Here is a 284,237-nt window from a genome sequence, read left to right as displayed (position 1 = left end):
GATGAGGACCACACCCTTGTGTTCAACACTGTGCTGGAGGTGAGCTCGGGGTCTTGGAGGGGCAGGGTGGGGGTTTCCCTGTACTCCTGTGAGCACCCCCTTGAAGCTCCACTGGGCTCAGCTGTCTGCCCCTTTGCAAGAGCCTTGGGCATCGTCAGAGACCCACGTACCGCTTTGGACAACCACTGTGGGCTTCCTTCTGACGCCTGTCCTCCACGGGCCCAACCACTGCAGCTGCATGCAGCCCAGGGGCTGCCCCTGCCTCTCCTCTGGGCTCTCCGGAAGTAGCATTCTCAGTCCTACAAATGCAGCCGGATACAGGTTGAAGTCTCAAGCCTCACAAAAATTTCTTTCTGAAATGTCTACTGATTTGGAAATTCTTAACCTTACCGAAAAACAAAACAAAACAAAACAAAAAAAACCCCTCCAAAATCCAGGATGAGTTAGTGTACCTGGTTTGGAGTCTTTGGGTTGGACCCTCTTTCTTCCCCTCCCGACACTCATACACAGACAGCCCAGCCTCACCACCTTCAGTGCCTGGAGCCTTCTCGGTCAGGTCAGCTCCTTGCTCGCCTCTGAGCAAGTGGCCCATTGGGTCAGGGCTGCCAACGTGTGTCTATGAAGGGTTGGGTGTGGGGAGCGGGGGGGGGGCCCAATCCCTCAGCGAATACCTCTCCTGGTCAGCTCACTTGCACAGTAAAGGAAATCTGATTTTAAAAATAGAGCTTGGAAGAGGAGCTGAGAGGATGTTTAGGAGCGGGGTTGAGCCTGGGGCCGGGGGCGGAGGTGGAGGAATTAGGGGAGAGGTTAGGACAAGGGAGGGGGGCGGAGGCCCAAGTGGCTGAGGAGAAGGTAGGACAGTGAGAAAGAGGTGGGGTGAGGGGGGGACGGGGAAGGAGGGCTTCTCGTGTTCCCCTTTTCCGGCCTCCTAGACGCTGGCTGTCACACCTGGAGCCCCCTGGCTCTCGGGGCCGTCAGGTGGGCACCAGGGCTGTTGTCAGGTGAACACCCCTCTCTGCCTTGCGCTGCCTCAAGGCTGTGCTCAGAACCACTTGGGTTCGAGGGACACAACCGCCGGGTCTTGGGGGCTCGGTCATCTGGAAATGAGTGTCTTCCGTGTGCTCCCTGCACTGCCCCAGTCCTGCTGGTGGCATGGATGGAATGGAGCCTCACGATGCGGGTGGGCGCACAGGGGCACTGGGAGGGCCACAGGCTGTTGTTAGTTATTCTGTTAAACTAATGTCAAGGTCAAGTTGTGCCCTTAGCAGGCTGAGGCTGGGGGTCCTTCTTGATTCCCCTGCTGTGGACCAGTGGCGTGGTCCCTCTCCGCCTTCAGCTTGCTAGGTGGGGGCAGAGGAGAAGGGTGGTGGGGCTTCTGGGGGGGGCTCCCTGAGGGTCCCAAGAGGAGCTGGGTTGGGTCCCGGGTCCCAGTGGACCATGGGACCTTCAGGGGCTGCTGGCCTGGCAGAGCTCAAGTTGGGGGTCCCTCCCTTCCGAGACCCTGCCTTGGCACTCAACTCCCTGACTTGGGCTAAAGACCCCTTGGGCCTTACAGATAGGAGACCCTTCTCACCTTGACCCAGAACAGCTAGTCTCTGTTACTCCCCTTTCTTCCCCTGGGGCCTGGACAGAGGTCCTTGACTGTCAGGCCCCTCCGGGCCTCAGACATAACTGGGGACACTGAGTGCCTAGAAGGGGGAAACGGTGACTCAGGAAGACAGCGAGTTATGGCAGAGCTGGCGCTGTCCCCTGGGCTTCACCTCCACCTCCATCCTGGGCTGGGTGGAGGTCTCCTGGAGAGGGTCCCTGCAGCCCCTCGCCTCCCCAGGCCATCAAGGTGAAGGGAAGTGCCCCTGACCCAGCAGTGTCCCCTCCGATGTAGAGTGCCTGTCCTGCCACTGCTTGACTGGCAACTCCGGGGGCAGCTGGATTGCTGGGCCCAGAATAACCCGGGGAGGGGGAGAGTGCCACCTGCGGGCGGGGCCGGGAGAGGGTCACCGGGAGAGTGGCCTCCTTTGGGCTGCCCCAATCGGCGGGGCCAATCAGCTGGTCCTGAGGCTGCTCTTGCCTTTCAAGGCAAGTGAGCAGGGGAAGGAGCCCGTACCAGCTGCCAGCCTGGGGCCCACGCTGACTTTCAGCATGCCCTTCTCCCCCTGGGCCCTCAGTTTCCCCACATCTGCAGGGAGGCTTGGGCCGTGGTCTTCTCACTTGGCTCCTGTAGTTCTGGGGTCCTGAGAGAGGCTTGAGGGGTGACCCTGGGGGAGCAGGGGTGAGGGGAGGGGTTGGCTGAGCAGGTGGAAGTTAGTTCCACCAGCCACGCTTACAAACTGGGGGTTCTCGTACGAGTTCCACAGTTGGGAACACAGGCTGGGTGGCTTCTTCTAGTGTTGGTCCAGGTTTGACAGCTGGGCTGGGAGGGGTCTCGGTGGACTTTTTCACATCTCTGGTGGGCTCCCTCTGTGCCTGGTGTGCTGTGGCTGCAGGCCTAGGGGCATGGGTTCTGGGGACATGCAGGGCAGCTTGGGCTGGAGTGGGAGGCCGAGGCTGCCCTCAGTCTCCCCATTTACATAACGGAAGGAGCACAGCCTTCCCAGGGGAGGTGGGCACAGCAAGCCCTTTGTAAACTGTGAAATGCTACCAACGAGTCAGGGCCTGTTATTTTCATTAGGACTCTTATGATTATTACTTTTAGAACACCCGCTATAATTGTAATGGTCAGACGGACTCAGACAGTGTTTTCACGCATGGTGTCAACTTTAATTTTCCCATTAACCCTGTGAGGTGATGACGCCCTGCCTTGCAAGTGAGTGAACCAGAGTCCAGAGGGTGAAGCGGCTTGCCCAGGAGCCGTAATTAGCGGTGACGAAGGCGCTCGGATCCAGGCCATTGAACAGCCCCAGCAGTAAGCCGCCCGTGACTGGAGCTAGTGAGGGATGGGGGGCGGGGGGGCGGTGTAGGGTGCAGAAGGCACGTGTCCTCCAGATGGGGGTAATTAGCGCTCATTTATTAAAATGGATGTTTCCCGAGTGTCTGCTCTGTGTCAGGCACGACCCTGGGCACGGGGCCCCTAATATTGACTTTGTTCCTTATGGGGTGGGCGTGTCTGGTCTCACAGCTTTAACTGGGATTCAGAGAGCTCGGTTCAGGAAGGAAGACACAGAGGCAGTGTTCAAAGCCAGGCTTAGGCTTTCTTCCCTCCGCTGGTGGACAGAGGGGCAGGAGCCGATGCCCGGGGCGCAGTGGGCACTGGCCATTTGGGGCCCCTGAGGACTGGAGGGGCCACTTTCATTTCATGGCCCGACAGGAGCCCAGACCAAAGGAACGGGGACCTCGGTGTCTCCCCTCGGTCTCCTCGAAAATCTCACTCACGCGGTCATCCCCGACTCATTTTGGCTAATTTGGTTGTGGGCAGAGGGACAGGACAGCTGGCCCAGGACCTGCTAATTATAGCCGCTCAAGTATTTGAGCAGAGCTGTTGAGTCCTCCACGTCATGGTTTTTTCTTGCAGGCAAGCAAACCCTTTAACCTCTCTTCCTGAGCGCTGGCCCAGGCCCCGTTCACTGCCCAGGCCCCCCAGGGGGAGGTCAGCATGAGGTCCCCACCCCAAGTCTTACCTTTGATGCAAGCGATCAGTGGCTCTGCTGCTGTCCCGTCCACTGGAACTTCGCTTCTTTCTAGAAAGTTATTGGATAAATGGGTTTCTTTAAGTATGAAAGCCTAGGTTTGGGAGGTGCATGCACTCTCCACAGTAGCAACCACAATCCACTCACAGCCTCTGTCCTGCTTTTCTCATGGGACTATATCACGTCACATGATACAGTCCCCCCATCACTACGTTTGGGTCCCTCCGTGATATTTCTTGAGTCCTTACTATGTGCCAGGCACTGTTTTCATTCCTTGAATCCTCAGAATACCCTGTGAAGGTGTTAGTTATTATCCCCATTTTGCAGAAGAGGAGCCTGAGGCCCAGAGACAAACCTCAGACCCTATGGGTCGATGTCACTTCTGTAAGTGGGGCTGACCCAGGCCGCACATCTCATGGGTCTCAGGGCCTGCATGTCAACCCAGCTAAGGTCCACACTGGCGGCACTTGGGCCCTGCCTTTGCTCTGTGACTCCTGAGCTCTCGGCAAGCCCCCTGTTCTTGCTGGACCCCTGTAGTGTTTTGTTCTTCCCCTGATGTCAGTCTGCACTGGCTACTCCTTCCTTCACCCCTCCCCCTTAGCACACAGTAGCGTAGGGCCGCCGGCAGCAGGTGAGGCCCGGGGCAGCGACTCAGAGAGGTGGCCTGCGCCTCTGCCAGGCGACCTGGTGGGCATTTTCTCTTCTCCCCTCCCAGGTGGCGGAGAGGTGAGATGGCGGCTTTCTCCAGGAAGGGAGTACATGCCTGGCCCAGGATCGAATAGAAAGGTCTGAAAATGATATTTTTAAATCCCTGATGTGTACATTTGAACAATTTGTAAATGTGTAGAGTCCTCCGGAGGGAACTAACTCAAGCCCTTTGTTCTGCAGCTGAGGCTCACTGCCCCCGGCGGGCAGTGAGTCGGTGCGTTCCCGAGGCCAGGGTGTGGCCCAGCCCTGGCCCCCAGGATGGCACACCTGCCCAGAGGAGTGTGAGGCCCTCCTAGGCTGACCTTGAAGCAGACCAGGTACGTGTGCCCTGCTCTGTCGCACTGACAGCCTCTTTGGGAGGTAGGGCCCTCAAAGGCTGGGGGTGTCACACAGCCTTATGATAGTAATATAATTAAAAATCCAGAACGACACTGTTACTCTTGTCTGTCCGTTATACATCCCCCCAGGGAGGCGTTAAAATCTCTCACCGTAATACAGAGGGATGCCTACAACTGGGGTATCTGTGATGGGGGCTTAAGGGGTCTGCCCCTTAAGAGAGGGTGGGCTCCCCTGGGAGGAGGTGGGTGGCCTTGGACTATAATTCCCCTCGCCTGCTCTGGTAGGATGGAGAGAGCCATCTTTGAGTGTCGCCTTGATGCTTTTAATGAAGTAAAATATAAAATGCCTGGCACATAGTAGGTGCTCAACATGTGCAAAAATGGTTCTTCTTTCAGGTGGATCTGTCCCCTAACTGTCCCTTTGAAAGCCCTTCGCATTTTTGTAGAGTCCAGAGGGGAACAGGAAGGGTTAGACAGGTCAGCGTTGGGTACAGAGGGCCTTTTTTTGAGTCAACCCTGTAACTTTCATTGGCATTGTGGGATTTAGGTAGCCTTTCTGAGGAATGAACGTCTTCAGGTGGAATTACCCCGGTCCGGAGGCAGATACAGGTAACCTGGGTACTGCTGTATTTTATTTTTATTTATCATAAAAGTCTTTTGCATCTGAAAAACTATGACAAGCATCTCAAAGCATTCACCAGGACCAAACCCTGTCCAAAATAAAACACCATGTAATAAATAGCAGAGGCTCCCGTGCGGGAAAGGTGATTCAGAGCCGGCAGAGGGCTGGCTAACCTGTACTCACATTTCTTCTGCCCAAAGTCGTGGTTGAAAATAAGTGTCTGCCAGGCAGAGGGGAGAGAACTCAGAAGGTCCTGCCTGTGTTAGCTTAGGGAGGGGGAGACATTAACCAGCTAACTAATCCGTTCATCTGTGCAGAGGGAGGCCAGGACAAAACCTGACTGCAGGCTGCTTTGGGTTTCAAGTTGGCTTAGTTTTGTGTTCTTGGGCTCGCCAAGCCTTGATGTCTTTATCTGCGGATAAAAGGTCTTCCCAGTCGCACACTTAGTCTGTGCCTGTGACAGCTGGAGGGGGGCCTGTGGAGCCGGATCTGAAGCTTAGTGTGCAAGCAGGGGTTGGGGTGCCTGGGGGAGAGAAGGGGTTCTGATGGGAAGTCGGGGTGCGGTGGGCTACCCGGGACGTGAAGGGGGGCAGGCAAGGACCTGCAAGTTTGCACCCCATTCTCAGGGAGCTGACATGTTAGCCACACCCCCTGTTGGTTAGAACTGGGGCGTGGGCAATGTGACAGCTGTGGGTTCCGCCTGGCTGGGAGGCTGCTGGTGCACGTGGGCTACAGGGCTGCTGCTCCCCAGAGGATCCCGTGTACCCTTCGCCCAGGACTGTCTCGTGTCACATTCTCCCGAGTCCTCATTCTAGTTAGCTAATCCCTGAGAACATGGGCCAGGGCATTAGCTTTCGGGCCTCTTAAAGACCAGAAAGGAAAGTCCTCCCCCATGGGTGCCTTGCAGACACCCGCTCCGTGGCTCTGGAGGGATTTGGGGCCTGTGGGTGGTGCAGTCACAGCCAGCAGGCACACACCTGCTGGCCTCATGTCACTGACATGCCACTCGGAGGCCCAGGGCTCCAGTTTTAGAACATAGAAAATTCAGAAAAGAATGATCTGGGAGATACAATAAGTCCCTCGTGTCTGCAGAACTTGTCTGGGGGAGATATGCCCACTCCTGATCCAACAGTCAAAATGCTCTTCCTTTTGTATTTGTTAAAAAAAAAAAAAAAGCTAAAAGCTAACAGAAACCCCACACAAACACAGCAAAACAAAACAAAACCCACACACAAAATGTTTATTTTAATTATGCAAGAAATGCATTGATAATTAGTACACTCATTACCGAAAATCAAACACTGCAGATAAAAGCTAAAGCCATCGTCAACTCCTTCCTCCACCCCAGTCTCCCCACCCACCCCCCAGTCACCACCATTTTAACTCCTGCTGTCAGAGTCAGGTGTCTGGCTCCAGATTTTTTTTTTTCCTGTGCATTTGCATATGTATCTAAATAGACCCCTCCAATATATGATTCTTTTTCTTTTTTTTAACGTAAACTGTATCACCATGCACATTTCCTTTTGCACAGCTTGTTTTTCTTCACTCAAGAATGTGCTTGGAGATCGTAAAAGATAAACACCATTCCTTATAACAACACCTTAGTAGCCTGTAATCTGTACACACCGAAGTTGAGTTCACCACCTTGCTGCTGTCCCTAAAGCTCCGGGTCCTTACCCGGTGGGGCTGGCTTGTGGAAGCAGGTGTAAGTAATTGCCAAGGTCCGGATTTGAGGAGTGGGCTCACAAGTGTTTATGACATTATTACAAATGAATATATGAATGCATCAATTAGCGAAATAAAAGCGGGACATGCCTGGACCAATGATGAGAAAGTGTTTGTGAACAAAGGATCATGATTAATCCAGTTCTGCGCAAAATACTGAGGTTCATTAAAAGACAATAGGTCTCGGCTGTTTCATTCTTTTTAAGAGCTGTTTAATATTCCGGGGTGTGTTTGCACCATTGTTGATTAGAGCTTCCTCTGTTGTTGAAAATCCCAGCTGTAAGTCTGCGGGGATAGGCCAGTGTGAGCCTATAGATGCTTTGGTCAAAGTCCTAGTTATCGGGGTGGGTCACGGGTCCATGTGTGCTCGTTATGTTATTTAAGAAAATAAATAAGAAAGATACATAAAATAAAAGAGGTCCTGGCATAGATAAATGAGGAGCGCATGTCACGAACCGAGGTTTTAATTAATATGATTTTGCTGAACCGACCGACGCCTGCTGAAAAAGATCTAAGCCATCCTGTTTTATGTTTGTTGTTGTTATTGCTAATGACCCTGCAGTGAGCATTCTTGTAGCTGAATCTGTAAACACATCCCTGACTGTTCTTTTAGTCCAGCTTCTTAGAGGTGGGATAGCTAGATTAAATGGTTTGCAGCAAAGTTTATTTTCACTGAGTGATCTTTCTAACATGCCGTTTTGACCTTGTCGCTGTCTTGCTTTAAATCCTCCATCTGACTTCCCGGAGTGTCTGGGACGTGGTCCAAGAGGCTTAGCCTGGCATGTAAGACCCTTCAGGGTCTGGCTGGAAGCTCCCCAGCCTCGGGCCCCCTCCCCATGCACACACATACACACACACACACACACACACACGCACACACATATGTGTGCTAGGCACACGGCAGCCCCTACCAGCTACCTTCTGTGTGTGCCCTGCCTTTTACCTTTCAGGGCTCCAGCCAAGCCGTCCCAACCAGCGTCTCCTCGGTGCTTAAGACAAGGCTTGAAATGTTCGCTAGGGTGAACCCAAATTTAGAGGCACCCCTGCCCCCCAACACCTCATGCTAAAGTTCAGCAAAGCATAGTGTGTGGAATCGTGATGACTCGTTGACGTGTTTACCTCGTCTAGGAGAACGTTTTACATTTTTCTCGAATTCATGAAACTGGCCACATGTTAATCACCCCCTTTCCTTTGTCCCTTTCCAGTGCCCTTGGCTCCCATGTTGCCTGGATCCGACTTCCCCTAACTGAAAACCGCCTCATATTCCCCCGGGCCCATGGGCAGCTTCAGAGGACTGAGCTGTATGCTCTGTGGCGCTGGGTGAGTGAGTCCTCAGAACGCTGTCACACTGCAGATGCACACCCGGGGGGCCAGGCTGGCATCCCCACCGCCCCGAGCTGCTCTGTGCCACCCTCCTGGGTGCATACACCAGGCTCCCCCGGGCCCTGGCACCCTGTGTCCTGGGGTGCATGGGTTGGGGTGCTACGTCTCAGGGGTGGAGTGCCCATGATGGGTTTTCAGAACATCATTATATCCTGGAAATGGTTGATTGCATCTTTTGTGACCTGCTCCTTGCCAGAGAGAAAAGGGGGTTCTGGAACCTGAGAAGGCGCCGTGACGTAGCATGTGACAGCAGGGCCACCAGCTGGGGTGATGGTGATGCCCTGGGGAGAGGACAGGGTGAAGAGTGGTGCTTCTGCCTTTGGGACACAGTCATGTTCTAGAAAGAGCACAGGCTTCCGGGCGGAGGGGCCGTGATGCCAAGTCTGCATCCCCCTTGGAGGCGGAGGACGTCACCTGCTTCTTGGGAAGCACAGGCGCACCGGCATGTTCAGGGTTTTGGTCCCCTCTGTTTCCCTGGGGTTGGGGACGGGTAGGAAGCACCCCAGGAGGGCAGCCATCTCGAGCACAAACCTGGCTACAAGGCAGACATAGAGCTGTGTGTCTTTGGCAAATCTCCCCAGAATTTCTGTGCCCCGGTTTCCTGATATTAAAAGAAGGAATTATAACCACCCACACAGCGTATTGAGTGGCTGAGCGAGATAATAACACAATTAAATCACGCTGCGCGGTAGCTGGTGTGCAGTTACCCAGCGAAAATCAGCAGCCTTTCCCATCTCATCCTGTCCGAAGTCCTTAACCCTCCGTCCAGAGACACAGGCAGCTCCTTTCCAGGGCAGAGAGCCCCACAGGGGAGGACACAAGGGCCAAGAGGGCAAGTGACCAGGGAGGAGCGGCTGTGCTCCTCTCGCCCCAGTGCAGATACCCTCCCAAGGGAAACGCCGGCCTTTCCTCGAACCCTGGGGGGCTGGGGAAGGGGCTGCCCCCCGCCGGCTTTAATTGGGTTCTCCTAAAAAGTTTGGCGATAGTTTATTTTATGTTTTTATAAATATATATAAAATGTCAGACTGCTCTTCAGGCAGATTTTTTAGGCTCGTATTTTATAGACTTTGGCAAGGGCGGTTCGGAAGAAACAGTGGTTACAGTCTCCAGAGGTTAATAATTCCTGGAAAAACTTCTAGCTGAACCTGACTTCTCCTGGATTTCACAGAAACTGCTCCCTGGGCCGGGCCCAGCTTAAATGAGGTTTTTGTGCATCAGTGCAGCCTTACCTAGTGGGAGCATGACTTGCCTTTTACACAAAAGTGAACTTCCTCGGCCACCGAGCACAAAGACCCCTCTCTCCTGTATTTTCAGTTTATTTACTCTGGAGCGTGGGCTTGCTCAGACACACGTCTCACACCGGGGTGTTTCTCTGTGCTGTTAGTGGAGCTGTCCGTGCTTCCAGCACGGACATCCCCATGTCCTCGTGCCTGGGTGAGGATGCCAGGCTCTGTTTGTGTCTGGGGCAAAAGGAACCATTAGTGGAAATCCCTTCTCTAGCCAGGCTGCCCCATGGCCTCTGCCCCCTTAGAGATCTGGACAGGTGACTTTTCAAATCCACACCAAAGCTCTTTTGAACCCTTTGCTGCTACCCGGATCAGAAACCGGTATTTCCAAAATTTCGCACGTGCGTGATTTCTTCTGCCGCATCCCCCTCCCCCGCCCCACTTCCCTGTGATGCCGCAGAGGCTGTGACGCACTTGTAAATACTTTACCAAACATTGTCACATCGACAGTTTCAAAGCCATCTTTTAATTGATTGAAACAATAGTAACGACGGAAAACAACCAACACCCCCCTTCCCCGCACCCCCACCCCAGGCTCTGAGAAAGCAAACAGTTTCTCCCAGGGCTGCTCCCAGCTCCTGAGCCGGGCGGCGGGGCAGTCTGTCTGTCTGTCTGTCTGCGGAGCCAGCCCTCACTCTCCACCTGCAGCACGATGCTGCCCCCCCTCGGCGGGTCAGAGCAGCTGTCGGGACCCCGAGGTTGGCAGACAGCGCCCGCCCAGGGAAGACTGGGCTGTCAGGACTGGGACAGTTAGGCAGTTGTGACAAGGGTGCCATCCCTGGGTACCTGGGTGCCTTTGTCGTCTTACCCGAATCTTTCTGCCCTGTGGAGGTGCATCCCTGCCCCCAAGGCTGAGCGAGGGCAGCCTGGTCATTTCAGGCAAGGAACCCGGGCTGGTCCCTCAGCCAGCCTGTCTCTCTCTCTCTCTCTCTCTCTCTCCCCCCCCTCTCTTTCTCTCTCTCTCTCACACACACCACACACACACACACACACACACACACACTCACACACGTGTGCGCGCGCGCGCTCAGTGCCTGCGCTGGGAACAAAGACAAGAAAACTCCTTTAGAAACTGCAGAACAGAGCCTCGTCTAGTGGGGGTCCCCTGATAAAGGCCCCATCCACCCAGAGTTCCTGGGAACTGAGCCCTCATGAATGGGCCTGGAGGGCCAGCGCCCGACATCAGCGTGGGCCGCATTCATCAACATGCAGGCCCCTCGGCCCCGGCGCCGGGGCGAGGGGGCTTTCACGAGTCCCCGGAGCATCCAAGTTACGGTCCAGCAGCCGGCCGAATCCGGGGCTGCGGCCCAGCCTCCAGAAAAGGGCCCTGGTTTTCCCATGACCGGGCCAGCCCCTCTACTCACCAGATCCCCCCTTCCTTCTGGTCCCCCCCCACCCCAGCCAGAAAGGCTCCCCCCAGCCCTGGGCACCAGCCTGTTGCCCCAGAGAGGACCCGGGCCAGCCTTTCTGGGCCTGGGAGCGGGGCGGGCGCTTGGCCACTCCAGGTGGGCTGGCCCTTGAGATGGGGAGTTGGCCGCAGGACAGCTCCCCCCTCCCCCCTCCGCCCCGCACTCACCCCCATTCTCCGCTCCTCTCCCCTCACTGCGCTCCACCGGCCATCTCGGTGCCTTTGCCACTGAGCTCGGGGCAAGGGGCATGGGAGAGTCTGCCCCTCCTTGCTCTGACCCCAGCCTGCCTTCTCCGTGGCCAGCCCCGCTCGGGACCTAGTGCTGCAGGAGAAGTCGAAGGCCTAGACGTGCAGGCTGCCAGCCCGGGCAGGGAGCCGTGCAGCAGCCTCCTGGCCAAGTACCGGCCTGCCTCTCTCTGCTCGGATGCCTCCCGTAACAGGGAGCTCCCTCTCTCCCCAAGCAGCTCGCTCGGGGCTCACACACCGAGCTGCTTTGCCGAGCCTTCCCTGCTTTCTGCATCTGCCTCCGCGGCTCCGACGCAGCCCCCTCGCCCCCTCTGCCCTCGGCTCTTTGCAGGCAGCAAGCTCCTTCTCAGTCCTCTCTTTTCCGTGCTCGGTAGCGAGCCCTCCATCCACCGTGGGATCAGGCTTGGGGTCCCCTGGCCCCGTCCGATCTCGGCCGTCTACACCTGTCCCGGGGCGCCTCTGCCCCTGCCCGCCCGCATCCGGGACGGAGCCCTTTGCCCTGCTGTTCTGCAGAGAGCCCAGGGGAGGGCGCGGGTCTCCCCTCCCGGGTCCAGCTGCTCTGTAGCTATCTGTTAAGCGGCTTCTGAGCCCTCTCGGTTTTTTATGGCCCCTTTGCCAGTTGCCAGCGAGAACGCTCTCTATGCAAACCCCCTGCCTTTTCCGCAGGAGCCACTGGCTGCCGGGCCGGCCCTGGTCAGCCCGCAGCGGCGGCAACGGTGGCTGCAGGCGCCCGCGGCGGGGCTGGGGGCTCCCAGGCTCCACTCCCCGCTCTCTAGCTGGGAGACCACACAATTCCCCTTCCTTTTCAGAGCCTCGGTTTTTCCTCTGTGAAGTGGAGATGAGAGGGGCTCCCACACCGGCTCGAAGGGAGGCTAAATAGGATAAGAGTAGCCCAACACACATCAGGGAGTTCATCAGTGCTTGTGGGGTAGACGGTGGGACCCGGGGAGGACGCACGAGTGTAACAAGTGTCGCAGGAAAGAAGACAGTCTGGCCTTTGGAGACCCTGCTCCGAATACAAACAGGAACCTCACCAGGCAGAGACCCCTCTGCCGGCTCCATCGCACCAATCAAGTCAGCCAGAGGAAGCCTCTGGCCTGTGAGCTCACAGTAGATGCAGAAGGCGGCAGAAAAGACGTGCAAGCCCACATCTGCCTTTAATAGAGCAAGAATTTGCATTTATACAGCAGCACGAGGGGATCCTGGGGTAAGGCAGAAAGGAACATTTTTCCCGGCTGCTTCCTAGAAGGGTCAGCCTAGACGGGGGGCGTCTGGGGAAGAGAAGCCCAGTGGAGTCCAGGCACCCCACAGACTGTGGGGTGCAGTCATCCTTCCGGGCACTCATTCTCCAAACCAACGCAGAGCACCTACCTTCCTGGGCCCAGACCCGAGTGGAAGGCTGGACACGGAGCAGTGCCGATCGGCTGGCTTCTTGTCCTCGAAGCTCAGTCTGGGGTGGGGGGGAAAGAGACAGGGAATAAGTCACTGTAAATCAAGTGTTGAAGGGGGGATGAAGCAGCTGAGATCATGGAGTCCTGAGCCGGGCTGTCTATCTAGGACTTAGCCCAGCAGGAACTCTGAGCACCAGCCTCAAAAATCCCCATTTGATTGATGAAGAAACTGAGGCAGGGAAAGACAAAGTCCCATACTCACTGTCTTTCAGCTGGTGTGAGTCCGGGCTGGGATGGAACCCCAGTCCCTCGGAGGCTCCCCACCACACCCTGCTGCTGAAGACAGCTCAGTGAGGCTGTGCTGAGTGCTGGGGGGGTGTGGGTGGGCAGGGGATGGATTGATTAGTTAGAAGCACCTCCTAGCGGTGCTTGAGATCCCAGCTCCTCTGTGGCCCAATCCGTTTGAAGGGCAGATTCAAAATTAGGTGGTAGCACCTATGGGCAGAGGCTTATGAAAATGGCATTATTAACCTGATGCGTAGGGGGCCCTGCCCACCTCCAGGCAGCTTGCAGACAGAGGGGGCTGGGGCTTGTTTGTGTGGACGGGGAGTTGGAGGGGAGGGAGCGCATCCGGGGGGCCCACCAGGGCTGCCTCCTGGGGAGGACTAGCTTTGGCGAGGATGAGGGCCTGCTGGCTGAGAGGCAGCCCCCTCACTCAGGAAAATGCCCAAGCTGGAGCCCACTCTCCGGGGCAGGATCCCACTCTCCGGGGCAGGATCCCCTGCCCCTTCTCCGACACAGACCAGGAGCATGGGCCCCCTTGCACCTCAGTTTCCCCATCCGTGTGAGATGGAGATGGAAACCATCGTGACTGCAGGGAGAGCTCCAGCCCCCCTACCATAGTGTCAGTCCCCGGACACCTGTCTGCCTGTCGGAGAAGTACTCAACAGGAGAGCTCCAGATCCGGGAGGGAGGGAAGGAGCCACAGGGAGAGATGTGGAAGGGACAAAGGAGAGGGGCTGATGTCCCCAACTCAGAGAGGCTGCTCTGCGTTGGGTAGGAGTTGGGCTACTTCAGATTTGTGCCAACTCACGGTGCGGTGGAATCAGACAGTCTGAATTCTTCAGACACCAGCCAAGCGTCTGTGGAGCCCCCAAGTGCCACAAGGGGGCCGCCTGGGCCACATTTTTAAGCCCGGAAAGTGAGGAGGGGGAGACAGACAGTGGGGCTCGGCGCTTTTTGCTTTTGCGGGCGGCGATTTTGATTTCCATTGCGGCCCCGATGCGTGCATGCATGCGGGGGCCGGGCCCTGCCCTGGGCTGGGGGCAGCCAGGAGGGGGTGTCCCACCCTACCTTGGGGGTGACTGCAGGCTGCGCCCCTCCCTCACCGAGGGCCGAGCTGCAATGCAGCAGGCTGCCAGGAGGGTCCGGGGAGCTGTCCGGTGGCCGGCTTTCCAAAGTGGGAAAGGAAGGCTGCGGGAGGGAGCATTTCCTGGAGGGGCAGAGGGTGGAGAGGCGCCCAGGAAGCAGACTGCGCAGAGTCTGGCAGCTGCAGGAGGGCTGGGGAGGGAAGAGGCGGGGGGCAGGGGTGAGGGGCCCTGGGGGTTTGGGGAGATTGGTGTGGACCTGGGCTCGAGCGTGAGTCAGTTTCCAGTGATGTGACTGACAGAAAAGAGGGAGGCTTAGGTGGGGCAGAGAGGGACTGAGGATGGTGAGGCCAGCTTGGCACACAGTTTTAGGACAAAAACCACCACCTCTTGTCCTCCCAGAAAGAGCCAAAAAAAATAAATACATAAAAGCATCTGACAAGCTAGACAGCTGAATCCTTCCCAGCCTGGCTGAGCTGCTCCCAGGGAAGGAATCTTAGGTGGCCAGCTCTGCCCTGGAGAAGGGAGGCTTCTGCAGGCCCTTTTAGAGCCAGAAGAGGTTGCATGGGGCCAGTAGGACCTGGGGAGCGGGGGAGAGGGGCCAGGGAGGGGGCAGGAGGGCCTAGGAAAGGGACCAGAAGGCCCCGGGGGAGACAGGAGGGCCTGAGAAGGGTCTGGAGGGTCTAGGGGGGAGCAGGGTCGTCTGGAAGGTAGGGGCTGGGGTAGCAGTTGGGGGTCTTGCTCTGCAGTGCCCTGCAGCCTTGCACTTCCTCCTTCATCTCCCCAACTTAGAATGGTTTCCTTCCGCTGACCCAGGCCCCTTTCTCGCCCCCTTTCCACTTTGAGGCATTTTTTGCCTTTGGATCGGCTCCCTAACAGCCTCCAGGATTTAGCTGAGACCCTGGGCCCCTTTGCTCTTTGAAAAGGCTTCCCCTCTCCTACCTCCTCAGCTCCTGCACTTTAGTTTTACTCGATGATTTTAAAAACCTTTAATTATGAGAAATTTCAAACAACACAAAAGTAGAGAAAACGGTACATATTTTCATTGCAATTTACACACTTTTCATACTGCTGCCGCCACCAACTCTCAGCCCCTCCCCTTCTATCCAAACCTCACACTGTCCTTCTACTACCCCCACCTGCCCCCAGACCACTCTGAAGCAAATCCCAGACACCATACCCTTTCCTGCAGCATTCTTCAGTGTGTATCTCTAAAAAAGAAGGACTCTTACCTGTTTTGAAAACATAACCACAATGCCATGATCACAGTTAAAAAATTAACAGCATTTTCTTAATGTCATCCAATAGCTATTAAGCATTCAGATAGACCCCAATTGACTCATAAATTTCCTTTACAGTTGGCTTGTTCAAATCTGTCCAAATTCTTTCCTGCACTTTCAGGGGGCACTGGGATTATAGAAGGTAAATGCAGTTACAAATCCAGGGGTTTGAATACCTAGTCTCTCCTTAAGTGAGTACCTCAACCTCAGCAAACTTTAGTTTTCTCACAGAAAATGGGGTAAATTCTGGGTCTCTGCTAGGGTCATTTAGAGGATTAGAGATAATGCATATGAAGCCCCCAGCCCAGTATCTAATACATAACAGACACTCAGCAAGCTGTAGCTGCTAGGATTATTCTTTTTTCCCTGGAGACTTCTAAAGGGGACTTGGGCTGGGGTAGGCAAATCAGAGTTGGCAATCGTCCACAAAACAAAAGGCTCCTGGCAGGCCAGGCCCCCTGAGTGATTAAGATAGTACGTGCACCACATCCCAACATGGCAGCCTGCAGTCCAGGGGGCTGGGACCTCCCAGCTGGCTCGCAACTCAGCTGCCCAACAGCAGACAGCAGCTGCTGCAACTGGGGACCCACTGGGGATCCCACAGGTTGCCAGTCCGCTAGATGGCACTCTCTGCTGTGAGTCCAGGAGGGACCACTACCCCAACCTGCTCTGGCCACCGCCCAGCTCTGGGTGCCACAGGGGGTTGCATGCCACTGAAACACTGCAGATAATTTCTGAAAAGCATTTCTCAATATGTCATGCAAGATACAGCAGTTTTCTCTCTGCGTAAATCCCAGCCTGATTGCAGATGCAGAGGGAATGAACATCTCATGATCATTTGCTCAGGTCAGGCACGGGTATGTCCTCTCTCTCTTTGAATCCTTGCCCCAGCTACATCTGATTTCCCTTTATTTTACAGATGAGAGGACTTTGAGAGGTTAGTGACTTGTCCAAGGTCAGTTAGGAAGCAGGACCCAGGATTCCAATCCAGGTCTGTCTGTTTCCTCCACATAATGGAAAGGCCAAAGGATAGATGTTAGGTGTGTTGGATGGATGGAAGCCTACATCAGGATGCCGAAGTAGAGAGATGGCTGGCTGGTTGATGAAGGCTGGTGAGATGGGTGAATGAATGCAACTGCAGAGGGTGGGTGGATGGATGAATGGGAGAGAAGAGTCCGTTTCTCACCAAGATCGAAGACTCACTTGATTTGTGAAGAGAGGTTTCCTCTGAGTGGAGTTTGCTGGTGAAGCCGTGCTGCCTCTGAGCATACTCACTGGCTCAGGGGGCTCTGGGACCACAGGTGGGCTGCCAGCTGATAGGGACCACGTTCCAGTTCTGGTGCTAGAGCTGCTCAGCTGCAGCTCTCTGTCCCAGCTGCTTTCACACTCACTGAGAAACAGAAGACAGCCTCCTTTCCACAGACTCTCCTGGGTGACTAAGCTCTAAGCCCAGCCCCATGCTCAGGCTTTTTCTAGGTCCTCGACGTGGTTGTCTGTCCTCTAACTCATCAGAACCACCCTCCATGATTGCACTTACCATCCTCAATCAAAATCAAAGGAAACTGAGGTTTAGAAGTGGTAAGTGCCTTGCCCCACATTGTGTAGCGAGCAAGTGCGGAACCAGGATTTGAACCCTAGTCTACTCTTCTAACAAACCCATACCCTTTTCCCATTTTCTTTTCTCTGTGACTGTGCCTGAAAAAGTCTGCACTCCTTGGGGTTCACCCATGTCTGACTCACCCTCCTGGCCTGTCAGGGAGCTGGGCTTCTACCCCCCAGACTTGAAATTTATTTCTCAAGTAACACCTTCTCTAGTGTATCCTACTTGTAACTACCACACATGCAGGGACCAAACGTATCACTGACCTCCTGCAGTACCATCATCAAGTTACAAATTAAATTTCTGGTAGCTCAGATTATGACTGAATGCTCAGGGAAGCAGATGTAGACTCTAGAGCCCGAAAGGCTGCAAGGCAAGGAGAGAGAGAGTCAGACAGAGGGCTGAAGGGCAATCCAGCTAGTGTCCCCAAAGAGCTGGCTTAAATTCAGCAGATAATCTGCTTATGGGCTAAGCCATGTCACACACATCCAAGATGCTCAGATTTCAATCCCAGCTCTGCCATTTACTAGTTTTGTGAGTTTGGACAATGTGTTTAACTTCCGTGCCTCAGTTTTCCTCAGTTGTAATATGGAAATACCAATAGTACCTTATTAATGGGTACTTGAAGATTAAATGAGTCAAACATTTAAAGTGCTTGAAACAATGTTTCCCATTTGGTGAGGATGCAATAAATATTTCATAATTAAAATTATAATTGTTATCACTGTTTTCCTTGAGATGGCATTTAATATCTCTGACTGTTAAGAATCATTACCCACTTTTTACAGACAGCTGAATAGGTGCCCGTCGAGGTGTGTGAGCCTTTGCCTTTGGAGAGGGGTGTCAGTGAAATAGAAATATAAATTTAAGGCTAGACAATTTCAGTTCCCGTTACAGAAACAAGAGCTATATGCACCAATTGGACATGATCCGTCTTATAAAAGATTAAGCCCTGGGGCTTCCCTGGTGGCTCAGTGGTTGAGAGTCCGCCTGCCGATGCAGGGGACACGGGTTCGTGCCCCGGTCCGGGAAGATCCCACATGCCACGGAGCGGCTGGGCCCGTGAGCCATGGCCGCTGAGCCTGCGTGTCCGGAGCCTGTGCTCCGCAACAGGAGAGGCCACGGCAGTGAGAGGCCCACGTACTGAAAAAAAAAAAAAAAAAAAAAGATTAAGCCCTGGAATAGGCGAAACTCCTCTGGAGGGATTTTCTTGGGGGTATTGAGAGTTTTAATGAGGTTGGATGGGAGTTGAGAAGAAGCTGAGTAGGTGAAGGGCAAGATGAAGAATTACAATTCTCTTGGTTCAACTTCATGGCTTCTAGAAGCAGTGGGCAAGTTTCCCATATATGCTCTGACCAAACTTCTTTCCCTACATTTTTTTGGGGGGGAGGTGGGGGGTAGAAAATAGCCACATTAGACATGCTTCTTTTTTTTTTTTTTTTGGTGGTACGCGGGCCTGTCACTGCTGTGGCGTCTCCCGTTGCGGAGCACAGGCTCCGGACACGCAGGCTCAGCGGCCATGGCTCACGGGCCCAGCCGCTCCGCGGCATGTGGGATATTCCTGGACCGGGGCACGAACCCGTGTCCCCTGCATCGGCAGGCGGACTCTCAACCACTGCGCCATCAGGGAAGCCCCAGACATGTTTCTTGTTTGGTTTTTTGAGGGTGGCCAGTTGGAACAAAGCATAGCTCTAGTTGAGTCTCACAGCATGTGGGGCATGAGGATTGGGTGACCCGTTCCCATTCCTGGGGAGAACATTTGCAACTTAAGCCTAGGTGGCGTGTGACTGCATGTGAGGATGGCACCGGGGGTGGGGGCTGAGGGCATTTGGATGCCCTAACAGCCAGGTGACAGGAGATCGGTTTAACATCTCTGCTGACTTGCGGGGCCACGTTGGGCATATGATCCCAGCATGACCTGATCCCAGAATCTGTGCAAGTCCTGTGGGAACTGATACCACTGCATCTCCTCCAAGAAAGTTTACTTATTCATTCAGGATTATCGGTAGATCCTGGAGATGCCCTGTGCTCCTGGGGATGCCTGTGTGGGAGGTGAGACAAGCCCTCCTATTTGCCCACACATGCATTCACACGCTCACCTTGTAGGCTGAGAGTCAGGTATCAGAGAGCAAGAAATGCCACCAAAATGAGGCATTGGGGCTAACTGGGGAAGAGACACTGGGGCCAGACTTCCCGCACTGGCTGCCTTGCTCAGCATCTTCCTAGCTGTGTGACCACTTGTAAGTCGCTTTACTTCTCTGAGGCTCCATTTCCTCATGTGTAAAATGGGGCTAATCATGTCTTTGCTCAAATATCACCTTCTCAGTGACACTTTCGCCTTGTTGCTTTCTATCACTCCTTTTTTCCACTTTCTTTTTCTCCATAGTTCTCATCACCATCTTATATCCTGTATGTAGTACTTGTTTACTTTGAATATTGTCTGTTCCTGTCTCCACCCACAAGGAACTTAGCTCTCAGATTTTGTCTGTTTCATTCATAGCTGTCTCCCCTGGCCTGTAGCTGGCACAAAATGCCTGCTCAAAACTTTTTGGGGGATAAAAAAGAAAAAGATGCTGTTGAATTGTTCCCATCCCAGAGTATTGTCAGTGCCTGCAAAGTAGGCAGCATGGTGCCTGGTGGAGTGTTCATTCAGTGAATATTGGCTAATTTTGATTATTATGTCTTCTTCACAGGACTGTTGTGAGGATCAATCCAGATAACGTATGCGAAGGCATGCTGTGAATTCTGCGTGCCCAGGGCAGGAGGTACAGCATTAATGATCCTCTGCTACTTTGAGGGGACTTACACTTAAACTTTATGCTTTTCATTTTCACACCACCTGGGAGGGAGGGAAGCCCAAGAGATCACTGCCCCCTGAGGCTCAGCACGGGGAAGGGCCTTGCTGGAGGCTCACAGTGGGCTCAAGGCAGAGGCAGGAGCCTGCGTTGGGCTCCCCAGCCTAGGGGTCTTTCTACGTTTCCCTTATGTCAAATCCCCACGTGGGTATATTTATGTACATATTACATTATATATACATCGACATAATGGAAGTATGTTTTAACTTGTCATTTATTTTTTATCTTTCATGCCTCAGAGTTGCTCTGAGGCCTGCATGCTGGGCACCCACCAGGACAGTCTGGGAGGGTAGGAAGGAAGCTGGCTGTGTCTTGTCAGTAAGGGTCACAGTTTTTTGGTTTCTGGGAAGCAATGTGAACATCAAGAATCTCATGGCATGGACTCCCCCGAAGGCAGCCCCATTTCATGAAATGAATTTTAGTTTTCCAAATCGCATCCCTTAGTTGGATTTCTGTTTTCCAGGGCACTTGCTTAAACTTTGATGCCGGGTCCAAAAAGAACAGATCCCAACAATTTCCTGCCCGAGGCCCATCCTTTCCGAAACACTCAGCTTGGCCTGAGCATCGAGATCATTCGTTTCTCTAATCAGATCGGGGGCTGTTGGACCCGCGGAGTGGGCGGCGTGGGGTGGGGGAAGGGCAGGGTGCGCGCAGGGTGGGAGCTGCTTGAGGAGCGGTCGGTATGCACCCTCACGTTGGACCCTCGAGGGTGTCGCTGTCCTCAGTCGACCAGTCGCACAAGTCGGGGCACAAGGCAGAGAAGCCAGGTCACGTCTCTGCAGTTACACAGCTCATGAGTGCCTGCTGGGGTGGAACCTGGTCTGTCTGTCTGTCTAGCACCACAGCTGCTGCAGAGGGAAGAAAGATTTGGGGGATGGGCTCAGAGCCTGGGCTGGGAGTGGGGGGTGGTCACCTGGCTGACTTTGGCATGAAAATAATAGCTGATTCTGCTTAAGGACTAGGGCTGTGACTGCAGGTGGGAAAACAGGCCCAGAGAGGTTAGTTAACTTTCCTGATGTGGCCCAGCTAGTCAGGATTTGAGGCTGGATTTGAGGCAGGCAGTGTGATGCCAACATATGTGCTTTAACCATTGGCCCACAGTGCCTCATGGCTGTGAGCACAGATTAAGAGGGCACGTGAAGTTCAAGGATCTGGGTTCGAGTCCTTCTACCACCCCTCTGCTGGGTGTGCTTGTAAGTCAGTCATATGTTTTTTTTTTTTTTTTTTTTTTTTTTTTGCGGTATGCGGGCCTCTCACTGTTGCGGCCTCCCCCGTTGCGGAGCACAAGCTCCGGACGCGCAGGCTCCGGACGCGCAGGCTCAGCGGCCATGGCTCACGGGCCCAGCCGCTCCGCGGCATATGGGATCCTCCCAGACCGGGGCACGAACCCGTATCCCCTGCATCGGCAGGCGGACTCTCAACCACTTGCGCCACCAGGGAGGCCCCAGTCATATGTTTTTAATTCTCCCTCTTGACAAGGCCCTGCAGAGGCCCAGGCAGCCACTGAACCATGGAAAATATTTTTTAAGAATACATATGTGATAAAATTTTACATATATAAAAGGGGAAGGGGAGGGTACACAGGAGATGTGAGAGGGATTGTTTAAGGTAGAGGGCAGCAGGGGACTACGGGGGTGGAGCACAGGAGGTGGGGGCAGTGCGTGGTTATTGTACTGCTTTTAATAATCAGTAAAATAAGAGAGGCATGTCAGGAGCAGGAATGAGAGTGGGTTGCGAACCAAGGATTGAGATTAATTCTCCACACCCGAGGGACGTGAAAAAAGAGAACAGAGTGGTTTGTGGTCCTTCATTTTATTATTAAAAATAATAAAAGAATAAAGAAATACTGTCATAATGGCCTTGAGTAGCGCAAGGGTGAAAATGTGTTCTGCATAAAAGGTGATGATGAATCCAGGTCTGCTAACCTGACATGAACGAGCAAAGAAGGTCTGGGCAATTTTCTTCCTTTTCATGGGGATTTGTGTTCCATAGAATGGGCACAATGGGGTTTCTCCGCTGGACAGGATCTTGGCTCTGGGGAAAGACACTGTAGACAGGTATAAGCGGGGATTCATGGGTGTTCGCTGCATAGTTACAAATGAATGAACGCACAGATCCAATTAAAGAGCTTACACCACTGATGAGAATGTGGTTTCAGACAAGTGTTATGAGTAATCTAGTTCTACCCAACAGTAGTTATTAAAAATAGTAGTACGAACACCCAATAGGTTCTAGGCTGTTGGGACTGTGAGTAGGAAGCATATTAACAGGTAGATAGAAAGTCATTGGTCTTGGGCTGAATGGTGGCTTCAGGTGTTCTTGATATATTGTTAGGAATGAATTAGATGAGAATAAAATACATGACAAAATGAAAGAGAGCCAAGAGCAGACCACCAAAGATCATGGTTTATGGCTTATGGCTTAAGGTTAACCCATTTATGGACAATGGTGGACTACTTAAAACAACAAAACCAAAGCTCTTACCTCTCTGGATAAGAAGCATTGGTCTATAAGGACTCATCGATGTTTTTGTTGTGGGTTAGTGCTGAGCTCCTGTGTGGTTATCGTGTTTCAAAAAATAAGTAAAAACAATAAAAAGGACAAGTAGGAGACAAGGATGAGATTATATCCGGAATCAAAGATGATTCTTACTTCGATTCTGCGGAGCCGAGTCCATCAGGAAGGAGACCTGGGCTGGTTCTCCTGAGTTAGAAGCATAGAGACAGATGCTTGTAATAGTCATTATTCTTGTTTTCGATTAAGGTGGTGAATTCATACATGTTTATTGTAATAAATACAGTTATTAAATGGAGAAATATGTACAATGAGAGCCATGCTTGGGCCAATGAGGAGTCTGTGTCACGTGATTAATACTATGCTCCTCACCCGACGGCCGTTAGAAAATATCTAGGTTGTTTCATCCTTTTGAATATCTGCCTTGTGTTCCACAGAATGGAGGCCCCAGAGTGGGTCTAATGACACTCTGTTGATGAAGATCTTGGCCGTGACTTCTGTGGGAAATGAGCCATGGACCAACCAACGTGAGTGATGGTTAGTGCTGTTTTACGGTTGGGTGGTTGGTTGATGGGTGTGTATGAGCTATTAAACATGAATGGACACAAATAAAATCAAAGATGGCCAAGCATAGACCAATGATGAGACTCTGTCATGAACCTGGGTGATGAATCTCATTTGGCATAGCTGTCAGCAAATTAAAAAATAATATAACTGGGCTGTTCTCTGTGTAGTAAATGAGCAGATAAAAACAAATGATTATATATGAGTCATTATGTTAATTTTATATATGTATATGTATAATTACATTATACATTAATAATGTATGTTTATATAAATATAATTGTTACTTTTTCTTATTCTTGGGGTGAATGGTATGCCCATGTATCTTTACTGATTTATTAAAAAGTAAAGGATGTGTGCATAAATAAAATCAAAGATGTCAAGCATGGACTAATGAAGACAAGGTATCATGACCCAAGACTTATGATTACACAATTCTGCAAATTTGAGGGACATTAAAACAACAAAAAAATTCTATACTATTTCATGCATTTTAATAGCATTCTACTATTAATTTATACACTACGGTTTATATAAACACTTTCCTGTTGGTGAAGTTTAGACTGTTAATTCAGTGAGAGATGCACATAGAAATGAAAAGAATTGGTAGGTTATTATATTTTGGGAAGATTCATGGGTGTTCTTTTAGAATTTTTTAAAAAGGGATAAATAAAATTAAAAAGGGCAAAGCACAGACCAGTGAGGATAATGTTTCATACATTAAGGCTGATTAATTCAATTCTACACAAGTGAGACTCATTAAAAATGATCCAGGCTGTTCATTCTTTTAAATGGTTGCTTTCTGTTGCATGAAATGGACACACCATAGTTTATATAATCATACAACATTTATGAGAATTTTCACTCTTATTTGGGTGGATAAGGTAAAGAAAATGTAAGTAATAGTTGATGTTCTTAAATCTTCAGCTGGAAAGTGGTTTAAGGGTGTTGATAAGTAAGTAAATAAATGAATGAACAAATTAATGAATAAAACGAGAGGGCATACATGGGCTGATAATGATTCATTATTCCAGAATTAAAATTATTCTAATTCTGTACAATTCCAGGTCCATTTAAAGTATGTGTTGGTTAAGGAGCAGATATTCATTAATCCTGTTTTTGCATGGTGGTGTGTTGCATGTTAATTTCAGTGCTAAAAAAATTAGTAAATGTATAAAGTACAAAGAAGCCAAAGCGGAGACTGGTGATGAGAATGACCCAAAGATTAGAGGATTACAGTTAATTTAGTTCTGTGCTCTTGACTGCCATAAAAATAGTATGTTTCATTCCTTTTACCAGATATTTTGTATTTCACAGTGTATATGTACCTAGTTTATTTAAACATCCTTCCATGGAGAAAGATCTAGGTTATTAACTCACCGAGTGAGGAGCACAAAAGGAGATGAAAGATAACGTCAGTGTTCTACCTGTGGAGTATGAGACTGGGTTTATGGTTGCTAATTAAAACTCCTTTAGAAATGATCGACTCAAACCAGAGAGAATCAGCATAGACCAATGATTAAGAATTATGATTAATCCCCTCTAGCTTCATTAGAAACAGTTCTAGACTATTACCTAAGGGTAAAGGATGTATGTTAGTGCTGTCCAATAGAAATTTCTGCACTGATGGACATGGTCTGTAATTTGTTCTGTTCAATATGGTAGCCATTAGTTACATGTGACTACTGAGCACTTAAAATGTGGCTGGTGTTCATGGGGAACTGAATTTTTTTTTTTTTTTTTTTTTTTTTTTTTTTGTGCGGTACACGGGCCTCTCACTGTTGTGGCCTCTCCCGTTGCGGAGCACAGGCTCCGGACACGCAGGCCCAGCAGCCTTGGCCCACAGGCCCAGCCGCTCCGCGGCATGTGGGATCTTCCCGGACCGGGGCACAAACCCGTGTCGTCTGCATCGGCAGGCAGACTCTCAACCACTATGCCACCAGGGAAGCCCGGGAACTGAATTTTTAATTTTACTTTATTTTTATTAATTTGAATTTAAATAGTCATATGTGGATAATGGCTACTCTATTAGTTGCATTGGATGGTTGGTTAATGAGAGTTTCTTGAATATTAGGTATGAATAATTAAATATATAAATTAATAAAGAGGGTTGATTATGGGCCAGAGATGAGAATATACCATGAGAAAAAGATTATAATTAATCCAGTTCTGCACAACTGAGATTCACTGGCAAAAAGTCTTTGGTTCATGAAAAATAGACATAGGCTTATTCATTTATTTTATCAACTGTGAAGTATTACTTTGAATGTGTGCCCCATAGTTTATGTGAACATTTCTCTAATATTGGAGATCTAAGTATTTTGGTGAGAGAAGATCAAAAATTTATTGTCCAAGTTGTAACTGGTGAGTTGAATAGTGGTTTTGCAGATATTCATTATAATATCATTTATTTCAAAAAATGAATAATAAATAATAGAGAGTCCATGTGTGGTGCAAGGAAGACAGTATGACATGTACCAACGTTTGTGATTAATACATCAATAATAACTGTGGTTCATAAATAAAACATCTCTTTTACATTTTTTGGTGAGGAACATACAGACATATGTACCTAATTGTCAATATACATATAGGACTAAGCAAGGACCAATAAAGAAAGTATATCACAAACCAAATATTTATATTAATACATTTCTGAACAACTGAAACTCATTTTATAAAGGTCTTTGTTTCTCTCCATTTATGGGTAAGAATTTCAAAGATTTATCTACCTATCCTTTATATCCATACATATTATATATACATATTTTATAGATATGGATAAAAATTATAGTTTTTCTTAGGTTTGATGGTACATTCATGGTGATTTCATTGACATATTATAAAAAAACCAATACATGAATAAATTCTTAAAAATAAGAGGAAGGAAATGTATGAGTTAGTCATTGTTGTGGCAGTGCTGCAAAACAAGTAACCCACAATTTCATTGACTTACAAAACAGCCATTATTACAACAATAACAATATTTATTTCTCACATATAGATCTGTGGGTATCTTGTAGCAGTTGTGCTCCAGGCTGTGGGTTGGGTTCACATCTGCCCAACTTGCCTTCTTTTTCAAGGTTCTTAGATAAAGGAGTTGTAGTGTCTGGGCCATGCTCTTCTCACAGTGAAAGCTTGACGCTCCAGAGGGCAAACAAAACCACCCCTGCACATTTAAAGACTTTGCTTTGACATGGTTTAAGTCATATCCACTCATACTCCATTGGGCAATGCAAGTCATACGGCACAGCATCAGTGGTGTGGGGAAGGATAGTCTTCCTATAGAGGATAGGGAAGGGAGAGGGAATATTTGCTGAAAAATGACATAACTTACCCCATTTCTCCCAACTGGTGAGAAATGTTTACTTCATGTTCCTACATGAAATACAATCATTCTCTCGTCAAAACATCCCAGAAGTCTATGAAACCAGTGCTTTAGTTTGTAGTCCAGAGCATCTTGATTCACTTCTGGTTTGGATGTGACTCTTCTTTATTCAGAAACTTACAAATCAGAGATGGGTTATCTGTCCCCACATGGTAAACATACTGTGTTGGAAACACCCCCACTTGCACAGGGAGAAAATGGGAGGCACAAAGCAGTTCATTCCAACTCTACTGGGCAAAAGATGTGAGCTCTCCTACCTGCAGCTGTCACCTGTATAGGAGGGAGAACAAAGGTGGATGTTGGTAATGGCCGCCATTCGTATCCTTCTTGTAGGTGATCAGTTCAATGATGTTCATTGACATAAACGTTGAGAGTGATTAATTAAGTTAAAAAATGGAGTGTTGTTTGTGGTCAAAGGGGAGAAGGAGGGCCAAGCACAAGGGAAGGATTATGGTTGATTCAGTATTTCACAACTAACATTCATTTAAAAAGTTTACATCAAATACTGTTCACTCTTTTTTATGCCTGATTTCTGTTCTACAGAATGAACACACTAGAGCTGATCAGCCATCCTTAACTGATGAAGGGCTTACCCCTGTGGATAAAGAGCATGGAGGCCGATGTAAGTGACACTCAGAGTCCTTGTTCTTGGTTTGGATGGTTTGCTCATAGATGTTGACTGTATTACTTAAAAGAAACAAATGGCTTCATTCATCGCTTGTTATATAACAGTAGACCACGCACGAACCAGTGTTTAGAGTGTGATATGAACCAAGAATCGTGATGAATCTAATTCAACACAACTTAATTCCATTAAAAATACACCAAGGCCATTTAATTTATGTTATTGGCATTTTACTATTCCATACTCATGTTATATCCACTGTGACTTCGACGTAGACATTCCCCACTGACAAAGATCTATGCTGATAACTGGTCGAGACGGTAGCATGTAGGAAGGTGGAGAGATACCATCAGTGTCCTATTGTGGAAGAAGATGGGAGGCTCAGGAGAGTTCACTGTGTCACCTTTGAAATATAGACAAACCAAAAGTAAGAGGGCTAAGAACAGGCCAATGATGAGTGGGGGATTGCTATGTAGCAAGAATGTTGATTGATTCATATGTTATTGATCATTATAGAAAGACATCTGGTGTACTATTTCTGTGGGAAATTAGCCTATGGACAAGTGCTGTTCAATACAATGACCACTAGCCACAGGTGGGTACTGAGCACATGGCTAGGCTGAATTGAGATGTGACCTATGTGGAAAATACACACCAAATTCAGAAAAGTTAGTACCAAAAAGTGTAAAATATTTCTTTTTTTTAAATATTAAAAAAAATATTTATTTATTATTTTTGGCTGCGTTGGGTCTTTGTTGCTGTGCGTGGGCTTTCTCTAGTTGTCTAGGCGTTCGGGCTTCAGTAGTTGTGGCTCGCGGGCTCTAGATCTCAAGCTCAGTAGTTGTGGTGCACGGGCTTAGCTGCTCCGTGGCATGGGGGATCTTCCCGGACCAGGGCACGAACCCGTGTCCCCTGCATTGGCAGGTGGATTCTTAACCACTGTGCCACCAGGGGAGCCCATAAAATATTTCTTTAATAAGTTATTTATACTGATTATTTGTTGAAATGATAGTATTTTAGATCTATTGGGTTAAATAAAATATACAGTTATAATTGATTTCACCTGTTTCTTTTTAAAAATATAGATTCTAGAAAACTTAAAATATGTGGGAGGCTTGCATTATCTTTTTATTGGCCAGCACTGCTATAGACTAATGAGAGGGATACTCAGGATCTTTTCCTTTATGTTTTTCTGACCCATGGGTATTGATTGTATTATTATTAGTCAACTAATGGACCAATTAATGAAAAATGGATAAACGAATGAGAAAAATGGGAAAAAGCATGCACTAAATATTGAAGTCTATATTGACACAAGGATTATTTTAAATAAAGCACTAAAGCCCATAAAAACAATGTAAAGTGGTTAATCCGTCTGGGTAATGAACATATGAACAGATGTGTGTAGTAATCAATGCTGTTGTATTGGATTGGTGTTGTGTTGCTGGTCTTAAATTTTTAAATTAATTTATTATTTATTTTAAAAGAAAATGACATGGACAAATAGCTGATTAAATAACCAACTAAATAGAAGAGGGTCGAGCATGGCAAGTGTCAAATGAAGGCAGCACAGTGATAATGGTATTGGTCAGTCTTTTTGGCACCACTGATATCCACGGCAAAAAAAATCCAGTCTCAACTCTGTGGGAAATGAGCCTCTAGTCAGTGATTAGGAAGTTCGCCAGGTCTTAATCTTAGACCTTGAGTCTCCCGAGTATTGATTATGTTATTACTGTTTAAGTGAATCAATGCATAAATTAAACAAGTGTATAAATGACTGAAAGAAGAGGGCAAAGCATGGACCAATGATGCAAGAACTGTTACTAATATGTTTGTGAAGCACTAAAGTCCATTAAAAAAGGCACTGACATTCATATTTTTAAAAAGGGAAGATATTTACATAAATAAGAAAATTAAAGAGAGCCAGTGTTGAGATTGTGTCAGATGATAAGAATTATGATTAATCCAGTTTATTCATTGAGTTCACTAAACAACAACAAAGATCTAGTTTGTTATCTCTGTAGGAAATGAACAGGTTGACAGATATTAGTTTTTTTTTTAACATCTTTTTTGGAGTATAATTGCTTTACAATGGTGTGTTAGTTTCTGCTTTATAACAAAGTGAATCAGTTAGACATATACATATGTTCCCATATCTCTTCCCTCTTGTGTCTCCCTCCCTCCCACCCCTCTAGGTGGTCACAAAGCACCTAGCTGATCTCCCTGTGCTATGCAGCTGCTTCCCACTAGCTATCTATTTTACGTTTGGTAGTGTATATATATCCATGCCACTCTCTCACTTTGTCACAGCTTACCCTTCCCCCTCCCCATATCCTCAAGTCCATTCTCTAGTAGGTCTGTGTCTTTATTCCCATCTTACCCCTAGGTTCTTCATGACCTTTTTTTTTCTTTTCTTAAATTCCATATATATGTGTTAGCATACAGTATTTGTTTTTCTCTTTCTGACTTACTTCACTCTGTATGACAGACTCTAGGTCCATCCACCTCACTACAAATAACTCAATTTTGTTTCTTTTTTTCAGAGTTTTTGATCAGTTTCTTTGGATTCCAAGCTATGGATTGTAAGGGAATGAATGAATACATTTAGGTCACAGGTTATTTAAAAGGGGGCAAATCATGGACCAGTGATGAACGCTTTTAAGTTATAAAGCAAGTACATCCTTCACTGCTGGTGTCCATGTAAAGAATATGAAGTCTAGACTCCAACCTGTTTGTTTAAGGTTCACAGATAAATTCATGTCATAATGCTTCAGCTTGGGTTGCTTGTGGGCTTACTATTTTTTAAGTTAAGTATAGTTGATTTACTATATTATTTTCAGCTGTACAGCATAGTGATTCAGTATTTTTGCAGATTATACTCCATTATAAATTATTACAAGATAATGGGTATAATTCTCTGTGCTATACAATATATCCACAAGTTTGTTTTCTATTATCTGTTTCTGTTTTGCATATGCATTCATTTGTATCATTTTTTAGATTCCACACATAAGTTATATAGTATTTGTCTTTCTATGTCTGACATATTTTACTAAGCATATTCTCTAGGTCCATCCACATTGCTGCAAATGGCAGAAATTCATTCTTTTTTATTGCTGAGTAATATTGCATTGTGTGTATGTGTGTGTGTGTATATAATTTTGTTTATCCATGTGTCTCTTAATGGGCACTTGGGTTGCTTCCATGTCTTGGCCATTGTAAATAGGGCCGCTATGAACATTGGGGTGCATATATCTTTTTCAGTTAGTGTTTTCATTTTTTCCAGATATATCTCAGGAGTGGAATTGTTGGATGATATGGTAGTTCTATTTTTATTTTTTTAAGGAATCTTCATACTGTTTTCCATAGTGGCTGCACCAGTTTGCATTCCCATCACCTCCTCTCTAACATTTGTTTTTGTAGACTTTTTGATAATAGCTATTCTGACAGGTGATACCTCATTGTGGTTTTGATTTGCATTTCTCTAATAGCATTATGAGCATCTTTTCATATGCCTGTTGGCCATCTGTATGTTTTCATTGGAAACATGTGTATTGATGTCTTCTGCCCATTTTTTTTCCTTTTTTTTTTTTGTGGTACGTGGGCCTCTCACTGTTGTGGCCTCTCCCGTTGAGGAGCACAGACTCCGGACGCACAGGCTCCGGACGCGCAGGCTCAGCGGCCATGGCTCACGGGCCCAGCCACTCCGCGGCATGTGGGATCTTCCCGGACCAGGGCACGACCCCGTGTCCCCTGAATCGGCAGGTGAACTCTCAACCACTGCACCACCAGGGAAGCCCCTTCTGCCCATTTTTTGATTGGGTTGTTTGTTTTTATGATATTGAGTTATATGAGCTTAGATTTACTCTTGTTAATTAACGATAGGCATATGATTAAATTAATCCATGACTAGTCAAATTAAATGATAGATAAGCAAATAGATAAATACATAATAAGGGTCAAGAATGAGCACTGGCAAAATGTGCCATGAAACAAAATTTTAGATTAACCCAACTTTGTTTCTTCTTCAATTTTAATAATTAATTAATTAATTAATTAATTGGCCATGCCCTGTGGCATGTGGCATCTTAGTTATCTGACCGGGGATCGAACCCATGCCCCCTGTGTTGGAAGCTTGGAGTCTTAACCACTGGCCCGCCAGGGAAGTCCCAGATTAACCTAAGATTGAACAAGTGAAGTCCATTAAAAAAAAAAAGATAAAAGAGGGTGCTTCATTCATTTTACAGTTGTTTACTATTTTGCTTTATTTATTTATTTACCACTGTTGATTTACACATTCCATCAGAGATAAAGATTTAGGTTTCTAATCTATCAAGAGGCAAAACAGAAGGAAAGATGGAAAATTGTTAGTGAAGTAAAATGACATGTTCCTGGATTGTTTTGTTGCACATTTAAAATTTGAACAAATTAAAGAAAGATTAAAGGGCCAAGAATGGGCATGATGAGTTTGGGTTTGCATGAAGACTGTTGATTGATCCATATGTACTACAGTGGGGTCCATTGTAGAAAGAGTGTATTAGTTCTGAGAGAAATGAGCAAAAACCAGAAGGTAGTAATGTTCTTAGATCTTATTCTTGCTTTGTGGTGATTCATGGATATTGATTAATTATTAGTCAATCAGTGAATGAATTAATAAACAAATGTATAAATGAATAAAGAAAGAAGTCCCAAGCCTAGATCATTGATGAGTACTCTGAGGTGTCCAAACCAAGGATTTTGATTAAACCCCATAACTCTGAGGTCCGTTGTAAAAACAAACCTAATTTCCTGCGTTGGTGGGACATGAACTTGTAGCTGAAGTTAGGAATACAGGCATCTTGCTCTTAGCTTTGATAGATCTTAGGTATAGATCCTTTTATTACTGAATCAGTAATGAGTAAATAAATAAATGTATTGTTTAATGAAGACAAAGAGGGCAATATAACCACCAACAATGAGAGTATCTATTGGAATACAGATTATTCTTAAAACATTTGTGAGGAGTTGAGTTCTAATAAATGAAGGGTCCAAGGCATTTAACATGTTGATCAGGAACCTATGGGCAACTCTATGTAAGAGTCAGTGTTGTTTCTGGGTTGGTGGTTGTTAATTTTATTAAGAAAGGGGGAAAAAGGGAAACGTAATAATCGATTACAGAACTACTTAATTAAAGAAAATCAAGCATGGTCCAATATTAAGAATTCATGACATGAGAGGATTTATGATTAAATCAGTTTGTCTCAACCAGTACCATTTTTGAAAAACACATCTAGTTGTTATTCTGTGGGTATTGAGTTTTTATAAATTTATTTATTTATGACTGCATTGGGTCTTCATTGCTGCACGCCGGCTTTCTCTAGTTGTGGCGAGCGGGGCTACTCTTGGTTGCAGTGCGTGGGCTTCTCATTGCGTTGGCTTCTCTTGTTGTGGAGCATGGACTCTAGGTGCGTGAGCTTCAGTAGTTGTGGCACGTGAGCTCAGTATTTGTGGTGCACGGGCTTAGTTGCTCTGCAGCATGTGGGATCTTTCCGGACCAGGGGTCCCCTGCATTGGCAGGGAACCTGTGTCCCCTGCATTGGCAGGCGGATTCTTAACCACTGCGCCACCGGGGAAGTCCATGGGTATTGAGTTTATAGGCAGATGGTAGTGTTATTTAGGACTCCTACCTGGGGTATGTAAGTGATATTATTGTTAGTGAATGAAGGAAGAGGTTATTTAAAAGAGGGCAAACATGGACCAATGAGGATATTGTGTCATTAAAAATGGTTTACTAATCTCACTGTACTCTTCTGCCGTGCATATAAGTAAAAGGGGACTGAGCTATGCCCACTTTGGGTAAAGAGCCATAGAGATAGTTACCTATAATAGTATTTTAGACCATCTTGCATTTGCTTTGAAAAAATGAACAAGTTATTCCATGAGTAAATAAATAAAAAATAAACAAATATATGAATAGAGTCATAAAGTAGGGTCAAACATTTTGAGAATATATCAAGAAACAATGATGTAAATTTACCTCATTCTAATCAAGGAAGACCTATAAAGAAGGTAATATGGGCTCTTACCTATGTGAGTAAGGTTTAATAGAAAGAATTTGGAACAGGCATAGTTCTTAATTATTCTATTAGGATGTAAATTTAGCAGTTGTCATCATATTATGTACATTAATAATTAAAAAATAAATAAAAGAGGGCCATTCTTGGGCTAATTGAGTGTGATGAAAACAGGGTTTTATGATAAATCTGTTACAGTAAGACTAAGGTCTCTTAAAAAAATCTACACTGCCTCTTCAATTTTCTAAAATCTGTTTTTTACTGCACAGATTCAATATACCCCAATCTGATTTATTCATTACCAATGATGAAGATCTCGGCTGTCACTTCTGTGGATAAAAAGCAAAGGGACTCATGTAAGTAAAAAAGTTTGTGTTCTTGGTTTGAAGGTAATTCATGTGGTCCATGGAATTGTTTCAAAGGAATGAGTGGCTACTGCAGACATAAAATCAAAAGATGTCACATATGGACCACTGCTGAGAAGGTGTAATGAACCATGCGTTAAGACTGATCCATTTTAGTGAAACTGAGATCCGTTAAAAACAAAGTTGGAGGGTTTTGCATTCATTTTAACGGTTTCTTAATGTTCCATTTTATTTTTGCACAACATTTTAAGAATATTTCTCAGTTGATAACAGTCTAGGTTGTTAAATCATGGAGGAGGGGGCACCTAGAAAGAGAGAAAGTATTGTCAGTGCCCTAGTTGTGGGGTAAGATAGTAGTTTCATTGTAGGACTTTTAAAATGTGAAGAAATTAAATGAAAGATGAGCAAGCAGGGAGTAGTAAAACACATGGGATGGGCATGAAGCAAGGTTATTGATTAATCTATATGTGAAACACTGAGAGCCAATTAAAAATAGATCTCATTTGCTAGCTCTGTGGGGAATAAATAGCTGTAAACAGCTCTTTGCAATATTCAAAGATCTTGCTCTTGGGTTTTTGTGATTCACAGGAATTATTATTTTTTAAATCAATGAAACCATGAATGAAATAATCAGTAAATAATGAATGTATAAACAATCCATAAACAAGAGCTTGGATCAATGATGAGAGTTCTGGGGTATATGAATCAAGAATTTTGATTAAACCCTAACTCTGAGGTCCATTGGAAAAAGAGTTAGTTTTTCCCTCTAAGGGAATAGAGTTCAGAGCCAACTGGGGATCTGTTCTTAGGTCTTGGTTGTTCCTGGTTATGGTGTGTATTGATGTAAATGAATCAATGAATGCATGAATGAATAAATGAATAAATGTGTAAGTGAATGAAGACAAAACAGATTACACATGAGTGTCCATGTTGGCATTCTGGGTTGGTGGGAGGATGACCTAGTCATGTATTTCTGTGGGTAATCAGCCTGTGGGCAATTGTTAGCATTTTTGGTGTTCAAGTATAGATTCTCAGGTAATTATTTATGGTTATAAGTTATTGAATTAATATGATTGTATCTCAAATGATTATTTAAAAAAGGGCAGACTATGAACAAATATGGAGCATGTGATGTGAAGTAAGGTTAATGACTAATCCTGGTCAGATTATTCCATTGAAAACTAAATAAATAAATGAAAGGATTTGTAAAGTCATAAAGTAAGATAAAGCTAGGATTATTTGTGAGAATGTGCCATGATGCTAGATTTAAAATGTATCCAATTCTGCACAAAGTTCATGAAAATAATTAGTAGGCTATTAACTAAGAGCGGGGAGTATACAGCCATGCACCGTAATGTTTAAATGCCTTGTTCTTGAGTTAGGTGTTGGATTCAATGATGCTTGTTACTACATAGCTTAAAATTAAAAATAGAATAAGTTGATAAATTAAAAAGGATTGCAGCTTTTGCACCAATAATGAGAATGTGATATGATCCAAGTTTATGATTAATCTGGCAGTGCAGAGCTCACATGCATTTAAAAACATCTAATATAGACTATTTAGAATTGGCTTTTTCCTTTACTGAATGAACATACCACAGCCAACTCAATCATTTTCTGATGGCGAATATTTTAGCTGTTGCCTTTGTCAGTAAAGAGCACAGAGACCAATATAAATAACTGTTAAAGTTCATGTTCTTAATCTGGGGAGTTAGTTCTTGGATTTTCAAGGAGTTATTTTTTAAAAACTGGTTTTACATATATAAATAAAATTAAAGAACACCAAACATCGACCAAGAATGGGAATGTTATGAACTAAGGTTCATGCTTAATCATTTTTAGGCCCACATAATATCCCATTTTAGTTTGACCCCCAAATATATTTAGAAATCCATTCCTTGATGAAGATCAAGGTCATTTACCTGTTGAGGATGGAGAACATAGGAAGAAAATTACATTGTTTTAGTTGTGAGGGAAGATGGTGGTTCATAGTTTTTATTCTACCATCTTTACAATATGGACAAATTAGGTAAAGAGACAAGCAAAAACCTTTGATCAATATGGCGTTGCTATGAAGCACAACTGTTGATTAATCTGTACATGCAACACAGAGGTGCATTGAAAGAAGATATTAAATGTATTAGTTCTGTGGGACAAGTGTGAACAGACCTTCCTTAGTAACAATCACTCATCTTGTTCTTGGCATTTATAATTCATGGATATTGATTGTATTATAACTTATGCATGTAAAAATGATCCTGAAAGGAAGATATGAATGAAGAAGACAAAAAATGCAAAGTCTGGATCCATAATGGGTGTCTTGGGGTGTCGGAATTAAGGATTCTGATTGAACTCTATAGCTCTGAGGTCGTTATAAGAAGAGATCTAGTTATTCACTCTATGGTAAGTGTGCTTGTGGCGTAAGAAATGAATATTCAGGATCCTGTTCTTGGGCTACGTGTTCCTTGGGTATGGATTTTTTTTTTTAACATCTCTTTTGGAGTATAATTGCTTTACAATGGTGTGTTAGTTTCTGCTGTATAACAATGTGAATCAGCTATACGTATACATTATCTCCCCATTTCTCCTCCCTCTTGCATCTCCCTCCCTCCCTTCCCTATGGATATTTTTTATTATAAAGGAAACAATGCATGAGTAAAGAAAGACATGAAGGAATGAAGAAAGACAAGGAAAGCCATACACTGTTCAATTATGAGAGTATGTTTTCAAATATTTCTGAAGCACTGAGGTCTAGGAAAATAAATATGTCAAGGTTTTACCTCTTTCAGCAGGGAGCAAATAGACAAGTATGCCCAAGATTGAATGTTGTTATTATGGATTGATGGTGGGTTACTGATCGTTTATTTTGTTAAGAAAAGGGCAAAATATTTGCACAAATAATTAAATATCTAATGGAAAAAAAATCGTGGACCAGTGATGAGAATAAGTCCTATAACGAGAGTTATGATTAATTTAAGATGGTTGACTGTGGGTATATGATCACATGTTAATATTATTGGAAAGTTTTTGTCCAGTGGGTTATAATTATAATAGTGACATATTATAATTATATATTGCTGTTAGTGAATGAATGGATTCATATTTTACTTAAAAGATGCAAATCGCACACCAATGAGGAGCTCTATTATGAAATAAGCATAGTGATTATCCTGTTTTACACAGTTGATTTCCATACTTTAAAAAAACTCTAGGCTTTTCCTATTTTGCATAATGTGCACATAGACAGATGCACATAATAGTATTTTGTTTCTGGGTTGCTGCCCAATTTAGCATTTTCTGTTTTCTTTATATAATGAGCAGCTGGTGAACTTACTCCATGAGTAATTAAATGAATGAATGAATGAGTGAGTGAGTGAATGAATACATAAAGAAGAGTCAAGTTTGGGCCATGAAAAACAAGGATTAAAATTTGTCCAATTTGCACAAGAAAGATTCATTAAAAAGGAGATCTGAGTTAAAGTTCTGACTTGTGGGCTAGATTGTGGATTCAGGGGTGTTCATTATATTGCTTAAAATGAAAATTAAATAATTGAGTAAAAAAATAGTGATATTCTTGGGTCAAAGAAATGAAACAAGTTTTAGGTCTCATCTAATGAAGAAGCATTTGGCTGATACCTCTCTGTTTAAGAATCACACATACCAAGGTGGTTAACATTCAAAGTTTATGTTCTTGGTTAGGGGAATTTGTTCATTTGTGCTCACTGAAATATTAAAAAAATTACATGGCTAGATAAAAGTATAAAATTAAAGAAGGCTGTACATTACCAATGACAAGAATAGCTTATGAACCATAGGTAATGATGTTTAATTCACTTCTGCACAACTGATGACTCCTACAAAAAGATGGAAGTGTTTCACACATTTTCAGAGATGTTTGCTACTCTCTTTTATATTTACATGCCAGTTGATATCAACATTTTTCCCTTCAAAAGATCTCAGTGAGAGGGAGCACATATGTGCTACATTGAAGGTCATTGCAAAGAGATCTAGTGTTATTGGCTCTATAGGAAATGAGCATATAGATAGATCATAGTAACATTCAAGGATCTTATTTTCAAGATTCTGTAATTTATATGTAGTGATTGTGTTATTATTGGACTAGTGAATGAATCAATAAACAAAGGGATAAAGGATTGAAGAAAAAGAGTGCTGAGCTTGGACTAATGATGACTCCTAGAGTGGGGGTTCGGTCTGAATCCAAAATTGTAATTAATTCCTATCTCAAAATCTGTGGTCTATTGAGTAAAAGGCATAAGGTAAGCTCCCTGGGAAATGAACTCACGAATGGATAAAGAAATATGTAAATGAATGAAGATAAGGAGGGCCACACAGAGACCAATTATGAAATTATGTAATAAAGATGATTATTAGTGCCTGTTTGAAACACGGGGTTCCATAGATGAAGAGATTAAAGCTCTGAACCCTTCCGTAGGGACAGTATAGACAGAGATACCTAAGAGTCCAGGTTGCTGCTTTCATTGTTTGTTTTAATTAGAAAAGAGGGAAAAGAAGTTTACGTAAAGGGTTGCTTAAATAATTGTCTTATTGAGAGAGGGCCAAACATGAACCAATACTGAGACTGTGTCATATGATCAGAGTTATGATTAATCTAACTCTATTCACTGAGTCTTATTTTTAAAAAAATCAAAAGAGGATTTAGTCAGTTATGTCCATGGACCACGAGCACTAAGCAGGCTATTCAATGCTCTTATGCAGTGCCTTGGTTTTCATTGATATTGATATGTTGCTGTAAGAGAATGAAGGAATGTATTTTATATATAGATTAGTTATTCAAAAGAAGGCCAAGGAAGGGCCAATGAGGAACATGTGTTATGAACCAGAGGTAATGATTACTCCAGTTATACCCAAATGTTGTCCAGATAAAGAACAAGAATTCTGGGTTTCTCCCCACTTTGGCTAAAAGTGGTCAAGCACGGACCAATCGGACTGATATAGAAATTCACATGGAGAAATTCTTTAGAAAAATGGGTAACTAATTTATTTCATGCCTAATTATATACGCGAATCAATAAATGAATCACTAGATATATAAATCAGAAAAAATTGTGTGAATTGGTGAGAATATACCACAAAACAAAGATTTACATTTATCCAATTTTGCACAAGTGAGATCCATTAAAAGCAATCACCAAGCTGTTAAATTTATGAATAGGGAGTTTGTAGATACAATTTATGATAGATAAAGTTTCTTATTCTCATATTGGTATTCATTGTATTATTTAAAAATAAAAATTAAATGAATCAACAAATAAAGAGTGCCATTCTTGGGCAATGATGAGATTATTAAATGACCCAAGTTTATAATTAATCAAATACTGAAAAACTAACTTCCATTAAAGAAAATCTAACTATAGGCTCTTTCTTTTTTTTGGAAAGTCTGTGTTTTCACCAAGTGAACGTACTACAGATGACTTAATCATTATCTAATGCTAAAGATCTTGGCTTTTACAAATTTGGTGGGTAAGGACAGAAGAGAGTGATGTAAGTAACAGAGTTTATGTTCTTGGGTTGGGCGGTTGGTTTATGGGTGCTGCTTAAAGTTTTCAAAGTAATAATTGGGTATATTAATAAATAAAACCAAATAACACCAACATGGACCAGAATTGGGATTTGTGATTGATTAATCTGATTTAGTACTCTTTTTAAAAAATGAATTTATTTATTTATTTATTTTTGGCTGCGTTGGGTCTTCGTTGCTGTGCGCAGGCTTTCTTTAGCTGTGGCCAGCAGGGGCTACTCTTCGTTGCTGTGCGCAGGCTTCTCATTGCGGTGGCTTCTCTTGTTGTGGAGCACGGGCTCGTTGCAGAGCACGGACTCTAGGCATGCAGGCTCAGAAGTTATGGCTTGCGACGTCTAGAGCACAGGCTCAGTAGGTGTGGCGCACAGGCTTAGTTGCTCCGCGGCATGTGGGATCTTCCCAGACCAGGGCTCAAACCCGTGTCCCCTGCATTGGCAGGTGGATTCTTAAGCACTGTGCCACAGGGAAGCCCTGATTTAGTACTCTTAAAGTCCAATAAAAAAGATGCAGGTGTTTCCTTCACTTTCAGGGCTGCTTCACATTGTGTTTTATTTTTGTAGTGCAATTCATTTAAGTATGGCTCCATTGATAAAGATTTAAGCTATTAATTTTTTGAAGGAGGAGCACATAAAAAGATGGAAAAAATTGTTCTCATTGTGGAGTGAGATTATGGGTCCCTTAGTTATTCACTGAATCATCTTTAAATGAAAAGGGCCAAGCATGGACCAATGGGACTGATATGAAACAAGGATGCTGATTAATTTATATGTGCAAAAAGCACATATATATATATTGCAAAAAATGTCTGTTAGCACTGTGGGAAATAGGCATATAGACAGTTATTAGTGATATTCAAGGATGTTGTTCTTGGGCTTTTTGATTCATGAGAATTGATTATATTATTATTAGTGAATCAATGAATAAAGGAATAAACAATGCATAAAAAAGAAAGAAAAAGATGCCCAATATAGACCAATGATGAGTATTCTGAAATGTATCAATCAAAGATTTTGATTAAGGTCTGTAACTTTGAGATTTATTAGAACAAAAGAAATCTTGTTTATTTACTTTGTGGAAGAGGGGCTTACAGTGAAAGTCAGGAGTAGTCAAAGATGTGGTTCTTGAGCTTTAGTTCTTAATGCCTGTGAAATGTATTGTAAGTGAAGCAATGCAAGAATAAATGAAAAAGTGTAAATGAATGATGACCAATGATTCAAGTCTGCAATGAAACAAGGATTATTATTTAAATATATTATTTCCTGAAGCACTGAGTTTCATAACCTAAATAGCTCAAGTCTCTCTTAACTGTTTTACATATGGGATATATTCTATTCAAGGAGTCCATGTTGTTTTTGGGTTGGTGTTGGGTAGTTGGTTGTTAGTTTATTTAGAAAAGGAACAAATCATTTACATTAAAAATAATTGTTTAAATAAGTGCCTAATTGAAAGAAGGCCAAGCATGGACTAATACTGGGAATATAATAGTATATGTGATCAAATCAATTCTGTTCACTGACTACTATTTTAAAAAACAAGAAAGGATCTAACAAGTTATATCTGTGGACAGTGAGTGTATGGACAGAAACTAGTATTAGTCAATATTCTCGTTCAGGGTCTTGGCTTGCATTCATTTCGGATGTGTTGTTAAAAGTGAATAAATGAATGAGTTCACATTTGGTCAGTTATTTAAAAGAAGGTAGTACATGGGTCAGTGAGGAGCAGGCGTCATGAAACAAAGATAATGATTAAACCATTTTAGATGGAAAAAAAGAAATCTAGTCTTATTTTACTTTGGACAAAGAGCATGTCAGCAGTTGCATGAAATGGTATTTCAATTCTGAATACTGGTGGGTTTTACTCTTTTTCTTTAAAAAGATGAATAAATGATCACATTATGCTTTGAGTATTTAAATAAGAGAAAAACATGAGTGAGTCAGTGGATGAAAAATTAGGGTAAATCTTGGACCAATATTTTATGGCACACTCTAAGCAATGCATGAATGTGGTCCTTTAAAAAAGATGAATGAGGTTGTGAACTGTGTGGCTAGGGAGTGTATAGATCAATAGAAGTACCAGTTACATTAATTATTCTCATGTTAGGTGGTAGACTTAACAGCATTCACTACATTAATTAAAAACTAAACAGTAAACAAGTCAATATATGAAAAGTCAATAATAAGAATGTGACAGGAACCAAGGTTTATGATTAATCTAGTACCTCATGACTCCAGTTTGTTAAAAAAAGTTAAGTTTATCTTGTTCCATTCTCTATAAAAATGTGCATCTTACGTCACAGAATGAAAGCACTATAGCTGATTTAATTATTCAATAGTCATAAGATTTTAGTTTTTACCTCTGGATAAGGAGTCTAGAGACTCTGGTAGATGACAGTCAAAATTCATGTCCTTGGTGAAGGTGATTTGTTTATCCTGACATTATGTTAAAGGAAAAAATACTAAATATATAAATAAAATCAAAGTATGCCATGCAGGGACCAATAATGGTAATTAACCAAATTTTACAAGTAATCCAATTAAGGGCAACTGAGATTCATTAAAAATGATGGAGGGCTTTTATTCATCTTCAGAGTTTTTAATATTTTATTTTATACCATGGTTAATTTAAACCTTTCCTCAGTGATAAAGAACTAGGCCATAACTCCTTGAAGGGGGAGTAGATAGGAGAAGAGAAAATAGTATTAATGTACTCATGGTGAGATATGACAGTTGTTGGTTGATCATTGTATTGTATTAGTTATTTATTGCTGTGTAACAAATTACCCTACAAGGTAGTGACTGAAAACAACAGTAAATATTTGTTACCTATCACAGTTTCTATGTGGCAGGAATCCAGGAGAGGATTAGTGGGCAGTTTTGGCTTAGGGTCTTTTGTGAGGTTGTGGTCAAGATGTCAGGTAGAATTGTAGATATATGAAAGCTTGGGCTGGAGGATCTGCCTCCATGGCTCACTTAACGTGACTAGAAAGTTGGTGCTGGTTGTTGGCAGGAGGCCAAAATTTCTTCCTACATGGGCCTCTCCTCAGGACTGCTTGAGTGTCCTTACAACATGACAGCTGACTTCCCCAAGAGTAATAAATACAAGAGAAAGGGAGGTGGAAAACTCAATGTATTTATAACCTAAATTCAGAAGTCATACACCATCACTCTCTCAAGTATTCTGTTGGTTATAGAGGCCAGGCATGATTTAATATGGGAGGAGATTGTGCAAGGCTATGAATACCAGGCGTCATGGATCATTGGGTGCCATCTTGGAGGCTGGCTACCACAGCTACCATCTTTAAAATGTGGAAAAATTAAATAAAAGAAGGACAAGCATGGACAAGGTATAAATATGGGATTGGCATGAAGCAAGTAAGCTGATAATCTCTATGTATAATGCTGAGATCTGCTGCAAAAAAGATGTAGCCTCTTAGTTTTATGGAAAACAAGCCTGTAGATAGAGCTTCGTAACATTCTAGGATATAGTTTTTAGTTTTTTAAATTTTATTTTTACACTTTGACTTTATTATTATTAGTGACTTAATGAGAGAATCAGTAAACAAAAGTATGCATGAATGGAAAAGGCTCCAAATTTGGACCAGTGAATATCTGGGGTGCCTGAATCAATGATTTTGATTAAACCCTATAACTCTGAGGCCAGAGACCTAGTTAATGACTATATGGAAAATGAACTTACAGCAGAAGTTAATAATATTCAGGATTTTGTTAGGCTATTAAGGTTCATAGGTCTGGATTGTATTACTGTAAGTGAATTAATGAACAAAGAAATATATATATATATATATATATATATATATATATATAAATGAAGACAAGGAAAGCCATATGTGGTCCAATTATGATGTTTAATATATTTTTTATTATTAATATTTTTCTGAAATACTCAGTTCCAACATGAATCTATTTGGGTAAGTAGCATATAGAGATAAATACCTGGAAATCAATGTTGTTCTGCATTATTTGGGCAGTGCTGGTTGCTTATTGAAAATAAGAAGATATGATCTAATTGGTTATGTCTGGGAGTAATGAGCACATGAGCAGCTGTTAATACCATTGAAATTTCTGATCCAGTTTCTATGTTCAGTGGTACTGGTGATATTATGAGTGAATGTATAAATACAGTCATCTTTCAACCAGTTATTTTGAAGAAGGTAAAGTGGGATTTCTCAACCTCGCACTATTGGCATTTTGAGCTGGGTAATTCATTGCTGTTGGAGCACTGTCCGGTACACTGTAGAATGTTTGGTAACTTCACTGACTTCTACTAACTAGATGCCAGTATTGACCCCCTCTCCCATTGTGACAACCAAAAATATCTCAACATTGACATATGTCCTCTGGGGGCAATATCCCCCCCAATGAGGACCACTAGGTAAAGCATGGATCAAAGAGGAACATGTGTTAAAAAACAATGTGACTCATTTGTCCTATTGTTCCTTACTGATATTAAGACAAAGAAAAATCAAACTAGGCTCTTCCCACATTATCTCAGGTTCATGTGTATCTAATTGTATTGCAGTTTGAGTTGTTGATGGATTGATCATATTGTGTTTTCTCTGGAAAAATAAATTGATGTTCAAATTATTCATGAGTACAAAAGTAAATGAATAAATAAAACAATGAATTGATAAATAAATACACAAAGTAGGGTCTAGCATGGACTATTGGTGAAAATGTGCCATGAAAGAAGTATTTAAGTAAATCCAATCCTGCACAAGTGACATCTACTCAACCTAAGTTGGGCTGTGAAAGAAAATAAGATGGAGGACGTTTTCATCCCTTTCAGAGCGGATGATTATTCCACTGTATTTTTTTTTTTTTTTTTTTTTTTTTTTTTTTTTGCTGTACGCGGGCCTCTCACTGCTGTGGCCTCTCCCGTTGCGGAGCACAGGCTCCGGACACACAGGCTCCGCGGCCATGGCTTGCGGGCCCAGCCGCTCCGCGGCATGTGGGATCCTCCGGGATCGGGGCACGAACCCGTGTCCCCCGCATCGGCAGGCGGACTCTCAACCACTGCGCCACCATGGAAGCCCTCCACTGTATTTTTGTACCACAGCTAATTTAAATTTCCTCAAATGACTTAGGCTATTGACTCTTTAATGAGAGCACGTAAGAAGATGGTTGATGTTGTCAGGGCTCCTATTGTGGGGTAAAGATTGTGGGTTCATGGTCATTTACTGTATCATGTTTAAAATAGGGACAAATTAAATGAAAAGGAGTAAGCATGGATCTGCCATGAGTACAGAATTTCTAAGAAGCAAGGAAGTTAATTAATCCATGTGTGTGACTTTAAGATTCATACACTGAACTTAGCAATATCAGAGTTCTTAATTTTGGGATTTTTGTGTGTTTACTTTTTATTGTTAGTGAATCACTGAATGAGTCAATCAATAAAGGTGCAAATGAATGAAGAAAAAGAGTGCCAAGCCTAAACCAATTATGAGTATCCTGGGGTGTCTGAATCTGAAATTTTGATTAATCCTTATAGCTGTGAGATTTATTAGAAAAAGAAAATTACCCTATTATCTCTGTGGGAAATGATCATATAGCAGAAGTGAGGAAGTGTCAGTTCTTATTCTTGGTCTGTTGAGGTTCTTGAGTATAGATTACATTTTAAGTAAGTTAGTGTGTGAATAAAATATGTAAATGAATGAAGACAAGGAAGGCCCTGAATGGATCAATTATGAGAGTATGCAATTAAATAAGGAACAAGACTAATATGATTTAGAAATGCTGAGTTCCAATAAAATTAAATAGATCAAAGCTCTTACACTTTTGAGTAAGAAACATAAAAGACAATTTTATATGAGTCAATGTTGCAATTGATGAAAAGCAAATTTTGTTTTTGTTTTTGTTTTAGATGTTGCTTACTTTTCTAAAATACTTTATTTTTTTAGAGCAGTTTTAGGTTCATAGCATAATTGAGAGGAATGTACAGAGATTTCCCATAATCCCCCCAGCTCTACATGTATATAGCCTCCCCCATTATCAACATCCTGCACCAGAGGGGTACATTTGTTATAACTGATGAACCTTCACTGACACATCATTTTCACCCAAAGTCTGTAGTTGACCTCAGGGTTCACTCTTGGTGGTAAATTCAGTGGTTTTGGACAAATGTATAATGACATGGATCCACCATTACAGTATCACACAGAATATACTTTGCTGCCCTAAAAATCCTCTGTGCTCCATTCATCCTTCTCTCCCCTTAACCTCTGGCAACCTCTCCATTTACTGTCCCCCTAGTTTTGACTTTTTCAGAATGTAATAGTGTTGGAATTATACAGTACATAGCCATTTCATATTGTCTTTTTAAATTTAGTAATATGTGTTTAAGGTTCCTTCACACCTTTTTATGGCTTTGATAGCTCCTTTCTTTTTAGTGAAGAATAATCTTCCATTATTTTGATGTAACACAGTTTATCCATTCACCCACTGAAGGATATCTTGGCTGCTTCCAAGTTTTGGCAATTTTGAATAAAGCTGCTATAAGTATCCATTTGGAGGTTTCTGTCTGGACATAAGTTTTCAGCTCCTTTGGGTAAATACCAAGGAGTGTGATTTCTGGATCGTATGGTAAGAAGATGTTTAGTTTCGTAAGGAACTGCCAAATATCTATTCTAATAGATGTGTAGTGGTATTTCATTGTTTTAATTTGCATTTCCCTCATGACATATGATGTGGAGAATCTTTTCATATGCTTATTTGCCATCTGTATATCTTCTTTGGTGAGGTATCTGTTGAGGTCTTTGACTTTTTTTTTTTTAATAGATCTTTATTGGAGTATAATTGCTTCACAATACCATGTTAGTTTCTGTTGCACAACAAAGTGAATCAGCAATAATGCATACACATGTCCCCATATCCCCTCTCTCGTAAGCTTCCCTCCCGGCCTCCCTGTTCCACCCCTCTAGGTCATCCCAAATCACCGGGCTGATTTCCCTATGCTATGCTGCTGCTTCCCACCAACCATTTTAAATTCGGTCGTGTATATATGTTGATGCTACTCTCACTTCACCCCAGCTTCACCCTCCCACCCATGTCATCAAGTCCATTCTCTATGCTTACCTCTTTATTCCTGCCCTGCAACTAAGTTCAGCAGTATCTTTTTTTTTTTTTTTAGATTCCATATATATGTGTTAGCATATGGTATTTGTTTTTCTCTTTCTGACTTACTTCACACTATATGACAGACTTTGTGTCCATCCACCTCACTACAAATAACTCAATTTCATTTCTTTTTTGTTTTGAATTTTATGTATTTTTTATACAGCAGGTTCTTATTTGTCATCAATTTTATACACATCAGTGTATACATGTCAATCCCAATCGCCCAGTTCATCACACCACCATCCCCACCCCACCGCGGCTTTCCCCCCTTGGTGTCCATACATTTGTTCTCTACATCTGTGTCTCAACTTTTCTCCTGCACACCAGTTCATCTGTACCATTTTTCTAGGTTCCACATACATGAATATACGATATTTGTTTTTCTCTTTCTGACTTACTTCACTCTGTATAACAGACTCTAGATCCATCCACGTCTCAACAGATGACCCAATTTCGTTCCTTTTTATGGCTGAGTAATATTCCATTGTATATATGTACCACAACTTCTTTATCCATTCATCTGTTGATGGGCATTTAGGTTGCTTCCATGACCTGGCTATTGTAAATAGTGCTGCACTGAATATTGCGGTGCATGTGTCTTTTTGAATTATGGTTTTCTCTGGGTTTAGGCCCAGTAGTGGGATTGCAGGATCATATGGTGATTCTATTTTTAGTTTTTTAAGGAACCTCCATACTGTTCTCCATAGTGGCTGTATCAATTTACATTCCCACCAACAGTGCAAGAGGGTTCCCTTTTATTCACACCCTCTCCAGCATTTGTTGTTTGTAGATTTTCTGATGACACCCATTCTAACTGGTGTGAGGTGATACCTCATTGTAGTTTTGATTTACATTTCTCTAATAATTAGTGATGTTGAGCAGCTTTTCATGTGCTTCTTGGCCATCTGTATGTCTTCTTTGGAGAAATGTCTATTTAGGTCTTCAGCCCATTTTTGGATTGGGTTGTTTGTTTCTTTAATATTGAGCTGCATGAGCTGTTTATATATTTTGGAGATTAATCCTTTGTCTGTTGATTCCTTTGCAAATATTTTCTCCCATTCTGAGAGTTGACTTTTGGTCTTGTTTATGGTTTCCTTTGCTGTACCAAAGCTTTTAAGTTTCATTAGGTCCCATTTGTTTATTTTTGTTTTTATTTCCATTCCTCTAGGAGGTGGATCAAAAAAGATCTTGCTGTGATTTATGTCAAAGAGTGTTCTTCCTATGTTTTCCTCTAAGAGTTTTATAGTGTCCAGTCTTAAATTTAGGTCTCGAATCCATTTTGAGTTTATTTTTGTGTATGGTGTTAGGGAGTGTTCTAATTTCATTCTTTTACATGTAGCTGTCCAGTTTTCCCAGCACCATTTATTGAAGAGACTGTCTTTTCTCTGTTGTATATCCTTGCCTCCTCTGTCATAGATTAGTTGACCATAGGTGCATGGGTTTATCTCTGGGCTTTCTATTTTGTTCCATTGATCTATGTTTCTGTTTTTGTGCCAGTACCATATTGTCTTGATTAGTGTAGTTTTGTAGTATAGTCTGAAGTTAAGGAGTCTGATTCCTCCCGCTCCATTTTTTTCCCTCAAGACTGCTTTGTCTATTTGGGGTCTTTTGTGTCTCCATACAAATTTTAAGATTTTTTTGTTCTAGTTCTGTAAAAAATGCCATTGGTAATTTCATAGGGATTGCATTGAATCTGTAGATTGCTGTGGGTGGTATAGTCATTTTCACAATATTGATTCTTCCAATCCAAGAACATGTTATATCTCTCCATCTGTTGGTATCATCTTTAATTTCTTTCATCAGTGCCTTATAGTTTTCTGCATACAGGTCTTTTTTCTCCCGAGGTAGGTTTATTCCTAGGTATTTTATTCTTTTTGGTGCAGTGGTAAATAGGAGTGTTTCCTTAATTTTTCTTTCAGATTTTTCATCATTAGTCTATAGGAATGCAAGAGATTTCTGTGCATTAATTTTGTATCCTGCTACTTTACCAAGTTCATTGATTAGCTCTAGTAGTTTTCTGGTGGCATTTTTAGGATTCTCTATGTATAGTATCATGTCATCTGTAAACAGTGAGAGTTTTACTTCTTCTTTTCCAATTTGTATTCCTTTTATTTCTTTTTCTTCTCTGATTGCCATGGCTAGGACTTCCAAAACTATGTTGAATAATAGTGGTAACAGTGGACATCCTTGTCTTGTTCCTGATCTTAGAGAAAAGGCTTTCAGTTTTTCACCATTGAGAATGATGTTTGCTGTGGGTTTATCATATATGGCCTTCATTATGTTGAGGCAGGTTCCCTCTATGCCCAGTTTCTGGAGAGCTTTAATCATAAATGGGTGTTGAATTTTGTCAAAAGGTTTTTCTGCATCTATTGAGATGATCATATGGTTTTTATTCTTCAATTTGTTAATATGGTGTATCACATTGATTGATTTGCATATATTGAAGAATCCTTGCATCCCTGGGATAAATCCTACTTGTTCATGGTGTATGATCCTTTTAATGTGTTGTTGGATCCTGTTTGCTAGTATTTTGTTGAGGATATTTGCGTCTATATTCATCAGTGATATTGGTCTGTAATTTTCTTTTTTTTGTAGTATCTTTATCTGGTTTTGGTATCAGGATGCTGATGTCCTCATAGAATGAGTTTGGGAGTGTTCTTTCCTCTGCAATTTTTTGGAAGAGTTTGAGAAGGATAGGTGTTAGCTCTTCTCTAAATGTTTGATAGATTCACGTGTGAAGCCATCTGGTCCTGGACTTTTGTTTGTTGGAAGATTTTTAATCACAGTTTCAGTTTCATTACTTGTGATTGGTCTGTTCACATTTTCTATTTCTTCCTAGTTCAGTCTTGGAAGGTTATACCTTTCTAAGAATTTGTCCATTTCTTCCAGGTTGTCCATTTTATTGGCATAGAGTTGCTTGTAGTAGTCTCTTAGGATGCTATGTATTTCTGCAGTGTCAGTTGTAACTTCTCCTTTTTCATTTCTAATTTTATTGATTTGAGTCCTCTCCCTCTTTTTCTTGACGAGTCTGGCTAATGGTTTATCAATTTTATCTTCTCAATTAACCAGCTTTTAGTTTTATTGATCTTTGCTCTTGTTTTCTTTGTTTCTGTTTCATTTATTTCTGCTCTGATCTTTATGATTTCTTTCCTTCTGCTAACTTTGGGTTCTGTTTGTTCTTCTTTCTCTAGTTCCTTTTGGTGTAAGGTTAGATTGTTTATTTGAGATTTTTCTTATTTCTTCAGGTAAGCTTGTATAGCTATAAACTTCCCTCTTAGAACTGCTTTTGCTGCATCCCATAGGTTTTGGATCGTCATGTTTTCATTGTCATTTGTCTCTAGGTATTTTTTGATTTCCTCTTTGATTTCTTCAGTGATCTCTTGGTTATTTAGTAACGTATTGTTTAGCCTCCATGTGATTCTGTTTTTTAGGTTTTTTTCCCCATAATTCCTTTCTAATCTCATAGCGTTGTGGTCTGAAAAGATGTTTGATATGATTTCAATGTTCTTAAATTTACTGAGGCTTGATTTGTGACCCAAGATGTGATCCATCCTGGAGAATGTTCCATGCACAATTAAGAAGAAAGTGTTATATACTGTTTTTGGATGGAATGACCTATAAATATCAATTAATCTATCTGGTTATTGTGTCATTTAAAGCTTCTGTTTCCTTATTTATTTTCATTTTGGATGATCTGTCCATTGGTGTAAGTGAGGTGTTAAAAGTCCCCCACTATTATTGTGTTACTGTCTGTTTACTCTTTTATAGCTGTTAACAGTTGCCTTATGTATTGAGGTGCTCCCATGTTAGGTGCATATATATTTATAATTGTTATATCTTCTTCTTGGATTGATCCCTTGATCATTATGTAGTGTCCTTCCTTGTCTCTTGTAACATTCTTTATTTTAAAATCTATTTTATCTGATATGAGTATAGCTACTCCAGCTTTCTTTTGATTTCCATTTGCATGGAATATCTTTTTCTATCCTCTCACTTTCAGTCTGTATGTGTCCCTAGGTCTGAAGTGGGTCTCTTGTAGACAGCATATATATGGGTCTTGTTTTTGTATTCACTCAGCGAGACTGTGTCTTTTGGTTGGAGCATTTAACCCATTCACATTTAAGGTAATTATCAATATGTATGTTCCTATGACCATTTTCTTAATTGTTTGGGTTTGTTTTAGTACGTCCTTTTCTTCTCTTGTGTTTCCCACTTAGAGAAGTTCCTTTAGCATTCGTTGTAGAGCTGGTTTGGTGGTGCTGAATTCTCTTAGCTTTTGCTTGTCTGTAAAGCTTTTGATTTCTCCATCGAATCTGCATGAGATCCTTGCCAGGTAGAGTAATTTTGGTTGTAGGTTCTTCCCTTTCATCACTAAGTATATCATGCCTCTCCCTTCTGGCTTGTAGAGTTTTTGTTGAGAAATCAACTGTTAACCTTACGGTAGTTCCCTTGTATATTTGTCGATTTTCCCTCGCTGCTTTCAATAATTTTTCTTTGTCTTTAATTTTTGCCAATTTGTTTACTATGTGTCTCGGCATGTTTCTCCTTGGGTTTATCCTGTATGGGACTCACTGCACTTCCTGGACTTGGGTGGCTATTTCCTTTCCCATGTTAGGGAAGTTTTCAACTATAATCTCTTCAAATATTTTCTCTGGTCCTTTCTCTGTCTCTTCTCCTTCTGGGACCCCTATAATGCGAATGTTGTTGCATTTAATGTTTTCCCAGAGGTCTCTTAGGCTGTCTTCATTTCTTTTCATTCTTTTTTCTTTATTCTATTCTGCAGCAGTGAATTCCACAATTCTGTCTTCCAGGTCACTTATCCGTTCTTCTGCCTCAGTTATTCTGCTCTTGATTCCTTCTAGTGTACTTTTCATTTCAGTTATTGTATTGTTCATCTCTATTTGTTTATTCTTTAATTCTTCTAGGTCTTTGTTAAACATTTCTTGCATCTTCTCGATCTTTGCCTCCATTCTTTTTCCGAGGTCCTGGATGATCTTCACTATCATTATTCTGAATTCTTTTTCTGGAAGGTTGCCTATCTTCACTTCATTTAGTTGTTTTTCTGGGGTTTTATCTTGTTCCTTCATCTGGTACATAGCCCTCTGCCTTTTCATCTTGTCTTTCTTCCTGTGAATATGGTTTTTGTTCCACAGGCTGCAGGATTGTAGTTCTTCTTGCTTCTGCTCTCTTCCCTCTGGTGAATGAGGCTGTCTAGAGGCTTCTTTGACTCTTTTTTTAATGAAGTTGTTTATTTTCTTTTTTCCCCCTTAATTTTATTTATTTATTACTGGCTGTGTTGATCTTTGTTGCTGCACGTGGGCTTTCTCTAGTTGCAGCAAGCAGGCGCTACTCTTCATTGCAGTGCATGGGCTTCTCATTGTGGTGGCTTCTCTTGTTGCTGAGAATGGGCTCTAGGTGTGTGGTTTTCAGTAGTTGTGGCACACAGGCTCAGTAGTTGTGGCCTGTGGGCTCTAGAGTGCAGGCTCAGTAGTTGTCGCACACGGGCTTAGTTGCTCTGTGTCATGTGGGATCTTTCTGGGCCAGGGCTTGAACCCGTGTCCCTGCATTGGCAGGCAGATTCTTAAGCAGTGTGCCACCAGGGAATTCCCAAGTTGTTTGTTTTCTTATTGTTGATTTTAAGTATTCTTTGTGTGTTTTGGATAATAGTCATTTATCAGACATGTCTTGCAAATATTTTTTCCCCCAATCTGTGGCTTGTATTTTGTTCTTATGAAACTTTCTTTGCAGAGCAGAATCTTTTCATTTTAATGAAGTCCAACTTATCAATTATTTCACGTATGTCTTTGGTGTTGTATTTAAAAAGTCATCACTTGAACCACCTCCTAGTGAAATGGAAATAAAAACAAAAATAAACAAATGTGACCTAATGAAACTTATAAGCTTTTGCACAGCAAAGGAAACCATAAACAAGACCAAAACACAACCCTCAGAATGGGAGAAAATATTTGCAAATGAAGCAACTGACAAAAGATTAATCTCCAAAATTTACAAGCAGCTCAATAACAAGAAAACAAGCAACCCAACCCAAAAATGAGCAGAAGACCTGAGTAGACATTTCTCCAAAGAAGATATACAGATTGCCAGCAAACACATGAAAGAATACTCAACATCATTAATCTATAGAGAAATGCAAATCAAAACTACAATGAGATATCATCTCACACTGGTCAGAATGGCCATCATCAAAAAATCTAGAAACAATGAATTCTGGAGAGGGTGTGGAGAAAAGGGAACCCTCTTGCACTGTTGATGGGAATGTAAATTGATACAGCCACTATGGAGAACTGTATGGAGGTTCTTTAAAAAATTAAAAATAGAACTACCATATGACACAGCAATCCCACTACTGGGCATATACCCTGAGAAAACCATAATTCAAAAAGAGTCGTGTATCAAAATGTTCATTGCAGCTCTATTTACAATAGCCAGGACATGGAAGCAACCTAAGTGTCCATCGACAGATGAATGGATAAAGAAGATGTGGCACATATATACAATGGAATATTACTCAGCCATGAAAAGAAACAAAATTGAGTTATTTGTAGTGAGGTGAATGGACCTAGAGTCTGTCATACAGAGTGAAGTAAGTCAGAAAGAGAAAAACAAATATAGTAGTCTAACACATGTATATGGAATCTAAGAAAAAAAAAGTCATGAAGAACCTAGGGGTATGAAGGGAATAAAGACACAGACCTACTAGAACATGGACTTGAGGTTATGGGGAGGGGGAATGGTAAGCTGTGACAAAGTGAGAGAGTGGCATGGACATATATACACTACCAAATGTAAAATAGATAGCTAGTGGGAAGCAGCTGCATAGAACAGGGAGATCAGCTGGGTGCTTTGTGACCACCTAGAGGGGTGGGATAGGGAGGGTGGGAGGGAGGGAGATGCAAGAGGGAAGAGATATGGGAACATATGTATATGTATAACTGATTCACTTTGTTATAAAGCAGAAACTAACACACCATTGTAAAGCAATTGTACTCCAATAAAGATGTTAAAAAAAAAAAGTCATCACTAAACACAATGTCAGCTAGATTTTCTCTTATGTTATCTTCTAGGGGTTTTATTGTTTTACATTTTTCATTTAGGTCTATGATCCAATTTGAGTTAATTTTTGGGAAGCGTGTAAGTTCTTTGTCTAGATTTCTTTCTTTCTTTTTTTTAATGTGGACGTCCAGTTGTTCCAGCACCACTTATTGAAGAGTGCTCCTTTTTCAAAACTCAGTTGCCCATATTTATGTGGGCCTTATTTCTGGGTTCTATTCTGTTCCATGGAGCAGTTTGTGAATTCTTTCACCAATACCACAGTCTTGATTATTGTAGCTTTATAGTAAGTCTTGAAGTCAGATACTGCCATACCTCCAACTTTGTTTCTCAATATTGCGTTGGCTATTCTGTTTTTTTTTTTTTGCCTATCCATATAAATTTTAGGATCACTGTGTCTATGTCCACAAAACAACTTGCTGGGATTTTCATTGGAATTGCCTTGAATCTATAGATCAAGTTGGAAAGAACTGACATTTAGACAATATTGACTCTTCCTATCCATGAACATGGAATATCTTTCCATTTATTTAGTTCTTCTTTGATTATTTTCATCTGAGTTTTATAGTTTTCCTCATATACTATTTATACATATTTTGTCAGTTTTATACCTAAGTATTTCATTTTTTAGGTGCCAATGTAAATAATATTATGTTTTTAATTTCAAATTCCACATGTTCATTGCTATTATATTGGAAAGTGTTTGACTTTTATTTGTTTACCTTGTATCCTGCAGCCTTGCTATATTTGCTTATGAGTTCCAGGAGTTTTTTGATTAGTGCTTTTGTATTTGCTACATAAACGAACATGTCATCTGTTAATAAAGACAGTTTTATTTCTTCTTTCACTAATAGTATACTTTTTATTTCCTTTTATTCTCTTGTTATGTTAGCTATAACTTCCAGTACAATGTTGAAAAGAAGTGTTGAGAGGGAACATCCTTGCATTGATACTGATATTAGTGGGAAAGCTTCAAATTTTACATCATTAGGTATGATATTAGCTATAGGTTTTTTGTAAATATTCTTTGTCAAGTTGAAGAAATTCCTCTCTATTCCTAGTTTACTGAGAGTTATTTTTTCTCATGAATTGCTGTTGTATTTTATCAGATGCTTTTTATGCATCTATTGATATGATCATGTGAGTATTCTCCTTTAGCCTTTTGATGTGATAGATTACACTAATTGACTTTTGAATATTGAACCAGCCTTGCATAGTGGGATAAATTCCAGTTGATCATATTGTATTTGTTTTTATACATTGTTGGTTTCAATTTGCTGATATTTTGTTGAGGATTTTTGCACCTATGTTCATGAGAGATATTGTTCTGTAGTTTTTTTGTAATTTTTTTATTAGAGTAATGCTGGCTCCATAGAATGGTTTAGGAAGTGTCTTCTCAGCTTGTATCTTCTAAAAAAGGCTTTAACAATCTACAGATTCAGTGCAATCCTTATCAAACTACCACTAGCATTTTTCACAGAACTAGAACAAAAAATTTCACAATTTGTATGGAAACACAAAAGACCCCCAATAGCCAAAGCAGTCTTGAGAGAGAAAAACGGGGCTGGAGGAATCAGGCTCCCTGACTTCAGACTATACTACAAAGCTACAGTAATCAAGATAGTATGGGCTTCCCTGGTTGCGCAGTGGTTGAGAGTCTGCCTGCGGATGCAGGGGACATGGGTTTGTGCCCCAGTCCGGGAAGATCCCACATGCTGCGGAGCGGCTGGGCCTGTGAGCCATGGCCTCTGAGCCTGCACGTCCGGAGCCTGTGCTCTGCAATGGGAGAGGCCACAACAGTGAGAGGCCCGCATACCGCAAAAAAAAAAAAAAGGTAGTATGGTACTGGCACAGAAACAGAAATATAGATCAATGGAATGGGATAGAAAGCCCAGAGATAAACCCACACACACATGGTCAACTAATCTATGACAATGGAGGCAAGAATATACAGTGGAGAAAAGACAGACTCTTCAATAAGTGGTGCTGGGAAAACTGGACAACTACATGTTAAAGAATGAAATTAGAACACTCCCTAACACCATACACAAAAATAAACTCAAAATGGATGAAAGACCTAAATGTAAGGGCAGACACCATCAAACTCTTAGAGGAAAACATAGGCAGAACACTCTATGACATAAATCACAGCAAGATCCTTTTTGACCCACCTCCTAGAGAAATGGAAATAAAAACAAAAATAAACAAATGAGACCTAATGAAACTTAAAAGCTTTGGTACAGCAAAGGAAACCACAAACAAGACCAAAAGACAACCCTCAGAACGGGAGAAAACATTTGCAAATGAAGCAACTGACAAAGGATTAATCTCCAAAATTTACAAGCAGCTCATGCAGCTCAATATCAAAAAAATAAACAACCCAATCCAAAAATGGGCAGAAGACCTAAATAGAATTTCTCCAAAGAAGATATACAGATTGCCAACAGACACATGAAAGAATGCTCAACATCATTAATCATTAGAGAAATGCAAATCGAAACTACAATGAGATATCATCTCACTCTGGTCAGAATGGCCATCATCAAAAAATCTAGAAACAATGAATTCTGGAGAGGGTGTGGAGAAAAGGGAACCCTCTTGCACTGTTGATGGGAATGTAAATTGATACAGCCACTATGGAGAACAGTATGAAGGTTCCTTAAAAACTAAAAATAGAACTACCATATGACCCAGCAATCCCATTACTGGGCATATACCCTGAGAAAACCATAATTCAAAAAGAGTCATGTACCAAAATATTCACTGTAGCTCTATTTACAATAGCCAGGACATGGAAGCAACCTAAGTGTCCATCAACAGATGAATGGGTAAAGAAGATGTTGCACATATATACAATGGAATATTACTCAGCCATAAAAAGGAACAAAACTGAATTGTTTATAGTGAGGTGGATGGACCTAGGGACTGTCATACAGAGTGAAGTAAGTCAGAAAGAGAAAAAACAAATACTGTATGCTAACATATATATAGAAACTAAGAAAAAAAAAGTCATGAAGAACCTAGGGACAAGAAGGGAATAAAGACGCAGACCTACTAGAGAATGGACTTGAGGATACGGGGAGGGGGAATGGTAAGCTGTGACAAAGTGAGAGAGTGGCATGGACATATATACACTACCAAACGTAAAATAGATAGCTAGTGGGAAGCAGCTGCATAGAACAGGGAGATCAGCTAGGTGGTTTGTGACCACCTAGAGGGGTGGGATAGGGAGGGTGGGAGGGAGGGAGATGCAAGAGGGAAGAGATATGGGAACATATGTATATGTATAACTGATTCATTATGTTATAAAGCAGAAACTAGCACACCATTGTAAAGCAATTATACTCCAATATAGATGTTAAATAAATTAATAAATAGATAGATAGATAGATAGATAAATAAGGTTTTAAGAGAATTTATAATTTTTTCCTTAAATATTTGATAAAATTCACCAGAGAACCCACCTGGGTGTGGTGCTTTCTGTTTTGGAAGTTTATTAATCATAGATCTATTTCTTTAATGGATATAGGCCTATTTATATTGTCTATTTCTTCTTGTTTGGATTTTAGCAAGTTGTGTCTTTTGAGGAACTAGTCTATTTCATCTAAGTTATCAAATTTGTGGGCATAGTGTTGTTCACAGCATTCTGTGACTATTCTTCTACTGTCCCAGGGATCTGTAGAGCTTTCTCCTCAGACTTCTGATAATAGTAATTTGTGTCCTTTCATTTTTTCCCCTTAGCCTGACTAGTAGCTTACTGCTTTTATTGATCTTTTAAAATAAATAGCTTTTGGTTTCATTGATTTTTCTGTTGATTCTCTGTTTTCAATTTCATTGATTCTGCTTTAATTTTTATTATGTCTTTTTTTTCTGTTTACTCTGGATTTAGTTTATTCTTCTTTTCCTAGTTTTCTAAGGCAGAAACTTAGATTACTGATTTTATATATTTCTTTTTTTCTTTAAATAAAAATTGTGTATATTTAAGATGTACAAAAGATGTTTTGATGTACATATATAGAGAGAGAAATAATTACCACAGACAAGCTAATTAACTTATTCATCTCGCACACTTTTTGCTTTTTTGTTTTTGTGATAAGAGCATCTGAAACTACTCTCTTAACAAATTTCCAGCATACAATATATTTATTAACTATGGTCACCAGGCTGTGCATTAGATTTGTGGAACTTACCTACCTTACATAATAGCAGCTTTGTACCTCTGAACAACATATTTCTATTTCCTCCACCTCCCTGCTCCTGGTAACCACTAGTCTAGTCTCTGCTTCTATGAATTCACCTTTTTTAGATTCCATGTGTCAGATCATTCAGCACTTTTCTTTCTGTATCTGGCTTATTTCACTTAGCATAATGTCCTCCATGTTCATCCATGTTGTTGCAAAAGACAGGATGTCCTTCTTTAAGGCTGAAAAATATTACACTGTATATATATATAGCACAATTTCTTTATCCATTCATCTGTCAGAAAACACTAAGGTCTTCTTTTCTAATGTATGCATTCAATGCTATAAATTGCCCTCCAAGTACTGTTTTTGCTGCATCCATTTTTTTGTTTTTTGTTTTTGTGGTGTTTTTGAAACAGGAAACATTAACATAAATGAATGAGAAGCTCATTGAATGAGAAGCAGTTATGGACATATGTTGATGACAGGTCATATAAGAAACATTAGGATTGAAAAGATTGTGTTCTCTAAATTTTATTAACAGCCCAATCATGATCTAGTCAGTTATGTCTGTGACTAATAAGTGGATAGACAGATGTTTGTATCATTCAGGATTTATTCCTAGCATCTTTGCATTCATAGATATTGATGTATTGTTATAATTGAATGCATAAATAATATCCTATCTTAATTGTTTAAAATAAGAGAAAGCACAGATCATTGGAAGACCATGTTTTATGAGACAATGATAATTATTAGTTTGGGTTTTTGCTACTGATGTTTATAGAAATAAAAAATTCCTAGCCTACTCCCATTTTTGATAAGGGACATATAATTCATTGCATATAATAGTATTTCTGTTCTGGATTACTGGCTGGTTTACCATTTTGACTTTCTTCATATAATGAGCATATAATTTAATCATTCCATGAGTAGTTAAGTAAATAAATAAATGCACATATAAAATTGAATCAAGTGGAGTAATCACTGAGAATGTGAAATAAGAATTTTTTTTTTTTTTCGGTATGCGGGCCTCTCACTGTTGTGGCCTCTCCCGTTGCGGAGCACAGGCTCCAGATGTGCAGGCTCAGCGGCCATGGCTCAGGGGCCCAGCCGCTCCGTGGCATGTGGGATCCTCCCGGACCGGGGCACGAACCTGTGTCCCCTGCATCGGCAGGTGGACTCTCAACCACTGCGCCACCAGGGAAGCCCCAAGAATTTTTTAAAATGAGATTATGGGTGCTTTCCTTTTCTGTTTTTTTAAAACTGAAGTATAGTTGATATATAATATATAAATTACAGGGGTACAATATAGTGATTCACAATTTTTAAAGGTTATATACTCCATTTATAGTTATTATAAACTATTGACTATATTCCCTATGTTATACAACACATCCTTGTAGCTTATTTTATACCTAATAGTTTGTTCCTCATAATTCTTTACCCCTATATTTCCCCTCCCCCTTTTCTCTCCCCACTGATAGCCACGAGTTTGTTCTCTGTATCTGCTAGTCTGCTTCTTTTTTGTTATATTCACTAGTTTGTTGTATTTGTTAGATTCATATTTTCTTTCTCTGTCTGACTTCACTTAATATCAATATGATAATCTCTAGGTCCATCCATGTTGCTGCAAATGGCATTATTTCATTCTTTTTTATGGTTGAGTAGTATTCCATTACACACACACACACACACACACACACACACACACACACACCCCACATCTTCTTTACCCATTCATCTGTTCGTGGACACTTAGGTTGCTTCCATATCTTGGCAATTGTAAATAATGCTGCTATGAATATTGGGGTGCATATATGTTTTCAAATTAGTGGGGTTTTTTTCTGAATATATACCCAGGAGTGGAATTGCTGGATTATATGATAGTTCTATTTTTAGGTTTCTGAGAAACCTCCATACTGTTTTCCACGTTTTACATTCCGACCAACAGTATATGAGAGTTTCCTTTTCTCCACATCCTTGCCAACATTTGTTATTTGTGTTGTGTTTCATGATGGCCATTCTGACAGGTGTGAGGTGGTATTTCATTGTGGTTTTGATTTGCATTTCCCTGATGATTAGCGATGTTGAGTATCTTCTCATGTGCCTGTTGGCCGCCTGCTTTTCCTCTTTGGAAGAATGCTTATTCAGTTCTTCTGCTCATTTTTAATTTTTTTTTTAATGTTGAGTTGTATGAGCTATTTGTATATGTTGGATATTAACCCCTTATTGGATTTAAATGTACGCAAATAAGATTTAAATGTACCTAATTCTTCAAAAGTAGCATCCATTAAAATTATCTTTTATTCTGTTAAAACTGTTAAGCTATAAAGATATATATGTATTTTTTGTGGTACGTGGGCCTCTCACTGTTGTGGCCTCTCCCGTTGTGGAGCACAGGCTCCAGACGCGCAGGCTCAGCGGGCCATGGCTCATGGGCCCAGCCGCTTCGTGGCATGTGGGATCCTCCCGGATCGGGACACGAACCCGTGTCCCTTGCATCGGCCAGCGGACTCTCAACCACTGCGCCACCAGGGAAGCCCCCTATAAAGATATTTTTATTAAATATCTTTCTTATTCTTATGTGTGAATTCAACAGTGGCTATAACTAAAAGTATCTAAAAGTAAAAGTTGAATACTGGATTAATTAAAAAGGACCAAAGTTTATAACTACCTCGCTCCAAGTAACTAAAATACGCTTAAATTCTAGTTTAATTCTCCTTCTTCCTCCACAGAATGACCACAGGACAGCACACTTATTCATTTTCTAAGAAGCAAAATCTTGGCAGTTAGCTCTGTGAGTTAAGAACATAGAGAAAAATAAGTAAGTAAGACTTGAAGTTCCTATCCTTGGGTAGGATGATTTGTTCACATATATTTAGTGGTATTTCAAAAGAATCAACGTGTATAAAGGAAATAAAAATCCCAAATATGGACCAATGATGGGAATATGTTATGAATCAAAAATTATGTTTAGTCTGATTCAGCAGTCTAATTCAGTAGTTTCATTCATTTTTAGAACTACTTAATATTACATTTTATGTTCCTTCACAAATGACTTAAACATTTCCATATCGGTATAGCACTGGCTGATAACTGTGTGGCAACCCACAAGCCCATGGAAGACTCTATGTTTGAGAAGTGATTAAAGATGGTGGTTTCATCACTTTTCATTGAACCATCATTAAAACATTGGCAAACTAAATAAAAGTAACACCCAGAAGGACTAATGGTGAATGTGGATTTGGTATGAAGCATGGATGTTGATTGATCACACATGTTCTCTGAGGTCCATTATAAAACGAGATCCTGTTCCTGGAATTTTATGATTGTATTGTTACTCATGGATCAATTAATAAGTAAATACAGAAAGAACAACATGTCTGGATCGATGATGAGTTCCATGGGGTATCTGAAACAGGAGTTTTGATTAAACCCATATGCAATTCTGAGGTCCATTGCAAAGAGACACATGGTTAAATTATTCCCTCTGTGGGAAATGAGCACATGGTACTTTGTGTTTGTACTTCTGTGGTTCTTGGGGATGGATTGTATTTTTATTATAAAGTTGAGCCATAAATAAGTGAAATGTATCAATAAATTAAAAAATATAATAAGTCATGTACCTATTAAGGAATGTAACAAAACATGGATTGTTATTAAAATCTAGCTGAGACTCTGACTCTTTACTATACATTAATAGTAGAGACTGTTACTCCTCTGGAAAGTGGTATATGTATGGTCATTTGTATATAACAGTTTTTGTTCTGTGTTGGTGGTGGGTTGCTGACTGGTTGTGGTATTAAGGAAATGCAAATGCATTTACTTGTATAAATACTTGTTTAAATAACCACGTAATTGAGAGCTAGAGACCACTGATGAGAATGTTTTGTAAGACAACACTTCTAATTAATCCAATCCTTTTTTTCATTGACTTTTGTTAAAACAATAAAAAAAGAAGGAAGTCTGTTATTCTCAATGGCAGTGACACAGATAGACATAAATTTTGTTCAGTGTTCTTGTCTAATGGATAAGATCACAGATATTGGTATGTTTGTATAAGAGAAAGAAGGTATAATTTTATATCTCAGCCTATTTTTAGGAAGTCAGCAAACCACAGACCAATTCAGAACACATGTTTTGATATCAGGATACTGATTCATCTTGTTTTCTGAGTCAGATATTCTAGGAAAAATTCTAAGCTCTTCTATTTTTTGAAAGGTACACCTGAACCTTTCCAAGTTCCAGTAATTTGATTCTGGGTTAGTGTCTAACCATTTTGAGTTTTTTTGAGAAAAATAAAGACATGATAATATTATTCCCTGAAAAATAAAATAAATCAGTAGGTGAATGAATCCGTAAGTCCATATAGTGGAGGATTGGTGAGATTGTACCATGAAACATATTAAATATGTCCAATTCTGCAGAAGTCCAATAAGATGATCTTGGCTCTTCCTATGTAAGTAGCAAGTAAAGTCAGATATCTGTAATTGTAGTTTTAATTTTGTGTTGAACAATGAATTCGGTGGTATTCATATAATTTAATAGTAAAATTTAAGTAAGTAAATAAAAGAGTGCCGTTCTTAGGAAAATGATGAGAATGTGTTATAGCAATTTGAAAAAAAAACTAACTCTATAGTTTTTAATAATAGGCTCTTATTTTTCTTTATAGAATGAACACCACACATCTGACTTAATCATTCTCTAAACGTGAAGACCCTTACTTCTGAGACTAAGGAGCTTAAAGACCGAAATAAGGAAACATCAATGTTGGTGTTCTAAGTTCCGATGGGGGTTATTAATAGGATCCCACTAAATTATTTCAATAAAATAAATAGTTAAATAGTACATGAAATTAAGGAATGCCAGTTACCAGCCCATGATTGGAATGTGTCATAAACTAACATTTATGATTAATTTGACTCGGCCCAACTAAGGACCGTTACTAAAGTGATGGAGGGCATTTCACATATTTTCAGAGCAGTTTAACTTCCTACTTAATATTATTGCCACATTTGCTGAATCCATTTCTTCATTGATTAAGATCTCAGTTGTTAACTCTTTGAGGCTGGAGTACTTTGGAAGATGGCAGATGTCATTTTTGTCAGTTGTGGGCTAAGATGATAGGTCTGTGGTTGTTGATTACACTAGCTTTTTTTTTTTTTTTTTTTTTTTTTTGCGGTATGCGGGCCTCTCACTGTCGTGGCCTCCCCCGTTGCGGAGCACAGGCTCCGGACGCGCAGGCTCCGGACGCGCAGGCTCAGCGGCCATGGCTCACGGGCCCAGCCGCTCCGCGGCATATGGGATCCTCCCAGACCGGGGCACGAACCCGTATCCCCTGCATCGGCAGGCGGACTCCCAACCACTTGCGCCACCAGGGAGGCCCTACACTAGCTTTAATGTAAGGACAAATCAAATGAAAGAGTAGCAGGTGGGCACTAATCTTAAGTAAGGGATTGATATGAAGCAAGCATGCTGATTAACCCCTACATGTAAAACAGAGCCTCACAGTGAAAAGTGACTGAGTCTATTCACTCTACATGAACAGGGGCAATGAATAGATCTTGGTTGTATTTAAGGCTTTTGTTCTTAGTTTTGCATCACCGAAGGTAATTGATTGTATAATTATTCGTGAATTCATGAACGAGTGAATCAGTTCAAGAAGGAATAAGTGGATGAAGAAATAGAAAGACATGCCTGGGTCGATGATGGGTATTGGTGGAGGTATCTGAGTCAATAACTTTGATTAAGCGCTCTGTGTAACTTTGAGGACCACTATGGGAAGAGAACTAGTAAATATTCTCTGTAGACATTAACTAGTAGTAGAAGTTAGGAAAAGGCAATAAACTTGTTCCTGGGCTTTTGTGGTTCATGGATATGGATTGTATTATTGCAAGTGAATCAGTGCATGAATAAAGAAAGATGTACATCTGAAAAACGAAGAGATCTGCTCATGGAGCAATCAGTAGAGTGCAATAAAATAAGTATTAATGTTAATACAATTCTGAAGTAAAATGAACAGGTTTAGTCTGTAATCCTCTTTCACATGGAACATATGAGTATCTGTGGTCAGGAGGCAATGTTTTGAGTTTTGGTAGTTTGCTATTTTTTAATTAGGAAAAGGAAAAGTGTTTGCATCAGTCAATAATCTATTAAATAACCATGTACTTAACAGATGTTTATATTCGTGGATATTTGTAATCGTTACAGATCTTAATCTTGGGCTAGGTGGTGGAGTTAATAATGTTTATTATATTATGCATAACTAAGAATTCAATACTGGATTAGTAAAAAAATTACATTTTTGAGCCAAAGTTTATTGTTATCTAGTTCTGCCTGACTAACAATAATTAAAATATTGAAATCTAGTCTAAATCTGCTTTCTGGGCCTCCCTGGTGGCGCAAGTGGTTGAGAGTCCGCCTGCCGATGCAGGGGATGCGGGTTCGTGCCCCGGTCTGGGAGGATCCCATATGCCGCGGAGCGGCTGGGCCCGTGAGCCATGGCCGCTGAGCCTGCGCGTCCGGAGCCTGCGCGTCCGGAGCCTGTGCTCCGCGACGGGGGAGGCCACAGCAGTGAGAGGCCCGCATACCGCAAAAAAAAAAAAAAAAAAAAAAAAAAAAAAAAAAAAAAAAAAAAAAAAAAAAATCTGCTTTCTTCCTCCCCAGATTGAACACAGGACAGCTGATTTAATCACTTAATAAAGAATTGTTATCATAAGCAAGGAGCATAAAGTCTAATATAAGTAAGTCCCTTGGTTCACATTCTTTGTTTGAATAGTTTATTCATGAGTGTTAGCTGAAGAATTCCAAAGTAATAATTATGTACTACATACATGAAATATATAAAACACTTCACGTATGGACCAACAATGGGAATGTGTTACAAACCCCAAATTATGTTTAATCTAAATCAGCACAACTGAGGTCATTTAAAAAGCAGATAGGAGTTATTTAATTTGTTCTCTGAGGTGTTTAATATTATTTTCTATTTTCTACCGTGGTTGATTTCACCATTTGCATATGGGTAGAGGGGCTGATAACTCTTTGTGGGTAGCCCAGAGGTGATTCAGATGGTGGTTTCATTATCTTTCATGGAACCATCTTTGACATACAGATAAATTAAATAAAAGAGGGCCACACAGGAAGCAGTGCTGAATGTGGGTTTGATACAAAGCCGGGATGTTGACCCATCCACATGTGCAGGTTTGAGTTCCATTATAGAAGAAATGTCGTTTATTAGCTCTATAGGGTGAGAGCCTAAAATTAAAGGATCTGGTTTTTGGAATTTTGTGATTGTATTATTATTTGTGCATCAGAAAATTAATCAATAAATGAAAAAAATTTTTCTAGCAAGGACCAGTGATGAATCTCATGGGGTTTGTGAAACAAGAATTTTGATTAAGCCCATCTGCAATTCTGAGGTCCATAACGAAGAGATATCTCATTATTCTCTTTGTGGGAAATGAGTGTACAACACCTTATTCTCAGGCTTTTTGGTTTGAGGTATGAATAGCATTATTAGAATAAATTTAGCCAATGAATAAAGAAATATATCAGTGAATGAGGAATAAGAGAGATATATGTGTACTACTTTTTAAGGCATGCAATGAAACATTGATAATTATGAAAACAATTTTGAGATTTTTAGTCCCAGTAAATTAATAGTCAAGGCTCTTATCATTTTTGTAAGGAGCATATGGTCATTTGCACACAAAACTCAATGATTTTGTTTTGTGTGGAGGCAAGTTGCCAATCAATCATTTTATTAAGGAAAGAGAAATACATTTACATAAATAGTTGATTGAATAAACTGTGTAATTGGGAGGGAAAGCATGGAATGATGATGAGACTCTTTTATTCAGCCACACTTGTGATTAATTCAATCTTTTTATGCAATTTTATGTTGCATACAAACAAACTTAAATTAAAGGAACCAGTTTGCTATTCTTTTGGGTAATGACATTAGGACAAATGTAAATATTATTCAAGGTGCTTATCCAGTGTGGGTGGGTCACAGATATTGAAGTTTAATTATAAGTGAACAAATGTATACATTTGTATATCAATCAACTTTTCAAAAAAGTCAGTCAATATTACCTCAATGGAAAGCATGCAATTGGATGTAAAGATTGTTATTCATCATGTTTTACACAACTGATGTCCACAGGAAGATAAAGAGTCAGGCCTTTCCAATGGTGTACATAGACATTTGTAAATAATAGTGTTTCAGTTCTGTTTTGATGATTGTTTAAGCTTTTTGGAATTCTTTTAGAAAAATAAAGGGATGGTCTTATTATTCCATGAGTAATTAAATAAAGGAATTAGTGAGTGAATTAATAAATATATTAAGTAGGGTAAAGCTTGGACCATTGGTGAGATTGTGCCGTGAGTTGAATCTCCCATGTATCCAATGCCACACAAATAAAGTTCAATAAAAAAGGTGATCTTGGCTCTTCGTGGGTAGTAAGTAGAGAGACATATTCTTAATAATTATAGTTATTTTTCTTCAGTTTACTGCTAGATCTAGTGGTATTCATTGTATTATTTAAAATTAAAAAATTGCACAAGTTAATAAATATAAAGTAGAGCTCTCGCTTTCCAAATGTTGAGAATAGAATGCAAACCAAGGATTATTGTTACCTGATTATTGATTTTTAAAAATGGGTAATTGTAGATTGATTCTTTTTAAAATTTGCTTTTTACTGCTCAGAATGAACAACTCTACCATATTTGATTATTAGCCCATGGCAAAGATCTTGAGTTTTACCTCTTTGGATAAAGAGAGAAGAGATCTATGTAAGTAATAAAGTTCATGTTCTACTTGGGGGGCTTGGTCATGGGTATCCACTGAGATGTTTTGAAGGAATAAATGGCTACATACACAAAGAATTCAAGGTGGTCATGCATTGACCAATGATTAAAGTGTGTTAGGAATTCAGAATTATGATTACTCCATTTCAGCATTTCAGCATGACTGAATTTATTAGGACAACAAGATGAAAGGCATTTCACTCATTTTCAGAAAATTTTAATATTCCATTTAATTTTTTTACCACAGTGGATATAAACTTCTCCATTGGTATTGTTATAGACTATGAACCCACTGAGGAGAAGAATATACAAAAGTGGAAAATTTTGCATTTTTCTTAGTTGTGGTATAAAATGGAAGTTCATTGTTTATCTTTAAAATATGGATGTTAAGTGAAAGAGGTCCAAGCATGGACGAATGGCTAATATGGAACTGATATGATTCAAGGAAATGGATTCACTCATATTTTCAATGCTGGGCTGCATTGCACAAAGAGAGCTACTTCTCTAGCTCTGTAGGAAGCGAATGTTCATAGACATATTCATATCTTCAAGGATCTTGGTTTTATTTTCCTAATTAATGGACATTGACTGTATTATTAGTAATGAATCAATGAATAAGTCAAGAACAATATATCAAACAAAGGCACAGAATACCAAGTCTGGATCAATGATGAGTATGCGTGGGGCATCTGAATAACATTTTGATTAAACCCAGTCTGTAACTCTGAGGTCCGTTGCATCTTTGGGAAATGTGCTTACAGAGGAAGTCAGAAATATTCAAGGATTGTGTTCTTGACCTTTTGTTGTTTATGAATATGGATTGTATTATTGTAAGTAAATAAATGTATGAATAAATAAAGTATAAATAAAGAAGAGGGCTACACCTTGTCCAATTATGAAAGGAGCTTATGAACCAAAAATTATTGTTAATACATTTCTGAAAATTTGAGTTCAATAAAATAGACCAAGGCTACTCCTCCTTTGGGAGCATAGATATATGTGAACATTTGTTGTTCTTGGTTGGTGGTGAGTTTCTGGTTGTATGTCTTACTTTAAGAATATTTATATAACTGTACAATAATAATACTTAATAAATATATTCAATAGTAATATAACAAATCATGATAAACATATTAATATAACATATTTAATAAGTAGTAGTTTAATATAATCAATAATGAAAAATAAAATACAAATGATTAGATAGTTATTGAAACATACAAAAGGTCTCAGCATGAGATTTGAGAATATACTAATTATGAATCCTCTTGTGTTCATTTATTTTTATTTTTTAAAAAGTAAATGCATGTTGTTGATGATTTTTGCGAGTAATCATCAAATGGATAGATTTAGTGTCTCTCAGCACTTTTGTCAAGTGTTCTTAGGCTTCACCAATATTGGTGCTATTATTATAAGTGAGTAAAAGCATAATTTCATATCTCAATCTATTACTTAAAAGAGTACAAACTGTGGGCCAGTTAGGAGCATATGTAATATGTGAAGGAGTATGATTAATTCTGTTTTATTGCCTAGAAATCCGCTTAAATAAAAGATATCTGAGCCCCTCCATCTTTAAGGAAGGATCATATAGACCCCACTCTCTAAACACATCTTGCTGTTAACATTTAAATTCAAACAGCCAAAAATAAAAATTTAGTTCCTTAGTAACACTAGGCACATTTCAAGCTATAAGTGGCCAGTGGCTACCATTTTGGTCATTGCTGATAGAGAAAGTTGCATGTAATAGTATTTAGTTTTGAATAGCAGATTGCTCTATCAGTTTGTATTTCCGTTCAAAAAAAAGTCTAGATAATTAAATTATGCTTAGAATTATTAAATAAATGAGTGAATAAATTAATCAATAAGTACATGAGTTAAAGTATATGGCACCAAGGGGTCAGATTGTGTTTTGAAATAAGAATTTAAATTCATCACATTTTGCAAAAGTTTTCCCCATTAAAAAAATTATGTGGCCTTTTTGCAATTAGGTAGAGGTATAGACAAATATTAATAACAGTTATAGTTCTTATATTGGGTGATAGATTAAAACACCTTCATAAAAACATTTAAAAAGTCTTCATTATTTTATTTCACACCAAAAATTAAGTCAATAGATGAAATGGATACCACTGTTGGGTGGATTGATGAAAATGTGACACAAACCAATGTTTCTGGTTAATCTAGTAATGCAGAACCAAATTCTATTTTAAAAATCTAAATTTACACTTTTCATTCTTTTAAAAATCTGCCTTTTCCTTCTGAATGAACACTCCACGTTGGATTCAGTCATTGTGCAATGATGAAGATCTTAGCTGTTACTTCTGTAGCTAAGGAGCAATGTAAGTAACAATCAAAGTTTCTGTTTTTTGTTTGTATGGTTTGTTCATGTGTGGTCACTGAGGTAGTTCAAGAGAACAAAAGGCTGTATACATAAAAACCAAATCCAAGAACACCAAGTATGGACCAATAGTGAAGAATGTGATATGGGCCAAGGAGTAGAATTAACACATTTCAGCACCTCTGAGATTCATTTTAAAAAGAAATGAAAGGCATTTAATTAATTTTCAGAACCATTTGCTATTTCATATTATTTCTGCACTGCAGTTGGTTTAGCATTTCCATATTGTTAGAGATCCAGCCTATTAATTGTTTAGAGGAAGCTCTTAGAAGGTGGAACTTATTGTGTGTGTTCTAGATGTAGGGTACCATTGTGGTTTTTGGATGTTCACTACAGCATATTTAAAATTGGGTGAATTAAATGAACATGGCCCAATCATGGGTCATTTTTTGTGATGGTACTGAGATGAAGCAAGGCTACACTTAGATCTAGTCTGAAAGCTCTGTCAGAAATCAGTCTAGAGACAATTATCATAGTTATATCAAGGATCCTGCTCTTGGGAGTCTGTGACTCATGGGAAAATGAAGGTATAAATAACAAAGAAAAAGAGTGCCAAGCCTGGACCAGTGATGAGATTGGAGGGTGTCTGAATCAAAACTTTTGATTAAAGCCATCTGTAACTCTGAGGTCCATCATTTAAAAGTGGCCTTCTCTTTTTTTTCCTTTATGGAAATGAGTGTATAGCAGAAGTTCAGAATATTCAGGTGTCTTGATGACAGGCGTCCACACCTTCTGGGTATAGATTGATTTTCATAAGTAAATCAATGCATGAATAAATGAAGAAATGTAAAGATGGGTAAATGTAAAGGGAGCTGGGCCTGGACCAGTTATGAGAGTATGTAATGAAACATGAATTATTGTTATATGTTTCTGTAGCACTAAATTCCAGTGAAATATATACATAAAGGCTGTTTGCCTTCTTTTGGAAGGAATATGTATACAGATGTATGTAAGATTCAGAATTATTGTTTGATGTAGGTGGTTGTTTGCTGGTTGGTTGTTTTTACTTAGAGAAGGGAAAAATTACATAAATAAATGCTTATTAAAATATTATTTAATTGAAAAAAGAATGAGCAAAGCTCATCTTCAGAATGTGCCTTATGAAAAGAGTTATTATTAATCCAACTCTGTTCACTTTTATTAAAAATAATAAAAGCATCTAGTTTTTAAATCTCTGTGTAGTGAAATAGACATATGGAGACAATAAATATTATTCAAGTTTCCTATCTAATGTTAGTTAATTCCTAGATATTGATGTATTCTTACATGTAAATAGATGAAGTCCTAATCACAGTCAGTAGTCTAAAAGGAGGCAAACATGGCTCAGTAAGAAGCAAGAATAATGAGTAATCTTTATGTGTACAACTAATCCTCTCTTCCTAGTTTAGGTATGAACATACAGACATATACATGAAGATCATTTCTATTCTGGGCTGTTCATGGGTTTATCACTTTGTGTGTGCGTGTGTTTGTATATTTGAATATATGATCAAGTATTCCATGAATAATTCCATAAATGAATAAATAAACCAATGAACAATTGAATTAATATATGAGTAGGGTCAAACATAGACCTTGGTGAGACTATGCCATGAATCACAGATTTTAAATTCAATCATTTCTACACAAATTGAGACCATTAAAAAAAGATTATCTAGGCTCTTACCTATGTGGGTAGGAGTCTATAGACAGATAAGAGCAATAGTCATAGTTCTTATTTTTGAGTGATGAATTCAACAGTGTTCATTATATTATTTATAAGTAATAGTTAAATCAAGTAACAAAAAGGAGTGCTGTTCTCAGGCCAGTGATGAAAATGACACTTGAATCAACTTCATGATTAACCTAGTACCACGCAACTAATGTCCTTTTAAATCAATCTAATTCTGGACTGTTCATTCATTTGAACATTGGCATTTGACTCCACAGAATGAAGACCATGGCTGCTTTAATCAGTCTGTTTTGAGGAAGATCTTGACTGTTACCTTTGTGGGTAAGGATGCTAATGACTAAAATAAAATAATAATAGTCAAAATATCTTGTCAAAAGATCCTGGAGTGAATTTTTCATTAGTGTTTGTTGAATTATTTAGATTAGGAAGATGCAAGAGAGCTGGAAGGGGAAGCATAGAAAGCAAGGATGATAATTGATCCATACACACCTCAATGAGGGCCACTACAAAAAGAGATCTCATCTATTGAGAAAGATCTAGTCTATGGGAAAAGAACCTATACACAGATGTTGGTCATATTCAAGGGTCTTGTTCTTGGCTTTTTTTAAATTCATGGATATTGATGTTATTACTGTTGGTGGATCAATGAATGGATCAATGAGCAAAGGTATAAATGAAGAAAAAGATTGCTTAGCCTGGATCGATGATGAGTACCCTGGGGTGTCTGAAGTCAAGGACTTTGATTAAACCCTATAACTCTGAGGTCCATTACAAAGAGATTCATTCCTCTTTGTTACCTCTACAGGAAATGAACTTGTTCAAGGAGTTAAAAATATTCAAGAGTTTGTTCTTGTGCTTGGGTTTCTGAGTATTGTATTTTCAGTAAATCAATGCATGAATAAATCAAGAAAGTATAAATGAATAAGGACAAAATGGTTTATTCCTGGTCCAAATATGGGAAAATGTAATGTCATATATGTAATATAAAAATAATTATTAATACATTTCTGAAGCACTGAGTTCCAGTAAAATAAATTGATTAAAGCTGACCATTTTGAGTAAAGAGCATTTCGATAAATGGGTGTAAGAGCTCATGCTGTTTTTCTGGGTTGGGTTGTTGGTTTTTGTTTTATTAAGAGAAGGGCAAAACATTTACTTAAATTAATTATTGATTAAACAACTGCATAATTGAGAGTGGGCTTATACTTGGACCCATGTTGAGAATGTCACATGACCAGTTATGATTAATTCAATGATATTCTACTTTTTAATTAAAAAAAGAACAAGAAAAAATTATCTGATCTTTTTTCTGTGCCTAATGAGCATATGCACAGACATTAATATTGTTCTGTGTCTGTGGAGTCACAGTATTAATGTTATTATTATAAATGTATCAAGGAATAAGTTAATATTTTAATCAGTTCCTTGAAAGAAGGTAACGCATGGCCCAGTGAGGACCATGTGTTAGGAAACAAGGAGAGTGATTAATCCAGTTCTAACAATTGCTCTCTAGATAAAAAAACTAGACCTAGGCTCTTAATTTTTGAAATGGTCAATATATTTAGAGAGGATTTCTCTTCCTGGCTTATTGGTGCAATTACTTTAAAAAAATGGAAGATAAAATGACTCCATGTATAGCTATATACATACATACATATATAAAGGTGGGACAAGCATGGACAGTTGCTGAGAATGTGCTCGAATCTAAGACTCAGATTAACCGAATTCTCTCCAAGAAAGGTTCATCTAGAAAGTTTTTATAGCTCTTACCTGACTGGGTAGGGGACACACAAGCAGAAATGTGTAATAGTCTTAGTTCTTATTCTTTTGTCTGGTGTTGCTTTCAGAGGTGTTCATTATATTCATTACATTTAATACTTGATTCAATCAATCAATCAATATACCATGGAGAGTTTTAATATACAACAAGCACTAAAGTTTATTCCTCATCAGTTGTTGACTTGAAGTCAACTAGAAAAATCTGAATCTAGCCTTTCCTATCTATCTATCTACCTAATCTAATCTGTCTATTTTCATATTTGCTTTGTACTCTACAGAATGGATGCACAATGATTCAATTAAGGACTATAGAAACTTACGTAAGTAGCAGTCAAAGTAATTGCTTCTGGTTTGGTGGTTTGTCATGGGTGTTAACTCTGTTATTGGAAGGGAATAAATGGCTACATGTACAAATTAAATGAATGGAGATCATGTGTGGGCCAATTCAGTACATCTGTGGTCAATTAAGGAGAAAAAAGAAAGACCATTTTATTTATTTTCACAGTTAATTATTCAATTAATTAATTAATGTACAATGTATTATCAATTTTAATTTGAGTCACAGTTGATTTAAACCTCCCTCTATAAAGACATAGTTTTGTCACATTCAAACAATAAAATGGGGTCAATATAAAGTATTGTATTAATTAATCTATATAGAAAACATTGTGGCCAATTAATGAAATATATATATATTGTCAGTGGGAAGTAATTCTATAGAGAAATGTTAGAGATATTCAAGGATCTTGTTTCAAGTTTTTATGACCTCCAGGCATTTATTTTATTATTATTAGTGAATTGATGACTTAACCAATAAAAACATGCAGACATGATTGAACATAATGAGGGCCAATCCTGGACCAATGGTGATGCTGGTGGGGTATGAGTCATGGATGATGAGTACTTGTCTTGAACTCTGAGGTCCAACCCAGTAAGAAATCTAGTCTATACCATACGTCTGTTAGAAATTATCCTGTGGACATATGTTAGTAATATTCAAGGATATTGTTCTTAGTTTTTGTTATGGACTTTGATTCTGTTATTATAGGTGGATCAATGAAAGAATCAATCAGTAAATACAGCTGACCCTTGAACAATGTGGTGAAACCCCATGCAGTCAAAAGCCCTTGTAAGGCTATCTCTGCTTCAGAAGCAAAGGACTTGATAAATGACTCACCCAAGGCCAGGAATCTTAAATAGTTTGGATAGAATCAGGACTCAAACCCTGGTTCTTTTGATACCACATGTTGTGATCTCTAATCAAACACAAATTTTTCCCACACTTAGTTAATTTAAAGATCCCTAAAATGAAAATACAAGTACTATATTTACTGAAAAAAATCCATGTACAAATGGACCCATGCAGTTCAAACACGTGTTGTTCAAGGGTCAACTGTATACAAATAAATAAAGAGGGTGAAGCATTGTCCAATTATGATAATATGTCATGAAGTAAGAGAATCTGTTAATATATGTTAAAAACACTGATTCAATTAAGAAGGACATGGTTTTATGATATTTCTTTGGCTAATGGTTTTACAGAAAGTACAAGTAATAATTATATTCCTATTCTGGCTCAGTGGCAAGTTTGATGTTTTCTTGAGGGAAATATCAATAAATATTACCCCCAATTAATGAATACCTAAATTACTGATGTAATGAAAGGTGAAATACAAGGATTAATGAAGATAATATCTCAGTTTTTTTTTCATCTTCTCTGCTTTGTACTTCTTAGGGTGGGCTCACCAAGCCAACTTAAACATCTTGCATGATCGTGAGCTCTAAGTGTAAGAAATAGTCAAAGTTCTTGTCTTGATTTTGGTGGTTTGTTTAGGACGTTAACTGTAATATTAAAAAATAGTTAAATATAATAAAAAAGCCCAACCATGGCCCCCTAATAAATATGGAACTGACATGAAACATTATATTGATGAATCAATATTTGCAACCACATAGGTGATTAGCGAAATGTAAATTCAAGGAGGCAAATGATTCTATAGAGAGATGTTAGAGATTCTTTTTTTTTTGAATTTTATTTAATTAATTAATTTTTTATACAGCAGGTTCTTATTAGTTATCTATTTTATACATATTAGTGTATACATGTCAATCCCAATCTCCCAATTCATCCCCCTGCCCTTTCCCCCCTTGGTGTCCATATGTTTGTAGAGATTCTTGAAGGTCTTATTTTTAAGTTTTTTTTGACTCATAGATATTTATTTTACAACTGTTGCTTTATCGATAAGTTAATCAGTAAAGAAATGTAGAAGTGAATGAAGAAAAAGTGGGCTGAGCCTGGACCAATGATGACCAGTGGTAGTGTATGAGTCATGGATGATGGTACTCTGTGTCAAGAACTCTGAGGTCCATCACAGTAAGAGATCTAGTCTATTTCCTCTGTTGGAAATTGCCATATTCACAGATGTTAGTAATATACAAGGATTGTGTTCTTGGTTTTTGTGTTCAAGAACTTTGATTTTATTAGTATAAACAGACAAATGAAAGAATCAGTCAATATAAACAAATAAATATGAATAAATGAAGCACTGTAAATTATGAAAATTAATAAATCCCTAAGAGGCTGAATAGCTGAAATGTGGAGAGCAAAGTCAATGCAGATAAGGTCTCAATTTTTTAAAATCACCTTCTATGCTTTGTACTTCTCAGCATGGATGCATTGGAGCTGATTTAAGGATTCATCTAAGGTCACAAGATGTCTGGTTGTCTCTGTGTTTGACACATAGAAACAAATGTGAGTTTTTATGGGTAAACACTCTGTATTCGAAAAGTATGAAATATAAGCAAAGAATGCCAGACATAGTCCATTGATTAATAATGCAGCATTATATTGATTAATTCCTATATGAAACTTTGAGGGTGATTAATGAAAGAGATATATCAGTGTAGCAAACGATTATATAGACAGAAGTAAAACTATTCAAGGCCTATGTTCTAAGTTTTTTGTGCTTCATAGGTATTCATTTTATTCCTATTGGAGAATTTGTTGAATTAATTACTAAACAAAAGTAGACGAGAGTGGGGAAAAAAAGAGGCCAAGCCTGGGCCAGTGATGACCACTGGTGGCATATGCATCGTGGATGATGAATATGTGTCTGGAACTCTGAGGTCCAACATAAAAAAGAAATCTAGTTTGTTGCCTCTGTTGAAAATGATCCTATAGACAGATTTAGGATTTATTTTATAAAGCTCATGCTCAGGGGTATTTGTGTTTATGGATTTTGATTCTATTATAATAAATGAATCAATAAAGAACCAATGTACAGATGTAAATAAATAAGATGAAGAGGGTGAAGCATCGTCCAATTATGAAGAAATTTAAGGCTAGAGATAATATTAATAAATATGGAAACACTAAGTCAATTAAGAAATAAATGGTTCAAGCATGTTTCCTCTAGCTAAGGATGTTATAGATAATATAAATAATGGCCAGTATTTATTCTGGGTTAGTAGAAAGTTCAATGTGGTTTGTTTTCTTAGGAAAAAGTTATATATTACCCAATTCATATATAACATAATCACTGAAAATTAATGTAGATACAAAGATCAGTAGAGGAAACATCTCAATCATGTTATCATCTACTCTGCTTTCTATGCTTTAGAATGGACATGCTTTAGCTGATTTAAACATATGTCTTGGTCAACAATCTCTGAATTTGCCTGTACATGGAAACCAACGTGAGTAATAGTCAGTGGTCTCATCTTACTGTGGGTAGTTTGTTTAGGGTATTCTTTGAAATATTAAAAAATATTCACTATAAGAAAAAATACTAACCATGATCCAGTGATTAAATTGGAAATGTATGAATCATTCTGTTCATTAATCTATCTTTAGAATAATGAGGGTGATTAATGAAAGAAGTGTACTCAGTTAGGCAGTGGTTCTAAAGAAAATTATAAAGCTACTGAAGGCTTTTGTCCTTGAGCTTTTGTGACTCATAGATATTTATTTAATTACCATTAGTAAATTGATAAATTAATCACTAAACAGAAATAGATGGAAGAAAAAGAGTCGCAAAACTGGACAAATGATGACATCTGGTGGCGTAGGAGTCATATACGATGAATACCACGTGTCTGGAAGTCTGAGGTCCAACACAAAACAAAATGTAGTCTGCTTCCTCTCTTGCCAATCATCCCTATCAACAAGGATATTGTTCTTCTAATTTTGGATCCATGAATTTCTATGTTATTAATATAAATAGATCAATGATAGAACCAGTAAACAAAGTATAACTAAATAAAAACAAGAATGAAGCCTTATCAACCATGAGTATATGTGGTGAGGCAAGAAGTACTATTAATATAAACTGAAGAAACTGATGCATATTAATAAATGGATGGACCAAGGGTGTTAGCTCTTTTTCTAAGGATCATATCATTATATTCATATTTATGCTTATATATGTGTATAAATCATGGAAAATAATAAATACCTTTGTGACTGAGTAAATGAAATGAGGAAAACAAGGACCAATTTAGAGAAAGTCTCAATTTTTTTCTATCATCTGCTCTGCTCTGTACTCCTCAGAATGGCCGCACGCTAGTGGATTTAAGCATCTTTCATGGTCACGTGCTCTATAGACCAATGTGAGTAGTGCAGTAAGCAAATTCATGTCTTTGAGAGCTTCTTTTTTTCCTCAAATATTCACTGTATTGTTAGAAGTGTGGAATAGAATTAATATTTGTAATAATGAGTTAATCAATGAACTTATGCAGATGAGAATGAAGAAATAGAGGCTCATGTATGGACCAATGATGATGACTGATATTGTATGAGTCATGGATGATGAATACTACGTGTCTGAAACTCAGGTTCAGTAAAAAAAAGAAATATAATCTGTTGCCTCTATTTGGTATTACACCATAGACAAATATCAGGAAAATAAAAGAGCAATTTTCTTGGTTTGTGTTCATGAATTTTGATTTTACTTTAAAAAAATAGCCCAAAGAAATAAGTATAAGTAAAAATAAGTTAAGATGAAGAGGCTAAAGCATATTCACTCTTAATATATGTGGTGAGTCAATAAAAACTAATACTATTGATTGCAAATACTGAAGTTCATTTGGAAATGTAAATGGTGCAAATGTCATACCTCTTTGGCTAAGAATGATATAGAAAATGAATAACAGTCAAAGTTCTTATTCTATGGTAGTGCCAGGTTTGATATTGTTCACTTTCCTAAGAGAAAAATAAGAACTATGACCTGAATTTATTATATTCCTAAATGAAGGTGGAATGTGTGGATCAATAATGAGTATCTCAAAGTTGTTATTATCTCTCCTGCTTTTTACGCCTCAGAATGGATACACTGGAACCTATTTACATATTTGGCCATGATCAGGACCTCCATGGATGCCCCTGTGTGTAAGAGCATGGAGACCAACGTGAGCAACAGATTCCTCTCACGGTTTAGGTGGTTTGTATAAGATATTCAGCGTAATACTAAAAATTATTAAATATAGTCAAAGGTGGCCAAACATGGCTTAATGATTCTCATGGAATTGACATGAAACTTTGTGTTGATTTATCAATATTTGCCACAATGAGGATGATTATTGAAATAAGTATATTCCATGAGGCAAAAGATTCTATAGGCAGAAGTTAGGATTTAAGATCTTGTCCTTGAGTTTTTTGACTCACAGATATTTATTTTATTATTATTAATGAATTAATAAAGTGATCAGTAAACAAATGTAGATGAGAATAAAGCAAAAGAGTCTAAGCTTGGACCATTGATGACGACTGATGGCATATGAGCCGTATATGATGAATACTGTGTGTCTGAAACTCTGAGGTCCAGCAAAAGAAATCTAGTCCATTTCCTCTGTTGGAAGTGTTCCTATAGACAGATGTCAGGAATATAGAGGAACCTTGTTTTATTCTTTGTGGTTCACGAGTTTTTTTTAAAATATTATTATAAAATGTTACTGGCCGAATAAACAAGTATATAAGTGACTAAAGATGAAGAGGGTTAAGTACTGTTCATTACTTAAATACATAGTAAAGAGAAATAATATTAATATGTTAGAATGGATAATTAACAGATCAAGTGTATTATGCATTTTTGAGTAAGGATGATATAGACAGTGATATGTAATAGTCAATTATTGATCTGAGTCTGTTGCAAGCTTGATGTTTGTTTTATTAAGGAAAAAACAAATAAATATTACCATAAATTAATAAATACCTAAATGACTACATATATGGTGGAAAGTATGGATCAATGGAGAGAATATCAAACTTTTTATCACCTGCTCTGCTTGGTACTATTCAGAATTGATGCCCCAGCTGATTTCAGCTTCGGCCGTGATCAAGATTGTCCTATTGCCTCTGTATTAGAAAGAGACAAAGGTGAGTAATAGTCAAGTTTGTCATCTTAGATTGGGTCATTTGTTTAAAGGTATTCATTGAATTATTAAAAGTATTAAACATAATAAAGAAGTTAACTATGGCCCAATGATAAATATGATATGAAACAGTATGCTGAGTCATCAGTATTGTGCACCATTGAGGTTGGTTAATAAAGAGAATCAGTCCATGTGTGAAATAGTTCTATAGACAGATGTTGGGAATATTCAAGGATCCTATTCTTGGATTTTGAGAATTATGTGTTTATTTTATTGTTATTAATAAATTAATGATTTACTTGATAAATGAATGAGGAAAAAGACAGCCAAACCTGAACCAATGAAGACAACTGGTGGTGTATGTGTTGTGGATGGTGAATAATATGTGTCTGGAACTTTGAGGTCCAACACAAAACATAATTCGTCAAATACCTGTGTTGGAAATGATCTTGTAGGCATATATTAGAAATATACGGAGATCATGTTCTTACCCTGGATTCATTGATTAAATTTATTATTGTTAATGAATGGATGAATGATATTACTGTTAAAGAAGTATCAATAAATAGATAAAGGACCATTAAAGAAATAATAAATAAACATATAAACAGTTTATTTGTTCAACTGTTCAACTGTTGTTCAACTGTGAGCATATGTAGTGAGGCAAGAATTACTATTAATAAAAATTGAAAATATTGATGCCTCTTTAGAAATAAATGTATCAAGAGTGTCACCTCTTTGGCTAAGGATCATATAGATTCATAATTACAGTCAATTTTATTTTCTAGGTCAGTCTCAAATTTAAGGTTGTTCCTTTTGTTAAGAGAAAAAAAATCTAAATTATGAAACATAATAACTACCTAAAGGACTGAACGAATATAATGTGGAAAGGAAAAATTCATTCAGACAAGGTCTCATTTTTATAAATTTATTTTATTTATTTATTTTTGGCTGCATTGGGTCTTCGTTGCTGCGCACGGGCTTTCTCTAGTTGCGGCGAGTGGGGGCTACTCTTCGTTGCGGTGCGCAGGCTTCTCATTGCGGTGGCTTCTCTTGTTGTGGAGCACGGGCTCTAGGCGCACGGGCTTTAGTAGTTGTGGCACATGGGCTCAGTAGTTGTGGCTCGTGGGCTCTAGAGCGCAGGCTCAGTAGTTGTGGCACACGGGCTTAGTTGCTCTGTGGCATGTGGGATCTTACTGGACTAGGGCTCAAACCTGTGTCCCCTGCATTGGCAGGAGGATTCTTAACCACTGTGCAACCAGGAAAGCCCAGTCTCATTTCTGAAACATCATCTACTCTGCTTTATATTCCTCAGAATGGACCTGTCGAGCTGATTGAAAAATTCTTTCGTGGTCACGTTTTCTGGTTGTCTCCACATCTTTGGTGTATAGAGACCAATGTGAGTAATAACATTCATGTCTTCATTCGAAAGGTTTTTAAAAAAAGTGTACCTATTGGCCATCCATGGCCAGTGATAAATATGGGATTATTCCCAATAGTATTTATTAATCAATTTATGGTATTGTAAGAGTAATTAATGAAAGAGAGATATCAATGTGATAAATGATTCTATGGACAGATGTAAAATAGTCAAGGTTCTTATTCTTAAATTTTATTTATTTATTTATTTATGGCTGTGTTGGGTCTTCGTTTCTGTGCGTGGGCTTTCTCTAGTTGTGGCAAGTGGGGGCCGCCCTTCATCGCGGTGCACGGGCCTCTCACTATCGCGGCCTCTGTTGTGGAGCACAGGCTCCAGACGCGCAGGCTCAGTAATTGTGGCGCGCAGGCCCAGTTGCTCCGCGGGATGTGGGATCTTCCCAGGCCAGGGCTCGAACCTGTGTCCCCTGCATTGGCAGGCAGATTCTCAACCACTGCACCACCAGGGAAGCTCCAAGGTTCTTATTCTTTGTTTTTATGTGAATCATAGGGTTTTAAAAATTAATATCAGTGAATAAGAAATTAATTAATGAGCTAACGTACAGGAGGATGAGCGAGAAGAGGCTGACATGTGGATCGATGATGACGGCTGGTGGAGTATGAGTCATGGATGATGACTACTTCATTCTGGAATCTGAGGTCCGATCAGAAAGAAATATAGTCTGTTGCCTCTGTTTGAAATCCTATAGACTGATTTTTGGAATCTAAAGGGACTATTTTCTTAGACTATTTTTGTGAATTTTGATTCTTTTATTATAAATGGATCAATTAAAGAATCAGTGTGCAAATATAAAAAAGTGAGGATGCCGAGCATGAAGCATATGCACTCTTAAGATATGGGGTAAGGCAATAGAAACTGTTAAAATGTGTTGAGAATACTGAATACCATTAAGAAAAATAAGTGGTTCAAGTGTTCGAGAGCCTTACCTATTTGGCTCATGCTAATAGAGACGTTCTTATTCTGAGTCCATAGCAAGTCTGATATTATTCATTTTTTAAAGAGGAAATTGGTTAAGTATTGTCCCAGATTAACATATTACTAAATGATTGACTGAATGTAAGGTGGAGTGCACAGAACAGTGGAGATAATGTCTTGATCTTGTTATATCTGTTTTGCTTTGTACTTCTCAGAAAGAGGACACTGAACTCAGGAGCTCATGGGAGCATCTCTGTGTAGGAGCATTAAGTCCAGTGTGAGTAATAATCAAAGTTCTTGTCCTGGTTTGGGTGATTTGTTCAGGGTATCCCTGTAATAATTAAAAGTGTATTAAATATAAGAAAAAAGACCAACTATGGTCCAGTGATTAAATTGGAAGTGTCTGAAACATTAATCTGTTTTTACAATGATGATTAATGGAAGAGGTATATTCAATTAGGCAATGATTCTAAAGAAAAATGACAGGGATACTGAAAGCTCTTTTCCTTGTATTTTTGTAATTCATATATATTTACTTAATTTTTGTTAGTAGATTGATGAATTAATGTATAAACAACTGTAGAGGAGAATGAAGAAAAAGGGGCCCAACCCCAGATCAGTGATGGCGTCTGATGACCTAGGGGTCTTATACGATGAATGCCACATGTCTGGAAGTCTGAGGTCCAACACAAAACAAAAATCTAATCTGTTTCCTCTCTCACAAATGATCCTGTGGATCGATGTTAAGAGTTTACAAGGATACTGTTCTTGTAATTTTGGATTCATGGATTTATATATTATTAATATAAATTGATTAATGATAGAGCCAATAAACAAAATACAAATAAATAAAAATGAGGATGGTGCTTTGTCTACCTATGAATATACACGAGAGGCAAGAAATACTATTAATATAAACTGAGGAAACTGATGCATGTTAAGAAATAAATGGACCAACGGTGTTACTTCTTTTCCTAAGGATCATACAGACACTGACACAGACACTGACCTTGATAAGTAATACATAGTTTTATAGGCCTGGGTCTGTCTCAGTAGAGGATGTCAATCTTGTTTCATATGTATATATCTCATATGTACATATATTTGGAAAAATTAATAAATACCTTTGTAAATGAAAAAATGAAATGATGTAAACAAAGACTGATGGATCTTCTTTTGAAAGATCTAAATTTTTAATCATCCACCTCATCTTGTACTCCCCAGACTCGACACACTCAAGCTGATTCAAGCATTTTCTATGGTTTCCTCTGTGTGTTAAGAGCCTAGAGATGAATGTGAGTAAAGGTTAAGTTCTTGTGTTTAAGAAGTTTTTTTTTAAGGGTATTCACTGCACTGTTAAAAGTGTGAAATATAATCCAAAACACCAGTCATAGAAAATGTCCATGAGAATGAAGACACAGAGGCTCAGGTGTGGACCAGTGATGACCGTTGGTGGAGTATGAGCCATGGACGATGACTACTTTGTGTCTGAAACTCTGAGGTCCAATCAAAAAGGAAATATAATCTGTTGCCTCTGTTTGAAGTGATCTTATGGAAAGATGTTAGGATCATTTTTCTAAGGATCATATTATATTTATATTTATGCTTATGTATGTGTATAAATTATGGAAAATAATAAATACTTTCATGTCTGAGCAAACAAAGTGAAGAAAACCAGGACCAATTCAGAGAACGTCTCAAATTTTTTTTTCTGCTGTGTTCTGTACTCCTCAGAATGGACGCATGCTGGTGGGTTTAAGCATCTTGCATGGTCCTGTGCTCTATAGACCAATGTGAGTAATGCAGTAATTAAATTCATGTCTTTGAGAGCTTTTTTTTTCTCAAGTATTCACTATATTGTAAAAGTGTGAAATATAATATCAGTCACTTAATGAATTAATCAATGAACTATGCCAATGAGAATAAAGAAATAGAGGCCCATATATGGACCAGTGATGATGACTGATATCGTATGAGTCATGGATGATGAATACTATGTGTTTGAAACTCTGAGGTCCAGTAAAAAAAGAAGTATAATTTGTCACCTCTATTTGACATGCTATTACTGACAAGTATTAGGAAAATAAAAGAACAATTTTCTTGGTTTGTGTTTATGAGTCTTTGATTTTATTGATACTATAAAAATTAGCCCAAAGAAATAATCAATGTACAAGTGTAAATAAGTTAAGATGAAGAGGCTGAAGCATATTCACTCTTAATATATGTGGTGAGTCAATAAAAACTATTAACATAGATTGAAAATACTGAAGTTCATTAGGAAATCTAAGTGGCTCAAATGTCTGACCTCTTTGGTTGAGAATGATACAGACAGTAAATAACCATCAAAGTTCTTATTCTTGGTCTGTGTCAAGCTTGATGCTGTTTTGTTTGTTAAGAATAAATTAATAAACATGACCCCAATGTACTGTTTTCCTAAGTAAGTGATCATGTGAAAGTTGAAATGTACGTATCAGTGGAGTGTCTCTCAATCTTCTTATTATCTTCTCTGCTTTGTATTCCTCAGAATGGATGCAGCTGAATTAGTTAAGCATTGACCATTATCAGGAACTCTGCTGGTTGTCCTGTGTATAAGTACATGTGGTCCATGTAAGTAATTGTCAAATTCTTCTCTTGGTTTGGGTGCTTGTTTATTCGCTGTGATAATAAAAAATAGCATTAAATGTATTCAAAGAAGGCTAGGCATGGTCTATGGATAAATATGGAATTGACATGAGATGTTATGTTGTTTAATAGGTATTTGCCTCAATGAAGATGATTAATGAAAGAAGAATATTCAATGAGGCAAATGATTCTATAGATAGATATTAAGGATCTAGTCCTTGAATATTTGTGATTCACAGATATTTATTTTATTATTATTGATGAATTGATCAGTAAATATAGATCAGAATGAAGAAAGAGTCCAATCGTGGACCGATGATGATGGCTAGTGACGTATGAGTTGTATACGATGAGTACTTGTGTGTCTGAAACTCTGAGGTCCAGCACAAAGAAATCCAGCCCATTCCTTCTGTTTAAAGAGATTCTATAGACAGATGTCAGGAATATACAAAGATATTGTTCTTGATCTTTGTGTCTGTGAATTTTACAAAACCTTATTCTAAAAGAATAAACGGCAGAATAAATAAACAAATGTGTAAGTAAAAATGAAGAGTCTGAAGTATTGTTCATCTTTAAAATGTATAGTAAAGAAAATACTAATATAAATTTAAATCAATATTAAATGGATCAAGTGTATTACATCTTTGACTAAGGATGGTATAGACAGTGATATGTACAGTTTCTGATCTGAGTTAGTTACAAGTTTGATGCTGAATTTGTTAAGAGGAAAATAAATAAATATTACCATTAATCAATAAATACCTAAATGACTATGTATCTGGATGGTGGAGACAATGAATCAATGGAGAGAATGTCTCCATCTTTTTATTTTCTTCTCTGTTTGGTACTATTCAGAATGGATCTTCCAAGCTGATTGAGATTGTCATGTTGCCTCCGTGTCAGGAAAGAGACAAAGGTGAGTAACGGTCAAAGGTCAAAGTTCTTTTCTTGGTTTGGGTTATTTGTTTAAAGGTTTCACAGTATTATTTTAAAAAATAATAAATATAATTAAAATGAACTATGTCCAAATTTAAAAATCGTATGAAATATTATGTTATTTAATTAACATTGAAATTCACTGATCAAAGAGATAAAGTCTACATGGGATATGGCTTTATATACTATACTTGGGATATGCAAATATCTTGCTCTTGGGTTTTGGAATCATGTATTATATTATTATCAGTGAATTAATTTGATTTATTTAATACAGGTGCAGAAATGAATGAAGAAAAAGAGAAACATATACCAGTGATGACAACTGGTGGCATATGAGTTATAAACAATGAATACTATGTGTCTGGAACTCCGGGGTCCAACACAAAACATAATTAATTAAATCTCTCTTTTGGAAATGATCCAGTAGACCAGCGGTCCCCAACATTTTTGGCACCAGGGAGCGGTTTCGTGGAAGACAATTTTTCCACGGATGGCACGGAGGGAGACGGTTCACGCGGCAATGCGAACGATGGAGAGCAGCGATGGGGAGCGGCAGACGAAGCTTCGCTCGCTCGCCTGCTGCTCACTTCCTGCTGTGCAGCCCGGTTCCTAACAGGCCTTGGACCAGTACCGGTCTGCAGTCCGGGGGTTGGAGACCCCTGCTGTAGACAGATGTCAGAAATATACAAATATTGTGTTCTTATTTTGAGTTCATAGATTTAGATTTATTATTACTAATGGATTGATGGTAGAATAAAATAGAATAGATAAAGAAGAATGTTAAGCATTGTCCAGCTATGAACATATGTGGTGAGGCAAGAAATCTTAGTAATAAAAATTGAAGAAGACAGTGCTGCCTCCTAAGAAATAAATGAATCAAGGATGTTACCTCTGTGGCTAAGAATCATGTAGCCTGATAAATAAGAGTCAGTTTTATTTACTGGATCAGTTTCAAGTTTGAGAGAGTTTCCTCTGTTAAGAGAAAAAAAATCTATATCATGAAAAATATATAAATACCTAAATGATGGAGTAAATGAACGGTGGAAAGCAGGGATCAATGGAAATAAGGTCTCAATTATCTTTATCATTTGCTCTGCTCTGTAGGCCTCAGAATGGACACACCTGAAATGATTTAAGCATCTTCCATGGGTACCAGGTCTATGGTTGCACCCGTGTGTTAGGAGCATACAGACCAATGTGAGTAATAGTTAAAATTCTTGTCTTATTTTAGTGTTTTTTAAAAAAGAATATTCACTGTATCGTTATGAAGTATTGATGTGAAGTATAATTGCATAAGGCTAACTATAGCCCAGTGAACAATATGGAATTGATTATATAAATACGGGGTTGATTATATTGATTAATGCATATAGGAAAATCAGAATAATAAATGAGAGAGATATATTGATGTGAGAATTATCCTATATACAGTTTAGGGCTATCAAGGCTCTTCTTGGGCTTCTGTGAATAATAGGGTTTAAAAATTATTATTAGTGAATTAATGAATTAATCAATGGACAATGTACAAACGATTGAAGAAAAGGAGGGACAATACTGGATCGATGATGGCTATTGGTGTAGTCATGTATGTCGTGTATGATGAATATGTGTCTGGAACTCTGAGGCCTGATGCAAATGGAAACTAGTCCATTGCCCTGTGTGAAGTGATCCTATAGACAGATGCCATGAATATACAAGAATCTCATTTTTGGTTTACGTTCATTCATTCTCTATTTTTATAGTCAGATCAATGAAATAATAGATAAATACATACATAAATAAAGATGAAAGTCGTTAAGTATTGTCCAATTATAAAAATATGTAGCAAGACAAGAAATACTATTAACGTATTTTGAAAATACTTCTATTTATTAGGAAACAAATCATACAAGGTGTTACCTCTGGCTATGGATTTTATAGGCAGTGTGAAGTAGTTAATAGGCAATGTCCATATTCTGTGTCAGTGGCAAGATCGTTATTGTTTGTTTACTTAGGAGACATTAAGTAAACATTTTCCCAAGTTGCTCATTTCCTAAATAACTCACTAACTGAAAGGTGAAATACAAGGACCAATGTTGATTAGGTCTCAGCCTTTTAAAATCATCTCCTCTGCTCTGTACTACTCAGAATGGACCCCCTCAAGCTGGCTTAACGATTCTTCCATGATCACATGTTCTATGGTTTAGAGCATGGTGACCAATGTGAGTAATAGTCAAAGTTATTGCCTCGGTTTGGGTTGTTTGTTTAAGGGTATTCATTGTATTATTTTAAAATGTGAAATATAATCAGTGAATGCCAACCATGGCCCCCAAATGCAATTAATATGAAGCATTATGTTTATTCATCCAAATCAAAACATTGTGGTCAATTAATGGAAGAGATGGTTTGCTGAGGGAAATAATTCTACAGACAGATGTTAAGGATTAGTCCATGCTAACCTTGGACTAACAATAAGTAAAGTTAGACGTGAAAATGAAGCAATTATGATGACTAATCCATACATTCAACACAAGGCCGATTAACAAAAGAGATCTGGACTTTTCACTCTGTAGAAAATGATTATACATACAGATGTTAGGGATATTAAAACTACTTTAGAAATTTATGAGTATATGTTTCTCATTATGAATTAACGATTTATCTCTAAACAAAAATATAATTGAATGAAAAAAAGAGGATGAAGTCTGAAGTAATATTGAGGACTGGTGGCATGTGAGTCAAGGATGAGCAATGCTTACCTAGAACCCCAAAGTCCAAAGCAAAAAGAAATCTAGTCCATTCTTCTGATATAAATGAGCCTATAACGACTTGTTAAGGATATCCAAGGATCTTATTTTTGGGCTTTTGAGTTTCATAGATATTGATTGCTTATTAAAAGTTAATCAAATGTATGAATAAATGAAGGAAAAATAGGGCCAAATCTGGAATAACTGTAGAGTATGTGATAAACATCGTTACCAATCTATTTCTAAGGAACCGAAGTCTATTAAAAATATGTAGAGGAGTTTATATCATGAGACCCAGAGAGAGATGTTTGTAATTGTTGATGTTTATGTTCTGGGTTATCTTTGGGTTGCAGGCAATTTTTTAAAAATTAAGAAATGGGAAAAAACAGTTTATATAATTGAACCCCCTTACTACATTAAAGAGGGCTTAACATGAACCAGTGACAAAAATGTGTCATATGACAAGTTATGATCAAGCCCTTGGCTTCAATGTTCCATTGGTAATCATTTCACAGTGTATACGTAAATCAAATCTTCATGTTGTACATTTTAATATATGCAAACTATGTTTGTCAATTACTCCTAAATAAAGTTGGGAATAAAAAGTATATAGTCCTTTGATGCTTAATGATAGTGAGGGCCTGGATGCAGTTACTATTAATGAATGTTATTGAATTGAGTTTGTATATAAGGATACTGATCTTAGTATTATAAATTAATAAATAAGCTAATACCTTAATAAGATCAAAGGGGACAAAGCACCTGGCTAGTTATGAATATGTGATATAACATGATTCATCAGTTTTACTCCTGTTGTGTCCCTCTTGAGAAAAAAGAATCTTAGCTCTGGCCAGTTTGAATAAGGGGGATTAGACAGATATACACAATAGGCATTTGTCTCTTGGTTTCTGGGAAGTTAATCATTTTGCATTTTGTTTACGACACGAATAGTTTGTCAAATTCTTTCACGAATTAAAGAATGGATGAATGAAAATTAAAGCTATTAATAAATAGCTACTGACAAATAAATTCAAAGAAGACCAAATATGGATATATGCTGAAGATAGGCAATGTGGCAAGTTTTATGAAGTCATCGAATTCAGTACAATTTTTTAAAAGTTTGAGGGTTTTACATTCACTTTCACAGCTACTAATTATTCCATATTAGGTTTGCACCACAGTTTATAAACACTCCTCTGTGGAAAAGATCTAAGCTGTGAATTGAGTGAAGCAACCCACAGGAAAATGTAAGATATTTACGGTGTTTGGATGTGGAGTGTTTGGTGGGCCCATGGTGGTTCTTTCTTACATCTTTAAAGAATGCAGAAGTTAAATGAAAACGAGTCAAGAACGGATCCATGATGTGAATGGAATGCAGTCTGAATGTGTCTTGTGATTAATTTGTTTCTGCATCACTGAAGTTCATTTCAAAAGGAGATTTGATATATCTGTGGGAATAAGTGTATAGCTAGATTTCAGTAATTTTCAAGCATCTAATTCTGGGGTTTAAATGGATCATGGGGACTTATTACATTATTCTAAGGGAATAAATTAAAGAATCAATAGATGGATAGATAAATGATAGGTAGATAGATAAAGAGAGTAAAGCTGGGTTAATTAAGAAAAAATGTTGCGAGAGAAATTTTTGTTCATATAATTCTGAAGCACAGCAGTGCATTAAGAAACCAGTAGATCAAGGGTTTTACCTCTCTGGGATAGGTTAATAACAGAGCAGTGTTCTTGAGTGAGAATCAGAATCATCCGAAGGGCTTGTTAAACTACAGATTGCTGGTCCCACTCTCAGCATTTCTGATTCAGTAAAATTAGTGTAGGGTCTGCTAATCTGCGTTCCTAACACGTTCCCAAGTTCTGCTAATGCTGCCTATCAGGAAACAACGTTTTGAGAATCACAGATAAAGTCAAATATATGTCATAATAGTTAGTGCTGTTGCTATGTGTCAGAGATGAGTTCCATGTTGCTTATTTTTAAAGAAATAACAAATACATTAATTAATAAACATCTAAAAGTCTAAGTAAACGAAAGGAGAAAAGCATGGTCCAATGGAGAAAATGTCTCATTCCTTTAACATCATCTTTGTACTCTACAAAATGGGTGCACCTGAACTGATTTAAGCATTCTGAAAAGACCAAGATCTGTAAGCTGCCAGTATGTTTAGGAATGTATATTTTAAATGAGTACGTGGCTACATACATGAACAAAATCAAACAAGGATAGGCCTGTACTAAGGATGAGGAACCAAAGTTTATGATTAATTTGATCACTTGGGATAAAAACAGGTTGAGTCCATGTCATTCATTTTATAGCTCTTTAAATTTGTTTTAGGTTTTCTCTATACATTCCTTAATTGATAACGATGTAAACTATTTTCATTATGAGGACGGAGCACATAGGAGACGTAAGTACTAGTCAGTATTGTAGTGCTGATGGTGGGTTCATGCTATATATAGAAACAATATACAAATTATATGAAGAAAAGGCTAACCATGGACCAATTCTGAACTATATTTTATGATGAAAACATCTACGAACTACTGAGGTCCATTACAAAAAAATATTAAGTGTTTACATTTGTGGGAATGAGCCCATGGATAGATTTCAGTAATATTCAAGGATCGTATTCTCAGTCTTTGGTGCTTCATGGATTTTGATTTTATTAAGTGAATAAATGAAAGAATAAACAGATATGTCAGTGTATAAAGATGAAAAGGGTGAAGCATATCAAACTATGAAAATATGTGGCGAGGTATGAATTACTATTAATATAACTTAGAACCATAAGAGTTCATTAAGTGATAAATGGATCAAGCAGGTTACACTTTGGGGTAAGGATGATATAGATAGTTATATGTATTAGTCTGTCTTCTTGCTTTGAGTCAGTCATGAGTTTGAGTAGTTTGTTTACTTTAGTGAAAAAGAAGTATATCACACTATAAAATAATAAATACTTAAATATTAAGAAAATGAAATGAGAAAGCCATGTATTAATGGGAAGAATGTCTCAATATTTTATTATCTGCATCGCTTATACTCAGAATGAATGAACTGAACTGATGTAAGCCTTTTGCCCTGGCTGTGAATTCTGTATTACGAGCAAAGAGACCAATGTGAGTAATGGTCAAAGCCCTTATCTTGGTGTGGGTGGTTTGTTTAAGAATATTCACTGTTTTGTTAAAAACATGTATTAAGTATAATCTAAGAAGTTAGCCATGGCCCACTATGGGTTTCATATGTCACATACGTCCCTTAATGAATAGGTGCAAACTAAGATTGATTAATGAAAGATATAGTTGCTGAGGGAAATTCTTCTATGTACAGATGTTAAGGATACTTGAAACTCTTGTTCTTGAGTTTTTGTGCTTCATGTAAATTTATTTTATTATTATTACACAATTAAAAATTAAAAATCAATGAGTGTGCAAATGAACGAGGAGAAAGAGGGCAAATCCTGGACTGATAAGGGACCGCTGGTGGGGTATGAATCACGGGTGATGGATGGTATGTATCTGGCTCTGAGGTACTGTACAGAAAGAGATCTAGTCTATGGTCTCTGTTGGAAGTGACCCTCAAGACAGACTAGGAATGCACTGAAGTCTGTTCTTGGACTTCTGTGGTTCATGAATTTTGTTGGTATTATTGCTACAAAAAATCAATAACAAAATCTATACAATTACGTAAATAAAGTTGAAAGGGTGAAGTACTGTCCAGTTATATGAGACAAGAAATGCTATTAATTTAATTTGGAAACACGAGTATCCATTAAGATATAATTGGATCAATACTATATAAAGGTTAGTTATTAAATTCTGGAAAGTATTTAATTAAATTAATTAATTAATTAATTTACATCTGTATTGGAGTATAATTGCTTTACAATGGTGTGTTAGTTTTTGCTTTATAACAAAGTGAATAAGTTATACATATACATATATCCCCATATCTCTTCCCTCTTGTGTCTCCCTCCCTCCCACCCTACTTATCCCATCCCTCTAGGTGGTTGCGAAGCACCGAGCTGATCTCCCTGTGCTATGCGGCTGCTTCCCACTAGCTATCTATTTTACATTTGGTAGTGTATATATGTCCATGCCACTCTCTCATTTTGTGCCAGCTTACCCTTCCCTCTCCCTGTATCCTCAAGTCCATTCTCTAGTAGGTCTGCGCCTTTATTCCCGTCTTGCCCCTAGGTTCTTCATGACCATTTTGTTGTTTGTATTTTAGATTCCATATATATGTGTTAGCATATGGTATTTGTTTTTCTCTTTCTGACTTACTTCACTCTGTATGACAGACTCTAGGTCCATTCACCTCACTACAAATAACTCAATTTCGTTTCTTTTCAGGGCTGAGTAATATTCCATCGTATATATGTGCCACATCTTCTTTATCCATTCATCTGTTGATGGACACTTAGGTTGCTTCCATGTCCTGGTTATTGTAAACAGAGCTGCAATGAACATTGTGGTACATGACTCTTTTTGAATTACGGTTTTCTCAGGGTATATGCCCAGTAGTGGGATTGCTGGGTCGTTTGGTAGTTCTACTTGTACTTTTTTTGAGGAACCTCCATACTGTTTTCCATAGTGGCTGTATCAATTTACATTCCCACCAACAGTGCAAGAGGGTTCCCTTTTCTCCACACCCTCTCCAGCATTTATTGTTTGTAGATTTTTTGATGATGGCCGTTCTGACTGGTGTGAGACTCATTGTACTTTTGATTTGCATTTCTCTAATGATTAATGATGTTGAGCATTCTTTCATGTGTCTGTTGGCAATCTGTATATCGTCTTTGGAGAAATGTCTCTTTAGGTCTTCTTTCCATTTTTGGATTGGGTTGTTTGATTTTTTGATATGAGCTGCATGAGCTGCTTGTAAATTTTGGAGATTAATCCTTTGTCAGTTGCTTCATTTGCAAATATTTTCTCCCATTCTGAGGGTTGTCTTTTGGTCTTGTTTATGGTTTCATTTGCTGTGCAAAAGCTTTTAAGTTTCATTAGGTCCCATTTGTTTATTTTTGTTTGTATTTCCATTTCTCTAGGAGGTGGGTCAAAAAGGATCTTGCTGTGATTTATGTCATAGAGTGTTCTGCCTGTGTTTTCCTCTAAGTGTTTTATAGTGTCTGGCCTTACATTTATGTCTTTAATCCACTTTGAGTTTATTTTTGTGTATGGTGTTCTAATTTCATTCTTTTACACGTAGTTGTCCAGTTTTCCCAGCACCACTTATTGAAGAGGCTGTCTTTTCTCCATTGTATATTCTTGCCTCCTTTATCAAAGGTAAGGTGACCATGTGTGCATGGGTTTATCTCTGGGCTACCTATCCTGTTCCACTGATTTATATTTCTGGTTTTGTGACAGTACCATAATGTCTTGATTACTGTAGCTTCGTAGTATAGTCTGAAGTCAGGAAGCCTTATTACTCCAGCTCCGTTTTTCTTTCTCAAGATTACTTTGCTATTCGGGGTCTTTTGTGTTTCCATACAAATTGTGAAATTTTTTTGTTCTAGTTCTGTGAAAAATGCCAGTGGTAGTTTGATAGGGATTGCACTGAATCTGTATATTGCTTTGGGTAGTAGAGTCATTTTCACAATGTTGATTCTTCCAATCCAACAACATGGTATATCTCTCCATCTGTTTGTATCATCTTTAATTTCTTTCATCACTGTCTTATAATTTTCTGCATACAGGTTTTTTGTCTCCTTAGGTTGGTTTATTCCTAGATATTTTATTCTTTTTGTTGCAATGGTAAATGAGAGTGTTTCCTTAATTTCACTTTCAGATTTTTCATCATTAGTGTATAGGAATGCAAGAGATTTCTGTGCATTAATTTTGTGTCCTGCTACTTTACCAAATTCATTGATTAGCTCTAGTAGTTTTCTGGTAGCACCTTTAGGATTCTCTATGTATAGTATTATGTCATCTGCAAACAGTGACAGCTTTACTTCTTCTTTTCCAATTTGGATTCCTTTTATTTCTTTTTCTTCTCTGATTGCTGTGACTAAAACTTCCAAAACTATGTTGAATAATAGTGGTGAGAGTGGGCAACCTTGTCTTGTTCCTCATCTTAGTGGAAATGGTTTCAATTTTTCACCATTGAGGATGATGTTGTCTGTGGGTTTGTCATATATGGCCTTTATTATGTTGAGGTAAGTTCCCTCTCTGCCTACTTTCTGGAGGGTTTTTATCACAAACGGGTGTTGAATTTTGTCGAAAGATTTCTCTGCATCTATTGAGATGATCATATGGTTTTTATTCTTCAATTTGTTAATATGGTTTATCACATTGATTGATTTGCATATATTGAAGAATCCTTGCATTCCTGGGATAAACCCCACTTGATAATAGTGTATGTTATCTCTTCTCTAAATGTTGGATAGAATTCGCCCATGAAGCCATCTGGTCCTGGGCTTTTGTTTGTTGGAAGATTTTTTTTTTTTTTTTTTTTTGCGGTATGCGGGCCTCTCACTGTTGTGGCCTCCCCCGTTGCGGAGCACAGGCTCCGGATGCGCAGGCTCCAGACGCGCAGGCTCAGCGGCCATGGCTCACGGGCCCAGCCGCTCCGCGGCATATGGGATCCTCCCAGACTGGGGCACGAACCCGTATCCCCTGCATCGGCAGGCGGACTCTCAACCACTTGCGCCACCAGGGAGGCCCTGTTGGAAGATTTTTAATCGCAGTTTCAATTTCAGTGCTTGTGATTGGTCTGTTCATATTTTCCATTTCTTCCTGGTTCAGTCTCGGAAGGTTGTGCATTTCTAAGAATTTGTCCATTTTTTCCAGGTTGTCAATTTTATTGGCATATAGTTGCTTGTAGTAATCTCTCATGATCCTTATATTTCTGCAGTGTCAGTTGTTACTTCTCCTTTTTCATTTCTAATTCTATTGATTTGAGTCTTCTCCTTTTTTTTTCTTGATGAGTCTGGCTAATGGTTTATCAATTTTGTTTATCTTCTCAAAGAACCACCTTTTAGTTTTATTGATCTTTGCTATTGTTTCCTTCATTTCTTTTTCATTTATTTCTGATCTGATCTTTATGATTTCTTTCCTTCTGCTAACTTTGGGGTTTTTTGTTTTTCTTTCTCTAATTGTTTTAGGTGTAAGTTTAGGTTGTTTATTTGAGATGTTTCTTGTTTCTTAACATAGGATTTTATTGCTATAAACTTCCTTCTTAGAACTGCTTTTGCTGCATCCAATAGGTTTTGGGTCGTCGTCTTTTCATTGTCATTTTTTTCTAAGTATTTTTTAATTTCTTCTTTGATTTGTTCAGTGATCTCTTGGTTATTAAGTAGTGTATTGTTTAACCTCCATATGTTTGTACTTTTTACAGATTTTCCCCCCTGTAATTGATATCTAGTCTCATAGTGTTGTGGTCGGAAAAGATACTTAATATGATTTCAATTTTCTTATATTTACTGAGGTTTGATTTGTGACCCAACATATGATCTATCCTGGAGAATGTTCTGTGAGCACTTGAGAAGAAAGTGTATTCTGTTGTTTCTGGATGGAATGTTCCATAAATATCAATTAAGCCCATCTTGTTTTATGTATCATTTAAAGCTTGTGTTTCCTTATTTATTTCATTTTGGATGATCTGTCCATTGGTGAAAGTGGGGTGTTAAAGTCCCCTGCTATGACTGTGTTACTCTTGATTTCCCCTTTTATGGGTGTTAGTATGTGCCTTATATATTGAGGTGCTCCTATGTTGGGTGCATAAATATTTACAATTGTTATATATTCTTTTTGGAGTGATCCCTTGATCATTATGTAGCGTCCTTCTTTGTCTCTTGTAATAGTCTTTGTTTTAAAGTCTATTTTGTCTGATATGAGAATCGCTACTCCAGCTTTCTTTTGATTTCCATTTGCATGGAATATCTTTTTCCATCCCCTCACTTTTGGTCTGTATGTGTCCCTAGGTCTGAAGTGGGTCTCTTGTAGACAGCCTATATATGAGTCTTGTTTTTGCATGCATTCAGCCAGTCTATGTCTTTTGGTTGGAGCATTTAATCCATTTACATTTAAGGTAATTATCAATATGTATATTCCTATTACCATTTTCTTAATTGTTTTGACTTTGTTATTGTAGGTCTTTTCCTTCTCTTGTGTTTCCCACTTAGAGAAGTTCCTTTAGCATTTGTTGTAAAGCTGGTTTGGTGGTGCTGAATTCTCTTAGCTTTTGCTTGACTGTAAAAGTTTTAATTTCTCTGTCAAATCTGAATGAGATTCTTGCTGGGTAGGGTAATCTTGGTTGTAGGTTTTTCCCCTTCATCACTTTAAATTTGTCCTGCCACTCCCTTCTGGCTTGCAGAGTTTCTGCTGAAGGATCAGCTGTTAACCTTATGGGGATTCCGTTGTGTGTTATTTGTTGTTTTTCCCTTGTTGCTTTTAATATTTTTCCTTTGTATTTAATTTTTGATAGTTTGATTAATATATGTCTTGGTGTGTTCCTCCTTGGATTTATCCTGTATGGGACTCTCTGTGCTTCCTGGACTTGATTAACTATTTCCTTTCCCATATTAGGGAAGTTTTCAACTATAATCTCTTCAAATATTTTCTCAGTCCCTTTCTTTTTCTCTTCTTCTTCTGGGACCCCTATAATTCAAATGTTGGTGCGTTTAATGTTGTCCCAGAGGTCTCTGAGACTGTCCTCAATTCTTTTCATTATTTTTTCTTTATTCTGCTCTGTGGTAGTTATTTTTACTATTTTATCTTCCAGGTCACTTATCTGTTCTTCTGCCTCAGTTATTCTGCTATTGATCCCTTCTAGAGAATTTTTAATTTCATTTATTATGTTGTTCATCACTGTTTCTTGGCTCTTTAGTTCTTCTAGGTCCTTGTTAAGCGTTTCTTTTATTTCCTCCATTCTATTTCCAAGATTTTGGATCACCTTAACTATCATTATTCTGAATTCTTTTTCAGGTAGACTGCCTATTTCCTCTTCATTTGTTATGTCTGGTGGGTTTTTACCTCGCTCCTTCATCTGCTGTGCGTTTCTCTGTCTTCTCATTTTGTTTAACTTACTATGTTTGGGGTCTCCATTTCATAGGCTGCAGGTTCGTTTTTCCCTTTGTTTTTGGTGTCTGTGCCCAGTGGCTAAGGTTGGTTCAGTGGGTTGTGTAGGCTTCCTGGTGGAAAGGACTAGTGCCTGTGTTCTGGTGGATGAGGCTGGATCTTGTCTTTCTGGTGGGCAAGTCCATGTCTGGTGGTGTGTGTTGGGGTGTCTGTGGCCTTATTATGATTTTAGGCAGCCTCTTTGCTAATGGGTAGGGCTGTGTCCCTGTCTTGCTAGTTGTTTGGCATAGGGTGTCCAGCACTGTAGCTTGCTGGTCTTTTGAGTGGAACTGGGTCTTGGCATTGAGGTGGAGATCTCTGGGAGATTTTCACCATTTGATATTACGTGGAGCTGGAAGGTCCTTTGTGGACCAATGTCCTGAACTTGGCTCTCCCACCTCAGAGGCACAGCCCTGACGTCTGGCTGGAACACCAAGAGCCTGTCATCCACATGACTCAGAATAAAAGTTAGAAAAAGAAAGAAAGAAAGAAAGAAGATAAAATAAAATAATAGTTATTAAATAAAAAATAATTATTAAAATAATTTTTCAAAAGTAATAAAAAAAGAAAGAAGAGAGCAACCAAACCAAAAAACAAATCCACCAATGATAACAAGTGCTAAAAACTATACTGAAAAAAAAAAGAAAGAAAGAAATGGACAGAGAGAACCCTAGGACAAATGGTAAAAGCAAAGCTATACAGACAAAATCTCACACAGAAGCATACACATAGACACTGACGAAAAGAGAAAAAGGGGGAAAAATATATCGTTGCTCCCACAGTCCACCTCCTCAATTTGGGATGATTCGTTGTCTATTCAGGTATTCCACAGATGCAGGGTACATCAAGTTGATTGTAGAGATTTAGTCCACTGCTCCTGAGGCTGCTGGGAGAGATTCCCCTTTCTCTTCTTTGTTCGCACAGCTCCCGGGGTTCAGCTTTGGATTTGGCCCTGCCTCTGCGTGTAGGTCGCCGGAGGGCATCTGTTCTTCACTCAGACAGGACGGGGTTAAAGAAGCCGCTGATTCAGGGGCTCTGGCTCACTCAGGCCGAGCAGAGGGAGGGGTAGGGATGTGGGGCGAGCCTGCGGCTGCAGAGGCCGGCATGACGTTGCACCAGCCCGAGGCGCGCCATGAGTTCTCCCGGGGAAGTTGTTCCTGAATTCCGGGACCCTGGCAGTGGCGGGCTGCACAGGCTCCCGGGAGGGGAGGTGTGGACAGTGACCTGTGCTTGCACACAGGCTTCTTGGTGGCGGCAGCAGCAGCCTTAGCGTCTCATGCCCGTCTCTGGGGTCTGCGCTGATTGCCGCGGCTCGTGCCCGTCTCTGGAGCTCCTTTAAGCAGCTCTCTTAATCCCCTCTCCTTGCGCACCAGGAAACAAAGAGGCAAGAAAAAGTCTCTTGCCTCTGTGGCAGGTCCAGACTTTTCCCCGGACTCCCTCCCGTCTAGCTGTGGCACATTAGCCCCTTCAGGCTGTGTTCACGCCGCCAACCCCAGTCCTCTCCCTGCGCTCCCACCGAAGACCGAGCCTCAGCTCCCCGCCCCGCCCGCCTTGGAAGGGTAGCAGACAAGCCTCTCGGGCTGGTGAGTGCCGGTCAACACCGATCCTCTGTGCAGGAATCTCTCTGCTTTGCCCTCCACACCCCTGTGACATCGCTCTCCTCCGCGGCTCCAAAGCTTCCCCGCTCCGCTGCCCACAGTCTCTGCCCACGAAGGGGCTTCCTAGTGTGTGGAAACCTTTCCTCCTTCACAGCTCCCTCCCACTGGTGCAGGTTCCATCACTATTCTTTTGTCTCTGTTTTTTCTTTTCTCTTTTGCCCTACCCAGGTACGTGGGGAGTTTCTTGCCTTTTTGGAGGTCTGAGGTCTTCTGCCAGCGTTCAGTAGGTGTTCTGTAACAGTTGTTCCACATGTAGATGTATTTCTGATGTATCTGTGGGGAGGAAGGTGATCTCCACGTCTTACTCTTCCACCATCTTGAAGCTCCTCTCTCTGGCAAGTATTTTAGTAGCATTTGACCTATCTTGAATTTTCATGAATAATTTTTTCACTTATACCAAACACTGAGCCTTCATTTTACTTGGCCTTGTCATATTTTTGTTTTATGTAATAAATTTACTTGAGTTGTATTAAAAAAATAAAAGAAGTAATTGGGTAAAGGTTATTACCTCTTTGGCTAACTATCACATAGCCAGGGATAATATATAGTCAATGTTACTATTCTGGATCAGTAGTCAGTTCAAGGTTCTCTTTTTTTAGGAGATGAGACAAAGAATTATTAACATCACTTAGTAAATATTTAAATGCCTAAGAAAATGAAATGTGGACAGCAATGATCAATGGAAATAATGCTTCAATCTTTTTATCATCTGCTATGCTTTGTACTCCTCAGGGTGGGTACTGAATGCTGTTCAAGGTTCTGCCATGATCCCTGTGATCAAAAAATTTACGTTTGCATGTACGTATGTGGACCAGCCTAAGTAATAATTAAATTTCTTGTCGAGGCGACTAATGCCATTCACTATCAAGGACTTCCCTGGTGGTCCAGTGGTTAAGACTCTGCACTTCCACTGCAGGGGGCGAGGGTTCAATCCCTGGTTGGGGAACTAAGATCCTACATGTTGCGCAGCCAGAAAAAAAGTATCTATGAAATATAATGACAGAAGGCCAACCATAGCCTGATAATGAAGCTGGTGTTGACATGAAGCATGAGGTTGATTAATTGATATATTAGACATTGAGGTCAAATAGAGAAAGAGATCTAGTCTCTGTGGGAAATAATTCTATAGACAGATCTTAGGAATTTTCAAGAAACTTCTTAGGTTTTTGTGATTTACATGAATTTATTTTGTTATTATTTGTGAATGATTGAATTAAACAAAAGATGAAGAATAAGGGTAAGTTATGGACCAATGATGATGACTGGCGCATATGAGTCATATACAGTGAATATTACGTGTCGGGAGCTCTGAGGTCCAACTTAAAAAGAATCTAGTACATTCACCCTGTTTGACATGTTCCATTAGACATTTGTCACATATATGCAAGGATCTTTTTCTTGGACTTGTGGCCATAGACTTAAAAAATATTGTTATAAAAGAATCAGTAGCAGAGTAAGGTTGATGTTTGATTGATTAAGAGAAAAATAAATAAATATTACTATAAATTAATAAATACCTAAATTACTATGTATATGAATGGTAGAAAGTATGGATTAATGGCATGAATGTCTCAATCTTTTTATTACCTTCTCTGCTTGGTACTCTTCAGAACAGATACTGGAGCTGATTTCAGCTTCCACCATGATCAAGGTTACCGTACTGCCTCTGTCAGGAAAGAGACAAAGGTAGGTAATGGTCAAAGATCTTGTCTTGGTTTGGGTCTTCGTTTAAGGGTGTTCATGGTATTATTAAAAATTCTTAAATCAAAAAGTTAACTGTTGTCAATGATAAATGTGTATGAAACATGTTGATTAATCCATAATGTGTAACACTGAGATTGAATAACAGAAGAGATATGATCCATGTGGGAAATGATTGTATAGACAGACTGTAGAATCTTGCTCTTGGGTTTTTTTGTGTGAATTATATACTTATTTTATTATTATCAAAGAATTAATAATTATTAATAGTTTAATCAATACAAACACCAGTGAAGAAAATGACACCCTAATATGGAATAGCATGACATTGATGACTACTGGTGACATATGACATATGACTACTGGTGACATCAAACACATTATGTTGTGTATTGGATCTCAGCATTTCAGACACTTATTTCATCATCAGTGGATGATGAAAATAAGTGTCTGAAATGCTGAGATCCAATACACAACATAATGTGTTCAATCCTTCTTTTGGAAATGATCATATAGACAACTGTCAGAAATATACAAAGGTCATGTTCTTATATTAGATTCATAGATTTAGATTCATCATTATTAATGGATCATAGATAGAACCATTAGAGAAAGATAAAAGTGAAAATGAAGCATTATTCAATCATGAACATATGTAGTGAGGCAAGATATATTATTAATAAATATTGAAAACAGTGAAGCCCTTTAAGAAATAAATGGATCAAGGGTGTTACTTCTTTGGCTAAGGATCATGTAGACATAGATAATTAGCAGTCAGTTTCATTATTCTGGATCAGTTGCAAGGTTGAGGTTGTTCTCTTTGTTAATAGAAAAAATGTGTATATATAATGAAAAATTAATGAATACCTAAAAAATTGGAGTAAGTGATGTGGAAAGGAAGAACCAATGTAGATAAGGTCCTAACTTTTTTTTTTTAAATAAACTGTTCTGCTCTATACTCCTCAGAGTGAACACCCTTGAGGGATTTAACCATCTTCCATGATCACAGGCTCTTTGGTTGCATCTGTACATTAGAAGCATGGAGACCACTGTAAGTCATAATCAAAGTTCTCGTGTTGGTTTGGATGGTTTGCTTAAGAGTAGTTACTGTATGATTAGTGTGAAGTAATGAATTAATAAACAATTTAGAAATGAACAAAGAGAAATTGAGCCAATCCTGGACCAATGATGATGACTGATGATTTGAATCAAGGATGATAAATAATATGTGTCTGAAACTCTGAGATCCAGCAAAAAGAAATCTAATGCATTAACTCTGTTTGTAAAGATCCTATAGATAAAAGTCAGGAATATACAAGATCTTGTTTATTCTTTGTGTTCATTCATGCATTTTCACTTTACTGTTATAATTGGAGAAATGAAATAATCAAAAACCAAATATGTAAATAAATAAAGCTGAATGGGTGAATCCTTATCCAATTATAAAAATATGTGGTCATGCAAGAAATACTGTTAATAAATTTGAAAACAGTGAAGTCCAAAGAGAAACAAATGGTGCATAACTGTTAAATCTTTGGCTAAGAATAATACAGACAATAGTAAGATTACTTACTGTAATCAGTAAGATTACTTACTGTAAGTCACTGCTCATTTTCTGTGTCAGGGACAAGTTCTAAGTTCATTTTTTTAAGAGAAAATGAAATAAACATACTCCAAACTAACGATTGTCTAAGTCACTAAAAGTGAAATGCAGAAGCAAGGATAAATGGAGATTAGTCCTCAATATTTTATTATCTGCTCTGACCTGTACTTCTCAGAATGGATGCCCTTGAGCTGATTTAAGCATCTTCCATGGACAGGAGCCCTATGGTTGCATCTGTGTTAGGAGGATGGAGAACAATGTGAGTAGTAGTCAATGTTCTTGTCTTGGATTGAGCCGTATTTTTAAAAATTATTACTTTAAAAGATATTATTTAAAAAATTAAATATAATAAAAAAGTCCAAGCATGCTAATGTCAAATACCATTGATACAAAACAACATGATTAATCCATATATGAAACACTGAGTTCAGTTAATGAAAGAGTTGAGTGTCAGGGGAAATGATTGTATAGATAAATGTTAGGGATATTCAGGACTCTTACACATAATTTTTTGTGTGATTTATTTATTTATTTATTTGGCTTTGTTGGGTCTTCGTTGCTGCGCACGGGCTTTCTCTGGTTGCGGCGAGTGGGAACTACTCTTCATTGTGGTGCGCGGGCTTCTCATTGTGGTGGCTTCTCTTGTTGCAGAGAACGGGCTCTAGACATGCGGCTCCAGTAGTTGTGGCACGCGGGTCCTAGAGTGCACAGACTTCAGTAGTTGCAGCACATGGGCTCAGTAGTTGCGGCATGAGGGCTCTCGGGTGTGCGGGTTCAGTAATTGTGACTTGCAGGCTCTAAAGTGCAGGCTCAGTAGTTGTGGCGCATGGGCTTTGTTCCTCTGCGGCATGTGGGATCTCCCCGGACCAGGGATTGAACCCGTGTCCCCTGCATCGGCAGGTGGTCTCTCAACCACTGGGCCACCAGGGAAGTCCTTGATTTATGTTTATTTAAATAATAGTGAATTAATTAATAAACAAATGTAGAGGACAGTAGAGAAAAGTGCCTCTCCTGGACCGTTGGCCATGACTAGAAGCATAGGAGTCATATATGGTGAATACCATGTGTCTGTAACCCTGATTCCACACAACACAAAATCTAGCCTATCTTCTGTTATAAATGACCCCATGGGTCAATGTTAGGAATATACAAACATTGTATTCCTATTCTGGATTAATAGATTTAGACATATTATTAATAATAAATCAGCAATCTAGCCATTAAAAAATGTAAAAAAACACATAAAAAGAAGAAGGCAAAGCATTGTTCACTAGGAACATATGTGGTCAGGCAAGAAATATTATTAATAAAATAGAAAACATTCATGCCCTTTAAGCAATAAACGAATAAGTGTTTTGCCCTTTTGCTGAAAGGATCATACAGACACTGGTAAGTCAGAGTCAACATTGTTGCTCTGGGTCAGAGTCTCAAGTTTAAGGTTTTCTTTTGTTAAGAGAAAAAATACTATGTTATGAAAAATTAATGAATGCTTAAATGAGTAAGTGAAATGTGGATAACAAGGATCAATGGAGATAAGGTCTGAAATTTTTTATCATCTTTTCTGCTCTGTACTCCTTAGAATGGGAGCACTTAAGCTGGTTGAAGTATTCTTCTATGGTCCTGAGAGCTCTGGTTGCATTCACGTGTTAGGACTGTGGAGACCATGTGAGTAATAGACAAATTTTGGCCTTAGTTTCAATATTTTATTTAAGGCTATTGACTGTATTATTGCAAGTTTTGAAATATAATCAATGAAATCCAAATGGCCCAGTGTGAAATATGGGATTAATATGAAGTACTATATTGATTCATTCATAAAATGAAAAATGAGAGTAATTAATGAAAGATGTTGACATGAGAATGATTCTAAATATATATTAGAGATTTCTAAGCTCTTTGGTGGTTCCAATGAATAACCATTTAAAAAATTATAATTACTGAATTATGAATTGAGCAATAAGTAATATAGAAATGAATGAGTGAAAAGAGGTATGGTATTGGATCAATGATGACTACTGGTGGCGTATGAGTCGTGTACAATGAATACGTTCTGGAACTCTGAGGTCCAATGCAAAAGAAATGTCTTTTCTCTTCATGCATTTTCATTCTTTATTATAATTGAAGCAATAAAGAATCAATAAACATGTGGACAAATGGAGAGAAAGTCTCAATCTTTTTATCACCTTCTGTTTGATACTTTTCAGAATAGAAGTTCAAAGTGATTTCAACCTCTATTGTGATCAAGATTATCATTTTCAGGTTGGCATAGGACAGAGACCCAGGTGAGTAATGACCAACGTTCCTCTCTTGGTTTGGGTAATTTACTTAAGTGTTTTCATTGTATTCTAAAAAGTAATAAATGCAATCAACAGGTTAGTAATAGCCCATTGATAAATATGACCTGGAGCCTTATACTGATTAATTGATATTGTAGGGCCTTCCCTGGTGGTGCAGTGGTTAGAATCTGCCTGCCAATGCAGGGGACACGGGTTCCAGCCCTGGTCCTGGAAGATCGTACATGCTGCAGAGCAACTATGCCTGTGTGCCACAACTACTGAGCTGTGCTCAAGAGCCCACGAGCCACAAGTTCTGAGCCTGTGTGCCTAGAGCCTGTGCTCCGCAACGAGAGAAGCCACTGCAATGAGAAGCCCGCACACCACAACGAAGAGTAGCCCCTACTTGTCACAACTAGAGAAAGCCTGAGCACAGCAACAAAGACCCAATGCAGCCAAAAATAAATAAATAAATTTATTTTTAAGAATTGATATTGTATAACATTGATATTCATTAATGAAAGAGTTGTAATCTATTTTGGTAATGATTAGAGAGAAGTTAGGGATATTGGAGTGTCTTGTTCTTTGGCTTTTGTTAATCATATATTTATTTTATTACTATCAATGAAGTAATGATTTAATTGATACAAATATATAAATGAATGAACTAAAATTGGGCTTAAATGAACGAATGATGAGGATTGGTAGAGGTTGAGGCACAGATGATGAATAATAAGTATCTGGAACCCTGAGGTCCAAGACAATACATACTCTATTTTCATGTTTATTTGATCCTATGGACAGATGTTAGGAATGTATAATTTTCAAGTTCTTCGATTAAGTTTTAAAATTATTACTAGATCAATGAGAGCACTATTAAAGATACATAAATAATAGATTACAAAGAAAAGATAAATTATGTTCTCATTATGAACATCTATGATGAGACAAGAAATATTAATAAAAATTTCCAGCACTGATGACCATTATGAAATAGATGGATCAAGGGTGTCATCACTTTTGCCAGGTATCAGATAGACTTGAACAATTAGGAGTCAATTTTATTGTTTTGAGTCAGTCTTAAGTATGAGGTTGTTCTTTCTGTTAAGAGAAAACAATTTCTACATTATGAAAAAGTTATAAATTCCTAAATGACTGGGTAAAAGAAATGTAGAATGCAAGAGTCAATGGAGATAAATTTTCTTTTCTTTTTTTCTCATTGACTGTGCTTTATATTGTTCAAAATGGACGTTTGTGCTGATGAAGCATTATTCCATGGTGATGCACCTTATGATTATATCTCTGTATTAGAAGCACAGAGACAAATGTGAGTAATAGTCAAATTTCTCATCTTAGTTTCAGTGATTTTTTTCCCCTTTGTATTCAGTGTATTACTTGAAACTTCCATATAGAGTAACAGAAGGCCAGTGTAGCTCAGTGATAAATATAGACCTTCATTAAACATTAATTGATTAATGCATAGATGTATAATAGCATATAATTTAAAAAGAGGTATGTTGCTGTGAGAATGATCTATTTACAGTTAGCAATATCATGACTCTTCTTGGGTTTGTGACTAATAATTTTAGAATTATTATGAGTGACTTACTCAATTAGTCAATAAACAAATAGAAACGAACAAAGAAAAGAGTAAAAAGTATTAAAAAGTATTAAATTAATCAAAAACTTACTCATGGTTCAATGATAAATATAAGAAATATTCTTTTGAATAATAGATAATGGGCAGGATTGAGGTCGAAAATTGGAAGAGATGGACCCTTAATGGGAAATGATTCTGTAAACTGAGGTTAGGGGTATTGAAGGGTGTTATTCTTGGAATGTTTAGTGAACCATATATTACTTTATTATTCTTCCATATAGAAATGATGGAAGAAAAGAGACTCAGTGATGGACCAGTGATGATGATTGTGACGGGAAGAGTCCTGAATGATGAAAACATGTCTGAAACTCTGAGGTCCAACCCAGACCATAAGTAGTCTCTTCCTTCTGGTGAAACTGTTTCTATAGAGAGATGACAGGAATATAAATAGATCACATTTTTGTATGGATTTCATAGACAGAGTTGTTATTATTAATAGATCTATAATGAACCATTTAGCAAATATAGATGAACATAAGGAAAAACAGTGTGAAGCGAGACAAAAGATACTATTAATAAATATTGAAAACACTGATGCCCATTAAGTAAATGGGTGAGGGTCACCTGTTTGGCCAAGGTTAGATAGGAAGACATGCATAAGCAAGAGTTTAATTGTTCTGCTTCAGACAAAAGACTGAGATTTTCTTTTAACAAGGTAAAAAATTTATAGAGAAAAAGTAATAAAAACATAAATACTGAGTAACAGAAATGCAGAAAACAAAGATAGTGGTGATTAAGTCTGAATATTTTTATCATCTTCTGTGTTGCGTACACCTCAGAATGAAGTCACTAGACGTGATTTAAAATCGTCCATGGATATGAGCTATGGGTTTGCCTCTGCGAAATAGGAGATGGAGATTACTGTGAGTCATAGTAGAAGTTCTTTCCTCTATGGTTTTATTAAAGTAATTCAATGTATTTAATAAGAAGTTAGGAATATAAGTAAAGAAGGAGGCTGCATCTCGGTGTTGAGTATGGATATAAAAACCACTATATGGATTAATACATACATAGAAAACAATGTATTAATGAGAGACATATATTTAAGTAATAATTATTCTATATAGATGAAGGCTTTTTGTATTTTTTCTTGAATTGTACTGCTAAAAATAATTAGTGAATTTTTTATTTAATCAAAAAAAATATGTGTACATAGAAAAAGGACCAATATTAGATCGATGATGATTTCTGGTCATCAATATGAGTGGTATACAGTGAATACTTGTCTGGAATTCTGAGGTCCGATATTACATTAATCTATTCCATTCTCAACTCAAGAAGGCATCCTATAGGCAGGAATAAATGAGGAGCTTACTTTGGTCTTGTGTTCATATTTTTCATTCTATTATTAAAATAAGAAAATGGGAGAATCTATAAATACATATGTAATTAAAAATAAAGGTGAATGTATACCTTCTTGGGAGAAATTTCTATTTAGATCTTATGCCCATTTTTTGATTGGGTTGTTGTTATTTATTTATTTATTTATTTATTTATTTATTATTTTTTTAAGTTAATATGTATTGGAGCATGGTTGCTTTACAATATTGTGTTACCTTCCACTGCACAACAAAATGAATCAGAGCTGCATGAGCTGTTTGTATATTTTGGAGATTAATCCCTTGTTAGTTGCTTGGTTTGCAAATATTTTCCCCCATTCTGAGGGTTTTCTTTTCAATTTGTTAATGGTTTCCTTTGCTGTGCAAAAGCCTTTAAGTTTAATTAGGTCCCGTTTGTTTATTACTGTTTTTATGTTCATTAGTTTAGGAGATGGATCAAAAAAGACCTTGCTGCAATTTGTGTCACAGAGGGTTCTCCCTATGTTTTCCTCTAAAAGTTTTACACTATCTGGCCTTACATTTAGGTCTTTAATCCATTTTGAGTTTATTTTTGTGTATGGTGCTAGGGTGTGTTCTAATTTAATTCTTCAACATGTAGCTGTCCAGTTTTCCCAGCACCACTTATTGAAGAGACTGTCTTTTCTCCATTGTATATGTATACTTGCCAATTTTGTCATAGATTAGGTGGCCATAAATGCATGGGTTTATCTCTGGACTTTCTATCCTGTACCATTGATCTATATTTCTGTTTTTGTGCCAGTACCATACTGTTTGATGACTATAGCTTTCTAGAAGAGCCTGAAGTCAGAGAGCCTGATTTCTCCAGATCTGTTTTTCTTTCTCCAGATTGCTTTGGCTGTTCATGGTCTTTTATATTTCCATACAAACTGTAAAGTTTTTGTTCTAATTCTGAAAAAAAATTGGTAATTTGATAAGGATTGCCTTGAATCTATAGATATCTTTGGATATGTAGCCATTTTCAGAATATTGATTCTTTCATCCAAGAATATGGCATATCTCATCATCTGTTTGTGTCATCTTTTATTTCTTTCATCAGCATCTTATAGATTTATAATTACAGGTCTTTGGCTTCCTTACGAAGGTTTATTCCTAGCTATTTTATTCTTTTTGATGCAACGGTAAATGTGATTGTTTCCATAATCCCTATTTATGAACTTTCATTGTTAGAGTATAGTAATGCAAGAGATTTCTGTGTATTAATTGTGAATCCTGCAACTTTTCCAAATTCATTGAAGAGCTGTACTAGTTTTCCAGTATCATATATATGATTTTATATGTATAGTATAATATCATCGGCAAATAGTGACAGTTTTACATTTTCTTTTCCAATTTGGATCACTTTTAATTCTTTTCTTCTCTGATACCAGTGGTTAGGGCTTCCAAAACTATGCTGAATTATACCCAAATAAAAATTTTAAAATATTAGGTGAACGAAAAAAAAAAACAATTTCCAATTATGGGAAATATGGGTGGAGACAATAGATAGCTAGTGGGAAGCAACCGCATAGCACAGGGAGATCAGCTCAGTGCTTTGTTACCACCTAGAGGGTTGGGATAGGGAGGGTGGGAGGGAGGGAGACGCAAGAGGGAAGAGATATGGTAACATACGTATATGTATAACTGATTCACTTTGTTATAAAGCAGAAACTAACACACCATTGTAAAGCAATTATACTCCAATAAAGATGTTTTTAAATAAAAGATATACCAGTAATATGTCAAGCAAAGCCTGAATTTCAATTATAAAGCCACAAGACATGACTGTTACCACTTAGGGTAAGGAGGAGGGTCAGGAGAAATGGTTGACAACCTTCATATTCTGGCGCAGCGGCAAGATCGAAGATTCCTTTTCAACAGATTTCACATATCCTCAACATTAGGGATGGCCTAAATAATGATGTGAATGTGGAAGCAGGGATAAGTGGAGAGTGTCTCCACCATTTTTATCTTCTGCTTTGTTTTATACTCCTCAGAGTGGATGCACTGGACCAGAAATGAGGATTCTTCCTTGAGCATCAGCCTAGGATAGTGTCTTGGTTGTAAAAGTGAGGAGGTCTGTGTGAGCATCATCTAGTTCCTAGTCTGGAGGTGGGTGTTTTCACTAAAGTAACGACTATGCTAACAAAATGGATGAAAGGAAGTTAAAGGAGGGCATCTTTATCCCATTGATAAACAAGGAACTCTTGTGAGGCAAAAACCCGATAATAAATATGAGAGAGATATGATGATGTGAGAATGGTTCTAGAGACAGGTGAGCGATATTGAGGCCTCGGTGGGTTTTGCAAACACTAGAGTGTCAAAATTGGCATTAATGAATTAAAGCATGAATCAGTGAAACATATAGAATAAGAGAAAGTCATCTTTTCTGGATTGATCATTATAAATGCCAGTGTATGAGTCATCAATGACAAATAATATGTGTCTGGAACTCTGAGGTCCAATATAAAAGATATGTAGTCTTTCTCTTCATACGATTTTCATTGGTTATCCTAACTGAGTCAATGAAAGCATCAGTCAACAAATCTGCAGAATCATGAAGAGAAAGTCTCCATCTCGATCATCACCTTCTCTCTTTGGTACTTTTCAGAATAGAAGCTCAGGGTGATTTCAGCCTCCATTTTGATCAAGGTTCTCCTTTTCAGGTTCTATGGGACAGAGACCCAGGTGAGTCATGGCCAGGGCTCCTGTCTTGGTTTGGGGAATTTGTTTAAGTGTTTTCATTGTACTCTCAGAAGACATCGATATATATTAAAGGGTTGATCATGGCCCATTTAAAAACAAGCCATGAGAGCTTATGGTGAAGAAGTCATCATCTAGATCCTGGCAATTCATTAATGAAAGAAATCTCATGTATGGTCATAATGATTGGAGAGAAGTTAGGGATATTCGCAGGTCTTGTTCTTGGGTTTGGGGTGTTTGTGTTTTTCATTAGTATCAATAATGATTTAATTGATAGAGATATATCAGTGAATGAACTAAAATTGGACCCAAGGGGACCAGCAATAAAGATGGGTAGAGGATGAGGCATGGGCAAGTAGCCATATGTATCTGGAAGCCTGAGAACCAAGAAGGATACATACTGTGTTTTCTGCATTGATTTCTTCCTATGGAGAGATGTTTGGAATATATATAATCACACTCTTATTTTGTTACTCAGTTTATATTTCATATTATTAATTGTTCAGTGATAGAACCCTTCAAAATATGTAAATAGTAGATTAAGAAGAAAAGGTCCATTATTGCCTACTGTGGACACATGTGGTCCAGCAAAAAGTAATCCTAAATATTTCCACCAGTGATGACCATGAATAACAAATGGACCTAGGATGTCAACTGTTTGGCCAAGCTTCATGTGGATGTCAATAATTTAGTCAATTTTATTGTTCTGGGGTGCTCTCAAGTTTGACGGTAATTTTGTTTGTAGAAAAAGAAAAATCTCTGCATTATGAAAGAGTGACCAATTCCTCATGATTGAGAACATTAAATCTGGAAAGAATGCATCAATGCCCATAGAGTTTCCTTTCTCTCTCTCTCTTTTGTTTCATCGACTGTGCTTTGTATTGATTAAAGTGGGCATGTTCGAGCTGATGAAGCTATCAGTATTCCATGGTGAAGCATCTTATAATTGCAGGAACCATGTGAATAATAATCAAATTTCATGTCATGGTTTCTGTTATTATTTTGTCCCTCTGTGTATGCATTCAGTGTATTACTAGAGAGATCCCTATAGGAAAACAGAAGGCCAGTCAGCTCAGTGATAAATGTTACATTTTATGAAATATTAATTGCTTACTGCCCCAATGAAAAAAACAAGGCAAAACAAAACAAACCAAACCACAACAACACAAAATCAACATTGTGATTTACAGGTGAGACACACTGCTGTGAGAATAAATTATGGAGAGAAGAGGGATATCATGACTGCCCTTAGGTTTCGTGATTAATAGGGTTTTCAATACCTATGAGAGATTTATTGCCTCAATCAGTACACAGTGTAGAAATACGTGAAGAGAAGGAGGGACACTATTGGATTGATGATGACTACTGGTGGCGTACAAGTCGTGTATGATGAATACGTGTCTGGAACTCTGAGGTCCGATGCAAATGAAATCTAGTCCATTGTCCTATTGGTAGTGACCCTAGGGGCTGAGGTCAGGAATGAATGAGGGGCTCCTTTGCAGTCTTTGTGTTCATGCCTTTTCATTTTGTTTGTGCAATTGAAAAACTGAGGCTCTCTTCATAAATATATGAATAAAACTAAAGATGAATGATGGAAAACAATTTCCAATCACAGAAATATGGGTGGAGATGAGATATACAATTAATATGTCAAGGAAAGCCTGAATTTCAATTAGAAAGCCATGGCACAGGACTGTTACCACTTACAGTAATGAGGAGGGGGCCAGGAGACGTGGTAGACAACATTCATATTCTGGCACAGAGGCAAGATTGAAGTGGTTCCTTTTCAAAAGCTTTCATATATCCACTACATTAGGGATTTCCTATATAACGATGTGAATGTGGAAGCAGGGATGAGTGGAGAGTGTCTCCACCATTTTAATCTTCTGCTTTGCTTTATACACCTCAGAGTGGACGCACTGGACCAGAAATGAAGATTGTTCCTTGAGTGCCAGCCTAGGATGGCATCTTGGTTGTAGGAGCCAGGAGACCCTTGTGAGCATCATCTAGTTCCTAGTCTGGGGATGGGTGTTTTCACTAAAAGTAATGAGTATGTTAACAAAATGGGTGAAAGAAAATTAAAGAATGGCATCTTTATCCCATTGATAAACAAGGAACTGTTGTGAAGCAAAACACTGATAACCAAGATGCCATCCTAGGCTGGTACTCGAGGACGAAGCCTCTTTTCTGGTCCAGTGCATCCACTCTGAGGAGTATAAAGCAAAGCAGAAGATAAAAATGGTGGAGACACTCACCACTCATCCCGGCTTCCACATTCCCATTGTTATTTAGGCAATTCCTAATACAGTGGATATGTGAAATATGTTGAAAAGAAACCAGTTCAATCTTGCCAGTGTGCCATATTATGAAGTTTTTCTACCCATTATCCTGGCCTGCTCCTCCTTACCCTAGTGATAACAGTCATGTGCCATGGTTTTCTAATTGAAATTCAGGCTTTCCTTAATATATTAAGGGTATATCTCACCTCCACCCATATTTCCGTGACTGGTAATTGCCGTCGTTAATTTTTTTTATTCATATATTTATGAAGACAGCCTCAGTTTTTCAATTGTTAAACAGAATGAAAAGGCATGCATAAAAAGACCACCAAGAAGCCCCTCATCATTCCTGACCTCTAGGGTCACTTCCAATAGGATAACGGACTAGGTTCCATATGCACTGGAACTCCTAGGTCCACTTGTTATTAATGGGCATCACTGGTGGCAGTCCTTAGGATTACTTCTTGCTGAAGCACATGTGTCCACAGTAGGCAATAATTGACCTTTTCTTCTTAATCCACTATTTACTTATTTTGAAGGGTTCTGTCACTGATCAATTAATAGTATGAAAACTAAACTGAGTAACCAAAATAAGAGCATGATGTTATATATTCCGAATATCTGTCCATAGGAAGAAATCAATGTAGAAAACAGAGTATGTATCCTTCTTTGCCATCCGGCCTCCAAATACTTATGGTTCCTTGCTGATGCCTCATCCTCTACCCATCTTCATCATTGGTCCCCTTGGGTCAAAATCCGATAATAAATATGAGAGATGATGATGTGAGAATAGTTCTAGAGATAGGTGAGCAATATAGAGGCCTTGCTGGGTTCTGCAAAACCTAGAGTGTCAAAATTGGCATTAGTGAAGTAATGCATGAATCAGTGAAACATATTGAATGAAGAGAAAGTCATCTTTTCTGTATCGATGATGATAAATGCCAGCGTATGAGTCATCAGTGATGAATAATATGTGTCTGGAACTTTGAGGTCCAGTACAAAAGAAATGTGGTCTTTCTCCTCATTGGTTTTCATTGGTTATGTGAATTGAGCCAATGAAAGCATCAATCAACAAATAGGCAGATCCATGGAGAGAAAGTCTCCATCTCATCATCACCTTCTCTGTTTGGTACTTTTCAGAATAGAAGCTCAAGGAGATTTCAGCCTCCATCATGATCAAGTTTCTCCTTTTCAGGTTGCTATGGGACAGACACCCAGGTGAGCTATGGCCAGGTTTCCTCCTGTCTTGGTTTAGGGAATTTGTTTAAGTGTTTTTATTGTATTTGTAAAAGTCATCGATATATATAAAAGGGTTGACGAAGGCCTGTTGATAAACATGCCATAAGAGCTTATGCTGAAGAAGTGATCATCTAGATCCTGGAAGTTCATTAAGGAAAGTGATCTCATGTATGGTGATAGTGATTGGAGCGAAGTTAGGGATATTCGCGGGTCTTGTTCTTGGGTTTTGGGTATTCATGGCTTTCATTCATTAGTATCACTGATGTAATGATTTAATTGATATGTATCCATGAATGAAATAAAATTGGACCCAAGGGGACCAACGATTAAGTTGGGTGTAGGATGAGGCCTGGCTAGGGAACCATAAGTATCTGGAAGCCTGATGGCCAAGAAGGATTCATACTCTGTTTTCTACATTGGTTTCTTCCTATGGACAGATGTCCGGCATATATAAAGTCAGGCCCTTTTTTTGGGTTACACAATTCTGATTTCATACTATTAATCGATCAGTGATAGAATGGTTCAAAGTATGTAAATAGTATATTAAGAAGAAAAGGTCAATCATTGCCTACATTGGACACGTGTTCCAGCAATAAGTAATCCTAAAGATTACCACCACTGATGCCCATTGATAACAAATGGACCTAGGAGGTCAACGTTTTGGTCAAGCATCATTTAGATGTGAATAATTAAGAGTCAATTTTATTGTTCTGGGTCGCTGTGAAGTTTGAGGGTATTTTGGTGTGTAGAAAAAGAAAAATCTCTGCATTATGAAAGAGTGATCAATTCTCCATGACTGAGAACATTAAATCTGCAAAGAAAGCATCAATGTCCATAAAGTTTCTTTTCTCTCTCTCTCTTTTCTATCATCGACTGTTCTTTCTACTGATTAAAGTGGACACATTCGAGTTGAGCAAGCTATCAGTATTTCACGGTGATGGTGCCTTATCATTGCCAGAACCCATGTGAGTAATAATCAAATTTCATGTCATGGTTTCTCTTATTTTTTTGTCGCTCTGTGTTGCATTCAGTGTATTTTTGGAAAGATCCCTATAGGAAAACAGAAAGCCAGTGCAGCTTGGTGACAAATGTTACATTTTATGCAACATTAATTGATTACTGCCCCATGAAAAAAACAAAGCAAAGCAAAACAAACCAAACCAAACCACAACAACCCAAAACCAGCGTCGTGATTTACAGGAGAGAATACTCCTGTGAGAATGAACTATGGAGAGAAGAGGGATATCCTGACTGCCCTTAGGTTTTGTGATTAATGGGTTTTCAATATTTATGAGAGATTTATTACCTCAATCAGTACACGATGTAGAAATACGTGAAGAGAAGGAGGGACACTATTGGATTGATGATGACTACTGGTGGCATATGAGTCGTGTACGATGAATACGTGTCTGGAACTCTGAGGTCCAATGCAAATGGAATCTAGTCCGTTGTGCTATTGCAAGTGACCCTAGGGACTGAGGTCAGGAATGAATGAGGTGCTTCTTTGTAGTCTTTGTGTCCATGCCTTTTCATTCTGTTCATACAACTGAAAAACTGAGGCTCTCTTCATAAATATATGAATAAAAATAAAGATGAATGGCAGAAAACAATCTCCAATCATGGAAATATGGGTGGAGATGAGCTATACCATTACTATGTCAAGGAAGTCCTGAGTTTCAATTGGAAAGCCATAGCACACGACTGTTACCACTTAGGGCAAGGAGGAGGGGGGCAGGAGAATCGGTAGACACCCCTCATATTCTGGCACAGCAGCAAGATTGAAGTGGTTTTTTTTCAACAGATTTCACACATCTGCTACATTAGCTATTGCCTAAATAACGATGTGAATTTGGAAGCAGTGATGAGTGGAGAGTGTCTCCACCATTTTTATCTTCTGCTTTGCTTTATACTCCTCAGGCTGGACGCACTGGACCTCAGGAGGATTATTCTTTGAGCGCCAGCATAGGATGGCATCTTGGTCATAGGAGCCAGGAGACCCATGTAGGCATCATCTAGTTCCTAATCCGGGGGTGGGTGTTTTCACTAATAGTAATGACTATGCTAACAAAATAGGTTAAAGAAAATTAAAGGAGGGACTCTTTATCCCATTGATAAACAAGGAACTGTTGTGAAGCAAAAACCAGATAGTAAATATGAGAGAGATATAATGATGTAAGAATGGTTCTAGAGACAGGTGAGTGATATCGAGGCCCCGGTGTGTTTTGCAAACCCTAGAGTGTCAAAATTGGCCTTAGTGAATTCACACATGAGTCAGTGAAACATAGAATAAGAGAAAGTCATCTTTTCTGGATCGTCGATGAGAAATGCCAGCGTATGAGTCATTGATGACGAATAATATGTGTCTGGAACTCTGAGGTCCAATACAAAAGAAATGTGGTCTTTCTTCTCATGTGTTTTCTTTGGTTATGCTAATTGAGCCTGTGAAAGCATCAGTCAACAAATCTGCCTGTCCATGGGGAGAAAGTCTCAATCTGAGTCGACACATTCTCTGTTTGGTACTTTTCAGAATAGAAGCACAAGGTGATTTCAGCCTCCACTGTGATCATGGTCCTCCTTCTCAGGTTGCTATGAGACAGAGACCCAGGTGAGTTATGGCCAGGGTTTCTGCCTTGGTTTGGGGAATTGGTTTTAGTGTTTTCATTGTATTCTCAAAAGTCATCGATATATATTAAAGGGTTGATGATATGGCCCATTTCAAAACAAGACATGATAGCTTATGCTGATGAAGTGATCATCTAGATCCTGGAAATGCATTAAGGAAAGAGATCTCATGTATGGTGATAATGATTGGAGAGAAATTAGGGATATTCGTGGGTATACTGTTCTTGGGTTTTGGTTTTTCGTGTCTTTCTTTCATTAATATCAATGATGTAATGATTTAATTGATAGTGATGTATCAATGAATGAACTAAAATTGGACCCAAGGGGACCAACGATGATGTTGGGTAGAGGATGAGGCATGGCCAAGGAACTATAAGTATCTGGAATCCTGAGATCCAAGAAAGGATACATACTTTGTTTTCTACATTGATTTCTTCCCTTGGACAGATGTTCAGAATATATAAAATCATGCTCCTACTTTGCATTACTCAATTTATATTTCATACTATTAATCGATCAGTGATAGAACACTTCAAAATATATAAATAGTAGATTAAGAAGAAAAGGTCCCTTATTGCCTACTGTGGACACATGGAGTTCGGCAAGAAGCAATCCTAAATATTTCCATCAGTTATGACCGTTAATAACAAATGGACCTAGGAGGTCAACTGTTTGACCAAGCATCATTTAGATGTGAATAATTAAGAGTCAATTTTATTGTTCTGGAGCACTCTCAAGTTTCAGGGTATTTTTGATTGTAGAAGAAGAAAAATCTCTACATTATGAAAGACTGATCCATTCGTGAATATTGAGAACTCTAAATTTGGAAAGAAAGCATCAGTGTCCATAGAGTTTCCTTTTTCTTTCTCTTTTTTGTTTCATTGACTGTGCTTTCTACTGATTAAAATGGACACGTTCGGGCTGATTAAGCTATCAGTATTCCATGGTGATGCACCTTATTATTGCTGGAACCCATGTGGGTAATAAATTTCATGTCATGGTTTCTGTTATTTTTTTGTCCCTCTGTGTGTGCATTGAGTGTATTATTGGAGAGATACATACAGGAAAAGTAAGGCCAATGCAGCTCAGTGATAAATGTTACATTTTATGAAACATTAATTGATTACTGCCCTGATGGAAAAAACAAACAAATCAAAACAATACAAAACAAATCAACACAGAACCAGCACCATGATTTACAGGAGAGGTGCACTGCTGTGAAAATGAACTCTTTTGATAAGAGGGATATCATGACTGCCCTTAGGTTTTGTGATTAATAGGTTTTTCAATATTTATGAGAGATTTATTTCTTCAATCAGTAAACAATGTAGTAATAAACAAAGAGAAGGAAGGGCCATAACAGATCGATTCCATGGTGATGCATCATATAACTGCAGGAACCCATGTAATCAATAATCTAATTTCTTGCCTTTCTTTCAGTTTTTTTCCTTCCTCTGAGTGTACACTCAGTTTATTTTTAGAAATATCCATATAGGATAACATAAAGCCAATGCAGCTCAGTTTTAAATGTTGCATTTTTCAAGCATTAGTTGATTACTACATAGCTACATAGCTACATTACTACATAGTTGATTACTACAAAGGCAGCATTGTAATTCACAGAAGAGATTCATTGCTGTGAGAATGAACTATTTACAGAATAGGGATATCATGATTCTCCTTAGGTTTTGTGTTTAATAGCACTCTCAATTATTTTGTGATGTATTGAATTATTCAATAAACAATGCCCAAATACTTGAGGTCACAGAAGTTAACATTGTATGGCTGATTACTCTTGGTGGCTTATGGGTCATGAAAGTTGAATTTGTGTTTGTAACTTTGATGTCCTATTCAAAGCTAATCTAAGGATTTTTCTTTGGGCATCTGCCTTGGGTGGCATCTTTTTTTAGGAGCCAGGAGACCAGGTTAGCATCATTTAATTCTTAGGCTTTCTTTTGCTCTGTTTTCTAAGAGTAATTACTATGCTAATAGTATGTTTGGAATATAATTAAAGTTGGCAATTTTTATCCTATTGATAAACAAGTAATTGATATGAAAGTTTCTACTGATTAATGCATGTATGAAACCTGATAATAAATATGAGAGAGATATAGTGATATGAGAATTTTCTAGAGACATTATCTATTTCATGTGTTTGTTGCATTTTCAATCTATAGAGTGTTAAAATTGTAATTAAGCCTTATTCCATGATGATGTGCCTCATGACTGAATCTCTATGTTTGTTAGAAGTAGAAAGACCAATGTCAGTAATAATCAAATTTCTTGTCTTGGTTCAGGTGATTGTTTTTTATTAAAAAGTATTTAATCATGGGAGGCAGAGTCAAGATGGCAGTGTGGGAAGACGCAGAGTTAGTGTCTCCCCACAAGTAGGGTGCCTGCCGGCCGCTGGTGGGGACTCTGACGCCCAAGGAGATGGGAGGAACCCCAAAGTGAACCAGTAAGATGTAGGGGGACTGAAAGGGGAGGAGAAGTGGAGGCCAGACAGGGTCAGCGTCCCTGAGGCCAGGGAGATCAGGGGAGGCAGGCAGGAGGGACTCTCCAGGAAGAGCGGGAGAGGAGCGGAGGGCAATCGCTTGGCCCACTCTGGCCAGTGAGGCTGCTGAGCTCCCAAGCTGGTACCCCGGCTCCAACGCCCCATCCAGGCCACATGGGTCCTGGGGGCATAAGAGGGAGGCTGGGGAGATCAGGAGAGGCAGGCAGGAGGAGCCATCCAGGAGGAGTGAGAGAGGAGCAGAGGGCAATTGCCCTACCCACTGGGGCCCAGGGAGCCTGCTGAGCTCCCAGGCCGATCCCCTGCCCTCCAAAGCCCCATCTAGGCTGCATAGGTCCTTGGGGGCATAGGAGAGAGGATTGGGAGATCAGGAGAGGCAGGAGGGAGGGATCATCCCAGATGGGAGGAGCAGGAGAGGAGAGGAGGGCATTTGCCCCACCCACTCGAGCCCAAGAAGCCTCCTGGGCTCCCAGGTGAGGTACCCTGCCTTCTGAGACCAGGGGTGGGGGGGGGCATGCCGGGGCCCCTTCTGTTCCTTGATCCTAAGCCCCACCACCCACAGCCCCCAGGACCTTTTCCAGCTCTGTGGGTCCTGAGCATAAGCCCCACCCACTGCCCAAACCTCGCCCTTGCTTAGGTCCCACCCTCCAAAGTGAAGGCCTTCCCCCCCCCTTTTTTTTCTTTTCCCTCCTCCTTTTTACTACTGTGGTACTGATGTACCTTCTGGTTGTTGATTCATCTATATATATCAATATATATATATATATTTTTTTTTTTAAAATATTTATTTATTTATTTATTTTTCCCTGTGTTGGGTCTTCATTTCTGTGCGAGGGCTTTCTCTAGTTGTGGCAAGCGGGGGCCACTCTTCATCACGGTGCACGGGCCTTTCACTATCGTGGCCTCTCTTGTTGCAGAGCACAGGCTCCAGACACGCAGGCTCAGCAGTTGTGGCTCACGGGCCCAGTTGCTCCGTGGCATGTGGGATCCTCCCAGACCAGGGCTCGAACCCGTGTCCCCTGCACTAGCAGGCAGATTCTCAACCACTGCGCCACCAGGGAAGCCCTCAATATATATTTTTTAAAAAATTAATTTATTTGTTTTTATTTTTGGCTGTGTTGGATCTTTGTTGCTGCTCACAGGCTTTCTCTAGTTGTGGTGAGCAGGGGCTTCTCTTCATTGCAGTGTATGGACTTCTCATTGTGGTGCCTTCTCTTGTTGCGGAGCATGGGCTCTAGGTGCGCGGGCTTCAGTAGTTGTGGCATGTGGGCTCAGTAGTTGTGGCTCTCAGGCTGTAGAGTGCAGGCTCAGTAGTTGTGGTGCATGGGCTTAGTTGCTCCGTGGCATGTGGGATCTTCCCGGACCAGGGTTCGAACCCATGTCCCCAGCATTGGCAGGTGGGTTCTTAACCACTGAGCCACCAGGGAAGCCCCTCATCTATATTTTTATTTTTATATTTTTTCTAATACATCTGTTAGTTTCCTAGTCTAATTTTCTTACTTTGCTATTGTTCTTTTTTTTTTTTTTTTGCTGCCCCAGGCGGCTTGCAAGATCTTGGTTCACAAGCCAGGGGTCAACTGAAGCTTCTGTGGTGGGAGCTCTGAGTCTGAACCACTGGACTAACAGAGAACCTCAGACCCCAAGGAATATTCATTGGAGTGAGGTCTCATGGAGTTACTTATCTCAGCACCAAGATCCAGCTCTATCCAATAGCCTACAAACTCCAGTGTTTGAAGCCTCAGACCAAACAACCAGTAAGAGAGGAACACAGTCCCACTCATAAAAAAAAAAAAATGAGACGGCAAAAAAATATGTCACAGATGAAGGACGAAGGTGAAAACCTACAAGACCAAATAAATGAAGAGGAAATAAGCAATGTACCTGAAAAAGAATTCAGAGTAATGATAGTAAAGATGATCCAGAATCTCGGAAGTAGAATGGAGGCATGAATTGAGAAAATACAAAAAATGTTTAACAAAGATCTAGAAGAACTAAAGAAGAAACAGAGATGAACAGCATAATAACTGAAATGAAAAATACACTAGAAGGAATCAATAACAGAATAACTGAGGCAGAAGAATGAATAAGTGAGCTGGAAGACAAAATGGTGGAGCAGAATAAAGAAAAAAGAATGAAAATAAATGAAGACAATCTCAGAGACCTCTGGGACAATGCTAAATGTACCAACATTCAAATTATAAGGGTCCCAGAAGAAGATGAGAAAAAGAAAGGGTCTGAGAAAATATTTGAAGAGATTATAGTTGGAAACTTCCTTAACATGGGAAAGGAAATAGTCACCCAAGTCCAGGAAGCACAGAGAGTCCCATACAGGATAAACCCTAGGGAAAACACACCAAGACACATGTTAATCAAACTAACAAAAATTAAATTCAAAGCAAAAATATTAAAAGCAACAAGGGAAAAACAAAAAATAATATACAAAGGAATCCCCATAAGGTTAACAGCTGATCTTTCAGCAGAAACTCTGCAAGCCAAAAGGGAGTGGCAGGACATATTTAAAATGATGAAAGGGGAAACCTACAACCAAGATTACTCTACCCAGCAAAGATCTCATTCAGATTCTATGGAGAAATCAAAAGCTTTACAGACAAGCAAAAGCTACGAGAATTCAGCACGAGCAAACCATCTTTACAGCAAATGTAAAGGAACCATGAAAGAGAAATTGACAGTAACACAATAATAGTAGGGGCTTTAGCACCCTAGCACCCCACTTATACCAATGGACAGATCATCCAAACAGAAAATAAATAAGGAAACACAAGCTTTAAGATGACACAACAGACCAGATAGATCTAATTGATATTTATAGAACATTCCACCCAAAAGTGACAGAATACACTTTCTTCTCAAGTGCACATGGAACATTCTCCAGGATAGATCACATCTTGGGTCACAAATGAAGCCTTGCTAAATTGAAATCATATCAAGCATCTTTTCTGACCACAAAGCTATAATACTGGAAATCAATTACAGGAAAAAAACTGTAAAAAACACAAATACATGGAGGCTAAACAGTGTGCTATTTAATAACCAAAAGATCACTGAAGAAATCAAAGAAGAAATAAAAGAATACACAGAAACAAATGACAATAAAAACACAATGACCAAAACCTATGGGACGCAGCAAAAGCAGTTCTAAGAGGGAAGTTTAGAGCAATACACTCTCACCTCAAGAAACAAGAAAAATTTCAAATAAACAATCTAACTCTACATTTAAAACAACTAGAGAAAGAAGAACAAAGAAAATCCAAAGTCAGTAGAAGGAAAGAAATCATAAAGATCAGAGCAGGAATAAATGGAATAGAAACAAAGAAAACAATAGCAAAGATCAATAAAACTAAAAGCTTGTTCTTTGAGAAGATAAACAAAATTGATAAACCCTTAGCCAGGCTCATCAAGAAAAAAAGGGAGAGGATACAAATCAATAAAATTCAAAATGAAAAAGGAGAAATCACAACACACAGTGCAGAAATACAATGGATTATAAGAGACTACTACAAACAACTATATGCCAATAAAATGGACAACCGTGAAGAAATGGAAATTCTTGGAAAGGTACAATTTTCCAAGACTGAGCCAGAAAGAATTAGAAAGTATAAACAGACCTATCACAAGTAGTGAAATTGAATTAAATTAAAAATCTTCCAACAAAAAAAAGTCCAGGACCAGATGGCTTCACAGGCAAATTCTATCAAACATTTAGAGAAGAGCTAACACCATTCTTCTCAAACTCTTCCAAAAAATTGCAGAGGCAGAAACACTCCCAAATTCAATCTACGAAGCCACCATCACCCTGATACTGAAACCAGAAAAAGATGTCACAAAAAAAGAAAATTATAGACCAATATCACTGATGAACATAGATGCAAAAATCCTCAACAAAATACTATCAAACAGAATGCAACAACATATTAAAAGGATCATACACCATGACCAAGTGGGATTTATCCCAGGGATGCAAGGATTCTTCAATATATGCAAATCAATCAATGTGATACACCACATTAACAAAATAAGGAATAAAACCCACATGATCATCTCAATAGATGCAGAAAAGCTTTTGACAAAAGTCAACACCCATTTATGATAAAAACTCTCCAGAAAATGGGCATAGAGGGAACCTGCCTCAACATAATAAAGGCCATATATAACAAAACCACAGCAAGCATCATACTCAATGGTGAAAAACTGAAAGCATTTCCACTAAGATCAGGAACAAGACAAGGATGTCCACTCTCACCTCTCTTATTCAACATAGTTTTGGAAGTCCTAATCACAGCAGTCAGAGAAGAAAAAGAAATAAAAGTAATACAAATTGGAAAAGAAGAAGGAAAACTGTAACTGTTTGCTGATGACATGATACTATACACAGAAAATCCTAAAGATACCACCAGAAAACTACTAGAACTAATCAATGAATTTGGTAAGGTTGCAAGATACAAAATTAATGCACAGAAATCTCTGGCATTCCTATACACCACCAACAAAAAATCAGAAAGAGAAATTAAGAAATCACTCCCATTTACCATTGCAAGAACAAGAATAATATATCTAGGAATAAATCTGCCTAAGGAGGCGATCAGTTGACCTTCCGATCAATTGGTTGGAAGAATCAATATTGTGAAAATGACTATACTACCCAAAGCAGTCTACAGATTCAATGCAATCCCTATCAAACTACCAATGACATTCTTCACAGAATTAGAACAACAAATTTTACAATTTGTATGGAAACACAAAAGACCCTGAATAACCAAAGCAATCTTGAGAAAGAAAAACGGAGTTGGAGGAATGAGGCTCCCTGACTTCAAACTATACCACAAAGCTACAGTAATCAGGACAGTATGGTACTGACACAAAAACAGAACTATAGATCAATGGTATAGGACAGAATGCCCAGAGATAAACCCACACACATATGGGCACCTAATTTACAACAAAGGAGGCAAGAACATATAATGGAGAAAAGACAGCCTCTTCAATAAGTGGTGCTGGAAAACTGGACAGCTACATGTAAAAGAATGAAATTAGAACACTACCTAACACCATACACAAAACTTAACTCCAAATGGATTAAAGACTTAAATGTAAGACCAGACACTATAAAACTCTCAGAGGAAAACATAGGAAAAACACTCTTTGACATAAACCACAGCAAGATCTTTTTCACCCACCTCCTAGAGTAACAGAAATAAAAACAAAAATAAACAATGGGACTTAATGAAACTTAAAAGCTTTTGCACAGAAAAGGAAACCATAAACAAGACAACAAGACAACCCACAGAATGGGAGAAAATATTTGCAAAGGAAACAACAGACAAAGGATTAATCTCCAAAATATACAACAGGTCATGGAGTTCAATATCAAAAAAAACAAAACAAAACAATCCAGTTAAAAAATGGGCCAAAGACTTAAATAGATATTTCACCAAGAAAGACATACAGATGGCCAACAGACACATTAAAAGATCCTCAACGTCACTAATTATTAGAGAGATGCAAATCAAAACTACAATGAGGTATCACTTCATGCCGGTCAGAATGGCTATTATCAAAAAATCTAGAAACAGTAAATGCTGGTAAGGGTGTGGTGAAAAGGGAACCCTCCTGCACTGTTGGTGGGAATGTAAATTGATACAACCACTATGGAAAACAGTATGGAGGTTCCTTAAAAAACTAAAAATAGAACTACCATACAACCCAGCAATCCCACTACTGGGCATATACCCTGAGAAAGACATAATTCAAAATGAGACATACACCACAATGTTCATTGTAGCACTATTTACAATAGCCAGGATATGAAACCAACCTAAATGTCCATCAACAGCTGAATAGATAAAGAAGACGTGGCACATGTAAACAATGGAATATTGCTCAGCCATAAAAAGAAACGAAATTGAGTTTTGTAGTGAGGTGGATGGACCTAGAGCCTGTCATACAGAGTGAAGTAAGTCAGAAAGAAAAACAAATACCGTATGCTAACCCATATATATGGAACCTAAAAAAAAAAAAGTACTGATGAACCTAGATGCAGAGTAGGAATAAAGAGGTAGACATAGAAAATGGACTTGTGGATGTGGGGTGGGAGGGCAAAGCTGGGGCAAAGTGAGAGTAGCATTGACATATATACATTACCGAATGTAAAATAGTTGGCTGGTGGGAAACAACAGCATAGGACAGGGAGATCAGGTTGGTGCTTTGCGATTACCTAGAGGGGTGGGGTAGGGAGGATGGGAGGGAGGCTCAAGAGGGAGGGGATATGGGGACATGTGCATGCATATGGCTGATTTGCTTTGTTGTGCAACAGAAACTAACACAGTATTGTGAAGCAATTATACTCCAATAAAGATATATTAAGAAATATTTAATCATTTTTTCTCATGGTTTTGTTGATTTCTGTGTTTGCGTGCATGTGTGTGTGTGACTGTGTGTATTAAGGGTAAAGTTCAAAATTTCCATACAGAATAGTAGATGGCCAAGCTCAATAAGAAATAGAGAATTTGATGAAACATTAAATGATTAATAAATAAATGAAAACAGCACCTAATTCAAAAAAGAGTTTCATTGATATGAAATTGAACTATTTACACAGTAGGGATATCATACTCTTTTTGGGTTTTGCAGATAATAGAGTTTAAAAATGTTTGTGAATGGATTATTTGATCAGTCAATAAACAAATAGAAATGAACAAAGAACAGAGACATATTCATGGACCAAGTATGATGATCGTTTCAGGAATAGTCCTGAGCGATGAAAACATGTCTGAAACTCTGAGGTCCAACACAGAGCATAAGTAGTCTATTTCCTTTGTTAAAATTGTATAGGGAGATGTCAGGAATACCAAAAGATCATATTCTTTTTGATATCATAGAGTTGTAGTTGTTATTTGTAATTGATCTGTGATGGAATCATTAAGCAAATATAAATGTATAAGGAAAAATAGGGTGAAGTATTTTTCTCATATGAACACCTTTGTTGAAGCAAAAGATATTGTGAATAAAAACTGAAAATTCTGAATCCCATTAAATAAATGGGTGAGAGTCACCTCCTTAACCAGGTTTCTATAGACATGCCTTTGTAAGAGTCATTAAATTATTCCTTTTCAGACTAAAGATTGAGGTTTTTCTTTTAACAAGGTAAAAAATACATAGAAAAACAATAACTAATAAATAATTAAATACTCAGTATATGAAATTCCAAAAACAAGGATCTGTGACTTCTGGTCTCAGTATTTTCATCATCTTCTGTTTTTTGTACTCAGAATGAATGCACTAGAGATGGTTTAGAATCATCCATGGTCACCAGATCTGTGGTTGCCTCTGTATAATAGGAGGATGGAGAGTAATGTGAGTAATAGTTGAAGTTCTTTTTTCAGTTTTTTTTTTTTTTTTTTTTGGTGGTACGCGGGCCTCCTGCTGTCATGGCCTCTCCTGTTGCGGAGCACAGGCTCCGGACGCGCAGGCTCAGTGGCCATGTCTCACGGGCCCAGCCGCTCCGCAGCATGTGGGATCTTCCCAGATCGGGGCACGAACCCACGTCCCCTGCATCGGCAGGCAGACTCTCAATCACTGCGTCACCAGGGAAGCCCTAGTTTGTTTTTTTATTAAAGAAATTCACTGTAGCATTAAGAAATGTGGAATATGAGTAAAGAAGGTAGCTGCATTTCAGTGTTGAGTATGTTATTACAAAATTATATTGATTAATGCATATATGGAAAACTGAGCATTAATATGAGACATATATTAAACTAAGAATAATTCCATATACATCAATGCTCTTGTTTTTTTATTGTAATGCTAAAATTATCAGTGAATTTGTGATTTATACAATAAAGAAATAAAAATGTATGTAGAAAAGAGGGTCAATATTGGATCAATGATGACTACCCGTGGCGTAAGAGTCATGTACGATGAATACGTGTCTGGAACTCTGAGGTCCAATGCAAATGGAATCTATTCCGTTTTCTTGTTTGAAGTGATCCTATAGGCAGAGGTTAGGAATATACAAAGATATTTGTTTTGGTTATTATGACCATGCATTTTTAAAATTTTTATGATTGGATCAATGAAATAGTCAATATACAAATTTGTAAATTAAATAATGATGAATATGAAGGCTTTTCAATAATAAAAATATGTGGTTAGTCAAAAATTACTATTATATACAAATACATTAATATATATTGAAAAGACGTTTTTAGGTAAAAAGTTATATAAAGATGTTATCTTTATATATATATCTTTATCTGATACTGAAAATGATAAGTATTAGTTACTGACTGAGTCAGTAACCACTTTGACATTTGATTCATTAAGGAAAAAACAAATAATTACCATAATTTAGTAAATGACTAAATTACTGTGCAAATAAATAATGAAATATTGGATAAATGGATAGTAAATAAATAAATAAATAGATGGATAAATCTGAATATTTTTATCACCTTGTCTGCTTGTTACTCTTCAGGACAGATGTTCCCACTACTTCAGCTTCTGCTGTGCTCAGTTGTCCTGCTGCTTCTATGTCAGAAAGTAATTAAGGTAAATAACAGGCAAGGTTGGTGTTCTTGGATTAGGTGATGTGTTTGAGGGTACTCATGGTGTTATTAAAAAGTATTAAATTAACCAAAAATTACTCATAGTTCAATGATAAATCTGAGAAGAAATAGTATTTTGAATAATTGATAGTGGGCAGGATTGAGGTTGAATAATGCAAGAGATGGACCCTTAATGGGAAATGATTCTTAAACTGAGAATTAGGGATATTGAAGGGTCTTATTCTTGGGATTATTACCAATTAATTAATGATTTAATCAATGCAAATATACAAATGAATGAAGAGAAGGGACTCAGTCGTGGACCAATGATGATGATCGTTTCGGGAAGAGTCCTGAACGATGAAAACATGTCTGAAACTCTGAGGTCCAACCCAGAACATAAGTAATCTCTCCCTCTTTGAAATTACTTTTGTAGAAAGAGGTCAGGAATATTTAAAGATCATATTCTTGTATTGACTTCATGGATTTAGATTTGTTAGTATTAATGGATCTGTGATGGAACCATTAAGCAAATATAAATTAACGTATAAGGAAAAAATAGGGTGAAGCATGGTCCAAATTGAACATATTTCGTGAGGCAAAAAATACGGTTAGTAAACATTGAAAACACTGATGTCCATTAGATAAATGGGTGAGGGTCACTTATTTGACCAAGATTAGATAGAAATGCATAAGTAGGTATCAGTTTAATTGTTCTGCTTTAGCCAAATGGTTGTGTTTTTTCTCTTAACAAGACAAAAAATAGAGAGAATAAGAAAAAATAATAAATATCTAAATACTGACTAAATGAAATGTAGAAAACAAGGATCACTGGTGATTAGGTCTCAATATTTTTATTATCTTTCATGTTCTGTACTCCCCAGAATGAATGAATCATTTAGCATCTTCCATGGACATGAGCTCTATGGTTGCTTCTGTATAATAGGAGGATGAAGATTAATGTGAGTAATAGTTGAAGTTCTTATCTCAGTTTGCTTTTTTATTAAAGTAATTCACTGTATTGTTTGGAATTTGGAATATAAATAAAGAAGGCAGCTGTATCTCGGTATTGAGTATGGATATACAAACCATCATATTGATGAATGCATATATGGAAAACTGAGACTGTTAGTATGAGATGTATTACACTGAGAATAATTCTATGTACATCAGGGGTCTTCTTGGGTTTTTTGAATTGTACTGCTAAAATTATTATTGAGTTTTTAATTTAATTAATAAAGAAATAGAAATGTATGTAGAAAGAAGAACAGTACTGGATCGATGATGATTTCTGGTCATCATCAATATGAGTCATATACGATGAATACATGTCTGGAACTCTGAGGTCCAATATTAAATTAAGCTTGTCCATTCTCAACTTGAGAAGGTGTCCTATAGACAAATGTTAGGAATAAATGAGGGGCTTGTTTTTCGTCTTTGTGTTCATGTATTTCATTCTATTATTATAATTGGATAGTATGAGAATCTATAAATAAATATATAATTAAAACTAATGATGAATGGAGTAAAACACTTCCCAATTACCAAAATATGTGGTGAGACAAGAAATATTATTAATATATCATGGAAACCCTGAAGTTCAATTAGTAATGCATGGTACATGACCATTACCACTTAGGGTAAGAATGAGGTAGACAGGATAATTTGTAGACAACCTTCATCTTCTGGCTCAGTGGCAAGATTGAAGTGGTTCGTTTTCAACAGACTTAATACACACACTAAATTAATGATTGCCTAAATATCTGTGTGAATGTTGAAGTAAGGGAAAGTGGAGAGTGTCTCCACCATTTTTATCAGCTGCTTTGCTTTATACTCCTCAGAGTGGACACACTGGACCTGAAAGAAAGATTCTTCCTTGAGCACCAGCCTAGGATGGCGTCTCTGTTTTAGGAGCCAAGAGACCAGTGTGAGCAGAATCAAATTTGTAGTCTTGGGTTGGGTGGTTTGTCTAACATATTTACTGTATTAATAAAATATTTGAAGTATAATTAAAGAAGGCCATTTTTATCCTGTTGATAATAAAGAGATTAATATGAAGCATTATATTGATTAATGCAGATTTGAAAAACTGATCATAAATGTGAAAGAGATATAATTATGTGAGTATCTTTCTAGAGATATGTTAGTGGTATCAAGGCCTTGTTGGGTCTTGTGACTCATAGAGTTATAGATTATAATTAGTGAATCAATGAACTAATCAATTAACAATATAGAATGAAGAGACATTCATCTTTTCTGGATCAGTGATGATAAATGCCGGCGTACGAGTCATTGATGATGAATAATACATGTCTCGAGCTCTGAGGTCCAATACAAAAGAAATGTGGTCTTTCTCTTCATGCATGTTCATTGGTTATGCTAATTAAGCCAATGAAAGCATCAATCAACAAATCTGCAGATCAAAGGATAGAAAGTCTCAATCTCGGTCATCACCTTCTCTGTTTGGTACTTTTCAGAATAGCAGCTCAAGGTGATTTCAGCCTCCATTGTGATCAAGGCTCTCCTTTTCTGGTTGCTATGGGACAGAGACCCAGGTGAGTAATGGCCAGTGTTCCTCTCTTGGTTTGGGGAATTGGTTTAAGTGTTTTCATTGTATTTTCAAACATGATATATATCAAAGGGTTAATGATGGCCTGTTGATAAATAACCATGAAAGCTTATGCTGATGAAGTGATAATCTAGAACCTGGAAATTCATTAACCAAGGAGATCTCATGTATGGTGATAATGTTTGGAGAGAAGTTAGGGATATTCACTGGTCTGGTTCTTGGGTTTTGGGTATTCATGTTTTTCTTTCATTAGTATTAATGATGTAATGATTTAATTGATAGAGATGTACCAATGAATGAACTAAAATTGGACCCAAGGGGACCAACGATGAAGTTGGGTAGAGACTGAGGCATTTATGGGCAAGGTACCATAAGTATCTGGAAGCCTGAGGGCCAAGAAGTGTACACACTCTATTTTCTACACTGATTTCATCTTACGGACAGATGTTTGAAATATATAAAGTCATGCTCTTAGTTTGGATTAATAGATTTTGATTTAGTATTATTAATGGATAAATAATAGAACCATTAAAGATATATAAATAATAGCTTAAGAAGAAAAGGTAAATTATTATGTACCTATGAAAATATGTTGTCAGCCAAAAAATAGTAATGAAAATTGCCAACACTGATGCCCATTAGGAAATGAATGGATCAATGGTGTCACCTCTTTGGCCAAGCATCATACAGATGTGACGATTAAGTATCAGTTTTATTGCTCTGTGTCATTCTCAAGTTTGAGGTTCTTTTTGTTCATAGAAAAATTCTCTAAGTTATGAAAAAGCTATAAATTCCTAATGATTTGAGTACTATAAATCTAGAAAGCAAGAATCAATCGCAATAAATTTTCCTTTTTTTAAAAAAACATCCCCTGTGCATCGTACTTCTGAAAATGGACACATTCGAGCTGATTAAGCATTATTCCATGGTCATGCATCTTATGATTGCATCACTGTGATAGATTCACAGGAACCAATGTGAGTAATAGTCAAATTTCTTGTCTCAGTTTCAGTGATTTTTTTTCATGTGCATTTATTCACTGTTTTATTTGAAAGTTCCATACAGAATAAAAGAAGGCCAACTGTAGCTCAGTGATATATATTGAATACTGCATAGATGAAAAATGGCATCATTATTTTTAAGAAAGATACTCTGCTGTGAGAATGAATTATTTACAGAATGAGGATATCTTGACTCTTCTTGGGTTTTGTGAATAAACTGTTTTAAATTATTATGATTGATTTTCTGAATTAGTCAATAAACCATGTAGAAATGAGTGAAGAAAAGAGGGACAATATTGGATCGATGATGACTACTGGTGGCCTCTGAGTCGTGTACGATGACTGGAAGTCTGATGTCCGATGCAAATGGAATCTAGTCCATTGTCCTATTTGAGTTGATTCTAGAGACACTTGTCTGATATATACAAGGGACTTGTTTTTGGTCTTTATGTTTATGCATTTTCTTTATATTTTATAACTGTGTTAATCAAATAAGCAATAAACAAACATATAAATAAATAAAGATGAAGGCAGTGAAATATTGTCCCATTATAAACATATGTGGTGATAGAAGAAACAATATTAGTAAATTTGAAAACAGTGAAGTCCAAAGAGAAATAAATGGCACATGAAAAATCTTTGACTAAGAGAAATATGGACAATTGTAGTAATAATCACTGCTCATTTTCTCGGTCAGTATCAAGTTTTAAGTTCATTTTCTTAAGAGAAATTGAAATAAATATACTCCAAATTAATGATTGTCTAAACCACTGAAAAATGAAATTCAGAAGCAAGGATCAATAGAGATTAGTTCTCAATTTTTTATCATTTGCTCTGCCCTGTACTCCTCAGAATGGATGCCCTTGAGCTGATCCAAGCATCTTGCATGGTCAGCAGCCCTGTGGTTGCATCTGTGTGTTAGGAGGAAGCAGAACAATGTGAGTAGTAGTCAGTGTTCTTGTCTTGGATTGAGCCGTATTTTTAAAAAGACACTTATTGTATTGATGAAAAGTATTAAATATAATAGAAGTCCAAACTTGCCAAAGTCAAATATAATTGATATGAAGGAATATGATCATTAATCCATATATGAAAAACTGAGTTCAGTCAATGAAAGAGTTGAGTGTCAGGGGAGATGATGGTTTAGATAGGTGTTAGGGATATTTAAGGGTCTTACTCATGATTTATTTGTGTGACTTTTATTTATTTATTTATTTATTTATTTTAAAATATTTATTTATTTATTTGGCTATGCCGGGTCTTAGTTGCAGCATTCAGGATCTTTAGTTGCGGCAGGCAGGGTCTTTAGTTGCAGCATGTGAGCTCTTAGTTGTGGCATGTGGTATCTAGTTCCCTGACCAAGGATCAAACCCAGGCCCCCTGCACTGGGAGCATGGAGTCTTAACCACTGGACTACCAGGGAAGTCATTTAAATAATAGTGAATTAATCAATAAACAGATGTAGATGATACTGGAGAAAAGAGCCCCTCCTAGACCACTGATGATGACTGGAGGCATAAGAGTCATATATGATGAATACCATGTGTCTGTAACCCTGATTCCACACAATACAAAATCTAGCCAATGTTCTGTTATAAATGACCCCATGGGTCGATGTTAGGAAAATACAAACATCATATTCCATTTTTGGGGTTAGATGTATTAATAATAATAAATCAGTAATTGAGCCCTGAAAAAAATGTAAAAAAAAGATGAAAAGAAGAAGGTGAAGCATTGTCCACCAGGATCATATGTGGTCAGGCAAGAAATATTATTAATAAAATAGAAAACATTCATGCCCTTTAAGCAATAAACGAATAAGTGTTTTGCCCTTTTGCTGAAAGGATCATACAGACACTGATAAGTAAGAGTCAACATTCTTGCTCTGGGTCAGTCTCAAATTTAAGGTTTTCTTTTCTTAAGAGAAAAAATACTATGTTATGAAAAATTAATGAATGCCTAAATGAGTAAGTGAAATGTGGATAACAAGGATCAATGGAGATAAGGTCTGAAATTTTTTATCATCTTTTCTGCTCTGTACTCCTTAGAATGGGAGCACTTAAGCTGGTTGAAGTATTCTTCTATGGTCCTGAGAGCTCTGGTTGCATTCACGTGTTAGGACTGTGGAGACCATGTGAGTAATAGACAAATTTTGGCCTTAGTTTCAATATTTTATTTAAGGCTATTGACTGTATTATTGCAAGTTTTGAAATATAATCAATGAAATCCAAATAGCCCAGTGTGAAATATGGGATTAATATGAAGTATTATATTGATTCACTCATAAAATGAAAAATGAGAGTTATTAATGAAAGATGTTGACATGAGAATGATTCTAAATATATATTAGAGATCTCTAAGCTCTTCGGTGGTTCCAATGAATAACCATTTTAAAAATTATAATTACTGAATTATGAATTGACCAATAAATAATGTGGAAAGGAATGAAGAAAAAGAGATACAGTACTAGGTTAATGACGACTACTGGCAGCGTGTGAGTCGTATACGATGAGTGTGTGTCCGGAACTCTGAGGCCCAATAAAATTAATCTAGTCCATTTTCATTATTTGAAGGTATTCTATAGACAGATGTCAGGAATATACTGAGATCTTGATTTGATCCTTATGTGCATGCATTTTCAGCTATTATTATAATTGGATAAATGAGAGAATCTATAAATAATTATATAAATCAGTAAAGATGAATGCATGAAGCATTGGCCATTATATAAATATGTGAATGGTATATGACTGTTAACTGTTTTCTAAGGGAATAAAAGTCTTACATAATGTTCATAATTTGGTCAAGGGTCAAACTTGTTCATTTTCTTAAGAGAAATGAATATTCACACCAAATTAATGATTGCCTAAGGACTGATTAAATGAAAGTTAACAGCAATCAATAGGCAGTGGAGAGAATGTCTCAACCATTTTTATCATCTGTTCTTCCCTCTTCTCCTCAGAAGCGACACAGTGGACCTGATTTAAGGACCTTTCCTTGATTGACAGCCTTAGGATAGGATCTGTGTTTTAGGATCCCAGAGATCTATGTGAGTAATAAGCAAATTCTTTCCTTGGTTTGGATGTTTTGTTAAGGGTCTTCATTGTATTAACAAAAAGAATTAAAAATATTCCAGAAAGTCCAATGTGTCCTTGTAACAAATATGTGATTAATAGAATCACAATGATTAAAGCATTTATGAAAAGTTGTATAATTAATAACAAAGATACATTGATTTGAGAATGACTCAAGATACATATCAGAAATAACAAAGACTTCTTGGTGTTTTGTGAATCATATTGTTTTAAAGTTGTAATTAGTGAATTAATGAATTAACCAATAAATGATATAGAATGAATGAAGAGAAAGTCATCTTTTCTGGATCAATGATGATAAATGCCAGCGTGTGAGTCATTGATGATGAATAATATGTGTCTGGAACGCTGAGGTCCAATACAAAAGAAATGTGGTCTTTCTCTTCATGTGTTTTCATTGGTTGTGCTAATTGAGCCAATGAAAGCATCAGTCAACAAATCCGCCGATCCATGGTGTGAAAGTCTCGATCTCGGTCATCACCTTCTCTGTTTGGTACTTTTCAGAATAGAAGCTCAAGGTGAGTTCAGCCTCCATTTTGATCAAGGTTCTCCTTTTCAGGTTGCTATGGGACAGAGACCCAGGTGAGCTATAGCCAGTGTTCCTCTCTTGGTTTGGGGAGTTGGTTTAAGTGTTTTCATTGTATTCTTTGAAAGTAGTAAATATAATCAAAAAGTTAACTATGGCCCAATGATAAATATCATATGAGACCTTATGTTGATTAATTGATAATATATAACATTCATATTTATTAATGAATGGTATAATCTATGTTGGTATTAGAGACAAGTCAGGGATATCCAATGGCTAGTTCTTTGGTTTTTGTTACTCAAATATTTATTTTATTATTATAAATGAAGTAATCATTTAATTGATACAAATATATAAATAAATGAACTAAACATGGGCCCAAATGAATCAATGATGATTAACACATGACCATGGATGATGAAATATAAGGGTCTGGAACGCTGAGGCCCAACACAGTCCATACTCTTTCTTTGTTTATTTCATCCTATGCACAGATGTTAAGAAGTTCAAGTGCTTAGACCGAGTTTAAAAATTAGTAATACAGCAATGAGAGCACCATAAAAGATATGTAGATAATAGATGAAGGAGAACAGTAAATTATTGTCTAATTTGGAACATATATAATGAGGCAAGAAATATTCATAAAAATTGCCAACATTGATGTCCATTATGAAATGGATGGCTCAAGGGTATCACCTCTCTGGCCAAGTATCAGATAGACTTGAACTATTCAGAGTTGATTTTATTGTTCTGAGTCAATCTCAAGTTTGAAGTTGTTCTTTCTGTTAAGAGAAAACAATGCCTGCATTATAAAAAAGTTATAAATTCCTAAATGACTGGGTAAATGAAATGTAGAGTGCAAGAGTCAATGGCAATAAATTTGTTTTTTTTTCTCATTGACTGTACTTCATATTGTTCAAAATGGACACATTCACGCTGATGAAGCGTTATTCCATGGTGATGCACCTTAATGATTGCATCTCTGTGTTAGAAGCACAGAGACCAATGTGAGTAATAGTCAAATTTCTTGTCTTGGTTTCAGTGATTTTTTTCCCTCTGTGTGTGTATACAGTGTACTATTTGAAAGTTCCATATAGGATAACAGAGGGACAATGCAGCTCAGTGATACAGAAGTTTATGAAACATTAATTGATTAATGCATAGATGAGTAACAGCATATAATTTAAAAAGAAGTACATTGCTGTGAGAATGATCTATTTATAGATAGCAATATCATGACTCTTCTTGGGATTTGTGAATAATAGGGTTTTAAAATTATTATGAGTGACTTACTGAATTAGTCAATAAACAAATAGAAATGAACAAAGAAAAGAGTGAAATGGGCCAGTGATGATGGTCGTGATGGGAAGAGTCCTGAACGATGAAAACATGGTTGAAACTGAGGTCCAACCCAGATCATAAGTAGTCTATTCCCTGTTGAAATTATTTCTATAGAGAGATGTCAGGAATATAAAGAAATCATATCTTATATTGATTTCATAGACTTAGATTTGTTGTTATTAATGGATCTGTGATGGAACCATTAAGCAAGTATAAATAAACATATAAGGAAAAGTAGGGTGAAACATTGTCCAAATTGGAACTTTGTGACAAAAGTTACTGTTAACAAACATTGAAAACACTGATGCCCATTAAATAAATGGCTGAGGGTCACCTATTTGACCCAGTTTGGATAGAAATGCATATGTAAGAGTCAGTTTGTTCTGCCTCAGACTAAAGATTGAGCTTTCTCTTTTAACAAAATAGAAAGTATTGAAAGAAAAAATAATAACTACTTAAATACTGAGTAAATGAAATTTGGAAAATAAGGATCAATGGCAATTAGGTCTGAATATTTTTATCATCTCCTGTGTTCTGTACTCCTCAGAATGAAGACAATAGAGATGATTTAGCATCTTTCATGGGCATGAGCTCTGTGCTTGCCTCTGAATAGTAGGAGGATGGAGATTAATGTGAGTAATAGTCGAAGTTCTTTTCTCAGTTTGTTTATTTATTAAAGTAATTCAATGTATGATTAAGAAATGTGGACTATAGGTAAAGAAGGCGGCTGCATCTCAGTGTTGAGTATTGGTATAAGAATCATTATATTGATTAATGAATATACGGAAAACTGAGAGTGTTAATGAGAGATGTATTAAAGTAAGAATATTCTACATACATCAAAGCTCTTCTTGTTTTTCTAATTGTACTGATAAAATTATTAGTGAATTTGTGATTTACACAATAAAGAAATAGAAATATATTTAGAGAAAAAGGGACAATATTGGATCGATGATGACTACCGGTGGCGTATGAGTTGTGTACGATGAATACGTGTCTGGAGCTCTGAGGTCTGATGCAAATGGATTCTAGTCCATTTTCCTGTTTGCAGTGACCTTATAGGCAGTGGTTAGGAATACACAAAGATGTTTATTTTGGTTATTATGACCAGGCATTTTTTCTATTTTTATAACTGAATCAATGAAATAGTGAATATACAGATGTGTAAAATTTAAAAAAATGATGAATGTGAAGCCTTTTCCAATTATAAAAATATGTGGTTAGGCAAAAATTACTATCATATATTAATACATTAATATTTTTTGAGGGACTTCCCTGGCGGTCCAGTGGTTAGGAATTCGTCTTCCAATGAAGTGGGTGTGGTTTTGATCCCTGGTCGGGGAGTTAAGATCCCACATCCCTCGTGGCCAAAAAAACAAAACATAAAACAGAAGCGATATTGGAACAAATTCCATAAAGACTTAAAAAATGGTCCACATCAAAAAAAACCCCATAATTCTTTTTAAAAAAATTTATTGAAAAGACTTATAACCATTGGGAAGGAAGTGCTATATCACCTCTTTGGCTAGGGGTGATATAGAAAATGACAGGTATTTGTTACTGACTGAGTCAGTTACAACTTTCACATTTGATTTATTAAGGGAAAAAGAAACAAATATTACTATAATTTAGTCAATGCCTCAATTACTGTGCAAATGAATAGTGTGATATTTGGATCAATGGAGAGCATATCTCAGTATTTTTATCACCTTGTCTGCTTGTTATTCTTCAGGATGGATGTTCCTGCTATTTCAGCTTCTGCTGTGCTCACTTGTCACACCACCCCTGTGTCAGGAAGGAAACTAAGGTGAGCAATGGGCAAGATTGTTGTCTTGGACTGGTGGTGCGTTTGAGGGTACTCATGGTGTTATTAAAAAGTATTACATTAATGAAAAACTTACTCATTGTTCAATGATAAATATAAGAAATATTCTTTTGAATAATTGATAATAGATAGGATTGAGGTTGAAAATTGGAAGAGATGGACCCTTAGTGGGAAATGATTCTGTAAACTGAGGTGAGGGGTATTGAAGAGTCTTATTCTTGGAATATTTAGTGAACCATATATTATTTTTATTATTATCAATGAATTAATGATTTAATCAATACAAATATAGAAATGATGGAAGAAAAGAGACTCAGTGATGGACCAATGATGATGATCGTGACGGGAAGAGTCCTGAACGATGAAAACATGTCTGAAACTCTGAGGTCCAACCCAGCCCATAGTAGTCTCTTCCTTCTGGTGAAACTGTTTCTGTAGAGAGATGACAGGAATATAAATAGATCATATCTTTGTATGGATTTCACAGACTTAGATTTGTTATTATTAATGGATCTGTGTTAGAACCTTTAAGCAAATATAAATAAACATAAGGAAAAATGAGGTGAAGCATTGTCCAAACATGAATGTGTTTTGTTTGGCAAAAGATACTGTTAACAAACATTGAAAGCACTGCTACCCATTAAATAAATTGGTGAAGGTCACCTCTTGGACCGAAGGTAGATAGAAATGCATCAGTAAAAACAGTTTAATTGTTCTGCCTCAGACTAAACATTGAGTTTTTTTCTTTTAACAAGATAAGAGAGAAAGAAAAACTAATAATACCTAACTACTGAGTAAATGAAATGCAGAAAACAAGGATCAGTGGTGATTAGTTCTCAATATTTTTATCATCTTCCGTGTTCTGTACTCCTCAGAATGAAGGCAGTAGAGATGATTTAGCATCTTCCATGGACAGGAGCTCTGGTTGCCTCTGTATAATAAGATGGAGATTAATGTGAGTAGCAGTTGAAATTCTCTGTTTTTTTAATTAAAGTAATTTACTGTATTATTAAGAAATGTGGAATATAAGTAAAGAAGGCAGCTACATCTCAGTGTTGAGTATTGATATACAAACTATTATATTGATTAATGCACATATGGAAAACAATGTATTAAAGAGAGATATATATTTAAGTACAAATTATTCTATATACATCAAGGCTTTTCTTGTTTCTGAGTTGTACTGCTAAAATTATTAGTGAATTTTTTATTTAATCAATAAAAAAATAGAAATATATGTAGGAAAATAGGAACAATATTGGATCAATGATGATTTCTGGTCATCATTATGAGTGGTATATGGTGAATATACCAATATATTCTGGAACTCTGAGGTCCAATATTAAATTAATCGAGTCCATTCTCAACTTGAGAAGGCATCCTATAAACAGATGTCAAGAATAAAGGAGGGGCTTATTTGTGGTCTTTGTGCTCATGGATAGTCATTCTATTATTGTAATTGGAAAATGCAAGAATCTGTAAATAAATATATAATTAAAAATAAAGATGAATGGAGTAAAACAATTTCCAATTACTGAAATATGTGCTGAGCCAAGAAATACTATTAGTGTACCACGGACACCCTGAATTTCAATTAAAAATGAATGGTACCTTACTGTTACCACTTAGGGTAAGGATGAGGGGGCCAAGAGAAGTGATGGACAATCTTCATCATGTAGCGCAGTGTCAAGATCAAAATGGTTCATTTTCATAAGATTTCACATATCTGCTACATTAGGGATAGCTTACATAACGATGTGAATGTGGAAGCAGGGATGCGTGGATTGTCTCCACCATTTTTATCTTCTGCTTTGTTTTGTACTCCTCAGAGTGGATGCACTGGACCAGAAATGAGGATTCGTCTTTGAGTGCCAGCCTAGGATGGCATCTTGGTTGTAAGAGCCAGAACACCCATGTGAGCATCATCTAGTTCCTAGTCTGGGGGTGGGTGTTTTCACTAAAAGTAATGACTGTGCTAACAAAATGGGTGAAAGAAAATTAAAGGAGGGCATCTTTATCCCACTGATAAACAAGGAACTGTTGTGAAGCAAAAACCCGATAATAAATATGAGAGAGATATGATGACGTGAGAATGGTTCTAGAGACAGGTGAGTGATATCGAGGCCTCGCTGGGTTTTGCAAACCCAAGAGTGTCAAAATTGGCATTAGTGAATTAATGCATGAGTCAGTGAACCATATAGAATGAAGAGAAGGTCATCTTTTCTGTATCGATGATAATAAATGCCAGCATATGAGTCATCGATGACGAATAATACGTGTCTGGAACTCTGAGGTCCAATACACAAGAAATGTGGTCTTTCTCTTCATGCGTTTTCATTGGTTATGCTAATTGATTCAATGAAAGCATCAATCAACAAATCTGCGGATCCATGGTGTGAAAGTCTCAATCTCGGTCATCACCTTCTCTGGTACTTTTCAGAATAGAAGCTCAAGGTGATTTCAGCCTCCATTGTGATCAAGGTTCTCCTTTTCAGGTTGCTGTGGGACAGAGACCCGGGTGGAGTCCTATCTTGGTTTGGGGAATTGGTTCAAGTGTTTTCATTGTATTCTCAAATGTGATAGATATCATCAAAAGGTTAACTATGGCCCAATGATAAGTATGATATGAAACCTTATGTTGATTTATTGATAATATATAACTTTGATATTTATTAATGAAGGTATAATCTATTTTGGTATTAATTAGAGACAAGTCAGGGGTATTCGAGTGTCTTGTTCTTTGGTTTTTGTTAGTCATGTATTTATTTTATTATTATCAATGAATAAGGATTTAATTGATACAAATATATAAATGAATGAACTAAAACGAGGTCTCAAATGAACCAGTGATGCTTAGCAGATGAGTCATGGATGACAAATGAAAAAGGTCTGGAACCTTGAGGCCCAAGACATTTCATACTCTATTTCTTTGTTTTTTTCATCCTATGGACAGACGTTATGAATGTTTAAAGTTCAAGTTCTAAGATTGAGTTTTAAAATTATTAATACATCAGTGAGAGTACCTTTAAAGATATAGATAATAGATGAAGAACAGATACATTATTGTCTAATCGTGAACATAAATGGTGAGGAAAGAAATAGTAAGAGAAATTCCCAACACTGGTGCACATTATGAAATCAGTGGATGAAAGATGTTACCTCTGTGGCTAAGATTCAGATAGACTTGAAGTATGGGAAGTCGATTTTGTTTTTCTGAGTCAGTGTCAAGTATGAGGTTTTTCTTTCTTTCAAGAGAAAACAATGTCTACATTAGAAAAAGCTATACATTCCTGAAGGTCTGGGTAAACGAGACGTAGAATGCAAGAGTCAATGATGATAAATTTTCTTTCCTTTATTTTTCTCATCGACTGTACTTCATATTGTTCAAAATGGACACACATTCGTGCTGATGAAGCATTATTCTGTGGCGATGCACCTTATGATTGCATCTCTGGGTTAGAAGCAAAGAGACCAATGTGAGTAATAGTCAAATTTCTTGTAACAGTTTTGTTGATTTCTGTTTGTTTGTTTTTGTTTGTGTGTGTATTCATTGTATTGTTTGAATGTTCCATATAGAATAACAGAAGGCCAAGTGTAGCTCAGTGATAACTATTGAATTTTATGATACATTAATTGATTACTGCGTCAGTGAAAAACAGCATCTAATTTAAAAAATGATACGTTGATGTGAGAATGATCTATGTACACAATAGGGATATCATGACTCTTCTAAGGTTTTGTGAATAATAGGATTTTTTTAGTTATTATGAGTGCATTACTGAATTAGTCAATGAACAGAATTGAACAAAGAAAAGAGACTCAATCATGGACCAATGATGATGATCGTTTCGGGAAGAGTCCTAAACGATGAAAACATGTCTGGAACTCTGAGGTCCAATGCAGACATCAGTAGTATATTTCCTCTGATGAAACTTTTTCTGTTGAGAGGTTTCAGGAATATAAATAGATCATATTCTTGTATTAATGTGTTAAAGTAAGAATAATTCTTTATACATCAAGGCTCTCTTTGTTTTTTTTTTAAATTGTACTGATTAAAATTATTAGTGAATTTGTGGTTTACACAATAAAGAAATATAAATGTATGTAGAAAAAGATGGACAATATTGGTCTGATGATGACTATCCGTGGCCTATGGGTTGTGTATGATGAATATGTGTCTGGAGCTCTGATGCAAATGGAATCTAGTCCATTGTCCTGATAGAAGTGACCTTATAGGCAGTGGTTAGGAATATACAAAGATCTTTGTTTTGGTTATTATTACCGTGCATTTTTTTCTATTTTTATAATTGAATCAATGAAATAGTCAATATACAAATGTGTAAAATAAAAATATGATGAAAGTGAAGCCTTTTTCAATTATAAAAATATGTGGTTAGGCAAAAGTTACTATCATATAGTAATACATTAATAAGTATTGAAAAGACTGATAACCATTGAGAAAGATGTGGTATAAGGGTGTTACCTCTTTGGGTGATATAGAAGTGACAGGTATTGGTTAGTGACTGAGTCAGTTACAACTTTCACATTTGATTTATTAAGGGAAAAAGAAACAAATATTACCATAATTTAGTCAATGCCTCAGTTACTGTGCAAATGAATAGTGTGATATTTGGATCAATGGAGAGCGTATCTCAGTATTTTTATCACCCTGTCTGCGTGTTATTCTTCAGGATGGATGTTCCTGCTATTTCAGCTTCTGCTGTGCTCACTTGTCACACCGCCCCTGTGTCAGGAAGGAAACTAAGGTGAGCAATGGGCAAGGTTGTTGTCTTGGACTGGTGGTGCGTTTGAGGGTACTCATGGTGTTATTAAAAAGTATTACATTAATGAAAAACTTACTCATAGTTCAATGATAAATATAAGAAATATTCTTTTGAATAATTGATAATAGATAGGATTGAGGTTGAAAATTGGAAGAGATGGACCCTTAGTGGGAAATGATTCTGTAAACTGAGGTGAGGGGTATTGAAGAGTCTTATTCTTGGAATATTTAGTGAACCATATATTATTTTTATTATTACCAATGAATTAATGATTTAATCAATACAAATATAGAAATGATGGAAGAAAAGAGACTCAGTGATGGACCAATGATGATGATCGTGACGGGAAGAGTCCTGAATGATGAAAACATGTCTGAAACTCTGAGGTCCAGCCCAGACCATAAGTAGTCTCTTCCTTCTAGTGAAATTGTCTCTATAGAGAGATGACAGGAATATAAATAGATCATATCTTTGTAGGGATTTCACAGACTTAGATTTGTTATTATTAATGGGTCTCTGATAGAACCATTAAACAAATATAAATAAACATAAGGAAAAATAGGGTGAGGCACTGTCCAAATATGAATGTATTTGGTTTTGCAAAAGATACTGTTAGTAAACACTGAAAACACTGATGCCCGTTAAATAAATGGCTGAAGGTCATCTCTTTGACCAAGCTTAGATAGAAATGCATCAGTAAAGACAGTTTAATTGTTCTGCCTAAGACTATAGATTGAGCTTTCTCTTTTAACAAGATAAAAAGTATACAGAGAAAGAAAAATTAATAAATACCTAAATACTGAGTAAATGAAATGCAGAAAACAAAGATCAGTGGTTATTAGGTCTCAATATTTTTATCACCTTCTGTGTTGTGTACTCTGCAGAATGAAGGCAGTAGAGATGATTTAGCATCTTCCATGGACAGGAGCTCTGGTTGCCTCTGTATAATAGGAGGATGGAGATTAATGTGAGTAACAGTTGACGTTCTCTGTTTTTTTATTAAAGTAATTTACTGTATTATTAAGAAATGTGGAATATAAGTGAAGAAGGCAGCCACATCTCAGTGCTGAGTATGGATATATGAACCATTATATTGATTAATGTATATATAGAAAACAATGTATTATCGAGGAAGATATGTTACAGTAACAATACTTCTGTGTACACCAAGGCTCTTCTTGTTTTATTTTTTGAATTGTACTGCTGCAATTATTAGTGAATTTTTGATTTAAGCAATAAAGATATAGAAATGTATGTAGAAAAATAAGACCAATATTGGATCGATGATGATTTCTGGTCATCATCAATATGAGTCATATATGATGAATACATGTCTGGAACTCTGAGGTCCAATATTGAATTAAGCTAGTCCATTCTCAACTTGAGAAGGCATCCTATAGACAGATGTCAGGAAGAACATCTCAGTTTATTATCATCTCCTCTGCTTTATATTCCTCAGAATGGACGCACTGGAGCTGATTGAAGCATCTTGTGTGGTCACAAGCTCACTGGTTTCATCTGTGCTGTAGGAGTATGAAGACCATGTGAGTAATAGTCAATGTTTTAGTTTGAGTGGTTTGTTTAAGGTTATTCATGTATTATTCAAAATATGAAATGCAATCAAAGAAGGAAAAATGCCATGTTAGTATCAGAGTGACATGAAATGTTATATTGATTAATCTATAAATGTATCCTTGAGGTCAGTTTTTGAAACAGAGTTAGTCTCTGGAAAAGATTTTAGAGATAGATATTGACAATATTTTAGTTTATTTTTTATTTATGTGTATTTAGCAATGAATTTATCAATAAACAGATGTTTATGAGAATGAAAAGAAAGAGGGCTTTCATGGGGCAGTGATGATGAATGGTAGCAGATGAGTCTGGGTAATGGGTAATATATGTCTAGATACTGAGGTCCAACAAAATACCTAGTGTATTTCTTGTATTTCATGTTAAGATATACCCAGTAAACGTATTTGGTTCATAGAAATAGAGTTATTATTATTAATGGATTAATTATAGAACCATTAAATAAATATAAATAATAGGTAAAGAAAAAAGGGTGAACTTTGTCTAACTATAAGCATGTGGCGAGACAAGAAATACTATTAATAAAATTGAAAACATTGAAACTCAGTCAGGAATAAGTGGATCAAGAGCATCGCTTTGACTAAGGGTCATATCAATGCAGATAATTAGGAGTCAATTATTTCGTTGTGGGTTTGTCTCAAGTTTGCTGTTGTTCATTTTGTTAAGATAAAAATATCTCCACTGTGTATTCCATGCAAATGGAAACCAAAAGAAACTGCAGTAGCAATTCTCATATCAGACAAAATAGACTTTAAAATAAAGACTATTAGAAGAGACAAAGAAGGACACTACATAATGATCAAGGAATCGATCCAAGAAGATATAACAATTGTAAATATTTATGCACCCAACATAGGAGCACCTCAATACATAAGGCAAATACTAACAGCCACAAAAGGGGAAATCGATAGTAACACATCCATAGTAGGGGACTTTAACACCCCACTTTCACCAATGGACAGATCATCCAAAATGAAAATAAATAAAGAAACACAAGCTTTAAACGATACATTAAACAAGATGGACTTAACTGATATTTATAGGACATTCCATCCAAAAACAACAGAATACACATTTTTCTCAAGTGCTCATGGAACATTCTCCAGGATAGATCATATCTTGGGTCACAAATCAAGCCTTGGTAAATTTAAGAAAATTGAAATTGTATCAAGTAACTTTTCCAACCACAATGCTATGGGACTAGATATCAATTATAGGAAAAGATCTGTAAAAAATACAAACACTTGGAGGCTAAACAATACACTACTTAATAACGAAGTGATCACTGAAGAAATCAAAGAGGAATCAAAAAATACCTAGAAACAAATGACAATGGAGACACAACAACCCAAAACCTATGGGATGCAGCAAAAACAGTTCTAAGAGGGATGTTTATAGCAATACAATCCTACCTTAAGAAACAGGAAACATATCAAATAAACAACCTAACCTTGCACCTAAAGCAATTAGAGAAAGAAGAACAAAAAAAACCCAAAGTTAGCAGATGGAAAGAAATCATAAAGATCAGATCAGAAATAAATGAAAAGGAAATGAAGGAAACGATAGCAAAGATCAGTAAAACTAAAAGCTGGTTCTTTGAGAAGATAAACAAAATTGATAAACCATTAGGCAGGCTCATCAAGAAAAAAAGGGAGAAGACTCAAATCAATAGAATTAGAAATGAAAAAAGAGAAGTAACAACTGACACTACAAAAATACAAAAGATCATGAGAGATTACTACAAGGAATTGTATGCCAATAAAATGGACAATCTGGAAGAAATGGACAAATTCTTAGAAATGCACAACCTGCCAAGACTGAATCAGGAAGAAATAGAAAATATGAACAGACCAATCACAAGCACTGAAATTGAAACTGTGTTTAAAAATCTTCCAACAAACAAAAGCCCAGGACCAGATGGCTTCACAGGCGAATTCTTTCAAACATTTAGAGAACAGCTAACACCTATCCTTCTCAAACTCTTCCAAAATATAACAGAGGGAGGAACACTCCCAAACTCATTCTACGAGGCCACCATCACCCTGATACCAAAACCAGACAAAGATGTCACAAAGAAAGAAAACTACAGGCCAATATCACTGATGAACATAGATGCAAAATCCTCAACAAAATACTAGCAAACAGAATCCAACAGCACATTAAAAGGATCATACACCATGATCAAGTGGGGTTTATTCCAGGAATGCAAGCATTTTTCAATGTATGCAAATCAATCAATGTGATACACCATATTAACAAATTGAAGGAGAAAAACCATATGGTCATCTCAGTAGATGCAGAGAAAGCTTTTGACAAAATTCAACACCCACTTATGATAAAAACCCTGCAGAAAGTAGGCATAGAGGGAACTTTCCTCAACATAATAAAGGCCATATATGACAAACCCACAGCCAACATCATCCTCAATGGTGAAAAACTGAAAGCATTTCCACTAAGATCAGGAACAAGACAAGGTTGCCCACTCTCACCACTCTTATTCAACAGAGTTTTGGAAGTTTTAGCCACAGCAATCAGAGAAGAAAAGGAAATAAGAGGAATCCAAATCGGAAAAGAAGAAGTAAAGCTGTCACTGTTTGCACATGACATGATACTATACATAGAGAATCCTAAAGATGCTACCAGAAAACTACTAGAGCTAATCAATGAATTTGGTAAAGTAGCAGGACACAAAGTTAAGGCACAGAAATCTCTGGCATTCCTATACACTAATGATGAAAAATCTGAAAGTGAAATCAAGAAAACACTCCCATTTACCATTGCAACAAAAAGAATAAAATACCTAGGAATAAACAACCTAAGGAGACAAAAGACCCCATATGCAGAAAATTATAAGACAGTGATGAAAGGAGTTAAAGATGATACAAATAGATGGAGAGATATACCATGTTGTTGGATTGGAAGAATCAACATTGTGAAAATGACTCTACTATCCAAAGCAGTCGACAGATTCAATGCGATCCCTATCAAACTACCACTGGCATTTTTCACAGAACTAGAACAAAAATTTTCACAATTTGTATGGAAACACAAAAGACCCTGAATAGCCAAAGCACTCTTGAGAACGAAAAATGGAGCTGGAGGAATCAGGCTTCCTGACTTCAGACTCTACTACAAAGCTACAGTAATCAAGACAGTATGGTACTGGTACAAAAACAGAAATATAGATAAATGGAACAGGATAGAAAACCCAGAGATAAACCCGTGCACATATGGTCACCTTATCTTTGATAAAGGAAGCAGGAATGTACAGTGGAGAAAGGACAGCCTCTTCAATAAGTGGTGCTGGGAAAACTGGACAGGTACATGTAAAAGTATGAGATTAGATCACTCCCTAACACCATACACAAAAATAAGCTCAAAAGCGATTGAAGACCTAAATGTAAAGCCAAAAACTATCAAACTCTTAGAGGAAAACATAAGCAGAACAGTCTATGACATAAATTACAGAAAGATCCTTTTTGACCCACCTCCTAGAGAAATGGAAATAAAAACAAAAATAAGCAAATGGGACCTAATGAAACTTATAAGCTTTTGCACAGCAAAGGAAACCATAAACAAGACCAGAAGACAACCCTCAGAATGGGAGAAAATATTTGTAAATGAAGCAACTGACAAAGGATTAATCTCCAAAATTTACAAGCAGCTCATGCAGCTCAATAATAAAAAAACAAACAACCCAATCCAAAAATAGGCAGAAAACCTAAATAGACATTTCTCCAAAGAAGATATACAGACTGCCAACAAACACATGAGAGAATGCTCAACATCATTAATCATTAGAGAAATGCAAATCAAAACTACAATGATATATCATCTCACACCAGTTAGAATGGCCATCATTAAAAAATCTAGAAATAATAAAAGCTGGAGAGGGTGTGGAGAAAAGGGAACACTCTTGCACTGCTGGTGGGAATGTGAATTGATACAGCCACTATGGAGAACAGTATGGAGGTTCCTTAAAAAACTACAAATAGAACTACCATATGACCCAGCAATCCCACTACTGGGCATATATCCTGAGAAAACCATAATTCAAAAAGAGTCATGTACCAAAATGTTCATGGCAGCTCTATTTACAATAGCCAGGAGATGGAAGCAACCTAAGTGTCCCTCATTGAATGAATGGATAAAGAGGATGTGGCACATATATACAATGGAATATTACTCAGCCATAAAAAGAAACGAAATTGAGTTATTTGTAGTGAGGTCGATGGACCTAGAGTCTGTCATACAGAGTGAAGTAAGTCAGAAAGAGAAAGACAAATACCGTATGCTAACACATATATATGGAATATAAGAAAAAAAAAGTGTCATGAAGAACCTAGGGGTAAGACAGGAATAAAGACACAGACCTACTAGAGAATGGACTTGGGGACACTGGGAGGGGAAAGGGTAAGCTGTGACAAAGTGAGAGAGTGGCATGGACATATACACACTACCAAACGTAAAATAGATAGCTAGTGGGAAGCAGCGGCATAGCACAGGGAGATCAGCTCGGTGCTTTGTGACCACCTAGAGGGGTGGGATAGGGAGGGTGGGAGGGAGGGAGACGCAAGAGGGAAGAGATATGGGAACATATGTATATGTATAACTGATTCACTTTGTTATAAAGCAGAAACTAACACACGACTGTAAAGCAATTATACTCCAATAAAGATGTAAAAAAAAAAAAATGCTGAGTAGCCAGGCGAGAAATGGGAGATGTTAGTCAAAGGGTACACATTTCCATTACACAGTGAATAATATCTAGGGATGTAACACACACCTTCGTGGCTATGGTTAATAATACTCTATTGTATTCTTGGAATTTGCAAAGAGAGTAAGTCTTAAGTGTTCTCATCACACACAAAGTCAACTACGTGAGGTGATGGATGTGTTCATTAACTTGACTGTAGTGATCATTTCACAATGTGTATGTGTGTTAAATAATGTTGAATAGCTTTAAAAATCATTTTGTTTAACTTAGACATGAACAATTTTTATTTGTCCATCTTAGCTCAATAAAGCCGTAAATTTAAAAAACAAACAAACAAAAAAATATCTCCACTGTGAATAATTTATAAATACCTAAGTGCATGAGTAAATGAAATGCGGATATCAAGAATCAATGGGGATTATATTTGAATGATTTTTATCATCGACTGCTTTGTACTTTGCAGAATGGAAACACTTGAGCTGATTTAAGCAGTGTACGGTGATGGTGACCTCTGTGATTGCATCTCTGTGTTAGGAGAAGAGACACCAATATGAGTAATAGTCAAAGTCTTGTATGGATTTCAGTGATTCCTTTCAGGGTATTTAGTGTGTTATTGAATAGTACCATATATAATAAGAATGGCCAACTGTAGCCCAGTGATAAATACTGAATTAATATGTAACATAAAAACAAAGGATATAAACAAAGAGATATACTGATGTGAAAATAATTCTATTATATATACAGAATAGGGATTTCAGGGCTTTTCTGGGTTTTTGTGAGTAATTGGGTTTTAAAATTATTATTAGTGAATTAATGAATTAGTCAATAAACACTGTAGAAATGAATGAAGAAAATAGGTACAACATTGGATCCATGATGACTGTTCGGTGCGTTATGAGTCGTGTATGATGAATATGTGTCTGGAACTCTGAGGTCCAATGCAAATGGATTCTGGCCCATTGCCCCTATTTCAGGTGATCCTATAGACACATGTCAGGAGTATACAAGGATCTTGTTTTATGTTCATTCATTTTCTTTTTATTTTTATAATTGGATCAATCAAATAATAAATAGATAAATAAAGATGAAGCTGGTGGAACTTTCTCCAATTATAGAAATATGTGGTTAGACAAGAAATACTATCAACATATATTAAAAACAAATGTATGTTAGGAAACATATGGTACAAGGGGGTTATTCTTTGACTACGTATGATATAGTTATTGATAAGTCAAATTTTCTTTTTCTCTGTCATTGTCAAGATCAATTTTGTTCATTTACTTAGGAGAAAATAAAATACAAATTATCCCAATTCACTACCTACCTAAATGACTGACTAAATGAAAGGTGGAATTCAAGGACTAATGAAAATAATATATTAACCTCTTTTTTTATCTTCTACTTTGTCTTGTACTCCTTAGAATCGTTGCAATGGGCTGACTTAAATGTTCCACCGATGTCACGAATCCTGTGGTTGCATCTATGTGTTAAGAGCTTGGAGAGCAAAGTGAGTAATAGTCAAAATTATTTTCTTGGTTTTGTGGTTTTGTTTTTATAAGATTTTCACTGCACTCTTAAAACCTGTGAGGGACTTCCCTGGTGGTCCAGTGGTTAAGATTTTGCCTTCTGTTGCAGGGGGTGTGGGTTCGATCCCTGGTCCGGGAGCTGAGATCCCACATGCCGTGGGGCCAAAAACCCAAAACATAAAACAGAAACAATATTGTAACAAATTCAATAAGGACTTTTAAAATGGTCAACATCAAAAAATCTTTTTAAAAAATGTGAAATATAATTGATGATTGTCGACCATGGCTAAACAGTAAAAGTAGGGTTCATATGAAGCATTAATGAATCTATATAGGATTCATATTAATGAATCTATATAGGAAACTTTGAGGTCAATTAATGACAGTTTCTGTGGGAAGTAATTCTATAGACAAATGAAAGAGCCAAGGACCTTGTTTGTTTTAACTTTTTGTGACCGTGAAGCCTTTATTTTATTATTATTAGCGAATTGATGAATTAATCGATAAAAAGTGTTGACGTGAATGAAGGTAATGAGGACCAGATCTGGATAAACAATGATGACTTGTGGTACGAGTCTTTGATGAGCAACACTACGGGTCTGGAGTTCTGAGGCCCAACACAAAAGAAATCTAATATTCTCCCCTCTTTTGAAGTGATCCTGTAGGGAGATGCCAGGCATATATGAGGCTCATGTTCTTAGTCTTAATGTACAGAAATACCTAAAATTGTTTTTATTAAGAAATCAATGGCAGGATAAGTAAATAAATAGGTAAGTAAATAAATATGAAGAGCGGAAACACTGTTCATTGTGTTAAAAAGTATTATGAAGAAATCTGATGATGTAAATTGGGATGGAAAATAAAATGATCAAGTGCATATGTCTTTGAGTGAGAATAATAGTGATAATTGTCATTTACTGATTTAGTTACAACTTTGACATTTGATTTCTTAAGAGCAAAATAAATAAATCTTACCATGAATTAATAAATGCCTAAATGACTATGCAGATGAGTTGTGGAAACTTTAAATCAGTGGAGAGAAGGTCTCAACATTTTTATCATCTTGTCTACTTAGTCCTCTTCAGAACAGATGCTGGAGATGACTTCAGCTCCTGTTGTCATCAAGATTGTCTGCTGCTTTCTTGTGTGGAAAGAGACCAAGGTGAATAATGGTCCACACTGTTGTCTTGGATTGGGTCATCTGTTTAAGGGTATTTACAATATTATTAAAAAGTATTAAATTCATTTAAAAATTCCTAATGATAAATAGGATATGAAACATTATGTTGATTAATCAATAATGTGCAGGATTGAGGTCTATTAATGAAAAAGGTATAGTCTGTGTGGAAAATGATTCTGTAAACCAGTGTTAGGAATCTTGTCCTAGAGTTTTTATGAACCATGTATTATTTTGATTCTTAGCAATGAATTCATAATTTAATCCGTACAAACATACAAATGAAGAGGAACAGACCAAATCATGGACCAGTGATGATGTCTGATGGCATAGGAGTCATGGACAATGAAAACATTTGTGTCTGAAACTCTCAGGTCCAACACAGAACAAAATTAACCTGTTCCTCTGTTGGAATTGTTTCTATAAAGAGATGTGAGACATATACAAAGATCATGTTCTTGTATTCATTTCATAACTTAGATTTGTTACTATTATGGAATTACTGTAGAATCATTAGACAAATATAAATACATACATTAAAAAACAATAGGGTGAAGCATTGTCCAATTATGAATGTATGTTGTGTGGCAAAAGATATTATTAATAAAATTGAAAACATTGATACCTATTCAGAAATGGTGATTAAGTCTCATTTTTTTAATTGTCTGCTCCATGTTGTACTTCTCAGTACAGATGCCCTCGAGCTGCTTTCAGCATCTTCCACCCTCATGAGCTCTACGGCTGCCTGTATATACTAGGAAGACGGAGATTAATGTGAGTAACAGTGAGGTTACTCTCTTGGTTTCAGTTTTTTTTTTTTTAAAGTTATTCATTTAAAAGTGCAAAATAGGGGGCTTCCCTGGTGGCTCAGTGGTTGAGAATCTGTCTGCTAATGCAGGGGACACGGGTTCGAGCCCTGGTCTGGGAAGATCCCATATGCCACGGAGCAACTAGGCCCGTGAGCCACAACTACTGAGCCTGCGTGTCTGGAGCCTGTGCTCTGGAACAAGAGAGGCTGCGATAGTGAGAGGCCCGTGCACCGCAATGAAGAGTGGCCCCCACTTGCCACAGCTAGAGAAAGCCCTCGCACAGAAACGAAGACCCAACACAGCCAAAAATAAATAAATAAATAAATAAATTTTTTAAAAAGTGCAAAATAGATTTAGAGAATGCAACTCTATCTCAGTGACAAATATGGGATAAAGTTGTCATATCAATGTATATATGAAAAACTGAGGATAATTAGTGAGAGATATACTGTTGTGAGAATAATTCCACATATAGATTAGGGACACAAAAAGTATTCTTGAGTTTTTGTGAATCATAACATTTAAAAATGATTATTAATGAGGTAATGATTTAATCAACAAACCTATAGAAATTAATGAAACAAAGGAGGGTCAATATTGGATCAGTGATGACCACTGATGGCGTATGAGTCTTATATGATGCATGTGTGTCTGGAACGTGGTCCAACCTGAAAAAAATCTAGTTCATTATCTCTGTTTGAATTGACCCTTTAAACTAATGGCAGGAATGTATGAGGAAAAATAATATTATAATTTGGAACGGACAATAAATGTACCATGTGTATTTTGCCAAGTGTGTTTTGTCTTTGACAAAAGGATGATAACAGAACCTTGTAAGTAAGAGTCAGTTATTGTTGAGTCAGTTTCCAGTTTGATTTATTAAGAAGACATATATTAACCTATTTTAATAAATACCTCAACAAATATGTAAATGAATGGTGTCATCTATAGATCAATGGGTAGAATGTCTTTTTTTTTATCCTCTGCTCCTCTTTTTGCTCCTCAGAATGGACCCACTCGAGCTTGTTTAAAGATTCTTCCAAAGTCACAAGCTGTATGGTTGCATCTTTTTATTAGGAGTGTGGAGAACAGCATAATAGTCAAAGTTCTTGACTTGGTTTGAGTGGTTTTTTTAAAACAACTATTCACTGTATTATTAAAAAGTATTGAATATAATCAAAGAAAGCCAAGCATACTGATGCTTAATATCAGATTAATATGAAGCATTACATTGATTAATCCATAAATGGAACATTGAGTTCAGTTAATTGAAAGAGATGATTGAAATGAATGAGTCTATAGGTGGATGTTATGAGATATTCAAGAATCTTATTCTTGTCTTTTTTTGGTGATCTACATGTATTTCCTTATTAGTGAATTAGTAAACAAATATTGGTGACATAAAGAGAAAGTTGGCCAATCGTGGTCTAATGATGATGACTAGTGTATGAGTCATATACGATGAATTCTACGTGTCCAGAAGTCTGAGGATCAGCACAAAGGGACTCTATCTATTCATCATATTTTAAGTGACTATAGATAGATTTCAGGATTATACAGTGATCTTTTTCTTGGTCTTTGTGCTCATGAATTTTAAAACTATAATTATAAAAGAATCAATGGCAGAATAAATTAACAAATGTGTAAATGAATAAAGATGAAGAGGGGTGAAGCATTGTTAATTAATAAAATATTTAATCAGCAAAATGAATATTAATATATACTGGAATAGATAATAAAATGGACCAAATATATTATGTCTTGAACTAAATAAGCTTGATATTGACAGTGATAAGTAGTAGCCAGTTATTGCCCTGAGTCAGTTGCATGTTTGATATTTATTGTATTGAAAGAAAAATAAAAATTACCATGAATTAATAAACAGTTAAATGACTATGTACATGGAGGATGGAAATTGTGGATAAATGGAGAGAAGAGAATGTCTCAACTTTTTTTTATCATTATGTCTGGTTGGTACTTTTCAGAATGGATGCACTGAGCTGAACTTAGGTTCTGTCGTGATCAAGGTTATGTTGCCTCTGTGTCAGGAAAGAGAACAGATGAGTAGTAGTAGTCAGAGATCTTATTTTGGTTTCAGTCATTTGTTTGAGTATTCCTGGCATTATTAAAAAGTACTAAATATAATGAAAAATTATCCATAATAGACAATAAGAGATGTCATAGGAACCATCGTGTTGACTAATCAATGTTGAAGTCACTTAATGAAAAAATATAGTGTATATGGGAAAAGATTCTGTAGACAGACTTCAGGAATATTTAAGGATCTTGTTCGTGTGTTTTCTTAAATAATTTGATTTTTGTTAAAATCCATGAATGAATTATTTAATTGATACCAATGTAAAACAAATGAAGAAAATGAGGGTCTAATGTGGACCATTAATGATGTCTGGGGCATGTGAGTCACAGATGATGAGTAGTATGTGTGTGGAACTTGGGGTCAACCTGAGATCTAGTCTATTCCCTCTGTTTGAGATGATCCTATAGACAGATGTCAGCAATATACAAATATCGTGTTCTTATTTAGATTCATAGATTTAGATTTGCTGTTACTAATGAATCAATGATAGAACCATTAAACAAATATAAATAAATAGATAAAGAAGAGGAGGGTGAAGCATTTTTCAACATGAACATATGTGGTGAGACAAAAAATATTGCTCATAAAAGTTTTCATGTTAATATTAAAAAGTTGTTCCTTAAGAAATAAATGATTCAAGAATGTTACCTCTTTGGTTTAGGATCATCTGGACACTGTTTTGTAAGAGTCAATTTTTTGATCTGGATCAGTTCCAAGTTTAAGGTTAGTCCTTTTTTGTTAAGGAAAAATGTATATTTATGCAAAATTAATAAATACCTCAATGAGTAACTGAAATGCAGAAATCAAGGCTCAATGGAGATAAGGTCTGAGTTTTTTTTATTTCTTTGTCCTGCTTTGTACTCTTCAGAATGAATGCACTTGAGCTGATTTAAGCATCTTCCATTGTCAGGAGCTTTCTGGTTACATCTGTGTTAAGAGCATGAAGACCATGTGAGTAATAGTCAAAGTTCTTGTCTTGGTTTGGTTGGTTTGTTTAAGAGTATTCAAAATATTATTAAAAAGTGTGAAAAATAATCAAAGATGGTCAACTCTAGACTAGCAATAAATATGAGATTAATATGATGCATTGTATTATTTATTGAATGTTTGTAAAACTGAGGATATAGTGAAAGATATATATTGATGTGAGAATTATTCTGTGTACAGATTATGTATGTAACAACTCTTCTTGGGTTTTTGTGAATCATAGTGATTTAAAATTATTATTAGTGAATTAGTGATTTGATCAATAAACACATAGAAATGAACGAAGAAAAAGAGGGGCAATACTGGATCGATGATGACTACTGGTGGCGTATGAGTCGTGCATGATGAATACTTGTCTGTAACTCTGAGGTCCAACCGGAAAGAATTACCATAAACTAATAAATATTAAATGACTGAGTCCATGAAAGGTGGAATGCAAACAGTCAGTGCATAGAAGGTCTCAAACTTTACTTTTTATTCTTTTTTGTACTCCTCAGAATGGTCACTCCTGCACTGATTTTAGCATTCTACTGTGGCCTCAAACTCAGTTGTCTTAGGAACATGGAGACCAGTGTGAGTAATAGTCAAAGTTCTTGTCTTGGTTTGGGTGGTTTATGGTGGTCAATGCATTATTAAGAAATAGGAAATATAGGGCCTCCCTGGTGGCGCAGTGGTTGAGAGTCCGCCTGCCGATGCAGGGGATACGGGTTCGTGCCCCGGTCTGGGAGGATCCCATATGCCGCGGAGCGGCTGGGCCCGTGAGCCATGGCCGCTGGGCCTGCGCATCCGGAGCCTGTGCTCCGCAACGGGAGAGGCCACAACAGTGAGAGGCCCGCATACCGCAAAAAAAAAAAAAAAAAAAAAAAAAAAGAAATAGGAAATATAATCAAAGAAGGGCAACCATAGTCCAATAATGGACATGGAAACATGTTGAGGCATCCATGTATGAAACACTGAGGTCAATTCAAGAAACAGATCTAGTGTCTAGGAAATGACTTTATAGATCTACATTAGGGATATCAAGGTTCTTATTTTGGTTTTTTTCTGATTCATGTATATTTCTTTATTTGTAAGTCGTAACTTAATAAATAAAATCAATAGGCAAAGTATAAATGAAGAAAAAAATTCCATGCTTGGACCTTTGCTAACAACTGGTGGTGTCTGAGTCAAGGATGTTGAATAATATGCGTCGGGACATCTGAGGTCCCACAAGAAGAATCTAGTCTATGTCTGTATTGGAAATGATCTTATAGACAGTTGTTTCGAATATTCAGTTATCTTGTTTTTGTGCTTTTGTGGGTCAAGGATAATGATTATATTAGTATAAGTGAATTAATGCATGGAGGTTTAAAAAATAGGAATAAGTGAATAAAAACATGGCCAGTCCTGGACCAACTATCGCAGACGTGATGAAACAAGTATCAGGACTAGTCTATTTTTGAGGAGCTGGGATTCATGTTCCTTATCTCTCAGAATGCAGCACATACAGACAGATGCATGAATTGTCAATGTTCTCATTCTGGGATGTCTTTGGTCTACTGGTTGTTTGTTTTATTACTAATTCGGAAACATGTTTATAAAATTAAATAAAAGATTAAGTGCTGTTTAAATTAAAGAAGGCCAGTGATAAAAGTTTGTCAGGCAGCATGAGCTATTGTGCTCACTGAATTCCACTGCAGAGTTACACAGTCTGTTATCAGCTTGGTGATGAGAAGCAAACTGCGCATGTATTACTATTATTCATGCTATTGCATTGAGCGTGTGCAATTTTATCATTACAGTGAATAAATGAATAAGTTAATAACAGTCACTAGCTCAAAGGGACAAAGTGTGGGCCAGTAATGAGCGTGTCTTGAAATAATTATGATTTAACCAGTTCCATTCAGTTGATGTCCTTCTTAGGACAGAAATTCTGGCTCTTGCTAGTTTGGGTGAGAAGAATATTGATATATACAGTAGCATTTCTGTTCAGGGTTTTGGAGGTTTTAAACGTTGTTCCATTTCTTTAAAAAGAATGAATAGTTTCCGAATTAATTTATGAATAAATAAATAAATAAAGTAGGATTGAGTATTGTTCATTGGTGTGAAACTGCCTTGGAACAAGGGCTGAGATGAATCTAATTCTGCACAAGTAAGGCTCAGAGATTCAGGTGGTTGTATGTATGTGTGGAGCATAGAGACGGATGCCTCACAGATGCTCTTGTCCTTGATTCAGGTACTGGATTCAAAGGTATCCCTCTTTTATGTAAACTTTATCATTGAATTAATTAAATTAAAAGAGGGGTTACTTTTTTGCCAATTGTAGCAAGTAACATGGCCCAAAGTTTTAAGGTTAATCTCAACCTGCTCACCCTGCATCCATTAGCGTATTAGAGCAAAGTCAAAATCTAGTCTGTTTCATTCTTTTTAACATTTGCTTTCTACTCCCCAGAATGGCTTCTCATGGTTAAACGTCATGGCTGGGGAGTCTCTGGGTAAGAAGCCTATAGGCCTGTATACGTGGTACACAAAGTTCTCATCCTTGGGTGGGTAGTTTGCTCATGGGTGTTCACTGTATTACAAAAAAATGGATAAATGTCTACATATGTACACAAAAATTTAAAAGACCAGAGATGAGAATGAATTACACATCAAGGATTAGTATGTAACCAGTCAGTACAACTGTTGAGCTATATATTTTTAAATATCATCCTAGAACACTGAGGTTCATTAATAAACAAACAAATCAGAGGTGTTACCTGTTTGGGATGAAGGTCATTTAGACAGAGAATAGTCATAGTCAATGTTCTTGGTCTAGATCAGTGGTGAGTTCTAGTTTATTTAATTAAGAGAAATAGAAATAAATAATGAAATGAATTAATACCTAAATAGCAAGTCAATCAAGCGGAAAACATGAATCAGTGGAGAGAATTTTGCATATTTGCCTTTTTGGGGCAAAAGATATTCTGTCATATTTTATTTAACATTTTAAAAGTTATAAAAGAATCCATATTCATTTCCTCCTCCCCCACTTTTTTGTGCTATTTGCTTTGTGCTTCACAGAATGGACATGAGCTGATAATCGTTTTGTAATGATCAAGACCTTCATGGTTCATGTGAGTAATGGTCAAGTTCTTGTCTTTGTTGGGGTAACTTATTTAGGATATTCCATGTAGGATTTAAAAGTATGGAATACATTTGATGGCTGTTCCTCTCACTACTTTACATCTTGGGTAGTGGGATTTTAGTCCATCATATAGCAAGCTGATCTGTTTTCACTCAGAGCACCATGCGGATGGATTGTCTGTCCGATAGTGACTCCTGATTTTTGCAGATCGAACAATTGAGAAAAAGAAAGTATGGAATCTAATCAAAGAAGGCCACATAAGGACCAATGATAAGATTGTGTCGTAAACCAAGGTTCGTGAATAATCTGATTCAGCACAACAGACACCTTTTAAAAAATGAAGTTCTACAAATGTATGAACACCAAGGGGGGTAAGGGGGGCGGTGTGGGATGAATTGGGAGATTGGGATTGACCTATATACACTAATATGTATAAAATAGATAACTCATGAGAACCTGCTGTATAGCACAGGAATTCTACCTCACTTCGCTGTATGGTAGAAACTAACACAACGTTGTATAAGAACGATACCCCAATTAAAAAAAAAATGAAGTTCTGACTTCTTAGCTCTGTGGGTAAGGGATCTAGAGTCTCTTGTCTGCAACACTCATAGTTCTTCTTATATTGGGTGGTTCATTTACAGGTGCTTATTGTGTTATTAAAATGAATAACTGAATACAGTAATTAATAACATGAACCAGAGATAAGAATGTGGCATAAGTCATGTGTGCAATTAATTGTTGTCATGGTTACCTCACGTTCACTAAATTAAAACCCAAATCCAGGCCTTTTCATCCGTCAGCATCTTACATTCCACAGGATGGATGGACTATAACTAATTAAATTATTCTCCAATCATGAAGATCTTTACCTAATCCCTCCGGGGGAGGAGCATATCATGCCATGTAAGTAATAAAGTTCTTGGTTTGGGTGGTTAGCTCATGGGTTTCTGTTGTATCATTAACAAAGAATAAATGTAATTAACATTAAATGCCATGCATAGACCTACGATGAGAATGTGTTATGAGCCAAAGTTTATGATTAATGCAATTTAGCACAAATGAAGTACAAGAAAAAAACTTAACTTTTCCCATTCATTTCAAAACTGAAATGTCCCATTTTATGTTTGTCCTGTTGATTATTTAAACATCTCCCTCTTGATAAAGATCTAGGCTGTTACTCATTTAGGAAGTCAGTACTCTAGTTGTTCAGTAGGACAACAGTTTCATGGTTGTTCATTGTATCATCTAAAAATTGTTCAAATTAAATGCAGAAGGGCCACACCTGGACCAATGATGTGAATGGAATGCATCTGAATAAAAATTATGATCAATCATTTTTTGAACCACTGAGGTCCATGGCAAAAAGAGAACTAGTGTATGACTTTTTGGGGAATGATCTCAGGAAAGTTTGAGAATCTAGTTCATAAATATTGGTTTTATACTATTAGTGAATAAATGAATGGATCAATAAGCAAATACATTCAAAAGAAAAGAAAGAGAGGTCAAAACACGGACCAATTTTTAGGATGTGTTATAAAATAAGGAATATAATTACTTCAGTTCTGAAATATGTTGGCCCAATAAGAAAGCATATACATAAAGTTGTTACCACTTTGTGTAGGAAGCAGCTAGAAAGAGGTATTTAATAATCAATGTTCTGCTTTTAGTCTGAAGTGGGTTACTAGATGTTTGATTCGTGAAGGAAACAAAATTAGGATTAAACAAATGGTTAACTAAATGAAAGAGTGCAAAATATGAACCAATGATCAGTGTATGTTATTCTTTTTTCCATCTGCTTTGTGCCCCAGAATGGCCACGCCTTGGTTGTTTTAGTCATTATTTAATGATGAAGATCTTGACTGTTACCTATGTGGCCAAGGAGAGTATAGCTCAGGGTAAGTAAGAGATTAAGTTTTTATTCTTGGTTTGGTCATTTTGTTTATGGATGATGACTATATTCTTTAAAAAGAATAGATGGCTTCATGTAATTATAGAACAAATCAAAGAAGATTATGCAGGGACCAATGATAAGACTTTGTCTGACAAGGTTCGTGGTTAATTCATTTTGCAAAACCAAAAAAAAAAAAAGATTTTTGTTAAAAAATAGATTCAGACTGCTACCTCTTAGAGTAAGAAGAGCATAGATGAATTCTAGGCTTAGTCAAAGATCTTGTTCTTGGGTTGGTTGTGTTTTCCTTGGGTAATAAACAATTAAACAAATTAAAGATAAATATGCTAGTAAAATCACAATGACCACTCATGACCAAGGATGTGATTATTCATGAAACAAGGATTTGTTTAACTCAAGTCAGCTATTTTACCACTCTGTTTAAAGAGTATATAGGGAGATGTAATAGTCAAAGTTTACCCTCTTGTTTGGAAGTGGATTCTTTACTGTTGACTTTACTTTTGAAAATGAGTACCTGACTAAATTAATAAATAAGAGAAAATCCATATATAAAGAAAATTAAAATGACCAAGAGTATTTCAGTGATAACATTTTATGAAACAAGAATTATGAGTGGCCCAGTTTTGCTTCTCTGAGATCCATTTAACCAAAAAGATTTAATCTGTTACCTCTGTTTATAAGGGGGACATAGATATTAAAATATTTGTTGTTTTTGTTGTTGTATTTTAGTGGGTTCTTGGGTGTTACTATGATCATCATTATTATTGTTTAGTAAATCAATCTATGAAAAAGTAAATTAGAAGAGGGCCAGTGATGGAAATGTGTTTTGAAACAAGGGTTATGATTATTATAGTTCTGCACCACTGACATTTATAAAAGTAAAACACTTTTAAAAATATTTGTTTTAATAGCATGTAGTATGCAGTTCATGTTGTACTGAACTAATTTGGCTATTTTTGCATGCTGCTTACCTGGATTTTTTTTTTTACCCTATCTCAGGAGCAAATACTAATGACCTGATTGGAGGTGATGGCAGGAGGTCCCTGTACCCCATATTTTAAAATTTTCTGGCACTTGGTATCTGAGAGAGTGCAAAAATAACTGATACTAAGGTATTAATTTCAGTTCAACAAGTATTGATCCAAATCTGTGTCAGGCTCTGTATTGGTCATGACATTCATATCTAAATCTAATCTAGTTCCAGCAATCAAGTAGCTCTTTGGGATTAGGTGGAGACCTACTGATAAATATAATAATTCAGTATAAATAGGGCAAGTAGATGGGCTTTCTAGAAGCACAGATGGCAGGACTTCAGCTCAGTCTCAAGTATCAGATGCTTTATAAAAGAGAAGATGCCTGTGCCAATGACCACCTCCCTGGGCTGTAAGGTCCAGGGCATTAGGACTCACACTCCTCCTACTCACTGCACAAAGAGCACATGTAATACATGTGTTGAATGAGTCATTGAATGAAAGGTGAATGAAATAATGAATGAATGAAGCAGTGAGTAAGTGAATGAATGAGTCTTTTTTAAAATAATTTTATTTATTTTATTTTATTTATTTTATTTTTGGCTGTGTTGGGTCTTTGTTGCTGCGTGCCGGCTTTCTCTAGTTGCGGCGAGCAGGGGCTACTCTTTGTTGTAGTGTGAGGGCTTCTCACTGTGGTGGCTTCTCTTGTTGTGGAGCACGGGGTCTAGGCAGGTGGGCTTAAGTAGTGTGGCATGTGGGCTCAGTAGTTGTGGCTCGTGGGCTCTAGAGCGCAGGCTCAGTAGTTGTGGCACATAGGCTTTGTTGCCCCGCGGCATGTGGGATCTTCCTGGACCAAAGCTTGAACCCGTGTCCCCTGCATTGGCAGGTGGATTCAAAACCACTCTGCCACCAGGGAAGCCCCTGAATGAGTGTTTGAGTAAACAAAGGAATGGGAAAAAAGGAGTGAAAATGTGGAGTACACAAATGAGTGAACACATTGATAATGCGTAGAGTAACTAAATCAATGAGTACTTAAGTGTATGATGAATTCATGAGTCGATGTGTAGGTACAAATGTCAAGAGGTGGATGGCGAGTGACGAATGAGTAAGTGAAGGAGGGAATGAATGAAAGACTAGTAGTTCAGTGACTCAATAAGAGAAAGATGAGTACGCAGCCAGATGAGTGAATTAATAAGTGGATTCCAGAATGAGTTTATCAGTAAATGGATTAGTGAAAGTTAATTAGTAAGGACAGAATGAGTGAGCCAGTGAGTCAATGAGGAACCAAATGGATTAATTGATGAATAAGTCAAAAAAGGAGTGTGGGCATAAAGAAGTCAATGAAAAGAGGACAAAGTTGAATCATTTAACTAATGACTAAGTGACTAGATAAGTAAGTCAAGGCATGAGACAACTTAATGAGGGAATGGACAGGCAAATGGATGGAGGAATGAATACCTTAGAGTCATTGAATAAAAGAATAATAGTTGAGTGATTAAACGAGTCAATGAATATGTCATCCAAGAATAAATTGAGCGTTCTATGAATGAACGAGTGAATAAGTGAACGAATCAGTCAATGAATGAGTCAGTGACCCGTGTGTGAGGCAATGAGTAGATGAGGTCCCACTGGGCTTCCTTCCCTGACCAGTCCAAAGTCAGCCACACCCCAGCCTCAGAGCACATTCTAAATACCGCATGGAACACCCATCCTACTCCATTGTGGGCATTTGTTTACATGTCACCATTAAACTGACCTGCTCCATGAGCCAAGCACTGGGTCACATTCTTCTCTGTCTCCCCAGGGCCTGCCCAGCCTGAGCCTAGGAGGCGCCCAGTAAATTACTGCTGAATGAATGAATGAATAGCTAAAAATACATGTGCTTTTGTGGAACCGGGACGGCCCTTCTCAGAACGGCCCAGGAGTTCTTCTGCTGGGAGGTGTGCTGTGTGTCAGATGGTCTGTGGCATCCTCCTACCCAAGTGCAAATTCTCCCTTGAGTCCAGCTTCCTGTGGCTGGTGCCAGACAGTGAGACAGGATCCTGGCAGTTCTGACTGCCCTGGACCTTGGCCCATCCTTGGGCAACATTGGCTTGGACTGGTGGAATGGAAGCCCTGGGTCTTCCCGAAAGCTGCCCCGGCCTCTGCCAAGACAGGAGATTGAAAATAACCCAGTCTTGTTTTTATGCCTCTAGTGAGGGAGGCCACTCCTCGCCTTTCATCCTGCTTCTAGCTGTGGGACTTTGGGTTAGACAGGAAGCACTCCGGACCTCCAGCCTCAGCGTCACCTATTAGATGAGAATAACGATACCTACCTGGCTGGATTGTTGTGAGAATTAACCTTGTCTAACAGGAGCTTATTATAAGGCCCTTATCTGGCGTAATACCTATCCTATACATAATAGCATGGTACCAGAGAGGAAAGAGATGCCTCAGAAATTACCCGAAGGAACTGTAATTGATGATGTCAACTGCATTCATTTAAAAGCTCCGAAATGGATGTGGTACCCAAATTCCCCTGTCCCAGAAGAATGGAGAGTTCAACTAAGTTTTGGAAGAATACCAGTTTGGATGGGACAGGCCAGCCCAGACCATGCACATTTAAGGCATCATAACATACCCTCTACCAGGGACAGACAACAAGAAATGTGAGTTGGCAACACTTTTACGCTGTGTGGGGCATTTGCCCAAGATTCTCCCTCCCTCCTGTCCTCCTTCCTTCCCTCCTTCTATTCCTCCCTCCTTCCCTCCAGCAATTACGTATTCAGTATCCACTATTTACCTAATACCGACCACTCCTCTTCCTCTCTTGTCTTGACCAGCTCCTGACCCTGGATTCCGTCTCCCACTCCTGGTCTTGCATCCTTCCTTCTTTTGAACTTGGTGATGATACTTGGTCATCTGGCTTGGAATATAGCCATCTCCTTCACAAGGATTTGATGTCAGCTCAAACCATTCACCTGAATCAGGTAGAACCCCCCTTCTTAACTGTGGGCATCTGGGCCTCTAGTTTTGAGTCTCTGGGTCAACTCTCTCCCATCTGGGCAAACTCCAGTCCCTCCAGAGAGGTGTTCAGACCATGTGGGTAGCAGATGGACCCTCCGAATGCTGAGGGTGAGCAGCATGATCAGCATTGATGCCTTTGGGCTAGTGCCTAAGATGCGGCTGTCAAGTGTGTACACATATGGGAATCAGGTTCTCACATTTCCCCAGAATTCCTGGGTAAACGAGGTGTGCTTCCCACACTGCCTAACACAGATGTCACCTGCCTCTCACATTCGCACAGCCCCCTGCCCCTCCTTTGACTTCCCACATCCCTGTGTCCAAATTTGCCCTTCCTCACTCATTCATCCTTCATCAGTACCACTGACAGAGCCCATATTACATTGTTAAACTATGAGCCACCAATCTCTCCCAAAGGGCTATGAACTTCTTGAAGTTGGGGTCTTCTTTTTGAGTCATGCTCACCCAACAGAAGGTCTGGGCATCTGGAAATGCTTGGCAAATTAATCATTCATTCTTTCATTTACTCAAAAAATATTGGGCCCTTTCTATGGTGCCAGAGGCTGGGTGATAAATAGCAAGAAATAAGACATATCCATCTCTACCCTGGTGGAGCTTCAAGTCTTGAGTGGGAGATAGATTTTAAACAACTATGCATGGCAAAATTACCTGATTACACATGTGACCAGTGCTATGAAGCCCAGGTGCCTGGGGCTTTGTTAACTTGCCAGCTGGACTGGTCTTGACCCTCATGAGAAGCTGCATCTGCTTCTCTCCTGTGTTTTGGGGGGACACTGAAAGGAGGACAAAGCTATAGACTTGGTGGGAGCTGGTCGATGGCTTTGGCTCCCTGGGGTCAATCAGGTCAGCAGAGTCTTTGGACATCCTTGGAGGAAAGAGAGACAAGTGTACTTTGGAGTTTGTGCAGCAGCTGCCTGGTCATTTCCTGGGCAGTTGTGACCAGCCAGCCCACCACAACATTCACTCAAGCACCGTGCTTGTTAAGGAAAGTTCTGTTGAGTGTCAGGGTTTGATCTGCCCTGTCAACTTTCAAGTATTTCTCTTAGACGTGTTGCCAAATGACAAACTGAGGGTAGAATGGAATATGTGTTGATCTTTTTGCTTCCCTCTACTGTATTTCTTTGAGTTTCTCAAAATGGCTGCCTGGGACACTGGCTATCGCTAACATTGCTAGAATGTTCTACAGCACTCCCGCCAAATGGGCATATGTTGTTTCAGTGGCCAGCCCTGATGCCTCCCTCCCTCTGCTTCCAACTCCAGTCCACTCCCTTCAGCATCTCTCCAGGGAGCCCATGAGTCTACGGTTCTCATCACCATCACCCCCATGTTGGTCCAGGCTCCTTGGGCTGTCATCCGCCTCCAACTGGTCTTCTTGCTCCTCCTCCAATTTGCTCTCCTCCCTGTGCATCTTTCTAGAATGACTGAGAAAGAGTCCCCTGCTCCTTAGAGCTCTCTCATGAGTTCCCAAAGCCCAAGGGTGAAGTCCAAGCTCCTTGGCTTCATGCTCAAGGATCCTCATGACTTGGCTTCCCGTCACACCTCCCACTGCAAGCTCCCTGACCTCGTGCATCACCCAGCAGACCATCCCCCCACCCCCCAAGTTTGCGTGCATCTGTGCCCCTGTGCCTTTGCACAAGCTCACCCTTTAGCCCTCTCCCCACGGTGCTCAATCACTGGAGGGCTTGTCCTGCCCCTCCAGATGGGATGAGTCCCTCCACACTCAGAACTGTTCCATGGCCATGAACTTGACTTCCATGCGGAAACCGGTCCTGTTGCTTGGCCATGATCTGGTTAGGCATCTGCCTTCCCAACCAGACCTTGAGCTTCCCGACTGGGGGTGCTCGGCCTTGGGTGCCTCGGACTTCCCACTCTCCAGTACAGAACCTGTGCAGAGTATCTCATCCATCAGTAAGAATACGGGTTGAGTGAAAGAATGAATGAATGCACAAAAGAATGATTGTGAGGCCATGCTGGGGGGAAGATTATATCCCTGGCAGAGACCCGGGGTCCTTGGCGCTGAGGACTAGCACCTCCTCAGGACTGAGGCTGGTCCTTCTCCTCCAGCCAACTCCACTTTGCTTTCTGCCTGTGACTCATTAAGAGATATGTAACCTTAATCCTTGAAATTGCCTGTGATGGAGTGTGTTTTCACTCAATGGCCTGAACATGGGGATTTTATTCCTTTCTTAAACAAATCTCGCTCCCCCAGGAAGTTTGGACAGGATGTGGGCAATCGGACCAGGACTCGAAACTGAACATTTTGCAAAAGGCCCGTTTCAAAATTTGAAACCCCATGGCCACTGGCCAGAGCCGAGTCTGGTTTGTGGGGGTCGCTGGGGCCTCCTCCCAAAGAAGGGAAGGGAAGATTGAAAACAAACCTTCAGCTGTCACTGAATAGGCTGAAGGTTTGCAAGACAGAATTCCGCGGTTTGGTTTTGCTTCTCTGATGAAACTTGAGCGGGCTGGGTCACCCTCATCAGCTCTTCTTTCAAACTTTCGGCGGAGGCCTCAAACCCTCCCGAAGCCAGAGGGGAGTTTGAGCTGGTCCTGAAATCAATGGGACAAGTGTGTGAGCCTACAGGGACCGGGGCTTTGGCCCAGGCCTGGAGGAGAGAGATGCTCAGGGGCAGGCCCGGGGACCATCCAGCCCCACTTGGGGGACCACGGCGACCAGAGGCACCCCTTCCCTTTGGGAGCAGGCCCGGAGGGGCTGTGCACTGGAGCTCAGTGGGCCTGACGTTGGGGAGAAGGAATAATGACGTTATATTGTGTCTGCTGTCACAGCCCAAAGTTTCCACATCTCACCTGGAGATGGGTGACACCCATTCCTCACTGTGGAGACAAGGACACTGGGGTCTGGGGGGAGGGGTGGAGATGTGCCCTGGGTCCCGTCAGGGCCTCAGTTCAGCCAGACAGTCCTGATTCCACATCCTGCGCTCTCCCTGGGCTTTTCCTCAATGGGCACCCGACACACAGAGCAAAGCCTGAGGCCAGGCTCCAGAACCACAGAAGCGGTGGTGCTGGGGCACAGGGCTAGACAGCCCTGGAGATCAGTTCTCAGTGTTCACACCCTGTGGCCCCTGTCCCTGCTGTCCCTGCTGTTTTTGGTGAGTGGACACTGGCCCTGGACTGGCCCCCGAGGACAGGTGTTTCTGTTGTCTCTCGTTCTCTTCTGACTTCTTTGTTCTTTTCTCTGCCAGGAAAGAGAGCAGACAGTGCCCTTGGAGAAGTCACCAGGCCCCTCCAAGTCCCATGCCTGTCATCTGTAAAAGGGAAGTAAATTTCATTCATTTATTCTGCAAACATCTCGAAAGTGCTAAGAGCTGTGCACTGACCAGAGCTCGTGGCCCCTGCATGCAGCTCCGCCCCTGTGGAGCGTGTGCTGTGCCATGGGTTCTTCTCCTGTCCCTGTCCCGGAGCCTCAGAGGTGCTCACTCACATGAGGGATCTCCCACTTGCCTTTTCTTCCTCACGTCTTCCCTCCACTGGCCTCCCAGGCTCACGGGGTCCCCCAGGGACCCTCACAGAGGGTGATGTTTCCTCCTTCCAGCATCTGAGACTCGAGCTGGAGACAGTGGCCACCCAGCCTGGCCTGTTTCCCCATCTGCAGACCTGGAAGAAGGGTGATGACTTGCCTGCTGGGGAGAGAGATAAGATGTCTCCCTATTTCACTGTGGTCCTGACCCCACTCTCTTCTGTCCTTCCAGGCCCTTGAGCCTCACTTGTAATTTGGGGCCAGTTTTCTTTTCTTCTTTTTAAAAAAAATTTATTTATTTATTTATTATTTTACTTATTTATTTTGGCTTGCTGGGTCTTAGTTGCGGCATGTGGGCTTCTCAGTTGCGGCACGTGGACTCTTAGTTTCAGCATGCGTGCGGGATCTAGTTCCCTGACCCGGAATTGAGCCTGGGCCTGCATTGGGAGTGCGGAGTCTTACCCACTGGACCACCAGGGAAGTCCCCAGTTTTATTTTCTTTTCCCTGAGATCCGAGGCTTCTCCCAGCACGTGTTTTTTCAACATGATACGATGACAGTCCCGCTAGCTTGGTGGGGGCTGGACCCTGTCTGTGGCAGATGTTCCTGGTATCGGCCCGAGCTGCTGGCAGCTGCCCAGCGGGCAGGAAGGTGAGCCTGGGCACAGGTGTCCCTGCTGCAGCCTTAGCTGTCCATTCACCTCTGCTGCACCACCCACCCCCGGTGCCGCCGGGCTCCTGGCTTCATTTTCTGATGGCCCCTCCTGTGGAGTTCTCCGGGGAACCCCGGCCCACGTTCAGACTTCTCAAAGGCCATGTGTCCAGCTGCCTCTGCCCCTGGCCTCTCCCTGCATCTCTGGGCCCCTGCCTCCTCCTGTTCATGCCCCTCCTCTCTATACAGACCCTCTGCCCGGCCCCCCTTCCCTCCCCCCAAAACACCCCCGCTGATCTGCAGGTCACATATCCAGATATTCAGTACCCCGGCAAGCCATGAGTCCACATTCCTCGGCTCGGCTGTTCATCCAGCTGGCCGGTGCTTGTCACACTTTGAAGGAGCCGTGCTTGAAGGGCGGGGAGGTCACCAAAGGGGACTCATTCCCTTCGCAGAAGACAGGGAGTGAGAGGGCCACTGGGACCCTCGGGTCTGAGTCCTTCGCTTGGCGCGTCTCCCAGCCTCTCCTCCCAACTCTTTCTCCCCACCACGCCTTCTCAGGGACTGCGCTCGGTGCCCGGTTTGGAGGGAGACTGGGGGATGTGAGGGTGGGGATGCCTGGAAGATGAGGCTCCCCATCTGATAGCCCTTCTCTGGGCTGCAACAGGGCACACAGAGGGAAGGGTTTTATGAGCTAGAAAGTGCTGGGCAGATGTTGGAGACACAAGGGAGGGAGAGGCCCTTCAGGGACCCCCAGCCCACCTCTGCACATCCTCCCTGCCCCCCGCCCCGGGAGCCACTCTCCCTTCCCTTCCCGCCCCTCCCCGGGAGCTGGCTGAGTCAGCGGGTACTGCTGCATTTGCTCCTCACCGAAGCCCCCAGTGCTACAGGGGGCACATCATTGGCTCCCCCTTGCAAAGAAGGAAACCGAGGATCAGATGATTGTGATGAGCCCAGCTCTCTGCCTGAGCCCAGGGCGGGTCCCCTGGGTCCCGCAGCAGTCCCAGCACTGGTCACCTCCCTGGGTCATAGGGTAGGAGAGAGTGAAGCCGGAGGGGTGCTCTGGGGGCAGAGCCTGGATGTCTGCCGTCCTCACCTGTGGGATCGGAGGCAGTGTCCCCTTTCGTGCGAGGGGTCGGGTCCTGAGGGCATCACGTGTTTATGGTTTGTTCATCAGGATGAAAGAACTGAACAAATGTTCCAGGCCGACTCCGCCAGCGTGGTGACCTTTCATAAAAGCCCTGCAGGGAACCTTCTGGAAAATGCTTTTCTACTCCTGAGTGTTGCCCCAAACAGCATGTTTCAAAATACATTGAACACGAGGCTCCAACCATCAGGGGAGCAGGTGCAGGGCCACCCTTGGCCCGCCCGAGCTGCCCCCTGCCCCAGAGCACACTTGGTGCCCACTTGCCCCCAGACCCTGGCTTCTGTGACCTCAGGGAGAACTCCAGCTGGGGCTTTGTCTGAGACCAGCCCATTTCTTTCACAGCGGCGAGAGCCTGGCCTCGCTTAGTTCCCAGGCCAGGAATGGTGTGGCTGGAGTGGATCGGAGCAGGGAGTAAATAGCTGGGGCATGGCTCCCAAATCCAGAATCGGGGGTTGTCAGCCTCCAGTGGCAGGGCTGGAGGGGAGTCCCATGACCCTGGGGCTCTACAGAACGGCCACCCAGCCCTGGGGGATGCCACTTACAGTTAGTGTCCTAGCTCTGGGTTTGAGCTCTGGTGGGTTTATGAATGAGCATTAAATCCTTAAGAAATTAAAAAGAATAAACTAAAAGAGCCATTTGTGGACCAGTGATGATTGGTGTCATGGGATGAAGACCGTCATCAGTCCACTTCCGTGTGTCCCTTGAGACAATAGACAATCACAGTGATACTGATGACAGCGCTAACTCGATGGGTGGGGGTCCGAGGGCACCGATCGGCTGGGCCAATCCCACAGGCCCCTGTGTTCTTTATCTCGACAGACGTCCCAACTGGCCAAAACCGAGGTCATCCTCTCCTTCCTCCCTTCCGCCCTGCTCCAGCCTGAGCTTCTCGTCCTTTCCCCATTCACACCTCCTATCACCCCGACCCAGATCTGCCCCGTTCGTCTCACGTTGGGTTAGGAGCATCCTGAGTCGGGGAGCTGCCTCTGCTCTGGCCCCACGTCCCCAGGGCTGGCCTCATTAGCCAGCCACCCCTCCAGGGATGGACCCTGTGGGTCAGACACGTGCTCACACAGTCGGACGTGGTTTTGTGACTCGTCCCTCTTGTCTTGGAAGGTTGTTCGCACGGAGCCTGTGGAGGTGTGGTTGCTTGAGCACAAGGCTTCCTGAGGACACTTCCAATGGGTGGAGCCCTTGCTTCGCTGGGTGAGTTGTGCTTTTCCTGGTTACACTCTAAGAGGCTTGTGTGCCCGTGACTAAGGGCCAGGCTTGGTCTAGAAAAGGTAAAGACTAGAGGTGATACTAGCATGCGTGAAGGCCTCCGAGGGGCCTGAATGCACGCACTGCCCACCTGGGCAGTGGCAGGTAGAGGCTGGGCCGTTTCTGGCAGCTGCTTCTCTGAGTGAAGGATGAAGCCACTCAGAAGCTACCCAGAGCATAGAGGGGTCAGCAGGTTCCCGACTCCAGACACCTGGCCCTCATCTCTGGTCCCACCCAAGTGGTCACTTTGCAGCTGACCAGACGCCAGAGTCCTTGTTGGCCGCATGAGCTGGGACTCAGGGTTACCTTCACGCCCCTGCCCCCGGCTGAGTCTCTTATAAATTATACAGATAATTGTGTTTTGTGAACTCATTTCTGTCGTGGAGAATGAAGACAGGGGAGCCATGTGACTTTTTCCCGTAAAAGTTACTAAGCTGATAACTAAACTTTATTGCATGTAGTAATTCTAGAAAAAAGAAATACGTTTATTGTGAAAACTTGTAAAATACTAAAAAGAACAAGAGTCTCACTGCTCAGAGATGACCACTACCAGCATTTTGGTGACCAGCCTCTGGTCTTTTGGTTTCACCTATAAATTGCAAAAGTGTGTGTAGATGCGTGTGTGTGTGCGCGTGTGCACGTGTACACACATATGTATCTGTATTGTCAATTGGGTTCATCACAGTCATCCTAAGTTTTCACCTAACTATGCATCCTGAACATTTTCCCATGCCATTAAGTAATTTCCTGTCTTGTGATTTTTTTTACCTAGTATCCTAGCAAATGACTATATCATAATTGATTTAATTGACCTGCTCTTGTCAGATATTTACATGATTTTTAAAAGTTGGATGGTGTAAGTTGGGCTGAACAACTTTGTTTTTTTCATCTTTCAGTTTCCTTCAGTGCATTCTGAAAGTGGAATGGCCATGTCAAAAGGTGTGAGCATTTTATGGCCAAATTGCCCTTCTTTGTACAACTTACTTACATTCTCAGAATTAGTTTAAGAAGTGACTGTTTCTCTGGGAATTATCAAAGTTTTTAAACATTTGCCAATTTGTCAAAATGCAATATTTCATTCTTCTCATTTTCAGTTATTTTATTACCTGTGATAAGAGCATTTCCTCCCATATCTTTATTGGTGCTTTGTATCTGAGTTGTCATTTCAGGTTCTTTGCATTTTTCATTGAGTTTTATTTTTGTTGACGTTATGCACATACATCATTTTAAGCATCAAATAGTTTTACAAAATTTTGTAGAAGCATCAGCCTTCTCCACTCCAATCCCATATCCTGCTCCACAGAAGCAACAGCTTTTAACTCTTTTAACTGAGTCTCTTGACATTTACAACCATTTTTCTAAGTAACATTCTGATTTTCCTAGTTCTCAAAAAATTTTTTTTAGCTTAAGCATTACCTTGACTTTTCAACCACAGAAGATGAAGATTTAAATCTCTTTCACAAATGCCCTTGGCTTCACCACACACAGGAAGACCTCTCTGTCCCATCCTTTCAATATATTTAGCTCACATTTTTGGTTTGATCAATATTCAGTGTTTACATTATTTTAACAGTGTAAATACTCTTGATAGCAGAACAACAGCATGATGTTTATTTACTTCTCCTTACAACTTTTTGTTTTCTCTGGAGGTAATAATTGTCTTGGTTTTTGTTTCTTTTTTTCCTTCTCTCTTTGATTGGTTGGTTAGTTTTTAATGAATTTATCACAGATTTATCCCCAGCCTCTCAAGACATTCAAGCACATTAGTATTTTTTGTTTTTATTTAATGTGTTTTATCTTTTTGAAGAAATCTCTTCTTGGAGCCTCCTTGCTGGTTCTCTTCTGGATTGGTTCTTCTTTGGGCTTCCTGCCCTTATCTTGGGATCTTCTCCTCATTCTCTACCTGGGGATTCCCTTGACCGTCTCTCCTTGGTTGGATCCCTGATTTTGTAAATCCCGTGTTATCCTCTTTTTTGGTTTACTCCCTTGTTTAGCTAGAGTGCATCCTCTAGCAGTTTCCTGAGAAAGGGTTCATGGGAGGTAAATTTTTGGAGGCCTTTCACATCTGAAAAGGAAAATGTCTAGTCTACCCTGATGTTGATGGCTTGTCTGGGAATAGAATTCTACTTAGTAACTTTTTTCCCCTTCAGATTTGGAAAGCATAAATAATTGCTTTCTGGCTTCTAGTGCTGTTGATCAGAAGTCTGAAACTTTTTGATTCCTCATCCATTGTATGTGATCTTTTTTTTCTCCTCCCTTTCTGGAACTTGCAGTGTTTTCTTATTGTCTTCTTGTGCTTTGAATTTCATATGTGCGTGTCTTGATGTGGATCTACGTTCATCCATTTTTCCAGGCTGTTTTGATCTGAAAATACGTGTCCTTCTGTTGTGAAAATTTTTCTTAAACGATTCCTTGGACAATGTCCTCCTATCACTTTTCTTTCTTGAACTTATATTGTTTGTATGTTGGATCTCTTTGACTGGTTCTCTACTATTCATGTATTTTTCCTCTGATTTTCATCTCTTCACCTCTTTGTTCTCTTCCTGAGAGATTTCTCTGTCTTCTTCTTTTAACTGTTTTCACTTCTGCAATCTCTGATATTCAAGGTTTTTTTTTTTATTATACCCTAAGGAGTATTTTATAGCATTTTGTTTCATGGATGTAATTGCTTCTTTGATATTTCTGAAAATATTAATAATAGGTTTTCTGAAATTTTCTTTCTCTTACAGAGTCTCCAAGCTTTTTTTTTTTTTTTTTGTCTCTTCCTCCTTCCAACTGAGTCTCTAAGTTCCATGTTAGGTGCTTTTCTCAACTCTCTGGTCATATAGATAGATATATAGATATAGATGATATAGATACATATCTGTAATGCACGCATCCAAATACACTAATGAGCTATTTGGAAGCTCTCAGTATGTGGTTGGGCCTTGTAAACTATGGGCTTTACTGTAGAGTGAACTAACTGGTCTTTTTTATTGGGGAACCCAGGTTTCAGCATTTTTATGTTTTTTTCTTTTAGATTGCTCAGATGCTCCAAAGAAAGTTTTTCAGTTTCTGGTCTAGAGTATTACTAGCTGCCAGTGCTCTGGGAGATTTGTGGAGGAAGACTGGGTGGTCTCAACATCCAACTTGCAAAGCTTTGCCTTCTTCTTCTTTTTAAAATTTAGGACTCTTGCCCTCAACTGGGCATGCATCTCTGCTCCAGTCACCTCTGCTCTGCTTTCTGCATGTAATACATTTTCAGTCTTCTCTCACAGTTAGGGAAGGCTTTGCCTAATGGGTGAAGATCTGGGGCTCTGTCTTCTTCTTTAACAGACTTTTAGCCAATTCATCTTATTTAGGCCCAGGTTTTCCTGCAGGCACCTGGTACTGCCAAGTCCTGAGACTTCAGTGGGTTCCATGGCATACCCTGGCCTTTATTTCAGCGTTCCTCACTGCCAGTCTAGTGTTCCCAGCTCTGAATCAGTTACCACTGCCCTATCTTCTTGTCCTCTTCCCTGTGTACTCACACTCCAAATGAAAAGCCCTTCACTTTCATTTAGTGCAGTTTCAAGAGAGAGGGCAGGTGAATATCTATATGTAATTCACCATATTGAACTGAAAGTCATTTTCCCATTTTTCTCTACTAGTGTATCTTTTATTTTTATTTTATAATACCTTTCAAAATAAGCATAGTTGCTCTTTTTCCATCCTATATCACCAACATTGCCCCCCCCATTTTTCATTTGCCATTCCATTTTGTTCATGGGGCTTTCAACTTTTTTATTTAAAAAATTTTATGGGGCCTCCCTGGTGGCGCAGTGGTTGAGAGTCCGCCTGCCGATGCAGGGGATATGGGTTCGTGCCCCGGTCTGGGAGGATCCCATATGCCACGGAGCGGCTGGGCCCGTGAGCCATGGCCGCTGGGCCTGCGCATCCGGAGCCTGTGCTCCGCAACGGGGGAGGCCACAACAGTGAGAGGCCCACATACCGCAAAAAAAAAAAAAAAAAAAAAAAAAAAAAATTATGTTCTAAAAGTCTATCACTAATTTGTTCTTATATTTGTTCTTCTTGCTTAGAAGCTCATATAATTAGTCACTTTTATTTTTTCCTAGTTCTTTCATGATTTCTTCTTTATATTGAATCTTTAATCCTTTAATTATTGTGAGAAACAACTATATCCTTCATTTCCACGTTTACCACATGCTAGATACTTTTATAGTTTTTGTTTCTCATTGTGGCTTTCTATTATGCCATTAATCTGTCTATTCTTACCCTAGTATTGCTTTGTTATAATATATTGTATAGTTATAATATGTATTATTATTTGATAGCAATAGTCTTCCTTCATTCTTATTTTTCAAGATTTTCTTGTTTAGTCTCATTTGTTTATTCTTCCAGGTGAATTTTAGTAATATGGTGAAGTTAAAAACATGCTTTATAGATATTCTGTGGAATTTTATAAAATTGTAAATTAAAGAGAATTAGTATTTTTTGATACTTTGGCTTTACATATTTTACAGTTTAATATGTATATTCACAATTTGTCAAATTTGACAAATTCACAATTTGTCATTAAGTTTATTTCAAGGAATTAAGTACTGCTTCTATTGTGAATGTTTTCTTATATTTTCTGACTGGTTGTTACTGGTATGTAGGGAAGAGATTATGTATGTATTGTTTTGGTTATCTCATTGAATTCTCTCATATGTTCTACAAGTTTTTAGTTGAATGTTTTGGAATTTCTAGGTAAAGAGTCATTCATATCTATACAATTATAGCAAATTTAAACAAATTTCTCTCTTCTATTTCTCTTCCTTGTCTTATAGTATTGGCTAGAGCTTCCAAAACATTAAATTGTTGATAACAGAAAACTTTGTCTCATTTCTGGTTCATGTTAAGTCTGATAACAGATACTTTTTTAAGGCTGTATGTTTTTATAATGCTAATTAGGTATTTATTTCTATTTCATGTACAATTAAAATCAGGAATGGATTAGAATTTTATGAAATACTTTTTTGATATCTATAGGGATATTGGTGTTGTTTTTCTCCATTGATCTGTTGATGCAATGAATTATAATAATGTTTCATAACTTTGAAACATTTTTGGGTCAAATTCTACCTGGTTGTGGTATACTTTAATATACCTTTTAATATACTACATGATTTGGTCCGCTAGTATCTCAAATTAATTTTTTGTTCATTTGATTTCAAAGTTATGCTGGCTTTGTAAAATGAATTAGGGAACCATCCACCTTTTTCTGTATTCTGTACCATATATACATCATTTAAATGATCTATTTCATGAAAGCTTGAAAGAACTCAGCCATATAACTCCTGGGATAATTCTGGCAACTTTTCCTATTTCTTCTGTATTTATTGGATTCTATAGATTTTCTAAATCTCTAGAATGTTTGCTTCTTTTCCTAATATAGCTCAGTGTTTACATGTGCAGGCCCTGGAATCAGACAACTTGGGTTCACATTCTTGCTCTGTCATTTCTCACGTGACCTCGGGAAAACTATGTCTCCTCCCTAATTCTTAGTTTCCTCACTTGTTAAATGGTTAATGAGAGCCTGTAGCTAAGAGGGCCACTGTGAGAATTAAAGAGATAAAGTATCTTGCACTGAATCTGGCACATAGCGAGTGCTCCATGATTCTTTTAAAGCTAATCTTTTTAAAGCTAAGCTTTTAAAGCTAATCCTAGAAAATAATCTACTTTTCTGAGATTTAAATATTTCTTAGCATAGAATTATAAATAGTATTTTTATAATAAAATTTTATCTATTTCTGTGATTATATCATCTTTTTCATTCTTAATTTTGTATATGTGTACTTTATCTCTTTTTTTATTAGGTGAGGTAGAGGAGTGTATATTTTAGAGGTTTTTCAAAGAATCAGTTCTTGGGAATAGTTTATCAATTCAACTGTTTTTGTGTGTGTTCAAATTCACCAATATCTGCTTTTATCTTTATTGATCCCTTCCTTCTGCTTTCCTTGTTTTATGGATCGGTTCATATGTCCCTTATGTTATTCTTCTTTAATAGTGAAACCATTTCGTAGTATGAATTTGCCTCTGGTTGCAATTTTGACTGCCTGTCATAAGTTTTAATATGTAGTCTTTTCAATATTTTAAAATTTTTATAATTATGCTTTTCATTTCTTCCTGTAATTATGCTTTTCACTTCTTCCTGTAATTATGCTTTTCATTTCTTCTAGTTCTTAGAAGAAATGATTATCTGAATTAAATATGCAAAAGTAGAGCTTACTTTTTAAATTAATTTCTACTTTATTTGGGTTGTGTATTGTTGCTTATACTTTTTTATTCAATTGTGGTCATATTTCATTGCGTTTAGAGAATGTGGACACACAAATTCTACTTTGGGGAACTTATGGATGTCTTCTTTGTGCTTTCTTTAATTAATTTTGTGAATATTTCATGGGCCTTTAAAAGTAAGGTGTACATCTTGTTTATAGGATACAGATTTTGATGTAAAGACATTTAGTTTTACTAGCTTTTCAGTTGATTCTTTTGAATTTTCTTAGTAAAGAATTAAGTAATTGTAAATAACCATAATTTAAATGTCATTCTAATAGTTTATAACATTTATCTATTTTTTGTTTTATTGTATTGATTAGAGCTTTTAGGACAGTGTAAACTAATATTGATGAAGTAAGCATCTTTATTTCTCATTTTCTAAGTACAATGTTACTTGCCTCTAGATTTGAGGTATGTTTCTCACTTACTTTTTGCCTATTTGATGTCTTTATGACTGAGAGGGCTCTGGACACTGTTTCTGTTTCCCCATTTTTGGATGCTATTTTATTCCTAATGTAAATGTTTGTGAATGTCGTTGCTGTGGATGGTACCTTCTGTCTCTGAGAGGTGGTTTTCTTCAACCTGCTTAATGACTTTGCTCTTGGGTACTTGAAATTCAGAAGCACCTCTGCTTTATTTTCATTTGTGTTCCCGAGTTAGGTAACCCTGCTTTCTCATATAATTGTTTCTGGAAGTCTGTCTTCAAGGCAAAGTGTTGTTTGAAAGTTGAACCAGAGACTTGCACGTTCCAAAGAATTCTGCTCTTCCAGAGCTCAGCATTCTGTACCTTAACAGGCAATTTCTAGCATTCCATGGATGTTCTTTCATTTCGTTCTTTCCAAACACATAGTTGACTGCCTTAAATTCAATTATTGAGGCTAAGGACTGGCCATATTAGGTTCACCTAATGATTTCCATCTTTGTCTTCATTTCTTAAGTATATATGAGATCTATGTTCTTACCACCAGTATCAGCGATTTTATTTTTCTATTTTCCACTTATCTTTATAAAACAATAAGAGCAAAATGTAATTAAACACTGGTTTTCAAATGCAGCCAAGTCTTTTATTCAGACCAAATATTACCCAGAAGCTCAATAAGTAAAATAGATCAAATTGAAGCTGCCCTATTTGGAGCTGGGTGGAGACCTTGAACTGTGGGCACCATCCTGACAGTGACAGGGGGCCCCAAGTACCCCTAAGAATACCCTTTGAAAGCCTCTGCAACGAGATATTTAAGGAATTGCAGAAACAAATTGAACAAATTGCTGTGTATGCAAAACTGGGGATGCTGTTGATAAGGAGTTGATTGGTGGCCATCAGCTGCTGTATAAATTCCGTAGTTTTTTCAGATGTCAACGCGTGATTGTGTGGGCTCCCTGAGAGGCAAATGCCTGAAAATAGAGGCCCATCCCTTGGATTTGGGTTTTTTTGAGTTAATTTATTGAAAGTGTGCTTCAAATAGACAACATATAGTTGGCTTTGAGGATTTTTGACTTGAAAACTCCCTCTTTTAAGGGCGTTTAACTCATTTACATTTTTTTCTGGATTGTCTTGTTTGAACTTAAAAAAACTGCACTTAATGCTTGTTTTCTTTTTTTCACCCTTTCTTTCTTCCCTGCTATCTTTTAGTATATTATATAGACTACATTTCTCTTAAAAAAATTTTTTTTTGCTGATTTAGGAAGTACACAACAAGTTTCTAAGTCTGTTAGTGCTTACGCCTCAGTTAAAAACCAAACAAAACCAAACATGCTTACGTCTAAAGTTCTGTGTGGTAAAGCAGTGAAATAGTGTTGTCTTCACTCTGCCCTCTGTGATTATTAAGCTGAGGAGGTATCTGTTTCTCCCCTTCCTCCTGAGTATCCCCTTCCAAATGCTAAGATATGAGTGGGATTTATCACCATCTCCCCTACTTAGCTTTTCCACCCCTGTGTCCTAATCTTTGGGAGGAACAAATCACCCATCTGCTTTCTGTGGTCCAGCCCCCCTCTGAAGTAGCTGAAACTCCATACTGTTTCTGGACTAGAGATCATGGAAGCCTGAAATCCTAGCACGCAGCATACCTCCATCATCATGTATTGGTGTGTGGATCGTGTCTGTCTTCTCCCAACCTGTGAGCTCCTGGGAGGCAGGAACACTGAGGTTGCCCCTCGGGCAGCCTCGGGCTCCACACGGAACTGATGCTAGCACATGTGTGCTTACGGTTGAGTGTCTGTGAGGATGTGTGGGCGAGTGAATGCAAGGATGAGTAGCAGAGAAGTAAATGTGTGCCTGAAGGGGTGAGTTTGTGAGACAGGAGTGCACAGGTGGGGGTATCGATATGCCGTTGAAAGAGCGACCGAACCGGTGGACAGGTGAGGGAGGGGAGCGATGCCTGGGGAAGTGAGAAGGGCCACCAGCCACCAGCCGTCTGGGGTCGGGAGGCTGGGTGGGGAAAGTGAGCTCACCCACGTCTCTAGAGATCCAGGAGGCTAGTAGGGATGAATGTCACTTTATCCAGGAAGACGAGGGTACTTTCAGGGTCCACCTCTGCTATTCAGAGTTGTCTGTTCTTTCCTTGCCCACTACTCTGTGGAATATCTGGTGCTGGGCACTGGAGATGCAAAACCAAGGTCAGTGACCCCTTCCTGCATCAGAGGAGCTCCCATACCAAGGAGCAGCGGGGTTGAGTTCCTCTCCCATCACAGACACAGGGAAAATAAAAGCCATCCAAATGAACCCCCCGCAGCTTCCCACCATCTTCCTCGCCCACTGGCTTCTCTTTCCCTAGGACCAGGGAGGAAGTGACCTGCTGCTGGGCCAGCGGCACCCGCCCCCCGAGCTTGGGCTCCATCCCTCAGCTTCTCAGGAGTCTCACACAGCCCTCCCCCACCCTGCAGCCTTCCCATTGGCCCCTACCACACTGCTGTCCTTTGAGTCTGAAAAACCCCAGGAGTCTACCTCATCCATCGAGCTACCACCCTGTTGGTAGAGCCTCTGTATCTCACCTTATCTTTCCCCTGGAAGTGCTTTCATTAGGATCACCAGCGACCGCCATCTGATTGCTGACTCAGCATCTCCGCTAGGATTTCTCACCAGTGCTTCAAACTCAGAGCACTCAGAACTAAACTCCCGCTCCCCCACCAATGCTCATTCCTCATCAGATGCTCCCCAGCTCAGAGGCAGGTGCCACCTCCTCCTGACGTCCGTTCCAAACACGTGCACAGATTCTTCACATTTTCTTACTACTCTACATTCCTCACCCACATCTGGGACCTTACCAAGTCTGCTATGGCCTTCCTTCTAACTATTTCCAAACATGCCCACTTTCCTGCATTTCCATGACTCCTACCCTGTCCAGGGCGCCACTCTCTTCTTTTAGACCCTATACTCTTTCTCCCTGCCTCCACTTTTCCCCCCAGCGCTTTCTCTTCATATCAGCAAGAGATGTAACAATGTAAAACTCAAGTCCCTTATCAACTAATAAGAGCTTTCCCTTGGCTTAAGGATAAAATCTGTAATCATTAACCTTTGCTGTAAGGCTCTGAATGGTCTAGTCCCCACCTAGCTCCTCGGCATCATTTCTGGCACATATCTGGCTCTCCATGTACCATTCACATAGATGCTCTTTTGCTTACTATGCTCCATCCAGACCATGCTCCACCTGTCTGGTACCTGAGCCACCTATCTGGTCCATGAGCCATTTATCTGGTCCATGCTCCATCTGGTCCATGAGCCATCTGTCTGGTCCACGCTCCATCTGGTCCATGCTCCATCCATTCTGTGTTCCATCCGGCTCACGCTCTACCTGTCTGGTCCATGAGCCCTCTCTATGGTCCGTGCTCCATCCATTCCTCTGCTTCAACCCTGCACTGTCCACTCTTGTCCCCTCTCTTCCTAGCTTAGTTTCCTCATCCTTCATCTTTTATTTTAAACTTCTTCTGGGAAACTCCTCCTGATTCATCAGACCTTCTTCTTATATGCTCCCTGCTCCTTCACAACATTTTGGCCCCTTTTAATTTTGAAATCAATGCTCTGCAATAATTATTTCCATGTGAGTCTCCCCTGCTAAGCTAGAAGCTCCAGGAGGACAGAGACCATTTTTATTCACAGCTCCAGCACCTCATGGTTTTTTGTTTTTTTTTTAATAAATATGAGCTTATTTCTCTGAGTCACCACATGGAAGGTGTGATGGAGCTGGGGGAAAGACGTGAGCAGGGTGCTGTGGAGGGTTGGGGATACAAAGCTTGGAGCTGGAAGGTAGTGTCAGAGCTCAGGGATCAGAGAAGAGGACGGAGACAAAGGCTGAAGCCTTGAATGCTGTTCTAGGGAGTTTGTTGTTCAACATCTGGATTGTGAGCAGGGGGGTGCCATGCAGTGGGTTTCGAGACATTGGAGGATAGCCATGCCCCCCACCATGCTGCCCAGGAGCCTGCCCTTGCCCTTTCCTTGGAGACTAACTGACCTCATGGCTGTGCCTCCCATTCATGCAGGGTGATGGTATGGACAGTTGGGCTACAAGAGGGGATGGAGAGACCCAAGGAAGACCTCTGGGAGGAAGTGGAGGTGTTGAGCAGGATCTGGAAGCACCCACTGCCCACTCAGCTCTGTGGCTTGAGTCTACAAGGGCATGTGGCACGTGGCGAGGACTTTCAGAGCTTGGGTGAGCTCAGGCAGGTTGTTACCCAGAAGTCGAGGCCGCCCTTTCACATATGAGCTCTGCTCTTAGAATTTCCCATCCTGCCATGCAGAGCAAACCACTGCCCTTCTCTGTGACTAAGAAACAGTTGACCGTGTAATGGCCAAGGCACGATCAACATTGCATGGTTTGCTTCTTCTCGGTCTTTCCAAGTTGGCATGGCCTTCCTAGGGGAGATGCTGCTTCAGGGGAGAAGCACGTGTTCCCTATCAGAAATGCTACCCCAGACTCGAGGGGAGCAGTTTATGTTCATTACATGCCTGCTTCCCAGTGCCAAATCAGGCCTCAGAAAGTTTTCTGGAAGCCTAGAAGCGACACCAACTTCAGGGACAAGTCCTGGTTCTGGGGTCAGCACCACTCCATGGTTCCTGCAGAGATGGTAGACTATGGAACGTAGGCTTTATGATTTTTGACCTATGTAACATGGTCCACTAACTCTCAGTATCCAATCCATCCTCGGAGGGCACCCCGGAGGTGTTGCCAACGTGAGGGAAGAGGACACTGGGTTTAGCTGCGGCCCTGCTCCACGGTAATCCCTGGGGCCCGTGTTTGATGTCTGAGTCTTACAACAAGGCCTATTAAATGCAGCCCCTGGGGGCTTTTCTGGAGGTGATGCAGCTTTGGGGAGAGACACCAGTTCCAGCCTCAGCCATGGTCCTTGAAGAGATGGCTTGCCGTGTGGCACATGCACAAGGAAAGATTTGTGTGACGTGGCCCACCACTTCCCAGTAGCCTGGCCAGCTTTGGAGGGCTTCATGGAACCGACACCACCTTCAGGGAGACCCACCATCCCAGCCTCCATCACACTGTGTGGTATTGAAGAGATATTCCCCTGTGTTGAAGTTCCTATGTTTGTACGAAGGCCCACCTCTGATCAATATTAAATTCAGTCTCAGAGGTTTTCTGGAGGCAGTGCCAAGACTGGGGATGAGATGGAGGTTCTGACTTTAGGGAATCCATTGACCAAAACGACATCCACCTGGTTTATGAAGATGGCACGGTGGTTACTGCTCAGATCCCATCTGGCCTGAGAGGACCTCCCGGAAATGCCCCTGGCGTTGAGGCAGAGACGGCCGTCAGTCTTCCCTTGTGGCACAGTTATTTTTTTTAATGCTCAAAACGAGCGCTCATGACCTGGGCTTCACGTGCCCCGAGGCTATTTGCTTGGCCTGCTCAGGATAACTAGACAGGTGTTCTTTTCGGTGGTGCACACGCCATCTTCTATCTCTCATTTTGCTCTCCACCATCCCCCACACGGTCCTGTTAGCCACATGCCATGCCCCCCCCCCCACCACGCCCACCTACCCGTTCCCTCAGATCCAACATGGTGCCTGGCACCTAGTAGGCATGTGATCGGTATTTCTGGAATGATGAAATCCAGAACATCATCCACTTCCGCTCAGTGGGACTTTAAGCCTTGGAGGGCTTCCTGGAGGAGTTGCCAGCTTTGGGGATAAGCCACCAGTTCCAACGTCTGCGTCAGCTCCTGACAGTGGAGACAAGACTCCTAGCCTGTGTGTGCTTGTCGCATGATGCATGTGTTGTACTCGACCTGCCCTCTGATTCCCTCCAGCTCTGGAAGGCTTTCTGGACGTGTCCTCAGCCTCTGTCCTCGGCATCCCTGTGTGGTACTTGGAGAGATAGTAGACCGTATAGCGTACGCTTTATCTGTGACGTATGTAACACGGTCCACTAACCCTCAGTATCAAATCCATCCTCGAGGCTCCCAGAAATGACGTCATCTTCAGGGAGGCGCCCTTGGACCCAGCATCAGGCCTCTCCATGACACTCGAAGAGATGGTTTTCTGTATGGCATGTTCTTTTCTGCATGGTGCGAAATGACATACTCTCGCTCTTCTTATATCAAGTTCTGCCTCGGGAAATCTCACCATCTCTGGGGAGGAGATCTTGATTATCTTTCTGGGATCAGTGCTGCTCTCTGGCATTCAATGACATGGTTGACTTCGTGACTCTTGTTTAGTATGACACCATGACCTGCTTCTTCTCAGCATCAAATACAGCCTTGAAGAGGTCCCCAGAGGCAACTTTGCAGACGTGAGCCTTCTTCCAGCCATCACTGCCATCGTGCGGTACTTGAAGAAATGGTTTACCGTCCCACATACATTTTGAATATGTATGTGGGACGGTAAACCGCTTCTTGGTATCCAGCCCAGCCATCCAAACCATCCTGGAGAGAGCCTGAAGTTAGAGAAGCGACACTGGTCTCAGCATCCTCCCTGCTCCATGGTACTTGGTGGAATGGTAGACTGTTAGATGTGTACTTAATCTGTTAATGCTTGCGACAGTCTTCTCCTCAGTGTCAAATGCAGCCTCTAAGGGCTTCCCTAGGACAATGATAACCTCTAGGAAGGTATCCTGTTTCCACCTTGGTGCATCCCCCTCCATAGTACTTGAAGAAATGGTGGTTGGCACCGCGAATATTCACGGAGGAGGGCTGTTGTTCCACGTTCTGCCTCTCGTCAGCCCCAAAGCTATCCTCAGATGGCTCCAGGACCGAGCACCCGTGTAGAGGTGGATATGGGTGCCCACGAGATGATGACACACCAGGTACTTGAAGACACACTGACTCGTAGTTTTCACTGACGGTGCGTGTACAGTCTATCTTTTTTCCATATCAAGTTTAGTCTTCTTGGGGAAGACGCCTTGGCTCTGGACTCAACATTGCTCCTCCATGAAGATCTGATGGGCCACATATGCTCACAGATGATGTATGGTCCGTGGGCCCACTTCCTCCCCTCCCTCCAACCCAGCCTTGGAGAACTTGCAGAAGATGCTGCCAGTCTGACAGTAGAGTCCGAGCCCTGGTTCTGGCGTCAGCGCCGACCTCACGGTACCTGGAAAGGGTTCAACCGCACTGCATGTGTTTGATTAACAGCGTATGTAACGTGGTCTGCTTCATTTCAGTATCAGATATTCAGCCTCATAGGTCTCCAGGGAGGTCATGTCAACCTCTGGAGACAAGGTACTGGTTCTGGCACCAGGACCGCTTTGAGATACTTACTAGAAGTTGACCACGATTCATATGTCTTACTTACAACGCATGTGACTCGGTCCACATTTTCATAACAGCCACTGCACCTTGGGGGCTTCCTGTAGGCAATGCTGAGTATCAGGCATAGCGCCCGTCCTGGCGTCATCTCCACTCTGGGTCCTTGAGGGGTTTCTCTGTGCCACGTCCACCACGCCTCTAGCAAACATTGCATGGTGGCCTCTTCTCAATACTGCATCTAGCCTCAGAGGGCTTCCGGAAGGTGATGCTAATGAGAGGAAAGAGATGCTGGGTCCAACATCAGCCCTTCCCACGGTACCTGAAAAGATGGTTGACCATAGAACATGCGCTGTCTGTATGTCGTATGTAATGTGGTCCACGTCTTCTCAATATCAAATTCAGTCGCAGAGGGCTTCCCAGAGGCAAAGCCAACTTCGTGGGAGATGCACTGGTCTGGCTTCAGCTCCATTCCACTGTATGTGGAGAGATGGTCGACCATAAAACGTACGTGATGTTTATGACGTATGTCACATGGTCCACTAATTCTCAGCATCAGTCAGCCTGAGGGGACTTCCTGGAGGCCATGCCAACTTGGGAGCAGGGCCTCTTTGGTAGGTGCCATCCAGCACAGATCACGTCCTTTATCCCCCCAACCAACACTCAGCACTCAATCCCAGCCTTACAGGGCATCCTGGAGGTGGTAGCGGCACTGGGCATGGGTTTGTGGTCGTTGCCACCCTGGCTGATGGCTGATAACTCATGATGCAGATTGCAAGGGCTCCCTGGAGGTGACCCCAGTGGAAGGGAAGAGAGGCAGGGTTGGCGTCCCTTCCTGGTATTTGAAGACGCGGTTGACCATGGTGTGTACGCTTTATTTATGACGTAGGACACATGGTCTACTTCTTCTCAATATCACATCTCGCCTTGGAAGACTTCCAGGAGGTGATCTCAGCTTTGAGGAAGAGCCACTGCCCTGGTGTCAGTACTGCTGCTGCTTGGTACTTGGAGAGAGGTGGTCCGTGGCGCGTTCGCTTTATTTATGGCGCACATTACACGGTCGACCTCTTTGCAGTATCTAATCCCGCCTTGCAAGCTTTCCTGGAGCTAACATCAACGGTGGGGTGGGGACACTAGGTCTGCGCTCCGTGCAGCTCGGCAGGGTTTGTTTGTGATGCGTTTGTCTTGTGTGTGATGATAACTCACGGGTGGCAGCCTTATTCCCAGCAGACCACGCTGGCTTGGCGGCTTCAAGGGCAGGGCTAACTTGTGGACGAGCAGAGTGGCCTCAACACGTGCCTGGGTACATGAGATGGTTGACCAGAGAGCACACGCTTTATTTGTGCCGTTTGTGACCTGGTCCACTAACCCTCAGTATCTAATCCCCCCTTGGAGAACTTCCGGAAGAAGTGCCAACTCTGGGGAAGACAATAAAGCAGGGCCAGCTGGGCTCCACTAGACTTGGAAGAGAGAGCATCCTCAAGGCGTTTGCTACCCATGTGCCAGATACTGCAAACTTGGACTTGTTTTCAGTAGGATCTTTCTTTGGAGGGCTTCCCAGATGTGGGGCCATCCAAATTCAGGGGGAGGGGCATGCTGTCTGCACCACCCCAAAGTACTCAAGTGATCCACTGGCCAGGGTGTGTGTGCACTTTCTTTATGACCCAGGTCACTTGGGCCATCACACCTCCATATCCAAGGAGTCCTTGGGAGGACCCTTGGGGGAGCCCGCCTTGGCTTGGGGCATCCATGTCTCTATGATAACTGAGAAAAGTTTGCCCTGGGTGGGTGAACCAAAAATGGGACAGCTTTTATGAGCAGTGTCTCTATAGCCTCAACACCCTCTGGCCACGATGCCAATGTCAGGATGTTGAGGATGCCGTCGGGGTCTGCTCCACTGGGGTACTCGGATGGATGGGTAATGGACAGCATGCATTCATCCAGTGGCTTACACCAGCACTTCAACCACTGCGGTATCCAATTCCATACTAACAGGACGTCCAGGATTGAATGCCAAGTCTGGGGAAGAATCACTGGTGTGCTGGTCAGTGTTCATCCGTGGTACCTGAAGAGAGGTTTTCTGGGTTTCTGTTTCTTTAATGAGGATGAAACACACCTGGTTAACCTCTTTTCCAGTATCAAATCCCATCTTGAAGGCCTTCTGGTCCAGACCTCAGCTTCAGGGAAAGATGTTACTGTCAGCTTCCGCCCAGTGGACAGAAATAAGTGGTTGACCACAAAACTTGTACCTTATATTTATGACTCATGTCACCTGTTCTACTAACCATCCATGTCCAATCCGTATTAACAGGGCTTCCAGGACTGGTTGTCAAGTCTGAGGAAGAACCAGTGGCAATTGTACCAGTGTAATTGGTGGTACCTGAGGACAGTTTTTCTAGGTCTCTGTTTCTTTCATGAGGATGAAACACACCTGGTTAACCTTCCTTCCAGTATCAGATCCCACCTTGGAGGCCTTCTGGCACAGATCTCAGCTTCCAGGAAGGGGCGCTGTGGACATGAATTAATGGTTGCCCACAAAGCCTGTGCCATATTTCTGACTTTAATTATCCGTTCCACTAACCATCAATATCTTATCCATTCTTAGGAGTACTTCCCAAGGGGATGCCCACCTGGAGGAAGACTGTGGTCCCCAAGATAGCTCCATGCCTGGAACATGCAGGTAGGTTATCTGTGGCTGCATTTATCTTGGACTTAGCCCAATCCATGTTGGTGAATGCCTGTGGCACAGAGAGCATACCCTGGACAGTGTAGGTGGCCTGGACCACTGCCCCTCAGACTCTGGTTTATTCTGAAAAGATGTCCTAGACATAATGACATCTTTGGGAAGAAAAGCCAGTTCTGAGATCAAGATGAAGCCTCGGGGGTCTCTAGAATTGGTCGGTGGTAGGACCTGTTTATTTCCAACAGGAATTCTGGAGTGGGCTTCTTTTAAATCTGGAGGAATGCTTGATTTTTGCCAGTTTAGGGGGAAGGGCTTTATCATCAACCCTGGGTCAGGAGAAATAAGCAGAGAGCTGACCACAGGCCATGTGCTTTACCAGGGACACACCTGGTTCACTTACCATTGTATCTAATTCATCCTTAGGAGGCGATGCTGCTGTTAGGGAAGAAGCTGTCTGTAGGTGGTTCTTCTCTGTGGTACTAAGGAGAGGTTTCCTTTGGTGTACTCGATCTTTTATGACAGATCATTCCCACCGACCACTCTTCAATATCGAATACCAGCTTGGAAGACTTCCTGAATGAGATAGAAGTTGTCAGCTCCAGTCCAGGGTGAGTGAGCTGAGATGCCTGCTTCCCTTGATCTGCATGTGGTGTGTGACACTGATGCTTCTTACCCCATCCTTTTCAGGAGGACTTCATGGAGGCGACGCCAACCTCTGGGAAAGGAAGTGGTTCTTGGCCGGCTCTAAAGTGGGGACACAGAGGTAGGTTGTTGGCAGTGCATTTGTTTCGATGGCAGTAGACCGTGACTCAGTTCTGGGCTTTTTCGTGGCATTTGGGGAAGGAGCCCCGGATTCCTGAAAAGGCCCAGGTCTTTCTACTTCAACCCCACTTGGTTTGATGAGGGTCGGAAGAGTTGCAGTGGCAACCATGACCTTTCACGTGCGGCACAACCGATCTTTCCTCTTAGATGGTGCCCAGACCTTACTCCTTCCACCCGGAAAGAGCCCCGAGGGAAAAGAGAGAGAAAGATGGGGAAACGGGGCAGTGGTGAGGTGCCATCACCTCTGATAGATCCAGCGCAGGTGGCTGCTACATTCTTGCAGGCTGGGCACTCTGGTGGCTAAGCAGGGGTCAAAGGCAGACTGTCAGGGTGGAGGGAGGCTGCATGGCCCATGACCTTCTTTGTCCTCTGTTCTAGAGGCCAGCTTCAGAGACAAGGGAGGGCACAGTTGCACAACTTTGTAAGAGAAAACCTGGACTTTTCTTTTCCTTGATTTTTGACTCCTGTGTCTCCATGCCTGTTAGGGTGGGCCTACATCCCCATGGAAATGATAAAGCGTCTGAAGAGATCAGTGTTCCCCCTACAGTGAAAAAATTATGGTCAAAGGCATTTTGCAGCAAAACAGAAAAACCAGTCCAGATTTGGCACAAACATTTGGTGAACTGACTTCCAGAAATGAAAATTGTTTTTCTACCTTAATTCTACTGAATCAAATGGAAGGCAGCAGTAGGTGTTAGGTACTGTTTCATCTGGAGGATGGAGACCTGGCCCTGTTCCCAGCTGTCCCTACCCTACCTTGGCGCTCACTTGACTTACAACTAACCTGATACCACGCATCTATTTTTAGAACCAACCACAGCTTACCTGGAAGATTACTTGGACCCATAGCCAATTCCATGCAGGGGCCTGGGTGTCAGTCCACTGCAGACCATGTCACCTGCCTCTTGACCACAAAATGCGGGATTTATTTGTGAATTCTCTCCTGATGCATTGACCTTGGGATGCAGACCATTGCTGGGGCACTTCCTGCTGAGGCCTGATGGACTTCCAGAAAGAGACTATGGTTCCCCCATCAGGAAAGCTCCAATTCCTGGAGAGTGGTGTAACTAAATGTTCTCTGTACGGTGGAAAATATTTCACAAGTGACCTCTTTTCAGTATCAGGTCTTAAAGGGTTTCTTGGCTGACCTCCAGAAACCAACCCAGGACACTCCATTCAGACTCTCCACTTGCATATGACACATGACATCTGGTCTACCCAGGGCCATGTAGACTTGGGAAAACTTCCCGGAGGTGTCACCAACGTCGCTGAAGATTCAGCAATTTTGTTTTTGTTTTTGTTTTCGTTTTTTTTGATGAGTGCTAATCCTTGATACTCGAAGGAGAGGTTGTCCGTGTTGTCTTCTCTTTATTTATGATGAAACATACACGGGAAACCTCTTTTTTAGTATCAAATCCCACCCTGGAGGCACTTCCTGTTCCTGATGCAGCCTTCAGGGAAGGGACATGGCCAGCTGCACTCTGAGTAGGCACGAGGAAGGCGGATTGTGTGTCGTGTGTTGCAGAGTGGGGTGGAGGGTGGCCTTCAGGACCCAGCCCTCCAAGGGCAGCTCCTGGAAGGGAAGCCAGTTTGGAGAAGGGCCCGTGTTTCTGTGGTGGAGGGAGGTTGCTTCTTGTGCTTTTCACCTGTTTGATGCCTCATGATGGGTGGTAGCTCTTCAGGGTGAGGTCCTGCTCGCATGGCTTTCTGGACACACCAGCCAGTCTCCAGGGTAGCTGAAAGGATGGTAGACCGGTGACGTGCACTTCATTTATGCTGTAGGTCACCCGTTTGACTATCCATCAGCACCCAGTCCATCTGTGGGATGACATCTTGGTGCACATGGCGACTTTGGAAAAGATGTAGGAGAATTTGGAGCCAGTGTGAATCTGCCGTATTGAGAGAAGGGCTGCCCTCTTGGCCCCCCCAACCCCCACCCCCGCCTTTTAAAAATAAATAGAAGCAGTTGTCAATGAATAATCTCTTCTCAGTCAAATCCTTCTCAGGAGGACAGTTAACCTGCACAGAAAATGTCAGCGAGGAGGCCTTGGTGTCAGTGCCCGCACCGGGGGACGCCCACCGCACAGCACGGGTTGAATGCAGGATGCATGTAGTACCTGCTTCAGGGGTCCGGTCTGTCCTCAGGATGGTGTGTGTGTGGTGTGTGTATGTGCAGTCGTACTAACGCTGGGAGCATCTGTGGTTGTGATGTCAACTCTCTTCTATGGGGCCTGAAGAGAGGCTGCCTGATGAGCTTGTCATGTATAAGATGAATATCACACGGCTCATCTCCTTTCAGTAGTAAATCCCACCCTGAAGGATTTCCTGGATGTGAAGCCCAATTCCAGGCAGGGCCGTTGGTGTCTGTACCACGACTGGTGAGTGAGTGGATGGGGGACTGTCCTCACTGTCCTCACAGAGAGGTTTTGATGTGACCTTCTGGGTCGTTATCACCTAGAATCCAGCCTCTCCTTGGGCGGATTTCAAGTCCATGATCATGACTTGGGGAAGGAGGCTTTGTTGTCATCACCCATCCCTGTGTCGGTTGTCCAGCTTTGCTTGACCTAGGAGGACCCAAATGGACTGGTTACTCAGATCTCAGTGTCAGATCCTGCTTAAGATGCATTCTGGACGTCACACCAACTTCAGAGAAGGGGTTTTGGAGTCACCATCCATGAAGGTATGGACATGGATGTTTCACTCGAGAACATACGTTCAGCTTAGCACGTGTGTCTCCTGGTCCACTAATCCTACCTATCCTTTCCGTCCTTAGGTCGACTTCCGGAGATGAGGCCTACTGTGGGGGGTGAAGGTGGGGCTCGACGTCTGTCACCCTCCTCTCGGGCTGACCAGCGCATTGGTCTCACAGTGATGGCAGGGGCACCAGAAAGTAAGTGGAAACCCAGAGGCTGCTTAAGACTGAGACTTGGAACTGGCACGTTTCTGTCCGTGTCTCATTGGCCAAAGCAAGTCACATGGCTAAGCCCAAAGGCAAGGGGTGGGAGGTACACGCCACCCATGAGGAGGTTATGGTGAGGGTGTGGAGCCAGTTGATCAGTCGTCCACATGGACCGCCAAAAACTTGCGTTTCATTCATTGTTCATCCGCAGCTCATCAACCTCCAGCGTCCTGTCTGCCGTGGGAACACCTCTGCAAGCTGAGGCGGTCAGCAATGGTAATAGTCAGCATCAAGGTCATTCCCTTTACTTTGAGGCAGTGTTGTCCATGAGCCATCGTCTGTGTTTTGACAATCGTGAAACATCCCTTCTGGCACCCGTTTCATGAAGACACGTTGCCTGGTGGGCTAGCAGGACCCGTTTGCTCTCCGGAAGTCCGCCGAAGTGACACTACCGCGAAGCAGAGTTGCTGGACGATTCTGACCTGTGGTACTTAAGGAGAAGTTGCCCGTGTCTTTTTCGCTTTATATGTGACGAAACATTCGCGGTGCACTTCTTTTTCAGTATCCAATTCTGCCTCGAAGACTTCTTGGTTCTGGTGCCAACTTCAGGCAAGGCATGTGGACACTTGTAGCGGACCGTGGTCAAGATTTTTGCCACCCTGCGGCTTTTCCCTTCTCCCATGTCCCCTGATTTCTCTCTGGGTGTCAGAGCTTGGGTTGAACCTCCCCCACCACCCTTCTCTCTCTCTCTCTCTCTCTCTCACACACACACACACACACACACACACACACACACACACACCAGCCCAGGGCTTAGTGAGTCACTTTATCCCTCCCCCTTTGATGCTGTGATTGGTTCAAAAATGGGCCCTTAACTCCACTGAGTCAATGAGATGCAAGATGTTTGCTGAGGCTTCTGGGAAAGGAACTATCTTTCCCTTCCCTGTGAGAGCTGCCAGAGTAGACCATCTATGTTCCCTTCAGCCTTGTGATGTGATAATGTGAGCCTTGAAACCCCTACAACTATTTAAAGATCAAGAGGAGAGTGCCTGGGACTTGCATGGGGATGTTATGCAGACTCAGAGGAGGAAACCTATACCACAAAAGGCATATTGGGCCTTTAGAAAGGAAACAGGACCTGGGAGACATTGTTTGAGCCCCTGGATCAAACCCTGCCTGAAGCTTGCCCTGCCTCAGCACTTTTCAGTTGTATAAGCCTATCAGTTATATAAAGCATATAAATCCCTTTATTGTTTAAGCCAGTTTGAGTTGGGTTTTATCTTACTTGGGATAGAAACAGTGATACCACAGTGCTGTGGTGATTGGAAAATCTGCATTTCTTTTCAGTTCTATGTGTCCTTGGTTCAGCTATCTTCAATATCCCAAGGTGGGTTCTTGGTGAAAAGTGACTTTTTCTTGTGGACTTACTGTGTTTGTTTGTACTTCAGAAGTGTTGTCTTCGTGGTTTAATTTATGGATGACAAATAATGCCTGATTAATGTGTTCTGTGTCCAGGGAAGGTCCATTGACATGGGCCCCTCTCCAGGAGACCTGAAGGATGGTGGACCCCAGAGCATCTCCCCTGCCTCCTTCACCCCCAGGGTCCCCTTCTCCCGGGAGGACTTCCTGGAAGTGACAGTGACTTTGGAGAAGACATCATTTCCTCGCCCCTGCTGTTCTGTGGCTCTCTGTGATGGGTTTGCTGTATTTGTCACGTCATATTGAATGGCCGGCATTATAGAACTAAACCACGTCTCAGAGGAACCAGGAGCGCCTGTAAGGAGGGGATACTGGAGTCAGAACCATGCCAGGAGCACGGAGGGATGGTCCAAGGACCGCAGATGCTGCTTCGGTGGCTTGTTTCACCTAATTCGAGGTCCGCGGTTTCCCATCTCTCAAGAGGATGCCTTACTGGAACCACTGATTCACAGAGGAGATTTTCTTTCAGGGTCCAAGACCATCCCGTTTCCTCTGAAATGACACTCTCCCTCAACGTTTGTGGAGCTGATATCAGACAGTCTGGAATCCACCTGCCCTGATTATTGAATTCTGCCCATGAGCTCTTCCTGGAATACTGAAGCAGAGGGAGGCTGGGTTGGTTTGCTTTATCCATGACGACGACTGCGCAGCCTGCCTCTGCTCTGTGTCAGCGTCACCTGCGAGGGCTTCCCAGACGCTGCAGGCAAGGAGTGCCATCTGCCTTCTCCAGGGTGAGCAGATGCCCCTTTGCTTTCGAGCACACGTTGAACACATGGTGTTGGCCACGGCCTGGCCGCTGCACCCTAACACTCAGTATCCCTTCCACACAGGTGGACCACTGGCAGTGAGCACACTGCCTGCCATCACTGCTGATCTCTGGTACCTGAAAAGAAGTCGCCCATGTTCTTTTCGCTTGATACGTGACGAAACAAACATGGTGCACTTCTTTTTCGGTATCAAATCTCACCTTGAGGAGCTCCCTGGCCCTGATGGAACTTTGGTGTCACTTCTTCTCTGGGTATGTAAGTGGAGGATTGCCCCTTGTCCACTGTGTGATGGCCCATTCAGTGTCCAGCCATCCTCGGTCTGAACGCAGGCAATGCCTGCCTCTAAAAACGGGCACGGATGGCAAGGCCTTGATCATATGTCCACTCTCCGCTGCAAGGGAGGCTGGGGAAACATGTTTCCAGGTTCTATTGCTAAGAATTTCCCCCAGCATTTGAGAGGGGTTCAGATGAGAACAGCCCGCCCCTGAAATAATACAACTAAATACCAGCAGTGACAACAGAAGCACGGAGCCAATGGAAACGATGCACCGGATCTCTCCAGAGATGGAGGTGCGTGGTGCCCAGGTGCCTGGGTGTTAGCTGTGATTGTCACCCTGGGGAATGTCACCCATACATCCATAGTGGAGTTGATCGGGGACACCTGCTGTAGTGGAGGGTGGCGGTCCCTGTGACTCTGGGAGAACGGTTTTCCCAGGGCAGCCGTTTTGTTGGGACTAATTCTGCTCAGCCCACCTCTTTCCAGGTTCCAGCCCTGCCCCGGAGGGGTGTGCCCCCAGATGCCAGAGAAGGGACATTGGTGTCAGCCCCAGATCGGGACCAGCACGTGGACATGACTCCTGAAAGACGCTGCTGTCCAGTCTTTTAGCCTCAGTGCTCCATCCACTTCGAGGCCGTCTTCCTGTAGGAGGTGCCACGGGGCTCCACGGACCGCTGTGTTCTGTGGTACTTGAAGAGAGGTTTTCCCAGGTGAATTTGTTTTCTTTATGACGGATCAGTCTTGGTCAACCTCTTTTCAGAATCATATCCAACGTGGAGGAGAGGCCGTCGGAACTGGGACTCTTGGTGTCGGCGGCTCTGTAGGGTGAGTGGCCAGTTGCTGTCTAGCGAGTGTTCTAGTGGCAGTCCTGGTCACTCGGTCCCCTAACGCTCAGCATCTGTCTTCCCTAGGAGGAGTTTCTGGAACTCTGCCAGCTGGGACCAGAGGCCTTAGGGTTACTCTCGGTGCTATATTTTGGTACTAGAAAAGAGGTTATCCGTGTTTCTTCGCTTTATTTATGACGAAAAATACGGGTGCACTTCTATTTGAGTATCATACCCCATCACTGAAGCCCAGCACTGACTTCCGTGAAGAGATGTTGACGGCAAGCCCCATCGGTGGCACTTGGGCGATGCTGGCCTCAGCCGATGCCTGTGTAATGGTTGGCTCCTGCCCCACCCATCCTCGGGGGCCTGTCCTCCTTCAGAGACCTTCATGGGGGCAAAAACACCTTGGGAGAAGAAGCAGCTGTCATCTGAGGTCCGTCGAGACAGGCTGTCCAAGATGTGGTCTACGCAGTTTACCTGTTTTACTAAGTGTAGTACCGCCTTCTGGATGATGGGAAGGTCCCGATGTGAGAGCCCTTGCCGGGGTTTCTGAACCGAGATGCAGGGCCGCTGGGCATCCCGGGTCGGACACATCCCACCTGGCCCCAGGGCCCTAGCGTCTCCACAGCCCGGAGGACCTCCTGGAGGGGATTCTGGTTCTGAGTCGCCTGTGGAATGTGGACAGTTGCCCGATGATGCCTTTGTCCTATGCCCAAGGAGACATGAAAGGTACAGCTTTCATAACTGAGCCTCTTTTCCCACCTTGGAGGCCATCAGCATCCTGCAGCTGATGTCAGGGAGGGCCACTCATCCCTGCACACCCAGGTATGTCAAAGGAAGCCTCAGGGGGAGCGTGAGGACTTTGATAGCGTCTGTTCTCTGTGCATGAACCCTCACTGTCCACTTCCTTTGCAGGAGGATGCCCTGGCGGCTGGAGGAGAAGCAGGTCACAGAAGCTGGTCTCAGATGTTCGAAAGGAGGTTGTCCGTGATGTATTTGCTTTATTTGTGGCAGATATTGCACGGTTGATCTCTTTTCTTCATCAAATGCCTTCTCGAAGGACTCACTGCACGTGGGGTCATGTTCGGGTGCGGGGAGGGAAGTGGGGAGGTGTTAGCCCCTCTCTGGGGGCAAGTGAACAGATGGCTGACCAGATGACGAGTGTTCCTCTTTTGTTTATTTTTTATTTTGCGAATTAAGAATTTATTGAATGAATCACCCTATCACCCTGTTTCTTAAGGCAAATCTATCCATGTGAAAAATGAGGTTGTGTAACACCCATTTCTTTGAAACAACTGACCAATAAATGTGAAGAAAAACTTGTTTAACACGGTTTTCAGATTTTAAGAAGAATCCTGAAATATACACCATCCAGTCCCTTGGCTTCCAAAGCTTAACCTCTAAAAGAACAGATGAACCATGGGACATACACTGAACAAATTATAATGATAAAGATGAGATGATATGGGATTATTTATTTATTTATTTATTTATTTTTGTGTGGTACGCAGGCCTCTCACTGCTGTGGCCTCTCCCGTTGTGGAGCACAGGCTCCAGACGCGCAGGCTCAGAGGCCATGGCTCACGGGCCCAGCCGCTCCGCGGCATGTGGGATCTTCCCGGACCGGGGCACAAACCCATGTCCCCTGCATCGGCAGGCGGACTCTCAACCACTGCGCCACCAGGGAAGCCCCCATATGGGGATTTTTCTGACTATATGGCAGATGTACTGATGTTTCAGTACATAACTTATTTTCATGTAAAATAAAATAACTTTAATAATAACTTTTTGAAGCTATTATTAAAGGCTGGAAAGTTATTATTAGAGCCTGGAAAATACCAGCCTTCTTGGGAAAGTTACAATTTCCAAATGCTTAACAGGAAGAGACCACGAGGTCTTTACACTCTCTCCAAATGTCCCTGTATCCTATCTCATCTAATTGTCTCTGACTTACCTTTCTGTTGTTTTCCTGTGGGCCAGACTGCTGTTATTAACACGTACTTCTATCTTAAGCTTGGAGGGGGTTCCTCAAGATTTGTGAGCAAGTGGCTTATTCAAGGAGAGCTCTCCGGGAAGGTCATTCCAGGAGGAAGTGGGGGTAACAGGAGAGGGAGGGGGTTAAGCGAAGCAGTGAGTAGACAGTTCTCAGCTCACAGGCCCTTGGTACCCCAGCTGGCATTTTAGCTTTAGCGGGACACGTACGGCATGATGCCAGCTTCTTGGAAGAGACAATAGGTAGGCTGACATTGTTTTCCCAGGGTACCTGAAGTGGAGTTCCTTAGCTAGTCACTACATCCGTCCCAAATCTCACCTGGCTGCCTACCGTTCAATTTTTTTTAAAAAAACCAACTGGGAATTATTCCTTGATAGCATGCCCTTCTCGTTCATGGCCATGCCTGTTAGAACCGCTCCTGGGTACATGAAGGATGTTGGCCTCAGACTTAGACCCTCTGATCCCCTAACCAGCCATGTGTCTCACTTATTCTGGACAAGGCTTCATGGAGAAAGCACCAACCTGGACGGCGTGGCATAGCTCTCGATGGTGCATGAAAAACACTGGTCCCCGTGTGTTTGCTTTATTTATGACAAATGATGCTTGGGGGACTTTGGGGGATCAGGATTGCTTCCTCAGCAAGTCTCAGCTGCAAGGGAGGGGCTGTGGCTCTGCAGATGATGGGGGTGACCTGGTCCACCCGCCTTGGGATCCATTCATCTCTAGGAGGAGTGCCTGAGTCACCCTTGTGACAGGCACTGCTTTTTCAGGTCAAGGCTTTTTTGAACCAATTCCAACTTGAGAAAAGCAATACTGGAGTTGGGTGCCTCTTTGTGGAATATGAACAGAGGGTCAACCGAAGAACGCGTGCTTTGTTTCCGAAGAATGCCGATTGGCCCATTTTTCTTCAATACTGAATCTGTGTTTAGGAGGACCTGGTGGAGGTGATGGCAACCTTGCAGAACAGGGACTGAGTCTGGGATTATTGCTGACTTATTGTTTGCTTCTGGAGGCGCGCTGTACCAGGAATTCACAGCACCTATTTCGGTAAGTCCCTGTATCCCCCAATCCACCTGAAAAATGATTTTTCTGGAAGTTGTGCAATTTTTTTAGTGGGGGTGGTGGTGGCTGGTGAACATCGTGCTTTGCGGCCTCTTGGTTGCGTTTGAAGAGACATTGTTTGTGATCTTCTTGTCTCATATACCCAACAGCCTATCCTGCCGACTTATCCACTACTGCCCACTGGGACCTTCCAAACACAAGTCTCGCTTTCTGGAAGGTTCTTTGATGTCCTCATCCCTCCAAGGTATGTGGAAGGCTGCTTGACTGTCCCACACACTTTTCTATGCCCTGTGTCATCGGGTGCCTCAGGAGGGCTCCATGGAGTCGGCCTTGACTTGAGGAACTTCATAGGATTTTGCTCCTTCTTTCTATGATCTTTTTTAGAACTTAAAGGATAGTTATTCCTACTGTATTTGCTTTATTTATGGTGACTTTTTGAAGTACATCCACTTTTCCAGAATGAGACTCTGCGTTTCCAGGCCCCATCAGGGAGGAGACGGCAGGGGAGTGACACTAGGGCAGACCCCAAGCCATGTGCCTCTGAATCAGGCCCATCAGCGGGGCCCCAAGAGGCTGGGGTGTGGTGTCACAGTTCCTTCATGGAGCTTAGAAAGGGCTCGACTGCCCAAAGCTGTTTTTATTCTGGCTGACTCGTGTTGTGGCTTGTGCTTCCCAGGGCTGCTCAATGTTTGATATTCAAAAAGTGGATATTCCTTCCATGTTTACAGGATTTACAGTTAAGCATAGAGGAAAATCCACATTTTCAGTATCTAAAGTTGCTTTTAAAACATTTCTGTACACAAAATCCCCCCTCAGGGAAGAGAGAGGAAGGTTAATGCCCCCCCAACACACACACACACTGACACTCACACACACTCACATTCACACACACACACACACACACACACTCACACACACACACACACACACGGAGGGAGTGATTGGAAGGTGGGCGCCAACCCCTTTGTCCCTTACTGATGGGACAGGTGACCTCCCCGAGCTCGCCGTTGTGGCTGCCAGCTCCGCAGGCCCGTGCCCAGTGTACCTGTCCTGTGTTACTTTTATTTTTGATGGATTGTGCTCAGGTTCATGCTTCCCGGGACTAAATCCTTCTTTGGTATTTAAAAGGTGGATATTCCTTCTATGTTTATGTTATTTATGGTTAAACATAGAGGAAATTCCACGTTTTCAGTATCAAATGCTGCTTGGAAACTTTCCTGGACTGAAATCTCCATCAGGGAAGCCAGGTGGGGCTAAGCCCCTCCAGGGTAAGTGGAAGTCGGTGGACCCCAGCACATGTGATCCATTCGCGCCATATGTCTGTGGACCACCCGCTTGTCTTGGGGAGACCCTTCTCGCTGAGCTGCCAACTAGGGGGAGAGGCTGGGGTCCCAGTTTCTCCAGGGCAGCTCAACAGTCTTTGCTGTGTTCCGTGACTCTAATTTTGGATGGATTGTGCCTGGGGTCATGCTTCCCAGGATTCATCCTCTTTGGTATTTAAAAGGTAGATTTTCCTTCTATGATTACGTGTTTGATGGTTAATCATAGAGGAAAATCCACATTTTCAGTATCAAATGTTGCTTTGGAGACATTGTCGGGACTGACACGGCAGACAGGGGTGTGAGGCAAGGCTGAGCCCCCAACCCGGGTGAGTGGAAAGATGGTGGGCCGCAGAACATGTGCTTCGTTGGTGCCATATGTCTGCTGACCATCACCTTTAGAAGCCCCCTCTCGCTGAGGAGCCCACCGGCCAAGGAGGTCGTGGCGTGTGGTCACAGCTCTGCCACGGGACTGGACACAGCTTCCCTGGCCGTCTTGCTTCCACTTTTGGTGAATTGTGCACATTGGTCCTTTCCAGAACTCCATCTTTCTTTGGTATTTAAAAGGTGGATATTCCTTCTATGTTTACGTGATTCATAGATAATCATAGAGGAAAATCCATGTTTTCAGTATCAAATGCTGCTTTGGAAATATTTCTGGAAGAGACTGGAGGGCCAGCCTCGCTCCCGGCCCCCTGGGCCTGGCAGGCGGAAAGATGGTGGGTGGGCAGCATGCTGTGTCTTAGTTAAGGACGGTTGCCTGGGGGTCTTCCATACTCAGGAGCCATTTCTGGCCAAGCAGCCCACCCAGTGAAGTTTACATTGTGGGTCTGCCATCTGCTTATCCGTGGAGGCTTGTCCGCCAGATGTGACTTTCATGTTTGATGACTCAAGCACAGATTCAAGTTCTCCTGGACAGAATCCTTCTTTGGTATTTAAAAGGTAGATTCTCCTTCTATGAGTACATTATTTATGATTAATCATAGAGGAAAATCCACGTTTTCAGTATCAAATGCTGCTTGGAAACCTCCGAGGATGTGACTTCGCCATCAAAGAAGAGGTGGTGCAGGGGTGTCCTGTGCTTTGTGTGAGATGTGCAGTCCGGCTGACTTACCCTCCGCCTGGTTGCGTTGTCTCGAGGCTGTGCTCTCAGGACTACTTCATTGACCTTGAATGAATTTTGTTCTCTGTGTGTTCACCATGTTGATAATGCATTTTCCAGAATCCCCTCTTCTGCAGTAATCTTAGAGATTACCTGGGTAGGCTGTCAGTGTTAGGAAGAGGCACGGGTGGGGGTACCGTTTCTGGGCATACGGAAGGAAGGGATGCGTGATTCACCCACGGGCGGGAACTCCGCAGGCGGCCGTGTGTTGCTTGCTCGCTAACCCTGCAATATCCAATCTGTTTATCTTAGGCTCACTGCTGGAGCTGAGGCCAACTTTGTCACCATGAGAGTGGCTTTCCCACCAGTGGTGTTGTTTGCTACTTGAGGAGAGATTATCCTTCCTGTGTTCGCATTCTTTGTAATGAATATACACAGGGCGAGTTCTCTCCGAGGAGCAAATGCCTGCCCGGAAGACTTCCTGGAGACGAGGCTGGCCTCTGGGAGCATCAGAGGCCAGAACCGCCGCAGGGTAGGCAAATGCATGGTCGACCACGGGGCATGTGCCTCTCTCTTACTGTTTGTGACCTGGTCTCTCGCCCCCCTCATCCCCTGCATCCTCCCGAGAACTTTCTGGAACAGATGATGGCTTTGGAGAGAATGCAGTGGTTTCCTTTTCAGAGCTGCTTTTCTGTTTAGAGCGTGGTGCCTTCCTTGGTGGGCCTGTTTAGTGTAATGAGGAGGCACCCGTGAATGGTTACTCTGGCCGGTCTCCCCAGACACGATGCCAGTATATCTCCCAGATATAAGAAAGAAGGGTCCACAACAAGCCAGTGTCTGGTTCATCCTTGGGTCATCTGGTCTACCCACTCTCCACACCCCGGCCATCCTTGGGCTGACTTCTGGGCCTTAACGTCCATTTGAAGGAGGGAATGGGTGTTGCTGCCAGTCCAGAGTAAGGGGATGGGGTAGCCCCAGGGCACCATGTTTTATGGGACTTGCCGTGGGACCATAAGCTCCCGTGCTCTCTTGGTCTTTAGGCCTCCTCTTGGCATCATTGCCAATTGTGATGGGAGGACGCTGGGATTACTGACGTCATTATCTGTTTCATTAGATAGAGTTGGCCCACGGGGACTCAGTTTTCCTTCGGTGAATCTTGCTCTAGTCGAGTGCTTTTGAGTAATAGCTCAAGTGGCTTTTTGGACACAATGCCAAGTTCAGGGGGTCTTAATGCTGCTATACGATTAGTGGATAGGGGTGGATCATGGAATGTGTTGCTTTTGTCTTTTGCTTTTTTCCTTTAACGACGCATGCTATTGTGTCTTCTAACCGCAGCAGCCCACCTGTCACCAGGGGGACGTCCTGGAGGGAAAGGCTTTGGGCAGAGGGCGGTTTTGCAGGCTCTGAAGGAATGTCAGCCAGCTGACACTTGCTGTCGAGTCATACAGGATCACCCTGTCTTTGGGAGACAGGCCTATCTTGGAGAGACGCTGGGAAGTACAGCCCACCCCAGGGCTGGGTCAGAGCGTGCAGGGTCAGTCTTGTCACCGGCCCCTCCCCCTTGGTCTCAGGCCCCGCAGGCGGCGAAGCCCCCTCTGGGGAAGGTGCGGCGTGGTCCTCACTGGAGCTGCTCTTTGGTACTTGAAGAGAGGATACCCTTTGTATGTTCACTTTATGAATGGCGACTATACAGAGGGAGACTCTTCTTTGCGTACCAAACTCTGACCGGGACGGCGCGCGGGCCCGGCTCCATCCTCAGGACAGAGACACTGTTGTCAGCCCCTGTCAGGTATGTCCTAGCTTTCCAGGCCCTAACGTGGGCTTCGGCTGTGGTACGGGCCCCAGGCCCTCCTCTGGGGGACTCCCCGGAGGCTGTGCCATGCTGGCAGGGGACAGGGGTGGCCTTTTGTACATGCTGTCTATTGTCTGCACTGACTTGAATGGCGGTTTGCTTTTTTAAAGATGATTCGTGCGTGGACCTGCCCTTTGTCACTACCAAATCATACCCCGGAGGCTTCCCGGTACAATGTCAAGCTCAGGAGAGAGACCTTGATGTCAGACCCTTTCAAGGGTAACGCATGAGTGATGGTGGACCACAGGGCTCTGGCTTTATTCATGACGGTTCCAAGCAAGCTTGACCAACCCCTGCAAGTCCATCCTGGAGGGCCTCCTGGAGGTGGCACCCACATGGGGGGAAGAGGCTGAGATTTGCTCATCAGTGCTCCTCTTCGGTGTTTGGGAGGACACCCTCCTGCTCAAGGTCCCTGAGCTGAATCTGTAGGAACTATTTCTGTTAGTGATCTGTGGCTCCAGTCCCTCCTGGAGACAGTGTCCTCCACGGGAACTGCCCGGCTCCGGGGAAGAGCCGCGGGAGCCGTTGCCCTGGGGCCAGGTACGTGGATGCTGAAGGTCAGAGGGAAGTGTTTTTGTCTCGACGTTTGTGCTCTAGTCCTCTGACCTTCCTGCATTCTGTTCGTCTCTAGGACGATGGCCGGAAGACGAGGGCTCTGGTTCTGCGTTTGTGGAGACATTTCTTGGGCCACGGGACCATCCACTTGGCACAGCCTGACTGCCCTGGGGGTCCTCAGGCCCTGAGGCCAGCACTGGGGAAGGGGACTGCAGCGGCCGCTGTCAAGGAGAGGGAATGTCGTCTGCAAGAGGTGGGCACCTCACCCAGGGGATGAGTTAGGTCACCTGCTGGCCGGTAGCCTTCGGTTTCTTCTCCTTCCATAGGGGCCTCCTGGGGGGCAGAGGCCGCTGTGGGGAAGCGCTCGTGGTCAGCTGCCTTCGTTTCCTTGTGGTACGTGGGGTTTGACTCCTTTTCGATGTCAGCTCTTTCCTAGCATGGCTTCCTGGGCATAATGCCAACCTCCGGGGGGTAGGGGGTGTGGGGAGGAGGCTGGTACTAGCACAGGACATTGATGTCCACACCCCTGTGGGAGGTATGAGGGTGACCACAGGGCCTCTGCGTTATCTACGATGTAAATTTGCCCAATCCCCTTGCCCTCAGTGCATTATCAGGAGAACTTCCTGGAGGAGGTGTCCAGGCTGGCTCCACCCCCAGCGTTGTTCTGCAGAAAGTGAGAGGCTAGCTGAGCTCTGGGCACACTCTTGAAGGTCATGGGGTTGATCTCCGTTTCAGGAACAAGTCCTAATTTGGAGTGACTCCTGGAAATGAAGCTGATTTCAGTGAAGGAGCACTGGCCTCTGCCCCTCTCTGGGCTAGTGGGATGGAGAGCAGACCAGTGGGCACCCACCTGGCAGGAGGTGTCTGCCCCCTGGTCTCCCGATCCTGCATCCCCCACCCCCTCCCTAGGATGTTTCCCGGGAGACGAGGCCAGCTCTGTGAACGGTAGCGATGGACCTGCCCAATGCTATTGCTTGGTACTTAAAGCGAGGTTGCCCTTTGTATATTCGGTTTTTTGACATAGAATATACAAGGGCAAGCTCTCTGTGAGTATCAAACCTTGGACCCAGTCCACAGGCAGCGAGGGATTCGGTACGTGTGTGCATGACCTTGTGCCCATTGGTGTGTGGCATATCGCTTTAAGGTCACCACTTTGCAGAGGTGACTTCTCAGGCACACGGCTGACTTCAGAGAAGGCGGTGGCCCCCCGGGAGCATCACCCCTCCCAGGACTGCATGGGCGGGGGCGGGGGTCAGGAGGCATGCACTGCGTGTGTGGTCCGGGGCCTGAGAAGGCCAGGTCGGCGCTTGTGTGGGCCGCGGTTGCATCATCACTGCACGTGTATATGCCGGGTGCCCGTGAACTGACCCACTAATGCTCAGCGTCTAATTCATCCCCAGGACCGCGCCTTGAAGACCTGCTGAGTCCCCCCAAGGCGGTGGCCCTCTTTTCCGTGCTGACCTTTGGTACTTGGAGAGTGGTTATCCCTGTCCTGTTCGTTTTACTCACGTCGAATCGTACAGGGTCATCCACTTTTTCAGTATCAAGAGCGCAGACCGTAGAGTCCGATTTCCTGTGTTTGGATTCCGCCTCTGACACTTACTAACTGGGCAACCTTGGGTGAGGATTTCATCGTGCCGTGCTGCCGTTGTGGAAGGGGAATTGCAGAGATCCTGGGGGCTGAGTGAGTTAAGACTTGTACCCAGCTTAGAGCAGAGTCACAGCCAGGACTCTCTGTGCTAGGAAACTGTTGGTAATGGTGATGTGATTATTAAAATCTCTCCTTGGTGTCTTGGAGCGATGTTGAGATGTGGACAGCAAACTCCCCCTGCTCAGGTATGTGAGTGGATTCTCAAGCCCAGAGTCTATGCTGTATTCACCATGGGGGTGGCCTAGGCTTTGGAAGTACAGCAGCTATAAGCCCTTCCCGTGATGGCATTCAGAAAAGGAGGCCAAGGGCAATGGGGGTCGTTAGGCTCACGACAGCGGGGCCACTGAGGGCGTTCGCTCTGGGGAAGGGGGACAGTTCTTGGCTACTCGGCTGAGCCACCCTCCGCCCTCTGCAGGGCGCCAGAGTGTGGTCCCTGAGCAGAGCAAGGAGCAGCTCTGTGTGCCCTCCGCGGTGCCCAGAGAGACGTGGTCCACGACGCATGCCTTGCGAGTGTGTGAGTATGGTGTGTGCGCGCATGTGTGTGTGCGCGCCTGGGCTTGCTGAGTTGCAGTCACTGTCCATCCTTGAGCCAAAGACCTGGAGGTGCCGGTGTTCCTGTCCACATTGCTGTTTCATACTTGGGGAGAAATTATCCTTGGTGTGTTCGCTTTATTTGTGATGAATCATACAAGGACAATTTCTTTTTGAGTATCAAATCCTGCCTCGGCGGACTTCCTGGACCCTGTGATCAGTTCCATAAAGAGAAGCATGTGTCGACCCCTCTTGGGGCTCCTGCCTGGCTGGGGGCTGGGAGAGCTTGCAGTGGCTCGTGCTGGGGGACCAGTGCTCTAACCTTCATAACCCTGACCACAGGGCCAAGCTTGGCAAGGGGCCGGTGGACTCGCTGATGCTTCTTTGACCTGCATTGGTCGTGGGTATGTGTTCAAGGCTCATCAAATCCCGCTTCTTGAAGGTCCTGCTTGGACCCCAAGCCAACTTTAGGGTCAGGTCATTGGCGTCAGCTCCCCTCCCCAACCTGAGGATGTGACTGACCCCCAGGCATGTGGCCGACTCAGTGACTGAAGCTGACCCACTAACCCTCATTGTCTGGCCCACTCGAGAAGAACTTTCTGGAAGGGACACTGACCTTAGAGAAGACGCCAAGCTCTTCTGGATGGCACAGTTCTTTGGTGCTTAAAGAATGGTTGTCCGTCGTATGGTCTCTGTATTTATGGTGATTAATATCGGACAACCATTGTTTTAGTATCCAAATTTGCTTCACAGGTTTTCTCGAGCAAGGTGCCGACTTCAGCAAGAGGACGTGGGGGCCTGCCCCACCACGGAGCACGGCTTTATTGACAATCTGTAACAACTAATTCAGTGACCTCAGAATGCACGCCAGCAGTGCGATGCCCTTGAACTAATACACACCAGCTTTGGGGCGGACCTTCAGTTCGGGTGCTCAGGGCCATTTGGAAGATGCTGATAATTATTCATCTGTCTTTCTCTTCTTGTTATTCAATCTCAGCCATGAGGAATTCCTGGAAGAGAGGGTGCTGTCAAGCGTCTCTCTAGGCAGCTGGAAGGTGGACTGGGGTGTCTGGGTCCCATACCCCCTGATCTTTGACATAAATTCTGAGCATGGAAGACGTCCTAGAGGAGATGCAAAATTAAGGAAAACACAGTCCATTTCCTGCCACCACTACTGTTTGGCCCTTCCAAGCAGCTGCCTATGGAATGTTCCTTTTGTTCTTGATGGACGTGGCATGGCTACATGCCTGTTTCTGGATCTACCTCATCTTAGAGACACTCACATGGAACACAGACCCTGGGAATAAGACACTGTGGTCAACGGCACCTCTGGGGTGTGTGCGTGTGCGTGTGTATGTCTCTGTGTGTGTGTGTGTGTGTGTGTGTGTGGGTGTATGAATTGTTGGCTAGAGGGGTGTTTCTCAAACTTTAACATGCTTCTAAGATTTTCATCACCTAGGGATCTTGTTAAAAGGCAGATTCTGATTCAGGGACCAAGATTCTGCATTTTTAGCAAGTTCCCAAGTGATGCTAATGCTTCTGGTTGGTGGACGACACTCGGAACAGTTCGGGGAGACGTTGTGCTTTCTTTGTGATGTGTGTCCCCTGCTTCCCACCTTGCATACGTCCCCCATCATGAGAGCACTGCCCAGATCAACGCGTTGCTCTTAGGTTTGTGAACAATGGCTATATGAGAAGGGCTCTCTTATGCATAAATGTCATGAGATTACTCTTCCTTAGAATCAAATCCTGCCTCAGAGGGCTTTCCGGATACAAGACCCGCGTCGGGGAGAGGCCACCAGTGTCAAGACTTGTCAGGCACCAGGCCAACAGCCGTATTGATGACTGGGGACATCAAATTCTGGGATTGTCCATTTCCAGTCAGTCCAAGGCAGCATTCCTGGAACCGAGGCCATCTTTTGGGGAGCTCCTATCTTGGGGATCCATGATGCACTCCGTTTTATCAGAAAAGGTATTATCATGATGGCTTTGCATTATCTGTGACGCATTCATCTCCTGGTTTCTTCTTGTCATCAAATCCCACCTCTCAGGAATCCCTGGAGGAGATTTTGTTGTTGTTGTTTTCAGGACTGAACCTGCTTTGGAAGTCTTTCTGAGTGTGGTTCCAACTCTGGGGTTTGGACTTTGGTGTTGGGGCCCAGGACCCAGGTACGGGGATGGAGGATTGATGCCAGCACGTGGGCTTTCTTTACAGGATCTGAGCTCCCGGCTCCCTGACCCTTGGGATTCAGCTCATCCTACGAAGAACCTTCCGGAGGCAAAGACGACCGACGGTGGGGAAGAGGCCATGGTTTTCATTTCAGAACTGTTCAGGGATATTTGAGGAGAGGTTATCCGTGTTCTGTTCGCTTGGTTTATCATGAATAATACATGGTTAACCTCTTTTTGAATATCAAACTCTGCCTCGAGGGCCGCCCGCACAGGAGACGTGAGAGCGTGTGCCTGGTGTGAGCTGTCAGCCCGGGGCCTGGCTGAGCTGTGGAAGGCATGCTTCCTGGAAGGGAGGCTGGCCGTGGGAGGGGCCCGGGGCTGCTTTGCAGTGGTTTTGCAGTGAACTTGATGTGTTTTTACGATTTGGACAAAGTCACCCAGCCTTTCAGCCCAACCTGCCTTGGGGTGAGGGTGTGATGCAGGGTCAGCTCCAGGGACGGGACCGCTGAGTTCACGTCACTGCAGGGCCAGTCAGTGGGTGCCTGACGGCTGAGCCTCCCTCAGGGAGTGAGAGCTCTCCCCGGCCCAGATCTTCCAGACCCCGTCCTTTACAGGGTGGCTTCCTAGAGGCTATGCCGGCCCGCGTGGAGAGGATGTGGTTTCTGCTCCCTTGGGACCTTGAAGGAGCGGTCACTTCCTTCACGAAGATTCCTCTGAGGGCAATCTGTTTTCGAAGGTCAAGTCCCACCCAGGACAGCTCCCCAGAAGCAGGGCCACCATCCGTCTCTCCAGGTGTGTGAAAGGCAGGCCATCCTCTGCTCGTTTCCCTGTTTCTCTCCAAGGTCACTGACCCCCGTGTCCGTTTGCTCTCCAGGTAGATTTCTCCGAGGCACTGCCGGCAGAGCCAGCGGGGTTCCTGTTCCTCCACGTGGCACTTAAAGAGACTGGCTTGGGGCTGCATCCCCTTGCCTTACTCAGGAGGAGGACTGGCCGGCTGATGCCTCTGCAGCCCCGCCTCAGGGCACTAATCGCATGCAGTGCACCCCTGGGACTGGATCTCCCCTGCTTATGGGGGCGGGAGGCTGGCCCAGATCCCATTTGGTGGAGAATGGTGGCTCCTGTGCCCCGCCACCTCTGGGATCTTGACTGTATGGACATCCCGGGGCTGCCGCAAAGCCCTGCTGCTCCCATCTTCCTGGCTTTATTGGCTTTGTGGTGGCCGGCCCAGCGGAGTCCCTTCATGGCATCAGTTCAGGATGGACGCCCGCTGGGGATGCCAGCTTCACAGTAAGAGAACTGTCCACCTCCCCCTAAGGTACGTGACTGCAAAGTTGACCCCAGGGCATGCCCTGGATGGAGGCACATGTCCTCAGTCCACGAACCCAGAGAATGCCTTCCATCCTCAGGGGACACCCCAGAAGTGACCCAAGCTTTGGAGGCGAGACGCCGGTGTTCTTGTCGGTGTGAGCATGAGGGGCCGTTGGGGTGCTCATCCGTGGTTCGTGGCGGATATTCTGGCGCCGTGGAAGACGGAGTGGTGGTATTCTACTTCCAGGGTGGGGATCTATGGCAGCCCCCTCCGCAGGTCCACGGGTGGAGGGTGGGCTGTGAGGACCCCCGGGCCCTCAGAACACAGTCATGTGTAGGGGACCTCAGGGGCCAGGCTGTTTCAGCACTCAAGTTCACTACATCTCCCTTGAAGAGGCTTTTGGTCTGGAGAGCACTGTGTTTATGGCTGTGTGACCGGTCCTCCTGCTCTGGTTATCCCACTCTGCCCAGGACAACCTCCTGGAAGGTACCTCTGTTCCAGGGAAAGGTTATTGCTCTCGGTACCAATCCAAAGTCTAAGGTGGGCTAATGGGACCCCTGACCCTCAGCATCTAGTCTACATACAGGAGACACCCGTGGGAGAGGGGGGCTTCTCCTCCACCACACCTGATCAGGCGTGGTCCATGGCAGGGTTGCTCCCCAACGCTTGTTCTGTTATAAATGTAGTGCCGTGGTTCATCCTTCCTGGACCTAATTCCATCTTCAGGAAGGAAGTACCTCCCCGCAACGCTTGAAAGAATGGCCCATCTCAGACCCGGGGCATTCATTAGGATGAAGCCACCTAGTCCCCCAGCTGTAGCATCGAGGCCTTGAAAACTCAGCCTCCAGGGCTGAGCTGCAGCAGGGTTGACTGTTGGGGCATCACCGTGCGTATGGCTAATCACATCTGAGCTGCTGTTTTTCAGGACAGGCTCCCACCTGGAGATGTGCTCCGACAGGACTCCAACCCGAGGGCAGGGCATGGTCCATGATAGGGGAATGGATGGTTGATCAGAGAACATACATTTTATCAATGATGTATGTCAACTGATCCACAGTCCCTACCTATCCAGTCACTTCTTGGGACAGACTCCGGAAGAAGAGGCAGTGGCTTGTTCCTTCTCCATGCTAGTACCTGGCCCTTGAAAAGACCTTCTCCTTGCCGGTTGGCTCTATTTGTGCTGAGTCATATAAGGGAAGGTCTGTGTTTTTCAGTATTGATCTTGCCTGGGAAGCTGCCTGGGAAGAGCTGTTGGCCTCAGCCCCTTCCCAGGGGACAGGAATCCATGGTTGGCCAGAGAGCATTTACATGCATGGTTGGCCAGTGGGCTTTATTTACAACGGGCCACACCCAATCCTCCTAACCCTCAGTCCCCAATTCCTCCTTAGGAGGACTAGCGGGAGGGAAGGCCGACTCTGGTGAAGACGTGGTTCATCAGCGTTAGCCTTCGGTACTTGAAGAGTGGCTATCCCTGCTGTGTTCGCTGTATTTATGACGAATCATACAGGGACATCCAGTTTTTCAGTATCAAATACTGCTCTGGAGGGCTTCCCGGACAGCATTCCACCTTCAGGGAGGAGGTCTTGGTTTTCCTACCCACCCAAGGTATGTACGTGGATGGTGGATCACAGTGCACATGCGTCCTTTAGGATGCCTGTCACTTGTCGCACCCATGACCGGAATCTAATCTGTGCAGAAGGTGGCTGCCTAGGAGGGCTGCAATCTTCTGGAAGGGATGCTGGCATCTGCACCAAACCATCCTAAGATGTTGACCCCTGAGAATCCCATTCATCCAGCACACCTGCCAGCTGTCCCAAGGGAACCCAGACCTTTCGTAAAATGAATCCCTGGAGACCATGCAACATGAGGATGTGGTGGTGATACTGTCAGATAACCTAACTGGTCATCTTTATGGTGTTTGTTCCAGGAAAGACTTTTTGATGGTCAGCTCTTGCCTGGGAAGGCTCTCTGGAAGCAGTGCCAACCTCCGGGAGACATGTTGGCATCCCATCTTTCCAGTGCACATGGACACTGAGTTGAGCAGAGTCTGATCTTTGTCTCTGGCGGGTCGCACTTGGTTTCCTCTCCCGCAAGATCCAGCCCATCGGAGAATTACTTTCGGGAAGGGATGTCTGCCTTGGCCGTGATGCTTTTTCAATAGGGCTCTTTCTTTATATTGTCAGATTCGCTTGTTAATAGCATAACCACATAGCTAATGAATTGTCCATGAGTTGATCAATGAATGAGGAATGATGCAGTCATTCCAAAAATCATGATTGACTGCATTACTGTCTTCTAGATGATTCTAGACCTTAGTTGTTTCCTCTAAGCTGGGGGTAGAGCAGTGAACAAGGTAAAGTCCTTGTTCACGTGAATTTGACAACCATAATTTTGTCCACTGTTAAGTTTTATGAAGGAAAGGAAAGCAGGATAAGGTGCGAGAAAGAAGCCCAGGTAGAGTGGACGTTTATGTTAAATACAGGGCCTGGAAAGCTCTCTCTGGGGAGGGGAAATGGGAATGAAGTGGGGGTGGGTCAGATGGAGAACTTGGGGTCGGAGCATTTCGGAAGGAGGGTGTGGCACTTGAAAGCCCTCTGGCATCTTTGAGAAAAAGCGAGAAGGAATGTGGGGCTGGACTGAGCTGTGGGGTGAGAGGGGTGGCCTCAGAGGCTTGGGCACCTTTGGACTTTATTCTGAACATGATGGAAGCCATGGGCGGGTTCTGAGCAGGGAGGGAGGTGTGGTCTATGTTGAAATGGTCATTCTGACCACAAGGGTGGCGATAGAGAACCCATGTGGACGGCTATTGTGTAGATCTAGGGGGGCGCCCCCACAGAGGTGGGAGACACAGAGAACATGGGATGTCCCAAAGGTGGAGCCAGTAGATCCTGGGATGGGTTGGATGAGCCCAGCCAGGGTCACAAGTGAGAAGGTGGGGGCAGGCGATGAACCAGGGGTTCTACAGGTGTGATCACTGCTGAGTCAGGGCTCTGGAGTGAGTCAGTGGGTAGCCAGCAGCTTTAGGAGAAGTGTCACTACGAGTATTGCCAAGATCCAAGCTGAGGCAGCGACCGTGGGGCTGGACGGCCGGGTGGAATGGAGGCAGAGGTAACTGGAGGTGAGGCAGCCCCCCGGCCAATGCTGGGGAGCTGGGGACAGCGTTGCTATGTGGTCATTACCATGAGGGAAATCGGGAGGTTTTCCAGGAGGAAGATGGTGACCCAGAAGGAGGACCTGAGTGGCAGTTATCCAGGTAGTGGGCAGTGAGGTCTGATGAATATGCTATGAATGAACTGGAATTTTGAAAGGAAAAGAGAAGAAAGATGGTCTGTAGGTGATATAGAACCAGGATGCCATGTACCCACTGCAAGCCTTTGGTGTAGGAGATGGGGGGACAAATGGCCCTTGGTGGGTGGACGGCGAATCGTGTTGGAGAAGCGAGGGCACGGTGATGGGCCATGGTCCCAGATGTGGAAGAGCTGTGGGGCGTGAGGACTGGGTGGTGAATTTGGGAAATGGGACCTGATCCTACTGGTCTGAGGCTGTTGGGGAGAAGGTGGGGACCTCTGATGTCAACCTTCTTGGAATTGCTTTCCTGGGTGGTTCATTGGGGTGAGATGGGTGGTGCAGTGGAGGGGTGGGAAGGGAGTGGGGGTCTCCCAGGATCATGAAGAGCTTGGTGAGCCTCCCTCAGATCCTCCTGAGGGTGCCTCGGGGCCCAGGCTGGCCAGACTCTCCAGGGCACCCCGTGGTGGCCGTCAGCTCTTTCTGGAACTCCCCTAGTCTGGTAGATCCCACAAGTCCCACCAAGGAGCTTGACCAGTGCCTCGATGTGCTTGATGGAGAACCGAGTGTGCTCTGTTGGGAAGTCCAAGGTCCCCATTCCGAAACCCCAGGGTCCACACCCATGTGGAGAGTTCCGAGCTGGGACGAGGTGCCACTGTGAAGCCCCTGTCTTCTTGTTTCCAAGCTCTGCCCCTGAGGACTCAGAAATGCAATCGCCGCTCCAGGGAAGGGGCAGGGCAATCAGCCCCAGGGAGGTGAGTAGCCAGCCCCCCTGAGTCCCGGCGTGTTCTCGGGACACACGTTGTCCATCACACTAACACTCGGTGTCCAATCTGCCCACAGGATGGCAGTTGGAGGCCACACCCCTCAGAGACGTGGAAGGGGACCCCTTGTCTGTCTTGTCTCTGCTTTTCTGTGGTACTTGAAGAGAAGTTGTTCGTGGTGGATTCGCTTTACTTATGACGAATCATTCACGGACAACACTTTTTTCAGTACCAAATACTACCACTAAGGACTCCCCAGACATGACGGCCACTTCGGGAGAGAAGTCTTCATGTTCTCCAGAAGACGAGCATGGCTGGCTGGCCAGGGCCACGGGCTTGTCCTCGCTGTAAGTCATCTGGTCCACTAAGCGGAGCGTCCTCCACGTGGCGGAGGCCTTCCCAAGGGCCACGCCAACTCCGGGGAAGCGGCTGTGGTTCTATCAGTGTCGCCTTACAAGACTGGGAAGAGAGGCTTCCTGGGCCCAAGGCCAACTTCCAGAAGAGATGCTGGTGTCAGGACGGTTCAGGGTGTGTGACTGGTTGACCAGAGGGGCAAGCACCCTGTTCACCCTCTGGGCCACCTAGTCACCGACCCTCAGCACCAACCCCACCCACCCGGAAGACTTGGAGGGGGTCCTGCCGACTTTGGGAAGCAGCAACGGACTTGCAACGGTGGCTGCCCTGTGGACAACCGTGGTCGGGAGGGCGTGTGGACTTAAAACGTGGTGAGTCACCTTGGTAGTGGCATCAGTCATTGCCACAGCCTCCTTGAAGCACTCCTGGGACACAGCGTTGTCTTCCATTGAGGGACCTGAAGCCAGCGGCCTGCTCCTCTCGGGGGTGTGTGACTGTTCACACAGTACGTGCTTATGTTTAGATCTGGTACCCGATACTCTAACCCCCGGCTTCCTGTCTCTCCACAGGAGGTTCCGTGGTGATGCCTGCCCAGGGAAGTAGCCACCGTTCTTGGGTCATTGCGGCTCCATCACAGGAGCCAAGGGGCCACCACCATGTGCTGACATGATGATGACTGTGGGATGGCAGCCCTTCTGGTCCAGGAGGACTAGCGAGAACAGCCCCCACTTAGGGTAAGTGCGTCTCGGGTGAGCATGCAATGAATGTGCTCGCATGTCACTCGGCCCACTACCCAAGATTGTTCCACCCCTTCCTTACAGGGCAGCCACCTTGGCAGGACAGGCAGTGGATTTCTCACAAGTGTTCACTTATGGTACTTGAAGAGAGGCTGGCCGTGATGAATTCGATTCATCAAAGCGAGTCATACACGGCTCTCCTCTCTTTTAGTGTCAAATTCTGCCTCGGAGGGCTTCCCGGGCCAGTGCTGCTTCCAAGGTAGGTGCCAGGACGGCTGAGCCCACAAGTGCTTTCCTGAGGATGCCTGCTACTGACGCTCACCCCAGTGTCCACACTGACCCTGAGGCAGATTCCTGGGGCGCTGCCAACCTTAGGACAGGCTAGCGAGGCTGTGGGAGTGCCCTAACTGTAAAACAATTAACATTGAAATACATGTGGCTGACGTTTTAAAATTATGGAATCCAACCTTGAAGAGGCATCTAGAAGCATCTTTTATCAGTCAGCTCTCGGGATATAGGAGAGAAGAGGGGACGGGACCTGTGTGACCCCTGGTTTACTAACCCTCTGCAGCCTCACACCTTCCAGGGACCTCCTCTAGGGTGAGGCCAGGTTTACCAAGGAGGGAGGCGCTTCCCTGCTCTTGCAAATGTGTGGTCTTTCAAGAGCTCGTGGCTTCACTGGTGATGACTCACGTGGGGCTGACTTCTTTGCATTACTGAGTGTCGCTTGCATGGCCAGCAAAGTACAGGAAGTTGCACTGCTACCCACACAAATCCTGGGTTGGTGAACCAGGGGCATGGGTTTGACTTGGGGATTGACCCAATTGGTCCACTCATCCTCAGCATCCCGTTCACCCTCAGAGGCCACTCCCAGGCTGCCCAGACCATGTGGATGCGGGGATGCTGCAGGCAGTGCCGCCTCATGGTACTCGGAGGGAGGTTGTCCGTGGTGAGTTCGCATTATTTAATGATGCCCAATACACGGTCGATCTCTTTTCGGTATCACATCTCACCAGGCGTCTTCTTGGAGCTGATGGGGATGGCGGGGAAGACACACTCATGTTGGCTCCACGCCAGGATACTTGAACGTGTGGTTGGCCCTGGAGCTACCAGACAGGTGCCGCTAGTGTGCCTGTTGTTCAGTTGATTCATGGATGACCTTGCCAGTCTGGGGGGAGAAGCATATGATTTAGGTTTAAGACCCAAGTGATTGGGGTAATAGGGGCGTCCAGCCCATGATGCTTCTGGCGGAGGGTTGTTTTTCTTTAAAAAAAAAAAAAACCCGATGGATAATTCCTTTATCTTTCAATATTATATCTTGTCCTGGAGGGAGGACCTCTGAGACATGTTGGCAAAGTCAGGGAAGGGGCCATGAGTGTTAGCATTTTTTTCTGGGCTAAATGAATGGATGATTCACCATATCTGTCGACCGGGAAGCCCTACCGAATTTGAGGACAGAGGGCAGTTCTATTTTCAATTTCTTATTTTTCTTTGAAAAAAGAATAATTATTTTACTTTATTACCATATGTATAAAAATGACATAACCTTAAAATGAAAATTCAAGCAGTGTGGGAAAATGTAAGTAAAAGACAATTACCCAATTTCTGAGCACCTGGAAATAAACATCAGGGTTTTAGAAATTTCCAAACACCGGTCTGAGCGTATATCCAGATAGAAAGGTAGACAGACAAAGTGAGAGACAAATATTTTACAAATATGGAATCGCACTGTGCCTAATCTTTTTTTTTAAACATTAACTATAATTTTACTTGGATTTAACATAATAAGCTGAAGAAGATTGGAAGAATTTATAAATATTTCTTGCTCTTCCAAAATAAGTACTTATTCCTAAAAGATCCCTATAAAATTAAGAAAAAATATTGTGTAAAACATGAAGCATTTGGGATCATTATGTATTTTTACTGTTTTAATTTCACCCGAGGTTCTGAAAAATAAGGAAATCAGCTCCACCTCCTGCTTCTTTCTTTTCAGTTAGACTGTACAATATAATTTTTTCATTATAAATATTTGCACTGTATTCTGTAACCACAATTCTTATAGATGTTTAATCATAGTTCTATATTTAAATGGATTCATTACTGACCACTAGTGTTTTTTTCCCTTAAACTAAACCTTCTCTATTCCTGAATTTTTAATTTTAATTCATATATCAAAATGGATTTTATAATTGTTTCTTCAAGAATGGCTCATAAACACTGTTTAGTCCTTACACATTTGGAGATACCTGCCTCTTGTTTATATACACAAGGGACATTTAGCTAGGTATAAAATTCTCAGCCTGCTTTTTTTTTTTTCCTCAGAACTTTGTAGATGCTGCTCCACCGTCTTCTGCATCTAGTATTTCACTAGCTTTTTTCCTGTGGCTTCTCTACATACCTCTTGCTTAGCTGGACTGTATTATGTAGTGAATATTCATATACTTCGTTGGAAAGACTTTGGGGCACTGTCTTCTGTGAGGTCTTTCATCTCTGAGAATGTCTGACCATGGCTCTTACACTTTTACTCATCTATTTTTTTTTCATATTCTTCTATTTGGCTCTATGATTTCTAGTTCTTTTTACTCTCTTTAGTCACTTTAACAATACTTATTGTTAATTTCTCTCAGCTTTAGGGGTATAAGAGCTACGCTTCGTTGAGTCAGTTGACTCATAATAATACTGTCCTTCATGGGTTTTGTAACTTTTCGCTGTGAGGTTGTCATCGGGGGAATTAAGGTTTGTGTTTTGTTGTTCCCTTTGCAACATTATGGTTCTACATTTGGTTCTGTATGGTATCAGGCTTTCACCAGTCGGGACCAGTTCTCCTACTCATCTGTTGGCCTAAGGAGTTCCATACCTTATGGCTGGTATAAATCCTCACCACATCTTGGCCCAGGAGGTTGGTTTCTCACAGGGGAACTCGTTCTACCCACAGCCTGGGCGGAAACAAACTCTCTTGTCATCTCTCTGGGCCAGTATAGAGTTTTCTGGCTTTCCTTTCCGTTCCAATTCCCCATCCCTCTTGGGCCCAATGTCACATGTCCTGTTCCTGCTTGGACCTGAAGACGACAGACCCTCTAAGCCTCTAGTGCAGCATCCCTTAGGTCCCTTGGTGGCAGGTTGCAAACTTCTTGCTCTCTTCACTGACAGCTGAGGGTTTCCCGTTCTTTCACTCCTTTCAGCTGTGAATTTATTTATCAATTGATTTTGGCTGTGGTTGCATTTTATCCATCATTTCTCTGTGTTTGTGGAGAAGAGGGTTCTCTGTTACCTCTTTACCAGGATCTGACTCAGTCATTACACTTCTTTAGCACTTTTTCTGAATCATATTATCCCTTCTTGATTAGTCAGGTTAATTGTTTCTTCATTTCAAGGATGTCTTCTATTATTTCTGTGATTACTTTTCTATTCTATATGTTGGTCTTGTCTTGGGATAAATGGTCATTTGTTGTTTATTTCATTAGATACTGGAGGAGGAAAAAACCTGTGGTCTGGCCCCACAGTGCCATCCTTATCTGGAAGACTCGCTATTGTCATTTGCACTCTGCATTTGTCTATTGAACATGAATCATACCTGGATTCCCCCTTCTCAGTATTATCTTCCCCCTTGGCAGGATGCCTCGTTGTAGCACCACCTTCTGGGATGGACATGGAGTCAGTACCGTTTGCTAGGTATGTGAATTTATTTTTAACAACAGAGGATTTTTTTTCATCATATGTCTGCTGGACTATTAACCCTAAGTATGCAATTTATCCTTAGGGAGACTTCTTGGAAGTTATGCCCACCTTTGGAGATGAGGCCACAATTCTGAGGTCAGCGCCATACCTTGGTATAATAAGGTTTGTGTTCCACGCTGTCATTTTCTTTATGAGCAGTATTGCAAAGTCAACTTCTTTGGAAAGATCTCTAGCCTTGGAGGGCTTTGTGGACATGAGGTATAAGCAAGGAAAGGATCACTGTTGTCAGTTTTGATGCCAATGTAAAATGAGGAAGTGTTCCCTGCTATGATAAATAATGAATTCTTATGCCCTTGACCTCTCCACATGCAATAACCTTGAAAGTGCTTCTTAGATATCCTGCCAAGCAGGCAAAAGTGTTGACGTCTGGACTACTTCAGGGTCTAGGATGGGACGGTTGAACTTGGGGGGCGGGGGTGTGTGTTTCATTCATGCCCCTCTCTGTCAGTCTGTTAACACTCAATGCTCACTCTGTCCTTAGGGGGACTTCCCGGAGGAGGCCAGCTTTGAAGACAAGGCACTGGCACCTGGTCAGTGCTAATCTGCGGGACTTGAAGATAGGTTATCCGTGTAGCCTTCGCTTTACTTGTGACGAATCATACACGGTTCACCTATTTTTCAGTACCAAATCCCACCTTGGGGGGCTTCCTGGGGCGGAGCCCCACTTCAGGGAAGGACCTTGGTATCAGCTCCTCTGCAGGGTAAGTGCAGGGGCTGTTGACTACAGCTGGACAGCAGAACACGTGATTTCCTGATGCTCTGCATCCCGGTCCTCACCCTGTGTGTGTTAGACCATCCACGGGAAGATCCTGGAGGTGGTGCCAGCATTAAGGAAGAAGTGGGGCTTTTCTTACCAGAGCTACTTGGTGGTACTTGAAGAGAGGTCTTCCATGGTGCATTCGCTTTATGTTTTGACGAATCATACATGGTTGACCTTTTTTTAGGTATCAAATCTGGCCCTAAAGCACCCAGGAACTAGAGTTGGTGTCTGCACACCTGGGTGGATGGTTGAGCTGAGTGTGTGCTCTTCTCCCCGTGTATGTGTCACCTGTGTTTGCTCACCTCTGTGTGTTGTCCAACTCTAGGGGTACCGCTGGTCCACGATGCCGGCTTCCCTGAAGAGGCAGTACCTTCACTGTATACCCACTTCCTGTCTGACAGGAAGTCATCCCTGCGGCGCTCTCTTTGTATAGAACATGATGCTCTCCTCCTCTTGGTTGCAGCGTGTCCGTCCTGAATGGCTTCCTGGAAGGGGTGCTAATTCCAAGGAAGGGACACGGGGTCCATGCTTGTTTCATGGATGGTATGTGTTGCCAGCATCTTCACTCTTGGTATCCCATCCGTCCTTAGGCCCAAGGTCTGGGACACGCCAGAAGCCAGCACCCCAGTTGGGTACTTGAATGGAGGTTGTCCATGGTGTGTTCATTTTATTTATGATGAGTATTACATGGCCAATCTCCTTTCAGTACTAAATTCTTCTTGGGAAAACTCCACAAGGGGAAGTTTCAGCCGGCGCTTATCCAGGGTAAGGAAACCGATCATTCACTGGTGATAAATGCTTGATGTGTGACCCATGCCACTCAACCCAGAATTCCCAGGAATGATGCTGACTTTTTAGGTCAGACCTTGGTTTTCTTCCCTTCCTTGAAGACTCACTGGTGAATAAAACATATTTGGTAAGCCTCTTTTTGATATGAAGTCATGGATATGAGGCACCTTGTAGGGCAAGGGCCTTCTGCATCATCCCTGAATGAGTGGAAGGCACACACTTTATTTATGCAACGTATTACTGCCCCTCAAGTATCCTAATCCTCAGGGTGACCTCTGGGAATCAAAGCCAACAATGGCGAGGTGGTGGTGTGTTTGGGGAGGGGAGGTGGCGGTGTTTCCTCCACAGGGAAAGTCGACGGCATCTGAAGACAGGTTTCCATGACTTGATTCATTTATTCCTGGTGCAAGATAAGAATCAGTAACAGCATTTATTATTACCTTATGTTTGCTAGCTGTGTGATCTTGAGCAGATTACTTGATCTGCCACCTCTCTGTGCCTCAGTTTATTCATCTGTAAAACGGGGTTAATGCCTACTCATAGGGTAGGTATAAAAACTCAATCATATACAAAGTGTTCAGACAGTGTCTGGCACATAGTGAAGATGAAAAGCATTGACTCTTATGACAATGGTTTATATTATGATATTGTCATCACATCTTAGATCTTCCTTTCTTGTCCCCTCACCCACTAGACTGCAAGCTCCCTGGGGGCAGAGTCTTTGTCTGTTTTGCCTAATGCTGTGTCCCTAGCTATACACAGTGGATGTGATGTTGGATGAATGAGTAAGTGGCTGGTGATGTATTTTCTTTATTAAATGCTCTCTTTGAGGCCTCCTGGAAGGAAGGGTGAATGAAGGACGGTGGTGAGCCTGTGCCTTCCCGGTGATGAGGCCTACTTGCCCTTGTAGTCCTACCCACCTCGAAGGAGTTGCTGGTCTTCTGGTCAGGGATCCCGCAGGCTTGGAGCAGGATGGACCCAGCGTGGCCTCAACACTTATGGATAATATTAAATGGCTGCTCCCTTCTCTGTGTTCAATCCCAGCTCAGGGACTCCTCGGAGATGCCTGCCTTGGGATAGGACCTTGCCGTGTGTGCCTCTTCAAGGTAAGGGACCACATGCTGCCCCAAGCATGGGCCTGACTTGTCACGTGTGTGCTCATGGCCTCATCCACCACTCAGGCCTGGCCTAGGCCAACTCAGGGGACCATCCCCCTACCAGTGCCATTAGAGCTGGTGTATGATACCCTCCTCTATGGGAAAATACCAAAAACAAACGTGTTTCAGTCACATGCAAAGGGCTCCTTGGATGTAGTGCCAGCCTCTCCAGAGACAGAGGAGTTGGAGTCTCAGCAGCCCCCCCAAAACCCCCGCCCAGGGGGACATGGACAGCTAGACCCTGGAGGCAGTGCTGCCTTTGCTGAAGAGGCGTCTTGGTGCTCTTGCCCCGCTGACGTTTGATCCTTGAGCAGAGGTTGCCCTTGGTGAATTCGCTTTATTTATGTTGAATCACACAAAGGCAACTTTTGTTTGAGTATCAAATCCTGCCTGGGATGGCTTCTGGGACCCAGTGGCAAGCTCAGGGTCTACGCCTCTCCCATGATCAAGAACGGACGGTGTGGCAGTGAGGGTCTACGCCTCTCCAGTGGACGAGGATGGATGCTGATCAGAGAACACAGGCTTGATTTGTGATGTGGGTCATCCGGGCCCTTGAAGGAGGGCGTTGGTGCTGCATCTGCTTCAGTTCTTACCTTGGACCCTCTGTAATCACCTTTACGTTTGGCCGTTGAGCCCAAAGACGTTCTTCCTCTACCATTTTTTCTCTGAAGGTACTTTGACCTTGTGGATAGGTACAGAGTTTGCCCTCGGAAATTTTAGAAGCTGCAGCTTCTCATTGTGTTTCTCCCTCTCTCTCTGTCTTCCCATCTCCCTGCCAGACAGTGCTCTCAATTTTCTCCTTGGTTATGAAATGAATAGAGGCTATCGGTGTTTCATCCCATTTGTATCAAATAAGAGTGATAAAAATAATCAACACAAAATAAAACTAAAAACAACTGAAACAGCACAGAGCAAAGCAGAGCATATTCAATTGACTACAAATTGGCAGAAGAATCCAATTTTCTTGACAACATGTCAGCCGCCACATTTGACCTGGGGAAATAGAACATTGTAGACATGGTGGCCATACGATGAAATTGACAGTGGCAGCCGCTCTAGACAGTGAGATTTGATGTAGACAGAGTGTGTTGAGGAAATCAACTCTTCATTCAAATTTGTAAGTGGAAAAGAACTGATCCTAATGAAAATGATTTGGGGAAAATAACCAGGGAAATAAAAGAAATGAAAACAGCTCAACAGCGTAGCCAGGAAAGCTAAACCGGGAATTGGATTAGTTTAATGGAATTCACCCTGATAAACAAGTTTTTATGAAAATCAATGTTGGTACAATTCTCATTAAGATGGTTAAATTCATGTTGTGTTTGGACTGGAGTCGATGGGGTCCGTAGGAAGATGGGGTCAAAACACAGCATCCTTTATGTAGCTGACCTTTTCTTTCTTTCCCAAATCTTCCCAGAGAGCTTTCTGGATGGACGTGCTGACTCCAGGGGTGACATGCTGGTGAAGTTGGGTGCATGTTGTCACCAGAGTTGGTGCCATCTTGGTGACGTGCATCACCTGGTCTGCTCCTCCTTGGTCTCCTTCCACCCCCTTGTAGGGTTCTGGATGACAAGCGGATTCCAGAAGTGAGGCAGAAGTCCCTTGGTCAGTGGGGTCTGGTCCTTCAGGGCCGTTGTCTCTGGTACTATTGTTGAATACACAGGAAGGCTGGGACATGCCCAGGTGTAATCCTTCCTAGTACCCCAGTGTTGGCACCTCTCAGGGCCCCATGCTGGCCCCACAGACATGCCCCTCGTTGGTGCTGAATGTCACGTGGACATGGAGGCTGAGCCTTGCTTGGGGCGTGGTCCTGGAGTTGGTGCTTCTGCGATCAAAACCATTGCCTGGGATGTGAAAAGAGCTTGTCCTTTGCTGGCACGCTTTATACATGACCAACGTGGCATGGTGGATCTCTTTACAGAACCACGCCTGCCTTGGAGGATTCCCAGAAGCCGTGTCACCCACAGGAAGTGGCCAGCAGCCGGAGCCCTCTCCAGGGTAGGTGAATGAATGCTGCCCCAGGAAATGCCCTGAAGGTACTGACGATGTATGTTGTCATCTGGTCCACTAGCTTTCGCTGTCCAGCCCGTTCTCATGAGCACTTCCGGGAGGTGATGCCAGCCCTGGGAAAAGTCTCAGAAGTGCAGGTCAGTAGCCACGATTCCTGAAGGGAAGCTGCCCATAATATGTTTTCTTTCTTTAGGACAGACCTTAGGTGGCTGGCCTTTTGCTCCAATTGTAGCAAGACCCACGGGGCTTTCTGAACTCATGCCAATGTCAGGGAAAGGATTCTGCTGTCGGTCCCACTCCAAAGTTCACAAAATGGGTGGTGGGCACAGAATCCGGCCTCTGGTTGTGGCATACATCGTCTGCTCCCCAGCCCTCACAGGCCAGTCCATTACTGGGGGCACATTCTGAGCATTTCAACTCTGAGAGAGACTGGGGTTCTGAGAGCAGAGCTGCTTTGCCTTGTTTTGGAGAGAGGTCATCTGAGGTTCATTTGCTTTGTTTATCCTCTTCCCCCCCGCCCCCCGCCCTTTATATTTGGTGTTTCACTCGCTTTGTGTATGAGGCTAATCAAACGGTCAACCAGTTTCTTTGTGTTAAATCACCCTGTGAAGGATGCTGGGGTGACGACGCCCACGTGGGGCCAGCGGCAGTGTTGGTGGGACCTCGGAGAGTGCAGCTGTGGGAGTCAGTGTCATGCACTCGCACAGCACCTCACTGAGCTCCCTCCAAAGGCGGCATCTTCCGGAGGGAGGCCCTGTGCCCGTGCGGGGTGGGAGGCCTGGAGTCACCCTCTCTGGGGTCTGGGGATAGAGTTGGCCCCGTGGAGTTTCATCTTCATCAACCCTGCGTCAGGGTCCACTCCACTTGCAGAGACGGTCCGTGGGTGGGATGACTGGGGGGAAAGGGCATTTCACATGTCCACGGTCTCCCATGGGCAGCCGTCGGGGCAATGCTCCCAAGCATGGGCACCTCTCTGCAGTGTAAGATCCCACCTGGGTCTCTCGCTTAACTTCCAGGAAGGGCCTCTATATTCACCTCACTCCGGGGAGGTGATGTTGGTTGGCCTTGGCCACTGGGAGGGTCCCTGTCGAGAGTGGTGTCCCAAGTCCCTGAATGCCCAGCATTCAAGCTGCCCTGGGGGAGGGTCTTCTGGAAGCACAGCCACCTTGAAGCATCGCCTTAGTCCAAGCATCCGAGCCTCTCCATGGTACGCGGGGAGAGGTTACCCGAGCAACTTTGCATCTGGACGACGAATGTTGCTCGGTGAACCCCTTTTCGGTATCAAATTCCAGCAGAGAGGCCGTCTCGGAGGCCGTGGCACCTCGGGGAAGAACGTCGGTATTGGCACCACTCTGGGGTACAGGATGGATGGTCGACCAGTTGGAAAGTAATTGTTTCTAATGTACTTCACCTGGTCCACTAGCCGTCCGTACCCACTGCGGCCTGCGGGGCCTGCGGGCCTGGGCAAGTCACTGGCTTCTCAGCTCAGCATCTCTCCTGGTACCTGAAGGGAGATCGACCGTGTTATATTCGCTTTATTGACTTCGAATAATACATGGTTGATCTTTTCTCAGTATCAAATCTCACCTTGGAGGACCGCTTGGAGACGAAGCCCTTGCCGGGGTGGAAGCAGAGCGGGGGCTTTCGTGTCACTGCCGGGATGGGTGCCCGGATGGAGGCCAGGTCCTCAAGGCGGGGCGGGGCGGGGCGGGGCGTGCGCCGCCTGGGATGTGTTCTGTCCCTCTCACCTGTGGTATGTGATCCACCCTCAGGACGGCTCCCGGGAGGCCACCAGCCTTGCTGTCCAGCTGCGGCCGGCGGAGTAGGCGCCACTTTGGGTACTTGAGGAGAGGTTGTCTGTGATGAGTTCGCTTTATTAATGACGAATATAACACAGATGGCCTGTTTTCAGTACCACCCGCCCCTCATGTGCAGGGCCACGCCTGAGGCTGGCCTCCTCCACGGTACGTGAATGCATGGGCTTCGCGTGTGATACGTCTCATCCACCCTGCGAGCGCTTCCTGTTGGGCACGCTGACTTCGGGAGGGAGGCGGGGCTTGCACTGGGACGCTGGTCACGAAGCATTTGCTTGGTGTGTGACGAATGGCCCGGGTTCCGTCTGTTGCCCATGCCCGATGCCACTGAGTCGCAGGCGTCCCCAGAGGGCCCCCCACTGGCCTGCACCTGCCACTATGCAGGGCGTCCCGCCGAAGGCTGACCCTGTGCATGGCTGCGCCTGGAGGTGTGTCCTCGCCACTTCCCCTCCCATCCCAGTGCCCCCAGACCCAGAGGGATGACCCCCTTCGGGGAAGAGCCCGAGGGCCTGCCTGCTGTGCGTGCTGATCTTCCTGGTGCTTGAGGAGAGGTTGCCCGTGGCCCGTTCGCATTCTTCATGACGCACAATACACGGTCGGCCTCTCTTCAGTATCACATCCCGCCTTGCATGCCTCCTGCAAGCTCGCCAGTGTCCGGTGCTCAGCGGCCAGCGTCCGCGAAGGCGGAGCACGCGCCGACTCATCCGGGGCCATGGGGCGGGGCCGTGGGCGGGGCCGTGGGCGGGGCCGTCTGAGGAAGGAGCCTCCGGCTGCAGTCAGCCCTGCTCAGTGGTACCTGGCATAGGTTGCCTGTGAGGTGTTCACTTTCTATACGATGAATATTATACAGTCAACCTCTTTCCGGTATCGAATCCTGCCTTGGACGACTTCTGCTCCGGTGCAGACTCCGGGCGGCAGAAGCCTCCACGTGGGTTGACCCGTGGACTTGGTTTAGGACCTGTGCCGCTGGCCTGTTCATTTTCCAGCTGCATCCGTTCTGGAGGGTTCCTGAGAGCAGTGTGGAGTGGACTCTGTGGTTCCCGCGGTCCCAGACGGCCCTGCTACCGAGGTGCTGGGCTAAGTTTACCTGCTGATTCTTATTTCACGCTGGCACCCTCACCCCCACCCCAGCCCTGCTGAGACCCAGGCACGGCAGGATCACCCAGGACAGGGGAAGGGTCCAGGGCCCCTGGAAAGGTGAACTCGAAGAGCACCTCCAAAGGATGACCTAGGGCTGTTTGGTATTTGCTAATTGCCCTCTGGGCTCCAGGAAGCCCTTTCTGAGCCCGGCTTGCATCATCCCCACTGGCAAGAGATAACTTCCTTGCCTTGGAAGTCTCAGCTCTGGGCATGCCTTTCCCCATGGGCTGCTCCTCGGGCCGTGGCCTCTCTGTGCCCAGCACGTAGCGAGGGGTTGCCCCAGCTCCAGGAAGATCAGCAGTGACCTTGCCAGTGGGGCATCAGGCCTTCAAGTTCTACAGATGTGCCTCCTTCTGCTGGGGTGCCCACCCCTCCTCTCCAGCCCCTCAGCCATAGCCCTGCAGGAGGGATCGCCCTTTCCGGCCTGGACCGCTACCCAGGCCCCCCACCTGCGCCTCCTTCCCGTCCCCCTCCTCCTTCTGCCAGGGAGGACCTTCCAGAGTGCAATCTGGCTCTCTCTGCCCGGCCCAGAGCCCCTCCGTGGCACCCCTACCCTCATGCTCAGCTCTAAAACAGTAACTAGTGTCTCAAGGCCCCCAGACTGGCCAGCCTCGTCCCCTGCCCCTCCCTGCCTATGACACTTGACGGTGTATGCTCATTTTACGTCCACCCGTCCTCCTGCTGGGAGCTGAGTCCTTGGCGGCCGCCTCTGTGCAGCCTTCCCTGAACTCCCTTCCCCCCCATCCAGGGTGCAGGCCTCCCTTCCTCAGCCCCCCATGCCCTGCATGCTTCTTTCTTGGGCCACTCTGCAGAATCCCTTGCTCTTTGCTTCACCCCGCCCCCACCAAGAGTCGCCCCCTTTCTAGAGCAGGGGTTTGGGATTCTGGAGGTGTGGAAGTGTCCCTTGCTCAGCAAGGCTGTCCCTCATCACCCAGCCGAGCTCCCACCTCTTCCCGGCAACCTTCTCTCATCGCCTTGTTACCATTGTCTTCCTAGCTTATCCAAAGTTACCTGATGTTCATCATTTCTTTCTCTCTCTCCTCTAGACTGTAAAATTTCTCAGGGCAGGAAATTCTTCTGTCGTGTTACCTGCTGTGCCTCCAGCCCTGGGATCCAGGCCAAGCCCATAATAGCAGAATGGTGAGTGTTTGTCGATTGAGTAACGGACTCCCTAAGGACTGGGACCTTATCAAGTTAATCCCTAGGAAAGTGCCAAGCACAGAGGAGGCACTCCAGATGTGGTGATGAGCATATGAATATGGTAATTGGTTTTTAGAATTTCTTCACAGTTTTTAAAGCCATTTGATTTTTCATCATTTTCTGCCCCTTCCAGGATGTCATTTGAGAGTCTGAGGTCTGCTGCTGGGTCTGGGCTCTTCTTTCCACTTTCCAGGAGGCCCCCAGGGCCCGGAAAGGAGTGACAAGCCCCAGTACAACCCCACAGACCCTAATTGAGGCCCCCCCCCACCTTCTAGCAAACTCTACAGCACTCAGAGCCGGGCGCTCTGGGGGACTCCATCTGCAACAGGCTGGAGCGTGGCGTCAGGGCTCATATTTTATTCATGGAACTGAATAAATGGGGACATTTGGAGATGAAAATTGTTGTTAATGCATCCACACATCTTTGGAATACATTAAATGTGTGTAGAGGGGCGGGAGGGGACATTAGCCTTATTTAATGGCTCCAATGTAACCATCCCCACACCAGAGCACAGCACTAATGAGTACGGCCGCCTTGGCCCCCTCATCTCCCAGGCTGCTGCACGGGAGAAGCACTGGGTACATCGCCGCCACTTGAGAATTATGCATGAGACAAAATGTCAGCCCAGGGTACCAGACGCTGGGCAGCGTGCAGCTTCCAAACTCATTTTAGACCCAAAGATGGTGACCCTGTGCTGCTTGGTGCAGAATTTCATTAAAAGCCAAATTACTGGTTTATCTGCTGTTTGAGGAGAAGAGAAAATAAACAAAGGGCCTTTTTCATCCGACAAGTCGAATGAAAATGTCTGTACCCACAGCAGCCAGGAGGAAAGTCACCATGGACCCTGGAGCCAGAGGATCGGTGACTCGGGGCCATTGCCCAGGCGCCATAAGTAAACCAGCCACAGGTTCAAACTCAGGGGTGCTCGCTGAGTTCCGGTGCCTGTGTGGGCAAAAGGGCCCCATGGCCCAAGATTCTCTTTGCATGATGAGGTAGACTTACTTTTCCCAACACACAGCTTGCCACCCTTTTTGTGGTTTTCCCCTGCACCCACCTGGCACCTCCAATTTGGTGCCATTCCTCCTGGAATGGAGCGTTTTCAGTTGGGTGCAGTGCCCACGGCCCTTGGCCCGGAGAGTGGGCAGCTTGCTCCATCAGAAGACCCAGAGCACAGTGGGGGTCTGAATACCAAAGACCACGTTGAGTGTCTTTGAGCCCACTTGACGGCTGTCTCCACCCCTTGGGTGAGTACAGATGAAGGCAGGACAGTTGGTGAGCAAGAATGAGTGCTCAGACCAGCCTGGTGAGCTCTGCAGGGTGGACTTGGCACCCCTCCCCTCCCCCAGGCTCCCCGTCCTCTCTCTCTGCCCCACCCTTGCTTGTACCACCCTGCACAGAGTCAGCAGCTGGTGCAGCTCTGGGGACCCATGGAGGTCACAGTCCTCATGGGTCCTTGAGGATGCAAAGACCCCCCAAATGCCAGGGCTGAGTGAGACCCTTGAGTTTATTCCCCTCCTCTTCCGTCCCTCTACTCACATCCTCATACACGTAAGAAAACTGACATCCAGAGGGGTAGAATGCTTTGCTGTGACTTTTTTTTCCTAAGGGTGGTCTTAAGCTTTGGGGTCTAGACCACCTCTGGCAGATAAGCAGTTTCCCTCTTGGTAATGACAGGGGTGACCCAGCACCCCAGGGCTATGGGAGCGCCAAGCGGGACTCAATGCCTCAGTTCTCAAGGGCTTGCTGGGGGTGATGCTGCTGCCCTGCTCCAGAGCTTCTAGAAGCCAGGGCCTTCGCTCTGCAGTGCCAGCTCATAGTAGGTGCTCAGCTAATGCCTGGATCAAAGCTGGTCTCAGACACCAGCGCAAAGTAAGTATTCGACCTGGGAGTGTATTGAATCAGGTCTTTATTGCCGGGAGGAAGCACACAGGAGGCACTGGAAGGACATTTCTGGAATGAATAAATAAAGCATGCTCTTTGAGGGCATAAAGGAGCAGAGAAACCAAGAAGAACCTGGGGGAGACAGACATAAATCTCCAGCAAGCGCCGCCAAGCTTCTGCAGTCAAGGTTGCTGAAAAGACCCTGCGGAGACAGAGGGGCCATTTGTCACGGCGGGGACGGGCTTGAGGGCCAGGAAGCAAAGGCAGGATGGAGCCTTGTTCATCATTTTCGCATTATCCCGGTGGCAATGGAAGGCAGCCCACGGCCATGCCGCCTGCCTGGCGGAATGAGTGCCGCGCTAGGGGTGAGGAAGGACCCCGAGGAGGAGGCAGGCATCTCAGAGCCCACCTCATGCCCTTGGTGCTACAGTTGTTGTTTTCATACCTATGAGTCCCTATCCAGGGCTCCGCTCCAGCGCCACTTCCTACAGGAAGCCCTCCCTGATCCACCCCTCCACACAGAACCTCAATTTGCAGTCAGATGTCTGTCCTCTGATCCTTTGATCAATAGGTATCTCCTGGCCCAGCCTGCAAGCTCCATGGGGACAGGGGCTGTTTCTGGTATGGTGGCTGTGAGGCCCCTGTGCTTGGTTCGGCCTGGGGAAGGCACCGCATGATGCTAGTTAGCCCTGTCTTGCCTTTGCAGGCACTCTGGACCTGACACTCGACAGGTGCCCAGTGCATGGACATTCCATGGGCGGAGCCTTGGGTTGACCCCAACCAGGAGCTGAGGGCTGGGCCAGAGGTGGCTGCAAGGACCACTTCTGCCTAGGGAGGTGCGACTGTGAGCTCGGGATCCTGGCCCAACCCTGGAGGCATTCCTTGGATCTGGTAAGTGCTCATCGAAAGGACCACTGGTTGCTTCCCAGTTGGGCCTGGAACAGAAGTGGGGTTTGCCCAGGGCACACAGGGTCCAGGGAGCCACGCCCACTATGAGGGTCAGGGCCACCTTACCCGACGTAGCTCCCCTGGCTTCCAACAGTGTTTGTTGAGTGAATGAATGAAACAGGGCCTCCTGACTCCTGCCCGGAGCTCCCTCGACCCCCACCGCGGCCTTGCTCCAAGCAGAGGCCAGCCCTCCTCCCTCTGGCTGCAGAGAAAGGAGGGAACCCCACAAGGGCAGTGCTGCAGTAAGCGTACGGGATGCTTGATCAGGCTGGGCCCTGACTTGGGTGCCCCGAGCCCCACGCCCAGGGTCCCCGGTCTTCCCAGTGGCAGGACGCTGCTGAGAAGGTGCACAGTCTGGGGTGTAGGAAACCGTCCAGGATGCTGCTTCCCACCATCTGCGATCTCTTCGTTTTCGCTAACACTCAAAAATAGACGTTTCTGTTATGCTCGCTCGTTGGCAGGGGAGCGGCGGGGCCTGCCAAGGCCTGGGGGAGCCCGCCAGCCTGCGGAGCTTTACTGTACAAACAGTTGGGGAGGGGGGCGTCTCTGCTAACTTGAAATCCCCATCAGTAAACATGCCAATTTAAAGTGTAATTAACTCAGGCCGGAAAACATTCAGCTTTGGACTGCCTTTCACAGTTGACGTTGTTTTTCTTTTATTTATTTATCTCTTTCCGGGTGTGGTGGTGTCTGCGGCAGGTTTCAGCCAGGAAAAATCCAAGGGGGGCTTGAGTGGGGAGGGGGCCGGGTTGGGAGAGGCAGCGATGGAGGGAAGAGAGGCGAGGTCGGCCCGACACCCCTTCGGCCCTTGGCCTGGTGTCTCTATCCACTGTCTGTCCAGGGAGAAGGGCGCCAGGGGAGGAAACAGAGGCAGAGGGAAGGAGGGCCGACCCCTGTGCCCGCCGGGCCCAGCGATTCAGAGTCGTGGGCGCATCGGGGACCCCGGGATGACACTGGCTTGTGGAGGGGGCTCTGGTTGCCCCTCCTGACTCCCCTCTGTTTTGCCTCCCCTCTCAGTGGCCAGCTTGCTTTCTCTGAACCCATCTTGGAGTCTCAGCCCTTTCCTCTCCTGATCCCATCTCCTGCTTCACACGACTGCACCATGGTCCCTGGTGGCGATCGAGGAAGAGGGCACCCACGCCCCAGCAGACAGATGCACAGCGCCCTCCCCGCCTCACCCAGGAAGCTGGGGGAGGCCCCTGCACTCCCTACCGTTTGAAGCACCCAGATTGAGTACCGGGGGACCATCCCACGGTGGGAAGGACCGGCCTTCACGTGGGCCGTGGGGAGGACCGAGGACCGTATGGGCTCAGGGAGATGCCAAGGACCGTGCCCTGTCCCACCAGACAGGGGCTGGGAGGTGCAAACGCTGGTTAGAAGGACGTAAGAATGCCTGATCTTCCTTTTGAAACACTTTGAATGTTGTCAGACCATTTGAGTAATAAATACACATCATAAAAATCTAAAGACGTGTGTGTGTCTGTGTGTTCAGAGATGGTGTTCGTTAAGTGGAGGGTTTAAAAGCAGAGGCCGTCTGCCTCTGGGAGGGCTTCTCACGTAGAGCCCCCGGCCTTGGCCCGCGGAGCACTGCGTGGGGAGCATCTTCCTGCGGCCCACCCCCAATCTGTGAGCTCGCGTCCCACGTGGGAACCAGAGCCACGGAAGGACGTGCTTTCCTCGCAGTCTCAGGTCTGAGACGGTCCCCCAGCCGCGGCTGCCAGCCCCCACGAGGGGCAGAGAGGCCAGAGCCCAGGGGCAGGGTCGGTGCCCACGCCTCGCTCTGCCAGCCTCCGCCTGGTCACGACACAGCCGGGCTGACTCAGATGCAGCCCCGAGCGGGAGCCTCATCAATTACATAATTACCTATGAAACCTGCCACCACTGGTTCTCAGCCGGGAAGGACACGCTCCGGCCGGCGGGTGACTCATGCTGTTTTCCCCAGAGCCTTTCGCCCGCGCTCTGCCCGCCGCCTCGGCCTGGGCTGGCTGGAATGGGGGGGAACCAGCTTGGCTTCCTCCCCGGCTCCCCAGCCTAGGAAAGGCAGGCAGCCACCGTTCTGCCAGCGCTTTGGGTTGGGGGGCACCTTCTTCAGCCCCGCTCTGCACCCCCCATGGCCCTCCAGATGGACAGTCCCCATCTGACAGAGGAGGAAACTGAGGCCCAGAGAGGTTGCTCTGCTAGTGTCGGTGACCCACCAGCGTAGACCTTTGGATGAGCGCAGCCACTGGGTAGACCCCCAAACCTCCAGCCCCTCCCCTCTTCTCCAGAGTCCCTTGATGTGGGCAAACTCTACCTCTGGAAAAACACTTCTACTCTTGAACGTGGCTTTGACTTTGGGCAACAGGCATGAGGTTGCCTTTCCAGCCTGAACTGGGTGTATATACCTGGTGGGGGGTGCTGGGGGAGGGGATGCTATTCTTATAAATGTACAGTGGGGTCTGGGGAGCGTGGGCTCCAGATGAGGACTTAGGTTCACATCCAGCCTTTGTCACTTACTGGCACTGAGCTTCGGTTTCCTCATCTACAAAATGAGCACCCACCTCGCAGATGGGATGAGAGTGAAATGGGCTTCAAGTATATACAAAGTGCTGACCGGGTCAGGTTCTCACTGAAGTGGGGTTTCCCTCCCACTGACCCATGGCCGGTTAGGGTCCCCGGGGATCCTGAAGTCACAACACACCTGCAGCCTGACCTACCCCGGCCTGGAGACCACCCACTCCTAATGGCCCAGACTACCCCTCGTTACTGGCCACAGTGCCCAGGGTCTGGGCACTCCCAATCTGCCCCCCAGCTCCTGAAGGCATGCCCCAAACAGAATCACAAGGAACAGAGCCCGTTATGTTCAGAGTAACATGCAGCTCTGCAGCAAAGTTCCATAGCAGGTCATGAGGCTGCTGAGGGTCCCCAAATAAATGTGCTGAGGGGCTGGCTTCCTGGGGAAAATCTTGGAGCAGGTACTTTTCCTCCGATGGCCTCAACCTGCCTTTCCTTCCTCATCATGATCCCCCTGGAGCTGGCCCACCATTCCAATAATGATATAACAGCCACCCTCTCCAACTGTGCACCTACTTGTGCCAGGCAGGAGCTGGATGCTACATCCAAACCCACAGGAGAAGGTCCTGGCAAACAGCACAAATCTGGAGGCGGATCTTGTCAGGATCCTGGCTCCAAGTTAACCCTGGGAGGTCACTTGCCTGCACTGGGACTCAGTCTTCTCGTCTGTAAAATGGGTGTAACTGAATCAGACTATGTGACATCGACGTCCCAAGAGTCCCTTCCTGTGCCATCACCCCATGTGACCAGGTTTCCGGGTTATGGGGTCACCGTCCCCTCAACCACCAAAACACCCAACCACCACTCTGCTCCCTCCATTATCCAGGGAATCCCAGCCCCTCCACAGTTCTGCATTCACAGGGAGGTGGGACAGGGTGGGGTTCATACGCCCTCTCTCCCTGGGACTCCTCACCCCCTCCCTGCCTCCACTCCACAACCCCCTCCTCACCTCCCTCTGCTCTCTGCCCCCTTGCTCTTTTCTTCCCCATGCACCATCAAGCCAGAAGTGTCCACAGAAGTTTCTAGAAGTACCTCGGGGAGTTGCAGCTCCCTAGAGGGACCACCCAGAACCTGAGCATCAGGCCTCATTGCTCATGAAGCTTCAGTCTGCCACAGGATGGGGAGTGGGGCTGTTGCCTGGGTCCAGCCCCTGTGGCCTGGGGGCCAGGCCTCCCCTCATCCCTTCCTGTAGCCCTTCATGGGACTCTGGTCCTATCAGGGATGCTGGGGCCTCAGAAGGGCTTTGCTGGCTCCCTGGGACACAGAGCACAGCCATTTCCTCAAGGCAGTGCAGCAAGTGCCCTGGGACACAGGCTCTGCCCACCAACTGCCTCAGTTCTCATCCCAGTGTAACATCGTGTGCAGTATTTCATCTCTGTGGGCCTCAGGCTTCCTATCTGTTAAATGGGGCTGTCATGAGGATTAAATGAGTTAATCTGTGCAAGTGGATGAATATTAGCTGTGAGACGCTTCACTGCTCATCATCTCTGAGACCCCGTGAGATACGTAAGATGCCCCCCTTTATTTTTCTGGTTGAGGTGGTGGTGTGCCCCACTATTTTTTTGCTCCCTTGCCATGATCACTGACACCTTTGGTCCCCAGAGTGAGGGGTCACAATTCGATTATCGCAGAGGTCAACTTCTCAGCAGGCTCCAGACCTTTCTCCGCTGGGGACACTCCTGTCCCGGCTTCCGGGCTGTGAGGGCTGGAGATGGGGAGGGGTGGCCGGATGCTTGGATGGGGGGGTCCAAAGATAGAATTCAAGTCAGGGGCGTGGAGCTAGATGCTGGGAGACAAGACCAGAACTCAGCACACAGCCCGGCACCTGGGAAGAGCCAGAGAATTAATGACAAAATGGGGGCCCCCGGGCTTGGGAACCCTTGGATGTATCTTATGCAAAAGGGCTTGTGGTCAGAGAACAGGACAGACAGGGCCAGGCAATGTTGGCCAGTGGTCAGCGCTGTGACTCAGGCTGGTTCTGGGTACCGTGGGGACCCCTGAGCTGGCAGCCCCAAACCTCAGCAAGGGGCCTTGTGGCATGGTGCTCCGTCCTGCCAGCCCACGACCCCAGCATGGACTGTCAGAGGGTTGAGGAATGTGTGTGTACGTGTATGAATGATTGCCTACCCCACCATGTGCACATGCACACACACGCAGATATGCACATGAGGAAGAGGAGGCTTTCTGCGTGCTTGCCAAGGTCAGGGACCCTGGACAGGGTGCATAGGGGTCAAGAGAGTCAGGAAGCAGAAGTGTCTACTGCCAGCGATGGTGGAGAGTAATGGACATCAGTGGAAGGTGAGTACTGGATTGGGAACTGAGCTAGAAGAAAGGTCTGGGGTCAGAGTGGACCTGGTCCTCTCTGAAGTATGGCTACTCACTAGTTCTTTCTGAGACTAAAGCAACTGACACCCTGTGCAGCTGTCCCTGGGTCACTCTGATGCCTCTGAGTCACAGGACTCTCTCCTCCTCTGCTGGTCACTAATGAAGCTGACCCCACTGTGGCCTCCTGGTGACGAGCCCTCTCTGCTCAGAGGTGGGCGGTCGCTTCCACTCACACCCAGTTCCCCTAATGGCCACGCTCATTTGCTTCTGGGGGCACAGGGGGCACTGTCTCTGCTCTGAGGACTGCTCAGCAGACACACCCCTCCTTTGGCGGCACACCTGACGGAGCAGGGCTGGGGTCACGCACTTCCCAAGAATACAGTCAAGTTTTCTCACAGGAAGAAAGTTTATTTTCCAGAATACAACTACATTTCCAGCCCCCAGGACAGGGATGGGAGATGGGGGTGGGGGTGTGGGGAGGGCAAGTGGATGATAGGTTAAAGGTGCTTCACTCCCCACTTGGGCTCTAACCATTTAACCCTGAAGACAGGGATGGGGAGGAAGGTGTCATCGATGCTGCAAGCACCACACGCTCCAACACCTGAGCCACCAGCCCAGCTCTGCCATGGACTTGCTGTGTGACCTTGGGGAAGTCACTTAAACCCTATGCACTTCCGTTTCCTTACTGCGTGACCTGAGGTTTTTGGAGAGAGACCGGAGACCCCGCCTGACACAGCGTCGTGCGGAGAGCTGGCGCTCTGTCACCCCGAGGGCCCCCTGCCAGCGTCCTCGGCCCCTCCCACCCCTGCCCCCTGCCTGGTGCAGACATGGGGGATGCTGGGTGCGTGGAAAAGACCACCTTGAGCTTGGGGCATGGCCGCTGCGCACCGGCCTCTCCCCCGCAGAGGGAAGAAGACGCAAACCGATCCCTCCAAGGGGCCATGGGCGATGACTGGCGCAGGGGCTCTCAGTCCCCAGGATGCAGGGGCGGAGGCCCCTTCCTGGAGTCCTGGCTGGGTCGGTAGGGCTGTTGTTTGTCTCCTGTCTGCTGTCATCTTCCATTTAGCATCATCCTCACGGTGCTGATGTTTTCCTGAGGCCAGTCCAGGAGGAAGGGAGCTGGTGGCTGCTCGGGACACGCAAGGGTGGAGACGGGGTGTGGGTGGTGGGCCTGGGTTTTACCAAGGCTGCCTCCCCCCTGGACTTGCGGTGAAGAGGCGGTACGGGCCCCTCCCCCATGGCGGGTCACGCCATCGGTCCCCCCCAGGCCCCGACAGCCGTAGCTTTCCAGCTTCCCCGCCTCATGTGTGCACAGCAGAGCGGGTCCCTGGGTAGCTCTCCAGCCTGAAACGCGGCAGCTGTCCCGTTCCCTCCTACATCTCCCTTCCCTGGGACTCAGTGCCGGTGTTTGCAGCAAAAGCAGTCTCAGCTGGGGACTCAGTGGCCTTTCCTAGCCACCTGGCACGTCGTAACCTAGAACAAAACAATAGCCATTAGCGTACGTTAATAGTCAAGCACGCAGCTTCCACTTAACCAGTGGTTTCCGAGCACCCCACGCTCTGGACAGGGAGCCAGTGGTACCCAGTCTCTCCCTAGCCAAGTGCAAGGCCAGGAGACAAAAGAGTGAGACCCTAAGAGGCCTGGGGCAGTTAACGGGACGGGGTGGCCACTCTCAGGGCCAGGGAGAAAGAGCCTTGGGTCATCCCCTCAGCGCAGTGGGATGAACCCACGGCCCCAGGATGCCGTCCAGGGCCTGGGAAGGCAGCGGAATACAAAGAGCGTAAATGCGTCTCTATCCTTTAGCGCCAGGAGTGCACCTGCTGCCTGTCTGGCAGCTTTTAATACCACCTCTCCCATTTTCAGCTGGAAGAAAGTCAGCTTCGGCTTGGAAACCCATCTGCCTGAGGTCCCCGTGGGAAGGCGGCGGTGGTGGAGTTAGAACAGCAGGGCAGGCACAGCCCCCAGGGGCAAACCCTCCGGAAAGGCAGGTGCTGGCTGTCACTGTTCCAACTGACATCCTTGTACCCCGGGGTGGCCGGTGGGTGGTCCGGGCTGCCAGGCTGAGGGGAAAGACCCAACTTGGGACCCAGGGAGGTGGATTTTGAATGGGTGCCGGGAGGGGGCAGAGCGGGAAAGCCACTGACGGCAGAGAGAAGGCCAGACATGGCTCGGCGGGCAGAGGGAGGGCTTGGGGCGTCCCGGGGGTCCTGCCCTCTGGCCCGAGGCTAAGGCAGGACATTGTACCCCGGGCTGCACAAAGAAGAAACGTTTGTGCTCTTCTCGGGGCGGTGTCCCCCCGCAGCCCAGGGCGGTTCGGCGGAATTACTGAGAATGAGGCTGCCGGTTGCTAATGGGCTTGGGGAAAATGGGATGCAATTTAGCCGCTATTTTTCAGGCCCAGAGCTATTGAATAAATGAAGTGCGCTGGGTCTGAGTCACCGGCTGACACACCGCCGGGCTCCTGGCGTCAGGGCCGGCGGGGGCGGGGCGGGGGCGGGGGGCCTGGAGAAGGTCTGTGAGGGTGGCGGGCGGGTAGCTGGGGGGCTGCTCTCAACTTGCCTGGCGCAGGATGGGAGGGGGAGGGGAGGGGGGAGAGGTGGCCTGGGACGGGGGAGGTGGGGGAGGGACGCAGAGCAGAGCTTGTTAAGCGCACTGGACAACGGGGCAGTACGAGGGCGGGCGACAGAGGGGGGTACTGAGAGGGGAGAGGGCGGTAGGCAGTGAGGGGCTTGCGAGAGCTCATGACCTTGCCCCAGGCGGGGGCAGCCGCTGGGGGACCATTTGCTATCGTCCCTCACAATTAGGGCCCTCCCCCAGGCTTGGGGACTCGTGGAAACGTGGGCAGCAAGCAGACTACCACCGCTTGGGGGAGGGGGGAGATCAATCCGTCTGAGCCTTCGGCGTCGCCCGCTTAGGACCCCCTCCCGCGCGCCCCGCCCCCCACCCGCCGCGGTGGGGAGGGGGCGGCAGGGGGGCGGAGCTGCGGTTTGTCCGCAAGCGGCGTGTCTGCCGGACAGCAGCCCGTGAGCTGGGGGCTGCAGTGGGGGCAGGGCTGCAGCCGGCGGGCCCTGCCCAGCGCTGGGAAAGCTGAAGCCCGCCTGGGACCCTCTGGTGCGGAGAAGGGAGGAAGCTTGCCAAACAGCCCCACGGGGGGTCAGCTCCAGGCCTGGGGGGGCCGGTGCGCGGCTGGGTGGGGGTCCAGAGCTCCCACACCTGTAGGAAGCCCCGCCCCCCACACCCCGAGTGGAGGCGGAAGACCTGGGACATCCCTGGCTCCTCTGAGAATCTGCTGTGTGACCCTGGGCGGGGGCAGGCCTCTCTGAGCCTTCAGTTTCCAGGTGGTAAAATGAAAAATGCAAACAGTGGGAAGTCCTCCTGAGTAGGTAGTCGGTGTCCATGTAAACATACAGTCTGCCCCGCCAGCCCCCGTGATGGCCAAAGCCTACGGGGCCAGGTTTGGACCCTAGCTCTGAGTTGCTGGATTCTTCTCACACTTTCTAGAACACAGTCGGGGCACACATGAGGGGGCAGGTGCTCCCCACAGACAGCCCCCTCCCAGCCCCAGTGAGGCTGTCACAGGGGGGCCTCCTCTTCCTCTCCCCGATACCCCCTCCACCTCACTCATGTCACCCCAGAGCCTCCTTCCAGGGTCCCATCACCACCAGCCCCCTCCAGGAAGCCTGCAGGAGGACATAGCCAGCTGTGAGCCCGGACCAACAGAGGGGAGGAGAGGGGTTACAAGATTCGGACCTCCCGGTCCAGGGGGCTGAACTGTGGAAGGACACTGGCAGCTTGGCACAGAGCACCCTGCGATGGGTGGCTGTCCCCAAGAGCCACCAAGCCCACCCACTTGCCCTCAGGTCCCACATGTCTCTGGGGGACTCCCTCCTCCCCTGCCAGCACCACCACACTCCGGAGGTCCCCGGGGCAGTTGCTTCAGAAATGCAGGATATAATGTGGCCAAAGTGCCTGTGCTCTGGGCTCCCTGGTGGGCGGGGCCCCTGCTCAGGATGCTCACCCCTATCTGATCCTGAGAGCAGGTGAGATCACCACTAGGCAGCCGGCCCAAGGCTCTTCCTGTAGGAGGGACGGCCAGGGTCAGCCAAGGGTGGCCCTGCTGGTGGTGGAGAGCCTGGCACTCTCGCCCTCACATCACTGAATGCTCCCCTTTGCTCCCTAATGGAGCAGCCCGGAGCCACACAGCTGGCGTGTCAGTGCCCTCAGCCAGAGGCCAGCAGGATCCCACCCGCAGGCGAACAAGTCGGGGGTATTACATATTGCAGTGAGGAAGCCTGGGGGCGTCTCGGTGTGCTCCAATGTGGCTTTGATTAGGAGGCTTGGGTCGGGGTGGGGTCTAAGCAATCTCTAGGTGGACTGGATCCTGTCGAAAAGCGGGAGCTTCTATGACTGGGTGTCTCAATAAACCTTTTCTGCAGACCAGAATGAAGATGAAGCTGCAATTGGGAAAGAAGCCGCTGTCCCTCATTTTAAGCCAAGAGAGGGGCTGCTTGGTATTCCGTGGAAGGCGCAGCGACTTTTGTTTCTGTCTGTGCTGAGACAAAGTCATGAAGTGGCCTTGCTTTGTCTCATCCCATCACCGTCTCTGAGGAGCCTTGTCTGAGGCTGTTCTCTGTGAGATGGTTTATATCCAGGAGGAGAGTAACCCTGCCCAGCTGGGAGTGCCAGGCCAGCTTCTGGGGGTGGGGCCAGCTCCTTTCTCTTCCCTAGGAAAGAGCGAGGTAAAGCTCAACCAGGTAGTGAAAACTGTTAGAGCACACCTACCTGCAGAGCATGATTCCAAGCATTTATTTTTAGGTTAGGGTTTCTTTCTTTTTTTCCCAGCTTTATTGAGGTGTAACTGACAAAACTGTGTACACTTAAAGTGTACAATGTGATGATTTGATACACCTATACATTATGAAATAATTACCATAATCAAGTTAATTAATACATCCATCACCTGACAGAGTTACCTTTTTCGTGTGTGATGAGAATGTTGAAAATCTACTCTCTTAGCATCTTGCAGGCATACAAAACATTAGAGTTAACGATAGTCACCACGCTGTACGTTAGATCACCAAAACTTCTTCATCTTATAACTGGAAATTTGTACCTTTAACCAGCATCTTCACTTCCAAGGTCCAGGCAACTACCCTTCTACTCTCCGTTTTCCATGGGCTTAACCTTTTGTTTTAAGATTCCACATATAAGTGATATCAAGTGAGAGTAATTGTCTTCCTTTGTTCAACTTATTTCACATAACATAATGTCTGCCAGGCCAGGCTCATCCATGGCAGGACTTCCTTCGTTTTTATGGCTGAATAATATTCCATTGTACACATAAACCAGTTTCTTTACCCATTCCTCCACTGGTGGACACCTAGGTTGTTTCCATATCTTGGCTCTTGTGAATGATGCTGCAATGAACGTGGGATGCAGATATCTTTTCAGTTATGCTTTTATTTTCTTTGGATAAATACCCACCAGTGGAATTGCTGGATCATGTGGTCATTCCACTTTTAATTTTTGAGGAACACCCATACTGTTTTCCATAGTGGCTGCACCAATTTACATTCCCACCAACAGTGCACATGGGTTCCCTTTTTTTCACATTCTCGCCGACACTGTTATTTCTTATCTTTTTGATCATAGTCATTCTAACCAGTGAAACGTGTTATCTCATGGTGGTTTTGATTTGCATTTCCCTGATGATTAGTGATGTTGAACATCTATCTTTTCATGTGCCTGTTGGCCATCTGTTTGTCTTCTTTGGAAAAATGTCTATTCAGGTCCTCTGCCCAGTTTTTGATCAGGTTACTGGCTATTGAGTTGTATGAGCTCCTTGTATATTTTGATACTATCACCTTATCAGACATATGGTTTGCAAAGCCTTTCTCTCATTCAGTAGGTGGCCTTTTCATTTCGTTGATGGTTTCCTTTGCTGTGCAGAGGCTTTTTAGTTTGAGATAGTCCTGCCTGTCTATTTTTGCTCTTATTGCCTGTGCTTTTGGTGGCATATCCAAGACATCACTGTTAAGACCAATGTCAAGGGACTTTGCCCCAGTGCTTTTCTTTTAGGACTTCTGGTTTTAAGTCTTAACATTCAAATCTTTGATCTATTTTGAATTAATTTTTGTAAGTAGTGTGAAATAAGAGTTAAATCTCCTTCTTTTGTATGTGGATATCCAATTTTCCCAGCACCATTTATTGAAGAGTCTATCCTTTCCCCATTGTGTGTTTTTGGTGTCCTTGTCAAAGATTAGTTGACTGTATATGCATGGGTTTATTTGTGGGCTCTCTATTCTGTTCCATTGATCAATGTATCTGTTTGTTTGTTTGTTTGTTTTGCCTTTGTTGTCTTTATTTAAAAATTTTTTAATACAATTTGTAAAAGTCACAATCCATTTACAGTTATTACAAAATACTGGCTATAGTCCTTGTGTTGTGCAATATATCCTCGTAGCCTATCTTACCTCCAACAGTTTGTACCTCCCACTACCCCCTCCCCACTGGTAACCACTAGTTTGTTCTCTATATCTGTGAGTCTGCTTCTTTTTTTGTTATATTCGCTAGTTTGTTGTATTTTTTAGATTCCACATATAAGTGATATCATACCTTATTTGTCTTTCCTTGTCTGACTTATTTCACTTAGCATAATGCCCTCAAAGTCTATCCATGTTGCTGCAAATGGCAAAATTTTGTTCTTTTTTATGGCTGAGTAGTTTTCTATTGCGTGTGTGTGTGTGTGTGTGTGTGTGTGGTATCTATCTATCTATCTATCTATCACATCTTCTTTATCCATTCATCTGTTGATGGACACAGGTTGTTTCCGTATCTTGGCAATTGTAAATAATGCTGTTATGAACATTGAGGTGCATGTATCCTTTTGAATTAGTAAGGGTTTTTTTCAGATGTATACCCAGGGGTGGGATTGCTGGGTTATATGGTAATTTTATTTTCAGTTTTTTGAGAAACCTCCATACTGTTTTCCACAGTGGCTGCGCCAATTTACATTCCCACCAACAGTGTATGAGTGTTCACTTTTCTCCACATCTGTGCCAACATTTGTTATTTGTGTTCTTTTTAATGACAGTGTATCTGAAAGCAGCAGAATACACATTCTTTTCAAGTGCACATTGAACATTGTCCAGGACAGATCACATGCTAGGCCACAAAACAAGCCTTGTTAAATTTAAGAAAAAATCATATCAATCATCTTTTCTGACCACAACATTATGAGACTAGAAATCAACTATAAGAAAAAAAACTGCAAAAAAAAGCGCAGCTATATGGGTACTAAACAATATGCTGCTAGACAACAAATGGATCACTGAAGAACTCAAAGAGGAATTCAAAAAACACCTAGGGATAAATGAAAACAAAAACACGATGATCCAAAACCTATGGGAGGCAGCAAAAGCGTCTCTAAGAGGGAAGTGTATAGCATACAAACCTACCTCAGGAAACAGGAAACATCTCAAATAAGCAACCTAACCTAACACCTAAAAAGAACTAGAGAGAGAAAAATCAACAGGACCCAAAGTTAGTAGAAGGAAAGAAATCATAAAGATAAGAGCAGAAGTAAATTAAAGAAAGACTAAAAAAGTAGAAAAGATCAATGAAACTCTAAGCTGGTTCTTTGAAAAGAGAAACAAAATTGTTAAACCTGTAGCCAGACTCATCAAGAGAAAAGGGAGAGGGCCCAAATCAATAAAATCAGAAATGAAAAAGAAGTTACAACCAACACCACAGAAATACAGAGGATCATAAGAAACTACTACAAACAACTATATGCCAATAAATTGGACAACCTAGAAGAAATGGGGCCAGAAAGAAATAGAAAATCAAACAGACCAATTACTAGTAAGGAAATTGAATCAGTAATTTAAAAACTCCCAACAAACAAAGTCCAGGACCAGACAGTTTCACAGGTGAGTTCTACTAAATATTTAGAGAAGAGTTAATATCTATCCTTCTCAAACTATTCCAAAAATTTGCAGAGGAAGGAACACTTTCAAACTCATTCTATGGGACCAGCATCACCCTAATACCAAAACCAGACAAAGATATCACAAAAAGAAAACTACAGGCCGACATCACTGATGAAAATAGATGTGAAATTCTCAACAAAATCCTAGCAAGCCAATTCCAACAATACATTAAAAGCATTATACACCGTGATCAAGTGAGATTTATGCAAGACATGCAAGGATTTTTCAATATCCACAAGTCATTCAATGTGATACATTAACAAATTGAAGAATAAAAATCACATGATCATCTCGATAGATACAGAAAAAGTTTTTGACAAAATTCGACCTCCATTTATGATAAAAACTCACGAGAAAGCAGACATAGAGGGAACATACTGCAACATAATAAAGGCCATATATGACAAACCCACAGCTAACATCATATTCAATGGTGAAAAGCTGAAAGCATTTCCTCTAAGATCAGGAACAAGACAAGGATGCCTACTTTTGCCACTTTTATTCAACATAGTATTGAACATTCTAGCCACAGCAATCAGAGAAGGAAAAGAAATAAAAGGAATTTAAATTGGAAAGGAGGATGTAAAAAGTCACTGTTTGCAGATGACATGATAGTATACCCAGAAAATCCTAAAGACACCACTGGAAAACTACTAGAGTTCATCAATGAATTTGGTAAAGTTGCAGGATACAAGATTAATACACAGAAACCGGTTGCATTTCTATATGCTAACAATGAAGTATCAGAAAGAGAAATTAAGGAAACAATCCCATTTATCATCACATTAAAAAGAATAAAATAACTAGGAATAAATCTACCTAAGGAGGCAAAATACCTGTACTCTGAAAACTATGAGACATTGATGAAAGAAATTGAAGATAACACAAACAGATGGAAATAATATACCATGTTGTTGGATTGGAAGAATCAATGCTGTCAAAATTACTATACTACCCAAGGCAGTCTACAGATTCAGTGCAATCCCTCCCAAAATACCAATGACATTTTTCACAGAACTAGAACAAATAATTTTAAAATTTGTATGGAAACACAAAAGACCCCAAATAGCCAAAACAATCTTGAGAAAGAAGAACAGAGCTGTAGGAGTCCTGCTCCGTGACTTCAGACTATACAACAAAGCTACAGCAATCAAAACAGTATGGTACTGGCACAAAAAGAGACACATAGATCAACGGAATAGAATAGAGAGCCCAGAAATAAATCCATTCACTTATGGTCAGTTAATCCACAACAAAGGAGGCAAGAAAATACAACGGAGAAAAGACAGTCTCTTTTTCATTGTGTCCAGTTTTATGCCAGTACCATACTGTTTTGATTCCTATATCTTTGCAGTACAGTTTGAAATCAGGAAGTGTGATGTCTTCAGCTTTGTCTTGGCTATTTAGTGGTTCCATACAAATATGAGGACTATTTGTCATATTACTGTGAAAAATTTCATTGATATTTTGATATGGATTGCATTGAGTCTATAGATGACTTGGGGTAGTATGAACATTTAACAATATTAATTCTTCCAATTCAGCACCATGGGATATCTTTCCTTTTATTTGTGTCTTCTTCAATTTCTTTCAATTGTCTTATAGTTTTCAATATACAGATATTTCATCTCTTCAGTTAAATTTATTCCTGAGTATTTTATTCTTTTTGATGCAATTGTAAATGGGATTAGGGTCTTAATTTCTCTTTCTGATAATTTGTTATTAGTGTATAGAAATGCAACAGATTTTTGTATATTGGTTTTGTATTCTGAACATTTACTGAATTCATTTATTAGTTCCAACAGTTTTTTTAAATGGAGTCTTTAGGGTTTTCCTTATATAATATACCATTTATAAATAGATGACATGTAGAGACTCCATATGAGTCTCTTATGTTCCTTTGTATTTTTCTGGTATCAATTGTGATGTCTCCTCTTTCATTTCTGATTTACTTATTTGAGTCTCCTCTCTTTTTATCTTGGTCTAGCTAAAGGTTTGCTAACTTTATTATCTTTTAAAAACCAGTGCTTCACTTTGTTGATTTTTCTATTGTTTTTCTTCTGTTTCATTTATTTCTGCTCTGATCTGTATTATTTCCTTCCTTCAGCTACCTTTGGACTTAGTTTCTCCACTTTTTCTAATTACTTGAGGTATAAAATTAGGTTGTTTATTTGACATGCATCTTTTTTCTCAATGTAGATGTTTATTTCTATAAACTTCCCCTCTTAGAACTGCTTTTGTTGCAGCTTATAAGTTTTGGTATATTGTGTTTCCATTTTCATTTTTCTCAATATTTTAAAATTTTACCTTTTTATTCCTTCTTTGACTCATTGATTGTTCAGGAGTGTGTTGTTTAATTTACACATATTTGTGAATTTTACAATTTTCTTCCTGTTATTGATTTCTAGTTACATACCATTGTGGTCAGAAAAAACACTTGATATAATTTCAATCTTCTTAACTTTGTTAAGACTTGTTTAGTGGCCTAACATATGATCTATCCTGGAGAAGTTCTGTGTGCGCTTTGAGAAGAATGTTGTATGGAATTTTCCTATATATTTGTTAGATCCATTTTCTCTAAAGTGTAACTCAAGTCTAATATTTCCTTATTGATTTTCCATCTGGACGATCTATCCATTGTTGAAAGTGGAATATTGAAGTTCTCTACTACTTTTGCATTGCTGTCTATTTTTGCCTTCAGGTGTGCTAATATTTGCTTCATATTTAGGTACTACAATGTTAGGTGCACATATATTTATAATTGTTATATGCTTTTGATGAATTCACCCCTTTATCATTATATAGTGACCTTCTTTGTCTCTTGTTACAGTTTTTGACTTAATATCTATTTTGTCTGATGTAAGCATAGCTACCCCTGCTCTCTTTTGGTTTCCCTTTGCATGGAATAGCTTTTCCCATCCCTTCACTTTCAGCCTATCTGTGCCCTTAAAGTTGAGGTGAGTATCCTGTAGGTAGCATATAATTGAGTCTTGGTTTTTTGCCTATACAGCCACTCTATGTTTTTTGAGAGTAAAATTTAACCTACTTACATTTCAAGTAATTACTGATAAGTAAGACCAAACTATTGATATCTTGTTGTTTTATGACTATTTTGTAGTTCCTTTGTTCCTTTATTTCTTTTTTTTCTTTCCTCTCTCTTCTTTTGTGATTTGATGATATTCCATAGCATATTCTTTGATTCCTTTCACTTTATCTTTTGTGCATCTACTATAGATTTTTTCCTTTGTGATTACCATAAGGCTTACATAATACATCTTATAGTTACAACAGTCTATTTTAAGCTGGTAACAACTTAACTTTGATTGCATACAAAAGGTCTAACCTTTGATTCATCCCCCACATTTTGTGTTTTTGATGTCATGATTTAAAATTTTTATACTGTATATCCATTAACAAATTATTGTAAATATAGTCATTTTTAATACCTTCATCTTTTAACCCTTATACTAGAGTTAAGTGATTTATATACCACCATAATATTATTAGAGCGTTCTGAATTTGACAACATACTTACCTGTACCAGTGAGTTTTATATTTTCATATGTTTTCATGTTACTAATTGGTGTCCTTTCATTTCAGCTTGAAGACCTTCCTTTAGTATTTCTTACAAGGCAGGTTTAGTGGGGATGAACTCCCTCAGCTTTTGTCTGGGGAAGTCTTTATCTCTCCCTCATTTCTGAAGGTAAACTTTGATGGGTAAAGTATTCTTGGTTGGCAGGTTTTTTTTTTTTTCCCCAGCACTTTGAGTACCTCATTTCATTCTTTCCTGGCCTGCAAGGCTTCTGCTGAGAAATCCATTGATAGCTTTATGGAGGTTCTCTTGTATGAGATGAGTTTTGTTTCTCTGACCCCTTAAAAATTCTTTCTTTGAAATTAAAGAGGACAAAAATAGATGGAAAGATATCCCATAATGTTGGCATAGAAGAATTAATATTGTTAAATTCCAATGGCATTTTTCACAGAAATAGAAAAAAACTACCCTAATATTTATATGGAACCATAAAAAACCATAAATAGCCAAAGCAATCTTGAGAAAGAAGGACAAAGCCAGAGGCAACACATGTCCTGATTTCAAACTATATTACAAAGCTATAGTAATCAAAACAGTATGGTACTGGCATAAAACAAGGCACATTGACCAATGGAACAGAATAGAGGCTCAGAAATAAACTCATGCCTACACAGTCAACTAATCTTTGATAAGGACACAAAAAACACACAATGGGGAAAGGATAGACTCTTCAATAAATGGTGTTGGGAAAACTGGATATCCACATGCAAAAGAGTGAAACTGGACTTTTACACCATTCACAAAAATTAATTCAAAATGGAGTGAAGATTTAAATGTAGAACCTGAAACCAAAGTCTGAGAAGAAAGCATTGGGGAAAAGCTCCTTGACATTGGTCTTGACAGCGATTTCTTGGATATGACACCAAAAGCCAGGCAATAAAAACAAAAATAAACAAGTGGGACTATCTCAAACTAAAAAGCCTCTGCACAGCAAAGGAAACCATCAACAAAATGAAAAGGCCACCTACTGAATGGGAGAAAAACTTTGCAAACCGTATATCTGATAATGGGTTAATATCCAAAATATACAAGGTGCTCATACAACTCAATAGCCCAAATACAAATAACCTGATCAAAAAAATGGGCAGAGGACCTGAATAGACATTTTTCCAAAGAAGACAAACAGATGGCCAACAGGCACATGAAAAGATAGATGTTCAACATCACTAATCATCAGGGAAATGCAAATCAAAACCACCATGAGATAACACGTTTCACCGGTTAGAATGACTATGATCAAAAAGACAAGAAATAACAGTGTCGGCGAGAATGTGAAAAAAAGGGAACCCATGTGCACTGTTGGTGGGAATGTAAATTGGTGCAGCCACTATGGAAAACAGTATGGATGTTCCTCAAAAATTAAAAGTGGAATGACCACATGATCCAGCAATTCCACTGGTGGGTATTTATCCAAAGAAAATAAAAGCATAACTGAAAAGATATCTGCATCCCACGTTCATTGCAGCATCATTCACAAGAGCCAAGATATGGAAACAACCTAGGTGTCCATCAGTGGAGGAATGGGTAAAGAAACTGTGTTTTATGTGTACAATGGAATATTATTCAGCCATGAAAAAGAAGGAAATCCTGCCATTTGGAACTACATGGATGAGCCTGGTGGACATCATGCTAATATTTTAAGCATTTATGAATATGGCCTCATGAAATCCTGACCTCACCTCCAGTGGGTGGGTGTTACTGTTAGCCCCTCTTTACTGATGAGCAAACTGAGGCCAGAGAGTTTGAGCAATTTGCCCAGGTCACAGAGATGCTAAATGGCCAGCTGGGGTTTGAACTTAGGTCTTTAGGCTCTTGAGTCTAAGCTCACCTTTGGGGATATAGCTTTCCAGCCCACTGAGAGGGTGAGAGAGACTGGGGTGAGTAATGGGGTCACTAAAGGTCCGCACCAAGTCTAGCCCCAGGGTTGCTGGGGTAGAGGGTCAGAAGCTGTGATCAGGGCACAGCTGGGATCCAGGAACCAAGGTGTGGTTGACCAAATAATAACCCCAAAGATGTCCAAGTCCTAATCCCCAGCACCTGTGAATATGCAACTTTTGCGGATGTGATTCAGTTAAGGACCTTGAGTTGGGGAGATGAGCCCGGATTATCTGCATGGGCCCAATGTAAACACAGGTGTCCCTATCAGAGCCAGCAGGAGGGTCAGAGATGGCAAAGGGGAAAAGAGAGGAGACAGTGGAAGCAGAGGTAAAAGAGAGAGAGAGGTAGGAAGATGTCGTGCACCTGGCTTTGAAGATGGAGGGGGGGCCGTGAGCCAAGGACTGCGGGCAGCCTCTAGAAGCTGGAAAAGGCAGAAAACCTAATTCTACCTTGGAGCCTCCAGAAGGAACTCAGCCCTGCCAACACCTTGATTTTTAACCCAGTGAGAACCATTTTGAGCTTCTGACCTCCTGAAGTGTTAGATAATAAATTTGTGTTACTTAAGATGCTAAGTTAGTAATTTATTGCAGTAGCCATGAGAAACGAATACACGGAAATACAGCTGGGGCATTTCAGGACACAGGAATCTTGCTCATGGCAGCTGGGGCTGGAGAAGCACTGGGAGCGCGGGCTGTGACATGCTCTGATTTTCCCGCTCAGGAATCCACCCTGGATGCCGTTGCGGGTATTTGGGGGGTGAGGGGCCGCAGGGAGACCAGGCAGAGTCTCCTGCCTCGTCAGGTGGGGATGGAGCTGGCTTGGTCCAGCGGCTGGAGAGAAGCTGATGGGTCCATGGGATATCGAGATGGTTAGGACTGCGGGGGCTGGAAGCATGAGGGGAGGGACCTCGGGGCTCCTGGCTCAAGCCCTAAGTGCTCTCTGAAGCTACTTGTAAGAAGAGGGCCCAGGAGGAGGGACAGACTGGTGGTGGGGAGGTGACAATTTGCCCGGGAGCCCGTGGGTCCTTCTCATCCAGCAGGGAGGTGTCAGGGAGCCCCGAGGGCAGGGTCCCTCCGCCCCTGAGTTGGCCTCTGCAAAGCTAGCCCAGCTCCCTGGGATGAGGGGCCCTTGTGAGGCCTGGACTGGGGGATAGAGTGAGGGCCTGGCCTGGCGGCATGTGGCTGTGACCCTCGAGTGATGCCCCAGAGGCAGTGTGGACACCAAGTCCAGCTCTCAGGCTCAGCCCTGAAGGTAGGAGGCCAGGCCTGGCACCCCGCACGTGTTTTTGGAACAACAGCCTTCCGAGACTTGTTTGGCACCCGTCGAAGACCACGAGCAAATTGCCAGTGGTAAAACATCACAGAAACATTGTTTCTTGCAAAATACTGGAAATAACCAAGGCAGCGTTACCCAACAGCACAGCGGGGCCTATGTGCGCAGCCGGGGAGCCAGGCGCCGGGGCTTGGACGGCGTGTCCTGCCAGGCTGGGAGCATCCCCACCTCTGCGGCCAGATTCCTCAACGACCACTTGGAAACAGAATTGACGGGGACTCAGGGGACAGGAGCCTCTTTCCACTCCCGCTGATAGGAAGTGTTTACAGTCCAAGCCGGCCTGGTCTGGCAGCCCCCCGGCCTCTGTGGCCAGCAGACCATGGCTTTTGGGCTGGAAGACGTGCCCAGACTCTGTGGGATCGGGACCGGGACGGCCCTGGGCCTGGCAGGGCTGGCGGAGCGGGCGGAGCTGGCTGGGCACGGGCCTCACCCCTCCCAGTCTGCCCGGGGCTTTAGGAGGAGAGTACTCTTATAGCCTCGGCTCATCTGAAGCCATAACTCCTTCCACTTAGTCCAGGCGTACACTTAAGTGGGTGTGACTGGGGGCTTGGGGGCAGGGTCCTGGCAAGCAGAACCCAACAGTAATTCTCCATCATTAAAACAGGATGGAGCTAAGTGGTCATGCGGGGAAACTAGGAAACATGCATAAAGAAAATATGAGAAACTTAAGAAGTTTATTGTTTTGAAATCTCCCCTTGTCCGCCCTCTTCCTGATACACCCTGCAACATCCTCCGGCACATGGGGTGAGTTTCCCTGTTTGCAGCCCTGTGTCTGACCGGGTGACTTAAGGGGCCGTCCAGGGCCCGAGATTGCACTGAAGGCCCCAGACATGCCCTGCTGCCCAGGCTTATTTATTCCTGGGGCCCCAGGTACTTGGCCTGCACCGTAAGCAGTGTTTACCACCCTACTTCTCTGATTGGCAAACTGAGGCTCCAGCTCTTAAGAAACCTGGGATCTCAGGGGCAGTGAGTGCGGAGCTGGGACTCCACCCCAGGCGATCCTGACCCATGACCTGGGCTGACCACACAGCACGCCGCCCCCGACTCAGGCCCTCGCCACGTTCATAGGCCCTCACCCGGCTCCTCTGAAGGGCCCTCATTTCAGGGCCGTCCCTGGCTCACAGCCCTGCTGTGCCTCTGCCCCTGCTGTCCCGGCCACCACGAGCTCACTGCGCCCTCCTCTTCACACACCTGTAGGCACTGGCCTGCCCTGGGCACCCACCTGGGTTGCACCATCCCAGACCCAGACCCAGGCTCTGGGTCACCCCATCCGTTGGGGAGCATTATGGGCTGAATTGTGACCCCTCCAAAAAATTATACGTTGGAGTCCTAACCTCTAGTACCTCAGAACATAACTTTATTTGGAGACAAGTTTTTTGTTTTTTTTTTTAAACAAGATGTTGGGGGTAGGAGTTTATTAATGTATTTATTTTTGCTGTGTTGGGTCTTCGTTTCTGTGCGAGGGCTTTCTCCAGTTGCGGCAAGCGGGGGCTACTTTTCATCGCGGTGCGCGGGCCTCTCACTATCGCGGCCCCTCTTGTTGCGGAGCACAGGCTCCAGACGCGCAGGCTCAGTAGTTGTGGCTCACGGGCCTAGTTGCTCCGCGGCATGTGGCATCTTCCCAGACCAGGGCTCGAACCCGTGTTTCCTGCATTGGCAGGCAGATTCTCAACCACAGCGTCACCAGGGAAGCCCCGGAGACAAGGTTTTTACAGAGGCAGGTAGTCAAGTTCATATAAGGAAGGCAGGCCCTAATCTAACAGGACTGACGTCCTTATAAGAAGGGGAAACTTGGACACACAGAGAGATGTACGCAGGGAGAACACCACACAAAGGTAAAGGCAGAGATCAAGGTGAGGCGTCTCTAAGCCAAAGAACACCAAAGACTGCCAGCAAACCACCAGAAGCTGGGGGAGAGGCCTGGAACAGATGCTCCCTCCCAGCCCTCAGAAGGAAACACCCCTGCCGACACCTTGATCTTGAACTCCTGGCCTCCAGAACTGTGAAACAGTAATTTTCTGTTGTTTAAGCCTCCCAGTGTTGTGGCAGCCTGAGCAGACTGATACAGGGACACAGGCCAGCTCACCCCAGGGGCACTCTGCTGTCCCAGCTTTTGCCCAGGCAGTGCCCCCACCCCTGGATGCCATCTGCTTTACCTGTGAGAGGCCGCACCTTGCCAGCCCCCTCCAGGGATGGAGAATGGCTGCTGTGAGGGATGGTGGCCCTGACTTGGGACACGAGTCTCCAAGTGGACCAGAAGTCTGACCCCTTTGGGGTCTGTGGCTTCCGTGCAGCCTCTTGGTCCCTGGCGGGGGGAGCTTCCCACCAGCCTGGGGATGGGGTGGGTGGTCCCTGCAGGGAGAGAGACTCCACCTTGGAGCATTTGAGACCTTGGAGTGTTTGGACCAGGCCACCCCTTGAACAACCATTCATTCTCCAATTAGCTGTGAATGAATCAGAAACACGCAGATTCAATTTCCCATGAAATGTAAATGGGTTTATAGATGTTAGGGAGTGAGTCTGGATTTATTTTAAGGGCATTTGAGCACCGGCCCGCCCTGGTTGCCGAGGACGCGTAGAGACAGACGGGCTCCGAAGAAAAGCTGAGCGCAGGTACCTGCCTCCCATGGGGCTGGTGGCCGTGCGCTGAGGATGCTGCCTGTATTCCCTCCGTCACCTGCCAACAGCCCTGGAATCGACGCAGCCCATTTCACGTACGGAAAGACAGACACAGTCTGGACAAGGCCCTGGAAGGAGGCACAGCCAGGGCCTGGACCCTGCTTTCCCTGACTCTGGGCCCCAAGCCCTTTCCTACACGACGAGGATTTCAGGAGCCCCGTGGAGATCAGAGTGGCTCCAGAAGGGAACAGGACTTGAGCAGGGCCCTGGGCAGGGTCGGAAGCTGGCTGGGGCCTGGGGCTGGCGGGGCAGCCTCGGCTGTGGCATAAGGAATACCGAGTCCTGACTGAGTAATGTGTTCTGGAGGGTTCTAGGCACCCAGGTGGGCCTTGGGCTGTAAGCAGGCACTGTGTCTCCCCCGTGGTCCAGACACACTGGCAAGTGGTCGGTGGGCACCTTGGGCCACGGCCAGGTGGTGTAAATGACCTCAGGTGGGGCTGCTCGCTCCAGCTCTGGAATCCCAGCCGCTGCCCTCAGCCACAGTGTCCTGGGCTTCAGGCCCAGCGCTCCGAACGGCTCTGTCCTGCTGTCCAGTGACTCTCCCTGGAGTCCCGGCAGCCAGGGCGGCCTGCTGTGGGTCATTCGGGACCACTTCCTCTGGACGGAGTGATGTGGAATGTAGGGGAAGGGGAAGGAGGGGCTGTGAGCTCTGAGCGCCCCCCGGGAAGCTGAGCCAGGGCCGCTGGGGGACGTTGGGGGACCCCTCACCAATGTCAAGGCCAGTCGAGCGCTCCCTGCGGGACTGTGGATACGCGGCCCGTTTCTGAGCCGTGCGGTGCAGCTCCCTGAAACCCAGGCCCACCCAAGCCTGGGTGTCTTCAGCCCTGCCGTGCCCTCCCTAACCGGTGTCCCTCACCTCTGCAGACCCCTCCGCTCCCGCCCACGCGGCAGCTCCTGCCCAGCCCCGAGGAGTGGTCCCTTTGCCCGTGGCCCCGCGGGGCTGCGTGTGGGCCCGTGGAGATCAGCATCTTCCCGCTGGTTCTGGGGATGACGTCACCGTCCGCCTCCCCCGCATCACAGCTTGAGAGCAGCCGCGCTGCCACGCCCTCCTGCCCCACCCCAAGCAGAGCCGGCAGCCCCTGGAAGCTACGTCGCCGGTGTCCCTCCATCTCCCGCAGGGGCTGCAGGGCAGCCTGGCTGCTCTGGGTGTCTGCCCGTCCCCGGCAGGCCCCTGGGCCCCGTGCCCCGGTCTCCTCCATAAGAAGACCTACAGGAGCAGCGCTAGAGGGCGCCTGCGAGGGCCCCGTGCGGAGAGGAGATGCTCTGTAAAAGTTTGCTGTCATAGTTAATAACCGTTGCCCCAGCCGAGGCCCTGGGGCCCGCCCCATCCTCTCCCTGAGGGCCGAAAGGAGGGCAGGGGCCAGACCCAGAGGCAGGGCCACCAGGCCTGCGTGGCCCCCTTGTCCAACTGGTGAGTGGAACTTAGGCTGTATGGAGGGTGGAGGCCCCGGGGGGCAGGGCCCTGTGGCCGCCGAGGAGCTCAGAATGGAATCTGGGGGGAAGGGGTGTATGAGGGCTCTAATCAGGGGCCTCGAAAGCCCTGGGGAGGTGGGAGGTGACTCCCTGGATGGAGAGATTCACCAAGTGCTCCAGAGTCAGCCAGCCAGGAGGCTGGGACCCCGCCCTGGGGGTCTGGGGCCCTGAGCTCCAAAGCCCGCCAAGGCAGGAGATTTCCCAGCCATGGAGGAGGGAAGCAGGGGGTGGATATCACTCAGCAGCTGAGAATCGGACTGACCCCCAGAGACCTGTGTGGCTTCTCACCTTCCAGATGAGGAGACCCAGGGCTGAGTCAGGCTGTGAAGGGGACAGGCCCCTCTCAGGGGTGGGGTGGGGACCGTGTGGAGATGAGCTGGTCAAACGCCCCCTCACCTGCAGAGCCAGACAGAGCCCAGTGCAGGTGGTCACCCTCTGGGGCAGGTGAAGAACACAGACACCCACTCTCCTCTTGGTGCCCCTGAGTCGAGACCTGTTTGCTGCACAGATGCCACGAGAACCCTTGAGACCACAGGGATCAGTGGCCCCAGGGGCGGGGCTTAGCCTGGTCTCTTCAGACAGTGGGAAGCCCAGATCCAGGAACCCGGCTCTTGTAGCTGCTGCCACTGACCCTCTGGAAGTCTTTGGTCAAACGCTCATCCTCTCTGGCCTGAATCTTGCCCCAGACCAAGGGCCGTGGGTCACACCCCGATGGGTCTGCCAGCCCAGGTTCCAGTGGGGCAGGTGACTAAGCTCGGGCAGGGCCTTACTCTCTGGGCCTCAGTCTACCACCCATGGGTGAATCGTTCTCACTCTCCCTGGCTGATGGGCTGGTCACGGTCATGGCTGGAAGGGGGTGGTCAGAAGCCCCTGGACAAGGCTGAGGCTTGCCTCAAGTCCGCCCTCTGGCCCCAGTCCATGGACGGTGCTGTCAGTGGATCTAGCACCTGTCTGTCCTCCAGGCACTGCTGGGCGGTGGGTGGGGTGGCCAGGCTCTGGGATGAAATCCTTGCTCTGCACGGGACTCCACTCCCTCCCCCTCAGTTTCCCCATCTGTAAAATGGGCCGACCCTGTGATTTCGTGTGTGCTGAACACGAGCACCAGCTGGACTGGATCCTGAAGGTCCCTGGCCCTGTCCTAGCCCCAGTCAGCCAGGCCAAGCTGGAGGGCAGGGCACCAGCTGAGCACTGGGCCCAGCGTGGCCATGTCTGGTCCCGCTGCACAGCCTGGGAGGCTGAGCTGCCAGAGTATTCTCTGTCCTCTGGTCTGAATTCTTGCACAATCTCAGGGCTTTCTTCTCCCTGAGTTTGCTTGTGGATTGGCTGATTTCCTGCTCATGGCCACATGTCTGTCCAGATGCCCTCTTTGCTGAGACAGAGGAGAAGGCTGTTTCACCCCAGAACCTGCTGCACTGCGCACAGCCTCTCGTGCCCCCATTCGCCATCCCAGGCCCCATGCCACTGTGACCCAGTGCTTCACTGGGAGCCCAGGAGGGTCTGCTTGGGGAAGCACCACGCGCTCAGGGGCTGCCAGGCTGTCCCACCAGGGTCAGTGTCATGTTTGCCCGGCAGGGGTGAAGGACAGCGACCCCGAATGCATCAATCTTCCAGGAAGGAAAAGAACCCTGGGAAACCAGAGATCCGCAGACACAGACCCATGCTTCTGGGGCTGAGATGTGAGCTTCTAGAAGGGCTTCCCTCCTGGTGATGTCCTCCTACTTGGCCGAGACCCTCACAGATGATGGGAAAGTCCCAGGAGGTGAGTGAGGGAAAGACCACCTGCCAGGCGCCTGCTCGCTTTGAGCAGCTCACGAGCCTCCTCTCACTTCGTCCTTGCAAACTAGGAGGAAGGTTGGTATGGGGGCCCATTTTACAGGTGGAGAAACTGAGGCTCAAAGACGGGAAGGAAGCTGTCTGGGTCATGCAGCAGGTCTGAGATAGAGCCAGCATTACCTAGTGTGAGTTTGGGAGGTGGGGTAGGTTCCCTACGGTGGCAACTGGGGCCGGGGAGCCTTGAGGGATCTCAGGCCAAGCCAAATTCTGATGTCCCTGCTCTGCTCACCCACACCTGAAGGTGTCCTCAGGTGAGGGGTCAGCTTGAGCAAGGGCTTGGAGGTGGGAAATGACCCACCCTGTGTGTTTTGGGATTACCAGGGGGTAAGGCCGGCTGTGTTGGGGATGACCCTGAGGGCCTGGGAGCACCATGGAGTCGTAAGGGGGCAGGGCACTTTTGAAAGTTCACCTGGCCACCCCCCTGGGGATGGTGGCAAGAGGGGAGGTGATGAACAGCCAACGCTGAGTGGGGGGCTGGGGAGATAGAGCAGTAGAGCGAAGCAAGGGGCTGGTCAGGCCAAGAAGAAAAGCAGCTTCCGGAAGGAGGGCGTTGGGCAAGTGTCCCCAGTGGTCCCCTGACCAGCAGGAGGAGGGTGGCCTGGGAGGACACTGACGGGGCCTCCATGGCAGTGGTGTCGGTGAGCGGACGGGGGACTGGCAGCGTAGGCACGCCTCCAGGGTGTGCAGAAGGAGGCCTAGGGGTCAGGGGCCAGCTTTGGGGGACAGGGGCCGAGTGCTCAGGGCTGTGAGGGAGGCTCCAGCCCCAGCCCCCACTTCTCAGATGAAGACAAGACCAAGAAGCTCAGAGACTTGCTGGGGCCCGGGGCCGGGGATGGGGCAGGGTGCCCCCAGGAATTGTGGGGGGCTGCCACCTTTACTCCCTGCTGCAGCGGGTCTGCAGCCCGAGAATCAGTGCCTCTAAGAGGTTCTCGGATGATGCTGATGGCGCTGGTGCCAGGGACCACAGTGGGAACCGATGCCCCAGAGAGCGAGAGACAGACACAGACAGACAGAGAGATACAGAGAGAGACAGGGAGACAGAGAAGTGCAGAGAGACAGAGAGATACAGAGAGACAGAGACAGAGACAGAGAGATACAGAGAGAAAGACAGAGACAGAGAGTCACAGAGAGAAAGACAGAGACAGAGAGTCACAGAGAGAAAGACAGAGACAGAGAGTCACGGAGTGTTACGGAGTGACGGCAGGACCTCAGTCGCAGTGACGTGGCCTGCACCTCTCTGCAGATCTGGGAGCGAGTGGACCAGAACAGCTGGGGGACTGGGGACCCCACGGGGAAGCCATGGGAGGCTGGGGACCTCTTCGTGTGAGTCACATTGGGGCCTCTTTTCCTGACCCGGGAGAGTGTGGTGCAGGTGCTTGCACCCAGGCCAGCCAAGGCTGCAGGACACGGGCTGGCGGGGGGACAGGTGGTGACGTTTCGTGCCACCTGCAGTCCTCAGGCCTGCTGCTGGGTGGCCGCGGACATGCTCTCGGCGGGCTCAGAAAGGGCCCTCTGTGGCAGCGGTCTCACTCTGCCGTCATTAGAGTCATCAGCCGCGGTGGCCTGCCCCAAGGGACCACCTCCACTAGGCTCGTCCCTTGATGGCCGGGCTGGCGGGCTTGTGGTGGTTGGTCTCCAGGCAAAGCTGGGCGAGCTCTGACCCTTCTCCGGTGGTAGGGGCTTTGGGGGCTTCAGCCTAGGGCCACTTTCCCAGTCTGACCCTGGCGGCCCAGGGCCCTGTAGGCGGACAGCAGTGACCCCAGCTCACCCCAGGGAGGGGGGCCGTCACGTCTCCTGTCTGGCCCACACCCCCCTCAGTGCCTGTAATTGGCAGGGCCACAAGGAGGGTTTTGTTGCCCCCGGCGAGGGCAGGCGCATGGGGGGAATGGCCCCCTTTCATCTCCTAGGCCCCCCAGTCACCCCTTTCTCTGGCTGGGACTTATATGCTTTTAAATAGCAACAGTCAAGAGGCCGAGGGGGAGCGAGGGGCCCGATGGGGCTCGGGGCCTCTGAGGCTGCTCACAAAGGAATGAACTCCTGGCTCCTGGAGGTGCCAAGAAAGAGGCCCCGCTTGGGTTTAAACATAGACGCCTGGTCCATGATGTTCTGGCCTCCCTGCCCAGCTCAGAACACCTCCCGTGACCCTCGTCTCACAGCGAGGCACCCCTTCCCCCAATCCGCCCTGGCCGGTGTCAATCTCAGGACATCCTCTCAAAGACACTCAGTGAAGGGGCCGTGGCAGCGGGGTGGGACGGGGAGCGGGGCGGCGGCCGGCAGAAGTCCCGCCTCCACGCCCTTTCCTGCGCTGTGCCCTCAGCCTGGCACACCTTCCCTCCTCCCTCTACCTGGGAGTCTGGTTTATCTCTCCAGAGCTACCTCACATGCCACCTCCCCAGAACATCTCCCTGCATCCAGGCACAGCTGGAGCCCCAACTCTGGCCCATGGGCCACTCGCCACAGTGACCTCTGTCACGATGTCCCCCACTGGCCCGGCCACTCCCGGATGGTCGTCTTTGAGCTCTTGGTCCTGACACAGGGCCTGACACTCGGAGAAGGGAGGCGGAAGTAGTACAGGAATGAATGAAGTTCCGTACCCTAATCTGCCTCTCCTGGCCTCATCTTTCCTTCTCCCCACCACTGACCCCTCCCCAGGTCTGCCCCTGCATCCCCTGGCCCTGCCTGTACCCCCTCCATATGCGCTCTGTGGTCCTGACCCTCTGGGGTGAGGACACTTTTCCATGGCCCATGGCAACTCATTCTGGAGGGAAGAAGCATGGCCATACTAGTAATCTCTCGCCCCACATCCAGCATCCCCACCTGATGACCCTCATGCCTCTTCAGCTCACAGCCATGCTCAAGAGTCAGCTTTGAGCCGACTCTAACTGATCTGTCTTCTTTGGTTCCTCCGTGTGTCACCTCCCTCGAGAGCCTAACTTCCTGGAGGGAAGATGGGGTCCCGGCTGCTCCCTCCTGCCTCCTCAGGACCCCCCCTGGAGGGTCTGGGGATCGATGGCTATGGAGGGAGAGACGGAGAGTGGGCTGAAACGGAGCCCCCAGGCTACAGACCCCCGAGGCACCTCTGAGGGAAATCGCAGGCTGGCCTCAGCTTGCAGGCAACCTGGGTCTTGGCACAAACTAAATAATTGACTGAATTAGCCAAAGCAGGACCTGAGGGGCTGAGACCCGGGGTTTGGGTAATTTGGTGTAAACTGGGAAAATGAAAGCCACTTCCCTGGATGTGGCAATTGCCACTGGGTGGTGGGGTGGGGAGAAGGCCAGCATCCCTGCCCCCTGGGCACATCTCTTTGTGAGGCTGGTGGGCACAGTGCTGTAGGAGGTGATGGAGATCGTGAACTTGGACTGTGGCTGTGTCGTCCCTGCCCCCAGCAGTCCTGGAACTATGGGCTGCTCCGGAGCCACTCGGGCACCTGGAAGTTTGTTTATTGTGGTGCAGCTGGTCAGCTCTGGATCTGTTGAAGGGATATTCGAGTTGCTTCCTCTGATCACAAATGTTTTGGCATTCAAGGGCACAGCTGGGAACCCTGAGGGGTCCCAGGATTTCCTGTTCTCAAGAAGGAGCACAACTGCTGAGCATGGGAACTGTGAACAGCGGGGCTTCAACGTGCACACTTGCGTTGGCCCTGAGGCCACAGCAGCCGTGGAAACTCCCTTTTCTCCTGTGAGCACCCCCAGCTCGGCACCCCACACTGCAGTTTTCCAAGGGGAGTCACAGATTCTGGTGTTGATGACTTGGGCTCCACGTTGAAGCTGCTGCCACTGTGTGCAAAACTCAGATGTAGCTGATGCTCGGGGGCTGGCCCGAGGAACCCACTGACCTGACCGTGAATGGGCCCGACGGCCCCTCCTGCCTGGACTCTCAGGGGTGAATGCACGAACCCCATAACATTTCGGTGTTCACACTCTCAGGCAAGACGTCTGCTACTGCCTGGCATCCTCTGGCTCCATCTTCTTCCCCAGGAAACTTCAGAAATTGAAGCTGAGCCAACGTACTCTCTCCCACCCTGGGCACCCAGCAAGCTGCCACTCCCTGTGGGCAGGGACCAGACTTATTGGGGGAAAAGGACCTGAAGGCTCGACTCTGCAGGGTCAAATTCTGACTGGCTGTCACTTACTGTCTGAACTTGGGCAAGTCCCTTCCTCTCTGAGTCTCAGTTTCTCTGTGAGCAAAATGTGGATGATGCTCACCTCTCCTTGGTTTTAAGGATTAAATGAGGTTGTGAACACGTTTTGCATATTGAGAATGAACATGAAAATGATTATTATGGTTGTCCTTCTATAGGTGACTGATTCTCAGTAGCACATGAAGGCCACCTGAAGCTATTTACTTCCCATCCCTTTCATTTTGCTCATGACATTGGAAGGCTGAAAAAAATCAGAACTGGAAGAGTCTCGAGAGATTATTAAGCCTGGTCTAAAGCCTTGGAAAGTTGTGGTTCTAAAATTGCCAGCCAGTCGGCAGGGCTGAAACTCTGACTTTCCCTCGCTCCCCCACTCCTTTCCTTCTTCCCTTCCTCCATCCCTCCATCCATCCATCAATCTCTCTACCCATCCATCTACCTATCACTCATCCAACCATCTAACTGTCCATCCATTTATCCATGTTTTTCTATTCACCATCCATCCATCCATTTATCCATCCATCCATCCATTTATCCATCCATCCATCCATTTATCCATCCGTCCATCCATCCATCCATGTATCCATCCATCTATCCATCTATCCACCCATCTATTCATCCATCCATCCATCCATCCATCCATTTATCCATCCATCCATCCATCCATCCATCCATCCATCCATCCATCCATCTATCCATTCATCCATCCATCTATCCATCCATCTATCCATCTATCCACCCATCTATCCACCCATCCATCCACCCACCCATCCATCCATCCATCCATCCATCTATCCATCCATCCATCCATCCATCCATCCATCCATCCATCTCTCCCTCCCTCCATTGATCCATCTATTCATTCCTCCCTTCATCCATCCATACATTTCTCCACCCATCCACCTATGACTCCTCCAACCATCTGTCTGCAATGGATTTACCCATCCACCATCCATCCATACATACATACATACATTATCCACCTCTCCTTCAAGCACCCACAAACACTTCCTCCATGTGGGGCACAGGAAACCCAGACTGAATCAGGCCCACACATCGGGAGGAAAACCTAGACTGCCATGGGAAAGTCCAACATGGAAACCCAGAATGGAGAGTGGATATGGGGGAATCCACAGTAGGGGGATTATGCAGGGGCCCAGAGGGGAGCTTCGGAACCTGCCAAGGGAGAGGCATGGTCCGGTAGGAGCCTTCCTGGAGGACGCAGCACCAAGTTTTCCCTGCAGCTGTCGGAAGGGCCAGAGAATCCAATCACGTTCTCCTCCTTGGCCCACCCTGGCGTCTTCCTGCTCAGCTAGCCAAGACTGCCTGCGCTCTGCAATTTGATCCCTGTTCCTGTAGCACCGCAGGTTTCCTAGACTTGAAGCCAAAGATAAAAACATCATGATAACCACAGTGAGATGCAAAATAATAATCCCCAGGGCTGAAAAAAAAAAAAAAGAGAGGCTGTCGCTTACATCTCGATAAATTGTAAAATTTATCTTCTTGTGCCATTTCTCCCCTTCTCTATTTCATTTACAGTGGATTTTTAATAAAAAAAAGTTGACAAAAATCAAAGCAATATAATCAAAATAGAAAAGCTTGACATTTATACATGTTGTTTATTACTTTAGCGTTTTAAAGTAATAAAAAGGCACACCAAAATTAGTTTCTTATCAAATGTCAAATTTTCATCAAGTTCTCGCCTACAAACTAGTTAAACTTTGTTCTTTGGAACCAAGTTGAGCGTCTGCGTGAGGATGTGGGGAGAGTCCCCACAGACTCGCAACGATGTTTTTCTCCGCATCATGGCTCCGCTGAAATGATCACATCATGCTTTCTTCCTAAAAAGCTTTGAGGATAAGTCTTGTTCTCTTTTTTTGTTTTTTTGGGTTTTTTTGCGGTACACGAGCTCCTCACTGCTGTGGCCTCTCCCATTGCGGAGCACAGGCTCCGGACGTGCAGGCTCAGTGGCCATGGCTCACGGACCCAGCCGCTCCGCGGCATGTGGGATCCTCCCGGACCGAGGCATGAACCCACGTCCGCTGTATCGGCAGGCAGACTCTCAACCACTGCGCCACCAGGGAAGCCCCTTTCTTTTCCTTTTCACAGGCATAACTGTTGCTGTTTTTCTGTATCCCGTGAAACATAACGTAGATGGAAACTGCCGTTGTGGAAAGGTCTTCTGACCTAGGCTTAGCCCCAATTTCTTCAAACGAATCTGATCTTGGCCCTGAACGAGCTGATCCTTTCTGCATGTATAGTTGCCCACGATGGGCAAAGAAAGATGGTCTCTTGGGAGGCACAGCAGCAACCCCATGGGGAAGATAGGCAGGGTATCAGGCTGGAGAGTTTGAATGCCTGGAACAGAGACCAAGTTAAACCAGCGTCGCCAGGAAGGGAGAACCCTTGGAAGGAGAGGGGGTTCCTGAGGGCTCAGGGAACACAGAGCACCTGGAACAAAGCCTAGAAAGTTGGGTGCAGCTGTGGCCTGACGGGGGCTGGGTCTCCCCTTCTTAAAGATGGAGGTCAGATTTCTGGCCCCTTGACCACCTTGAACATGTTGTCGGGGACAGAGGCAGGGGAATCAGAGGAGATGGGTTTGTATGTATCCACCTTGTACCACCCAGTACATGTCCTGAGCCAGGTCACTTCTCTGAGTTTAGTTTCCCAATGACTTGACCTTCCCTGGCCTCCGATTTATCATCTGTCATATGAGCAGAGTGACACCCCCACCCCAGCACAAAGGGGTACAAGCACCAAACATTCGTACTTTCTGCTTCTGAGGTCTTCCCCCAGTTTGGGGATTCTGTAAATCTGTGGTCGAGCAGGGCTGTGACCCAGGCCCTGTCTCTGATGGAGTCTTGTCCAGCCAGCAGCACTGGGGTACCCAGGACACAAGCTCTGAGCCCTGCTTCTCTCTTTGCACCCTGCACTCCCCACCACACATCCCCAAGGAAGGGCCACCATCTAAATTCCAGAACCTTCTGAAGGGGATTGCATCCTCCTCCAGAGCCAAATCTCTCCAGAATGCTGTGAGCCGGACAGCTGAAGAATGGAAGACAGGGGAGACAGAGAAGCCAAGAGACACAGCGTTTCCAGATGATTAGAGGAGAGAAGCTAATGAGGCTGCTTGTCTCAGAAAAATCTGTGCAAACAGCTGTCAGAGAGATTTCTTCCCATCAAAGACACATCAAGAAGGAAACCAGGGCAAAGGAGTCCACTAGCCCTGGGGTAGACAGGAGACAGAGGAAAGTCAATGATGAATACATTAGCATGAGTTGCCTCTTTAAAAACTGCCGCCGTGGGACAGCCTGTGCCCTAGGACACCGCCTCCAGTCTGTGGGACCCTCCAGTGCAGGCAGGGAGACCAGTGCACAAACACCAGGATCTAGAAAGGTACACGTCCCCCAGGGGATAAGCCAGACACTGAGGAGATTCAGAAGAGGTGGGAATAAGCTCCAGCTTGGAGTTTAGAAAATACAGTATATTCAGGGACAGCTAGAGGTTGATTATTTACACAGACCCATATTAATAAAATTATAATATTTATAATATTATATATTATATATAATATATAATTTATATATATTTATATAAATTTATATAAATATATAATTTATATAAATATATATATAAATTATATATTTATATAATATGTATAATATATAATTATAATAATGATCTATATATAGATCAGAACAAGCAAAACCTCCAATGTCAGGGTGACTTAAGATCACACTGCTCTGTCTGGCTTCCTGCCCTCTTCAGTGCCAGTTCTCCGCCTGACCAGTGGACCACCTTCCTCCATGGGTGACTCAGGGACCCAGGCCCCTTCCATCTTGTGGCTCTGCCATCTCCTGGAGCATCAGAGTCCTCTGTGCACAGCCAGCAGATGGGGAAAGTGGCCGTGGTGATGGTGTCACCTTGTCTCAGAAACCCCAGCCTGGAAGTCGCCCACATCCCTCCCACTCAGAATCCTTTGGAGGACAAGCACGTGGAAGCAAAGAGGGTGGGAAATGGGGACAGATGAGAGATGAAGACAGAGTAGGAGTTTCTACCAGGAGAACAGAGCCAGAGGCACCCAGAGGACGGAGGTGTGGAGTGGCACCTGGGAAATGTGTGAGGCCCAGAAGAGAGGCCCCAGGGACCCAAGGCTGCTCACCACGTCTGCTTCCCCTTTGCCCTCCCTTGTGATAAGCAAGCTTGTGGAAGTCTCCAGGCTGGGTCAGCTGTGCTGAGGGAGCTAAGAAAGCAGTTGGGTCCTGGGGTGGGCGGGGGCAGTGAATCTGAGAGCCCTGTGTGTGGGGGGTGGTGGCAGGACAGAGGGAGGGACCCCCTCCTGCCACTCACCAGGACCCCTCCTCGGCCAGGCTCAGCTAGGCCCCTGGGCGCTCTCTTCCCATCTAGTCATCGGCCTTGGCCTGCAGCCCGCCCTGGGCCTGCAGAGGCCAGTTTGGGCAAAGAATCTGCTACATCCGTTTAGTGAGAATCCCCTCACCCTTGACATCTGACCAACTTCCCCCTGATACTTTTCCATCCACTGACCCTCTCACTCTGCTTGTTGGCTGTAAATCCCCAGCTGTCTTTGCCGCATTCAGAGTTCGTTCCCTCGCCCCCTATTACAATAGTCTTGAATAAAGTCTTTCTTGTAATTTTTAACTGGTCGGGGGCCAACTTTTCTCTCTAACACCATCAAGAGTCTGACACAATCTCTTCGTCTAGAACATTCCTTCCAGAACCAATCTTGCCTGCTCGGGGTTAGGGGCTATGGAGGAGGGCTTTCCCCACGTGGACAGTGCTTCAGGAGCCTGGAAGGTCACGGCCAGCTAGTTGGAGGGGAGGGGGACCTCCAGCCCAAGGAGAGGCTGCAGGGAAGAGTCTGATAGCTGAAGTCACCCTTGTTCTATGGCCCCAGGTCTGGGCTGGGAACTCCGCTGGAGAAATTCTGGCTGAGCTGGAGACCTCCCACTGGCCAGGCTGGAAGTGTAATGGGGCAGGACCCTATGGGGCCTTCCTGGGACAGCCCTCTGCCTTAACTCCTCTCAGAAGGACCCAGATTACAGTACCTGATGGGCATGTCCTGAGTTGTTTTACAGGTGTGAACCGCCCCGACCCCTGCCAAATGGAAGATGTTACCTACTTGAGGACCATGAGCACATAGCCCCAGGCCTCCTGGAGCCTAAGGACTGATAATGTGACGCCCTGTGACACCACCCTGTTCCCTCACCAGCAGCCAATCAGAGAAGTGTGCATGATCTCATCACATACCCTGTGACCCCCTCCCTTACCTGACTTTTATTTTATTTTATTTTGTTTTATTTCAGACTCTTCAATAACTTAAAGAATATTTATTGGAGTATAGTTGGTTTAAAATGTTGTGTTAGTTTCTGCTGCACAGCAAAGTGAATCCGTTATACATGTACATATATCCACTCTTTTTTAGATTCTTTTCCCCTATACGTCATTACAGAGTACTGAGTAGAGTTCCCTGTGCTATACAGTAGGTCCTTGTTGATTGTCTATTTTATATGTAGTAGTGTGTATATGTCTACCCCAATCTCCCATTTTATCCCTCACCCTACCCTTCTCCCCTGCCCGCACCCCTCCCCCCCCCCCCCCCCCGGCTTTTAAGAATGCTTTGCTGAAACCCTTCCGGGGAGTTCAGGGTTTTTTAGGGCATGAGCCGCTGATCTCCGTGCATAGCACTGCCATAAACCTTTCTCTGCTCCAAATTCTGACGTTTTGGTTTGTTTGGCCTCACTGTGTGTTGAGCACGCGAACTTGTGCTAACAGAAAGGAAGGCTTCCATGGCGGGTGCAGGGGTGGGAAAGGCACTCACCCCAGGCTCCTTCATCCACCCCAGGAGCCTGCGCTGGCCTCTGTCACGCAGGGTGCGAGAGTTCACATCTGCCCCCGCTGCTGGGGACACGGATGAGTTTCCCTGGGGAACAGGTCCCTGGGCCCTGGCATGAAAATACGTCAGTCCAGGGACCAGGGCATCCTTTGAAGACTGTTTCTGGTTTTAAACCTCTCCTGCCCAAGTGCCAGTTGAGGCTATTTTTTGGGATTAACCATTCACCCCAGGGCTGTCTGGCCCTTCTGAATGCCCTCATTAAAGTGTTCATCAGCAGAAAGCAAATACTTGGCCCCAGGGGTATCCAGGTTTCTTGAGAGCCCCGGATGCCCTTGATTGTAGGGCCTCCTTGTTCAGGCCCTTGCCGGAGAGGCCAGGGAGGGAACTTGGCTGGCCACCGAGATCTTGTTAGTGTCTTTTCCCTCAGAAATCCAGATCTGTCTTCCAAAACCACCATTTCCCCATAGTTCATGAATACTCCTTCTGTTGACACACAAATACCCACGCACACGTACACATGCCCCTCAGTCCCACTCGCCACCCCCGGGAGGGGACAGCTTCCAGTAAGTAATTAATCAACACAATGGTTCAAGGGCAAGACCCTGGAAGGGGGGGTGGGAGGCTCTGTTGTGGGTGATCAGGGAGGGGTGGGAGCTCCAAGGGCCAGGACGGAGGCAGCCCCTCAGCCTCTCTGCCTTCCGAGGACCCCTAGAGAGCTAGAGTCGACCTGGCCCCTTCCAGGGCCCCAGTCCTCTGCTGGGTCGGACAGGAGAAGCCCGCAGTCTTATCTCCCCGAGGGAGAGTTATGGGAAACATTGAATTTGAAGTCAAAATCATTTTCATTTGCTATGGGATCACTGGGTCAATTATTTAAACTTTCTCTAAAATTAAGGGAAAAGAAGAGGGGAGCAAAATGTTTGGGGGAAGTTTCTTTAGAAGAAAAAATATGATTCTTTGAGTGAAATGCAGAAAGGACCACACATGAAGCTTGCCTGGTGTCCAGGCCCTGTGCTGAGCACTTTAAAATAGCATGTCATTTAATTTAATTGTCATCATAATCATACCCATTTTCAAGATTGAGAAACTGAGATTCAGGGAGTCAAGCACTTGCCCTTGGCTCCCAGCTCCTCAGTGAGAGGCTATGCAGTGACCTTCAGTTCCAGCTAACAGAGCTGGGTCCTGGACACACAGACTTCCCTCCTTCTCCAGTGACAAGTGTGGCCCAGAAACCTGGGATGGGATGGGATGGGGTGTTAATTCCAGGGCCTTCTTCTGTGGGAGGCTGTCCTAGGGCTGGGACACAGGGAAGGACAGGCTGCCCCAGGGCCTCCAGGGACACCCCATCAGTGAGCACCTGGCCTCTGTCTATAGCTCTCATGCTCTGAACTGCTGGGTGGGGGGTCTTCAGCCTGGCTGGGGAGCAGTGGATATGATTTCCCTCCACCACTGACATGGTGGATCTCTTGTCTCCTTGAGCATCTGCCTTTCCCGAAAGGCTCAGGCAAGTGGGCAATGCTGAGGAAGTAAAACCGAGCCAGACCCTATAGGGGCTCCTGGGCAGGGGAGCCTTTCTGTTTAGCCTCTGTGACCTTCCCTGAGTTCCAAACGGCAGATTCAAACAGCTAGGAAGAGAAGGGATGCAAAGTCAAGGGGAAAACAGCCAAGAAACAATAATACAGCCTTGGGGCAGGGTCCTGGTTCCACCTCAAGGGACACACATAACAGTATCTTTAAGCCCTTTTATAGAATTAAAACCTAACAAATGGAAGATGTCAGCATTCTCCATACCAGAGAAGACCACCTGAGGCCAGACTAAAAGAACCAGAGAAGCTCATCAAAAAGATTACCAAAGACCAGATTGAGGGCCGTCCCTGCACATACCCTGATCTTATCAGCAACCCCACCCCGAACTATTGCTATAAAACTCCTCAAGAAATCCTCCCAGGTTGGGACACATAGTTTTCGAGGGCAGGAACCCACTGTGTTCCTCCTTTGCCTGGCAAAGCTATAAAACTATTCTTTTCTACTTCACCCAAAATTCTGTCTCTGAGATTCGATTCGGCACCAGTGTAAAGAGAGGCTGAGCTTTCAGCATCAGTAGGAGGGGAAGAGGCAGCCCTGGGTTATAACCAGAGTGGGTGGAGTGCTGGAGAGAGCCCTAGCCACATGCCCGCCAATTGCAGTCTGGGCAAATCCATCAGTTAGAGCCATCAAAGGAATACTACACAGCCAGGAAAAGGGATGAAGTACAGACAGGCAACAACACAGATGAATCTCCAGGACCTGCCTTTGAGCAGGTCGACACCCAAAAGAACACATTGCTCAAGGCCATTTATACTTGCCCAAATCTGGCAGAACCAAGCTTTGGTGATAGCTTCATTGTTACCTTTGTGGGAGGTATTGACTGGGAGGGGCAGGGGGCTTTCTGGGATAAGGGGGATGTTTTATGGTTGGATGGTGGTTTTCTGAGTGTCTCTGGATGTAAAATCCAATACGCTGCCCTTTTAAGATTTATGCGCTTTTCTGTATGTATTAATATTGTGTCAGTTTTTTAAAGTTCTCCAAAATTTAATCCTAAACAACCCCCGACACCCACAAAAGAAGCAAACAATAAAACATCCCTAGCCTCCTGGCGCTTGCCTGGGTCACCCACCACCCCCTGGGCCTCTGAATCCTCTAGAAGCCTACAGTCAGACCCCTGCCCCCAACAAAGAGGAGATTTGAAGGCATCTCTCCGGCCTGGTGTTGGAGCCTGCTTCCTACCCAGGGGGCTTTAAATCTTCCAGATCGTGAGCTTTCCTTGAAGAGTGCTTTATGGAATGTCTTCTCACCACAGAGGACAGCTGCTCGGGTCAGCTGCCGCTGAGGGAGGAAAATAATCACAGAGAAGGAGGGGTGGAAAGACGCCCAGAGCCTTCCCCTGCAGGACTCGTGGGGCTGGTGGGGCTCTCACAGCGCTGTCCCGCCCCGAGCCGGGGCCGCCGCCCCATGACGAGAACCATCTCGCACATCTGGACGCCACACCCTTACCATTACCTCATGTTTTCCTCTGCAGCCTCCCAGGCTGGGGTCCCAAGCCCCCAAGATGCTGCTGGGCCGGTCAGTTTCCAAGCAGGGCTTGGACGTGGCCTCCTTGAAGAAGCAGCTGGACGGACCCCACTTGTGGCCTGTGACCGTGGAATTGAGGTTATGCTGGCCTCGTGTACCTCCAAACCCCAATCTCTACTATTCCTGAGGCCCCCAGAGGAAGATCCCCAGACCTTCGGCTGTGGACTGTGTCTCCTGACATCCAGCTCTCTCTGCTCTGGGGACCTGTGGGAGCTGATGACGACAGGCTGGCCCTGGGGAGGGGACACGGCCTTCTATTCTCCTGGGGTTCTGGGGAGATCGGAGGCTCAGAACAAACAGTTAACTTATTACTGCAGCAGGCATGGCTGCTCCCAGAGCCCAGGGCTCCTACCCTAATGTTGGGGCCCTACCCAAAGTTGCCCCCCCCCCACGCCACCTGCAGCAGGGTCTACTTAAGCCCCACACCCAACAGAATCCTGTGGGCATCTGCAGGCCTCCGAGTCCAGCCCCAGTCCCACAGCCTGGATGACAGGTGGAGGGCAGAGTATCCTTGGGGATACCAACAACCTGGTCCGAGCAGCGCAGGTAGCGCCCTCATGCCATGTGGAGGTGGAGCGGGACTGCAGGGCCCACAGGCAGGGGTGGAGCCGAGTTCCCGCCACGCTGTGCTCCGTTCCTCCGTTGGCTCCCAAACCACGTCCTCTCCCTGGGCTTCAGCCCCTTCTTACACGCATCCCAAATCCCCCGCCAAGCCAAACGCTAGAAACTGCCAGGTGCCCTGGAGGGAGGGAGGATCCTCAGGGTGGGGCCCGTGGAAGGGAGCTCAGTGGGTAGGAGTTTTCCCTCCCCCGCGACCCCAGCCAGCACACTGAAGCCTTTCTCTTGAACCTATAGCTTCTTTCTCAACTAAGTGGGTTCTAACAGGAACATGGGCTTGGGAGGTGTTGTGGATGCAACAGTGGCTCCCACAAGCCAAGTCCATGTCCTAAGTCTCCGAACCAGTGAGTGAAAGTGACCTTTTTTGGAAATAGGGTCTTTGCAGATCCAGAAAGGATCTTGAGATGAGGTCACCCTGCACCTCACTTGGACACCTAAATCCAATGACAGGTGTCCTTATAAGGGACGGGAGAGGAGACACAGAAGAGGAGGCCCTGTGGAGTCAGAGGCAGAGATCAGAGTGATGCAGCCACCCCCCAAGGATGCTGGTGGCCACCAGAAGCTGGAAGGGGCAAGGGAAGATCCTCCCCTGGAGCCTTAGGAGGGCACGTGGCCCTGCTGACACCCTGATTTCAGACTCTGGCCTCCAGAACCACGAGGAACCCCCCAGAGTGTGGTCATTGCTCCCCGACGTCACAGGACAGCACAAGAGGCTAGCAGATCTTGGTTTACACCCAGGGTCTGATGACAACTCCTGTGTGACCTTGGAGAAGCCACTTTGCCTCTCTGGTCTCTGCCTCCTCAGCTGAAGCCTCCCTCCTCCATCTTCCCACACCGTGAGGAAGAAACGAGGCGTGTTCTCTGTGGCTCCGCATAAGCCTGTGCGGAGCGACCGGTGGGGAAGCAGTGGTTCTGGGGAGATGTGGCAGCCATGCCGGTGGACTTGGAAGGCCACGTTCTGCTGGACGAGAGCCTCGCTGCGGCCCCGCAGCGAGAACGTTCTCTTAGCACTTGGCTGGCGGCTGCTGCGGCGACGGACAGCTCGTCAGGAAGACGGTTCCAGACAGCTGAAGTAATGTTTATCGTATACGCGCCATAGATACTGTCCTGTGGTCCATTAGCCGCCAGTGCGGCCAGGACCATGGGAAGGGACGGGACCTCCTCCTTTTCCAGCTTGGCCTCACGCCCCGAGATGTTTGCTCTGGAAAGCAAAGGCCAGCGCATGCAGCTCCCCAGGCCTGCGGGGTCCTGCAAGTGCATGGTGGCGGTCGGTGGGCAGGGCCAGGGCCACGTGGTCCCTGGCCCCCTCGCTCTCAGTTAGAGGGGCTGACAGTGGGGGGATATGAAAAGTCCCCAACTCTTCCTCGGCCACGGTGGGCGTGAGAGAGCCCCACTGTTTTGTGGAATTTGAGAACAGAGCATCTGAAGGGACCACAGGGATCACCTTGCACCCTCCCCATAATCTTTCAGGCACGGAAACTGAGGCCCAGCTGGGGAAAGGGTTTGTTGGACTACAAACAGCAGGCAGAGGAAAGTCAGAACAGCGCGTCTGGTCTGCAGGGCTCACAGCCTCGGAGGCCCCAGCTGGCCCTAAACGCGAGGTCCTAAGACCCTCATCCAAGGCCAGGGCTCCCAGGCACTAGGACCTTTCTGCAGACTCTGAGACGGGGGCTCACCACCTGGCAAGGCTGCCCACCCAGTTCTTGGAGAACAACTCCCAGTGATAGCACATCCTGTGTTGCACCAGCTGCAGCCCCTTTCCTGGGGACCCCTCTTCTTGCCCAGCCCCACAGAGCAAAATACTTCTCCGTTTTCCATTCTGCCCCCTGAAGAGACCCTGGAGACAGTGATCTCAGTCCCCGTGGCCCGACTCCCCTCTCTGGGGCCCAGCCTCTGGACCCCCTTGGCCACCTCCCTTGGCTGCTGGTTGTGGGCCCATGGCAGGAGGAAAACTCATCTGAACCATGGCTGCTTACAGTAAGGAGGGTTTTCGTAAGCTGAGGTCATTCTCCCATCAACTGGGAGAAGAGCTGGGGAAACACTTCGTACATTTAAGGAGGTCACGGATGATTATTAGATTATATATGTCCTGCCAGATGTCCATAGAAACATTCACCGTCAGATGTTATGAAACTAATCGTGTCAGTAGCCGTGTCCAGGCTCACGCCCTCCCTAACCAGCCCCATATGTCAAATTGTACACACGCTGGTAAAGAGAACTGACACATATGGGGCCCTTGCACAGTGCAGGCCCTGTTCTCAGCCCACTGCCAGTGTTAACTCATAAACCCCACAGCACCGAGAGGAAGGAATTGCTGGGATTCCTGTTCTGCTAAGGCAAACACTGAGGCATGGAGATTGTCGCCTTTTTTTTTTTTTTTTTTTTTTTTTTTTGCGGTACGCCGGCCTCTCACTGTTGTGGCCTCTCCCGTTGTGGAGCACAGGCTCCGGACGCACAGGCCCAGCAGCCGTGGCTCACAGGCCCAGCCGCTCCGCGGCGTGTGGGATCTTCCCGGACCGGGGCACGAACCCGTGTCCCCTGCATCGGCAGGAGGACTTTCAACCACTGCGCCACCAGGGAAGCCTGAGATTAAGTCCCTTTTTGCACACACACACACATACACACACTGCACATGTAGGTACATTTGTATACGAATCTGCTAATTCATGTATTTATTTCAAGGCAGGATTTCAGGAAGGGTACGCACAAGGTTACCTAAAATACAAGGGTAGAGGCGAAGCCTGCAATGTCCCTGCTGACACCTCTGTCCTCTTTACTCCTTGGTTCCCGCCCCATGAGCCTCCCTGCTGTTCCCAGAACACCTGAGGTCTTTCCTGGGCATAAGGCTTTGCCATTCCTGAGCCACGGCTGGCTCCTTCTCATTAATCAGCTCCTTCTCATTAATCAGCTCTCAGCTAAAATGTTGCCTCTTCAAAGAGCTCTCCCCTGTCCACACTTCCCCACCACTGTAAAGCAGCCCCTGTCCATGTCCATGTCAGTTACTACCCCATGTTCCTGTTTTATCCTTGTCCCAGCACTCATCACCGACTTGAAATGGTCTTGCTTATTTACTTGTTGACTCTTTTTTTCTGTGTGGTATGTGGGCCTCTCACTGTTGTGGCCTCTCCCGTTGCGGAGCACAGGCTCCGGACGCGCAGGCTCAGCGGCCGTGGCTCACGGGCCCAGCCGCTCCAGCGGCATGGGGGATCTTCCCAGACTGGGGCACGAACCTGCGTCCCCTGCATCGGCAGGCGGACTCTCAACCACTGCGCCACCAGGGAAGCCCTACTTGTTGACTCTTAAATGTCACTGAGCACCATCTCGTTTGGTCGCTGCTATGACCCTAGCCCCTTGCACACTGACTGGCACGAGGTTGTGCTCAGCAAGGGAATGAATGAAAGAATGAATGAACAAAATGAGAAGTGAATGAGGAAAGAGAGGCTAGGGGAAGACATGGGCGAGGGCATCAAATGGACCCAGACCTGAGGCCTGGCTCACTAAATGCCTGTCTTGAAGTGCTGTTTACTGAGCTTCCTGGCAGCCGAGGGGAAGAGAGAAACACAATCGGTTTATGTGAGTGAAACAACGGCGAGACAGGCCAAACCATCGGGTCAGGAAGCATAGGACTGTTTGGGGTCCTGAGACCAGTTGGATGCTTTCCTTAAGATTCCTACTAAAAGGACCTCCATTGTGATGTCACCCCCAGGTGTGCCCTGACCTCCTCATGGGGAGCATGGGGACGCTTTGGGTGCAGCTGATTTCAGCACAGACGGAAGGCTCATCTCACGAAACAGTCAAGACAAAAGAGACACGGGGTGGAGGGTACTGTGGGTACCTTGAAGGGAGGTGGCCAGGGGCTGTAGGTGCCCTGCCCACTCTTGGGGTCTGACAAGAGCTGGGCTGCAGCTTCTCCCAGTGGCATGCTATGTGGCTCAGGAGCAGACAGAAGGGGCGGGACACGCTCCCATCCCACCTACGGAAGAGATTATTATCCTTGGAAAAACTGTTTCCACGCAGCCGGGGGCTCCGGGTAGGCAGGTGGGATCACGGGGCAGGTTGTACATGCGTACGTCAGCCTCACGCTGCACTTCAGCCGGCTCTGTCAGTAACTAATCCCTCCCCAGAGAGGCGGAGGCGGGGCTGGTCGATACAAACTGAAAGCAGTCTGGAATGTTTTTGACAGATTTCTCCTCAAGGTGGTAAAAAGTCTAACAGGGGTCTGCAGTGTCTTGGCCGTGTCTAAATCCGGTCTGCTAATCGGAGGCACCAAGGCGCTGGTGTGGAGTGAGCTCAGTATCAGTTCCCAAGGCTCTGCTAAGCCCACCAGGGTCAGTCCCCGTCTGCCCTGTTGTTTCCACTACCTCCTTCACCAAGTCCACACTCTGGACCTGACTGTGTATTGAGGGGAGCAGCGATCAAGGAAGACATTAAACAGGCAAAGGGCATCATCGCAGCCAGGCAGGCATAGAAAAGAAATTCCACTTAATATTAACAAAATCATCCTGGTAGCACGGCCCAGCTTTATAGGAAATTGCAGCACTGGAGAGCATGGGTCTGTGTTTAGAATCCCTGAATATTAAAATAACATTTGAAATGGGAACCGTGTGTTAATTTACACTTTTAACCCACAGGATTGAATCAGGAGAGTGAATAAAATGGAGAGTAATTACAAGGGAGTACAGGAAGTCCTGAAGATATTCTTGCCTCAGTGAAAGGTGCCAGAGAGAAAATTGACATCAGCGAGATAATGATAGCTCATCTTGTGTCTAATGTGAGTACTCACCTCTGGGCAGATCAAATGGTATAAAAAAAATAGAAATTGACAGTGGTTCTAAAGTTGCTTATTGATGAAACCCTGGAATTATGTGATAGAAGAAATCAATTAGGTACTCAGAGGTGAGACCCCTGCTGAAAGGAGAGGCTAGGAAATTAATGAGTGAAATTGACATGGGTGGTGAGAAAAGGGCTAGAAATTATCTTGCCAAAGGAAAAGTAAAAATAGAAGGCTACTCTGAAAGACTATATCATTAAAAAAAAAAGTATCATGGAAGGGAGAAACTTGAAAATTGCATTTACCACGGAAAGAAGGAAGAAAAACAGGAAGAAGATTGGGAACACATTTGCTGACCGAGCCCCAAAGCAAAACTAATAAAATGCATGGAGAATGACAGCCAGAGAGAGAATAGTGGGTGCACGCCGGCATCTTTCAGATGGGGAAACTGAGGCCCCACAAAGCACCGGCCCTGTGGAGGAAGTCCTTCCCACTCCAGCCCACCATCCAGGGCTCAGTGGGGGAGGCAGACTGTCCAACGTTAGAATTAAGTCATGGTGTCCAGCCCACGGGCCGAGCAGTGGAGGCATCCATGTCCTCTCAGAGGGAAGAGTAGCAACCCCCCAAAGCCTGGCGTCCCAGGTGTAATAGCACAAAACCAGAGAACTCTTGCTCACTGCCCACATCCCATCCACCAGCAAGTCCCTCTGGCTTGACTCCAAAGCATAGCCATGGCTGGGGCAGCCGTCCGGCACCCTCTGCCCAATTATCACCTTCTCCATGAGGCCCTCCTTGACTACCCCGTCTGGAGGAGCACCCTGCCCCAGCAGCTGTGGCCACGCTACACGCATTACTGATTTCGCTTTCTTCATGACATGACTGTAGTCTCACATTACCATTTTTGTACTTCTCTATTGCCACCCACCCTCTAGAATGTCAGCTCCAGAAGGCCAGGGGTCTTGTCCACTGCTGGTTTCTTTTGCCTATTCAGATACTCAGTAAGTGTTTGTTGAATGGATAAGTGACAGCCTCTGGCCTGGGCCAGAGACCCCTTCTCAGAGCTCCCCCTGCAGCCCACACTCCACCACACTCCCCCCCCCACCCCCATCCTTATCACTCAGCATGGTCAGCCCTGGTCAGACCTGACGCCTCATGGTCAGCCTTATATCTGACACCCAGCACCCAGCATCATGCCTGGTCCAGAGCAGGGGCCCCAGGAGTTTACTGAATGTTCTAAGCTCAGAGCAGCCTGGAGGTGGGAGATGGTCTCAGAGCAAGATCGCAGGGCTTGGAGGGCTCACGAAGCCCCTCCATTTCATAGGCACGAAAACCAAGACACTCAGAGCAGCCGGGGGACCTTGGAGGGTGAGCTGCTGGCACCCCTTCTGCTCAGCTGGGCCAGGAGATGGGCAGCCTCTGGTCTTTCAGGCACAGCTGGCCTGGGGCTGCTTGGCAGCTCGAGAAGCAGCACCCACTCCCTCATTCCACTTTTTCCCAGGTGAGAATTGGATCTTCCTACGAGGAGGCTCAACCAATTCTGAGCCCCGGCAGCGGCTGCTCTGTTAATAATGTTCAGGGGGGATGGTCAGCCATGGGCCTGGACGCCATCCCCCTCGGGCTGGGGCAGAAGCCCCCACACACACACCGTGTCCAGAGCCCCTGGGGAATGGGCAGCAAGAATTTTCTGTGCGGGAACAAGATACCCGTCCTGTGACTGGGCTGTTGATGCAGAATCAGTACATGCCAGGATGCCTGAGTCCAGCTTGGCCACCAGGAGCAGGTCAACACCAGGTGTGGCACTTACTGCCCGTTCCTTGGACCAGGCACTGAGGAGGTGAACAGGCCAGGGAGTCACTCCGTGTCCTGGATGTCGGCCCATATTCTGGACCAGACATGGTGTCAGGGCCCATGTCTGTGAGACCATGAGTCTGCCTCCCAGGGCTTAGCGCAAGCTCTGGGCTGGTCCTGCGTGCCGGCTGGCTTCTCCCACTGAACCGAAAAACAGGCATTTGAGGCCCAGCCGGACCACTGGGGATGGAGTTGGGGTTCTATGAACTCCAGTCTTCCCATCTGAAGGGTGGATGTCAGCTTCCAGACGACAAGGCCTCCAAACTGTGACTCTATGGAGGGGACTGGGGTATCACTGTCTGTGAGAAGCTCAGCCTCCTTCCTCGCCAGGAGGCCACCCTCTGCTGCAGGCATCCTGGGCAGTTTCCCCAGCTCCAGCGACAGCAGGTCCAGGACACGTGGCAGACCCAGGGGTTGGTCCAGGACTCCCAGCACCTTCGTCCTCACCTCCATGGAGACAGGCTTGGCCTGTGTCTCTTGCCAGGGCAACCCCCCACCCATCCACCCAGCCAGAAACTCACCCCAGCAGCATGTCCCTTGAGTCACTCCCCAGTCCCTGTCTTCGGACTACTGGTGCCACCACTCGCCGAAGAGAGCACAGGGGGATCAGGAAGGGGGGACCAAGGCATGTGGGATGGATAAAATAAATAGAAAAAATGGAAGGCAACGGAGTGCGTACACCAGGATGGGGACTCCAAAGCAGGATGCAATGAAGAGATCAAATGGTTATTTTATGGCACAGAAATGATCCTTTTCTGGGTGATTGATAAGAATGCCTCACAATTGGAGGACCTTTGGCGTTCACGAAACAAGTTAATTTTTCTTTCTCATTGAGCAAAAACCATCTGGAGTGGAGGTATTTTCTCCATTTTGTAGAATAGGAGAACAAAGCTCCCAGTAGCAAAGAGAGGAATTCCTCAAGTCTCAAGCCCACTGGCATCTTCGAGGGCATCAGCCCAGGTCCGGCTGGGCCAGCATCAGCCATGGCCCCAGGTCACCCCACCTTAAAATCTCTGGAACCAGCATTTAAGCAGCCGTCTCCAGGGGGGCCTTGGGAGGTGAGCCCAAGGTGGAGGGGATGAAATTTTATTCCCGATGGTCTTTTGGGCACCCGGATTCACTCCACCTTGCAAGTTCTTGGAGTTTACAAGTCTTTAGCCTGACCCAATAGCCCAGTTCCTCCAGGACTCAAAGTCATCCCATTTCCAAAGACTTAGTGGGGTGGGCTGTTTCTTTGTTCTAAATGTTAAGGAATCACAAGATCAAATTCATTTCGTAAAGGTCACTCTAGCTAGACTATGGAAACTTGATTCAAAGGACAAGTTGAAAGACAATTTGGTTGTACCAGACACATTTTAAACTATGAATACTCCTTAACCAATCAAGAGCACTTCTAAGAATCCATCCGATAGAAATAGTTGCAGAAATGTGCATGCAAGAATGTGTTTACAAGCATGTTTGCCAGACTGTTATTTGTAAGAGCAAAACAAAAGTCCTTCAACAGAAAACTCATTCAACAAAATGATTCCTCCATACGATGGAATATGACACTGTCAATAAAAATGTGGTAGATTTACATGTACTGGCATGAAAATCTGTCCATGAGTGAAAAAAGTCATTGTAGGAGAAGACTGAATGATCTCTTTGGTAAAATAACTACCTAGACGTTTGTACATGCAAAGAAAATGGTCTAGAACACAAACCAGTATCAGTGGTTCCCCAGAGAGATATTTTTGCAACAATAAAGAAAATATCAACAAGCCATGGACTTTCCTTAAATGACCTGTGGGTGCCCTCATTTCTGCGATGGAGCCTGGTGCTGAGAGTGGGGACCAGGGATGGAACTTGGGGTGTTCCTGTGTGTGGTGTGCTTACCTATGTGTTTCCCTATTACTGAGTGACAATCGTGGAAGCGGGGAAGGCACAGGACAGGGAGTAAGAAAGGACAGACTGAACATCCTAAGAACATTCTCCCTGAGGGTGAGTCGAGACGCTGCTGAGCCCCTAGATCCCTCCCCGCCCCTGCCACAGCTCCCAAGGAGTTTGTAGTCTCGAAGCAGTGGTCCCAGGGCAGCTGGTGGCAGGAACGCTTGCGACTGAAATCTTACAGACACCTCTGAGGATGGAGGCTGATCAGAAATGGATCTGGGAGCTATCAAATGAAAGACAGGCCTCGCTTTGCCTTCACGGTTGTTGACTTGAAAAAAAAAAAAAAGCCTGACCACAAAACATGAGCTCATGTGGGCATTTGCTGGAAAGGCAGCAAGTGGGGCCCCAGGGACGACGCTTGCAAGATGGATATTTCCACTGTAGCCAGCAAGGAAAGCCAGGGCCTCTGAAATGGGGCTTCATGCAGGAGGGGAAATAAAACACAGTGGCATGGGGTGGACCAAATAGGATGGAATGGATAAAATAAATAAAGTAGAAGGGAAGGGAATATACACACTGGCATGGAAACTGTACAACAGGATGGAATGAATGGATGAAACATAATTAGCCAAGGTCAATAGAGCAGGCTGGAATGGGAAGTAGAGAGAAATAGATAGAACAGACTGGAATGAAATAAACAAACCGAATTAGGTTGGAATTGAACAGCCAGAGGAAACCAGAAAGGACTGGGGAAAGCAAGGGGCTGCCTTCTTACAGCAGGAGGGGGCTTGGGTCATTGTATGGATGAGGACACTGAGGCCTGAGACGGACAGGACCAGCTTCCCTCCATCTTCACTGCCAGGACCTTTGTGGGGCCTGTGGCTGAGGCTTGCAAGGTTCCGAGGTGGGGAGCATCTTGGTGTTGGGGGGAGACCTCCTTGGAGGGAGCCAATTTATGTGCGGACCCCATAGAAAGCCCTGGGTGAGGCCAGGCCCTGCTTCTTGCTCCGGCCCTGCCCCTGACTTTGGGCAAGCCCTGCCCCTTGGACCTTTATTTTCCTAACTGTTCAAAGAGCAGGTCTGCTAAAATGACCTTGAAGAGTCCATCTGTCCCCAAACTCTAAGTTCCTTTATTTCACAGTTATTGAACCCGGCCATGGGCTACAGATACAAAAATGAACGTGAGAGGAGCACAGAACCTGTGATCCATGCTGGAGCCCAGGGCCAAACAGCATCCAGGCCACCACAGGCCAGGTCTCCGGGTGACACCATGCCCTGATGGCCCCGGACACCCAGGACCGCCCACCTCCTAGGACAGGCAGTGTCATGCCGAGGGTATGGGAGCTTGAGGCCGAAGAAAACCTCAGATATACTGATTCTATCTTCATTTACAGTTTCGATATTTTGTTCATCATGGATACATCTGCATTAATTTTGACTTTTTTTTTTTTTTTTTTTGAGGTACGCGGGCCTCTCACTGCTGTGGCCTCTCCCGTTGTGGAGCACAGCCTCCGGACACACAGGCTCAGTGGCCATGGCTCACGGGCCCAGCCGCTCTGTGGCATGTGGGATCTTCCCCGACTGGGGCACAAACCTGCGTCCCCTGCATCGGTAGGCGGATTCTCAACCGCTGCGCCACCAGGGAAGCCCCAATTTTGACTTTTTAATAGATGGTGTTAAAGTATTATTTATTTTGATTACTGAGTTTTTGGCACCTCTTTAAATGTTGCACCTCAGGCAAGGGCCTCTCTTGCCTCACCCAACTCCCGGCCCTGTTGGTAGGTGCTATGATGACCCCATTCCACAAAGGAAAAAACAGTTTCAGAGACACCTGACTGGTAAGACACCACCAAGGATGCTTGTGGGAGGGGCCACTTGCTCTGCTGGAAGAAGCGTGACAGTGATTGTGCTTGGAGTGGCTGTCTTTAGGAGCTGCGTCTTTCGGAGGACATGTTACTCCACCAGGGGGGAAAGAGAGCAGGAGGGCTCTCTCTTTCCGGTCTAAACAGAAGGCCTGGTCTGTGCAAAGCACCAGGGAGTTCTGGGGTTGGAGTGCACGTCAGTATGGCCAAATTCAAGGCCAATGGCGGGGGTCAGGGTTGGACTTAGAGCCTGCTCCACTGCCCCATCTGCCTCTTGGCTACATCACCTCCATGTATCCCCTGGATAAAACATCAGGTGCGCGTGGATGATAGAATGACAAGCAACGGTCAGCCGCTCCCAGCAGAGGTGGAAGCAAAAAGCCCCGGCGGTGATGAGCACATCTGGGGAAACTGCTTTCTGTGCATATATGGTCCCGGCCCCTCGGGGGCTTTGAGTTGTCAGTGTTGAGGGGGAAAGAGAAGCCCTTCCCAGCCTCAGCTTGCAGGCAGATTTATTTGGAAAATATAGGATTTACAGAAATCCTCGCCAAGTGCAAAGCTCTGAAACCCAGACAGGAGATTTGAGCCACATGCTGTCTGCGCAGATATGGGAAGAGATTGGAGAGTGACACTGAAACCTCTGCTTCTTCCCGGTCTTGGGCAGCTCCCCAGGCTTTGGGGGACAGCCCCTCCATAGCCCCCACCTGCCCTTCCTTGCTGCAAACCCACAAGAATCAGGCAAAGCATGTACAAATGTTTGTGTCTTAGGGCTCTGAGCTCTCTCAGGAAAGTGTCCTGGCTTTAGGGCTATCAGATCCCTTAGGACAAGAATTCTGTGGGCAGCTGGTGGCCGCCATCTGCTTGACCCTGGGCATCCCAGAGCTAGGGCATCCCTGGGGAATTTTCTGTGCCCAAGGCCTGGTGCCTGTCCTGAGAGAAGAGACAGTCCCCAGTGAGCTCAGAGATCCACACTATGGCCTGCTAGTCCTGAAGCCCTGCCCCTGCCCTGAGCATGCCCACAGCTCTAAACCAGGGCCCTTTCCACAGGAACTCACAGGTGTACAGTAGACCCTTCTCCTGAGGGAGGTCACTGCATTGAAGCCACGAGTCCTGAAGAAGCCCATGGCCAAAAAAGCCATGGCTTTGTCCCAAGGGAACCCAGAGCCCTAAAACACAGCCTTGTCTTGGGAGAGATCATAGTCTTAAATTCTGTGTCCCGTCCTGATGGAGAACTTAGCCCTGAAGACATGATTGTGGGAGACCGAATACACAAAGGGACAATAATCAGATCATACGGAGAAACAGAACACTCCGACCCACAGCCTGCAGCCACCTGCCCGGGAAGCCAAGCCCTCCCCTGCAGTAAACAGCCCAGGAAGCCAGCCTGCAGGAGGTCAGACCAACAGGAGGCAGGAGCAATGACGCTGTAACAATCGGCCCCAAATGGCCAGGACTTGATCAATAAATCACCGCTGCCCTAATTTTTGTCCCCGCTTCCAACTTGGGACCCAACAGAGAGAGCAAAATACGCCCCCTAACGGGTCACCTAGGAGCCCCTCCTCCAGCGGGCTGCTCCCACCGTCCCAGACCAGCAGCCCCGTCGGGTCAGGAGCCTGCCTTTCCCGCCGTGAAGCTCCCCCTCCGCCTGCCCGTGAGGCTCCCCAGTCGTAAGCAGGGGTGCTGACCCCCCGGCTCGAGCGGCTCCGAAAGAACAGCCTTTGCTTTTCCCATCTGGTTGGTCTCCTTTATTCCCACGCTTGCCTTTGGATTTAGGGCCCCCCTGATAATCTCATCTCGAGATCGTGGACTTCATTACATCCGCAAAGACTCTTTCCCCAAATGAGGCCACAGTCACGGGTTCTGGGGGTTCGGATGTGGACACAGCTTTGGGTGGACCCCATTCAAGCCACACAGGAGGGAACTCAGCCACTCCCCTGCCTCCGCTTCCGTGGGCATAAGTGGCAGATGATAACAGGACCAGCCCCGCATGGTTGCCCGAATGTATTCTTGGAAAGCCAGCAGAACAGGACCTGGCAGGGGGGTACAGTGCACACGGAGAGTCCATCATTGTTCACAGAGTCGGGAGAGGAACCTTGGCTTTTTCTCCTTTGGTTGGTCTTCATCTGTTTCCACAATCTCATGACTGTGTCCTGCAGGCAACTCCAGCCCTAAGCTATGGCACTGCTATAAGGCAACACTTGTCCTAAGGGATCTGATAGCCCTAAAGCCAGGACACTTTCCTGAGAGAGCTCAGACCCCTAAGACCACAAACGTGTCCTAAGGGAGCTCACAGCCCTACAGTCACGGCCCTACTTGTATCGAGTGCATTGGCCCAAATCCACGTTCCAGGGGAGTTTCGTGTCTTGGAAGCCCGGGTCCTCCTCAGCGATTCTTCTCACCCTCTGCTCCATCGGACCCACACGTCACGGGTCCACCAGTGTGATCCTTCCAACAGCCCCTTTCCTAGGTGGTCAGCCTGGCGCCCCGGCGCCTGGGTGGGTGGCCGGCTGCTGCCAACTTCCTTGCTCACCTCCGCTCCTTCTCTCCACCCAGCTGTCCCCTGAGAACGGGCTGGATTTGGGTTTCTCCTTCTGTGGAGGATGGAGAAAGCTGCAAAGAATGTTGTTTCCACCCTAATAATGAGAAAAAGCCAGAAAAAGTCAAACGCACCAGTCACAAACGCACCAGTCATGTCATCTGAATGCCCAAGAAGATGACCCCCTCCAGACCAGGACACACGTGGACCTCACGTGGCAGAGCGTGGCAGGAAGTGGTGGCCACCGTGCAACCGGGTAAGAACAAAGCAGCTGAAATGTTAGTGAGGCCAAGGGCAGGCTCGAGTGCTAGCCTGGAATAGCTGGGGGGCTATAAGGGGGGCTGGACACAGGCCGGGGGTGGTGCTTATGCTCGCTCAGAGCTTTCTCATCAGACTGAGTTGTACTGAAAGAGGTGCATCTGTGTGGGATCTCGGGGGATGGCTGCGAGGGGGTGGGCGTTAAGGCCCACCCACTTTCCCAGACCCTTCTCTCCTGCGAAGCAAATGCCTTAAGCTGCTGGTGGAGGGGTGGCAAAATCTGTCACCTCCAGGACACAGGCAAACACCCATTGTGGCTGGACAGAAAGACAAAAGAGAAAAACCCTCTACCTGGGGGCAAGGCAGGAACACACCTGGGACCTAGCATCATATACTGAAATCAAACAGAGGTCTGTGCTGTCAGAAGAGGGTAGGAAACTCCCCCACGAGACCAACTGTGGACTCAGGACAGAGTTACAAGGGTCAGGAAGGCAGCTAACATCCCACCTGAGCCCAGGTGCACAGAGCCTGCTTGAGATGAACTTAGCACTTTGTTGAAAATCAATTGATCACAGATATAAGGATTTACATCTGGACTTTCAATTCTGTTTTGCTGATCTATATGTTTGATCTTTATGCCACTGTCTTATTGTCTTTTTTTTTTGTATATGTCTACTGTTTTTTTAAAATTTATTTTATTGAAGTATACTTGATTCACAATTCTGTGTTAATTTCTATTGTACAGCAGAGTGATTCAAGTTATACATATATATACATTCTTCTTCATATTCTTTTCCATTATGGTTTATCACAGCTTATTGAATATAGTTCCCTGTGCTCTACAGTAGGACCTTGCTGTTTATCCATCCTATACATAATAGTGTGCATCTGCTAATCCCAACTCCCACTCCATCCCTCCCCCTCCCCCTTGGCAACCACAAGTCTGTTCTTCATGTCTGTGAGTCTGTTTCTGTTTCGTAGATAAGTTTGTCTTGATAAGGCAGCAGCTTTACAGTAAGTTTTGAAGTTGGGACCTGAAAGTCCTCTCTAGTGGACTGGCGGCTCCCAAGAGGCTACGTCCGCCTATGCTAATCCTGGAACCTGTGGACGTGGCCTTATTTGTAGAAGGCGTCTTTGCAGATGTGTTTACAGTGAGGATCTTGAAATGAGATCATCCTGGATTATCTAAGTGGGCTCGAAACCTAGTGAAGTGTCCTTAGAAGAGACACAGAGGAGAGAGGAGAGGAAGGGAGCTACCGTGTAAAACTGGAGACAGAGATTGGGGTGATGCAGCCACAAACTGCAGGGGCCACCAGAAGCTGGAAGGGACAAGGGACACAGTCTCCCCTGGGGCTTGCTGACACCTCGATTTCAGACTTCCAGCCTCTAGAACTGTGATAGAATAAATTTAATGATTATGTATAACATTAATAATTTGCATAAGGGACTTCCCTGGTGGTCCAGTGGCTAAGACTCCACGCTCCCACTACAGGGGCCGCAGGTTTCTTCCCTGGTCGGGAAACTAAGATCTCACATCCCCCGTGGCCCCCCAAAAATAATAATAATAATTTATGTAATAAGTAAATCTGTTGTTTTCAAGCCACCTCAGCTGTGGTATTTTGCTATGGCAGGCATGGCAGACTAATACAATATCCTCCAACTTTGGTCTTCTTTTTCAAAACTGTTTTGGCCATTCTTGGCCACGTTTGCCTAACCATATAATTTTTAGGGTCAGCCTCCCAGTTTCTGAAAAAAAAAATTCTGCTGGAATTTTGATAGGGATGGTGTTGAGTCTATACATCAATTTAGGCAGAATTGCCATTGTCACAATATTGAGTCCTTCCATCCATGAACATGGAATGTATCTCCATCTAAATAGACTTTTATTTCCATCAGCCCGTTTTATCAATTTCAGCACATCTGGCCCCTCTTTTGCTAACTTTATTCCAAAGTATTTTATGTTTTTGATGCTGTTGTGAAAGGTATTGTAACCTTAAAATTTCATTTCAGGTTGCTCATTGCTAGTGTATAGAAATATAACTGACTTTTGTACATTGATCTGGTAACTTTGCTGAATTCATTTATTAGCTCCAATAGTTTTTCTGTATGGGTTCTTTAGGGTTAGTTATGTGTAAGATCATGTTACCGCAAACAGAGATAGTTTTGCTTCTTCCCTTCCAATCTGGATGCCTTGTATTTCTTTCTCTTGCTTAATTTCCCTGGCTAGAACTTCCATACAATGTTGAATAGAAGTGATGAGAGCAGACATGTTTGTCTTGCTCTTGATCTTAGGGGGAAAGCATCCAATCTTTCACCATTAATTTTGATATTCACTGTAAGTTTCTCCTAGATACTCTTTATCAGGTTGAAAACGTTCCCTTCATTTCCAATTTTATTTAGAGTTTTTATCACAAATGGGTATTGGATTTTGTCAAATTCTTCCAATTCTTCCAATCCTTGCATTTTAACTGGAGTGTTTAATCTATTGATATTTAATGTTAACAAACAGGATTTATATATACCATTTGCTATTCATTTTCTATGTTGTATGCCTTTTTTGTTCTTCTATTCCACAATTACTGCCTTATTTTGTGTTAAATAGATACTTTCTAGTATACTATTTAAAACCTTTGTCATTTCTTTTACCCTATACTTTTGAGTTATTTCCTTAGTGGTTGCTTGTGGATTAAAATTATCATCTTTACTTACAACAATTTAGTTCAGATTAATGCAAACAAGTTCAGTACTGTGCAAAATATTTGCTCCTTTATAGCTCCATTTCCTTTCCACTCTTTTGTGCTGTTATGGTCTTACAAATTATATCCATATACATTGTATGCCCGTTGACACAAATCTGTAATTATTGCTTCATGCAATTGTCTTTTTAACATCTATGTGGTTAGCTTTACTGGTCCTCTTTCATTCTTCCTGTGGATCTGAGTTACCATCTAGTGTCTTTTTTTTTTTTCCTAGCCTGAAGGACTTGCATTACTATTTCTTGTATGGCTGATATGATGGCTATACATTCTCTCAGCCTTTGTTTATCTAGGAATGTTTTTATTTTTTTCATTTTTGAAAGACAGTGTTGTTGAATATAAAATTATTATCGACAGTCTTCACTTTCAACAGTTTACAAATGTCATTCTTCTATTCTCCCCAGTTGCTGAGGTGAAGCCAGATGTTAATCTTATTGAAGTCCCCTTGTACATTTTAAGTAGATTTTTCTTGCTACTTCCAATATGTTTTTTCTGGTTTTGACTTTTGTCAGCTTGACTATAATGGGTTTAGGTGTGGATCTCTTTGAGTTTAATCTACTTGGATTTTTCTGAGCTTCTTGGATGTATATATAAATATTTTCACCCACCTTGGGAAGCTTTTGGTCATTATGCTTTCCAGTATTTCTTTCTGTCTCATTCTCTCTTTCATCATATTTTGGGACTCCCATTGTGAATACATTGGTACAAGTGATGAGCTCTCTCTTTTTCTCTCTCTTCCACCAGTGACCTCTAGATTGCCACATCCAATGATCAACATTATCATTTTAATTTTTATCTCAGCAGCATTCCACATAATTTATCACTCCCTCCTTCTTTTAAAAATAGCTTTGTTGGGATATGATTTGCATACCATAAAATGTACCCATTTAAGATGCTCAGTGGTCTTTAATATATTGAGAGATAAGTGCAACCAGCACCATAGTCAATTTTTATCACCTCCAAAAGAAACCCTGTGTTCTTTAGCTATGATCCCCCTACTCTCCCATTACTCCGTCCACTCCCACCCATAGACCTAAGCAATCACGAATCCATTTTCTCTCTCTATGGATTTTCCTATTGTGGACATTTCATATATATGGACTCCTATAATCTGTGGTCTTTTGTGACTGATTTCTTTCACTTAGCATAATGTCTTCAAGGTTCATTCATGATGTAGTATGCATCAGTGTTTCTTTTCTCTGTGTGGTCAAATAATATTCCATTGTACTGCTACACCACGTTTTGTTTATTCATTTATTTGTTGATAGACATTTGGGTTATTTCCACCTTTGGCTATTTCAAGTGCTTATCAGGTACATGATTTGCAAATATT

General features: G+C 43.5%; 57 non-coding genes and 7 pseudogenes across 57 annotated transcripts; all 64 read left to right on the top strand.

Annotated features, from left to right (window-relative positions):
- Positions 1-7,107: 7,107 nt before the first annotated feature.
- LOC132489694 (small nucleolar RNA SNORD112) lies at positions 7,108-7,184 on the top strand. Its single transcript, XR_009532082.1, has one exon. It is a non-coding gene; the product is annotated as a small nucleolar RNA SNORD112 (small nucleolar RNA).
- Positions 7,185-31,618: 24,434 nt separating this feature from the next.
- On the top strand, positions 31,619-31,690 carry LOC132489659 (small nucleolar RNA SNORD113/SNORD114 family). The gene has a single exon (XR_009532052.1). It is a non-coding gene; the product is annotated as a small nucleolar RNA SNORD113/SNORD114 family (small nucleolar RNA).
- A 2,323-nt stretch (positions 31,691-34,013) lies between these two features.
- Positions 34,014-34,083, top strand: LOC132489645 (small nucleolar RNA SNORD113/SNORD114 family). The gene has a single exon (XR_009532039.1). It is a non-coding gene; the product is annotated as a small nucleolar RNA SNORD113/SNORD114 family (small nucleolar RNA).
- Positions 34,084-39,869: 5,786 nt separating this feature from the next.
- On the top strand, positions 39,870-39,941 carry LOC132489655 (small nucleolar RNA SNORD113/SNORD114 family). Its single transcript, XR_009532048.1, has one exon. It is a non-coding gene; the product is annotated as a small nucleolar RNA SNORD113/SNORD114 family (small nucleolar RNA).
- Positions 39,942-60,673: 20,732 nt separating this feature from the next.
- Positions 60,674-60,748, top strand: LOC132489647 (small nucleolar RNA SNORD113/SNORD114 family). The gene has a single exon (XR_009532041.1). It is a non-coding gene; the product is annotated as a small nucleolar RNA SNORD113/SNORD114 family (small nucleolar RNA).
- A 2,239-nt stretch (positions 60,749-62,987) lies between these two features.
- On the top strand, positions 62,988-63,065 carry LOC132489652 (small nucleolar RNA SNORD113/SNORD114 family; annotated as a pseudogene).
- A 1,576-nt stretch (positions 63,066-64,641) lies between these two features.
- LOC132489649 (small nucleolar RNA SNORD113/SNORD114 family) lies at positions 64,642-64,716 on the top strand. Its single transcript, XR_009532043.1, has one exon. It is a non-coding gene; the product is annotated as a small nucleolar RNA SNORD113/SNORD114 family (small nucleolar RNA).
- Positions 64,717-66,760: 2,044 nt separating this feature from the next.
- Positions 66,761-66,835, top strand: LOC132489636 (small nucleolar RNA SNORD113/SNORD114 family). Its single transcript, XR_009532030.1, has one exon. It is a non-coding gene; the product is annotated as a small nucleolar RNA SNORD113/SNORD114 family (small nucleolar RNA).
- A 2,222-nt stretch (positions 66,836-69,057) lies between these two features.
- LOC132489627 (small nucleolar RNA SNORD113/SNORD114 family) lies at positions 69,058-69,131 on the top strand. Its single transcript, XR_009532022.1, has one exon. It is a non-coding gene; the product is annotated as a small nucleolar RNA SNORD113/SNORD114 family (small nucleolar RNA).
- Positions 69,132-70,866: 1,735 nt separating this feature from the next.
- Positions 70,867-70,939, top strand: LOC132489641 (small nucleolar RNA SNORD113/SNORD114 family). Its single transcript, XR_009532035.1, has one exon. It is a non-coding gene; the product is annotated as a small nucleolar RNA SNORD113/SNORD114 family (small nucleolar RNA).
- Positions 70,940-72,805: 1,866 nt separating this feature from the next.
- On the top strand, positions 72,806-72,876 carry LOC132489613 (small nucleolar RNA SNORD113/SNORD114 family). The gene has a single exon (XR_009532011.1). It is a non-coding gene; the product is annotated as a small nucleolar RNA SNORD113/SNORD114 family (small nucleolar RNA).
- A 1,369-nt stretch (positions 72,877-74,245) lies between these two features.
- LOC132489602 (small nucleolar RNA SNORD113/SNORD114 family) lies at positions 74,246-74,319 on the top strand. The gene has a single exon (XR_009532003.1). It is a non-coding gene; the product is annotated as a small nucleolar RNA SNORD113/SNORD114 family (small nucleolar RNA).
- Positions 74,320-75,009: 690 nt separating this feature from the next.
- On the top strand, positions 75,010-75,081 carry LOC132489598 (small nucleolar RNA SNORD113/SNORD114 family). The gene has a single exon (XR_009531999.1). It is a non-coding gene; the product is annotated as a small nucleolar RNA SNORD113/SNORD114 family (small nucleolar RNA).
- A 907-nt stretch (positions 75,082-75,988) lies between these two features.
- Positions 75,989-76,063, top strand: LOC132489592 (small nucleolar RNA SNORD113/SNORD114 family). Its single transcript, XR_009531993.1, has one exon. It is a non-coding gene; the product is annotated as a small nucleolar RNA SNORD113/SNORD114 family (small nucleolar RNA).
- A 652-nt stretch (positions 76,064-76,715) lies between these two features.
- Positions 76,716-76,788, top strand: LOC132489621 (small nucleolar RNA SNORD113/SNORD114 family). Its single transcript, XR_009532017.1, has one exon. It is a non-coding gene; the product is annotated as a small nucleolar RNA SNORD113/SNORD114 family (small nucleolar RNA).
- A 908-nt stretch (positions 76,789-77,696) lies between these two features.
- Positions 77,697-77,771, top strand: LOC132489593 (small nucleolar RNA SNORD113/SNORD114 family). Its single transcript, XR_009531994.1, has one exon. It is a non-coding gene; the product is annotated as a small nucleolar RNA SNORD113/SNORD114 family (small nucleolar RNA).
- An 880-nt stretch (positions 77,772-78,651) lies between these two features.
- Positions 78,652-78,726, top strand: LOC132489608 (small nucleolar RNA SNORD113/SNORD114 family). Its single transcript, XR_009532008.1, has one exon. It is a non-coding gene; the product is annotated as a small nucleolar RNA SNORD113/SNORD114 family (small nucleolar RNA).
- A 1,601-nt stretch (positions 78,727-80,327) lies between these two features.
- Positions 80,328-80,400, top strand: LOC132489615 (small nucleolar RNA SNORD113/SNORD114 family). The gene has a single exon (XR_009532013.1). It is a non-coding gene; the product is annotated as a small nucleolar RNA SNORD113/SNORD114 family (small nucleolar RNA).
- Positions 80,401-81,283: 883 nt separating this feature from the next.
- Positions 81,284-81,358, top strand: LOC132489626 (small nucleolar RNA SNORD113/SNORD114 family). Its single transcript, XR_009532021.1, has one exon. It is a non-coding gene; the product is annotated as a small nucleolar RNA SNORD113/SNORD114 family (small nucleolar RNA).
- A 745-nt stretch (positions 81,359-82,103) lies between these two features.
- On the top strand, positions 82,104-82,178 carry LOC132489596 (small nucleolar RNA SNORD113/SNORD114 family). Its single transcript, XR_009531997.1, has one exon. It is a non-coding gene; the product is annotated as a small nucleolar RNA SNORD113/SNORD114 family (small nucleolar RNA).
- Positions 82,179-82,616: 438 nt separating this feature from the next.
- On the top strand, positions 82,617-82,691 carry LOC132489597 (small nucleolar RNA SNORD113/SNORD114 family). Its single transcript, XR_009531998.1, has one exon. It is a non-coding gene; the product is annotated as a small nucleolar RNA SNORD113/SNORD114 family (small nucleolar RNA).
- A 910-nt stretch (positions 82,692-83,601) lies between these two features.
- LOC132489607 (small nucleolar RNA SNORD113/SNORD114 family) lies at positions 83,602-83,677 on the top strand (annotated as a pseudogene).
- Positions 83,678-84,537: 860 nt separating this feature from the next.
- On the top strand, positions 84,538-84,612 carry LOC132489605 (small nucleolar RNA SNORD113/SNORD114 family). The gene has a single exon (XR_009532006.1). It is a non-coding gene; the product is annotated as a small nucleolar RNA SNORD113/SNORD114 family (small nucleolar RNA).
- Positions 84,613-85,787: 1,175 nt separating this feature from the next.
- Positions 85,788-85,862, top strand: LOC132489648 (small nucleolar RNA SNORD113/SNORD114 family). The gene has a single exon (XR_009532042.1). It is a non-coding gene; the product is annotated as a small nucleolar RNA SNORD113/SNORD114 family (small nucleolar RNA).
- A 13,062-nt stretch (positions 85,863-98,924) lies between these two features.
- Positions 98,925-98,998, top strand: LOC132489620 (small nucleolar RNA SNORD113/SNORD114 family). The gene has a single exon (XR_009532016.1). It is a non-coding gene; the product is annotated as a small nucleolar RNA SNORD113/SNORD114 family (small nucleolar RNA).
- Positions 98,999-100,558: 1,560 nt separating this feature from the next.
- On the top strand, positions 100,559-100,631 carry LOC132489630 (small nucleolar RNA SNORD113/SNORD114 family). The gene has a single exon (XR_009532025.1). It is a non-coding gene; the product is annotated as a small nucleolar RNA SNORD113/SNORD114 family (small nucleolar RNA).
- Positions 100,632-101,995: 1,364 nt separating this feature from the next.
- Positions 101,996-102,069, top strand: LOC132489653 (small nucleolar RNA SNORD113/SNORD114 family). The gene has a single exon (XR_009532046.1). It is a non-coding gene; the product is annotated as a small nucleolar RNA SNORD113/SNORD114 family (small nucleolar RNA).
- A 912-nt stretch (positions 102,070-102,981) lies between these two features.
- LOC132489594 (small nucleolar RNA SNORD113/SNORD114 family) lies at positions 102,982-103,052 on the top strand. The gene has a single exon (XR_009531995.1). It is a non-coding gene; the product is annotated as a small nucleolar RNA SNORD113/SNORD114 family (small nucleolar RNA).
- An 888-nt stretch (positions 103,053-103,940) lies between these two features.
- On the top strand, positions 103,941-104,015 carry LOC132489629 (small nucleolar RNA SNORD113/SNORD114 family). Its single transcript, XR_009532024.1, has one exon. It is a non-coding gene; the product is annotated as a small nucleolar RNA SNORD113/SNORD114 family (small nucleolar RNA).
- A 1,150-nt stretch (positions 104,016-105,165) lies between these two features.
- LOC132489633 (small nucleolar RNA SNORD113/SNORD114 family) lies at positions 105,166-105,237 on the top strand. The gene has a single exon (XR_009532027.1). It is a non-coding gene; the product is annotated as a small nucleolar RNA SNORD113/SNORD114 family (small nucleolar RNA).
- Positions 105,238-106,087: 850 nt separating this feature from the next.
- LOC132489643 (small nucleolar RNA SNORD113/SNORD114 family) lies at positions 106,088-106,161 on the top strand. The gene has a single exon (XR_009532037.1). It is a non-coding gene; the product is annotated as a small nucleolar RNA SNORD113/SNORD114 family (small nucleolar RNA).
- Positions 106,162-108,643: 2,482 nt separating this feature from the next.
- Positions 108,644-108,718, top strand: LOC132489634 (small nucleolar RNA SNORD113/SNORD114 family). Its single transcript, XR_009532028.1, has one exon. It is a non-coding gene; the product is annotated as a small nucleolar RNA SNORD113/SNORD114 family (small nucleolar RNA).
- A 1,586-nt stretch (positions 108,719-110,304) lies between these two features.
- Positions 110,305-110,376, top strand: LOC132489599 (small nucleolar RNA SNORD113/SNORD114 family). The gene has a single exon (XR_009532000.1). It is a non-coding gene; the product is annotated as a small nucleolar RNA SNORD113/SNORD114 family (small nucleolar RNA).
- A 1,780-nt stretch (positions 110,377-112,156) lies between these two features.
- Positions 112,157-112,231, top strand: LOC132489611 (small nucleolar RNA SNORD113/SNORD114 family). Its single transcript, XR_009532009.1, has one exon. It is a non-coding gene; the product is annotated as a small nucleolar RNA SNORD113/SNORD114 family (small nucleolar RNA).
- Positions 112,232-113,830: 1,599 nt separating this feature from the next.
- LOC132489591 (small nucleolar RNA SNORD113/SNORD114 family) lies at positions 113,831-113,902 on the top strand. Its single transcript, XR_009531992.1, has one exon. It is a non-coding gene; the product is annotated as a small nucleolar RNA SNORD113/SNORD114 family (small nucleolar RNA).
- Positions 113,903-114,781: 879 nt separating this feature from the next.
- On the top strand, positions 114,782-114,856 carry LOC132489604 (small nucleolar RNA SNORD113/SNORD114 family). Its single transcript, XR_009532005.1, has one exon. It is a non-coding gene; the product is annotated as a small nucleolar RNA SNORD113/SNORD114 family (small nucleolar RNA).
- A 2,018-nt stretch (positions 114,857-116,874) lies between these two features.
- Positions 116,875-116,946, top strand: LOC132489650 (small nucleolar RNA SNORD113/SNORD114 family). The gene has a single exon (XR_009532044.1). It is a non-coding gene; the product is annotated as a small nucleolar RNA SNORD113/SNORD114 family (small nucleolar RNA).
- A 7,396-nt stretch (positions 116,947-124,342) lies between these two features.
- LOC132489654 (small nucleolar RNA SNORD113/SNORD114 family) lies at positions 124,343-124,414 on the top strand. Its single transcript, XR_009532047.1, has one exon. It is a non-coding gene; the product is annotated as a small nucleolar RNA SNORD113/SNORD114 family (small nucleolar RNA).
- A 1,087-nt stretch (positions 124,415-125,501) lies between these two features.
- Positions 125,502-125,573, top strand: LOC132489595 (small nucleolar RNA SNORD113/SNORD114 family). The gene has a single exon (XR_009531996.1). It is a non-coding gene; the product is annotated as a small nucleolar RNA SNORD113/SNORD114 family (small nucleolar RNA).
- Positions 125,574-126,488: 915 nt separating this feature from the next.
- LOC132489642 (small nucleolar RNA SNORD113/SNORD114 family) lies at positions 126,489-126,560 on the top strand. Its single transcript, XR_009532036.1, has one exon. It is a non-coding gene; the product is annotated as a small nucleolar RNA SNORD113/SNORD114 family (small nucleolar RNA).
- An 883-nt stretch (positions 126,561-127,443) lies between these two features.
- On the top strand, positions 127,444-127,520 carry LOC132489616 (small nucleolar RNA SNORD113/SNORD114 family; annotated as a pseudogene).
- Positions 127,521-128,426: 906 nt separating this feature from the next.
- On the top strand, positions 128,427-128,501 carry LOC132489606 (small nucleolar RNA SNORD113/SNORD114 family). Its single transcript, XR_009532007.1, has one exon. It is a non-coding gene; the product is annotated as a small nucleolar RNA SNORD113/SNORD114 family (small nucleolar RNA).
- A 1,535-nt stretch (positions 128,502-130,036) lies between these two features.
- Positions 130,037-130,100, top strand: LOC132489622 (small nucleolar RNA SNORD113/SNORD114 family; annotated as a pseudogene).
- A 1,130-nt stretch (positions 130,101-131,230) lies between these two features.
- LOC132489632 (small nucleolar RNA SNORD113/SNORD114 family) lies at positions 131,231-131,304 on the top strand. The gene has a single exon (XR_009532026.1). It is a non-coding gene; the product is annotated as a small nucleolar RNA SNORD113/SNORD114 family (small nucleolar RNA).
- A 902-nt stretch (positions 131,305-132,206) lies between these two features.
- LOC132489628 (small nucleolar RNA SNORD113/SNORD114 family) lies at positions 132,207-132,278 on the top strand. Its single transcript, XR_009532023.1, has one exon. It is a non-coding gene; the product is annotated as a small nucleolar RNA SNORD113/SNORD114 family (small nucleolar RNA).
- An 840-nt stretch (positions 132,279-133,118) lies between these two features.
- Positions 133,119-133,193, top strand: LOC132489601 (small nucleolar RNA SNORD113/SNORD114 family). Its single transcript, XR_009532002.1, has one exon. It is a non-coding gene; the product is annotated as a small nucleolar RNA SNORD113/SNORD114 family (small nucleolar RNA).
- Positions 133,194-135,648: 2,455 nt separating this feature from the next.
- On the top strand, positions 135,649-135,720 carry LOC132489603 (small nucleolar RNA SNORD113/SNORD114 family). Its single transcript, XR_009532004.1, has one exon. It is a non-coding gene; the product is annotated as a small nucleolar RNA SNORD113/SNORD114 family (small nucleolar RNA).
- A 1,129-nt stretch (positions 135,721-136,849) lies between these two features.
- Positions 136,850-136,921, top strand: LOC132489640 (small nucleolar RNA SNORD113/SNORD114 family). The gene has a single exon (XR_009532034.1). It is a non-coding gene; the product is annotated as a small nucleolar RNA SNORD113/SNORD114 family (small nucleolar RNA).
- Positions 136,922-137,788: 867 nt separating this feature from the next.
- Positions 137,789-137,869, top strand: LOC132489631 (small nucleolar RNA SNORD113/SNORD114 family; annotated as a pseudogene).
- An 884-nt stretch (positions 137,870-138,753) lies between these two features.
- On the top strand, positions 138,754-138,828 carry LOC132489617 (small nucleolar RNA SNORD113/SNORD114 family). Its single transcript, XR_009532014.1, has one exon. It is a non-coding gene; the product is annotated as a small nucleolar RNA SNORD113/SNORD114 family (small nucleolar RNA).
- Positions 138,829-140,355: 1,527 nt separating this feature from the next.
- LOC132489637 (small nucleolar RNA SNORD113/SNORD114 family) lies at positions 140,356-140,427 on the top strand. Its single transcript, XR_009532031.1, has one exon. It is a non-coding gene; the product is annotated as a small nucleolar RNA SNORD113/SNORD114 family (small nucleolar RNA).
- A 227-nt stretch (positions 140,428-140,654) lies between these two features.
- Positions 140,655-140,725, top strand: LOC132489644 (small nucleolar RNA SNORD113/SNORD114 family). Its single transcript, XR_009532038.1, has one exon. It is a non-coding gene; the product is annotated as a small nucleolar RNA SNORD113/SNORD114 family (small nucleolar RNA).
- Positions 140,726-141,633: 908 nt separating this feature from the next.
- LOC132489639 (small nucleolar RNA SNORD113/SNORD114 family) lies at positions 141,634-141,705 on the top strand. The gene has a single exon (XR_009532033.1). It is a non-coding gene; the product is annotated as a small nucleolar RNA SNORD113/SNORD114 family (small nucleolar RNA).
- Positions 141,706-142,589: 884 nt separating this feature from the next.
- LOC132489609 (small nucleolar RNA SNORD113/SNORD114 family) lies at positions 142,590-142,666 on the top strand (annotated as a pseudogene).
- Positions 142,667-143,160: 494 nt separating this feature from the next.
- Positions 143,161-143,233, top strand: LOC132489658 (small nucleolar RNA SNORD113/SNORD114 family). The gene has a single exon (XR_009532051.1). It is a non-coding gene; the product is annotated as a small nucleolar RNA SNORD113/SNORD114 family (small nucleolar RNA).
- Positions 143,234-148,489: 5,256 nt separating this feature from the next.
- On the top strand, positions 148,490-148,562 carry LOC132489614 (small nucleolar RNA SNORD113/SNORD114 family). Its single transcript, XR_009532012.1, has one exon. It is a non-coding gene; the product is annotated as a small nucleolar RNA SNORD113/SNORD114 family (small nucleolar RNA).
- A 2,068-nt stretch (positions 148,563-150,630) lies between these two features.
- On the top strand, positions 150,631-150,706 carry LOC132489619 (small nucleolar RNA SNORD113/SNORD114 family; annotated as a pseudogene).
- A 1,027-nt stretch (positions 150,707-151,733) lies between these two features.
- On the top strand, positions 151,734-151,802 carry LOC132489623 (small nucleolar RNA SNORD113/SNORD114 family). Its single transcript, XR_009532018.1, has one exon. It is a non-coding gene; the product is annotated as a small nucleolar RNA SNORD113/SNORD114 family (small nucleolar RNA).
- Positions 151,803-152,558: 756 nt separating this feature from the next.
- On the top strand, positions 152,559-152,630 carry LOC132489638 (small nucleolar RNA SNORD113/SNORD114 family). The gene has a single exon (XR_009532032.1). It is a non-coding gene; the product is annotated as a small nucleolar RNA SNORD113/SNORD114 family (small nucleolar RNA).
- Positions 152,631-153,525: 895 nt separating this feature from the next.
- LOC132489651 (small nucleolar RNA SNORD113/SNORD114 family) lies at positions 153,526-153,598 on the top strand. Its single transcript, XR_009532045.1, has one exon. It is a non-coding gene; the product is annotated as a small nucleolar RNA SNORD113/SNORD114 family (small nucleolar RNA).
- A 925-nt stretch (positions 153,599-154,523) lies between these two features.
- On the top strand, positions 154,524-154,595 carry LOC132489590 (small nucleolar RNA SNORD113/SNORD114 family). Its single transcript, XR_009531991.1, has one exon. It is a non-coding gene; the product is annotated as a small nucleolar RNA SNORD113/SNORD114 family (small nucleolar RNA).
- A 759-nt stretch (positions 154,596-155,354) lies between these two features.
- Positions 155,355-155,429, top strand: LOC132489625 (small nucleolar RNA SNORD113/SNORD114 family). The gene has a single exon (XR_009532020.1). It is a non-coding gene; the product is annotated as a small nucleolar RNA SNORD113/SNORD114 family (small nucleolar RNA).
- A 1,969-nt stretch (positions 155,430-157,398) lies between these two features.
- On the top strand, positions 157,399-157,544 carry LOC132489680 (small nucleolar RNA SNORA79). Its single transcript, XR_009532071.1, has one exon. It is a non-coding gene; the product is annotated as a small nucleolar RNA SNORA79 (small nucleolar RNA).
- Positions 157,545-158,612: 1,068 nt separating this feature from the next.
- On the top strand, positions 158,613-158,686 carry LOC132489656 (small nucleolar RNA SNORD113/SNORD114 family). The gene has a single exon (XR_009532049.1). It is a non-coding gene; the product is annotated as a small nucleolar RNA SNORD113/SNORD114 family (small nucleolar RNA).
- The last annotated feature ends 125,551 nt before the right edge of the window (positions 158,687-284,237 follow it).

The sequence above is a fragment of the Mesoplodon densirostris genome, chromosome 4 (genome assembly GCF_025265405.1).
Source record: "Mesoplodon densirostris isolate mMesDen1 chromosome 4, mMesDen1 primary haplotype, whole genome shotgun sequence".
Taxonomy (NCBI): domain Eukaryota; kingdom Metazoa; phylum Chordata; class Mammalia; order Artiodactyla; family Ziphiidae; genus Mesoplodon; species Mesoplodon densirostris.
The sequence above is the reverse complement of the archived record's forward strand: the minus strand, read 5'-3'. Positions and strand labels throughout refer to the sequence as shown.